The sequence below is a fragment of the Sebastes fasciatus genome, chromosome 20 (genome assembly GCF_043250625.1).
Source record: "Sebastes fasciatus isolate fSebFas1 chromosome 20, fSebFas1.pri, whole genome shotgun sequence".
NCBI classification, from domain to species: domain Eukaryota; kingdom Metazoa; phylum Chordata; class Actinopteri; order Perciformes; family Sebastidae; genus Sebastes; species Sebastes fasciatus.
In genome coordinates, this window is record NC_133814.1 from 15,873,141 (window position 1) to 16,144,148 (window position 271,008).

At 40.0% G+C, this 271,008-nt stretch overlaps 14 protein-coding genes and 1 long non-coding RNA gene across 28 annotated transcripts; 7 read left to right on the forward strand and 8 right to left on the reverse strand.

The window, feature by feature from the left end:
- Positions 1-6,767: 6,767 nt before the first annotated feature.
- Positions 6,768-27,313, reverse strand: nhlrc2 (NHL repeat containing 2). Its single transcript, XM_074619169.1, has 12 exons — positions 27,117-27,313; positions 24,625-24,777; positions 20,894-20,943; positions 19,664-20,069; positions 18,587-18,708; positions 18,372-18,501; positions 15,333-15,426; positions 14,951-15,182; positions 12,529-12,651; positions 12,162-12,371; positions 11,783-11,996; positions 6,768-8,869 (listed from the first exon to the last, which is right to left on the reverse strand). The coding sequence occupies exons 1-12, from the start codon at positions 27,277-27,279 to the stop codon at positions 8,607-8,609; spliced, it is 2,160 nt and encodes a 719-aa protein (XP_074475270.1). The 5' UTR covers positions 27,280-27,313; the 3' UTR covers positions 6,768-8,606.
- A 206-nt stretch (positions 27,314-27,519) lies between these two features.
- dclre1a (DNA cross-link repair 1A (PSO2 homolog, S. cerevisiae)) lies at positions 27,520-40,145 on the forward strand. Its single transcript, XM_074619168.1, is given in 10 exon segments — positions 27,520-27,937; positions 27,939-28,129; positions 29,258-30,574; positions 30,661-30,794; positions 32,779-32,897; positions 33,797-33,940; positions 34,432-34,577; positions 35,884-36,038; positions 37,032-37,173; positions 39,345-40,145. Coding segments are annotated over 10 exon segments (2,691 nt in total). The 5' UTR covers positions 27,520-27,761; the 3' UTR covers positions 39,512-40,145.
- A 637-nt stretch (positions 40,146-40,782) lies between these two features.
- On the reverse strand, positions 40,783-55,134 carry LOC141758379 (pleckstrin homology domain-containing family S member 1-like). Of its 2 annotated transcripts, XM_074619727.1 has the most exons (16): positions 55,013-55,134; positions 54,482-54,520; positions 53,807-53,904; positions 53,603-53,721; positions 53,373-53,507; positions 51,956-52,031; positions 51,786-51,815; positions 50,887-50,940; positions 49,992-50,042; positions 49,728-49,852; positions 49,587-49,628; positions 49,290-49,475; positions 45,646-45,768; positions 44,163-44,258; positions 42,599-42,734; positions 40,783-42,486 (listed from the first exon to the last, which is right to left on the reverse strand). In XM_074619727.1, the coding sequence occupies exons 2-16, from the start codon at positions 54,504-54,506 to the stop codon at positions 42,397-42,399; spliced, it is 1,386 nt and encodes a 461-aa protein (XP_074475828.1). In that variant the 5' UTR covers positions 54,507-54,520; positions 55,013-55,134; the 3' UTR covers positions 40,783-42,396. The 2 variants fall into 2 exon arrangements, with proteins under 2 accessions (XP_074475828.1, XP_074475829.1); XM_074619728.1 differs by lacking the exon at positions 50,887-50,940.
- Positions 55,135-56,815: 1,681 nt separating this feature from the next.
- Positions 56,816-60,274, forward strand: LOC141758212 (E3 ubiquitin-protein ligase TRIM21). 2 transcript variants are annotated; one of them, XM_074619387.1, is made up of 6 exons: positions 56,816-56,849; positions 56,988-57,083; positions 58,075-58,275; positions 58,399-58,418; positions 58,512-58,654; positions 58,828-60,274. In XM_074619387.1, exons 1-6 carry the CDS (start codon positions 56,841-56,843, stop codon positions 59,403-59,405), a joined length of 1,047 nt encoding a protein of 348 aa, XP_074475488.1. In that variant the 5' UTR covers positions 56,816-56,840; the 3' UTR covers positions 59,406-60,274. The 2 variants fall into 2 exon arrangements, with proteins under 2 accessions (XP_074475488.1, XP_074475486.1); XM_074619385.1 differs by having other exon boundaries at positions 56,830-56,873.
- An 811-nt stretch (positions 60,275-61,085) lies between these two features.
- casp7 (caspase 7, apoptosis-related cysteine peptidase) lies at positions 61,086-71,169 on the reverse strand. Its single transcript, XM_074619388.1, has 7 exons — positions 71,052-71,169; positions 70,768-70,871; positions 66,942-67,093; positions 66,739-66,867; positions 64,801-64,976; positions 64,337-64,475; positions 61,086-64,205 (listed from the first exon to the last, which is right to left on the reverse strand). Exons 2-7 carry the CDS (start codon positions 70,869-70,871, stop codon positions 63,979-63,981), a joined length of 927 nt encoding a protein of 308 aa, XP_074475489.1. The 5' UTR covers positions 71,052-71,169; the 3' UTR covers positions 61,086-63,978.
- Positions 71,170-71,523: 354 nt separating this feature from the next.
- Positions 71,524-92,919, forward strand: nrap (nebulin-related anchoring protein). 7 transcript variants are annotated; one of them, XM_074619318.1, is made up of 47 exons: positions 71,530-72,040; positions 72,134-72,195; positions 72,283-72,393; positions 72,610-72,685; positions 72,876-72,970; positions 73,783-73,877; positions 74,056-74,143; positions 75,527-75,631; positions 76,146-76,253; positions 76,414-76,521; positions 76,657-76,761; positions 76,937-77,044; positions 77,136-77,243; positions 77,614-77,721; positions 78,663-78,779; positions 79,436-79,540; positions 79,706-79,810; positions 80,138-80,242; positions 80,389-80,487; positions 80,593-80,697; positions 80,815-80,922; positions 81,018-81,122; positions 81,245-81,442; positions 81,529-81,633; positions 81,789-81,887; positions 81,982-82,086; positions 83,146-83,253; positions 83,381-83,538; positions 84,168-84,321; positions 84,428-84,532; positions 85,784-85,882; positions 86,624-86,728; positions 86,844-86,951; positions 87,224-87,334; positions 87,428-87,625; positions 87,712-87,816; positions 88,098-88,196; positions 88,331-88,435; positions 88,551-88,658; positions 88,750-89,061; positions 89,142-89,246; positions 90,099-90,197; positions 90,320-90,424; positions 90,533-90,640; positions 91,062-91,373; positions 91,560-91,715; positions 91,825-92,919. In XM_074619318.1, the coding sequence occupies exons 4-47, from the start codon at positions 72,676-72,678 to the stop codon at positions 92,155-92,157; spliced, it is 5,487 nt and encodes a 1,828-aa protein (XP_074475419.1). In that variant the 5' UTR covers positions 71,530-72,040; positions 72,134-72,195; positions 72,283-72,393; positions 72,610-72,675; the 3' UTR covers positions 92,158-92,919. The 7 variants fall into 7 exon arrangements, with proteins under 7 accessions (XP_074475425.1, XP_074475419.1, XP_074475420.1 ...); XM_074619319.1 differs by having other exon boundaries at positions 72,614-72,685; XM_074619320.1 differs by having other exon boundaries at positions 72,139-72,195.
- LOC141758174 (hyaluronan-binding protein 2-like) lies at positions 92,383-97,630 on the reverse strand. 3 transcript variants are annotated; one of them, XM_074619325.1, is made up of 13 exons: positions 97,492-97,630; positions 97,365-97,377; positions 96,682-96,771; positions 96,482-96,592; positions 95,740-95,859; positions 95,442-95,558; positions 95,070-95,241; positions 94,761-94,852; positions 94,430-94,673; positions 94,206-94,348; positions 93,714-93,851; positions 93,364-93,506; positions 92,383-93,135 (listed from the first exon to the last, which is right to left on the reverse strand). In XM_074619325.1, the coding sequence occupies exons 1-13, from the start codon at positions 97,558-97,560 to the stop codon at positions 92,980-92,982; spliced, it is 1,608 nt and encodes a 535-aa protein (XP_074475426.1). In that variant the 5' UTR covers positions 97,561-97,630; the 3' UTR covers positions 92,383-92,979. The 3 variants fall into 3 exon arrangements, with proteins under 3 accessions (XP_074475426.1, XP_074475427.1, XP_074475428.1); XM_074619326.1 differs by having other exon boundaries at positions 97,334-97,377; positions 97,492-97,616; XM_074619327.1 differs by lacking the exon at positions 97,365-97,377 and having other exon boundaries at positions 97,492-97,587.
- A 4,465-nt stretch (positions 97,631-102,095) lies between these two features.
- Positions 102,096-107,497, reverse strand: LOC141758733 (hyaluronan-binding protein 2-like). Its single transcript, XM_074620374.1, has 13 exons — positions 107,395-107,497; positions 107,232-107,259; positions 107,040-107,135; positions 106,738-106,848; positions 105,440-105,556; positions 105,209-105,325; positions 104,943-105,114; positions 104,544-104,635; positions 104,202-104,466; positions 103,963-104,105; positions 103,707-103,844; positions 102,794-102,939; positions 102,096-102,701 (listed from the first exon to the last, which is right to left on the reverse strand). The coding sequence occupies exons 1-13, from the start codon at positions 107,479-107,481 to the stop codon at positions 102,543-102,545; spliced, it is 1,671 nt and encodes a 556-aa protein (XP_074476475.1). The 5' UTR covers positions 107,482-107,497; the 3' UTR covers positions 102,096-102,542.
- Positions 107,498-109,804: 2,307 nt separating this feature from the next.
- Positions 109,805-162,721, reverse strand: dnmbp (dynamin binding protein). 2 transcript variants are annotated; one of them, XM_074620716.1, is made up of 17 exons: positions 162,590-162,721; positions 146,817-146,971; positions 145,003-145,125; positions 139,761-141,923; positions 118,489-118,697; positions 117,385-117,484; positions 116,877-117,024; positions 115,582-115,599; positions 114,040-114,239; positions 113,820-113,950; positions 113,617-113,721; positions 113,349-113,477; positions 112,910-113,245; positions 112,636-112,821; positions 112,350-112,548; positions 111,554-112,245; positions 109,805-110,852 (listed from the first exon to the last, which is right to left on the reverse strand). In XM_074620716.1, the coding sequence occupies exons 2-17, from the start codon at positions 146,959-146,961 to the stop codon at positions 110,667-110,669; spliced, it is 5,070 nt and encodes a 1,689-aa protein (XP_074476817.1). In that variant the 5' UTR covers positions 146,962-146,971; positions 162,590-162,721; the 3' UTR covers positions 109,805-110,666. The 2 variants fall into 2 exon arrangements, with proteins under 2 accessions (XP_074476817.1, XP_074476818.1); XM_074620717.1 differs by lacking the exons at positions 139,761-141,923; positions 145,003-145,125; positions 146,817-146,971; positions 162,590-162,721 and adding an exon at positions 131,073-132,947.
- Positions 162,722-168,986: 6,265 nt separating this feature from the next.
- Positions 168,987-186,157, reverse strand: cpn1 (carboxypeptidase N, polypeptide 1). Of its 2 annotated transcripts, XM_074620349.1 has the most exons (10): positions 185,348-186,157; positions 182,043-182,239; positions 180,253-180,297; positions 179,744-179,899; positions 175,828-176,004; positions 175,539-175,650; positions 172,776-172,915; positions 172,020-172,119; positions 169,653-169,771; positions 168,987-169,422 (listed from the first exon to the last, which is right to left on the reverse strand). In XM_074620349.1, exons 1-10 carry the CDS (start codon positions 185,580-185,582, stop codon positions 169,312-169,314), a joined length of 1,392 nt encoding a protein of 463 aa, XP_074476450.1. In that variant the 5' UTR covers positions 185,583-186,157; the 3' UTR covers positions 168,987-169,311. The 2 variants fall into 2 exon arrangements, with proteins under 2 accessions (XP_074476450.1, XP_074476451.1); XM_074620350.1 differs by lacking the exon at positions 180,253-180,297.
- Positions 184,733-187,797, forward strand: LOC141758722 (uncharacterized). The gene is made up of 2 exons (XR_012591934.1): positions 184,733-185,145; positions 185,316-187,797. It is a non-coding gene; the product is annotated as an uncharacterized LOC141758722 (long non-coding RNA).
- Positions 187,798-189,388: 1,591 nt separating this feature from the next.
- On the forward strand, positions 189,389-208,341 carry itgb3b (integrin beta 3b). The gene is made up of 15 exons (XM_074620345.1): positions 189,389-189,680; positions 190,519-190,604; positions 191,302-191,506; positions 191,652-191,904; positions 192,972-193,134; positions 193,362-193,523; positions 193,675-193,770; positions 194,793-194,882; positions 195,343-195,477; positions 197,683-198,127; positions 201,760-201,982; positions 202,078-202,178; positions 203,242-203,361; positions 206,626-206,792; positions 207,485-208,341. The coding sequence occupies exons 1-15, from the start codon at positions 189,608-189,610 to the stop codon at positions 207,551-207,553; spliced, it is 2,388 nt and encodes a 795-aa protein (XP_074476446.1). The 5' UTR covers positions 189,389-189,607; the 3' UTR covers positions 207,554-208,341.
- Positions 208,342-210,719: 2,378 nt separating this feature from the next.
- On the forward strand, positions 210,720-224,507 carry LOC141758719 (serine/threonine-protein kinase tousled-like 2). Of its 2 annotated transcripts, XM_074620346.1 has the most exons (21): positions 210,744-211,264; positions 213,219-213,313; positions 214,643-214,714; positions 215,511-215,583; positions 215,761-215,798; positions 216,013-216,105; positions 217,501-217,608; positions 218,195-218,287; positions 218,671-218,781; positions 219,109-219,245; positions 219,343-219,495; positions 219,906-219,972; positions 220,826-220,923; positions 221,045-221,126; positions 221,348-221,439; positions 221,609-221,698; positions 222,250-222,419; positions 222,607-222,745; positions 222,921-223,032; positions 223,135-223,242; positions 223,473-224,507. In XM_074620346.1, the coding sequence occupies exons 2-21, from the start codon at positions 213,221-213,223 to the stop codon at positions 223,644-223,646; spliced, it is 2,103 nt and encodes a 700-aa protein (XP_074476447.1). In that variant the 5' UTR covers positions 210,744-211,264; positions 213,219-213,220; the 3' UTR covers positions 223,647-224,507. The 2 variants fall into 2 exon arrangements, with proteins under 2 accessions (XP_074476449.1, XP_074476447.1); XM_074620348.1 differs by lacking the exon at positions 216,013-216,105 and having other exon boundaries at positions 210,720-211,264.
- Positions 224,508-224,976: 469 nt separating this feature from the next.
- On the reverse strand, positions 224,977-230,349 carry becn1 (beclin 1, autophagy related). The gene is made up of 12 exons (XM_074620351.1): positions 230,188-230,349; positions 229,791-229,923; positions 229,620-229,684; positions 228,527-228,585; positions 228,279-228,369; positions 228,006-228,142; positions 227,492-227,686; positions 227,240-227,386; positions 226,927-227,076; positions 226,781-226,841; positions 226,534-226,676; positions 224,977-225,940 (listed from the first exon to the last, which is right to left on the reverse strand). The coding sequence occupies exons 2-12, from the start codon at positions 229,915-229,917 to the stop codon at positions 225,772-225,774; spliced, it is 1,344 nt and encodes a 447-aa protein (XP_074476452.1). The 5' UTR covers positions 229,918-229,923; positions 230,188-230,349; the 3' UTR covers positions 224,977-225,771.
- Positions 230,350-231,765: 1,416 nt separating this feature from the next.
- Positions 231,766-258,812, forward strand: LOC141758717 (uncharacterized). The gene is made up of 21 exons (XM_074620344.1): positions 231,766-231,921; positions 233,079-233,169; positions 233,307-233,360; positions 233,463-233,543; positions 233,641-233,729; positions 233,817-233,853; positions 234,783-234,901; positions 235,057-237,675; positions 237,856-237,935; positions 238,871-239,006; positions 239,515-239,572; positions 243,358-243,461; positions 243,811-244,016; positions 244,100-244,187; positions 246,438-246,515; positions 246,713-246,753; positions 247,295-247,378; positions 251,167-251,224; positions 255,515-255,588; positions 255,952-256,012; positions 258,574-258,812. Exons 2-21 carry the CDS (start codon positions 233,096-233,098, stop codon positions 258,666-258,668), a joined length of 4,236 nt encoding a protein of 1,411 aa, XP_074476445.1. The 5' UTR covers positions 231,766-231,921; positions 233,079-233,095; the 3' UTR covers positions 258,669-258,812.
- The last annotated feature ends 12,196 nt before the right edge of the window (positions 258,813-271,008 follow it).

A 271,008-nucleotide genomic window follows, 5' to 3' on the forward strand; every position in this document is an offset into this window, starting at 1 on the left:
TGTACTATGTCTAACCATTGACTAAGTCTGTCCGCTATACAAGCCATTTTCTTGTAATGGCCTTTCTGCCAGCTGTGAGGATTTTAACCAAGTACTGATCTTCCTTCAGCACCACTGTATTTATATTACCCAGGTATAAAATGGAACATTTCTTAATGATTATATATCCTAATACCTCCTTTAATACTGAATTCACTCTAACCAAAAATGGTTTTATTTTTGGGCAACTCCAGAAGATATGTGCATGATTTGCATCTGTATGGCCACATTGTCTCCAGCATGTTTGTTGCCTTCCTAACCACATCCTACCAGAAACATGTTTGTGTGTGTTATCATGCCAAAAAATCTACCAGTTCTTGGGAACATGAGAAGCCAAACATTTTTTTTCTCTTTTCATCACTTGCCATCCCAAACAAGATTTGTTTTTCCACTTGTCCACTCTATATTTTTATCTCAAAGAATACATTCCACAGTTATGAGGGCAGGCCCCAACCACAGATCTGCTCTTGAAACTTCTTAATCAGAAGTCATAAGTTAAAACAACTATAAAACAGGGTTTTGACCAACGGCCAAAACTATCCAAAACATCAGCTCCGGGTCATTAAAATCCATTTAAAAAACATAAATTAAGATGATTTATTATCTGCAGGATAAGAGTATAGTGGCTACTTTGTTCGGCTTGTTGACAAAGAGGGACATACCCTCTGAAGCTGAGGGACATCAGGCGTGGTCCAGATGACAGACATGGCCTTTTACACAGCAAACAAAGACAAGGTAACACAAGAAAAGAAGTAAAGCAAAACTGTAAAAGAAGATCTTGAGAGGTAATAGATGCCACAGTGCCGATTCTGCCAAATTGAGCTCCTCAGGAAACACACAATTTAGATTATTATATTTACTTTAGTGTTGATGCAGTAAGGAAGATTATCCTGAAATGACAGCAGCCTGTATGTGAGAGCCTGTCCTTCTCTCAAGTCTTTCAAAAATGAACACAAGAACAGACATCCTGATGATCAGTTCAAGGGGAAGCATTCGTGAAACATTAACAGAGAGGGATGTTTTTTTTTCGTTTGCTGATTTTCATGCCTGTCCATGAACCTGAAGACCCAGAGGCTGTGACACGACCTGACCCAACAAAACAACCATCTCAGACTGTCAACATGTGGGATCTATACCTCAGGCACTCACTGCAGCAGCAGGCTGTTCTTACTGAGATATGAGGAGGCTGAAATAATAAGTCCTCCACAACAAGCAGAGGTCTACAGAGCTATCTGACAAATGCAGCTCTTCAAATACTTGAAGATCAAGATTGCTTTTCATATACTGGGGAGCAACCTAACAGTCTGCCAATATCAGGCTCCATTAGTGGATTAAGTGCATTTCTCAGTGGCACCTGAGTGGTCATGTTTTTCTACCTGGATTTAAAAACAAACACACATTTCTTCACTTTATCAATTCCCTTATGAAAAGTAGAAATCTTTAATTATGGCCCACTAATACAAATATGTCTCTCTCCAGCTCACTTACCTCAATTCCAACCAATACTATTGTCTTTACTGTTTCACTCTTACTTAACATTATGCTTTACTTCATTTTATTTCCCTTTTTTTCAAAGCTAAATCTATTATTTAATTTAATATTTTTTTCTTTCTTTTATCATTATTATTTTTTTTTAAATGTATTTACTTTTTTAATTTATTTATTTATTTATTTATTTTTCCTTCGTGTGACCAAGACCAACATGGGTCCTCTTTATATGTTTTTATTTCATGTCATGGACACTCACACTATGTTCTGCATTTGAGAAGACTACCTTTGCCATGTCTGCTAAAAAAACAAAAAAAAAACAATAAAAAAGATTTAGAAAAAGTAGAAATCTGTGTTGTAGAGTTGGGTACCACTTTCTAATATAATTAACACTTTATTCAAGTGTACAAATAAAAAACGGTCGACAGCAGAAATAAAAGAAAAACACAGTAACAATCCTCATGCTCAGCAAACCAAAAGCAGTAATAGAGTGTTTTTATATAGCAACAAGAATATTCAATATCTTAAATGTACACAAATCATTTAGTAAGGCTTTGTCGATCAGATATAAGATCAACTTTTGGGTTGCCAGGTTGTGAAAACTCCCTTTGATTGATTGGACTGTAAGGCCACTTGCCCCATTAAAAAAAGGCTGCAGAGAGCTTTTCACTAGGTCCTATTCCCCAACATTAGCAGTGTTTAATTATTAATTTCAGTCAAGAATTTTGTTTATTTGATAAATTATCAGTTAAGGGGTATAAATGACACAAGCTTGTTTAGTTAGTTTGTTTTTTGGGCTCATAGGTTGTTGTTCTGTCTGAGATGTTGGGGTGGATCAGCAGCTCAATCAAGAAAAGTGCAAACAGGTTTGTCTCATTATGTCCTCTTAGCAGGGAGCGGCCGGGCCTGTTAACATGAAGGAATAGAGATAGCAGTTCTGCAGTAAATTACATTGTATGTGGTCTGGTATGTTCATTATTCTGTGTGAATGTGGATGCTGGTTTGGTTTAGCTCACCCTATACTTAAATGTATAATTAAGTGAGGCTGAGAAAGGAGAATCCCATTCAGCGGAGTAAGGGGGAAGAGGGGAAAAGGAGTCGGCAGCTTGCAGTTTGATGTTGTTTTGCTCCAGTTTCAATATAGTTTTATTGAATTTCACGGGTTTCATTTTTTGCCCTATGTTTCAATACACTTTTTGTTAATAAATGACACTTTTTTGCTCTACTCTCTGTTTATCAACCTGGTTCTTCAACATCCTTTTTCAAAGTATTCTGGTGTCAAACCACCTACATGCAGCAAAATGCATTCTGATGTGTTACCAAATAGAAATGTTAAACATCAGCAAGAGGGATAGAGAACTTGTTTTTTTATTAATGCTTACAACTGATCTATAAAGAATTAGTATGTGGTTAATTTACCATTAATACAACTTAGAAACACTTCATAAAGGGTGATTTATTAGAAAGTTGGTTCACCTAAAATATATTTCTGCGTCCAGGGTCGTAGCTAAAAAACTGAAGTCATGTCTTCTGTATTTTTCTGGAAGTTTGGTTTGTTTTAGCAACCTGGCAGGAGGTACACTGCACCATTTAAAAGCTAACACATGGTGCATATAATGGGCTGACTATTTGGAGGCTTAATTTATATTTAAATCCGACTACATTCAGGCCAACAAAAAACTTAATTCCCCTACACACCTGTCAACCAGGTGTGCCTGTAGACCACACTATAGCTTTAGGCCAACGAAATAATAGAAAAACAAGATTCAGTATTTCCCCACCACAATTTATTCCTGGTAGTGTGGAAAATAGAATTTACAGACTTTATTTTTGGGTTTGCCTTGGGAGGATTTCAGTATTCCTACTGCTTTTACTTAAATCTAGTGGTTTCTACCCATGATGATGCTTTCACAGGGATGTTTTGGGTAGAAACCGGTTCCGATGAAAACTGTCCAGAGTATCGTGGACAGATGTGTTGCTGTTGAATATCCATTCACCTTCATTATACTGCAGTGGTGGCAGAAATCTAGAAACTAAAGCTTTCTGCATTCACAGAACTGACTGGATTTCAAGCAGAACTGGTTTTATAAAAGCTGTTAACTCCGAAACATTGCCCTCAAACCCTTGAAGCAGTTTCTCAACTTTGCTGCTGTCTCTTAGAGGCTACATTTATAGCATCTGTATCTCCATACTTCTATAATTTCCCCTCACTTTCACAAAAATAAGCCGAGCAAAGTGCTCTCGACACACTGAGCAGCAGCAGCAGCTACCTCCCACATATCTGCATGCAAGTTTTGCCTGCCAGAATAAAGTGAAGCAGAGCAGGTTAAACTTGAGCCAAAGGTCAAAGGTGATTTCATCATCTGAAGTGATGCCTTCTTGCTTATGGGTTGAGCTTTTAGGTGAGAAGCAGAGGCAGACAAACTGGTATCGTGTGTTTAAGTTGAACATTTTCAGCAGCTCTATTCATCCTGAAAACTCTCCTTCCTGCTTTTTGCATTCCTCCTGCATGCACTGTCACACAAGCTGGAAATAATGTTTTATCTCTTACACAGATACGATCTTAATGGAGCCCACTCAGCCAGAATGAAGAGCGAATCCGTTTTTCTGCAATTAAACGTGTGTAAAAACTGTGATTTTCTCCCTTCACTAAACCTTCATATGGTTTTATCTTTCAAACAAACATCTTGTCAACATAACTTCAGTCACAATTAAATCCGTCACCTAAGTCACTTTTTATGAGCAATTAAATGCATAGAGGTCAGTAAAACAGCTTCATGCATCATATGAGTGTCATAAGAGTAACAGGCGCTATTAAAAGCCATTTCTGTGCTGCTGAAAGGAGCCGTGTGCTCATCTAATCACTCAGATACTGAATCCTCATGGCTTACTTGAAGGATTTACTTCCTTTTAAATGAATGTTAATCTCTTATATCACCATTATAGGCTGTCACTGGCAGCAAACAGAGGAAGTGCATGGCACCCCTGTCCTGGGAAAGCCTTCAGTATTCCATCCTTGTAGCTCCCTGGTGATGTTTCCAGTGTGGCATGTGTTCATTGAGATATGTGTGTTCATGTGTGTGCGAGGGGCCTCTGGCAGCGAAGACAGCGGCCGGAATCACACAGGGTTAATGATGCTGTCAGAGCGACGGCGAGGGAAGCAGCTGGCTGCGGGATAAGACAGCGGGCAGAGATGCAAAGGGAGCGAGAGCTGATAGCTTTTCTCTCTTTATTATGAAGTAGTTATCTTATCCGTTGCCACATTCATCCTCTCATAGCTTTTCATATGTTTAAAGACAGATTAGTAATTGTTCCATATGATTTGTCCAAGAAGCATTAACTACTCTGGATTCACACACTGGACTCTTTACAATATTAATGATGAGTTTGACATACGTTGTGTTAAAATGTATGCCTGTACTGATCAGAAATGTAAGTGTTTCATGTTTGACATTAACTCGGACTGACCCTGTTGTTTGACCTCTATGTTTTTTCAGGTCATTCTGCTGAGTCTCATGACATCATGCAACCTTATCGTTGTATGCATGTGGACAATGACAAATTTATGTGTTGTTTTTCTGAAGTTCTACGGTATCTCGTGGTTATGTAGATGTAAAAAAAGGTTATGAAACTTATAAGACAAGCACATGTTCAAGGATATTTTTATATTGTCAAGAAATCCCACAAAACAATGAATTGATCCAAGAAGTCTGTGGAGCCAAAACCTGACATACTGGCACTACCTCCTACGTACAGCAGTCCTGCTGCCCACTAGCAAGTTCACAGCTTAAAATAAGCTCCAACAAGTGCACTATTTTCTCCTGTTTGAGTAACATTTGTTAAACACTACAGCACCCAGTTGTATTTCAAATAAAATGAAATGAATGAAACTTGATTTGTGATCTGTTTTTAAAGCTTTACGTCTTCAGTAGAAAGGAATGAGCTTAGGGCTGAGTACCACAAAGTATTGAGAGGGTTTGGACTTTTCACAGGGTTTGTTGACAATAAGAAACACATAGAACAGCATCTTTGAAGTGTATTGTCAACTATCACCTCAGGTGTGTTGATTGATAACTGAAAAATCCTCCTAACGCGGGACACTATTGTTCAGTGTGTATTTTACCAAAACCTTTGCAAAGGTGACATTTATATAATTGTTTGACTTGTGGTAGTGTGTGTGTGTGTTTCTCTGGAAAAGTTTAAAGCCTCTCAACACCCACAAAGGTGTTTTTGGCTTTCCTAGCGAGGGCGGTGCCTTACATTCAATTCATTTTGTATAGCAAAAAAAGACTGTAATGTTTATGATACCTCACAACATGAAAATGCTGTGCGATTAGAAAAATGGTCATGGAGTAAAAAGGTGTCACACAATCACTTTTCATGACATACTGTACATATATTACTCTTAGCTTTTCTTCTCTACATTGTAAACATGCAGACTTGCTTATGTAAAGCTATTGTGTAGGATTTTATGACCAAATCATAGTTAAAGTGGTCATTGCATTAAAGGCGTTAAATGCAACAATGGGAGCATTAGCAACAACAGTGCTAACAGGGTTAACCTGAGGAGGAACAGGAGGGTGGGTGCTATACGCTTCTGTAACGGCAGCGTCGGTCAGGATGGCGTTATTACCGGCTGTATCCGCCGTATGAGAGCAATGAAGAGCGGCAGCCGTGAGCTAGCCAGTGGGGCACGCTCACATGAACAAACATGCACTAAAAACATGCGTTGCCCCGGACCGGCTACATCAACAAAGCACGGAGAAAAGCTCGGACTTCATTCTCTGCTCAGGTAGACATTACTCCTCTATATCTTTACATTGCAAATAGTTGTTTTCGCTGCTACATTAATGCTCTGGATATCGTAAAGAGCCGCTTTAATAGAGATTTGCAAATATTGTGCTGCTTCTGGAAGAAGGAATGAGACATATGACGGGTATTTACTGTATGTTGTGAACAGGAAGTCTGTTCTCGGAGGTCAGCGCACACATACCCTGGCGTTGGGAGCTAACTCATTAAGAAAGCTACTGATAATATCTCACATAGCGGGGCTGCAGTCTTTAAATGCATTAATGTATTAATTTTATTTATGCTAAGTGACCTGATTCTTAAAGGCTGGCAATATGTAATATGAGAAAAAATTTTATGGAAATGCAGCAACAGTCTTTAAAGGAAATCTAACCTGCATACACACACACACACACACACACACACACACACACACACACACACAAACCAGACAAGATGACAATGTTTTATTATTTCACTCTGTAGCATCTTAAAGTGCAGCATTGAGAGAGAAGAAGACATCAAGTGAGAAAACAGTATCAAGGAACGTAATTCCCACCAGCAGCCACTCAAGCTCATTGCTGCTCATTAAATAAATGCCAGAGGGATAACAAAGCTGAGCTAAGTTCATTTGAAATAAATAACTTGTGGGAATAAAACATTTCTCCCATTACAGAAATATATTGTTATTGCTTTTGATGCAGCCAAAGTGTCACCGCATGCACACCATTCGTACAGTAAAACCGTTTCTGCAAGGCACTTCGGCCGAGTGATCCAAACCAAATCACTCTCAGACCCATTTCTAACAACAGCTCATAAAAACCAATAATGGAAAATGACAATAATACATTATCACTTTATTTCAAAACACATTATTATTAAAACATGTCTTTCATACTTTGTTCCCTTTGTGGAGTAGAGAAGCAGCGTGTAAATGCTTGTTAGAGAGATTTTAATTTGAGACTTAATCCAATATCCCTCAGAGCACACAGCAGTCACTGGTTGCCTTCCCTTATCAAAAAACAGGCACTTTATTCATAACTTAGAATAGATAACAGTAATGTTTTATGTTCTTAATCAAAAGGGCTCTTAGTGTCGTGAATAATTATAATCAAAATTATAAATCAGTCATACAGGGAGCGGATACAAAGAACAAAGCTGTAAGCTATGAACTCAAGACTGCTCCGGTCTGTGGTGGCAACATGTGTAAACAAATGTTTATTAAAGCTTGATTAGTGCACCTGAAGGCACTACACAAATACATGGAAATATATTATTCAAACAGTGAAAATGTGATTTAATACTCTGAACTTTCTAATGTACTAATGCTGAGACTCTGCATAGATAACCTCTGCCCTTTTATTCCTCTTTATAACTCGATATTAGCATTCAAAAGCAATTCTTATGCGAGAAACGGCAGAACAAAACTTCTTTTTCAGAGTCTGAATCAGTTCCATTAAATATCCCTTCCAAAAGAAATACTACCATGTAATTACTCATGGGACTAAAAGAATAAGCTCTATTAATATTTTAATTAGTTCTTGGTAGTTGTGGGGGGAAAATGATTTTGTCCACAACATCTAACTATAAACAGACCAGTCTATAAAATTCACATCCGTCTGGTGTGTTCGGGCAAAAACGTGAAGCTTATCAGATACTTTGTTTTCTATATGTGAGAGTATTTTTAACCCTCCGCAAAACATCATTAAATGATAGAAAATCTGTTTATTTGTCGAGCCACCGCTGACACCGTCATCACCACCTGCCAATTAAATAATCATAATAATAAGTTTCTCATTAAATCCATAGAATATCTTTTATTTTCCGCATTCATTTATGCAGCCGTGACAGTGTTTGATAAATAAGAAGGTAGTTTTGAGTGGAAACATGACCCCCCGTCACGAATGCTGACAGTTCTCTTAAAGTTCGTCAGTACAGTCTATTTGTTGTATAAATATACCATTATGTAGATATACATTTTGAGGCTGCAGTTGTGTGTTATAATAACACGCCTGGGGATGTAATTGTTTGCATTCCTATCAATAGCTGTCACTCACAGTCAAGGGTATTACAGCACTTATGCTTTTTTGTTTGGTAGAAGGGGCTTCTCTGGGTAGTTTGAAATGAAATTCCGCTCAAAATCAGATTTGTATGAATTGCATTTTTGTCAAAAGTGACGGTCGTGAGTCTTTCTTCTTCCAGAACTATGAATAAAACAGGAACTGGGGTTGAGCTGAAAAGTAAAAGTTTTGATTCTCTAACTTTTGGTGACTAAGACAGGTTAAGAGGTTTTAGAAGGCGTGAGCCAGCGCCACAGTGATTTCTTCCTCTCCGTGATCGGCACTTATTTGAAGAGGCTGTGTGAGGGAGGCTGCTTTCATCATACAAGCTTTACCTGCTTCCATACAGTAGTACACCCACACACCCAGAGTGAGACTTGGATTGCCGTTTAAGTCCTTTATAACAGCTGGAAGTTTGGTTGAGATGGAGAGGGGCTTCGACAGATCCACGATGTCACCGGTAACCACCTGACTTCCTAGCAGCCATTCGTTACCTGTGAAAAAACAGGAAATTTGTAGTGTGTTAAAGGGACAAAATGAATGTCTGATACAATCCGGCTAATAAAGAAACAGATGAAGTCTTCTCTCTGGGTCTGAAAAGTGAAGCCAATGCGGAAGTGCCTTAAACTTGCATTCTTTCTAACAGCCAGCAGGGGGCGACTCCTCTGGTTGCAAAAAGAAGTCTGATTGTATAGAATTCTATGAGAAAATGAGCCTACTTCTCACTTGATTTATTACCTCAGTAAACATTGTAAACATGAGTTTATGGTCTCAATTGCTAGTTTAAAGTCTTCTTCAATACAGCATGATGTTCATTTAGTAAATTATGGTCCCATTTAGAGTCAAATAGACCATAAAGCAGGGGATGCTTTAGGGCTGGGCTACCCTGTGATTGACAGGTCGCTACCACAGCGTTGTCCGGTCTGGGAGTTGTCCGTGTTTTCGTCTTACAACTTTAACTCTTTCACAGTGTGTTGTCAGTTCATGAAAGTTAATTAGAACCTTTTCGGTCGCCTAAAAGTGTCTTATTTAGCATTTGGTTGTACTTAGCTCCACCTTCTCGTGTCACTTCTGGTTGCAAAAAAACAAAACGGCAGTCCAAAAACCAATGGGTGACGTCATGGTGACTACTTCCACTTCTCTTATATAGTCTATGTTCAGCACTAAACAAACATAAATTGAAAGTACTGGACAAAGTCAAATGTTGACCTGATGATGGCGCTAGAAGAAAGGTTTAAGAGATCACCACAGTCATTAGGATTCATCCTCTGGGGACCATGAATGTCTTCACGAAATTTCATGGCAATCCATCAAATAGTTGTTGAGGTATTTCAGTCAAGTGGTGGACCGACTGACTGACGTTGCCATAAAACAAGATCAATCCTCAGTTTTGACCCTGATGTGCCACATTCTTAAAGGGTGGATGTGTCTTTATGAAAATGTCTGTCTGGCTTCTAAATTTATGTTTGAGCGTGACCAGGTGCGCCCCGTGTACCAGATTGGCTCTAGTATAAGCACCGCTAAATGGAGTCCTCTACAATCTAACCCTGCACTGAATCACACAAAGCGAGGGGTGAGGACATGAATTTACTGAAACACTGGGGATATTTTTAGAAACAAATACACATCTAAAGAGACGTGAGCACTGAATGAGAAATGAAAGTCGAAAAGGAAACTTCGACTGTGAGAAAATATTATGCCAGGGAGACCGTCAAAGCCGTGCCGGCGGTGATTAATGAAGCTGATGCCTAACATGAGGTCCCAGGGTAGCCATTTCTAAAAAGCCACTGAAAAAAAACAATTTAAATTCGCCCGAGCACTTTCCAACTTGATCCATTAAAATTCCTGCCTCTGCTCTGATCTGATCAGCATAAGTCTAGACTGGGGTATAATCGGACAGGGGAGGATCACGTAACATAGCCTGGTAGCTAATTATGTGAACCAAGGCATGTCGTCTTATCGAAGTGTTCTAAAAATAGCCCCGCTGATATCGCTGACTGCATGCTGCATCGCTCACAATGATGGAGACACTTTTGTTCCAAACCTAATGCACGGACAATCACCCGTTACTAACGTGTTATCTCAAATCACTTCACAGCGGCAGACTACTGTTGATTAAGATATGAATAGTATCAAGCAGTAGAAATCATACATTAAATAAGCCTCACTGGTGCTTTAAAAGAGTCCCAGACTGATCTAATATCCCTCCATTTGCTCGCTGTAAACTCCAGGCGTGGGCCGGCAGAGTGAGAATCTGCTTCTTGTACAGTGAAAATAACATAAAAAGGTTAAGCATCATTCACTTCCATTATGTTTTTGACACAATCATGGATCACTGACCAAAATAAAGCTGAGAAGGAGAGGATGAGAGGCTCACATCCAGAACAGGGTCGTTAGAAATGTAGAGAGCAAGTTTGGGTTGCAACTCTGACCTTGATAGGTGAAAAATAACTTCAGCAAAGCATGACATTAATTTAAACTTTGGTAACTTATTGAAAACAATAGCATGGCCTATACAAATATTAACGAATCAGGACTCGCACAGCATGAGTTTGGGCAACTGAAGAGACAAATGCAATTTCACAAAAGCAGCCAATTTGGCCGTTTGCTAAACCCCTCCCCCTGAACAGCGATTGTCCAATCACAGCTTAGCAACTGTAACCAGGCACAGCAGGTCTGTCAAGCTTTGAGTTTCTCCACATATGTAGGTATTGTGCACAAGGCTGTAGCAAAAGCCAGAACTCCATATTCAAAGAGATTGCATTCTTGTTTTTTTTTAGCCTTTACAAAAACAAAAACTCAAGAGTGTAAAAGTGTAAGGAATTGATTAATTGGTGTGTTTTTCTGCTCTAAGCTGCAGACTTTAGCATGTCCAGCTAACTAACTAACTACATACAGAAGTAATGCTCATGTAGCGTTAATAAGTTAATAGTCTCGTCTTACATTTTCCCTTATCATACTGTTCTGTCTGTAATAAGGGCTAAGCCTTTCATGGAAAATAAAAAGAAAGATGCTCCTTTATTTCGGTCGTGTCTAGAAGGTAAACCACAATTTGGGAAACTCTTATGAGATGGTTAAGGTTAGGCATTGACCTCGAATGGTTAAAGTTAGAAAATGCGTATCGAAAACCCTTTAATCTTTCAAAATGAGTCAGCTGATAGTTTGCAACCAACTCATGGAAATCAATGACCCATTGTTTCCAAAAAAATTACTGAATTTTTGAGTGTTAAATCTGTCACCTTCATCACTGTAAACTGCATTATGTGCCATGCGACAATGGCGTAGCAACAGTAACAGGGTGAGGCTTAGCCAATGGTCAAGGTGCCTTTCGCGGATATGAGGTCAATTCTGAATAAAAAACATTTTACATGCACGACATCAATAACAGTGATTGAACTTTGTCTCACCCTCAGCTGAGAGAGCCCAGCAGCTGGGGGCCTCTTCGGTGAGTTTGGTTCCTTCTGGAAGCGACAGGGTGAGCGTCATGACGAGGGTCTGGCCTGCCGACACCGCCACCGGTGGCATTTCCTTCCTGGCAGCTGATTTAGGCAGGGTGGGGGCTTTGGCAGGACCCGAAGGCTTTGGCAATACTGAGTCTGTGCAGTCCATGGAGATGGGGAACTAGACAGGAGAGAGATTTAAATGTTTGGATAAAGGAGACACTTGCGATGGTCCCTCTTTGTAACCTTTTATTCAAACTCATCTAGCTTTCAGGATAGATTAATTACACACACGTAGACAAAATGAATAGTGCTTTCTCAAGGTTGGAAGTGAGCTTTTTCTCACCAGTGAAACAGTCTTGGAGGACAGGTCCAGCACTTTGACTTGGTGGTTGTTGGTATCGGCCACATAGATAAGCTTGCCGCCGTCGCCGACACAGATTCCTCCGGGTTCATTGAAGCAGGATTTGTTGAATTCAGGGCCCAGTGTATCTCCAGCTTCACCGGTCCCTGCTAATGTGCTACACTGCTTTGCCTTTGGATCCACCACCTTGATCTGGACATAATTACACAAACAAAAAGGTAAAAGTCCTGCATGCTCCTTGTATGTTTTATAGATCAAAAGGAGAAACACGCTTTGTGCGTCCACTCAATGACCTAAAGGAACCCATTATAACGACAAATGTGAGCACGCTACTTCTTTGAACAGTTACCTTGTGGTTGTAGGAGTCGGCCACATAGAGCAGGCTTTGTTCGGGAGCCCAGGCAACGCCGAGAGGATGCTGCAGCTTGGCGTCCACTCCTTTGCCGTCTACATCCCCGAAAGCAAAAAGGTTCTGGTTGAAAGACAAAAAAGAGATCAAACAAAGATATAAAAAAAAACATTCAAATGCCCAAACTGCAACATGTGATGTCTCAGCTCAATGCGGGTCAAAGAACAGAATATCCTATCTAATTTGTGAACCGCCTCTAACTGAATTTAAAACATGTTCATTTTTGGAATAGAGAATAAAGAGAGGCTTTTTTAACCATCAAGATAAAGGACTTTCTTTTTGAAAATCCAAGCCGAAGCCTCTCCCATATACTGTAAACGACCAGCGTTCATTTGAAGAACACTTGAAATAAAAACATGAAAGCGACATCGGTTCATTATTTTAAAAAGTTTCTGAATAATTCATATAAGAATAAGTAAGACGAGAATTAATATACCACACTTGTAAGAAACACCAGAAAGATAACAATATCTTTAAATCACCTTAGTACTGTGCTCAAATCAGTTAGATGAGTCATTCTTGAGAAGTTTTGAAGAAAAGTACAACATTAATATAAAATGGCATTAAAAATATTACAAAGAAGAACATTCTTCCTGTTTTTTTCTGAAAGTGACGAAAGGCAAATGAAGTGAAAACAGTTCTTAGAGCTACAGATTGTTTCAGGCCAAAATGACCTAAATAGATAAATTACTATTACAGCCAATTAACAACCAATTTGTGAGAAATTGGGAAGAATTAAAATAAACAAAAAGTATCTAAAGAGAGTTGAGTTAGAGTTAATCTAAAAAAAAAAGTGTCAGTGTTTATTTAACTACCCTACTATATGTTAAACCTCAGCACTTTTGTGTATTTTGTTTTCTTTACGCGTATAAGGATTTTACATGGCTTATATTTTCATTTTTTATTATTTTTGTATGTGTGTAAAAATCTTAATAAAATGATATAAAGGCAGCTGAAAAAAGACAACTGAATCTTTGGAAAAATCTGTTATTGCACCAGCACAATCACTCCAAAAGCCAGCGGGTTCACTTGTGCTCAGACGTTCACCTTCACTGCAGGAGTGTGACCTCTGTTTCAGATTGTGATGCAGCTGTTAGCAGAAATATGAAAACGTTCTGCAGTGGGAAGAAAACGCTCAAACTAAAGACAGAAAAAGAATGGGGTAAAAAGAAGTACTGAAACACAGCACTTTGCCCATAAGATACCTACTGTTCCTGACTTTGAGCTTTTCATTTGAAAGAAATACAGGTATTTTTAAAAGCTTAGGCTTTAACACAGAAAAATAAATAAATTGAATTGAAATATAAATGAACAGTTCAACATATTGGGAAATACCCTTGTTGTTCTTGCTGACAGTTTGATGAGAAGATCGATATTACTCTCATTTCTGAGAGTAATATCGATCTTCTCATCTAACTTGTAACAGCTTTAATCCTGTTCCAGGTATTTTGTCCCATTGTCTTAATTAAATAGCTTGAATATCTATGGACAGCAGACTATATATATATATATATATATATATATATATATATATATCAATGGTTGTTGCTGACTCACTGCCATGTTGAATAAACTGTATATGACTCTCCAGTTAATTACTCCCCGCTCTCATGGGTGACTACCAGCTTTAGCGCTCTTGGGACTTTCCAAAAATACACCAGTGTGGCAAGATAAAAAAAAAAAAAAACTACAGCGGAACGGCTGTGAGGACGCAAAAGTACTACCAAAAATTGTATTGAAGCTTTGTTTCAGCCACAAACAAGAGTAGCTGTGTTTATTTATCTTTTTTTTTAAATCAATATTTTCTATCTATAGAGAAATGGCCTTGAAACCTTGTGATTGCCTCGGAGTGCTGCTCCAAACCTTCGGGCAACATGTTTCTTCTTAATTGTCTGAGACGTTTCTCTGGCTGGACATGTAGTGGATCAATGTGCAGGTTTTACAGTGTGTGTGTTTGCTGTGGATGGATGGGGGCAGGGCCAGGTACTGGACATGTTATCCTTGAGAGGTTATTCCATTCTTGCAGTCTGCTTTTGATTTCTTACCTTCTGTTCAAACTGCTGTTTACTGCATTGTATTAAATATTATTAGATCATAAATTCTCCTTTTACAGGAACACTAAAATGGACAAAAATAACCCTAAGTATAAGAGAATGTATGGACGTTAAATTAACCAAAGAAGGAAACTTCATTAAAGCCACTTAGTACTTGTTCTCTGTGGTAAAACTAATTGTTATAAACCACCATAATAATGTAATGAAATAAACTTAAAGGTATCTAGTAATAGAAAGAAAAAAGTTGTGTTAAGAAATCCATTCATCCAGTTATAAATTCATTCATCCATCAACTGTTGCACACCCACCAGGGGGTCCCTCTCTCCGCCGACCAGCAGCTTGACGGCCCCGTCCTTCAGTGCCAGCGTGCGGACGGTGCTGCTTTCGCTATCGGCCACGTACAGGCAGCCCCAGGGCTCCTCTGGGGCTGAAGCCAGGCCTGAAGGTTGAGCAAAGCCAGCCCTGTGGGGGTAGGAGTTGTTTCGGTTCTCCTCGCTGCCGCTGCCCGCCCATCGCACGCACGTCCCCGCCTTGGACTCACTGTTTTACGACGTAAAATAGAATCAATACATTGCTTGATCATGTAGAGCTCATTTGTTTTGATTTGCTTTTAGTTCTTTAAGAGTTATTAGTGGCTTAGAAGGGAGGCTGCTGCCAAGTGGCCGTGGTGGTCATGTACCAGTCTCTCACCTTCCTTTGGGCAGCTTCCCATCCGCTAGGAACAAAGCCCAGATCTGGTGGGTCCCTGCCATGGCTATCCACAGCACGTTATCGTCAACGCCGCCTACACATACGAATGAAAACACACACACACAAAAACACACTCTTTGAGTTGAGAATCAGGAAACTTGTGTCACTGCTTTTGGCTGTCTACCAAGTCACCCTCAATATCATCCAGAAGTGGTGCTATAATATTTGTCCTAAAAGGTGAAAAGTCCTTTTGGATGTGTTTGGGATGTTTACTTTAAGCTATATAAATAGATTGATAGATAATAGATGAATAAATGTATCCGTTATTTTTAGATTATTACAAAGAAATACCTCTACTGATTGTTTAGTGAAGGCTGAGTGCCAGAAATGAGTCGGAGAATTGCAGCTATGCAGGTTTAAGTGACGGCCGCCCGTCTGACAAAGACCATATGCTGCCTCAGATGCACTCAGCAGAGACAATACTGTCACCATGATAAATACACAACCTTTACAGACATCTCAGTTGTGTTTTAAATGCAGCAGCACAGAGCTCAGACCTCTCTGGTCTCTGACAACACCGGCACCTGACTGACTCACAGCATCACCAGTCAGTGTAGTGCTCTCCAGTTCAAAAAGGTGCAGGATCCTCTTGATTTGGTCAGTTTAATTATTCATACACATGATGGATAAATCATGAATATGCAATGAGTGTTTTTTCAGATGTGCTCTCAGAGGACAGCGCTAGTGGAGTTAAAAGGTCTGATATCACATGTGGTGATGTGCAAAACCAGCAGGTTGTTGTGTCATCTATCAAGCTGTGCAGAAAACGTGACTCTGACTGATTACCTCATGCTTACAGGCTGTGTGTGCGATGAGAAAATAATTTGCGCTTATGGCTCTAAAATGTCGAGAATTAATTCTTTCAATTCTCATGACTGATGAATAATTCAAACGCCCATATACCTCTAAAATGTTAACTGACTGTTGATGAGTACAGAACACGCCACAGGCAGAATAAACAACTCTGTCCAGTCGTACGCATTCCTCTTTTGTTTGATTTAAGTAAGTACACAACAAGGTCACAAGGACAGTCACAACACATGCTTACATATGACTTTAAACTACAACGGTCAGCTCTTATAACGCCCTTTGGACTTGAAGGAGACGCCTTATAGTAAACAAATATCGACCTGAGGCAAGAAAGTTGCAAGAAAACCGGATGACATTATGTAAATGTTTGCTTGAAATCCTTCAGAATTTTAAAATACCTTATTTTTGACGTATTTCTAAAATGGAAAAATTCGGTGGTGTTAATTGCTAATAAAGTCATTCATTTTTTACATTTCAAAACTGCATTTTTTAACAAAAAAAGAACTCGCTAATAAGGACTTGTAGTATGCTCCTAAAGTGAGGAAATACACATTTTTAAATAATATTCAACTTAATGACCAAAACATAAATAAGACTAAAGCTGAGCATAATAGACTTGTAGTGGTGGAATAAAGTATTCAGATCCTCTACTGCAGTAAAAGTACTAATACCACATTGTGAAAATACTCCACTACAAGCAAAAGTCCTGCATTCAAAACCTTACTTAAGTATGCAAGTATTATCAGCAAAATGTACCACAAGTAAAAGTATCGATCGTGCAGTAAAATGGTCCCTGTCAAGGTTTGCCTATAATATATATATGATGTTTCTGGATTAATATTACTGCTGCATTAATGTGTATGTTGCATTTTACTGCTGTAGATGTTTTTAACTCCTTTATATACCGTTGGGTAGTTTAATCTACTGCAATGCATGATATTCTTCTATAAGATCATCATGAGCTCAGAAAAACAGCCCTGCTTCCAGCTTTGTGACGATGCATTTTCCAGCTGATCCAAGAGGCTTTTTAACTGGTTTATTTAGCTGAAGAAGTAGGAGATCCATGGTTTTCACTGTAATCTGAAAAGTAACAGCTGTCATAAATGTAGTGGATTAAATTAAGTGCAATATTTACCTCTTAGATGTAGTGGAGCAGAAGTATAAAGTAGCAGAAAATGGAAATACTCAATTACAACTACCTCGGAGAGCAAAACAATTCTGCCAAATTAAGCAACAACATACAGCTCTATACCGACTGAAAGGTGTATTTATTGGTATGGCATCAGGTATGACGACACTTCTTTGCCGACTGATCCTGAATCTGAATGGTCAGAGATAACAAGGCCTGATGGCAACACGCCAACACTTAGAGACAAAAGGGGCTGAGAGATTCAACAAGCTGAGTTAAAAAAGCTTTCTGCTTTGATGAAAAAAGGTGCGACTGTGTGAATAAATATAAAAAAAAATATTAATGATAAAGAAACTCTGAATGCCCAAGGCAAAATAATAAAAGCAAAGCATTTAGAGGGGCTGAGCTTTGATTTTAAAGTGGAGGTCTTAGATTACTTTGTGAGAATATGAAAGACCTTGTCAGGTACTTCACAGCGGTTTGGTGACTTGCATAGTTTCAACTTATCTTTGATTTTGTTCCTCAAAATGATTCAGTGGAACTAAAACGAGGGATTTTGGCAAAGAGGTTTACTGAGTTTCTATCGTGGCCTCCGCTTCAACCAGAAGAGCGGTTTTGAAGGCGGATCGTGTAAAGCTTGGAAGCTGTAATATTTTGTGTATGCGATGTCATTTTGTTTTGCTTGAGAACATATTGAAAAGTATCCGTGTGGGTTTTTCTGTGCATTCTAATTATGTGCTAAATAGGCAAGTTGCAAACTAAAGGTGTGACCACACCAGAATTCACACCCCAGTCCTTTTCTAAGCGAGCGAGACGTAATCACTTCCTGTTGTTAATAGACCTCCCCTCCTTCACCTTCACCTCAGTCTAACTGATCTGTGAAAAATATCCGAGACCAGAGGGTTGGACTGACCTCTCTCTCACTGATTGTATAGCAGCATGCTGGGAGAAAACAACAGGTGATGAGAGCAGGGTAGGAACACAATAAAATGGGAAATGTTGCCCTTCAAGTTCCAGTCTGAGCGCGCCGCAACACTCACCGGCGGTGCCCAGGGTCACATCCCAAGGAGAGCTGATGGGCTGCTGAGGTCCCATGAGGCCGCCCTCTTTGTCCGTGCCTTGAGCTCCGATTCCAGCGAGAGTGCTGACTCGTCCCTCCGACAGGTCAATCTGAAACACGGACAAGATAAAGGTACAGATAAACATCCAGTGACATCACATGCAGTTATTTAAAGAGATCGTTTTGGAGCGCTACCTTTCGGATCAGGTGGTTTTCTGTGTCGGCCACGTATACGGCGTCCCCTTTAATGGCCACACCCTGAGGGGAGTTAAAGGACGCTTCGGACAAGTCGCCATCCTGTCTCCCACTTTTAGGTCCTGGGACAGAAGAGATAATCCAGTGAACATCATCAGACAGATCAGTTGGCTATTGTTTATGTTTCTAGACAGAATAAACAACATGAAAATAATCTTTAGTTGCAGCCCTAGAGAGCTTCGGGGGGAAATTTGTGCATCTTCAGACTCAGCATGTTCAGATATTTAACACGTATCTGTGGTGCTACGTCCCTCATAAAGCTTTTGACATTGAACGGTTACTAAGCAACAGCAGTTTTAATTGTTCCTCACATATTCCACTTTAAAAACACACTTATCTATCAGTTAACACAAGAGTTGGATTTCAGCATTTTTAATCTTCCCTGCTTGAACATTTGGTAGAAAAAAAAGACATGACGGACGATTTTATTATTACTAATAGGAAGGATTTGTGCAGGCATACTTTTCCATTTAAAAGGTTGAGCATGAGTGGCCTTGCATTTCTGTATGTGGATGATTTAAATTTGTGACTGATGTATTTTTAATCTAATGTGCTTATCCTGCATGTAAGATGACGCTTTTGAACTTCTTACGCAAATGTTATAATTTCTCATACTGTGTGTGAATAGGGACGAGTGGAAAATAATACAAATCCTGCATTTTTTTCCTCCTCATTTTGTCCACACTTAGGTCAGTGCCAGTTCCCAGTGTGTACTGGTCCCTGCTGTTGCCAACCTCTCTGTTGGTCTGGGGACAAAACAGTCTACCAATGTAGCTCCTCTGAGGGTTGTTGAGGCATGTGAGTGCTTTAAAAATATCAATGATGCTTAAATATCATTTTTTTTCGAACTATCAGAAAGCAAAAACAATACTTTAGTTGTATCCACAACTCACATATAACAGAAAGAAAGATGTCCTTTCTTTCAAAGTGCATATTCAATGCACATTTCAGTATTTAATTCTTTAAATATCCACATCAATATACTGCATATCTCCATCCTGTTTCCTCCTTTCTTACCTCCTATGGCATGTAAGAGCTGTCCAGTGGAGGACACAACCAGAACTCGGTGATGCCCAGTGTCTGCTATGGCCAGTCTCTTCTTGCTGCTGTCCACGGCCACCTTGCCAGGAAAAGACAGGACGCTGGGTGGCAGCGAGTCTCGGTACAGCTTGATCCCCACCGTGTGTGTCTTCAGCAGACCCTGCTCCCCGTAGTGACGGAGGGCACTGTCGGTAAAAAGCATCAGCCGGTCCCTCTGGCCTTCGCCCACTAGGGAGAAGAGCAGGTTGCCGCGTGGGCCCAACAAGACCAGCGTGGGCCAGCAGGACACCTCCAGTTCGTGCCAGAGTTGCGCCTCGCTGTCGTTCACCACTGGGTGGCAGATGTCGTAGCGTAGAACGGCGCTGCGGACGTTGTCCAGGACCTTACAAAAGGTTGGAGACGAGCATAGACAAATGAGCGAAGAGCTGTGAATCTGTTTGCTGAATGTAAGAGCTATTCATTCATAAATTATTTTCATTATCGACTCTAATTTCCAAGAGCCCAAGGTGACATCTTCTAAGTGCTTGTTTTACCTGACCAAAAGTCCAAAACTGAAAGTCGACACTATCATGCGTGAAAGAAAGCATCAAACAGCTTCATCAAGGATAAAAGAGAAAAGAGAGATTGACAGTATCAGGAGGATTTTCTGAAAATCTGAGCATGTTGTCTGGTCTTAAACCGATAACAAAAATCATTTTAGATATGATACTTCTAATAGATATTGTGTGACATTACAGATTGATGCTTTGATTTCTTGCTTGGGGAAAGAGTGGTTCATGCTGTCTTCCATCATACTCAAAATTTAGGGCTTTCCTTGACCAAAGAAATTCTTAGTCGATTAACAATCACAATTTTGTCGACTAATTGATTCTTTGATTTAATCGAAAAACTGAGTTTCTCCAGAAAGAATCACACAAAAGCACCACTTTTAATCTTGTGTTTACCAGAGTTGTGCTCATACGTTTTTTTTAAAAAAATAAGTCATTCAGCATGAAAAAAGCATTAAAAAAATGACTAATTGACTGAAGAAAACTTAGTCGACTAAGACCAAAATGATGGATTAGTTGACTAATCGACTAAGAGGGGGCAGCCCTATCAAAATGACACATATTTGTTGATGCTTTGTAGTTATAAAAATGCAGAAAGAACTCACAAACAGACCGGCCAACTGAAAAAAAAAAGATGCAAAACAATGAAAACACTTACCTTTTCATTGGGGAATTTAGCTGAGTGCACACCAACAACAACCAATCCATCTGAGAGGGAGATTAAACAGATAAAGACAAAAATTAAACAGCCAAACATAACAGTACAGTAAGAGGTTTGACCAGCTCACAACCAAAACCGGTCGTTTCCAGATTTTCTGAACATATTTTTGAGCTTTATTCCCTCGCAAAATGTTTCACTTTGTGTCTGCGTGACAGTAACTAAAAGATAGAAGTATAAAACACGTGTCCTCCTAGGAATCCCGTGATTATCTCTGTAAAATCGTTCCTCTAAATCAATGTGTCAACCATCTGTGATCAATAACAAGCACACAAACATCACAATATGCGTATGATAAAGAGAATTGGGGAGGAGGAGGAGAACGGATGTGATTATTCAACCAAAAACCTCAACTGTCTTGCTTTGTTTCCCAGCTAGTAGAGCCTCCAGCATAATGCAGCGTAGATCTCAGTGAGGTTCCTAGAAATGTTTGAGCGCCTTGAGACGTTAGGTGTCTATCTTGATTATTTCTCAGAATGAATCAAAAGACTACTGACACTATCCTTATTGAACAGACAATGGGAGCGAATGGTTAGAATTTGTGGCTTTTGACAAGGACGATCATGAAGACGGATGTTATGTAACTGAATGGCTTGTTGCTCTTTTGAACGCTCCTTTTTTGTTACTAAAATTTGCACAGAGGTTGGTCTTACATAACAGATATCGCGATAAGTTTCCTTCCTGTTTCCTTATCAGTGTGGGACTCTATTGAAGCACTTTTTTGTTTGTTTGTCACACAAAACAGGCAAAGCTTTTATATTTCAATTTCGTTTTTATGCCTTTTTTTTTTTGCACAACGCCACAGGCCACTTCCAATGACAATAAAGCAAACAAAAGCCCTCCGTACAGTCCTCCATAAATGGACTCAATTGGACATTTCTTTTACATTAACTCACATCATTGAGCCGCCCTCAACAGACGTAAAAGCACACAATTCCAGACCTTCAAACTCGCACCATCTGCAGTGGATTTCATCACCCGTGGCCTCTGCCAAGCAGTATAGTAGCAGCACAGATTGCAGTGACGATGGGTGGGTTTGGGGGGAGGGAGGACTGTGGGAGTGACTGGACAGGGTGGCTCCCACACCTCACTGACCAGAGCAGCAAACAGAATGTACCCATAGCAGAGCCAAAGATAAGGCGAGTGTACGATAATGTACCGTGGCAACTGACTGCAGTGCGTGCGCTCCGTGTTCCCGCCCTGCACTCACGATTGAATTTCCGAGCTGCACGGCTTCCTCAGATGATCCCAGCAGGACGACAGTCAGTCAGTCGGATGGGATTATGCTTTACATGGAGCGGCTATATAAAGAGCCATACAGTGAACTACAGGAGGGTACAATTATGGGCCATGTACTGCAGCTCGGACATATTTTTAGTTACTGTCTCTTCACAGCTGAGATAAGGGCCCTCATGCTCCAGAAGTCAAGTTGATGTACTACAGCGTCTCTGCCCCAGTGAACTTACACATGTTCCCGTGATGCAGCATGACACATAATAAGATACCGATGGAATAGTGTTTCCTCAGTGAGGCCAGCTAGGCTGCTGCCCCCTGTACATCTGAAGGAATACATTAAAAGAAGTCTGTCTGTCAGGCCAATGCTGCTTTTTAGTATTCAATTTTTAATAATTTGGCAGGAGAGGAATGTCACATGACTGAAACTTATAATAATTCCTAATCAGTATTTTGTCTTACCTGCTTTATGTACTTTAAAGGTGCACTATACGATGTCCAGAGCATTAATATAGCGTCAAACAACTATAAAGATATAGAGGAGGAATGTCTACCTGAGCAGAGAAAGAAATCGCTCTCCGTCTGTGTGTGTGTTGTAATCCCAGTTTTTCTGTGCTTTGTTTACATAGCCGGGCCAGCCGCCTGTGCCTTTTTAATCAACCCCACAGGAAGTGCGTCGGGCTTTGATGCAAATTTGCGTAGCGGCCAAACGGTGGTATTACAACTTCTGTATCCGTCATGTGATGCCATTGGGACCAAAAAGGCTTTTTCCCCATAGACTTACATTGGGAAAGAGACGTCCGTAACTCAGTGGATAAATATTTTTTTTAGGTAAATCAACTTCCCAGTATGAACACTTGAATATCCCTTATTTAAATCATTAGGTCCTAAAAGTTGTAAAATGCACTAATAGCTGTATCCAGAGTTATTTTCCTTCCTCCATTCATGTGAATGAGATCCAGACCGTGGGCTGGAGCGAGGGCCGGGAGGCGGAGTTAAAGGAAACGCTACTGCGCCTGCTCTACGGGCCCAATGGATGCGGATAATCGCCGGATGATCCGGGTACTTTATCACTCGCCGGTCGAGCCATTTTGGCTTCATGCGCCACTGAGCAAATCTCATAGGAATGAACGGGAGCTCTTCTACAACGCTGTATCCAGTTCTCTTTACACATCCATGCGTTTAATGCATGTTAGTGCACGTGAGCGTAGCACCCACCCTCCAGTTCCCCCCAGGTAAACACTGTTATCATTGTCAGCATTGTTGTAGTTATTTTAGCTGTTAGCGCCGTTAGCTGCCAATCTTGCATTTAGCACCTTTAATCTTCCACAAATTCAACATGCAGAGTAAATGAATGCTACTCGCTCCAGCTTCTTTTTTTTAAATTGGCTCACAGCTAACTATAGCTATGGTTTAACAAGTGCTGGACAGGGACCAATCATTCCTTTGTTTACAGACACTGGGCACAGTTAATCTGAGGCCGCTAGCTATAGCTGCCAGCCTCAAGCCGAGATAAGGAGCAGTCTGGTAGTCACTTCTTTCTAACTCCGGATTGGTTTCATTTTTAAAACTCTTAGTCTTCACCCTCAAGTGACATTTGTTGACAGTTGTTATCAGATTTCATGCATGTCCCTTTGGAGCCACAAAAAGCTTTATACCTTTAAAAAACACATCGATGAGACACACCCCGCCATTGCACTGATTGGCATGTATGCATTACCTTGAACATGGATACTGTAGTCTATTTTTAGTCACACACACTGCCATGGTGTCGTAGATATTCCCTCGAGCACCAAATGTCTATTAATCTATGGCTGAAAATAGTCCTCAACAAATACGCTATTCACTCCTGTTTGAGTAACGTTTGCTACAGACTACAGTGCCCAACTGTTTTATAAAATTAGGGAGCCTTTATGAAACTACTGTATGTCTTTGTGACCCATTTTCAAACATCTACGTCTTCAGTTTGAACAAAACAAAAAAACGTGTTTTGGTAAGCTCATTTCTATAGCTATGTGGTAAAATTGCTTTTAAAAAATGTGCACGACTGAGCATGTGAGAGATTAAAACCCGAATAAACAGAAGGCAAACCCCAGTTTTCTCTTCTGCCAAATGGCTTCGATCAATCTGACCAATTGAGCTTTCCAAGGTGCTTTGCAACAACAGACTTCGCATGAATATGAAATCATCTCTCATTATCATAATCTAACTCATATATTCATCGACACGTCATTCATTGTGGCCTTCGCTTCTGCTTCATGTTAATAGTGGGAGGCTAATGAGTAGTCTACTTTGGGGAGGATTGACCTATATTCCATCATAAAAGGTTTATTCCGATGTAAAATGGGATTTTTTTTTCATTGTAAATACTCTCCTACACCGCCATCTCTCAAGACACCCATGTCGACCGCAGCTTCGAAACCAGTGTAAGTCCGTACCTTTGGCAGAGTGCTTCTCCTCTAGCTGGTGCAGGTCAGGCAGGATGTGTATGCAGTTGATGCAGCAGTAAGTAAAGAAGTCCAGCACCACCACTTTCCCAGCCAGCTCCTTGTTCAAAGACAGAGGCCCCTCCGTGTTCAGCCATTCCAAGCCTGGAGCAAATCACAGAGTGGAAAATGATGCTGTCATCTTATTAATTATGTTTAGTCACAGCGCAGCCAAAACGCTTTAGAGTGCCCATCACTGCACGGGTGTATCTGTCTGGTCTGACTGCCTTTATGTCATATGGAGAAAAAAAGAGTTGATGGATCAAAGCAATGACTTGTGATGGTGTTTTGTGGTTATTAATGCCATAAATTAATTTCTTTAGATCTAGATTGTGTTTGATAAATTGCAGTTTTTACCTCACTTGCACTCTAGATTGTGTCTGATAACATTTGTCACACTTGACATTTGTCACACTTGACTCACATGCACTTGATTAATTAATTAATACATTTGCTTTTATATTTTACAGCATATTGAGCCTCAAAATGCAGCCTGAAATACTTGGAAATAATACTCTACCCGGCCTCCACATAAACTTTTTAAGCCTGTTTGAAGGTCTTTGTTGTACTTATGCTGCTGCATAGCTTTGCAATGTCTCATTAGAAAGAATGGCTCTTAATCTCAGTAGCACTTGACCTGGTTAAATAAAGGTTGAATCATTTTTTTTTTAAAAACATGATCCCTCATTCATTTTTTTCCAGCTTTAAGAATGATGCAAGCACAGATCAAGTATGAGAAAGAAGAAATAGCTCTCCTGATTTCAGAGTTTCAACATTTTATTTGTTGAAAAAGAGAATGATTACAGGTCTTGTCTGGTACCCAAAATGGTTTAATGTGTTGCACAAATCCTTTCTTATTTGTGTGGTCTAAAGCTGAACAGGTATTCATTTAAGGTCTACGTGAGGAGGAGATTATGGCGTCAAGGGAAATGAACGTATTGTTAGAAATTGTATATCTTAAAATGTCTCTTTGACTATGTAAAGGGGAAGGAATTGGGTATGCAAAATACTATAATGAATGGGTCAAGTACACAGTTATAGTGATAAAAAGAAAATGATATTAACAGACAAGTGTTTTTGACCGCCTGTTGAATTCATTTTATTAATTTAATTTTCAACACACTTTCTCTAATCCAGGTAAGCAACACCTTTTCTGTCAGGTATCCTCATGTTGAGCCAGGGATAACCCCAAAACTATACATCCCAAAAACAATATAAGAGATATATTATATAGAGAGAAACATTTTAAACTTGTGTCTGTTATTTGGTTTAAAAAATTGCCATGAGGGATTGTTTGAGGGTCCAGTTTTAAGATCCAATACATCCATGTTTATTCTTGATGTTCTACTGTAGATCTCCACCTACTGGTGCGTTGAGATATTGCCAACATGCTGCATACCTCAACAGAGGACCCAACTCTAGTGTTTACACCAGAAGCATTTATTTAAATATATTGGCAGAAGCATGAAGGTAATTGTTACAGCTGTATGTGTTTTCTGTGCTGCTGTCCCTTTTCCCTCTCCAGTAGCTCTGCCCAGGTGTGCTGCACTCCTCAAGGAGATGCCCAGGTGTGCTGCATTCCTCAAGGAGGTGCCCAGGTGTGCTGCACTCCTCAAGGAGATGCCCAGGTGTGCTGCATTCCTCAAGGAGGTGCCCAGGTGTGCTGCACTCCTCAAGGAGATGCCCAGGTGTGCTGCATTTGCTCGCTCAACAAGGTTGGGAAGGAAGTGCCAGCAGCAGAAGAGAGAGGCTTCTGGTGTGGAGACTGCTGCAAATGGGTCCATTTGTTACGCCCCATCCTTGGGCAGCCCTATTGGGGCAAACAACACTCTAACACTGACCCAAACCAAACAAAGAAGACATCCTTGAAACTCTCAAAATCCATAGGATTTATTAACAAGAATATATGAAAAAAAGACAAAATAGCAAGTCCTAAATTGAGAGGGAACATAACCAGCCTTCCCCCACACCAGAAGCCTCTCCTCTTCTGCTGCTGGCACAGGAGCTTTTAAGCACTTCCTTCCCAACCTCCTTGAGGAGTGCAGCACACCTGGGCAGAGCTACTGGAGAGGGAAAAGGGACAGCAGCACAGAAAACACATACAGCAGTAACAGTAATATAGGAGTGTGTTGAGGAGGACACATACAAAGCAGATCATGGCTTCCTGATTATGCCATACTCATTACAAAACAACACAAACTTGAAGGAAGTGAAGAAAGCATAGCTTGGACAGGATGAAACTGACTGCTACAAACTATTATATCCACAGTTAAGATAGCTAGCTAACTTACAAAACAACTTGTAGTTAAAAGGCTATGTTAAAACCGTATTTAAATACCAAGAGAGGGAAATAAGATACTGTATGAACATGTCATGACATGTCAGCAAGTCAAACTGTAGAGCTGCTGCTATGTAGAGAGAGAGCTGTGTAACATGGGTCTAACCTGTCTGGAAATCGGGTATCTTCAGATCCTCTGCTTCGTCTAGTTTCTTCAAATACTCGTTGACAAGTTGTTCCTTCTCTTGTTGTGTCGTAGCCTCATCTAGGGCGCAATCCAGCTCACTTTGGAGAGGAAACAAAGTGGTGAGGCTGCTCTGGGATGCCATGTTTGTCTCCAACGACAACAACCAACCAGCCCGTGTCGATTCAGATCAGTAGTTTCGACACAGTAACAAAAAAAAAAAAAAAAAGAATCACCAGAATATTTTTTTTCTGAAAATATTTTGCCTTTAACTGAATAAATTATCATTATTAATACTTTTTAATTTAAAAAAAAATGATATTTAGCTCGAATGATTAAATAAGTCTTATGAATTGTGTCGAATGAGCGGCTCTGTTTCTCCAGCTGTCTTTACTACATTCATTGTAGCTCTGTGGCGGTAAGCCCCAGCATGTCTAAACTAACCATAAACGTCAACTATAGACTCATTTAGCTTAATAATATGAGTAATAACAAACTGTTTTTGCAGCGGGAATTATCCTCAAGCCGTTAATGTACTGTAAGGTTTATTATTTTCGTTAGCAAACAACAATACTCGTGTTATAACGAGGTCGTTGAGTAACTTGGAGGCACGTTACTGCTCCTCAAATGTCCCAGAAGGACGACTCTGAAAATGACATTTGGGAGTATAAACCTCTTGAGAAGAAGAAGAAGAAACAAGAATCACCGTCTGCAACTTCAACTGTGACTACAAGAAGATGTACTGTCAGAAGGACCTCCAAGAGAGACATTTCTCTCTCAGTCAAGACAGTCAAGACAGCTGAGTGGAGGTTGTAGTACTGTTGTTGTTAAAATGCAAACAGACGATGCTGCTGCTGCTGCTGCTGCTGCTGAGGAGGGATCATCCTCTGGAGACTTCTGCCCCATGTGTCAGATGCCCTTTTCCATCTTGGTGGTGCAGACTCAAAGATGGCATGTTGCTGAATGTCTTGACACTCCCAGGGACACATGCACAGGTACAAACACCCATACTTCTTCATGTACTATATCTAAAAATGGACTGATATGTGTTCTTCATTATTATGATTCAACATTCAAGCTCCTTATTGGCATTGTGTAGTACAACGAAATTAGATTGTGACAATCCCATAGGTGCTAATGAAAAGATAATACAATAAAAAAAGAGATAGTGCAGTATAAATATACAAAATATAAAAGATAATGCAATATAAAATGATGAGATGACAGTTTTGCCAGATTATTGCACAGTGTCCGTCAGATAATTATATAATTGTTGCACAGCATCATATAATTATTGCACAGAGTGATCAGCATATGTTATCGCACATATCCGTAACAGTAGATTTACAGTATTTACATTGCACAAGTGACACAAAAATGATACATTATAGATACCAAAAACACCAGATTCTACATTTCCCACAATGAAACTTGGTGGCATCCTTCATCATGTTGTGTTCATGTCATATACAGATACAGATACAGATAGCTTTATTTATCCCCGAAGGGCAATTCAGATTCTGCAGTCCACTGAGACATATACACATTCATACTGCACCATCATCAATGACAGAGGGAACACAGGAGGTGGCATATGGGGAGGTGCAAGATCAATAAAAGTACAAGAATACAAATATTTGAAATAAATACAAGAATAAAAACAAGACGAGATAAAAGAATAAAGGAATAAATAGAATAAAGTGCACATTACAAATTACATTCCACGAATGTACCTAATTGCAAACACGGACAACCATTATATGGTTAGTGCAAAATAACTTTACGTTCAAAGTAAATAAAACATCTGGACTGTTTGAACGCGTCACACAGTCTACTTAGCAGCTTTTTTCATTGATAGTACTCGCTACACAGGGTTTTTGTCCAAAATTTGAAGTCTCTAGCCGAATTCAAAGAAACCTTGACTGCATAATATGTGTTATTTCTTTAGAAAGCGCCCTCGAGCAGACTTGTCACGATGAGTAAACTGATGTTTAAAATCAGGCACTTTGAATATCTGTATTGTCAAAACTGCTTTAGCAGATTTTGTATGTAGGTGCTTTTGAATTATTATCATTTTGTACCCTGATAAGCCGGATTTCTACATGTTTTATCTGTTCACACAGAATGTCCAGATGGCTTCCAGTGCTTCTCCGCCATTCCAAACCACTACAAGAAATTCAACCACACCCTCATGGCTCACAGTCGAGCAAACAGTGACACAGCCCTCCTCAGACTGTCCCAGCAGGCAGGGACCAGCGGGAAGACCGACCTCAGTCATCTCCCAGAAGTGGATGACTCTATTTTAGAGTCTTCACAGGATAGTGCTCTCAGTCTTTCTGCCTTATCAAATCACAGTAATCTCACTGGAACACCTCCATCTAAACTTACAAATGGACTTCTGTTACTGCGCTCACCTGGCCCAGAGGATTTTAAGAAAAAGAAAGGCTGGTCGTCCTCTACTAAAAGCCAAAAGTCTATCAGTGCTTCCCAAGAAAGTAAAGCAGAGCTTTCATCCACTCCTGTCAAGGCAGAGAGTGGAAGACAAGCTTGTGAAGCTTTTGCATCCAAAAGTGAACCTTCCCCTGTCAGCAATGATGCAATATCGTATTCTCCTCTTTCTGAGTTCCCTGCAGAGACTGAAGTCAATGGTCGTGAATGTAGAAAAGCCCTTTTTAATAATGATGCTTTTGAAAATGAGAATGAAAACTCAATGGTGCTATTCAGTGACGGTTTCTCAAGTGAAGATGAGCTCCTCACTGAATTTATAGATAATTTGGAAAGCAATAGTGACCTTGTGAAAGAGTCTGCTTCCTCAAGCACACAGCTGTATTCAGTTGCCTCATCGCCGCCCACTAATCAGCTTGCTGAAAACAGAGCTCATTCCACAGGTGAAAAAGATGCACACATTGCATGTAAAAGCAGCATTCAGTCTCCTCAAAGTATTGTTTTAGAGCGCCTGAGAGTAACGCTTCTAAGCTCAGATAGCCTGCCTTTGAAAAACTTGAACGACAGCAGTATTCAAACACCTTCATCACAAACCTCCATTGTCCAAAGATCCCCATCCATGCCGCCACAGAAAGGCCAGATCAAGGCAGGTCAGGCCTCCGGTCTGAAGCAGACGGACATTGGGGTGTTTTTTGGCCTCAAACCCCTAAAAGAGAAGGAGAAAGAGGCTGAGAGTGGACCAAATGAACTCAACGCCACCTCTGCTCCAACACTTGGTGAAAACTCAGGACAGAGACGACAAAGGCAAAGAAAAAGTAAGGCTGACACAACCGCAGGTACCTCACAGAGCCCAGTAGATAATAGTAACGTGGTGGATGCTCAGGGAGAAGCAGGGAGAGGTAGGAGAGGAGGATGGAGAGGAAGAAGTTGGAACAGAGGGAACGCCAATGGAGAAGGAGAGCCACGACGTTGTCCCTTCTACAAGAAGATTCCAGGTCAGTGAGTGACCATATATCATATGTTGCTGAAGTAATTTGTTAATTACTTTGTGTTTTGTAATCTAAAATGTTCTTTTACTCAGGCACAAAGTTTACCGTAGATGCCTTTAGTTATGGAGAGATCCCGGGCATCACTGCCTACTTCCTAACACATTTCCACTCCGACCACTACGGAGGGTTGACCAAGAAGTCCACACTTCCAATCTACTGTAACAAAGTAAGTCAATCTTTGGTTACTGTAAAATATGAATGACTTCCAATATTATTTGATTCTATTAGTTGGGGCTCATGCTATGTATTTTATCTGGTGGCTAAGTGCCTCATATGGTGTTTATACTGGTTGGGTTGTGCATCAATTTGCCATATTTTATGCTACACCGCTGTATTTTGAAATAGGAGTCAATTACTGTACTATATTACTTTTTTATAATAATAATAGTTGTATTTATATAGTACAAGTTTAAGCACAATGTGCTTTCAAGATTAAAAGATTTACAGAATAAAGATTAACAATCAGAAACTATATATATATATTAAAAAAAAACTATATATATATATATATATATATATATATATTGAGCCAATAAAGCACATTTTAAATAATCTATGACAATAAAGTTAAACTAAAGCACCATAAAATAGTAATATAAAGACCAAACATGAGGTAATGCGATAATGGAAAAAGAAAACTGCTAGATGTAGGCCATCTTGTTAAAGTGAGTTTTAAGGAGGCATTTAAAAGCTACAGTGGAGTCTGCTGATGCACGGTCACCCTTGGTTTTCAGTCTGGTTGATGGAACAGCTAAAAGGTTTACGATCAGCTAATTTTAGGGGCTTGGCTGAGCTCTAAGGGGTTAAATGTTCTTTATTCTGGTGCCCGACCACGGATGGCCTTGTAGGTAATTAATACAATTTTAAAATGTATTCTAAAAGTAATGGGCAACCAGTGCGGTGATATTAAAATTTGAGTGATATGACAGAACCTCCTGGATGTAGTTAATTATCTGGCTGCTGAGTTCTGGATAAATTGTAATTGTGAGACTGAGTGGGAGTTTAAACAGATAAAAAGACACTTTATGACTTTCTCTGCACGAGACTGGCATGTTTCGGTTTTTACATGAACAGCTATGGATGGTGTTTTTTTGTTTTTTTTTACCCCAGATTCATTTGAGTCCAACGCTGAAACTGCATCCTACACAAACTCAAACTTTTTTAGAATTCATACAGGGAAAGAAAGGAACAGTGTGCCAGTTTAGATGCAGTTTTGTGTCATAAATAAATGGCAGGACTCCCATCCAAAGGCCTGTTACTCCTTGAACACTATGGAAGAGCTTCATTCTTTGAAGGTGCTACAAACCTTCTTTTTTTTTTCTTCAAAAATCCAATGACATATTTGCATCTCATTAAAAAGCTTCCTGACTGCTCTCTTTCACAGACTTCATAGAGTCAATGCCTGACCCATTTGTTATCTCACTGCACTGCATTGACTCACTAATGGAAAATTAGCTTGCAGTCGGCAGCTATGAATACCAATTTGCCAAATGGCTCTGACCATATTGGAGTTGATTGAAATTTGAAGACCTTTGTGTTTTGACACAGCTTTGGATAAAAACACTTCATAATACGGGCCTCAGTTGGCTTTTCAGTTTATAATATTAGCACTTTGTTGTCACTGTGCAAATGTTGAATCCAATTATAGTGTGTGAATTAAGCAATAAACTGAATGAATTGAGGTGTATAGCAAAACCTGTGTACATTTTAAATTCAGACTTTGAACTTCTTTCAGGCTCAATTAGATTAATTTGTTTACTTCATACATTCTACATTTTCTATTTATCTTACTGAGGTATTTAAGAAGGTACCATTGAAACTAATTCTAATAGCCCAATAGAGAGGATCTATAATAAAATGTATTGGTGAAAGAGGCTGGATATTACGCAAGTTCTCCTGTCAAATGGGTCATGATTTATCGCAGTGTGTGCTATCTTGGGATTATAACTAAAAACAGACTCGTCCATTGGGGTTTTGTTTATTTGGTAGGTCACAGAAATTCAACTTGGATGCTAGGTGGGTCATAACCCAGAAAAATCCAATTTAGCATTTAGGTTTTTAAAGCTTTAGAGGCTGCTGCTGAGTCATTGTGTGTGAGTAAACCATAGAGACGTATAGTATGTTGACTGACAGCTGCCTCTCCTGGTCAGATTACAGGGAACCTGGTGAAGAGCAAACTGAGGGTGGCAGAGCAGTACGTCCACGTCCTCCCCATGAACACCCAGGTCACAGTGGAGGGAGTCAAGGTCATCCTGCTGGATGCCAACCAGTGAGTCATTGACATGACGTCAGTATCAGCCAGCTGAATGTCTGATTTCAAAGTCAGACAGCCCTGAACTCACTACCTAGGTTGTTTCACTGAGGAATACTAATTGGTGTTTTTTTATGGTAACTAATTCTGTGTGACAGACTGACTATTTTCCTCAGTCAGCTCTTTATATGCCTCTATTTTTTCGGGTTGCCGTGGTAGCTCACCTGGTAGAGTGGGCGACCCATGTACCAAGGCTGAGTCCTTACTGCAGCGGCCCTGGGTTCAAATCCGACCTGTGGCCCTTTGCTGCATGTCATCCCCCTTCTCTCCCCCCTTTCATAACTATTTCTGTCTCTATCAATAAAGGAATCAAAAAAGCCCAAGAAATAATCTTTAAAAAAAGGAAGACCTGGAGGGAATTTCTTCATATTTGTCCACTGTTCCACCTAGACTCAAGAATGAAGTGATTAGAGATTATGTTTTAGGTCAAAAGTTACTGTGACCTTACCTCCATCCCATCCTCCTGAATATGATATTTTAGGAATGCCTTGAGGGAAATTAGTTATATCTGGCACAAAAGATGAACTGATTAGAATTTGGTGGTCAAATGTCAAGATCACTGTGACCTCTCAAAACACATTTTTGGCCATAACTCAAGAATTCATATGCTAATTATGACAACTTCACACACATTTCTAACAGGATAATATGATAAACAATGACATTTTGAACAGACACGGATGTAAACTGCAATTTTACTTGTTGGTGAAGGCATACAACCACAATGCAGTAATTCTGGTTGAACGTTTACACCATTAGTCAAAGCTTCTAAGAAGATGCTTATCCTATTTTATCATACAATGAGTACCTCTTTCAATTGTCATATATCCAGCTTCTCCTCCTGCCTGTTCTGTCAGTTGTCCAGGATCTGCCATGCTGCTGTTCTTCCTGCCCGATGGACAGACAGTCCTCCACACTGGAGACTTCAGAGCTGATCCCTCGATGGAGACGTACCCTGAGTTACTCAGCTGCAGGGTGCAGACGCTCTACTTGGACACCACGTTAGTACCTGTCTGTCTCCTCTCATATACACTGAATGTACCAGTAAGACCTGGCATTAACATGCGTCTTGGTTGATCCAATCACAAGTGGATGGCTCTAAGTACGTCTGTTCACACCTTAATGTGGCCCAGGACACAATCACTTACACACTGCGAAAGAATGTGGCCATATTTGTCCTGAGTGCGTTCACACCTGTACTTAGAGCTGTGCACATGTGATCGGATCACTCAAGACGCATGTTAATGCCAGGTCTGAACGGGGTCAGTGAATGGCCAAAACTGGTTTTGTTGTGCTGTTCTCAGCTGTGTGTGTGTGTGACCTTTTTGGGTGGTTACTGTAAATAAGACTCCTCTAAGCCAGTGTGGATCAATATTAGCTAAAACGTGTGCACTTTCGCTCCATGTCCTCAATTCTCTCAAGCAAGGAACTCAGTGATACGGAAGCCCTGAGGAGACTCAGATTCTTAATGTAAGCTCTTGTGTCTTTATAGCTACTGCAGCTCTGAGTACACTTTCCCAAGACAGCAAGAGGTCATCAACTTTGCAGCCAACACAGCCTTTGAACTGGTGACGCTCAACCCACGTACACTGGTGGTGTGTGGATCCTACTCCGTGGGAAAAGAAAAGGTCTTTCTGGGTGAGTGCTTAGTCGCAATTGTACTTTCTGCATCTTCATGGCCACAATTTTGTCATGCCACCTGGCTTAATGACCTTCAGCTCCAATCAACCGGCAACACTGAAAAACACACGCGCACACACAGCATGAACACAACACACACAAGCCCTGGCAGAGGCCCTGGGGCCGTCACATGGTCGATATAGCTCACACATAATTCATCATCAGTCTGATAAATAGACAGGTTGATGACAGGTGAAATATTTTTATTATATTACTGAAAATGACATTGTAATTTATTCATTTAACTCTGGGAATAATGATATTACTGTGACGTTGTACAGCATTACCGCCAACACAAACTGTTGGACACAAAGTGTTTCTAAACCTAATAGTATTTTTATTTTTTTTCTGTAGCTTTGTATCACTACCTGACCTTTCCTCCGTCTGAAAGGTCATGTGAAATTACGTGTTGTATGGAATGGGAGCGGTGTGGAGAATTGCGGATTAGTCTGTTTTGAAAAAAAAGAGCCACTCTTGTGTCCTCTATTGATGCACGAATAATGCTCTGTTCCACTTTGGTGTAGTGAAGTAATCAAAAACCAATGTCGAAAATGTGTTCATTATGTAACCACCTTTGCTTCAACAAGCTCTGCTTGAAATTAGAACAGGGGGAGAAAAAAACTACAGCTGATTCAGATGACTGTACAACTGTACTCAGCCAGTTTATTCTCTGTTATTCTGCACAAATATTTGTGCTGTTGAACACACTTTACAAGTTAGTGAACACAATAAAATATATCCAGATTGTGTTTTTGTAATAACGTTTTATTTTATTTTTCATTTTCAACAGGACATTCCCTGACATAGGACCTCAAAAAATACATAAATAAATAAAATAAAATGAAAACAGATATTAAAAATAAAAAATAAAAAATAAGTATTAAAAGTAAAAGAAAATATACACATACATTTATTCATATATGAAAAATGAATAAATAAAAAATAACTAAATACCAATAGAAAGAAACAGATGTTTACAAAAGGTGAGTTGAACAGATAAACATAATGATGTCATTTTCGGTGGTACTCTATTATAATACCACAGTTTTGTTAACACAAACCCATCTGACATTATTTGTAAAACGTGTTTGGTGAAGTTGGTGGAAAGTCAAATATTTGTCTTGGAGCAAGGAAACGTTCTTCTGAAATCAAATGTACAAATTGTTAGCGGGGAGTTCTTAACTGCAAGTGCACACCAAGTCTTCAAATGAAATTGTCCACGCTCCTGGTTCTTACGCGGACCTTGTTTTTTCTTGATTTGTAGCGCTGGCGGATGTCCTGGGGACGAAAGTGTGCCTCTCTAGAGACAAATACAACACCATGTGCTGTCTGGAGTCGGAGCAAATCAGACAACGTATAACCACTGACTGGAAGGCGGCCCAGGTCCATGTGCTGCCCATGATGCAGATCTCCTTCAATGTAGGTGCAGCAGTCTAATTTTCCATTAGCTGGTCTGAAAAGAAGAGTTATTACAGCATTTTAGGAAACAATCAGTGATTTAGAATAAAACAACTAGCAAAAATATTATATCAGACTCTGTCCCCCCAGGCAGTTTCTATATTTATTCACTGCAGTTTAATTTAATAATGCACTACTTAGTGAGATGAAGGGGAATAGAAGTCTGCAGACCTTTTTGTGTAAATGTTTTTCGTGTTTAACCGAGGAGGACTGTCAAATTATTTATGGACAGTTTATTTAGATGTGCAAACACATCTTTTATTCTGCTTATAGTCTATTTCATATCTAGGACAGCAGTTGAAATAATTAAGAAATGCTAATTACGATGATGACCAAGCACATCATCTCTCTAAAAAGGACTAAGGCATTTAAATGTGCCATCTGTATAACCGCAGATAAGTCCCAGAGTTGGTATAATTCAAGCATCACTAGGCACAGAAAGGCTGACTGGGGGGAAATATATGCAGTTTAGGTTTGCTTTGAGACCTTTGAGTGATGACTATTGGAGCAATTTCTGTCAAGAAGAGCTACTATAACTCCGACAGAGTGACCTTGAAATAAATGTATAGATTATTATTTTTCATTATTGTATAAAATTAAGTGTTTGCTTCGTAAATAACTTCTTTGTTTATCAGCTGTCAAACAAGAGTGATGAAAAGTAATTACTTGTTTTTCAAATTTGGAGCTTAGCTATTCAGAAACAGCGTTTGAGCACAAAAGCTCCACAAACAAATGGTTATCTATATACATTTAGCAGCTGTTCTTGGTAGAAACAGCGCTCTATGTTCTCACATTTCACTCCTTCAGCATCTGATAAATTCTACGAAATCATGCTCCCATTTTTGCATTTCCTTCCTCACTTTTAACGAATTGCATTTTCAAGTACAATGCGGCGCCATTTAAATATGAGATTCTCACTTTCATTTCTCCTGGTCGCCCTCATCTCATCTTCAGAAACTGCAGGATTACCTGGCACGCTTCTCTGAACGGTATGATCAGCTGGTGGCCTTCAAGCCTACAGGCTGGACCTTCAGCCAGCGGGTGGACTCAGTGGAAGATATTCAGCCTCAGATCAGTGGCAACATCTCCATATATGGTACACACTTATCTTTTTTTTTACATGTTTTACATGCACAGTTATTTGTCAGAAGGAATAATAAAAGTACATTCTCACGCAGTATCAACAGAGAAAATTCTCCACTACGAGGCCTTAAAAGAGGCTAATGAATCAGATGTTTTTCATTAGTAAATCCTTCTCTTTGCTGTGTTAATTAGGGCTTCATCTGTTACCGCCGTTTAACAGTATTTGAAGGTCCAAGTTGGAGGTATTGGAGCTGTTAATGCCCTGACAGCGTCTCTCTAGCTCTCTTTTACTGACCACAAAACAGCCTTATAATGGTTAATAATCTTGAAGTAATTGTGCCCCACGTTGCTAAGACTTAATCACAAGAGCAGCATTTTCTGCCAAAAACATGAATGTTCATCACATTGTTGTATTTAGACTACAGCTCCCTCTTTTGGCAAAGAGAGGAGGAGGAAGAGGAGGAGTTTGAGAATAAACAATGGATGGCTTAGTGTCAGGTTACTTCAGCTTGGTGACGAGAGGGAGGGAATATAATCAAGAGAGTGCCGGGTCTTGTATCTTCAGTCATGGACAGCACTGCCGGACAGTCGTCTAGCATTAAACCCCAGTTCTGAAATGGGTCATGATTTGATTTGGCACTGCATATTTAGCCTCTGTTTCATGTTCTGAATAGATCTATCAGCCATCTGGCCTGTAACCTACAATCACCAGCTAGAGGCTTTCACGATGAACACAAGTCACACATAATTTCTTCCTCCTCAGCAGTTTGTGTGTCAGTCAAGCAGAAGCTAATTTGCCCCTCTCTCTCTCCGCCTTGTGTTGATCTCCTCCTCCTTGCTCTTCCCAGCCATATGCTACTACCGCTCCTAATATTGTTCTCTGCATGTGGGAGGGTTGGCTGTATACTTGAGTAGGTTCAGTTTCAGCTAGATCTGTTTAAAGCAGCGGAGCACATCAAACCTGTCGAGGGGCGAAGGGAAGACAAACAAGAGGCAGCAGCTTTCTGCAGCAGTGCCAAGATGTTGTCTTATTCTTATTATTTAGTTTTATATAATCATGTGAAATCTGCCTTGTCCTCTCTCAGAGGGGAAAAGTCTGAGCCTTTGAGTCACTTGAGCAGCTGGCCCCTCTTTAAGACTTCGCCCTGTTGCTTGTGTCACACTTTAGACATCTGGCTCCTTGATGAGTTTTTACCTCGAGCTAAATCTCCTCTGTATTCACTGAGCTTGGCGTTTGTTAATGGAGAAATTAGGAAGAAAAATATCAAAGCGAATGAGCCGATGGAAAGTCCCCCCTGGTTCAGTTCTAAACCACTGCTTGCCTCTTTCCCTACAAGACTCGTCTCCTTAATAATATAATAATATAATAAGATAATTACAACTTACAATTGAAGTAACCCTGTGAGGAACAACAAAACGTGGGTTATCTTTAGACTTATAAGCCGTTTTCAGCACGGCTACAAAGGGACCCAACGTTTGGGTATTGCAGTAGTTCCCAACCTAGGGTGTGGGCCCCCCTTAGGGGGCGCCAAAGATCACAGGGGGTGCGCCAGGATTTGTCTGCTCTGACATTGTCAAAATTGGATTTGCTCATGTATAACTAAAATCATAATAACACACTTACTGGATCATTTAAACAAAAGTCTGTGTATAAAACTATTTAAAAGATATAAATATATTTTTTGCTAAAAAATGTAACTAAATATTCTGCTTCAATCCATATTTGTTGGTGTTTAGCCTTTCAAAAACAACATTTTCACTACGGTCAAAAACATATTTTCTCTCCCACTGCGTACCTCTCCAACGGGGCAGTCTAGCAGCAATCTAACAACACCATAAATTACATTTATTTAATCACACTTACAAAAAAAACTCAATTATAGTAAATGAATTCAGTTGTTACAAAAAGATGTATCTTCCGTCAAGACGTCATCACTTTATGTGACAAAACTGACAAGTTATATTCAATAAAGTAAGTTGTTTTATTAAAAAAAGAACTAATTTAATACACTGAATCACTTTGAGGATTTTGTTCGTGGATTTGTAATTTGTTTCAGGATGATGATGTTGAGGGGAGGGGGGGGGCTCAGCTTCTCTTACATACAAGTAGGGGGGGCTTCAAGGAAAACATTTTGGGAACCACTTGGGTACGTTGTGATGGCAACCCTTCTGTGTCCTCGACAGGAATCCCGTACAGCGAACACAGCAGCTTTCTGGAGATGAAGCGTTTCGTCCAGTGGCTTCAGCCCCTCAAGATCATTCCTACAGTGAACAACGGTAGCTGGGCTAGCAGGAAGGCCATGGAGAAGTGCTTCAGTGACTGGCTCATGGAAACTAAAGCTAAACGGTAGCTTATGTATAGGTAAACTTTGCTCACAGCTATACTCTGGCCTCTGCTGTTCGTTGGTTATGAGAGCAAAACCAATTAATTCTCAATACTCTATGACCATGGGGAACAAATCTATTTTAACAATACTCATTGTATTACTTCTATTGCCGTTGCTCGCCTCAGCTCTCCTCAACACTAAGCATTTCAGTGCAGAGCGAGGGGTTGCGAACATGAACTGCAATCACATCTCAAGGTCAAGTATGTGCTCTTGAACCAATTTATTATAACGGTTCTGCTTTTATCCACAATGGGCTGAATTGAAATAGCTGAACTCTGAAAGCTGTTTTGTGTAAACATGATCTGAGGTCGTACACGTATCATGTCTGCAATTACACCAGGTTTTCACTAAAAAGTATTATGGAACTGAAAATTGGATGTGTTCACTGCCTGCTGTGGCCACTTGCACCGTTAATATACTGAAAGTGCTGCTTTCAAATTGTGCAATTTCATAATTAAATCTGTATTTTTTTTCTATTTAATAAAAAATGTTATGCTGCAAAAAATAAATGTTTTAACACCGTTACCTCATTTTTAATTTTTTGCACTATTAACCTGTTCATATAACTTAATAATAAAGAAAATTATTGTATTATTGACGAGTTTTACTTATTTTATTTTTTTTAAATTTGCAAACTTTGCTCAATCAGTGGTTTTAAGGTTGCATTATCTTCTTAAGGAGAAATGCCACTGTTATGTAGTGGCTTTGAAAACGCAAACTTGCCTTGAGTGTTCAGTGTGCTGTCAGACCTTTCAACAGTTTATCTCTGAGACAGCAGAGACATGCGGTACAGACATAAAGCTCTCTGAATCTCAGTCTCTGTAAAAACCGTCTTTCCACGGGGTCACTGGGTGATTTCTCTTTTCATGTAGAACAATTTATCCCATCTGTCTGAGCTGTGTGTCAATCTCAGGGGCCAGAGGGAGGACAATGTGTGTCACAAAATCTGAACATTGAAAAGGTTTGATGTTGTACTGTGGATTCCAACAGATGTGCAGTCTGATTTATACATTGAAAAGAAAGAACAGTGTCTAACATTTAGGGGGATCTATTTGAAGAAATGGAATATAATATTCATAACTATGTTTTCATTAGTGTATAATCACCTGAATCTAAGAATATATAATTATGTTGCTCAGTTTTAGTAACAATTCCAATGAAATATGTAATTTTGCTGCATAAACTCAGCATTCCTCAGTCCAAGAAAAAGGTTGTTGAAGAAATACAAATGGTCAGAGTTTGAACAATCAGGTAAAATGTATTCATAATCATTTTACAAAAAAACACAGATTCAATGTCCCAGTACAACCTGCATTTGCTGCACCTTCGCTACAATGCATTTATTTGTCATAGTGTATTTATAATACATCACAGTTTGAGCATCACAGTTGAAGAAAGGCCTTAAGAAGCAAATGCCCTGAATAATTTCTTTGTCAGAACTCATATCTGTTTAATAGCTCCATTAAAACTTGAAACATTAATCATGGAAAGGCTGATACGTTGTCATGGGGATATTAACAAGGTCAGATAATTTGACGTTAAAGTAATGTAGAGGCTTTGTCCCTGCCCTCTACGGACATAATTTAGCATTTTAAATGTAAAACTCTGAATGGTTTGTAGCACTTCAAGTGAACAGATTATTCCCATTTGATGTTTTCTTTGTCTGGGAGTGGTCACTAGACATAATTTGAAAAGGATTAAAAACCATCTTTCAGAGTTATATTAAAACTACATTACAGAGTCACCTTTTCTGCTTCCAATCGGCAAGAAATAGGTGAAACGCAGCCTGAGGAGCAACACCATTCTGTCTTCATATTAATTCACAAGAAGACACTCCCTAAGGTGTGGAAGACGTGACATACTGGCCTCTTCCTCAATCTCTTTGTTAGTCATCCGCTCCTAATAACTGTCGAAACATTCTCGAGATAAAGAAAGAAAGAAAACATTTGGATGTATGCCCTTTTTTTTCCATGCATGTAATAAAAGGCATTTCAACATCCAATGCACCCTTCTCATTGTGTTCTGAGGATGGCGTCATGGCTTACAAAGAAATTCCATCAAACTGGAAAATGAATCAGCATTGCTGGGTGACATTCACATCAGGTACGCAACTCGGAGACACTTCTAGTTCAAGTTGCAGAGTCGTGAGACACAAGTGGAGTTTGAATATTTACGACAACATTGGATAGCTTTCTAAAAATATAATTGAAGAACTTCATTAGGATGTTGATTCAGAGCGTGAATGTTGTCTTATGCCTAACATCATCACCATGTTCTTGAAATCAAGAAGTCAATTATTAAAAAAAAAAATTCTTATAGAAGTCTATATACAGTAACCGCGTGCACATTGCACCATTTATGCACTACATGCCGTGCACTTTTTTGATTTTATCTTGTGAACACATTTGTCTCTGGTCCAGGAGCGTGTGTTGTAAGAATGTCCTTTTTTTTTTTTGCGTCATACAGGCGGTATGAGGAAATATGATTCAGTAAAACCACGACCTTCTGTTTCCTTGAAGGGACAGCTTTCTGGACAGGAAATACAATACACAGTGAAATAATGACATCATAAATCATGCTCTGATAGAACTGCAAATCATTGTTTACGCACCGAGTGAGTGCTTGGCATCTAAAATGCATTTCATCTTTTAACTTTATAATGCAAGTCATGGTGTATGAGATTTTAAAATCATTAAATAATCACTTAAATCTCCTCTAGACGTTTAAATCGAGTAAACTAGTAGAGTGACAGATCAGTAGAAACTGCCCACAGCCCTGGGAAAATACTGCCAGTTGTCTAAAGTGGTCCATACATGGTTTCAAACCAACATATTGTGGAAGTAACTGTCTCAAATCTGCTGTAATGGCATGTCACTGCAGAGACAGTTTGGAAAATGCAGAGGCTGGCATCCAGGCAGACGCAGGATGGTCACTTTCACCTGCAAAAAAATAATAATTCACCTCTCAGATGAGCTACACACATTCATCGATACATGCAAATATCATGGACGCCGACAATGTGTTGGTGTTTTTGCCGTTTTGTTAACGTACCTCGTTCTTGAGAGACTTGCTGAGATACATGTTGAACTCCTCCACGGTGCTGGCGTGCAAGTCATTGATTGCCAGGATTTGGTCTCCTTTGTGGAACAGGCACACTGACTGTGGCTGGCCCGTCCACCCAGACACACTGTGACACACACACATACAGTATATTCTGTTATTTAGATTCATCCTGTGGCTCTCATTCAGACAAGATTTGACATTTGTGCTTATAAGTCTTTGTATTTTATTTGTACATCCATATCATGGCCAAATAACCATAATAATCCCATATTTTGCTCCTATTAGTACTAATAGATTTTCACACTACAAATCTATTTTCTTCCATTTTATGTGCAAGTTACGTCCACTGATTTGTCCTCTGGCCTCTTGTTGGAAGACAGCGGTCTCTCTCTGTGTGTGGTCAGAGCGTCGAATACCGAAGCAGAAGGCACCCTTTAGCGTCTTTATGAGACGGCTTTCAAGTAACTACAATGTAAACGCATCCATGTCAATATTAAACTCTCTGAGAAAGTGGTCAGGGAGTGTGGTGACGCAGTTTAAAGAGCGAAAAAGCACACATGGGTGAGTGGGGGATGTGGTGGATGGATCCAACAAACACAAGGCTTTCATCCAGGAGACCGCTATTTGTGTCCCGTGTGAAACCAACAGCGTGTTGTTTGTCTTTCACTTTACAAATGTAGTCATTTTAAGCCAAACCATGATCTTTTTCCTCCTTTGTTTTTGTTTAAATTCACCACGTTAACCATAATGGAGCTTTTATTTTCTCGTTAGTGTGGCCTTGGAGACCCTGACGCCTTATTTGCTTCTGTTTCTGTAGTATTAGTTGGTTTCTCTGTTAATCATCTTCATATGACTAAATGTCACTCATTGTGATACTTTCAGACCTTCAGCAGCCTTTTCTTGCTGTGTTGGTCCTGTTTTCTTTGCAAAGGTTGGGTAAACTTTAAAGATCTATTAAAAACAGCTCAGAGATAAACAGTTACTGATGATTCAAAGTCTCAAAATGATAAGACTGAACCAAAGTAAGCACAATAGAGCCAGGCCTGACATGAAGCCAATTTTTTAAATGGAGTGTGCCTCGTAACATAGCAGTTGAGAAGTAAACTAGTGGGTTTTTTTTCCACATCTTAAAGGGGATTGAGAATTTGGATTTTGTGCAATTAAACCAATTAATGCAAATACTAAAATCTCAGTATGAACACATGCCCAAGTTTTCACACAATACAGCTTAACAATGCTCTGAATCATCCACAGCTCCTGCAGCGCAGCATTAAGTCAGACTTTTCTCAAGTGCAAATGAGGACGCACAGCATGGCGCATCGAGTTGCCTGATGTGAACCGTGTTCTTAAACAATGGAATTTGGTTATGGTTTTGTGGGATGAAGACACACCTGCAGTAAAACAGACAGTAGGGAATGTGGCAAATAGAACAACAGAAATGCGTACAGGAACATTTGTTAAACCTTTTCCACATCTCTTAATCAACGCAGTCCAATATCTGAGACTGTATTTTTTTTAATTTTATATACTTCTATTTCTCAGACAAACTTACCTTGGTTTCCCATACACTTCTGTTAGTGTCAGGTGTTTTTTCAAATCTGCCTGCTTGACCTCAAAATCTCTCTCCACTAGGGTCATGGCGTCGAGGCTTGAAAAACAGACAACAAAAACTTTATTCAAGGGTATTAATTTTGACATGCTACAGAGAAAAAATAGGTTATTGTTTTAATTTTGACATGCAAAGGGAGAAAACATGTTATTGTATTAATTTTGACATGCAAATGGAGAAAACATGTTATTGTATTAATTTTGACATGCTATAGAGAAAAACATGTAAATATGACACTTGACGTCCAAGGCAATTGAAATAGTTCACTTGTAAGTTATGGTTTGTGTCGCATTTTAAAGAGGACCTATTATGCTAATTTTCAGGTGCATACTTGTATTTTGGGTTTTATACTAGAACATGTTTACATGAGTTAATGTTCAAAAAACACTTTATTTTTTTCTGTTTGAGTTCCTGCCCCGCCCTTCCGAAAAGCCCAGTCTTCTCTGATTGGTCAGCTGACCAACTCTGTTGTTATTGGTCAACCGTATCAAACTCTTCGGACTCCTCTCCAGCTCTGCTCTAACTAGCTTTGTTTGAGGGCGTGCCAAACTAGCTGATATGCAGATATTATGCAAATGTGTTACTTGGTGACATCACCACATTACGGAAGAAAAGACGGGACTTCAAGCAAGGCGTTTCAGGCAGTTCAGGAGCAGAGTTTCTGTGGGGAGGAACTTCCTTTGGCGTGGGCTTTGTAACTTTGCAGACCTTTTACATTCACAAAAGACTATACAACACACTAAAGGTAAGGGAAAAAGCACAAAAGCATAATAGGTCCTCTTTAATTTTAGTAATCTTTGGTAAAATATTTGCTATATGTTAGTAATTCCAGGAGCAAAATGCCAAGTAATGAGGAAACTGAAACCTTTCACTCTCCAGATGAAAGTCTTCGGATTTAGTGAACAAGCACACAGAAGCAGAAACTAGTGTGTATTATTGTCTCCACCCTCCATTATAGTAGCATGAGTGTCTGTACAGATAAAGACTTCTAATTTCCTTTGAACTACTCATTTACATTCTGGTATCAAGGTCGCCTGAGTTACTAATGTTTAACGGAGAGCACTGCTTGTTATTATTCAACTATTATCATACCAGCGTCTGCTTGTAGAAACCTTCAGAAACCACTCCAACCAGTCCAGCAACATGTCGGCTCTGTCATCTCGTTCTCTGGTTACTTACTTACTGAATCACCTTTTTAATTTTTTCACTGTAACCATTACTAAGCTGTTTCAGATTTTTTGAATAGCACAGGCGGTGCCACAGTTTCAAATGTGTCCTTGTACAAGTAAAGCAATAGTTGAATGATGCTAACTCTCAGCTTCAGTTGATCATCACACCCCACATAAAAAGTCCCTCTTTGTAGTGTATTGTTATTACAAGAACTTTGTACAGTAGTTACTTTTTTTGGATTCAGGGTCAATCTCACCTTTCAGTAGAGCTCAGTTTATGCATTGTGTTCTTATTTGCCACCTCCAGCATCTCTACTGGAGAGGTGGCACCGTTGTCGCTGGAGCTGCTGCTGAAGTCTGACGTCAGACGCGTTTCTTCTCTGCAAAAACAAATAACGGCATGAGGGATTATAACATTAGATCTCGGTACTTGTCTCAGATACAATCAGCCACCAGTCGCTGACGTATTCTTAGTTGACATCTAATAAACTTCCAGCTTGGAGAGACAGTGGGAATAAACCATAACAAGGCTCGCATGAAGCAGGAGCCAAGGCCGACGCTTTATGTTGAGTATAAAACAACATCTGAATCTGCGTGCACTGTGGAGGGGGGTGACTCACAGCCAGATAGCGTCACAGCAGATTTTGGCACTGTATTTGCCCTTGTGGCAGAAATATAACGACAATAAAAGGAAGAAGAAATGGTTGTCAGAGGGTAAAAGAGCATTGTACACTCAGAAGGTTTCTCTCAGTTATACAAAAAGGGGACCAGATGTCTTGAGATTCTTTTTAAATAGTTCATAAAAGCAGCATGGGAGAAGCAAATCATTCCCAAATCACTGTGGAGGAGCAACAGGAATTCTAATTAAGAGGCACTTTAGAAAGGAGTCTTTTGACCCCATATGTTATTGCCAAATGTAGTGGAGAAGATGTTCTTCAGTGTGGCAGCACAGCAGGTTTGTATTACAGCAAATTTAGGAAAACAAGCAGCAGGAAAGAGTATTTTCATTCAGGAGATGATGGCATGAAACAGCTGGAGGAGGCACAATGTGGATGCTTTTAACTGATCGCCTGCTGTATTGGTGATTAAAACCAGCGTCTTGATAAACAAATAATCAAGTCTGCCCTCCTTGAGGTGCTGTAGGAAACGGAAGGTCTGACATAAGTAGAGATGTGCAGCCTTAAAGCAAGATAATGGTTTGAGGAAACAGATGATGAAAAGTTGATTCATAAGAAATTAAAGCTTCAGTAGGCAGAAGGTTTTTGGCATCATTGGGCAAAAATTCCATAATATCCTTTCAGCGTTTTGTAATTCAAGTGTTCTGAGAAATAACTAGACTTCCGCACCTCCTCATGGCTCTGTTTTCAGGCTTTAAAAAATCTAGCCTGTGACGGGAGACTTTGGCCAATCACAGGTCATTTCATGGAGAGGGCGCTCCTATTGGCTGTGCTACGGCTGGTGGGCGGTGCTTGGTATTTCCTCAACTGATCTCAACATGGCTGCTGGGTCACAAATGTTCTCATTTTACAGCTAAACCGTTCACTACAAGATGTTTCTGAAAACATTTGAGGCAAGAAATAGGCATTACAGTAACAGAATGTTGAATCATATCTGATCAGCGTTGCCTAGTTTGACCGTTTGATCGGAGTTCGCGAGTGATTGACAGCCGGCTCTCATAGACGGCAGGCTCCAGCTCGGCTCTGATTGGTTGTTTTCCTCCGGTCTGTGACATCTTGCAGATGTCATGAGGAGCACCGGACGACACAGAGGCACATGGTCTTTTTCAGATTACCTGTCTCATGCACTACTGTCAGGATATAGTGACCGTTTTATAAAAAATAACTTCATATTTGCGACATTTCTACCCACTGCAGCTTTAAACACACCCTTTCTCAAGTCGCTGTACGCAGGGGTTTTCCAGCTACACGGTCTGGTGTGACCAGTAGCTAAAGTGAACAAAGATAGATATTGTTTTATCATGGGCATCACTGAGTTGGTGTTATGTTCCTGGGGTTTTTCTTGTAGTCTGTTTTATTGTGATAGTTCACTCCTCATGTGTCACGCTTTGTTTTGCTTCGTGTCTTTGTGTTTTCCCCAACTTTTTGATTGTCTGCCCCACCCTAATTAGTTTCACCTATTCCCTCATTAGTCACTCACTTCACCTCCTGCTCACCTGTTCTCTCTTCCCCAATTAGTCAGTCACTATTTATTCCACCTCTGTTGCTTTGCTCTGGTTTCTCTTTCGTTGCCGTAAAGAGTATCGGTTGCCTTTATCTGCCAGCCTTTCTATACCTTAATACCTTTTCTTTATTAAAGTATCTTCATAGTATCCCCATAAGTGTCACTTGTGGCCAAAGTGGCTGCTGTTTTAGCAAAAGGTACATCATTTCACTTTGCATTGATGCGAAAAACCTATAACCTATGGCTCCAATTAGCATAATAGCACACAAGGTACAGTGCAGTCAAATGTGACTGCAGCATGTAGCTTATTAGGGATCTAAGAATAATAAACAAAGTGCAGCTAACATATGAGATGAGTAGGGTGACCAGGTGTCCCACTTTACGATGGATTGCACAGCATTTTTATCCCTTGTCCCACGTCCCACATTTTCATTGGCTCAAGTTTTAAAAAGTCAAACCACTTTGACAGACGCTTTTTTAAAATTTGGCTTTTATCCAGTTGTCAAACTGTGCACACGTGGGTCAAGTGCAGGTTAACATTTCACCGTCTTGCTACATTAAGCCCAACGGAGAAAATTGCGAGTCACCACAAAGTCACAAGCTATGCAGATTTAAGCAGATTTAGGCATTTATGATGGAAACTACCACAAAGAAAAGGAAGAGCAGCTACAACAAAGATTTTTAAACTAATATTTATAAGCCAGTGGAAGGCGATTTTCAGAGTTTTTTGTGACATCTGCCAGTTATTTTTCAATTTCACATGGGGGGAGAACGACATGAAGCGACACATTTCAAGTTCAAGAAACGTGCGGCTCAAAAAGAAACGTGCCGATCTATGGATGCATTTGGGCAAAGCATAGAGATGTTACAAGATATGGGGCAGAATAGAAAAGTTTATTATTTAAGTTAGATAGACATTATATCAACATTTTAGACTACCTCTCAGCCTTGGTAACGTGTCCCACATTGTCCCACACAAACATACTCTTTGTCCCACATCTGGTTTGTCGGGATCTGGTCACCCTAAAGATGAGTTGACCTGTAAGTTCAGCTTCTACAAGGTTGACACCACACGTTTTTTAGTGGGTCAATTGTATATAAATCTGTAAACATGATCAGTGCCATTTTGTTCAGGTATAACCCAGATGAAAGTTATCTATCTAGTCAAGCACATAAGTTGCCAAACAGGCTCTGAGGTGCTGCCTGTCTTTGGCTCTTGACTGGAATGTCAACAGTTTCTGTGCTATAAAAATAACACCCTCCTAGTCTCCATGTGTGAGCCAATGAGGTCGCGGTTACCTCTGATGAGTGAGCTATTTCGGAATCTAGGGCACTGACAAAACATGTAACACAAAGAGCACAGGGCACCGAAGACAAGGTGAGAAGTCAAAAATACACACGGCCAACAAAAAAAAAAAAAAACTTGCAGTTAATCTGATATATACTCATCTGGTGTGTGGATTTGTTTTATCCATTTATTTAATTTAATTTAATTTAATTTAATTTATATTTCTTTTTATTATTATTAATTTTTTTAAATTTAATTTTCTATTTATTTAGTTGTTTTTCTTTTTTTTAAATATTGATTTATATTTTTATTAATATTACATTTTTGGTCCTCCCTTTTTTTTGAATACTTTGTTTTTCAATTTACATTTACTATCTGTTATAACTACATATTTCTTTATTCGTTATGGCTTAGGTTAGGTTAGATATTTACCCGTCCTCAGCAGGTGTGTCCTCAGCAGCTGTGTCCTCAGCAGCTGTTTCCTTAGCAGCTGTGTCCTCAGCAGCTGTATCCTCATCACATGAAGGTAGTGGGGAAATCTGCGTCTTGAGCTTGTCAAAGATTTGAGTGACCGACCTCATGAGGCTGCCCGCAGTAACCTGCTCAACTTCACGGTCCCTAGAAGCATTTGGCACAATGATCAGCTTTCAATTCCAACAATAATAAGCAGTTATTTGTCATTATTAGGAAACGTGATTTGTTTTCTGTCACTCTGTAAATCAAACTTACGCTTCTTCTTGAGCCTGTCTAAGTTCTATCATCGATTCATATCTACAAGAGACAAACAAATCATTTTAGTGTTTTTGTGTAAATTATAACTGGAAACAATTAAATATATCAGTTGTCACGTATATAATAATCAACACCCACACTGCGTCCAAGCTTTTGCGACGGCCCGCGCCATTTACCGCCGCTGGTTGTGTAAAGTAGTTTCTGGGATAGTCATAGATCGGATACACCGGCTCTGATGAACGTCTTAGGACATAATCTTCACCCTGCCAGCCAATCAGAAACCAATATGACAAACCGAGAGAAAAGTCACCTCCAACACCCAAACTAACATCTCTTTAAGAATCCTCATTAGAATTACATTTGTGTTTACTAATCACAAACAATCATGTTAAGATGTCGCACCTTCCCATTCGAGGACGGATCAGACATGGACCGAATGGACCGAAACTCTTCCTGAAAAAGAAAAGAAAGCACACAAAGTAAATGCACCGATGTGCACAAAAGTCATGCGATGAGATTAGATAGATATTTTTTACATTATTCTGACAGCAGAACGTTTTCTTTGTAGAGAAATGGGAGCGAAAATGTGCAGTGTAGAAGCTTTCAGCCCATTCATGTCGGTGTCCCTGGGTCGGATGTATTGGTTATGCATGTGGGTAATGTAGTTGGGTGTATGGGTCATGCAACAGTAAATCAATAGAAAGAACTGTATTTGAGATCTTGTGGGGGCATTAAACTGAAATTGAGCCAAAGTTCACCTGGATAACAACACTGACAACACCTGCCATAAATACATCTGGGCTGATATTTAATGAGAGTTAATCATTCTTACATTTTGTGAGTCACTCCTAATTCCTGGCACCTAACTGCCGAATACACCCAGAATAAAATGTTCTTATGAGGGTATATCTAAAACGATGACTAAATGTAGGCCAAGAGGTGGAGTGAAAACTTTATATACAGGGAGTGCCTTCGTAGCACGTTACAGTACATGCCATCTAACCACAACAACCTGGGTCCGATTACGGCCTTGAGACCTTTGTTGCATGTCGTAAACATCTCTCTCTCTCTTTCTCTCTGTCAAATAAAGTAAAAAATGCAATACAAACTTGAGGATACATGTAGTCGTTCCCCACATAAAAAGAAAACCAACAAAATCAAATAGATTCACACACAAAGGAATGTCATGACTGACAGACTTGATGAATCGGAGTTAGTATCAGATCGACAGGATGCATGCATTTAGAACGTTTAGCCAAATTCATGCAGAGTTTTAGTTGCAACATCGTGGACCAACCTGTTCGGGCTCAGCGGTAGATTTCTTTTTCCGCATAATGGGGTTTGAAATAACCTGGTAAAACAGGAAGAGAAGGCTAATTTCAAAAGTGAAATAAAGAGTTGACTGATAGATAACTAACGTAACTGTAGGGTGGTGGCTTGTTGCATTCGCCAGGGACACTGAGGGGAATTCAGACTGAGCAAGTGTTGTGAGAATGGAGGAAGAGGTCGATAGCATGAAATTAAGTAATATTAAAGGTCCAATGTTGTAAGAAGTGAAATTTTCATATCTAAGCAGATCTAAGTCCTATATAAATTCTGTGAAAGTATCGAAACGCTCAATCCATGAAGAAATACATATTATTATTTCATGTGTATTTGCGTATTCAGAAACTGTGCCTTTAAACAAGCCGTCAGGATTTGTGTACATTTGTGATGTCACAAATCTACAATATATAGACCATTTCACAGTTTTAAACGTACACATTATTTACAGAGGGTAAATACAGGCATATTCAGGCAGACATTAAAGCATGTAAACATGTTCCAGTAGAAACATAAAATACATGCATGAACATGAAAGTGAGCATATGGGACCTTTAAAGTAAATATTCAGGAGTGAAAGATTAAAAAAACAACTTATCGGATGTTAGCATTCATTTGAGCCAGGTGACGAGTAATGTGAACATGAACATGATGAAGAAGTATAGAAATTGTTCAACATTTTGTAAAACATGTTTATTTGCTTTCCTTCCAAGAGTTAGATGAGAAGATTGATACCACTTTACACAATGAGAGTGGTGTCAATCTTCTCACCTAGCTCTCAACAAAGGGAATAAAGGTACTTTCCAAAATGTTGAACTATTTCCTTGATGTGGTTTGTGGTCAACAGATGAGAAACAGACTTTAAATATTTACCTCAATTGTTTGCTGCCCATTAGACATTTCCTTTAGCAGAAAAAAAAATATGTACAGTATATTGTCAGTGACATAGTTGGTAAACAAACGTGCAAAAAAGTTCAGTGCAAGAGACGCGTGGTCTCATAAGCTGTTACAAAACATAATAAAGAACTAAAATCTCAATGTACCTCTCCACTCATACATTTATGTGGCCGGTTTTTCAGGGCTTCGAACAGGTCAGAGAACCAGCCGTCCACTTCCTCACTGAAAGAGCAAAATGAAACACTTGAAAACCTCATTTTGAGACTCCACAAATTATGGCTATTATATTTATTTTAAAATTCAATTCCAAGGTCAAATAAGGGGGTGAAATAGTGACAATTTGGTGTGAGCAGAGTAGAAAGGCAAAGCCATTATCAGCTGATAGACTGTTACTAAACAGGAAAGCAACATCATAATTACTTTTTGATTGTTCGGACTCCCAAAATAGATAGTGTGAAGGGCAGGGGGAAGTGTTTTATGAGACGCTGTGAAAGTGTCAGCGAGGGCATTGAATGGAAGATTGGCCAGCCCAGCTGTGAGGTCCTGGTGACGCCACCACCGACTTTCAAATTAATGCAATTCACATATCTGGGACTGTTTGCACTATGCCATGACAAAATCCCAAACCAAACTCTTTTGAAAAACGTCTACTGATTTAAATGGCTGCATTTGTGCACAATCCAAATAAATGAGATTTGATTAGAACAGAATGGTTAGCGTCCATTGACTGTATATAAAGATGGACAACGTGTCTCCACTTCCTCCCACCGTACAGAAGTGAAGCCAAAATATCCCGGATACGGGAGCTGCCGTCCTGAGATTTTGACGTCATTTGGAGCCGGAGTCTGCGCAGTAGTGATCGGGCGGTGGAGCCGCGGTATCGAGGTCACCCGCCCGAACCAATCGTGAGCCAAGCATGGCCACAGCTTGCTAGCGAGAGAGACTCGCAGCTGCCAATCATGACGTCTCACCCTTTTTTTCTAGCATCAAATAACTAATTAAAACTAAACTTATCAGAAAAATGAATACTTGAACATACATCAGCGTGATAATAACTACCTAAAATGACAGAAACTGTCTTTGGGGAAAAATTATCTGACGTGTACTTTGACTTTTTAGTTTGGCCCAGTTCCCATCCGCCAACATGGAGGGGGTGGGCTTTATGACCTATACTGCAACCAGCCACCGGGGGGCGATAAAGATGTTTTGGCTTCACTTTTGGGGAGATGTAATGTCGTCCATTCTTATGTGTAGTCTATGTTAGCGGCTGAACTTTATTTTGAAAAATACCCTGATAAACTGTGATCAAATATTACATCGATATCGGCTTTTAATTAAGATTTTAGATTTGTTTTTTGACATTCTCACATATCCCTAAAATATCTACTTATTTACCAAGTGTTTTTGTAGAGTAGAAGTATAAAGAACATTCTTGTGTATCTATCTTGGGTCTGGTATGTGAGGAGTTTTTACAGTACAGTGTAGTAAAATGCATGAAAGTTGGTAAAGAAGCTAAAAATTTTTTATATTGCCTGTCAAAAAAAAAAAAAAAAACAGACAGACCTGTTCTTCCCGACCAGGAAGTAGTCCCGCTCGGCTGCCCGGATGTAGAGCACACAGGATGGAGAGCACTTGAAGCTCTTCTGGACCCATCCCCATCTCTGGTGGTTTTGAGGGCTCACATACAACAATGAGATACTCACAGAGGCACACAAATGACAGATAAGTACATCACGCATAAAATGAATTACTTATCAATGAATTGGCATTGAAAGTGCTTTGTGAGAACATACTGGGACAAGTCTATCCCTCCAAGTGGCCTGTCCTTCTCCTCTGGACTCCTGAAGTACTTCAGTAGGTGTTCTTGCTCATTGACTTTGAACAGCACAAAATACCGTTTCTTCCATGATTTCTGCAAGAGAAACATAAAATAAAATTTAAAACAAAATCATGAAATGTAATTTAAAAAACGCACATAAAGAGCAACCATCGGTCACCTCTGTCTTCAGACGTTTCTGGGGAGGAGACTTGAAGAGGTATCCAGATCTCACTTCCGTTGTAACTCCAACTGGTTTGTAGAACACCGCACTCCCGCCTGTGGGCAAAAGAAAAGCCTATTGTTTTGTGATCAATATGCTTAATAGAATAGAGAATAGAGTAGAATAGAAAGTCATCATATTAAATACAACGAGATTCACAGTTGCCACTTCTGGTCAGTGCTTTAAAACAAATACGCAACAAGACTAAACGAGGCAGATAAAACAAATAACAGGTAAAACACACAGTTATAAAGCAAATAAAAAGGTATAGATGTAATAAATAAATATAAACCGAGGTATTACACTCTAAATCTCATCTTTGTTTACATAATGTTCAACTTTATTTTCCTCTAGGTGCTATCTAGGAAGGATTAGAGGGGGAGTGAACAAGGAACAGTATGAAGAATTGAATAGGCTTTGTTACAAAAGCAGTTTAAACAAAAGACTTAGTGATTACCCAAACTATTACTAAGTGTTAACATTGGTTACACATAAGCACATTCAAGATTTCCTTGTCTAATTAATCTTTTGTGACAACATCAGCTGTATAAACAGGTTTTATGTAAGCAGTTCCTAACTACCAGTAAGTAACTACAAACACCAAACGATAAAGCAGATTTCCAGATGTGATACCTGTGCTCTTCTGGCTCTTATGCATTGTGACACCACAACCTAAACACAAATAACACAGGGATGTATCAGTCTCTGTCACTTCTACACAGCATAAAAATACCCAGAAGGAAATAGTTAACCTTTAAAACGAACAATGCAGGGCTCAAATAGGCTCACGCCTTTGTGAAAGCAGAGCCCGAAATAGAGCTCTATTCACAAAACAAGGAGCCACGTTGAGGCGAAGAAGAATTTATGTTCATACTTAAGACATTTTCCTGTTAAGGTATATCAGCAGTAATTAAAAAAATAATACGTATAAACAAACAGCAATGTTAAAACTCATCATCATCCTCTTTATACCGGGCCCTTGTTTACGTTTACACAATTTAACACGTTTCGAAGACATGTGTTGGCAACTGGATGAACATTAAATGATGTATCACATCACGAATCAATACAATAGCAAAAACAAATGCAAATTCTAACACATAACTCACTAAATACACTGGTTCTAAACAGTAAAAACAAAAAAAGCGTAAATAATATTCTTACCTGTTGAGCACCTGTTGAGAGATTCTGTTCACCGTGTTCTCTCTGATAATAAGTGTTGCTGCATGAGGAAGCTGGATGCTTTCCCGTACCTGGCAAACACAATGACAAGACATTCAGACTGGTAACTGGAGTTTCTGGTTCCTGGCTTCGATTGCTTTTAAGGTTTACCCGCTGTGTTGTTCAGCAGCAGTGAAATGTCTTTAAGAATTTAAGGCGCCACATTCAAGAGCTCTGGAGACAAAAGAAAAGACTGATGCCAACTTTTGACATCGGATGATTTCTAGATTCATATCTCATAAAAACTTGAGGAGTGACATGGACCTCAAATGTTACCCCAAAACACACTTAAGGTGACTTAAGGTAGGCGGGTTGTACCAGGTCACAGTATATGTCAGGTTTAAAGAAAGTCAGGTGATTACTGTGCCACTTAAACTCCTGTTCGGTTTGTTCTTTTTAAAAGCATCTAAATTGACAAATTACAGTTTCTGAAGAGGCCTGATCATCAGTAAGTGAATTATAGATGTGTTTGACCCAATTGTATTCATTCAAAATCTTAAATAATGTAACAGTAAGTCAAAGTTCACTGGTATGGACTGATATCCACTTGACTTTTTGTTTTTATGACCTCAAAAAAATGAAAACAGAACATAATACAAAACTTCTGTGACACTTTTTACACAAATATGGGTACCACTTTACTTTAACCCTCCTTTTTTAGCATTTATAAGCACTATATACACATTTAATAAATGGTTATAACACACTATAGCAGACATTTAAAGTGTTTATTAATGCACAGTATTTGCCAATAATTATAACTTCTCTCCGATGCAGAAATATTTGATATTATTACACCTATATTGTCATTCATAAACAGTTTACACCCCAGCCTCTACTTATAAGGAGCTGTTAAAAAATGAATTAATAAATATATCTGTGTGCAACTACATTATAGTGTGTTATAAACCATTATTAAATGTCTACATAGTGCTTATAAATGCTAAACAGGGACGATTAAAGTAAAGAGTTACCAATATGTTCATAGTAAGGCTAATATTTAGAGGTTGAAGCATGAAAACACATGCTTTGTTAGACCTGGTAAAGGTATTAGTAGGTGCAGGTGAGTTAAAAGAGAAGTGACGCTTCTGATTGAAGTTTCTGGAGGTTAAATCCAGATGATTAAATGATTTCAGGTTGATTTATCAGCTGAGTGTCAGTCGCATAATGACATATCTCTCATTTTCTCTCTCTAAACTGGTTGTCTCAGCCATCCCTGATTCTGAAAATTGTCTTGCAGTCTGGACGATCAGTCGATGTAGCACTCAGATGCATATATGTGTCCCTCCCTGCTTGTATGTATGCATGATCTATTTTAGCAATGCATGTCAAAGGTCACAAAGGTCACGGTGAGCATTACAACTATCTATGAGCTACAAAAGCACCATCAATGTCTCATAAACTTCACAAACTTTGTCAAATTGTGCTCGTATGCCATGAGCGCACACACGTCAAGGTCAGTGTCAGGTCGGTATAAATAGAGTTCTTGTTTAGCAGGACATGGAATAACTCAAATCTCAAGTTTGATTTGCCCGTCTGTTAACCCTTCTCCGCCCAAATCCTTGTTTCCTTCCTCGTCTTGGAAGTTCAGATTCATGTCCTCTCCTTAATAAAACAAGGCACGTGCTTGCAAGAGCACCAGGACAGATATCTCAAGGCCACCCTGTGCTCCACCCTCCCCCACAACAAAGCCTTCACATGTGTGACAGGCCTATAAAAACCCCCCTGTGGTCGTGTTACCACCGGTCAGTGGAGTTTAACTATACAGAAAATGAATAAGGTAGGAGGGAAGGCCACACATGAAGTGAGCACTTCCACTTTGGTTTTCCTTTTGAGATGAAAAGCCAATGTCACTATTGACCCACCTCCCTTTTACCTGCAGTTCTTGATCTGTTTTCTACCCGTGTGTTTTTCAAAGGAAGCTCTTCTGAAACATCAGCAGCACCTGCAGAGACAAAGGGACGGCATCGCCCACAGGATGAAGAAGCTGGCAGCTAAGCAGGTGGAGATAACAGTAAGTCTATTGTTTGCCAGTGTTGAGTAGAAATACAATACAGTGCAAATTGCTTGCTCACATCTGTCATTAGTTAATCAGTTGTCAGCTCCGTTTTGCTGTTAGCCAACACCTGCACATGGTGGGACCACATGGTGATCAGTAGTCTGTTCACCTCTTAAACTTACAAGATTAAATTTAATAAAGATTGGTGGGAGAATAGAGAAACAGGAATCTCGGTCCATGCTGTTCCATCAGTGTCACCGTCTATGAACATTGTGTTCCAAATCATTCCTCATGTCATATTCCTAAAATCACAATGCGTGCTGTGTGACCTGAACAGATGGGATTTGTAGGTTAAGGCTTTTTTAATTTGATTGTTATCTAACAGTGGTGGAAAATAGAGTGTGTCCCTGTGCAGCCGCAGCACATTCACCTCAAGGTTAAATGAGTTATGAATCCTGAAATGCACTTTTGAACATCTCTGTTGTTCAGCCTGTTTTTTGTATTTATTTTTTGTCTTCCTAGCTTTCCATTTTTCATGTGGTCTTCCATCAACAAAGAATTATTTTACCACATAAAACTGGCTTATTTTTGCAAATTTCACTCTGTAGTCTAGTTGCATATGGGCCCAACTAACATACTGTGTGAGCTGGACTGATAATAGTCAATTAATTGATTAGTCTTCTGGCAGAAAATGAATCTACAATTATTATTTTTCAAGCGGCTTTTTCATTGTGAGGAACAAGCTGTTCAAAGACATCAATTTAGGATTTATGAACGTGTAATGGCCATTTTTCTATTATTTCTTGACATTCTTAGACCCAAACAATTGATAGATCACGCGAAAATAATTGGTAGATAAACTAAATAATGAAAATACTCATTAATTGTAGCCCTACTGTGTTCAAAGGTGATTATATAAGTGCTTCTCAAAGTGGGGTTTGCTGCCCATATACTGTAGCATGCTATTACAAATGCATTTTAACCCCTCGTGGTCCTCTCACCTCAGAAAAAGACCAACGCAGTGAAGGAGAAAATCAGGAAAAAGTATGAGGACATGAAGCGGGTCCTGGATGAGGATCTCCGGATCACGTTGACCCAGCTGGACACCGAGTTCGAGGCCACAGAGAGGTTAGTTGAGGACAGGATAGAGGACTGCTACCGCCTCACTCAGGAGCTGGACCAGGAGCTTTCCAACATCGGTGCACAGGTGAAAACACCTTTGTTGTTGACATTCAGGAAAACACAAGGACAAATTCAAAGTTCTGCTTTCATGTAACTTATAGTGCATATACATATACGCTGTTTTGTCTTCTTTTTATATCTTCTACAGAATGCTGAAACACAAAAAAGGTATGTTCACATTTCAGGAAATAACAGCTTGCTACAAAATTGAATTTTCAAGCACCTAAAACATTATCAACGTATTGTTTTGTCTGAAATTAGAATATCTGAGACTCTGAAGCTGACCGACCCTGAACTGATCCAGATGGACGAGTTCAAGAGTGAACAGCTACTGTGTCTCACCATCAACCTGCTGCTGTTCATCAGATCCCAGGTCCCTGTCACCAAGAAGCTCTTTCAGACCTGTGAGTTCACCCATAAAATCAGATTGACATGAGAAAAGAGAAGGAGTCTGGCTCCTGGCTATGTCAAAGGTTGCAATTACCGCCAATTAGTACATGCTGTTCATGCCATGTGTTTGTCTCGCGTGTGAACTTGTGGGTAGAACGTGACAATTAATCTGATGTCTGTTACACAGATGCTGCAGATGTTGTCCTCGACGCTGACACTGCCCATCCCAAGCTGATTATCTCTCCCAAAGGCGACTCCGCCACCTACACAGACACCTGGCAGGACGTCCCGGAGACTACCTCCCGCTTTGAAACCACCCTAAATGTAGTCAGCCAGCAAGGCTTCAGCGAGGGCCGCCAGTACTGGGAGGTGGATGTGAGTGGGAAGACCTACTGGGAGCTGGGGCTCACCTACCCGAGCATCCCGCGAAAGGGCCGCGAGGAGGACTCGTGGCTGGGCCGAGGCAAAGAGTCTTGGTGTGTGGAATACTTTAACGGAGACTACACAGCCTGGCACGGTGGCGTCCAGCATGAGCTGCCGCTGCTGGCAGGAAGACAGTTCACTCGCATCGGGGTGTACTGCGGCTTCCCCGGGGGGGTGGTGTGCTTTCTAGGCGCTGACACCATGACCCCCCTCTACTGCTTCTGCACTGGGACCTTCACTGACACCCTATATCAAGCGTTGTGTCCTGGTCATGACAACGAAGGCACAAACTGGAAGTCCCTTAAGATCTGCGACGCCTCCCGATCAGCTCCTGTTCTCTGAGGTGGAGCAGGAAGGATGGGGCAGGAATGTGATGCGCTGCGGGGCAAGCACCATCAGCGGCCTGATCTGACATTCTTAACTTGAGACTTGGCGTCTCTGTTAAAAAATATTTTTTACAGCTTATCTCTGTTTTAAATCATGAAGTTCATTTCCAGTAACTCATTCTTTTCTTTAATCAATGCTAGCATGACGTCAGAGCTGTTCTTCATACTGTTGCAAAGCGTTTATTTTTTAAACTTTTTAATGCTATGATGAATCAGGGAATTGAAAAAAGACAGAAGTTGAGAAGCAAAGAAAGTCTTTAATTAAGAAATAATAATAATTTGGTAAGACAGATCTGCTTTTGACACTCAATCGAGAAGTTGGATTTGTCTACCATTAATTAGCAAATTTAACTTAAAAGATAATAATGCAGATTATGGCTGTCCCCTCTTAGTCAATTAGTCGACTCATCGGTTGTTTCGGTCTCAGTCGACTAAGATTTCTTCAGTCAATTAGTCGTTTTTTATGCTTGTTTCATGCTGAATGACTTATTTCCAAAACACTTATCAGCACATCTCTGGTAAACACAAGATTTAAAGGGGTGCTTTTGTGTGATTCTTTCTGGAGAAACTCAGTTTTACAGATCTGTTGATTAGATCAACTAATCGATTATTCAACAAAATTGTATGAGTGTTACTCGAAGAATTTCTTTGGTCGAGGATGAGCCCTACGTGGTGATATTCTATATTTTTCTTATTGTCAAGAAGTTCAATGAAAATACCAAAAACAACAATGCATTAGTCCACTTCTTAATACTTTCCTATCCTGTCTGTTGCTCTCAGCCCCAAGCCCATTGGTTCCTACTAAAGATGTAAACTTTTAAAAATGTTTCATTTAAAAAATAAATAAATAGTAATTTCCAAAAACATCTGGGCACTGTAGTTTTTATCAAATGTTACTCAAACTGTAGTAAACAGTGCATTTGTTGGGGACTATTTTCAGCTGTGGATTAATACACATTTGGTGTTCGAGTTAGTAATTACAACAGCAATTCATTTTTAGTTTTAGTCTTTTTGTGATATTTGCTGACAATAAGAAAAATAAAGAATAATGTCAGCGTTATCCTTTAAGTGTTAACACAAAGCTGAAGCTATTTGTCTACTATTAGTATGGATTTCTGAAAATTAAACCTAACAGTGCAGCCCTGTCTCCTAAAAATGACATTCCCATACAAAGAAACTGTACTGTGAATTACGTTTCAACGTATGTTGTCGAGGATTACTTTTGTTTTTGACGTATCACAAATAGGTTTGTAACTATTTTTACTTTTTACTAAACCTGCCCAACTAGTTTTGTTGCATTTTTTGTTTTGATTTGTTTCAATTTATAACGCGAACCACGTGTTTAAGACTGCGACCGTAATCCGGGACAAAATAAGTTTCCCTCGAAACATAATTGAGAATGCAGTTTAGTTGTATGGGAACATAATTTTGTAGGAGACAGGGTTGAACAGTGATTATAACTTTTTATATAGGATATATCTTTTAAAAAAAAAGTCTAAACAATTACGCTTCTAGGGTCTTTAATATTTATTTAAGTGATATTCAGTGTATTCACCATGTTACCAACAACTTCCTTGTAGCGTGCTTTCAATGTGGTCTGTTTACAGATGTGCAAAAAAATGACACAAACCTCATTACAGAATAAATTCTTTATGTTTAATACAATAAAAATGTTTACATAAGCATTCCTCTGTTTTGAACTTATTTATACAAGGTATTGCCCCAAATTAAAAAAAAAGAAAATTGGGCCAGATTATACTTTCAATGTAATTCATTCATTCATTTTTTCCAAATCTTTTCTAATATATTCCTGAGGACAACAGCATTTAACACCGGAAAGCATTTAAAATTTTACCCTTAAAAATATATATTTTTCTCCCTCCTATAATTCCAATCCAAAACAAGTGGAGCATACACTCCTTTCAGCACAGGATGGGCACCACGTCACTGATCAGAGATCCATGTGTCGAGTTGTGGCTGTAATGGACAAGTGCACTGGGTGTAGAATGGGACATGTCAGCCAGTATTGATCACACGTCTGGCAACTAGAAATTTAATAATGTAAAAGTGTTATCAAAATAAAAAATAAACAACTGATAAAAAATACAAGGAGTGTAAAGGGGAAAGTATAATGACAAATTAAAGCTATTGCTGAACTTTTCCCCTAAGTTACCGACACATGCAATCATGTGAACAATGTAAAAACATTGCAGCAACAATGAGAGTGTGTATTGCGGACATGTGCGTTGTGTATGTTCAGACTTGTCACCACCAGTAATAGCTGCCTCTGTGATTGACAGACTTTGGCACAATAACATAGCAGAAACAAACTTTATGTAAGTTGTAATGACCATCAGCAAACTCCATTATATTAGAAATATTTTATATTTTACCATATAAATCAATGCCAATAATTAATTTACTAAATAATGCAGTATTGTTTTTTTTGTTTTTTAAAAAGTGGCAAGGTGCTTAAAAATAAAATATAAAAGTGTTGTTCTTTCTATTTAATTTGGTTCTTTCTAAATCAAAGCTCAATTTAAAAAAAAAAAAAAAGACTTTGCTGAGAGTGTAGTGTATGTTATGACAATGTACAACACTAATATACAGTGAAATGATGTGGTATTTGTGCTTTGGGCCCTAGTCCAGCTTTACACTATGATATTTCCCAAATTTATGACACAGTTTTTGACATTCTCAAGTTCTCTTTCTAGTGTAAAAATCCTACAGCATGTATCCTTATGTAATAAAGTTATTAAACAGGAATGTCTAACTTTAAAGATTAAAAAAGGGAAAGTCATAAACTGATTTGTTGGACCCGGACTAATAAGACAAGTGCGCAATTTTGATTATATGCAAATACACGAACTTCACTTACTCGGGGTTGAACAACAAGCAAGTGAAGTCTTCAACATCAGGCTGAGAAAACTGGCAAATTGCAAATAATCCTTGCTTCTGTGGGAGTGGACTTTATACTAAATCTCACAGAACTAATCACTACACAGCAAAAGATCGCACCTTCCTAGCCGAACGTATATGACATTCTTTAACATGACATTAACCCACTTCATGGGACATTAAAGAACCTGAGGATGCCAGCATGCTGCTACCAACTTATTAAACTTGCTAGGAAGGCTGAGACACCGAGCCTTTGGCAAAAGCATCGTCGCGTGTTTCTGCTCAGAGGAGTGTTGTCTTTTTCTGTTTTCTGACAATTGACAGCTGAAAACATGAAAACACAAATAGCTGAAAATGATCTCATCCATTTTCCAGATGCTTTTTCTCCCTTTAACAATGCATCAGACAGGGTTTGTTATTAAGGCAGCGCCCTCATCCTCTCCTATGGCAATCGCTCTATTCCCTTTCCTAAGCTGGGATTTCTATAGACTTTCTATAGGATTTTAAAACATTCAACTGTCCCTTGGTTTCCAATTTATCTTATTGTATAACGGTGACAGTATTGTACGCTGTACAAATGCATGGGACTGCATTGGACAGGTTTATGTCCTATTTCTGGAGAGATTTATCTCACAACACTAAATTATTTCAGTTATTCAAAACCCATTTCATATAATAAATGCAAGAGCCACATTTAGCCTTAAAGGGATAGTTGGGTGTTTTGAAGTGGGGTTGTATGAGGTACTTAGTAGGTGTATTACCTACAGTAGATGACGGTCGGCACGCCCCCAGCTTGGAGAAACAGAGAGGAGTACCGACACCAGAGTAAAGCATTGTACTGCTGTGGACGGGGCCGGCAGAAAAAAATATTTTAGCCACTTAAAAGAAAGGCTCACCTAAAAAAAATCAATATCCGTTTAAGTGTACACTATATTTACAATATTTAAAAAAAATAGTTTTAAAGGGCTTTCCGACAGCATGATGAAGAGGTGAAAATATTCTAAATATAACGTACACTTAAATTGCTATAAATTTTTTTAGGTGAGCCTTTCTTTTAAAATATGTTTTGCTGTCGACCCGTCCTCATCACTGTATTACTTTGCTCCCGTGTTAGTACTCCTGTCTGTACCTCATACAACCCCACTTCAAAACACCCGAACTATCCCTTTAAGACTCCTGTCCAATCTATTCAGTTCCTCTCAACATCTATTTGCAAATGCTGGAAAATGGAGACACATATTCAGATATAATTCCCCAAACCCACAAAAAGTGGCAGCAAATTTTCCGGGCCGGTGGAACAACATGGATATTTCACATGCCTGTCAAAATAAAAAGATCAGATCGAAATGTGACGCTATTATTCCGAAGAATAACCTGAAGAAGAGGAAGAAGTTTAACCGTCAGCACATGAACGCGGAGTGCCACTGTAAATAGATATATTTAGTTTCTCACAGAGTGCTTGTTTTCGGGCCCAACTACACATGCAAAATGTCATAATGTGCTCCCAAGTGTGCAGTGTCCTGCTGGGCCTGAATCATCCCTGAATGCTTTGACCGCTAAGTCGCTACCTGAAACAGTCAGTCAAGTCAGTCAGTCAGTCAAGTCAGTCAATCAGTCAGTCAGGCTGGCGGTCAGTTGAAATACAGTTCTTTCGTCAGCATAGAGACCACGCAGGGGATCTGCTTCTTCTCGCTGAAGCGTGGGTCTTCGGACCAGGACTCGAAGCTGGTGGCCACCATGTAGTTGACCCGCGTCAGGATCTGCATTATCTCCAGCTGCTTGCCGAACTCGTTGAGGACGTTGCAGAGCGCCTGGACGAACCAGGAGCCACGCCCAGGGTTCCTCCATGAGTAATACCCTGGAAAATCAACACGAGTCAGCACTGAAACTGCTCACCGATACATCCGGTATGCGACCGATACCCAGAACACTTTCTCTTCAAGCATTCATTTATTAGGCAATACAAATATAAAGTGAAACTTGGTGTACCTGGCACGGTGGAGTAGGCAAAGAGGAAATCTGCCTCTACAGGGATCTTATGTCTCGGATTAGCGTCTGTCTCCTGGGTATCGTTCGGCGGACCCGAATCTGTCTGTATACCATCATCAAATTCGGAACCCCGGCAAGCCTGGTGAAGTAAATGAAATGACATTTCATTGTGATCCTGAGTAGCTTTCTCAACGATGACCTGGTGAAGCAATTAAAAATTAACTGTTTTTAAAAGCTGAGACGGGCAAAACTTTTCACAATAGCTATCATCTGTCCGTGGGGGAGCAACTGAAAGCCATTTTAATCTGTCATCTCAACAAAAACAACTCTTAAAGTTAAATTTTTTTATCATTAAACCCTTAAGGTGACTATTCGGGGTGAACTTGACACAAATCTACAAGTTAATCGACAACTGTACAACTTCACACCGTCATTTAGAAATGAAAGTTTTCAGAACTTCCTACCTGGATGAAGAAGAGTTTTGGCTTTCCGACTAAGCTTTTGCACATGTCGCCCCTGAACAATGAGGTCATGGACTTGATGGGCATGGCTCCGTCCGTTCCGTAGATCATGCCCTCCTCGCCGTGGCTTAGCAGGATACAGGCGAAACACGAGCTGTCACTATGGTCTTCCTCCGAGGCTGACCCATACACACACAAACAAACACTCAACTCTTAGCGCGGCTCAGGCCTCAGTAAACTTCTAAACTAATCAAAAATATCAGTAACTTAATGGTCCAGTCTGGAGTTTATTTAGCACTTCATTCGTTCATCGACAATTTGAAGTTGCAGCTAAATTATAACCTTAATTTTGAGAAACTATTGAGTTAATATTATGTAAAATATATAGCTTCTAGTGTCCTCTGAGGAATATAACAATACTATACAAGACTTTAAATTATGTTATACAGTGTCCATCCCTTTAGGAAGGTGAATGTGCTGGAAAAAATCCCATAGCAAACTGATTATAATGAGATATATTGTTTGAAAAGTTGACATGTTAGCCGGAGGGTTGCACTGGAGGAAAGTGATCATCCGAAAGGGAACACAAATATGGCGATTAATCTTCATGACAACCTGTCTATTAGATTTTGAAATTTCTTATTGTACTAATGGGACATTTTGGCCTGATATTGATTCTAGAAGAAAGGTCAATAAATTACATCTATTCTGCAGTTGTAGAGGTAAGTTGTTTTGGATAAAGGGTTAAATCGAGGGTCGAACCTGTGGAAAAAAACTGACCACTAACCTGGACAAAAATATGTGCAGATTATAAAGAATAGCAGCCACTAAAATGTCATATCATAACATATTAAACAAGAAAGTCCACTGGTGTTCCCAAGGGCATATGGCCTGAGAGATAACTTATACATCTTGTCATTAAACCTTGCCAGTGGATGTGCGAGTGCTCTCATCAGGGACACCAATTGTTTGCAACTTCATTAGGATTTATGTAATTACTTTTACAACAGCACCACCTGCTGTCTGACCTGGCGGTTTTAAGATACACATACACTGTAACAGTCGTGAAGAGTGTTGTTTGTGAACTTATACATGTAGACCACACTGCAACTTAAAGGGGAATTGATTTCACTAGCACACAACGGTACTGTATGTAATGAATCTGGTAGAGCTGATTACAAATCTGTTCAAATAAAGAGATGTCTGTCTGAGATTCTTACCTTAATAAAATAATGTAAACAAGATTTTGTTCCAAATACTGTGACTGTAGTATGTCATTACACTCAGTTGCCAGTTTATTACTTAGATGCAGCTAACTTAAACTAATTGAGTGAGCTACAACAGTCCTGCAATAGATCCTGCCTTCATGAAGGTAAGAATGATGAATGTTGTTGAAACTGTTTTAGAGACATGTCGTTTCAACTTGTGGTGAATTGGAGGCTGTAGTTTGTGGTGATGCTGAATTGTATTGTGTTATACGAAGAGGTGTTTAACCACCCAATTTATATCAATGTGAGTAGATTAAATATTAGAAACAGCTTTCATTTCAATATAACACAATGCAACTGAACAGCAGCAAACTCTAAAATGACCACAAGTTGAATCAACACTCTAAAACAGTTTCAACGATAACAGAACATTATAACCTCCATGGTGGTAGGATTCAATGCAGGACTGTTGGGTTGGACTGCATTAGTTTTGTTGTACCTAATAAACTGGCAATTTGAGTACATGACTTTTAAGGCGTGACTAGAAACTAGTAGGAGTGCATGAAGTGAGAAACCCGCCTTACACTTCACTACACTACCTTAGCAAGTACGAAAGAACGCTCTGAAAATGTTTTCATGGTGGTATTTGTTGGTATTGGCGTCCTATTAGTTCCAACATTGTTACTTACCCATATGAAAGAAACAATAAAAGCTTGAGGACGTCACTACTCACCCTCTCTGAGAAGACGCTCCATCTTCTCACACGTCTGATCGTTGTAGATGAAGACGTCGAAGCCCAGGCTCTTGAAGCACTTGAACAGCTCGCCTGCGTCTCGGTCCGTGCCGTTGCGTACATTCATCCCTGCCGAGACACATCTGCTTAGAACACACGCTCTTTTTTAAAATACAATGTGTGTTGAAACGTGTTCGCCTTACCTGTCTTTTCATCAAAGTTTTTGTTGTTGATGATGATGCACTTGCCCACTCGCTGGTGGCTCATCTTATACTGGAATGTTGGTGAAACAATTCTGTAATGGCTTTCAGAAGAGTAGTCCTGCTCCCGCGTCTGGCCATCCTTGTTCTTCTTACTGATAACAGTCAAGAGAGAAGCAGAATATTAAGGACAGTTAACACTTCGTGGTAGCATTGTTAGAAATTCAAACTTAGCATTACACAAAAACATAAATAAGAACAGTAAAAGGAAGGTAAATAACAATGAATATAAGAAAAACAGATTTGATTTTCCAACTTCCGTATTGTTAACGCTTATCTTACGTGGGAATGTCTTGCAAAAGTGAAACAATTCCTATAAAACACTTGACTCTTACAGAACATGACCGTGTCCTTTAAGCCCCAAATGTTTCTACACATAAAAGTCAACTTACTCAGAAACCAAAGAGTACATACATTTTCAAAAAAGGCATTAATGTCGCAGCCAAATTTGGTCGCAGTAATCCACCGTCGGGTTAATGAAGAAACTAAAACATTTTTGCTAAGCGCAGATAAAAAAAAAAATCATCAACCACGTCAATGCAGATTGAGCGAGAGATAATCTTCCACGAGAGGTAATTCCCACAGACCTGTCATATTTCCATTCTTTGAAAGACGCATCCAGATAGCAAAGCCAACAGTGGCCCATTGGGGGGGCTCAGAAAATCCAGGCTTGTTCCAGAAGAGCCTCGTCATCAAGTTACTCAACAATACAAAGCAAAATGCGCACCGACAGTCTCATGCACGTACACTCGCAGGCGGCCCGGCCATATTCTAATAAACATGTGATCCAGAACTTTTTCAAAGCCCCCCTCCCACCTCCAAACTGTGCCTGCATACTCTACCAAACAATTGCGCGAGGGTGGGCAAAGAGATGCGACCCTGTTTTTTTTGCTGTGGGTTGGGCATGCCAGAAAAGAGGAGCAGGTACAGTAGGAGGACGGCGAAGAGGAATGTGAGGTCTTACCTGGGTTCGTCATTAAGCGCTACGCCACTCTGCATCTGAAACGCGTTGGTTTTGTCTCGTTTCTTTTTTATTTCCCCCAAAAAAGAGTAAGTCTCTCCAGACCTGGCAGCTTAATTTTTTGGCTGTGTGCTAAGATACTGACATGCTCTCTGTACTGGATGGACACCCTGACTGGGCCAGTGGGATGCTGAGGACGGGGGCGGCGCACTGTGAGCCCCCTGAGTCAGCAGCCTCGCCACCACACCAGTGCTTTCTAAAGGCCTATTCACACATGGCCCCAGCGCCTCGCTCCATGCTGAGGTCAGACAGGGCAACAAGTTGCTCCTCTGCTGACAGGCGCAGAATCCACCTGTAGCCAACGTACATACTGGGAGTGCCTCAGGTTTAGAGCTGGACGCACAAGAAGATGTTCAACTAAAACCCCATCCATTACTAAGAAAACAGCCACTTTGTATAAACTAGGGCTGTCCCGAATACCGCTTTTTGAAACTTCGGAACAGTGCTACTGACGCACCTCTACACATAACAAACAGTGATATCTGTCTGAGAATAAACAACAATTATTAATGTTGAATCATGAATAATATTGTGGGATTATTCATTATTTCATAGGCTATTTGGGGATTTATACATTATTATTACTACATACTTATATGTCAAAAAAAGCGTTCGAATACTGATTTGAAGGTCGATTACCATGGCAACGGTCGAAGCTTCAAAGCATTCAGTTCGGCCCTCGTATATACGCCCTAACATACAACAAATAACCAAAGACAAATCTTGGCTATCAATAATTTCAGCCTAGGTTTTTTTAAAGCAAGATTTAGCCAAAATCCATCCAGTTCAAGAAATACAGGCTGTAATGAATTATCATTACAATTTGAATCCTTTAGAGATGACATGGTATATGGCATGATTTAAGAGACATCACAAGTTAATCTATTGTTTGGTCATGCCTTCTTGAATGAAAAAGACATACGCCCAAGTACTGTCGATAAGGTGGTATCGGTTTTACGTAATACTTCTAAATATGGTAGTCATGTTTACAACCATGTAATCATGACTAAGTGGCAAAAAAACATACCATTCAGCAGATTAAGTATACATCATTTCTTATTATACTATGATTTTTCTTTGAACAATTCCGCCTGTTTTAAAAGGCACTTTTATTTGTTTAAATTTAAAATGTGAGATGCTTCTTTTTGTTGTTTTTTTTGTTTTAAAAAAGAAAAGGTCTGGGATAAAAATGTGAATGCCGGACAGATCTTTGTGTTTCATAACAAGTGTCTGACTGGGAGAAACAAAGGCTTACAGTGCCACCTTGTGAGTCAAACTGGAACAAACATCATCAGCGTCACACTTTTTAAAATACAAAGTAAGACACAAGACATTGTGAAAGGGTCTATGATATCACACTGAATTCACATCCATCGTTTTAGACTCTGCTGTAATACAGTCTAATTTTGAGCAGCCACTTGAGGACTGACATCAGTCCTAAAATTGACTTTAAAATTGTTTCCACGCTCCTTACCCCCATTAGTCTAATTAGGCTATCCAAAACTGGGTTGCTGTGTCAAATCAAGGGTATGCATTTTATATATATATATTTTTTTTTAAAGTTTTGATTAGTTGAGGCTTATGAAGAGGAACCAATGGCAACCTCATGTACAAAGAATTGTCAGTCTTGGGGAAAGTGCACAGTTGCTTGAAGCTTTTCATCTCTTCTCATTGTAAGGAGTTCAAAAGTATCTGTTTGAGTATATAAATGTGAGTGTCCGTGCACATTTACCTGTTTACTTGGAAGTGTGTGTAGCGCCACAGCAATAGCTTTACAACCATTACTTGAAAAAAGTTGCAATTATGATACGATAAATTAATTTCTGTTTCTTCTAATCTGCAGCAAACTGCACTAAAACAGTACAGTACAGCAAACTACTAAAACAGTACCATGGGTGAAAATGGGGAAAAAAAGACAAAAAGAAAAGTCTGATGCAAAAAATCCAAACAATGTAGACATAACCACACTGGTTCTGCAGCTGCAAAACATTCAAGTCATGCATATCTGGTTATGCAAGACCTTTCTCCATGCAACACACGAAAATTACAACTAATGGCAAGAATCACCAGCACAACATACAACTAACATAGATATATAAAAGGCCACAGATGATCCATATTGCTGTGCTATATACACTCAACAGACTGCTGGCCATAATGGACAACGGGGACAAAGGAGGACGGTCTGCAGGACAGATAATAATGCACTTTCATAGACTAAGCTACTGGAGTTACCCTGCACTATACTCATTTATAGCAGTCTCTTCTGCACTATATTCACTTTTTTAATAGTCGTGTATCACAGTTGTTACCCTGCACTATATTCAGTTTTAACAGTTTTCTTCATCTCCTTGTATTTTTATATCTGGTATATTTTTTTGTACTTTGCACTACTTACTTTTTTACTGCCTTTTTACTAACATGTTTTGCACTATAGAACTGTGATGCTGGAAACTTGAATTTCCCTCGTGCTCAATAGTTACCATCTATCTATCTATCTATCTATCTATAACACCCATAAATGACCACTTCTCTATCTGGAGAGGGAATAATAATGAAAGTGAAAACTACAGTAAAACATGCATATTTGTATTAGATGGCCTATTAAAAGTGAATTTTAAGTGAATTAAATTCGTTATGGACCAAACTATGTGATGTTGTTTTCTCTCATGGGTGTGTATAGGTTTATATATAGCTACTGTATGTGTGTGTGTGTGTTTATACTGTAAATATGGAAAAAGAAGTCACCCAAACAGTAGAAATCTTCCTCTGCGGTCAGGTTTGGCGTCGGTTTGGTCCGTTTCCACAACTTCAGCTCCAAGATCAGTCGTCTCAGCAGGTTCTCCAGCCATCTACAGTCAAACACACACAACGTTATGGATGGATTAACTTACTGTACATCAGGACACCAGTTTAATACGTTGTTATTACAGCCGACTTGTAAGCTGCTGAGTGTCTGATTAAAGTTAGCTTAGCGCACAAAAAACTTGTTTTCATCTTAGGAACGGATGAATACGTGAGCATGAACTTACACTTATCGATAAACGTTGTCAGTTTATAGCTATTGTGCAAAAGTTGTCTGCGGATCGTGTGTTTCCTTCTCCAAAGTTCGGGAGTTGCTGTTCCTCAGAGGACTTGAGAAAGCGAAACTACGTCCGACGTGAAGTTTCTAGGGTGCGTAATTACGTCAGAGCCTTACGTCAGGTCTGCCACATTTCATTATTCATATTCACATGCAAACTCCACAGTTTATCTAACAGGTTTGATAAACAAACTGTGATATGCAGATTATAGAACATTGTAGCCTATACATATGTAGAATTTGAACTATGATAAAAAAGGGGCATATTTTTTGGTAATAAAACATCAGAATACATCATAAGAGAGTAAGTAAAATCTTATTATAAAGTAGTAATTTTATGTATTATTTTCTTTTTTTTCATAAAGTTATGACTTTTTTTCTGTAATATTACAACTTTTTTTTCGTGAAGTTATGACTTTATTTTCGTAATATTACGACTTTTGTCTCGTAAAGTTATGACTTTATTCTTGTTAAATTAAGAATTTTTTCTCGTAAAGTTATGACTTTTTCACGTAAAATTACGACTTTTTTCTCTTAATATTATGACTTTATTCTCGTTATATTACGACTTTTTTCTTTGTAAAGTTATGACTTTATTCTGTAAATCTCAGATGCTTTTTCCCTCAATGTGGCCCTAATACTCCGTAGTACATTTGCTCTTTGGCCCTCACTGCATTAGACTTATATTCTATATACTTAGACTATAAACTGTGTTACCTTCATCACAATGCTCAAATGTTTTGTGGCTCCAGACAGATTTCTTTCTTTTTCTTTGCCTAAAATGGCTCATTTGATAGCAAAGGTTTCTGACCCTCTGGGGTTGGTGATGATGAGTGGATGGCCAGGCTAAGGAGGTTTACTGACGCAGGAATTAGGCCCTCTGAAACTGGGAATAGGCTAGCTCCAAGACAGAAGAAATGGCAAGATCTTTACCAGAAGGTAAAACTGTTCTTTAAGTCAAGTTATAACATACACTTTCCGGCTAGTGCATATGAATTTGGTACTTCAGTTGGATTTCTTTCTTTTATCCAGCGCAGAGGGCAGATATCTTTGGTGGAACACACAGCTGTGTTTGTGGATTTCATTCAGCAAAGGTACTGACATATTTTTTTGTTTGACTGACATAACGTTCAAGTAATTGTACTGTGTGCCAATTGTGATCACCATCATCTGCCTATCAGGCTGTTCCCACTGGTGCTGTTGGTACTGGTATGCCCCCAGTACTAACTGCTGCCACCTCCTGTGTTGCCACATCTACATCTGTTGCTCCAACCATTTCAAAACAACCGATGGTGAATATATTCAATGATTCACATGCCCTCTGTGTTTAAATTTGTTTTATGTGTTAACATACTTGGCTGATGAAGCTACAGTAAGTAAAACTATTACACAATGCATTACGCTTTTATGTGTTAGTGTCATGGCGAGGTGCCCATAGTTGAACAAGTGGTCCAACTCAGGATCATTACACATATGCAGTGACATCTGACCTAGCTGTCTCCCTGCAGACAGACAGCTGGACTCAGCCAGTCTTCTAGCATGGTACGTGGAAGGGGGCTGGTCCATCGTGGGACATGGTGTCAAGTAAGAGACAGTTTCAAAGTGTCACAGTCACAGAGCTAAGTTTACCACCAACAGAGACGCACTACCACGACTGTCTGGGAGTCACTGCCAGTCCTTTCACTAAACGGTTTCCTGCCTGCCTGACTGACCTGACTTTTGTTTTTGGCCAACGCTTCTCATTAGTTCACTTCTTCTGATACTTTTCCTGAAGGGTTTTGGGGAAAAGGACAAGCCTTCACCATGCAGTCCTGTGCTAGGTGTGGGTTTGTGGTCTACCCGGCTGAAAAGATCAACTGCATTGACCAGGTAACACACAGAAACATGTGGTGGCAAGAAACTTTTGAGTGTTTTTTGAGCATTTGATCATAAAAATACATTTTAAAATATTTAAAACTACTGTAAAAGTAACAATAAAGTCAGTTTTAACATCGAGGTACAGTAAGTACAGTAAGTATGGCACAAACTTCCAAAAGACCTGAGGCTTTGGATTTTATATTTTTCAATCAACTTCTTTCAGAACACATTTGTCACCTAAATATGGCATAATTTAAGTTATTCCAAGGATTTCTTTGCGTCAAATACACATGGCTCAGTGTGCAAACAGGTGAATGTAATGAAATACAGCATCTGCCATTAAACTGCAGTTTAAAAACACAAAAAGTGTATATAAAATTACTTCTTAAAGTAAAGTTTTTATTGGGCTATGGATCTGAGAATATGTTTGATATAAATTGAGTAACAATATATTACGATCGTTACGTTGTAAAATCTGCAGCATGACAAACATCCATGTAGCTCTGACCGGTTGCTGCTATGAAATGTATTTTTTTTAAAACTTGTGAGATGAAAAGCAAGAGGTATACAGTTTAACATTGACATGAAAGCTATATTTAAGAACAAGTCAGCGAGTCCAGTTGGAAGATGATGCTGTGATTGCTGTCGTTATTTTGGGCCTTGTTCAATTAAAGCTGTCTTATTAATATGATGTTATCAGAAATGACTTGTCCAAGTTTTAAACCATTTCTGTCTCTGCATGATAAACTCCATTAAATTTAGAGATTAGAATCCAGTTTTAATGACCCACTGAAATAATGTGATTTGTTTTTTCCCTCTTTCAGAACTGGCATAAAGCGTGTTTTCACTGTGACGTCTGCAAGATGGTGCTCACGGCCAACAACTTTGTCAGCCACAAGAAGAGGCCGTACTGCTCTGTGTAAGTAAGAAGCACCAGCAACACCTGAATATACAATTTATTATTTGAGCATAATCCCAAAAAACGGATAACAAAAATCTATCTTTAGGGACCATTCTGGTATTAAAATAGATCCCTTTTTTCCATCTATTTCCATGAACTCAAAAGTAAAATGATGACCATTTTTTCATCCCTTTAGACACAATCCGAGGAACAACACATTCACAAGCGTCTATCAGACCCCCATCAACATCAACGCAAAGAAGCAAAGCATGGCGAGCAGTGAGGTGAGATGATGTCACATGCAAAAACACAGAAGCAGCAACATGAGACGAAATATTTCGGCCTTGATCATGAGTCAAGGTGTATTGTTGACAGGCTGACATAAGTCACTGTCTATGCCATGAGTGAAATGACCACTTATCATTGGTCTGTCATGGGATTTCTATAGTATACTAAAATGATTCTAATTTAGTACAACAATATATTTGTGTGGGCACAAAACCCTAAAATGTAGTTTGGAAATGGACAATTCTACTTATCAACTCATCACACAAAACCACCGATGTCCTCACAGACAACTCAGATCTATTAACCTGCAAACACGCATACAATCACAAAGCTCAAGATCAGACCCAAAGCAGATGTATCGCTGTCAGAACAAAAAAAGATATGTGGAAGAGAGATAGGTGGACGGCTGCTCTGAGTCCATGGTGACGGCAGCGGTGTGGAATGGACTTTGCGGCTCAGGTTATTTCTGTTCCTGTGACAGAGGCGAGACAACCCCCTCTGCTCAGCCCACTTTATGCTTCGGGGGGCTAAAATTATACGTCAGGAAAAACAGCCTTGCATCCCTTCCTCTCCTCTGCCCGGCCACCTGTTCCCGTCTGTCTGTGCCTGTCTGTGTCTACGAGTTCATGCAATGTTCTTATGCTTATATTAGCAGTGGGCTAGCAAACTCATCAGCTACTGCTTTATGCCATTAGAGAGCTATATTGATATTTGGTCTGATGGCTGACTTCAGACAATGCTGAGTGACCTTCAACCCTGTCCTCTGAAGACAAAAATCTTGCCTTGGTTAACATGCAGAGCTTTTGTTTTCATTAGTTCCTTGGTGATACTTGACTTGTTTTCAGTTAGCTTTTATACTTTTGCTCATACTAAAAGTTTACACAGAGTTCACATGTGTATTGTTAGCCCTTTAGCGATGATGCTCCAAGAGAAGTCACTCATCAGTTCTGCCTCTCATCGCCTGCTATAAAGCTATTCTAATATTAGTTTTGAACATTTTTAAAGCTTAAAGATCATTAGCAAGCAGCTCAGAGTCACTCATCACTCGGCGCTCCTCTCTGGGTCTTTCTTGGCAGGTCCAGCTTCTTGATTGGAACATCTCAGTTTATTTATAATAGCACACTAATATTATCCCTTCATCTTTAAATATGCGAGCTCAGGTTGTCTGGTTTGAAGCTGACAACGTAAGAATAGAGTGATGTGTTGCTCTGTGGATCTGAAGTCAGGGTAATATCAATGTGGGCTGACAGTCTTTTTATTACTTTATGCTGATTTCATGCATCCAACTCCCAAAGTGGATGCTGTAAACACACGTGTGCATGTGCAAAATGTGTGCTGGCCTTGGCTTAATAATGCTTGTCGTCTATGTGCATTTGTAGCTGAAGTATCGCGAAGATGGTGAGCGCTTTATGTCCACCTTCCACCAGGACATGAGGTCCATGGAGCTGGAGAAAGCTCGCCTAGCCAATCAGATGACCAGCCAGGTGAGCTCCCGGTATAGCAACTGGCCAGTACACCCAGTTAAAGGGAGTTTTAGCCTTAATTCTGATCTTTCCTGAACTTTTTTATATCTTTAAAGCAAACAATCCTACTTATTTTTTGTGTTCCTTGTACCGTTGACCTTCTTTGCAAACAGCAAAGTTATTGTGTGCAGTGATCCAAGGTCTTACTCCAAATAATCAATATTAAGATGTAATCATATTAGATGTGGAAATGTTGGAATGAGGATGATTTCAGTGATCATGGAGGAGAGTAGCTTATTTTAATAGGCTGTCATTGTGAATACATTAAACATCATCTTCTCTCTCTTGTCTGTGCTGACAACTGCGTAGACACAGATTTATTTGCAATGTAGTAAATTGCCACTAGTTACCATCACTTCATAGAGGCTAAGTAAAGCAGAGTTTAGCAAGGTCCATAAGGCATGAAAGGTAAAGTATTACCTGTCTTGTGAATGGCTGGAAATGACCAAGTTTGTCCTCCGTATGATCCAACCAGGCCTTTCAGTCTCAGTCTGAGTTCTCACAGCAGCAGACATGGTACTCAGGCTCGGTGACCAACCAGGAGATAGTAACGATGTCTCAGGCCCAGAAGAACATCAGTGACGTGAGTTCAAGGAGACTTCCCGTATACTATAAAACTTTTGTGTCTTTAAATAAACAAAGAGGCACTGTGGCACTAGTGTGGATTGTGTAAATGGCTAAAAACTCTATTTTGCATCAATATTGGTCAAAATGTCTTGATTGAGTTTGTGATTATTTGGCAGGTGAAGTACACAGAAGAATACGAGCAGTCAAAAGGGAAAGGCAGCTTCCCTGCCATGATAACACCAGGTTACCAGGCTGCTAAGACAGCCAATACTCTGGCCAGTAGCGTAAGTGAATGTCTTTGCTCACACTGTTCCGGACCAAATAGCTCAAATTGAAGCAATTTGTTTATGTGTCTCTGTCAGTGGTTGTTGTGACTTCATAATGAGCCAAATCAAGTTCTTTGTTTTCTTTATTTGCAGCTGGAATATAAAAAAGGACACGAGGAGAGAATTTCAAAGTACACCACGTTTGTTGACCCCCCAGAGGTGCTTCTAGCCAAGAAACAAGGACAAATTGTTAGCGATGTAAGCTTTTGCCTTTCATGATGACTTTATGATACTTATAATGTTGTATCTCACTTTAGACCAAATGTGACTAACAAGACCAGTTGAGTATTACGCAGACGGTCCTATAGTCTTTTACTGTTAACTTAAAGAATCAGATAGGTGTTTGCCTTAATCATTGCTTTTCTTCCTCCAGTATGCCTATACAGAAGAGTATGAGCAGCAGAGAGGTAAAGGTAGCTTTCCTGCACATATTACACCTGGATACCAGATGTCAAAGAAGGCCGGTGAGCAGGCCAGTGATGTAAGTAGACAATATCAAAATGTACACATACATGTATGCACTAATGCAGACTCCTGATCATCGGTTGGTAATGGATTTCATGTCCTACCAGATAAAGTATCGTCATGTGTATGAACAAGAGATTAGAGGTAAAGCCAGCGCTGAGGCAGCAGTAGCTGAAGTAGCTCACGCCAGAGAAAATGCAGAGAACTTCAGCCAGGTGAGGAATTTACTTTCACTGTTTTATTTATGTTTTGATATAAAAGCCTGTTGCAAAATCATGTAGGACGCCACATTATCATATGATGTTTAAAGTTCTTTATTTGCCTTTAATTAATAGTGGACAGAGAATTACAGAAAATATATTAATACAGAGAGACAACAGAGGTTCCTTGTCAGCTCATATAGAGGATAAATGGTGTGTATCTTAGAGCTCCAGGTCACCTGGACACATCTCTTTATTTTGAAGGTTTTTATAGTTTGGGATTCAGGCCCACAATGGTGTGTTAACATGTTTACGGCGTTTTATGAATTATTTGCATTACTTCCTGTATTTTTGGCATTACAAATAAACTATCCTGTGTTTGCAGATTGCCTATACTGAGCAGTATGAGCAGCAGCGAGGCAAAGGAAGTTTCCCTGCCATGATCACTCCTGGTTATCATCTTGCAAAGAAGGCTCAGGAAAATGCGAGCAATGTGAGTATCAACCTGACAGCAACATTAATTTCCAAAACAAACAAACTTAGTGCGGTGCTTATAAACTCTCTAAGTACCATATTTTTGATAGACATACGTACAGTAGGCTTGCTGCAGTAGTAGGTTTTACACGGTGTTCAGGATAGACCGATTACATTACTTGCCAACCGCTCCCACCATCATTTTGCTTTAGTTCATTTTTGCGCATCATTGCCGTGTTATCAATACATAGTTGGACAGAGTAGTAGTCTGATTTCACACACACAGGACGAGAGTTGACCGACAAGATTATGGCAGAGGATTTGGTGTCGAAGCAAAAAGCAAAAGGGCCTTTTTGGCAATACTTTAAACCCAACATTATAAGGGAACCATAACATTAATGAGGTAATCGCCGTGTGGAGGACAGAGCTGGACCTAAGAGGCCAGACACACAGCCATCCAACTTTAAAGATCAAATTAAGCGCTCCACATACATCTTCTATTGTAAAATGTCCGGTCCGGTATAATCGGTGACACCGGTATTGTCACAAGTTTATTAACCGGTGGGAAAATTCCCTCACCGTGACATCCCTAACATACAGTAGGCCCTCATGAGACTTCACTACATCTTTAGGCTAACATTGAAGTAGTTGGGAAGGCTGGTCTGTCTAAAAATGGAGCCTGTATCAATTGTGTAACAATTTGTACCCGTTGTAAATGCTGTCAAAACATAACAGAGTGTAGAGTGGAAGAGCTCCAGCTTCATCCATCATTGGGCCTTGTCACCACTGGGCAGAATGGATGGGGGACTACAATGCGAAAGCCTCACCATGTTGTCATTGTTTAAACTCTCCACACCGACTAAATTAGACTATGTGTGTGCACCACTGATCTCCTGATCCTACAGAAACACAACATGTTGTCCTCCTATATGTACTCAATCATCTTTCATCCCTCTGCAGCTCAAATACAGGAAGGACATAAGCAAGATGAAGGGCACCTCACACTTCCATAGCCTGACGTCCGAGGACAATCTGGCTCTAAAGAACGCCCGAAAGATCAACAAGATTGTCAGCGAGGTGAGTCCGTTTGTGAGTCCATTGTCAGGCTCTCAAGGCAAAGACCAGACCTTCATTCAGTACATTTGCCTTATTTTTTATTTCTAGCTTTTATGACAAAGCATTTCCAGGTAAACATGTTGCTACCTAGTGTGTGTGTTTAAAAGCTTGAAATTGTGGACACACTGTATCAGTTTCCAGCAGACATGAAGCCACCGGACTTACATGTTCGGCATCTCTGACATGCCTATCCGGTGTGGTCACAGCTTACTTTCAAGGCCACGGGACATCCCGTCAAACTACTATTACCTCACACAGTAATATGACGCCTTCAGAATACGACAAATTTTTGCTTGTCTGTGACCAATGTTCTGATTTAGCTTGAATGCTTAAAGGTGACAAAAATCTCCCTGAGTGGTATTTTAGTGGTAAAGCTGACAAGTTAAATGGTGTTGTGCTGTCATTTCGAAGCTCAGCAAAAAATATTTACGACTAAAGGTTTGTCTCAGTGACTCTTGAGTTATGACCGAGTGTCAGTGATGGTGACTGATAGGCGGCAGGCACTTTATATTTAGCACATAACAAAGTGCCACAAAGGAAAAGCTCTCTCTGTCCAACAACAAAAAATGAAAAAATATTACAAAGCAGCTATTGTAATTTTTTATATTTTCTAATAGGTGGAGTATAAGAAGGACCTGGAGAACACCAAAGGTCACAGCATCAATTTCTGTGACACCCCACAGTTTCAAAATGCAGCTAAAATGGCCAAGTTCACAAGTGATGTAAGTATGACGATCAACATCATTTATTTCACATTGTTGTTTTTATGATATAAATATGTATTTGGCCTTACTCTAAATGTCATAAGGGCAAATATGTGGATATTATGGTTATATTAGACAATCCTGCATACTGATTGTTCTTCATCTTTTCTATATACTTAAAAGAACAAGTACAGAGAGAAGTACAGCGACATGAAGAACCACTATGAAGACTCAGGAATCGATAAGAGGACCATGCATGCCATGAAAGCCAGGAATCTTGCCAGTGATGTAAGCCTTGTTTTTCATGAACTTAAGATAATATAGAAATTAAATTTATAGATCTATGAAATTTATCAATGCCCCAAATTGGTTCTGTTTCGATCCAGTTTAGTATTCAAGGGATATCATGACATTTTGGATTTTAAATAGCTATTCTCTTTCACCTGCTATTCTCTTTAGCTGGCAAAAAAGCGTAAACGGGATCAGTGTTATATTTATTATATAATCCATGGACAGATGTTTACTTTAATTTATGGTTGAAATATGAAACTTGACAAAAAATAGAATAACTGCTGTGCCAGTAATATCACTTTATAATCTTCTTGTAAATTCCAGATTTCTTATAAACAAGGCTGTGAACAGGAGCAGGGTGAATACAACTACCCCGCCACCCTCACACCAGGCTACCAAAGCCAAAGGAAACTGGACCCACTAAAAGACGTGAGTTTTCTTAAGTGTCTTTCTTTTATTTACCTATAGGCATAACGAAAAACATTACAGTTGTCAAAAATCTTTTTCTCAGGTAGGTGAATCATGTTATTTAATACATTTGTAATTTGTAAAACGTGTTTCCTATATGACTGCAGAAGAACTACAGGCAGCACATCGACAAGGTCAAGTACAGTCAAGCAACAGACACGCCTGAGATTGTTTTAGCGAAGAAAAACGCCCAGCTTGTCAGCAATGTAAGTAAAGCATTTTAACAACATGATTATGATAATGATCACACCAACTTCATCAGCACTTTTCAGCTGCACACTGTTTGAATGTGTTATTCATTTGTCTTCTAGCTAAATTACAAAAAGGGCTATGAAAAGACCAAACATCAGTACACACTATCCCAGGACCTGCCCCAAATCATAACGGCCAAAGCCAATGCTGCCTTGTGCAGTGATGTAAGTTAACACAGACACTTTCTCACATGTGCATGCACACGTTCATTCACATGGTTACAGAAAAAACACTTCTCATTCTTCAAGGGATAATTTGATCATTTCAATTTCTTACTCCAGATCAAATATAAGGAGGAATGGGAGAAAAATAAGTCTAAATCCTGCGACATCGGTGTGGACGACCTGAGTGTCAGAGCAGCCAAGGCTTCCCGTGACCTTGCCAGTGATGTAAGCAAACTCTTCTCCACTGCAAGGGGATAAGTGGGTTTGATCAAATGTAATAGCTGGCAAATGAAATTAAGTTAGATGTGCATGTGTTTCAGATTAAATATAAAGAGACTTACATGAAGAACAAGAAGGCAGTGGGGGTCAACATGAGCGACTCCAGGACGCTGCACTCTCTTCAAGTGGGCAAGATGAGCAGTGATGTAAGCAGAATTAATCACAGACATTAAAATATATATATATATTTTTTAACACATATAACACTTATTGCAGCTGCAGCATATGTGCTGACTCAATCCTTTTTTTTTAATCGTCACCGCTTCAGATTGCGTACAAGAAGGGCTCCAAGGAGAGCCAGGGCCAGTTCAGCCTTCCACTGGACATGATCAACCTGAGCCACGCCAAAAAGGCTCAGTCCCTTGCCAGCGAAGTGGATTATCGCACGAAGCTGCACGACTACACCGTCATGCCTGATGACATCAAGGTCCAGCAGGCCAAGAAGGCGTATTCCCTGCAAAGCGAGGTGAGAGCCCTTGTCTGTTATTTAAATGGTAATTGCCATAAGAAAATTTTTTCCCTTGGTTAATGACTCTTTGTGTTGCTCCACAGAACCAGTACCGTTCAGACCTGAACTGGATGAAAGGAGTGGGCTGGGACACTGAAGGGTGTCTGAACGTTACCCAGGCCAAGAAAGCTGGAGATCTGCTAAGTGATGTCAGTACAATTGTGTGTGTGCGTGTGTGTGTGTGTGTGTGTGTGTGTGTGTGTGTTTGTGTGTGTGTGTGTGTGTGTGCGCATATTTCACTTTGCTAATGAACTTTACACTATATTAGACACACTGTTTATCTACTGTATGTACTGCCTCACAGACTAAATACCGTCAGAAGGCAGACAGCATCAGGTTCACCCATGTGGCGAACGATCTCTCCATCGCACACGCCAAGAAGAGCCAGGAACTGCAGAGTGACGTAAGGTCTTCACATTAAAACTGTCATCATACACATTTAATTTAATGGCGCACTCTCATATCATACTGTATGTCTATCGGATTCTGATTTCCAGCTGTCGTACAAAGCCAACACAGAGCAGATGATACACCAGTACACCATGAATAAAGATGAGCCCCTCTTCAGACAAGCAAAGGCTAACGCCGACCTTCTTAGTGGGGTAAGTTCAGTGAATTTCATCGAAATGAGCAGATATAAAATAACACTGGCGTATGCAAGAGCTTCACAATGTATCATATTTTTATAGTTACAACAATATGAACTTTTTTAAGCAAATTATAGACTTAAATCTTTGTTTTGTAACATCTCTTATCTTTGCAATATCTTCAATCAAATTTATCACACATTGCATATGTATACCTGTCTCTGTTGCATCAAGTATTGGACATCATAGTTGTATATGAAAGCTCCTGAACACCCATAGTCACGCTGGTGTTTTCAGTCACAGTATGTAGCTTAATTAGACCTATTCTCAGGACAGTGATAGCTTGTTTTGTTGTACCTATTAGGGCTAAACAACCTATCTGGTTATGATTTTTAGGAGTCCATAGAGTTTGGTGATATCACATAATTCCCGGCATAGCTCCACCCAATATACACCTGACTGGAGGCTCATCAGCCAGAGTGATTGTAAATACTTGTGTGGGTGTACAGAGCCTTACGTGTTGCTTCATATACAGTGGTTAAATTTTTGCTCACGTTTTTCTAATCTGCTGAAATATATGATGTCTGGTGCACTTCAATAATGTCTTTGCAAAAATAGACTGAATTTGTCTTTTAAGAGAATACAATAATGGTTTCTTGATCAGTGCACTTAAACTACCATGATGCTCCTTCATTTATATGTAAAGATGATAATGATGATCATGCCCCTTCGCTTTAATTATGGCTGGTCAACAATTAATGCTCAGTGCTGATGAGGAGGTTTCCATGGTGATGTTGTGTTCTGATTGCGTGACCTACTACTGATTCAACATGTCCTGTGTATGGTCGTAGGATTCTTGCTTATTCAATGTTCCCATCAGGCATAAAATAAAGTTGATTAACCAAGGACTTAGTCCATTAAAAAGAAATTAAGAAACTTAGATTAATATTGAAAATCAACAAATTGACGTAATGCACTTTAACTGTTTAGAAGTTTTCTCAGCATTAGACCCACACAGCCTTTCTGTCTGTATGAAGGCAAGGTAATACAGATTTCTACTTTTTCCTTTTTTAGAAAGTGTACAAGAGCAACTGGGAGAAGCAGAGGGAAAAAGGCTTCGAGCTGCGCTTGGACTCTCTCTCTATACTCACCGCTAAAGCCAAAAGAGACCTGGCCAGTGATGTGAGTTATTCTAAAAGCTGTACCACTTTTTGTGCAATAATGTCTAAAATATTTTAACTTTAATATCTGCAGATTACCTGGAAAAAAGGCTTTTTGGTAAAACCACTAATATCTTGTCTCCTTGCAGGTCAAATACAAGGAGAAGTATGAGAAAAACAAGGGCAAGGTGATTGGCATTAAGTCTGTCAGCGATGACTCTCAGATGGCCCACTCTGCTCTGGCCACCAAACTACAGAGTGGCCGCCACTACAAGAAGGACTATGAGGACACTAAGAACAAATACAGGTGAGGTTCTTAACCCTGATGGAGCCACTTTTAACACATCTTGGTTTCTTCAGACCCAGATTTAATTGATTAGGGATAAGGTCACACTTGAGACACCAGGTGAATACAGTTAACTGTAGTTATATAGCTGGTAAGATAAACAGGAGAACTATAAATCACTGTGTGCTGTGATGATTTAATACCTCAAGAACGTTTTCTAAAAGAGGTAAAAGGTTTTAATTCAGCCTCAAAGTCATTTTTAGAGGTAGGAATCATAGACTCTTTCTTAAAACATAGATGATTACATTCTAATAGTTATATCTGCATTATTAGCAAATTCATCAGCATTGAAAATTGCTGACATTGCGGCCAATAACCTGCCTTACGTTCATGCCAGCAGTCATTTTGACTAATTTCAAAAGGTTGCAAGCACTTAGACACTTTGACTTACAGATAAGATTTGCTGAGGCAAAAGTCCCCACAGGCCTTCACCTTGATAAAGTCCAAAGCGAGATGAAATGCTTTGGTATGCTTATTTTTAAGTGGGAATGACCCCAAAAACCAGAAAGCATTGCTTCAGCATAAAACCACCTTAAATCTTGTGTTATTTAAACTCCTCATTTAATGTATGAAACCAACCTCTTCCCCAGCATTTATCTGGATATGTTGAACATCAGCCATGCCAAGAAGGCTCAAGACCTGTCATCCGAGACCAACTACAGGACTTTCCTCCACGAGTATACGACTCTGCCCACTGACAGGAACGTCGCCTGGGCTAAGAAAGCCTATGAACTTCAGAGCGATGTAAGTCTCGCCGTTAGACATTCAAATAACGGCTTGTTTTATGCTGAAAATGATTAATTCGCTGCAGGACTGTAAAAAGTGAAAGCTGTGTGTTGTCTGTGTTTAGAAACAGTACAGGTCAGATCTGAACTGGATGAAGGGCGTCGGCTGGGAGGCCTCAAAATCTCTGGATGTCCAGCAGGCGAAGAAAGCCGGGGATCTCGTCAGCGAGGTAACCTCCAACCCTATGACCAAGAATGCACTTCTGAAATCAGCTGCAGGTTAAAAGATGACATTATGGGTCATTAAAAAAAGAGAAATGTTCTCACTTGCATGGTTAAACGCTAACCCACAGCAACAGTTCATTAACATTTCCCTCATTTATGGTAATTGTATTTAAACCAATTACCATGCAGCGTAGGATTAACCACACTCAAGTGCTATTTATAACTAGAGAACTATGTAGGTAAATTAGAACAGAGAGCATGAGAAAGTGATAAGCGCGATTGTGTGACATGTGACTGGAAGGCACATATGTAGGTTTACAGCTGAGGTCAGAGTGTATTTAAAGAGCCGCGGACCATTCCTGTTCTCTAGAAACTGGGTTAAGTACGAGGACTACACCAGGCTATAACAAGAGACCAGCCTGATTACAGTAACTAAAAAAGATTAAACTTCACTAATTAGGCCTCCATCTTTCCGTGGTTCTTTCTCTTTAATAATTATTTAGGTTTGTGGGTCCACGTTGCCTACATTATAGAACTTCTAAGGGAAAGCTGTGAAGCATCCCCCATTAACGCCAAGTGTCCAGTTTCCTAAAAGCCTCTTGGTGCCCAGATCTTCTCAGTTCAGTGTGTGCATGAATTGGAAACGGGGCCCAGCATCTTCATCATGGAAACTTCAAAGCTCTGATATCTTATCTGTTTATGAACCTCGAGTTACATTCATATTTAAAATGAGAAGACATTTTGAAAAAAGACATCACAGATAACTAATGATTTAAGAGCCAACTCCTTCCTAAACCTTTTACCTCTTTGCTGCAGCACCCTTCTTATTCTTTTTTTTAAAATGCATTCAAATGGTGCATAAAGATATTTCTGTGACACATCTAGTGCAGACTGGAATACACTCTATTCATAACCTCTTTATAAGAAGTCACTTATTTTAAGTGTCATTCCAGTCAGGGTTACCAACATTAGACCATGAAATGACAGACGGTACACAAATAGAACAGAGCCTTGAGTTCCTCCTGAGCAGACTCCTATCTATCTATGTATCTACGTATCTACTCTATATTTGTCTATCTTACAAAAAATATTATATATAATTATTTAATTTGACCTGGTAGTTAATTTGTTAGTACAGTTGTTTGTGATGATATTGTGCCCTCTACTGTTCATCAAATGCATGTGCACTCATCTCACTATGACTTGTCTTTTGATATTCATCTCTGGCATTTTTTATGTTTTGTTTTTTAATCTAGAAAAAGTACCGTCAAGGTGTGAGTGGTCTGAAGTATACCAGTGTTGAAAACACTCCAGAGATGGTCCAAGCCAAACTCAGCAACAAACTGGCTGTTGATGTAAGCTGTCATTTGTTTAAAGGAACAGTGTGTAACATTTCAGGGGATCTATTGGCAGAAATGGAATATAATATTCATAACCATGTTTTCATTAGCGTATAATCACCTGATAATAAGAATCATGCTTTCGTTAGCTTAGAATGAGCCCTTCATATCTACATCGGGTCATCATCACGGAGTACGCCATGTTGCTCCGCCATGTTTCTATAGTAGCACAGAACGGACTAACCAAACTCTGTCTCTAGAGAGAGCCTCTCACATTTTTACGTTACCTGAAGGCCACCGTAGTTCTTTGACACACTTGTGAAACTGCGGTAACGTGAGCCGCAGAGTGCTAAACCGTGGTACCGCCACTGACCATATGACTTCCGTTGCTCCTAATGTAATGTTATTATGGTAAGGATGGCCTCTGAGCGAGGTGAACGGCGTTACCACGGTTTTGCACTCGGCGGCTCACGTTAACGCAGTCTTGGAAAGGGAGGAGAGAGCGGAGGGGTATTTAGTTGGTTGCAATCTGCAACCACACCACAAGATGCCGACAAATTCTACACACTGTACCTTTAATGCACCAGATAAAGTATGCAACTTAAATGCAGTACATCTGATGTATTTCTGTCTATACGAATATTATGATTTGTCTCATCTTGCTAAAGATGGTGATTTGTTTTTGTAAATATGAGTTATACAAATAGACAGTGGTAAACCGGATGCTCAGCAATGCCTTGCTTTTCTTCTTCACAGAGGTTGTACAGGGAGAAGGGTGAAAGCATGAAGCACAACTACACACTCAGCGGAGAGCTGCCTGAGATGGTTCAGGCCAAGCTCAATGCTATGAACATCAGCGAGGTAAAACCACACGTGAAATTCATCAAACAGCCAATCAATCAATCCCTCCAGTCCACTGCTTCTGTGTGTGACGTCTACCATGTGGAGCTGAGTTTGTACATCTATGCATTTTCAGAGCTGTTACAAGGAATCTTGGACTAAGTTACGTGATGGCGGTTACAAGCTGAGTCTGGATGCCATACCTTTCCAGTCTGCCAAAGCGTCTGGAGAGATCCTCAGTGATGTGAGCTTACAACTTCTTGTTCTACTGTCATGTCATGGCCTAAAAGATATTTGTCTGCATAAGTTGCAGATTAGTTTGAAACACAGAAAGCCACATTTTCAACAACATTTAAATCCTGTTTTTATAATGACATTAACACCAGGTTACTTATAATTACATGATGTTATTAATTTTAGTTTTGTTTAATTGACTAATCAACACACTGGTGCCTTGATGCATTTTACACAGCATCTTACTACAACATCTTGAAAGTGAATCATTTGTAATTTCAGCAAAAGTACAAAGGAGAATTTGAGAAGAGCAAAGGGAAGATGATCGGACGGGGACTGCAGGATGACATGAACATCACTCACTCGGTCCACGCCAGCAAGTTACAGAGTGATGTAATTGCTTCTTAATTTGGGGACATAAAAACTAATTCAAATGATATATTATATTACAAACACTCTCTCCCTTCTCCCTTTGTCCCTCTCCAGATCAAGTACAAGCAGGACTCAGCGAAGGAGCTCTCCAAGTTCCACCTGCCCATGGACATGCTGGAGGTCTCCCACGCTAAAATGGCCCAGTCGCTGGTCAGCGATCAGGACTACAGGCTGACCCTGCATAAGTACACCTCGCTGGCTGACGACATGAAGGTGCAGGCGGCCAAGAAAGCGTACGCTCTGCAGAGCGAGGTGAGAAAGATCCATCTGTGATGTATACTTTTTCAACAAATGTTTGATTAGTTGGGTATTGATTTTCATGTGTGTGTTTGTGACAGAAACTGTATCGCTCTGACCTGAACTACCTGCGTGGTGCAGCCTGGATCGCCACCGGGGCTCTGCAGATTGAAGGCTCCAAGAGGGCCTCAGACCTCATCAGTGATGTAGGACATCTTTTTCTTTCTTCTTTTTAATTCCTTTTTCAATTTGTTTAGTATACATACAGTACTCAATGCTGCTCTTGCCTACATGGAGGTTTAGATCTTAAAAAGTCCAATCTCCTGTATATAATCATGGACATACTGTATCTTGTGTGTGGATATTGTCATTTTTGGGGGATTTTGAATGTTGATTTCCTTGTTAAGAATGCAAAACGTTGACTTGTTTTACTTTGAAATCTACAAAGACTTAACAGAGACTAACTGTGTTGTTTCTTTTGTAACAGAAAAAGTACCGTCAGCAGCCATACAGCTTCAAGCACACGTCTGTCGCCGACTCTCCAGATATCATCCACGCTAAACTCAGTGGACAGCTCACAAATGAAGTGAGACATTGAGCTTATAGTTTTAGTTCTGTTCTAGTAACCTTCCTCAGGATGTTCTATTTTTTATTTGCTCAATTAAGTGAATCCTGTTGTTTCAATACTACACATCTGTTTTCTCTCTCTCTCTCTCCCAGCGTTTGTACAAAGAGAAAGGGGTGAACGACAAGCATAACTACACTATGACATCTGAGAGACCAGAGATCACGCAAGCAAAGATCAATGCAGCCAACTTTAGTGAGGTAGTTCAAGTACCTGTGACCTGTGCACCGTACAATATACTGTAGACTTCTCTTTTCACAGTGTGTGTTATTTTAAGGTTAATGATCGTTGGTTGTTTGTCTCTCTGCTCTCCAGATCAAGTACAGAGAGTCCTGGCGTACGCTGAGGGCTCAAGGCTACAAACTCACCATGCAGGACATCCCCTTCCAGGCTGCCAAGAGCTCCACAGGCATCGCCAGTGATGTAAGATCACACTACACTTAAAAACATGAAGTAAAAAAATAAAAATAAAATATCTACCTAAACTACAGCCATTACTTCTGTGTCTCTGCAGAACAAGTACAAACACGACCACCTGCTGGAAAAAGGGAAGCACATCGGGGTCAAAAGCGTCTTGGAAGACCCGCGTCTCCTGCACTGCCTGCAGGCGGGCCGGCTGGCCAGCGACCAGGAGTACCGCAAGGACGCGCTGACGACCAGCGGGCAGTACCACCTCAACCAGGACATGATTCACTTGGTGACGGCTAAGAACGCCCAGGCCCTCGCCAGCGAACAGGACTACAGGAAGAGGCTGCACGAGTACACGGTGCTTCCTGACGACATGAAGGTCAAGTGGGCCAAAGCGGCTTACGACCTGCAGAGCGAGGTGAGAGGTGTGGATGAGGAAGGGGAAAATTACTGATATGATTCAACTTGACTGACACATTTTATCGCTTTAATGTCTAGAAACTCTACAAGTCAGACCTCAATTACATGAAAGGAGTGGCCTGGGACGGTGTGGGTGCTCCTCAGATGGAGTCGGCTAAGAAGGCTGGAGAACTTATAAGTAATGTGAGTAGATGTGGCAAATGCTATATAAAATACATCTCTATTATGATTGCATGAAAGGTTGTAGCCAGGACAGCCTGCACACCTTACCAGTCTCAAAATATTATGACCAGAAAGCAAAAATATATCTCTTTTTGTATGTATTCAGTTAACTGTTCAGTTGTCCTTTCAGTACATTTTATTTTGTTACATGACGGTCTGTTTCAAAGAGAAACCTTTGTTTATTTATTGTTTTGTTGGCCTAAAACTTTAGAGCGGCAACGATTACTTGCTTAGTTGTCAACTATTAAATTAATCACCAACTATTTTGATAATCGTTTTATCGATTTGAGTAATTTTTTAAGAATAAAAAGCAAAAATTCTTTGATTCCAGCTTCTTAAATGTGAATATTTTCTGGTTTCATGACTCTTCTATGACAGAAAACTGAATATGTGGACAAAACAAGACATTTGAGGACGTCATCACAGGCTTTGGGAAGCACTGATCAACATTTTCTGACATTTTATTGACCAAACAATTAATCGATAAATCAAGAAAATAATCGACCGATTCACCGACAATTAAAATAATCATTAGTTGCAGCCATATAAAACTTGACCAATTAAAAAACTAGTTTTTAATTAAAAAAAGGCTAAATGGAATTTCTTCTGTAATATTTCCAACATTTTGGTGATATATTTGACTTTTGGAACCCAATTTAACTGGAAATTGTAATATTGCACTTTAATTTTCCACTGATCACATCTATTTTTTAAAGACAAGTTCACTGAATTTAGCCTACAGTACATTTCACTTTAAAGTCTCAGCCTTAGTATTTCCTACTGTTTAAGTGTGTGTGGTCTTCCTTCATGCAGAAGAAGTATCGTCAGCTGCCGGACAGCCTGAAGTTCACCTCAGTGACCGACTCTCCTGATATGGTCCACGCTAAGGCGAGCTATCAACAGTGCAGTGAGGTGGGGTGAAAAGTTAAACGTGCTTACAAAATCATTCAGTCTCATTCTACGTTTCTGTTGTTCTAAATGTAAAATCCCAAAAATTGTGTGATGCTGATGACAATGTTGATGATATCCTGCAGAGGCTGTACAAATCTGGAAGGAACGATGACATGCACAAGTACACTTTACACTCAGATGATCCAGACTTTGTCAGAGCCAAGATGAACGCCCAGCAGATTAGTGATGTAAGGCAGATACATTCTCACAATCCTAAATACAAGCAAATCATTTTAAATCCACATCAAAAAATGTCAATATCACTTTGTGATCTTTAAAATTCTTCTCCCATGAAGAAAGTTTACAAGGCGTCTGGGGAGCAGGTGAAGACGTCGGGCCATGACCTGAGGCTTGATGCTATTCCCTTCCAAACGGCAAAGGCCTCCAGAGAAATTGCCAGTGATGTGAGTTCATGTGATGGTCCAGTTTGTGACAAGATTTGAGTCCATTCAGTCTTTCTTGAAGCACAAATTAGGATTTATTAGCAGCACCTACTGTCTATGCCTCTTTTTATTTTTTAAAAAGTACAATCATTAATCTTGAATTTACACCTTCTACTAAGTGCTTAATTTATCAGTCATTTCCAAGATGTTATGTTTACAGTCCCCGTTTTTATTGCAACACAAAAATGATTTGCTACAGAGGTTGGAAAGTTTTGCTTATGTATTCTGGCATAATCAAAGTATTTAACTAATTTAAAGGCAGAGCATTCAGAAATAGCTGCATGTAATTTTAATCCCTAAAACTACATTTAGTCACAACAACATGAATTAAGCTATAAAAGTTATCCTGAAATGTAAAACTGTATTTTTCTCCGTCCCACAGTTCCGCTACAGGGAATCCCACCTGAAGGAGAAGGGCCAGCAGGTGGGGCTGCGCTGCGTGGAAGACGACCCTAAGATGGTACACTCTCTGGCAGCCAGCAAACTCCAGAGCAACCTGGAGTACAAACGCCAGTCCAAGGAGGACCGCGGCCACTACAAAATGCACGCCAACCAACCCGAGTTCCTGCAGGCCAGAAAGAGTCAGGCTCAGGCCAGTGACCTCACCTACCGCAGCAAGCTCCACGACTACACCTGTGACTCCGAGCAGCTCAACGTCAAGCACGCCAAGCAGGCCTACAAGCTGCAGAGTGATGTAAGTCATGCTGCATGTAGAGTTTATTGTAAAAAGGGTTTTCAAGTGGCTTTGTTACAGCCAGTGTCATCATTTAATTCACACTTGTTCACTTTAATTTGAAATGTGGCGAGAGGGTAACTCCACCTCAACCAAGTATCTTTGTAGGCCTAATGTGTGTCTAATTGTTGCTCGCTTTTGTTGCAGGTGAACTACAAGTCAGACCTGAACTGGTTGAGAGGAACGGGCTGGACCCCTCCCGGCTCCCACAAGGCCGAGCTGGCCCGCCGGGCTGCAGAGCTGGGGCTGGCGGAGGGAGTCACCGCTGATGAGGCTATTGCAAATTATCAGCACATGATGATGGTGAGGGAACATGAAATCTAGTAATTGACTATAAATAAACTTTACAATTCATGTACAATATAGTGTGCAGGTTCTTTAAAAATTAACTTTTTCCATGTTGTTCTTTCAGATACATCGCCAGCAGCAGATGGAGCAGCAGCAGATGGAGCAGCAGCAGATGGAGCTGCAGCAGCAGCAGCAGCAGACTTCAGAGCAGGTGGAGACCAGCGAGGAGATTAACCAAGGCGTCAACATGGACGCCATGGAGGTCCTCCACGTTAAGAGGAAGAAGACCATCCAGAGCCTCCAGAAAAAGTCCACCACCACCACCAGCACCAGCACATCCTCGTTCAAATCCATGGAGAAGAAGTCCAGCACCACCTCGTCCTCCTCGTCGGCTGCCCTCCAGAGTACAGTTAAGACGTCCATGACTAGTAAAGCTGCTGCGATAGAAAACGCGTAGATCAGAAGAGTTTATAGATAGATATAGATATTGTACGTTAAAAAAAGGCCACTTTCAGAAAGTGGCATTTGTGGTATATATTTTGATGAAGTGACTCTGTAGTTACATGAGATGCCACACTGATGTCAAACGGAGCTACCGTAGGGATTAAGCATGTTGAATCAGGACAGGACTTGTCAAGTTAGTTAAAAGGATTGTCAATGTATGTGGTGAGCAAAAGAGGAATTCAGAAAGAAACTTTATTATCAGATTTATTGCAAGGTATTTTTAGACATTTTATCAGAACTTGAATGGGTTAAATCGCCTCTAAAGGACCACGTTAAACACCAGTTCAAGCAAAAACATCAAGAAACTGAATTCAGGTTGTTTCAGGACAAAAGTGATGCCGTTTGAAATATGAAAAGGAAAGTTTGCAATTTGTATATTGAGTGTGTTTAGAAGATGGCCAGCACTGCAGAGGATGTTTTCATCATTTCTTTTTTTTTTAATCTTTAGAGACGAACACAGGCTGCAAGTTCACGGCACAAATGTTGTCACAGCCATGCAAAGCAATGCAGTTTTCTTACAAGGTCTGCTAATCTAGCGCACTTTGAGCTAGGCTCAGTGAAGAAAGAAGTATAGGCCGACTGAAATGATGTGTCTGGCAGGTTCAGCTTTCGTGAGTTCGTATCGGTGCCCCCTTTTTAACTCAAAGCTGGGCTGGGAGTAAATGCTTGGATTTATCGCTGATCAAATAAACTGTTTTTTTTCAAGGCAAACTGAGCTGTCGTCTGTCTTTCTTTTCAGGGAAGAACAGCGCCGGAATTATTGAACTAATGTAGTTCAGTTCATCTTGCTTTTGATCCAGCTGGAAAATGCGTGCACGTTGGCGTAGACGCCGGGCTTGTTCCTCTCAGCACAGCCAAATCCCCAGCTCACCACACCGGTGATGTAGTTTGTGCCATTTCGCTCACACACCAAAGGTCCACCTGAGTCGCCCTGTAAAGTTAGAAAGATTAAGTTAAGAATATAATATTTCCTGTAGAGGGCCACTGATTGTACACACGTGTAACACAATACTGATGCCAAAAAATTTATCTAAAACATATAATCTTAAAGTTTGAATCACCTTTCCCTCATTTAATACAAATTGTTGCATTTAATACCAGTAGCTTCGAAGGCAGCCATGTTTTGAGCCAGATTCTTCACATTCGTAGACATACACACCTGACAGGAGTCGATGCCCCCCTGCAAAGTCCCTGCGCAGATCATGCTGCCGTCCAGTCGTTTTCCGTAGACCTCAGGAGTTTCGCACTTCTTATCAGAGATCAGGAAAACACGAGCGTTCAACAGCTGGGGGCTGTACCTCTCTGAAAAGTGGAGGTCAAAGCGAATTTGAATGAGAGTGAGAAAACAAACTGACACAAACAACTAAATGGGCTTTTTTTTCATGGGAGTCATTTTGACATGTCACAGTAAAAGCACAGGTTCCCCAAGTCCCCAAACTTTATGGAAATGCAATACTGAATTCTTATTTTACCAAAAATAATCTGTTTGTATAAAAAGGACTTAATTACGGGTTTCAGTGGCTCCCCATCCAGAGATCACACACTCCTTTCCAGCGGGGAAGACCTGGTCTGGTAGGCACACTGTTTTCACAAAGCGAGTTTCCTTGGCGCAGTAAGGGCTGTCCGTAACTTTGAGTTTAAGCAGCGCTACACAGGAAAACAGCACATACAATTGGCATTAATCATTTGATTCATTGACTAATCAAATCACTTTTCTATAAATGCTTCTCAAAGCATTTAAATTATGCATAATCAGGAAAAATAATGATATGAAATAAGCTCAATTAATACTGTAAAACTAATAAACAAATGAGTTGAAGGTTTGGATTGAAGTAATGTAAGTTTAACTATAAACGGTGCATTGTGTATACTGTGTATGAGTTTTATTATATCAGCTAGAGGCCTGAAAAGATGCTTCACACTAGCCAAATCTGCATTCTTATCTCCGGTGTATGGTTTATCCAGATTGAAAATTATATTAATCTGATAAAAGTGACAAACCAATGTCGCTGTAAAGAGCGGCCGGAGTGTTCCTGTAGTTCTCATGAACAATGGATTCTATTACTGGGATGGTCTGGTCCATCTCTTCCTGTATGTTGATGTTCACTCCTCCCAGCACCACTTGGTAATCATTACCAGATTCACTGAAGGAAAAATAAGTTAGTTTATAGTAGAAAAATGAATAAATTGGGAAAATGGCACACAAAAGAAATGGAAAAACCTACACGCAGTGGGCAGCAGTGAGGACCCAGCAGGACGAGAGCAGGATCCCACCACAGAAGTGGCCAAACGGAATGGTTGTGTCTTTGGGTCTGGTCTGCACGGACACCTGCCAGGGGTGGGCGCCGGGGAAAGACTTGCTGCCCCCAAAAATCCTGCTGTTGCGAGGAGGCGTGGATGTAATCCCACACTGGGAGAACTGGGCAGGGCCTGGCAGTGGTTGGACTGGTGTGGGTGGAGTGGCTGGGACTGAGGAACATCAGAGAAGAGTGAGCACAGTGCGGACATACAGCACATATATACTGTGTGTGTGTGTGTGAGTGTGTGTGAGATCACCTTCAGTGCACTTCTTGACTTTGCAGTAACCCCACTCCAGGCTTCTTTGCTTTTTAATGTAACACCAAGGCTTGTCATCCCCATCTGGGTTCCTAAAACGTAGAATAAATAATCTAGATTACAGAAATATTTCTTTTGGGAGTAATGAGGTTAATTTAATTTTGTTTACATCCTTTAACAGATAGCCATGTTTGAAAAGTACCTGAGAGAGAAAGTGTTGAAGTTTGCTGATACAAAGGAACAATCAGTGTTATATATAAAACAAGTGATTTGTTATCAATAATCATATAAATTATTGATTGATTATACCTGCAGTGGTTGTTATATTCCAGTCCAGTAAAGTCTGAGTACGTGGAGAAAGGATCGTCCCCGTTTAACACAATGAAATGGGAATGCCAGTCCAGACACTCCTTCCCGTCTTCTGTCATACTGACGACACCCCTGTATGTCTCTCCATCTCCCACATAGCAGTCAGTGGAAGCTATAAATGCAAGAAGATTGTGTGAGAAGAAAATATGAAGTGAGCTCTAAATCTCGAGTCATTTGATTTTTTTACTTGCAGTGGAGCTGAAAATTATGATGTGTTACAGAAAATATGGACTGCTGAGGAAGGAAGTTAGGTTTCCTGTAATAGATCGTAATCGTTTGTTTCTTTTTTTCTGTCCTTTATGAAGTATTTACCAATTTCACAGAACTTCCCAGTATATCCATCAGGACATAAACAGCGCAAGCGGCGGTTCCCTTTTGTGCAAGAGCCTCCATTCTGGCAAGGATTGGGTTCACAGGCGGACGTTGGCACTGATACAGACAAGACAAACAATATAATAGTGCACAATAGCAGGGCTGTAGCAAAGGATTCTGGGGCCCTCAAAGAAGATTGGCCACCCCAGTTTTTTTTTTCCTGCTTGTACTAAATGTAATGTCCTGCTCAATTTGTCTAATTTGACATCTTGTGAAAGATTGGGTTTGTGATACTCACATGTCTTGCAGTCGGTGCCTTGGTAGGGAGGTCTGCACTTGCACTCATAATACGGGGGTTTCTTTACATTGAGGACACAGGTACCGTGACCACATCTGATGTTCTCACAAACATTTCTCACTAAATAGTCAAAAAAAGTCATCAAGAGTAGAAGTTAGAAGCCACGTGTAAACCTTGTGCACAAGTATTAAAGAGGACCTATAATGCTTTTGTGCTTTTTCCTTTCATTTAGTTTGTTATATTGGGTTTTTTCTGCATGTAAAAGGTCTGCAAAGCCCGAAGTCCACGCCAAAGGGAGTTACTCCCCCCCCCCCACAGAAACACTGCTCCTGAACTGCCTGAAACACCTTGCTTGAAGTCCCGCCTTTTCTTCCGTAACGTGGTGATGTCACCAAGTAACACATTTGCATAATACATGCCTAGTGGCTAGCTTGGCACGCAAAACAGGGCGTTTCAGACAGAGGGTGAAAAGAGGTGCTGCAGCACAGCCGGTATGAGAAAAATAAAGCCCTTTTTGAACATTAAAGCATGTAAACATGTTCTGGTAGTAAACCTCAAATGCAAGTATGAACCTGAAAAGGAACATAATAGGTCCTCTTTAATATAAACAAAATAGATTTATACGCCCAAAATAACAGAATAGTAACTGAGGCTTCAAATGAAATTTATAGATAAATCAGAAATTGCAGCTCTGTTGCTTTACAAAATAAACTTATCATAAAGCCAAGTTGGGAATTCCTACCTTTTTGGCACCTCTTCCCTATGTAAGGCTCAGAACATGTGCATGTGAATTCTGTATCGGAATTACTTTGGCACGCGGCACCATTGAAGCAAGGGTTTGGATCACAAACATCTGGTAAAGGAGGGATAAAGAATGAATCTACATGTTGAGAGGTAAGATGGAGACGCAACATTTACATTCACACAGAGTTTTACACTTACTGGACTCGTCCATGAGGTCAAACAACCAGTCATTTATGTCAAAATAAGTGCCTGGGGCGTCGGTGGTGTAGTCATACCCATAGTCAACATCTGCCAAGAACAGAGAGCTGTTTAACAAAAAGCAGTCCGTACAGACTTTCACCAAAATTAATCAAGAAAAGAACAAAATTCTGACTTTACGGTAAAGCTGTACAAGCAATTTGATGCAAATGTACTTACTAATATTACTTAATACTCAGAGTTTAGTTCATATTCCTAGTAATATTAGAGTTTATACAAGCCTGTTATATACTGCAGTAGGATAAAGTACAGGATGAAATGACAGAGGAGTTAGAGCTAAAACTACTCTGTAAAGTGCATTAAAACCACATTTTGCATGTCATAGATAATCATCCACAATTATGTCTCACCTGGAAATTAAACTATATTGTTATGTAAAAAAAAAGAAAAACAATAAATTATTATATAATTAAAAATAGCAAGTAACCAAATAACCAAAAGTCAAATAAAAAAACATATCACAAGATCCAAAGAGCTGGCTGCTAAAATTGCAACTAAAAATGTAGTTTCAACTGTTGCAATTGCAATTGTCTTATATAGGAAATAAAAATAAAAACATAAATTAAAATAATATGAAGATGAAGCGTGTCACCACATAGATCAACTGTAGAAAAGATTCTTACAAAAGTCATCCAGCTGAAATGACAAAATCACAGCGGAGAACAGATCAGCAATTCTTCTTTAGCTTATGAGTCAAAATAAAAATCATCCACTGCTGAATAATTCATTCATATATATTGAGAAACTTACATTCGGGTCATGTCCATGTGCACTGAGCACGCTCAGGCTTATTATGAGCAGGGCCCCTGTGGTCAGCATGGTGCTGTGTGTGAAACTCTCAGCCCAATGTAGGAGAGTGAAGATTCAGAGTTTGACTTTAATACCAAAAACCTCCTCGATATCCAACTCATACTTGTCAATCTTTAGCCAGCTGCATCGATTCTGTGGGAGTTTGTGTGTTTTAGGACATTGCACATCTGTTATGCACTGTGGTTTCATTTATTGAACCTTGTCTTATTTGCTTATATATAGTGCAACTTTAACCTCTCTGTCAGCAAATTTCACTTTGCGTCCATTCAGGTAATTCAGGTGATTAAAATCGACAGTATTGTTTGCAATTATTTTGAGTCGTTTTTTAGATATCACACCAAGAAAAACTAAACTAGGATTAGGCTTTCATTTGTTCATGCCTGTGGTACTCCTCAGGCCACTTCAGGCTCATGGTGACAGTATTATGCAAGAAACACTGCGGTGGAATGAATATTAACCGCAATTGTGTTCAGAACTTTAATGTAATTTCCTGTTTGTGTTTATTTTAAGATTACATTGGACAAGAAAATACACTTGCAGCTCCATCTAATACTATAGAACTGTTATCAAGAAGATAAGACATATAACGCTGACAATGGGAACACAAAATACTAGTAATATCACAATACAAACAGAGCTACTCTTTAATATGGAGTAACCTGTATCAGAAGATCTTTTATATGGGAGAGTGGTTGACCAACAGAATACTGATACATGAGATAATTTATGTTTGTCATTAGAGGAACTGAAAGAACAATTAATGTAACTTATAAATGGAAATATTTACTTCTTACATTCTCCTACTATACTATATATTCTGTATCTTTTTATATAGAATATTCTCAAATACGCAAACTAGACGGAGTACGTTTATCCATTGTAATATTCTCCATAGATCCATTTTTACACCCCTCAAACTACTGTGGTTAAAGATAAAATATGTTATTCTAATAAATGTTGGTAATATAACAAGGAATTAGACACATTACGTGTCTTTTGGGAGTGTTACTTGGTACTGCCTTTTTGGAAAGACTATTTCCCGTCAAGGACCCCTAAAGTGACACATGGACTGCCATTTTTTGCCCATGTTGGTCTTGGTCAAATAAAGACAAATAAAGTACAAATAAAGCTGCCTTGCCTTGGTCACTCGAAAGGGGAAAAAAATAATTAATTAGAAAATAAAATAATAATAGTGATTAAATAAATAGAAAATAAATATAATAAAATAATAAAAGAGAGGAAAAAAATCATATTAAATCAAATAATGGATTAAGCGTAAAAAAAAAAGGAAATAAAGAAGGTCGTAGGAAAGGAGTAGTGAAGATCCCTCTCTCCTCGGACCCCCATTTGATAAGATTTTGTCCCAGTGTCCCCCATCTGAGGATTTTTGCTTTAAGATGTTTTATTGCAGAAAGTGTACATCCTGTCATTGTGTTACTTATGAATTATAGTGAAAATAAATGATTCCCCTTTTTGCTGGGGACCCCCTAGGACCCCCTCAAGGACTCCACTTTGAAAACCACCATGTTAGGGGATAAATGTCTCATTCTAACAGAGCTTACTAAAGCAGTGTTTGGCCTGGGAGTAAGAGGTTATATTAATTTTACTATTTAACAGTTGCTGCTGTCATTTCCCTTATTTCCAATTAATTTGAGCTGAATGTCACAATATCTCTGAGTTGATTCTACATTCACATGTAGTTTATCCGTCATCAGACCGATAGCTGATGAGTTCCGAGATTGACTGGAGGTTATTCAGATCACCTGTTGTGCAGGGTGTGAGGACTGACTCCTAATCAACAACTGAGAGCAGCTTGGTGCATTTCTCCTCTTGGCCAATCAGGGTGTGACGACGCCCTTTCTTTAGGGCTTAAGAGAGGTGGAGAAATGAACACTCAGGGCACTCTGATCCTTTCTTGATGTCATGCAGAACTCATGTTAGCAGATTCAGCCAGAAACTCTTTTCAGACTTCTTTGCCGTCTTTTACTTCTCTGTTTGAGGGTGATTTTGAGCACTCTGAAATCTAGCTGGAGTGAATATTAAAGAACACCATTGTGAAGATACTTGTGAGATTGTTTCTTTAAGTAAATAACAAATACCTAAAAAAAAAAATTGTCATCATCAGCAATAAGTCTGAGAGAATCACAAAATCCTTTAATCTTCTCGCTGGGTTGTCAGACCACAGTACGACACTTATTGCAAAGAAACTAATGAAAAGCAGGTTTATTTATCAGCAAGACATGAAGAAATACTCCCACAGAATACAGAAAAGGGGCATGAATAAATATAAGGAAGAGCTAGACCAAACTCATTGGAGTGACGTCCTACTCACTGACGACCTAGAGGTCTCATGTGAATCCTTTATAGGCACAATTAACAGAATTAAAGAAAAATACACAAAGATCAGACGCATTAAGAATAATCTATCCTGGTTTAATGAGCAACTATGGGATTTGATGAAAAAATGGAGGAACATTGATAAATTGACAGAGACGGACTGTAAGCAGATTTGGGGAACGGGACATGAACTGAAAGCACAGAGAATTTGAACTCACAATCCTTATGAAATCACCTCCACATTTAACAAATACCTTATTGATTCAGTGCAAAGTCTGACACATCTTTGGTGTAAGAATTAAAGCAATATCAACCACAAATCCTACCAAACTGGTCTTTAACATAACCAAAGTTCCAGAGGGAAAGATTGGTAAAACCTGAAGCACTTTGAAGTCCTCCAAAGATGATAGATGTATTCCAGTGGGATTCGTCTTCCCTCCCCCTAACACAGTCCCTACAAAATGGTACGCGTAGCGCAGAAGAATCCTAGTTCACAGGCATGGTGGGATATCATAAGTAAAGGGAAAGAAAACAAACAAATTGTAGAAAAAAATAATAGAGACAACAAAGCTTCCCCTCAGCATTTAGCCATCATTACTCGGACTAGGAAGTATCTCCCAGAATACATTGGCTATTCTAGGTCCCACATAATTGATATGCATTGAGTCTTATCTAACTATGCGAAGACAAACTAAACTTTAAAAAAAATGGGGACTGTTGGTGTCCCGCAAGGCTCAATTGTAGGACCTCTTCTATTCAGTTTATATGTTAACAACCTGCCATTTGTATGTCCTGAAGTCAAAACCCAAATGTATGCGGATGACACTGTCATTTTTGCCTCTAACCCTGTCAAATAAATAAATACTTCTATAATATGTGGTTGGGAACTGGTAGTCTTGAATTGTGTCTGTATCTGGATGGTATTTTATGTTTTAGTCAAAACCATCACTAGTGACCTCCCACAGACATTGCAATTATCGCATTTGAACGTTGTTGATGTATTTGAATCTGAGCCTTCTGTAGCTTTTCTCACACAGGCAAAGTCCGATGCTGAGCTAATGCTGTAGAGTCCATGAAACTTGTTTTCAAAAATAAAGTGGCTTGGCAGCATGAGTGGCTGTCAAACATTGCAAAGAGCATACCAATCGATACAAAAACAAATAACCTGTGCCGAGGGGAAGGCTCAGGAGAGGAAAGCTGTCCTACGCATTTTTATGGACCTTGACACTAGTGATGAGGATGAAATTATGTGTGTGTCAAAAAGTAAATAACTGTTTGAAGGATGTTTGTAAAACACCTATGATGCAGTGTTTTTATATGGAGGGGGGAGTGCAGCAGTCCATTATTCTTTCGTACTTGCAGTTATTTCCATTTTTCCTCAATTCATTTTAGGTGAAGGTCACAATTCCTCTAAGTTGATTCTACATTCACGTAGTTTATCCGTCATCAGACCGATAGCCGATGAGTTCCGAGATTGTGATTCCCTGTTGTGCAGGGTGTGAGGACTGACTCCTAATCAACAACTGAGAGCAGCTTGGTGCATTTCTCCTCTTGGCCAATCAGGGTGTGACGACGCCCTTTCTTTAGGACTTAAGAGAGGTGGAAAATGAACACTTAGGGCACTCTGATCCTTCATTGACTTAACGCAGACCTCATGTTAGCAGATTCAGCCAGAAACTCTTTTCAGACTTCTTTGCTGTCTCTTACTTCTCTGTTTGAGGGTGATTTTGAGCACTCTGAAATCTAGCTGGAGTGAATATTAAAAAACACCATTGTGAAGATTGTTTCTCCAAGTAAATAACAAATACCTCAAAAACAGAAATTGATTTAATCTTCACTAATAAGCCTGAGAGAACTCTCTGGTGTCGACAGACCACAGTATGACACTTATTGCAAGGAAACTAATGAAAAAACAGGTTTATTTATCAACTAGACATGAAGAAATACTCTCACAGAACATGGAAAAAGGATGTGAATAAGTTTGAAGAGGAACTTAGACCTACTCACTGACGACATAGAGGTCTCATGTGAATCCTTCACAGGCACAATCAATAGAATCTAAAGAAAAATTCACAAAAAACATTTAAGAACCGACACATTAAGAATAATCTACCCTGCAACTATGGGATTCGATGAAAATTATAGCCCCTTTGAGACTTCTTTGCCGTCTTAACTTTTCTTTTTGGAGGTGATTTTGAGCGTTCTGAAACTTGAGCTGGGGTATTAAAAAACACGTGACTTTATTTTGTTATTTTGTTTTATTGGTTTATTTTCATTGAAACCCCCTCTAGACACATTTCCTTATCAAAGAGGCATTCTATTATAATTGAAGAGTCATTTTTTCATTATTATTAAGGATTTTACATTGTGAAGGCACTTGTGAGTAAGTATTTCTGCATTATGTGGTTGGGAACTGGTTCTCAGGCTTCTTCCCAATCAGATTAAATCTGAATCAGTACCACCACAGTGAGGTATAGGAGTTAAAACACTAAAACATATGAGGTAATGTGTCAGAAGTTTGACACTCTGGACATGGAGTGATAGCTTTGACAAACCTTCTCTGATCCTAACTTAATTTTTACAAAAGAAAAGTGTATTATTGCTACAACAAGTCATGTGGCAGCATATACAGTACAGTATGGCCACATGCATTCCTATGAGAGTAAATGAGAAGCGATCCAGTCAACAAATCTGCCGACGTTGGCGTAGACACCAGGCTTGTACTTCTTGCCGCAGCCGTCGCCCCAGCTCACTACACCAACAACATAGTGGGTCCCATTACGCTCACACACCAGAGGGCCGCCAGAGTCTCCCTGCAGGGACAGAGAGGAAGCTTTATATCTTTATATTCTCATGAATACTGTTGTAAGAATATATAATACAAGAAATCCCAACTCTCACAGACCTGGCAGGAGTCAACACCTCCTTTCATGTTGCCTGCACAGAACATGCTGTCGTCCAGAGAGTCTCCGTAAACATGAGGAGCTTTGCATTTGTCCTGAGAGATCAGGAGGACACGAGCATCCAGCAGCTGGTTGGTACCGTACTTCTCTGAGACAGACACACAGACAGACAGTAGCATCAAACAGACTGTAATGCAACTTTTATGTCAATATTGTTGGCGTACTCTGCTGCAATTTTGTTTCCATATACATTTCCCACATGTTCTGCTTGATTGCTACAGTTCATATTCATAAAGTGCTTCATTTTGTCATATGAAGGTTGACAAATACTTCATGTTCTGCATGCATGTTTTCCTTTTAACCTTTACACTTTATTTGTCCTGGCATGAGATGCAATCATATTATTCATTTTAGTAATCAACTAAAGAATATTTTATTTTGCTCTTGTGGCTGTTTAGTATCTAATTTGCTAATATTTTTTGCAGTAATTTGTTTTCAAACAGTTCAATAATACAGTCTGTTCCTTTACTGTCTTCAGTTTGTAAAAGAAAACTCCATGAATAAAGTATTAATAATAGACACACATAGAAATGGCCAAGCAGAAATACGTTACCCTGTTTTCCGATGTAAATGCGTGATATGGGCCTAGGTGAATTGGATGAATATCCATGAGCTGCCAAAGTTCAAAACATTTTCCATTTTATTGATGTAATCTCATAATTGAGCTATTCTCTTTTGTTTTTTTATGTTCTTAAAACTACATATTCTGCTTAATTCAGTTGATTTATTTCAAATCAAATATACTTAAATTCCCTTTGACTGAATACCAACCACCATTTACAACCACTGACCCCATTAACTCATACTGATCGTTGTGTTATGACAGTTTCTAGAGCAGATTCAAATGATCCTTACGTGTTTCAGTCACGCCCCATCCTGAGATCACACACTCCGTCCCGCTGCTGAAGGGCTGGTTTGGCAGACAGGCGGTCTTCACAAAGCGGGTTTCTTTGGCACAGTACGGTCTGTCCGTGACTTTCAGCTGAAGCATGGCTGCACAGGAGAAGCATAAAGTGCATTGTATCAGTACATTTAAATTCGCATTTTTAAGTGGACACTCAGGATTAATGACATTTAACTGAATAATAAATTGAATATCTTTGCACCTCACCAACATCATTATGAAGAGCAAAGGGGCTCTCCTTGTATTCCTCATGCACGATGGCCTTCTCCACAGGGATGACCTGATCGTATGTTTCATCCTTCTCTATGTCCACTCCTCCCAGCACCACTTGCATTTCCACTCCGCTTTTACTGGACAAACACACCAAGAGAGTTACATGTGTCCATGTTCAATAATCCACACTGCTTGACACTGCTTCTATGCACCACAACAACTCTGGAGCTTACATGCAGTGTGCAGCAGTGAGCACCCGGCAGGACTCGAGGAGGATGCCTCCACAGATGTGGCCGAAGGGCCCGGAGGAGCCTTTGGTTCTGGTCTGCAGGGAAACCTGCCATGGATGAGCCCCAGGGAGAGACTTCTTCCCTCCGAAGATCCGGGCCGAGCGGCCGGGCTGCAGCCTCCCACACTGGGAGAACTGGGCAGCGGCAGTGACGTCCGGCTTGGCTGGAGTCGGATCTGTTTCATGGATGGTCGGAGGGGTGGCTGGAGCTGAGGGATGGAAAATCAAGATGAGAGTTGTGGAGGCCAGGATCTTTCTCTCTCTTTGTGTTTGTGTGTGTTTTTACCTCCAGAACATTTCCTAACTTTACAATGGTTCCACTTCAGTTTGCCATTGTTGTTAATGAAGCACCAGGGCTGATCATCCCCATCAGGGTTCCTTGAATACACAGATTTTAAAACAAGTATTAAAAAGCTCAATGCTTTTCTTTTAAAGTTACAACCTGGCAAACTAAAAGTTATTATTTATGCATTTTAACAGCCCATTTCTTACTCTGTAAAACATTTCTAAAGATGTATTAACTGAGATTTATTACTGAGAAAGCTTTTTAACAAGGAGCTGCAGAGTTCATAAAGTTTTTTTGTTGAGTACATAATGTGCCTCATATGTACTGTTTCCACACAGACAAATATTGTAATGTCTACAGCAAGCACATAAGCAATATTTACACAAGACGACTCCTCACCTGCAGTAATTGTGTGGTCCAATTCCATCAAAGCCTGCGTACTCTTTGAAGGGATCTCCTCCTTTCTGCAGGATGAAATAGGAGTTCCAGTCCAGACACTCTTCCCCCTCAACGGTTACACTCACCATGCCGCGGTAAAACTCTCCGTCCTCTTGGTAACAGTCATTTGGTGCTGGAAAAAAAATGTTTAAAAATGGATTTTACAGGATGAAAGTTGGTTTCAAGGTGTGTTATTCAGTTTAGGCCAGTGAGAGAAATGTATTTACCAACTTCGCAGAACGTCCCACTGTACCCATGAGGGCAGGAACACTGGAAGGAGGAGCGTTTTGGACCCTTCATGCAAGAGCCTCTGTTCTGACAGGGGTTGGGCCTGCAGGGAGAAGCTGTGAATGCAGACAAGAACATCAGCGTGTGATGTCCAGTGCAAAAGGATGTGTAATATAATGAGAAAACAAAGTCAATAGCATGATGCTATAATGAATTCTATAAAAACAGACCTTTGTTGCAGTTGGGTGGTTTGTACGGATGTTTGCACTTGCACTCGTAGAATGGAGCAGCAGATGTGACGACACAGCTTCCACGGCCACAATTCACATTCTTGCAAACATCTTTCACTGGAAAACACACATGATGCATTCATTTGATTTAGTTTACATTTGATTTTGACTTACAGACCTGCCATCATACTGCATGCTGGCATTATCTGCTCTCATTTGCTTGGCTTTTAATCTGTTTGTAAACCTTCTGGTATTACCTATGTTTTCTGTAATGTGATTTTATGTTGTGTGCTGATTTTTTGCTTTAACATTTGTATTAAAGGGGATATATTATTTAAAAAAACTTACTTTTTCAGTGATTATGCACAAACATTTGGGTATCTGAAGTGCCTACCAACCCACAAACGGTGAAGAAAATGTGTATTCAACAAGCCATTCAGATTTGGCTCCCCTTCCTATGACACATCCAGGCTCATTAGAATATACCGCCCACGGTTTGAGAACTATCTTTGCAAAGGTGCACTATATTTTTCTCACAAGCCAATCAGAGCAGACTGGGCTTTTTTTGGGAGGTGCGCTTAAAGAGACAGGCGCTAAACGGAGCATTTCAGACAGAGGGTAAATACAGGTATATTCAGACAGACAGTATGAGATAAATAATGTATTTTTTGAACATTAAAGCATGTAAACATGTTCTAGTAGAAACCACAAATACAAGTATGAACCTGGAAATGAGAATGATATGTCCCCTTTAATTGCCTGTATGCACATGTACTTCTTTACATGATGCTTGCCTTTACTCCTCTAAACTTTTTGTCCTATTCAGCTGCTTCATGTTCTGCTTTTTCCTGTTCTAGTTTTAGATGTTTGTTTTATAGTTTTTATTGGCTGATTTAACATCCGGCCAAGGGACAGCAGTTGAAAATTAGCCTTTTGGCTAACACTGGCACATTTACAGTGATGTTGAGCAATGTGCTTTGTCCCTGAAAAGTCATAAATAAATAAAATCAAGCTTAAAACTATATTCAAATCCAATTTTGTTTATTAAAGCTACTATGTGTGTAATTTTTATTGCTAAGATGTGTCTTTTTGTTACTAGCACTGGGGGGCAAAGTCATAATTCTTCCTACACAGTAGCTTTAAATTGAAAGTTGAAACAAAATGCAGGGAGAAAAAAGTAAAACCTGTGAAATCATTATGCTCCATGCAGCTTTTACTTTTAATCTCAGAATGTATTAGGTTAGCCTTCAATCAAGAAACATTACATATTATAATTAAGGCTCAGATCTCAGTCCTACCTGTCTGACACTTCTTCCCCGAGTAAGGCTCAGGACAAAAACATCTGAAGCTCCCGTCAGCAGTTTGGTCACAGCTGCCTCCGTTCAAACACGGGTTTGGATCACATTCGTCTATATGAAGACAGAAACACACATCAAATGCTTAACATAAAGAGCTTGCATGATACCACAAAGAGAGCAGAGTGCAATTGATTATATCTGCATCAGAGGACGTCTCGATCAATACATCTTGAGACAGAGGAGATACCTAAGTTTAACTGTTGCATGCGTTCAGCATATAAATCAAACCAGAGGTGATTTACCTGTGACATCCATGAGTTCATACAACCAGTCATCTAGAGCCAGATCCAAATCTTCTGCAGGGCTGTCGGTGGTATAGTCATAATAATACTCATAAGCTGTGAGGAAAAGAGCAAAATCCATTATTCCAGTCATGAAACACTCATAAAGTCAATTTTTAGATTGCTGCAAAATCAACATGAAAGTGTTTTTACCTCCAGTGTCATCTGTTTCTGTGATTACCTGCAGCAAAATGTAAATATATCAATTATTTATCAAGTCGTCTCCGTTTTGTATCTCATCCAAAATATTAAAAGCTTAGATTCCACGTTTCAGACCAACTGAATACATCCTATACTATACTATATGCATACTTACATACAAGTCTTGTCCGAGAACAGTGAGCGCACACAGTGCAGAGAGTAAAGCTATTAAGCAGACCATGTTGATGCAGACCCTGACCATGATGGGACCAGTGTAAGTCTATAGTTTGCTTTTTGCTCAGACAGTCCTAAATAACCCCTCACTGACATGGAGACCCCCGAACTCTCCACCCACCTGTTAATCATTAGGACGCTGCATTGATTTCACAGGAGTTACATGTGATTCAATACTTTGTCTTCTTTGCCCTTTGACCTTTGATCTCTGAGGTCCTCACAAGTAAAAGCAGTTAAGCAAGTAGCTCTCATTAAACATAAAAGAATATTAAAAGAATACCAAGAGGCGGACGCTAGACTGCACTCTTGTCACAGTCGGTGTGTTTTTAAAAATGCACTGTGAAAATGTCTCCCTGAAATCTTTAGTAAATAGTTTGTAGTCATCAGGTTTGTTTTTGCAAACATTACTGAGTGTTTCTCAATATGTAAGAGGGGATATGCTTTGCTAAAGCAAGCAGAATGTTATCACAAATATCTGGTTTACAATTGCAATATGCAAAATACAATTACTCAGTATTGCACTTTATACATTCTTGCAAATTCCCATTTTGCTGTTTCATACTTCTACACGACTATTAGATATGAAAGTAATTGCTACAATAATTAAAGAACCATACATGCTGAAAAGCAAGTTTTTCTTATCATACTATATCTAGTCTTTGGTCACATGGAAAGACTGTTTTTGGCCCATAAATTTCATTTTAGGAAAAAACAGTAGTCCCATGTGCCCAAATAGTGTGATAAGAAAATTACTATCTCAAACTACATGGAGCACAATTAAGTATTTGGTATCTATGAACTCATAACAACTTGAATATCAAAGATATGCACACATACGCAGTGTAAAAAAAATTCTATGGAATGCATTTAATAAACATAATGTTAGCGTTTTTCCTCATTTTCCGAAAATCATGACTTTGATAAAAGTGTGATTTTTTCATGTGATCTAAAAATGTCAAAGGTGTATTGTTAGATACATGCCCAAAGTGTGTCTGTAAGGTTGGCCGAGTGGCTAAGGCGTAAAAACTGAGAAAAATTCCAGTTAAGCGGTCCAGGTGTATTTATTAACACTTAGTGGAAACCAACAATCCAGTGCAAAAATAGGTACAGTGCAGGCCTGGCATCCAGGAAACAGGTTCTTCCAAAATAATGAAAAATATAAGCAAAATGACAAAAATATATATCAAGATACAGCATAGGCTATGCCCCTTTAAATGTTGGGCCCTTGCGGCTCTACAATATGGCTTGTCTCTCATCAGAGGTTTGCTCTCCACTGAACCCCTCCTCCAGGTATTCCAGCCTCCTCTTTTATGAAGCTGGATCCTACTAAGTAAAACAAATAATAATTAATAATCAATCAAACAACAGCATAATAATATCCAGTCCAAAAATAGGACATAATTTAGAATTAAATTATAAACCATTTAATATAACATTTTGAGGCAAGTAATTATTCAAACTAATTAAAATTACCTTGCCTATTATCAACCCCCCCAAACACCCCTCCAACTCTACTGTACTTGGTACCTTCTCTGGAAACCCCCCTTACATAAGCTATTGGTACGCTCCTGTTCGGTTTCGGCAGTCCAGGTCTAAACCAAGGAGCGCATCTACAGCAGAGAAGAAAGGGTGACAAACAATTTACTGCATATCCATTTTACAATAAATGGAAATGTTCCATATTAATACTTATGCCTGTGTGTAATTCATAATACATTTTTACTTTGTATCACTATGACCCCCATTAAGAAATTGATTACTTTGTCGGCGGGTCTCCCGACATTTAGAAGTACTGATGCTACAGTAACACTTAACCCCGACACCTCCAAGCCGGCTTGATTTAATATATTATGATGGAGGTGGCGTTACAGTGTGTGTGCATTGCATCTTACTTTACAGGGCACGGTCTAACCCGTGACAGTGTCCGTTCCAAATTTCAAAACCAATCAGAACAAATGTTAAAGTATTTTCCCACTAAATATAGTCTTTGGGCACAAGTGGATGAAATATCTTCTTCGAAAGCATATTTACATTTTTAGATTTTTTAAATGCTTTTTTTCCCCGCCATTTTCCAGACAGACACTTTTTTTTAAAGTGTTAACACAACAATGCATAAAAATGAGCTTGCACAGATACACAGCATATCACAGTTGAACACCTTTAGGAACGATTTTTGTTATTGTAAAAACGTGCATTATTGTCGCATAGTAAAACAGTAGAAAGTGATTTGAAAAGTCTCTTTGTGGTGTCTACTGATGGCAGATTACATAACCCTAAAACCCGACACAGTACTGACACAGATCTTCCACAACAGAGGAAAAACAAACAAAAAAATTCTCTCAGACGTTGTCATGATTTATCAGCCGAGCTGTTTTTTATTCAAACAGTGATCACTTTACAGTGGGTGCAATAGCATATTTTCAATAAACAGCACTATATATATAATGTACATAGGGAGTATGTGGAGAGCAGACCTCTCTCTCCCTGTTGGTTCACCTCCTCTTACAGGGAAACTGGGTCATCACCTGTTTGCACAGTGTCAACCCAGTTAAGAGTGTATTCAGGTTATTGACAAGGGGAGTGTTTGTAAACCATGTATGTCATTCAACTTTGTCCTTGGATTTAATTAAAATACTCTGTATTAATTTCATACAACACTCCAAATTCTGTTTGATCCTGGCTCCACAGACACTTCAACACTTGCAACCGGTGGATAATCATCATCATAAGTGCCTCAAACCTTGATTTGTTGATCAGTATGGTATAGATGCATCTAATATTCATTCTAGTGATGTAATAAACCACATGCAGGAAAAAAGGGTCGTTAACACAGTGTTTAGGTCAGTCCGTCTGCATACCACTTGGTGTTTGTTTAGAGGCACCCAAAACATTCACATTTCCATTGCAATCTCCCAACGCTGTTCTCTTAAACATACAATTCATTGTCTTCAGCACCGGAGATTATGGCAAAAACTATCTGGTGCAATTCACAGGTTTTTCACTGGAAACAAAAAGGGAGTCGGGTGCAGCTTCCAGTAAGTAAAAATAATATAAAAAGTCTATAAATATAGGCATATAATGCTAACTTTTAGGAGCAGCAATAGTCAGTCCTTCTCACAACAGATCAAAACGCTTTGTTTGTCTTTTTGTTCTGTCTGCTCGCAGAGTGAGCCTCCTTCAGGTCCAAGTACAGTCTCAGGATGAAACTATTGTTCATGTGTATTCTGATTTGCGGATGTAGTTGGAAGGCACGTAGCCTCGGCGGCCTTCTGCCTCCCCCAGCCACCAGTCACTGTTGCCGTTCATGTCCTTGAACTCCAGTATCCGCAGCCGCTGATTGGCTGAGATGGTCAGTTCGTTGGCACAGCGGGCATCGAAGGAGTAGAGAGCGTAGTAAATCTGAAATAAATAAAAACAATGTCATCGTTAGTTTTTTTTTCAATTTTAAAAGAAGTATTAAAAAGGACCAATTGTGCTCTTTCCCTTTCCTTTAGTGTGTTGTATAGTTTTTTGTACATGTAAAAGCTCTGCAAAGTTACAAAGCCCAAAGTCCACACCAAAGGGAGTTACTCTCCCCCACAGAAACTCTGCTCCTGAACTGCCTGAAACACTTTGCTTGAACTCCCGCCTTTTCTTCTGTAACGTGGTGATGTCACCAAGTAACACACTTTGCCTAGCGGATAGTTTGGCACGCCATCAAACAAAGCTAGTTAGAGCGGAGTTTTGGTTGGTTGACCAATCACAACAGAGTGGGTCAGTTGACCAATCAGAGCAGAATGGGAGCTCAAACAGAGCGTTTCAGACAGAGGGTGAAAAGAGATGCTGCAGCACAGCTAGTATGAGAAAAATAAAGCGTTTTTTGAACATTAAATCATGTAAACATGTTCAACTAGAAACCCCAAATACAAGTATGTAAGTATTTTGTCCCTAATGCACCAATTTTTACCAGGATTGTTTAATTTTTCTACAAACAGGAAACTTATGCCATCAAAAAAAAGTTGGTTTTGTCAGATAAAAATTCACAGTTGTTACTTTAAAGACTTGAAGATAAATTGCCTGCCCTTGTTTTGGTATGGTAAAGCAGTCCCACTAAATCTCACCTGATGACCATCTACTTCACTCTCGTCTTCTTGTTCTGGTTCTGGTTCTGGTTCTGGTTCTGGCTCTGGCTCCGGCTCCGGCTCGATGTACTCATCTCTGGAGTATGCGGTCCTCTTTTGGCCACCATTATCTCCATTTCTCCACTGGTATGAGCTGTAGGTTTTGTCCGTGTGTCCATACCGCTGCGACCGATTGTTTCTGAGTGACGAATAAGAGTCTGTCTCCGAGAGGTCTGACGTCTCCTTGTGGCTGCTCGGACTTCCATAACTCGCGTCGTACGTGTCTCTGCCTGAATGCCGGTAAGAAGGCTCGGCGTCTCTGTGACTGGAGGAGTTTCGGTGGTCAGAGTATTCCCTCCGGTGTGAGGGATTTCTGGGAGAGGAGTTTATGGAGTTGCTCTGACTGGCGGAGTCGAGGTTGGGCACGTCTCTGTGGTGACTCCTACGAGATGACGCGGAGTCCAGCGAAGGGTGTGGCGACGACTGAGTCTGGGGCTGCGACGTGGAAAAGCTGACGGTGGCCGTGTCCTGGTTAAAGGTCAGCGTGCTGTTGCTGTTTTGGCGGGAGAAAACGGGCGAGGAGCCGCCGTAGCCGGACTCATTAGACGACTGGCTCTCGATGGACACGTCTGAATGGCTCCTGCGTGGGTTGTAGGGTTTGAGGAAGGAGCTGTACACAAAACCCTTGCCAACTGCAAGAGAAGAAAAGCAAGAGAAGGAAATAGATTATATTACTGCACCATTTTTTCCCTAATGTCAGGTTCAGAAATCAAAACATGTGGTACAAATGACCTACCTCCAGTATCAATCAGCCAGCGGTTGTGGCTACCCATGGGGTCCTGCTGCTTGATGACACCCACCAGGTCTCCCTCCAGCATCGAGACGTCCAAATCCTGGGCCGCATTGAAGTTTCTCTCTGCCTGGAAGAGTTTCTCGGGACCGTAGCGTACCAGAAGTCCTGCACGGTGCTCATCTGTCTGCATGATGTGGTTGGGCTGAAAGCGACAAGGACAGGACTCACAGTTAGATCAAGAACTCCTCATGCATTATATATTAAATGGCACAAACGGGGTTCCACTCACAGGTGCCTGCAGTTGCTTTTTCGACGTCTGCTTCTCCAGAGTCTTCCTCTCGGTCTTTTTCGTGGAGGTGGCCAGAGGAAGGTTCTCCGGGCAGAAGCTGAAGCTCTGCAGAAGTTGGAGAACTCGACCGTACTCGTCTTGAAACTTAGAGATCAGGTTGCCCTCGGTGCCAGCTTTACTGGAAAACTGGAGATGAAAGTAAAGAGTCTGAGTTAATAACAGAATGGGTTAGTATTTCCATATATTCATGAAAAGAATAATCAAAGTTACTCACAGCCTGTAGGAGGGGCTTCAGCTCCCCCAGCGTCGTCCTCATGAAGTCCTTCTGGGATTGAGCGAAGGCCCTCACGCAGCCAGTAAACAGATCCTCCGCCCCGCCGTGGAACTTGGGCAGCTCGTCCAGAAGCTGGGCGTTGAGCGCCTCGTAGTTGTTGCGCGCCGCCTGCAGCTCGTCCTGGACGCGGCGGTCCTTGAGGCGGTCGGCGCGCTCCTTGCAGTTGTCGTAGTCCAGCAGCTTGTCGAAGCGTTTCTGGATGAGTTTGTGCGGCCCGGCGAACATGAGGAGGAGCTGGTTGAGCGGGTCGATGACTAAGGCCTCCGTGCGCTCCTTCTGCTCAGGGAATGAGGGACAGATAACGTGATGTAATCAGAGGTCATACCCAATACACTTTTTACAGCAACTAAGTGAGGCTAAACAGAAGAAGAGGACTTACAAACTGCGTGAACTGCGTGTCGCTGATGCAGCGGTGAGCTTTATGGAAGCGCTCGGGGTCGAGGACGCTGCGCTCCGTGTAGATGTCACAGAAACTGATGGCTGCCAAGACCTTTACAGATGCTGATTCCTACAATAGGTTGCAATGGAAAAACACAATATTATAATATTTGCACAAGTCTAAAACAGAAACTGAATAAAACTTGTAATAAAATAACAAAGCCACTGAGTTGGAGGTTTTTCATGTGATAGTGGTAAAAAGCGCTTACCCTTATATGTTGCAGGTACAAGGATATGTCCCTGATAAAAGACTTGATGAGTCTCTCCTGCAGCCTGAACTTCTTCTCGGCCTCGTCAAACGCTTCATCTTTAATCTTTAAGAAAAAGACAGAAGACAAAGAGATCAGAACCAGCACGTTTTCATGGACACCTTCCACTTGGGTTCAGAGCTTAGCTCAGAGCAGTGATGTACCTGGGGTGAGATCCCTGTGAGTTGTTTGAGGTGGCTGCTGACGCGGTTGGATTTCTTAATAATGGAGTGCATGCTCAGCTTGGAGATCTTGTCAATGAACGTGTCCTCGTCGCCTTTCCTGTATTTCACCACTGTGGAGCAGCAGAGGGAGGACAGTTCACACTTTGTACGGGATATAAATACTTTACGGATAAACCAGCAGAGTTTAAGGGCGGTTTACCGAGATCCTTCCTGCGCTTGTATTCGTTGATGTTTACGTTGATCTCTTTGATGGCCAGCAGGGCCTCAGTGAGCTGGGGCCGGTCGTGGTGGCTCTCCGGCGTGGCGCCCAGCAGCTCCATCAGCAGCAGCGGGTAACGCATCACCCGCTGCACCGGCTTGATTAAGAAAGAGCCCAGGTTGATGTAGTTTGTTTTCCCCCTGAAGACATGACAGAGACGGGAGATATAGGGTTTGGTTGGAGGGACAGACTCTCGCATCCAGTCAGCCACTATTACACCTGTTGAATTATGTCCCCATGTTCATATAACACACACGTCTCTATATATCATATAGATTTCATGATCCAATGATATGTAACCATCATCACATATTCATATATTCTGATGATGAGCAATACAGTTTATGGGAGACATAAAAGAACAGGGAAGGCACAATAAGAGAAAACAATATTGATTTGCTTAGTTTTAATGCAATCTAGAGGACTAAGCAACTAGCAACCCATTCAACTGGATAATTTGGTTGTTTACAGCCAAAATGTGATTAGATTTCTTGCTATTGACATAATAAGGATAAGAAATTGGTGTTTGATTTGTGGAATCTTATTTGCCAATTTATAGTACACACATTTTTCACGTGTCATTTCACATGTTTATGGTGTTAAAAAGGGCTGGGCGATAATTCAATATGATAATTTATCATCTTTCAATGGATTCGTATCGTGATGAAATCATATATCGAGATATCGTGATGCACAATTACGTCGTCTAAATTGATAATAACAAGCACATTACTGCAATTTCTCTGATCAAACTCAGTTAAATTAAACTATGGGCATGCTTGTAAACAAAGTGTGTATAGATGCAAATATTTATTAATTTCTTTTCTATATAATTTCACTTGAGCTGTTATGTTCATTTTGCACAAAAGTTCTTAATTAAGTCAAGTATTTAATTTACAAAAATAGTCTTTACCATGTGGTTATTTCATACAGACTATTTATTTATGGAATTACCAGAAAACATGCTATATTGTGATTTATATTATGGAGATATGAAATTATCTATATCAGCCTTATGTGTTAGAAGTGGATTTTTGGTTACCGGACTTTCTCTATTCTCCATAAAGAGGACGTACATGTCACAATATTCTCATAATATAGAGAAAACATCTTATAACTGATGTTTTTTTAATAATATTGAGGACACCAGTTACTGTAAATTGCTGTTGCTGTTTTAGTCCAGAAGATGGCATTAGATGAGTTTCCCACTTTGCTTATCCACAGAAGAGGAGGAATATATATCTCGTCACAACCAGAGTATACAGTATTCACATGCACCAGCAAACACAACCAGCAAAGTATGAGTTCATCTCAGCCCAGGGGGAAGGGAACTGAAATGGCAGCACAGATGCTTTTAGAGTTTAGAGTCACACACACACACACACAAAGAGGTAATTTCCAGAGGGGTTAGTGAGCAAAAGGCATGCGGTCAAGATGATTCTCATGCTGGAAATCACGGCGACACTCGTTGTGGAGACTTACCACTCGCGATATATGGCCCTGTTGAAGGGAAGGATGGGAAGAGGTAGAAAGATGACAAAAACAGGATTTATAAACCTACTGTTATGAACTGTGAGAACTTTCATGAATGTTTCATTTTTCCACAAGGCTTAAAGTCTGCAGAACTCAAGAGGAGGATTATGCAGAAACGTAATCCAGGATTTTACTTTGCAAGGTCAAGCACCTGCCGTTGTTATGGTTTTGTTTTGTGAATTCTCTCTTAAAGCTGGACAGAGGCCCAGTGTGGCAGTAAAACTTGGCAGTTTCTATTAAGTGACCTTTTAAAGCTCAGTAGGTTGCAACAGACGCACACACAATTTAGAAAAGACTATTATTTCCCTGACAAGGCAACATTAACTTTTAAAATGACTAGAAAAACTGTATTTCAAGAGAAACTAAAAACAACTTTATGTCAACAAAGGATTGGTGGTGTGCACACACAAGCTGCACATTATCCTTTTGTTTATGGTGACGCCTTCTTCTTGGAACCAGCGCCCTTTTTTTCTAAAGCTTCCGGTCTGTGTTTATCTTCAAACACTTTATTTTACAGCAGTGTCAATTCAAATGTCTGAGTCACTGATGGTGAAACCAGGCTGGTGAAACCAGGCTGGTGAAACCAGGTAGGGCACATTTTTGGACTGCTCCACATTACTGAGGAGCAGCTCCATCTCATAGTGTTCACGTAGCGCGCTCACAGCAGGAGTGACGTGAGGTATCTTCACAGAAAAATGGCAGATTTTAAATGTTTCAGTCTGAAAAGGCACTACTTCTGTTTAAAGATTTAGTTTACTGCGACTGCACGTCACTGTCATAACTTAAAGTTCAAAGTCTGCTAAAGAAACCCCGTCATAAATGAATCCCATGTGACTAACAGGAAACATAACTGTACCCTTGAACTCCATAACAACGGGACTTTTTTGAAACAACATATACTCTGACGACGAAGTTATTAATCTACTACAAAAACCTATTCAGGGTTAAAGTTTGAAAAGGTTTTCATATCACACACTTTCCCATAACTTTATCACTGACTGAACTCTACATACAATAAATGATCAACAACCTTTTACAGTTAATGTTTTACTTATATTTGTATTAGTGGCCACTCTTGCTTTGTTTTCATGCTTTTACACACACCAACATGCAATACTTTGGTCACTCAAATGCAAAAGTTTTTTTTTAAAATTGAAACACACAGGTCAAAGCTGAAATCTAAAACTACAACTAGTGAGTGACCCCCTTTTTTCGGACATATTTTCCTGCTCTCGGTCTCTCACCTGAGTCTCTCCAGACACTCCAACACATGGCACTGGATGTTTTCGTCCTTCTCGTAGCTCTCCAGCAGAGAGATGGCATCGTCGTGGTTCTGGCAGTAGATCTTGTACACCTCTTCCAGCTCAGCTTTGAAGCCCAGAAATACCGTTCCTGAGAGCACAGGGTGCAGAAACGTAAGGTCATGTGTTTGTTTAAAAAGAGAAATAGGACAGGAAGAATGAGGATATGTTTTACTTCTATGAGAAATTACACCAAACAGAGAACATAGTTGGGTAAGTTGGTACAGACATAAATTTGTTTGGGGGCAAAACTCAAGAATTAATTAAAAGACAACTTCCTCTAACGGTGGCTTTTTTCAAAATGCGTTTAAAGTTCAATCCAATAAAATCTGATCAGGTTTAAACGTGAATAAAGTACAAAGTACACTGTGCAGAAAGAGGTCACCTGACTCAACTGTCAGTAAAACAATCACGTCATAGGATATGCATCTTTTAAAAACTATTTTCTTACCAATGGAGTCGGTCTCCTGCAGTGTTTCAAACAGGCGCTGTGACAGGTCGATCACAGAGCCGATGTTGCCGAAGAGCCCGTCAAAGTCCACATTCTTCACCTTTTAGGAGACGCAGATAGAAAGTTTTAAAACGGAGATAAAAGTTAATCTGTGCTGTTCACTTTTTTGGAGCATACTTGTTATGTTTTTGTTTATGTAAAACACAATAGCCTTGATTTAGAAACTGATCCCAGGTTTGAGAAACCTGTTTCTATTAGCTGAAAATAGAAACCACGATGCTGTGGTATGTAAACACCTGATCCAGGTTTCAGGTCACAGCTGTCTCCTCAACTCAAGTACAACAAAAAAATAAGATGACTAACAATGTAATGATGGTCTGCATGCTGAAATAAAAGTGAAAGTCTGACAGTGGTAATGTAGACGATATTTTTTAATGTTGCTCTCATCTTCCATTACTGAGGATTAGATGAGCAAGGGCGGGTAAATGCAGCAGAGTCCAGGCAGTCAGACACCAAACTGTATATTCATGTATACAAAGAGGTCAATAATGGTATGTTCCATGTAAATGTCACATCCCTGATCAAAACGTGTCTCAAAAGACTTAAAATTATGATTTTTCTAATGTTTTCTCTTTGCTCCTGTTGTCTCTGGATGATGTTTCACAGGCACCTCATATGAAGTCTACCCTAAAAATCCAAATATATGAAAAATAAATCAGTTAAAACAAACATCTGTGTTCTGTTTTGTAACTAAAAGAAACTGAAACCATCCCTTGCAAATTTTTGCCCTTTATTGAAAACAAATGTTTCAGCCCTTTCCGATGGGGAACTGAAGCCGATCGAGGCGACGGCAGACCGTAACTCTGTGCTGCCAGATAAAATTACTGATTTTGTCAATGGAGTCTGGTGGCTTTGAAGAGAGCGTAGAAAACGGTTCAGTTCCCCATCGGAAAGGGCTGCCTGACAATAAAGTAAAGCGGCTGATATATTCTAAGTAAAACACTTACTATGGATAAGTACCTCATACAACCCCACTTCAAAAACACCTTAACTATCCCTTTACCAAGCTCTTACTCCACCTCCACAACGTCTCCATCTCTTTACCTGCTTCTTCTGCAGCGGCTCGACGATCTCCTCGACACACATCTGCAGGTCTTTGATGTAGTCCTTCTCCGTCTGCAGCAGCTCCTCGATGACCTTTGCCCTCTTCTCCATCATCCTCAGCTCCGGATCCTCGGTACCGGCGGCAGGGGAGGAGTCCGAGGTCGGGGTGGAGTCCAGGGTTTTGGGTTGGGACGACAGGAGCGTCATCTCTGGAGAGGACAGGAGAGGAGACAGATTTAGCTCCATCTAAACTGAAATCGATCTTGATCTTATTGTTACTTCTCTTTTATCATTGTAATATTTTTGTTAAATACAAATCTATGAATTTCTTTTAATAAATGTATCAATTTCTGCTCATTCATTGCCATGAAATTGGCACAGACACAAAGCTTGTTGCAGCAAAAAACACAAAGGGGTGATTCTAAAGATGACAAAGTCCAAAAAGGGAAACAGAAAAAACGTTCCCAGCCCACGTCTCCATTCAGTGTATCCAAACATACTCCTGCCCGCCCACCCACCCGGCCCACCCTTCACTCCTCCTCTTGTCTGACTAGCTTTTGATCGTTGTCTCTGCTCTCACTCCCAGAGGACTGATCTCTGGGGGTGCCTGGGACTGGAGGGAGAGCCTGGTTCATGCACCAATGCTCTTTATGAATGGACCCAAAACTGGAGTGGACTCAGGCTCTTTGTGTGCGGCACAATGGCCTGTGACAGCAGCTACAGACGTACAGGCTCTCAGGGACCGAGCAGACAGTAAAGAAGAGGCAGTTAGAGGGGGACTGAGGGAACAGAGATAACAGCGCTGGAGACAGCGATGATACATGTTGTATCTTTTATTACTCAGGGAGACATTGGTCTGTTAGGTTAAACGATATGTCTGGTGATATTCTTATTTTTCTTATTGGCAACAAATCCCATGAAAAGAAAACTGAATTGTGTGTGTATCCAAAGCCGGAGCTTATTCCTTCATGCCATTGACATTGTCATCCAAAAACTATAAAATAAGCCACAGTGTTGGACTCACTGAAGGGTTCCTTCATTATCATGAACATGGGCATTGTGGTTTATTTAAAGGGGACATATCATGAAAAAATGTTCAGTGCTTGTGCACATACATTTAGGTATCTGGAGTATCTATTAACCCACAAACTGTGAAATAAGACAACCCTACACTACTAAAAAAGTCCCCCAAAATGCACTATTTACTCCAGTTTAAGTAACGTTTGCTAAAAGCTACAGTTTAAAGAAACTATTTATGCTTTCATAAATATGAGTGCATAGATTCATGACCTGTTTTCTAAGATTTACGACTGCAGCAGAAGGTCTCCTCATGAATTTGTTGACAAAATATAGATAATTAGCAGCCTGACTGAAGTGTTGTGGATGAAAAGATACAGTAGTAGTAGTAGAAACACCTGTGCATACAATACAAGCAGCACTGATGATGTTACTTTGCGTTATAAGTTGGATTAACATGTTCAGAGTGTGATATTTTGAGGAATCACCATGAATAAATCAGCGGAGGGGAATCCCTGCTGTAGCTCCGTTACATCTCAGCAGGTGAAGATTCAGCAGGTTCTGCGTTGTGTTGACAGACGAGGGTGACGTCACCCTCCTCGCTCCTCGAGCAGATGCTGTCAGAGGCTAATGGAGTTAACTCTGCTTACCCTCATTAACCCGTGCACTTGAAAACACGGGCACGCTACATGCACACATAGCCACAGACTGCTGCAGCATCACGGTTTGGTTTATGACCACTTCCTCACGAGAGTATCGAGTTAAGATCAAACTTGCAAAACTTCAAACATTTATACATTCTGATGCAAACAAAAATATGATATGTTATGACCCGACTGTGATCCTCTGGGCCACCTGCCTTTTGTCTCCCTCCCACCCTGACCTCATCCCTCTCTCTCTTCACGTGACCTGGCTAAAGCTCGACCCAAAGGAGCTTTTCTCACCGCTTGCACCACATCTCCCTGCAGCATCCGTCACTGCTGCTGCTGCTGCTACACTGGTGAGAAAGTAGCTCACTAATAGGGGTTTTTAGAAGTCAGACGGTACGGCAGCAGCACAAAACAAAGAGAGACTGAAAACAAAAGACTCAGAGTTTAATTGGAATCAATCGGCTCATTCACATGTTTGATCCTCCACACACAACTACATCATGTGCTCCACTTCACAGGGTTAAATACGCAGCCATTTCCATCAGAACCAACCTGTGAACCAGCATGACCAGAATTTGACCTACTTTCACCAAATTCCACTTTTCTTTGTTCTGTGAATTATTATAAAGAGGGTACACAGACAGCGTGCACGTGTTTGCAAGAGCGCTGAAACAGTTAAAAGTACAATACACCTCATTCATTTCAAATCTAGTGCACAGCAGAGCTGCTTTTCATTAGTTAAAGAATGAGAATTCTGTGCCAAATTATTCCACATCTGACGACTGAATTTGAAAGTATTATATTACATGAATTAGCCAAACACATAATCACAGGTGCCCACAAGGTGTGACATGTCGCTATCAGCATGTGGAACCGGATCTGCCTGGGTCACCCACATACAGTTTACTTAGCACCTACTGAATCACACGCCTGTGACTGGATGCCAACAATCAGAGACTAATAAATCAGAGCAAACAACAACCTGCTGCTGAAAGCCTCATATCAGGTATCAGGCCATAGAAGGTTTTCTAATCAGGAAACAAAGTGTTCTATGAATTATTATTTATGATAACGACTGTTGGGAATGTTTTTCAAGTCTGTAAAGTCAGAAAATCACTGAACTGAATTGAGGCCAGTTAATTTTCCTCTCAATCAAGTATAATACGGTGTCATTTGATTTTAATCAGCTGCTCATTCATTACTGTATAGCTGTGGTCCGACTGTAAACACCTGTTGAGTGCTAATTCAATATCTGCAGTATGATGACAACAGAGGACCCACTGTATCTGACAGGAAGACAACTGCTAAGTAATTATACAAAAAGCAATATATTGTATTTTCTAGGGGTGTAACGATACATCGATCTGGATCAATATATTAATTCAACGATCCAATATCATCGATGCAAAGTGAAAATATCGATGCATATCATCATCTTTAAGATACGCCTTTTATTTTGAAATTCCCACTTTATATTTTTCTTAATTAAAAAGAGTAGTTTTTATTTAAATGTCTGGAAGAGCTCAGTAATAAAACTGTCAAAGCATATTTTAGTTGCTTTTTGTGAGTTGATATAAATGTAACTGATTGTGTTAAATTAATTTAATTGAAATCGTATAGTGACAGACTTTGTGATATCGGCAAATATCGTATCATTGTCCAAAGAAATTATATAATATTGTATCATGATGAGACTTGTAATTTACACCCCTAGCATTTTCAGTCTTGTCTTAACAAGAAAACATTCAACAGGTTTGAGAAAAGTGATGTTTAAACTCTACAGGGGAGAAAATAACAATGTTTAAATAGAACTGGGTGTGCATGTCGGCTCATTATAAGATCATTAAAGGATCATTATAGCATACAGCAGTACAATTACCCTTGCGCACATACAGTACATGTATGTATTATACATACATGTGTACTATAGTTCTGATATGACATGGGTGTAGCTGTATGGTCGACTCTTTATGGCGAGCAAACATCCAGATGAAGAGGAAAAACAGGGCTGATGACTCTGCAGGGGGCTGGGGGGCGTCTGCACAGAAAGGGTTAATAAATGAGTTGCATTCAAGCGCTGACCTGGTTACACATATTAAAGAGTTTGGAGAAATAAAACAAAGACACTGCCTGTGTAATCTCTTGAAATATCGGGGGTTATATGGGCTAATGAAGGCAGAGGAACTGATTCCCTGCCTTCATTAAATATCTCCCTATCCAACCGTAATATGGACGAGAACTGATTATTAAAGGCTCCCTATCAGGCTCTGATGTTAATAAATGCACTAGGAAAAATCAAATTTTCTTCCATTATCAAAGACTCATTTGAACACAAACTCAGAGATTGTGCGTCTCTTTAAGCTTTAAGTCACTGTTTGCAATACACAGGCATCAACAGGTGGAATCAATAGTGTATTGTAGAGCGGAAAGCAGCTTCATCTGGATACCTTTGCAAAGTATAACCTGGAACAGCTCTTTTTCCAGATTTGGGAGAACTCAGTAAACCCGCTTCTTGGAAACAGGAGCCTGAACGCTTCACAGCAATGAGGCAATTTCAAAATGTATTCAGATGGAACCAGTTCTTGATTGCCATCGTGTGTTACGCCTTATGAATCATGTCCATAACTAAGCTCATAGATAAACAAATACACAGCAGCCACCACAGGGAGTGTTCTTAATGGCATTATAAAATCACTGCACCACACCTTCTGTCTTCAGACAGCCAGTATGAGTAATGTCACCGTCACAGCTGATACATCAGCACAGGTCATCGAGGATTTAACAAAAAAACATTAAGTGGATATCAGGTGGCACAAACAAACGACAGCTCAGTCCAAATGAATGGCCTTCAGGTGCCCAAAGATTAGTGAGACAGTGACTGGAGTGTTGCTGTGGTGAATTCACATAATCCCACTATGATTTATGGTTAATATGCGTCGTCTTATTTGTATGAAATCTTGCTTTTTTTGTTTGTTTTGCAGGTTTGACCTAAACTTAAGAATAAGAGGCAGTTTCACCACTTTGTCTGGATTTGCCCATTTTAATGCATGCAATGATATAGGGGGACATAATATATAATATCATAATATTTATTAAAATTTTAATTCGGCATCACATTCCGAAAAAACACATTTAGTGTAATGTGCATCTGGGATAAAATTTTGGATAGGCGCAACAAAATAGCTCAAAGAATGGCATGTTAATGATTACAAAGTCCCTTATCAATGCTATTATAATGGATATTAAAATAACTGAAACGATTTGATTTGCCCCTTAAATCTCAGCTGTACAAACACAAAACAAACAGTGAATTTTAGGGAGAATATTTCTTAAAATGTTTGTCCTCTCCCAGGCTCTATATGTCCGCTGCCTCGTACACAGACAAAAAGAGAGCAAGAGGGAGAAAAGAGAAGATGATGAGGCTTCACCCACCTGCTGCTCGCAACTTTCTTCAAACCACTTCAAAAACAAGCACACACACCCCGCCTCCACACACACAAACACACAAACACACACACACACACACACACATAGTGGTTCAAACAACGACATCCATTCTACGATAGTCCATTGTCAATCTTAAGTCCACCTCCTGAGCCTTGTAGAGGACTGCGCGTCCCGCTGCAGAAACTCCATTCCAGACCTCCAATTACCATGAGAATGGATGGGAACCCACCATCATTAAACACACACACACAACACACACACAGAGAGACAGCAGAGAGGACGACCAATCTGGCAGACAATAAAACCTGGAGCTGGACTATCTCTGCTTGTTGCTTAGAATCAACAGGTGTCCGGCTTCAACATGCTGCGTCGCATCTATACTACACACTACATACTAACTGTCATAGTATACTGTGTTAGCAGTGAGTATACAAACAAATCAACATCCTTGTTGATACCATTTTAGACCAATAGGTTTTTGGTTTTGGAGCTGTCACCAACAATTTAATTTAATTTCCTTCGTGCACTACATTGTGGAGAAAGAGTTCATCAGCAGCAGACTCCAAAACTGACCATGTTTAGTATGCATACTGTCTGCTTTGGGTATACTTTATTTTGTCACTTTCCAAGACAAAATGAACACACCACATACTCAAAAGTTGATGCTAGAATGGATGGTCCGGAGGGGTGAATGGTTAGGGTTAGGATAGCCTGTTGGTCAGGAGATAGGAGGCGTATGTGAAGAATCGGGCAAGCGTCCCTCCGGACCATCCATTCTAGCATCAACCGTACTCAAACCCGACGTGCAATCAGTATGGAATGGGGATAATTTTCACGTTGTTAGGTGCTGTACACATGCCACATTAGCTTCTTTTAAACTTACGTTGCTAGATCTGTCTTTGCTGTGTTTAACTATATTATCCTGACTGCACAAGTTGATTTCCGTCTTTCACATGTTTACGCCTCAAGTCAGGTGTCACATGAGATTCATTACTGAGCTTAATTCATCTATTTGTTAAAAGACATCTAATTGAAATGTTATATTTCAGATATTAACTTTTCGTGGTGGAAATACAGGGAAGGATACATTGTTTATGCTTCCTTCAGATTTTAATGCTGCTTTTCTGATGGAAACAATCATTTCTGAGTTGTTATACTGCATTAACTCCCATTTGGCTACTTTAATATTTATTAGTGGTCATGCTGAGTAGGATGGGTCAAGTCCAGTGAAGTCTAAGTCCAGTTCTGTGATAGATCTGTTTCATGTTTCACAGTCTACTGACACCTGACCGAGCTCCTCTTCTGACAGGCTCAATTCTATCAAAATAAAGATTCAATATCTTCCCCTCAATCCTCCAAAGTTATCTTGCACTAAAGGATATTTTTTTTAACTCTTTTATATAAATACAAAACCAACCAAGTAAACTCAAGAATATTCTTTCTTTTTATATAAAATGACAATCTTTTGAAGAGGTGTTGCACAACTGCAGCAAAACCCGTTCTCGAACAACACTTGTCTGAATTCATGGTCTGTAGTCGGCGTGCTCCACTAACAGCAGTGCAAAGTCAAAAGTTTTGGCCTGCACAGAGCGCTCTAAGGTCAGACACAATCGGCGCTGTGTGTGTGCCGCTCCAAAGTTCACAGCAGAATGCACAGTCGCCATGGCAACGCGAATAGCGGGGGCCCTCCTCATAATCAAGCCAAGTTTTTTTGGAGAGCAGGGAGTGGCTGAAATGATCACACGGGAAACTCTGTGTGAGTGTGAGTGTGTGTTCAGTTGGGACATGAGAATAAGTTCATACAAGCTCCTACAAAATGACAACATTTCCAACTGTATTTACCTAACAACCTGCAAGCCGTGACTTGTGATTAATATCGGGGTTATTAAAAACCAATGACACTGGTAACTGGTTTAAGAAAACCATGTCAGCACAGGCAGAGCAAATATTAACTTTGTGTTTTAGAGGAAAGAGGCAGCACTTATGTCATTTCTCTGCAGAAACAAACAAAATCCTAAATTTTGAGCATATTTTTGAATCACCCAATTGACTAAGCACACTTTTATTTTTGCTAGATCCCCAGCCTTTTGTCCAGATTTGTACCACCAGCTGTTTCTCCAAACAAGGTCACTTAGAAATTGAAAAAAGGGGAGTTTATTCAGTGACATACCATCCTGTTTATCTCTTTTTTAGGGTCAAATGTCAAAAGGTCACATTCCTGTTCCTGGCCAAAACTCACAGCAACCCTTATGCACTATTGTTGGGAACTGCTTGTAATTACAACCATCCATTCAGTCGTTACAAAAGCAGGTTGTGTGCTGATACATGTAACATTTTCTCCGGATTTAATCCTGTGTTTAGTGTCCACTATCGGACACCATGACACTCCACTCTTCTTGTTTCCAGGTGGATACGGGCTGCAGTCTAATTAACAAGCTGAATAAATAAGTAGCTGCATGGTAAATGGGACCAAGACTGTGATCTCTGGCTTCCTTGGAATTTCTCATTTCGTCTCATTTCTATGTTGAACAATGTCCAATTACTTCAAGAGACCATCAGTTTTGCATATGTGCAGAGAGGAGCTTTAGGAGGAACCGAAGCCATTAAGTGAGGGACCTATTCAAGGAAGACGCTGTAGGAGAGGACAACGGGTCTATTGGGTCCCACAGGTGCTTTGTGGTGCAACAACATAGTAAAAAAAAAACATTTTGAAATGTTCATGGATCCAAATGCAAAGGAAAAAACGGTAAATTATATTACATTTTCTCAGTTTTGCATACAGTCTGATGACTCAGAGACTTTTGCCTTTACTGCCTGTGTGGGAAAATATTGTGTGAGTGTGAGAAACTGCCTTGAGACTTTGAGATGACTGAACTTGCAGCATAATATGTTGCTAGTTGTAAGACAAGTAAAGACAAAGATCTGCCTGAGGGCTTTCTGAGTTTTCCCACAAGTAAACAAGAGAATTTAGTTCAACTATTCTGAGCATTGCACAATGACTGACCTCACGGTAGCCTTTCTATATATTCCTCAAAATACATCACCACCTTTAATGTATTATTGCTATCGACAAAGAAGTAAGCTTCTTAACGTAAACACCCTCAAACAAGAGCATAAGGATGGTTTATTATCACTATCCTAATAACTATCCAACTTAAAACGATATACATAAACTGATACTGGAAATGTAAATATTGGGGAAATACGGCATTGATATTGATATAAGTGTCTCTGTTCATACAGCCAGTGTTTGAGATTGACACCCTTATCTACTAACAAGAGTGAGTCTTTACCACTTTACCACCAATGACCGTAAAATAATCACTGCATGTAAATAAATGAGTCCCTGAAGCTAATGTCACAATGGCCAAGATCAACACTTGTAACCACTGTGACAGTTAGTACACACCAAATATAACAACTGTGGTAGTCTTTACCGCAAACTAACATTCAAACAACCAAATAGTGACAAACGTGCTGAGTGTAGTGTAGAGACTTTGGAGCACAAACCTGAGAGGAAACGGCTGGAATGATGAATGAGTTGATGAAAAGCACAACACGTTCATCTGACAGGCAGCGAGTGTACAGAAGAGAGCGGCTCTCTGTCGTACATACTGTACGCTGGAGTGTGTAGTCATTAGTATATACAGTATATACTGTCCTAGTAGTGACGTCCTGAAAATTTCAGGTAATTACTTTGGTTATGATATCATATATATGACTATCTCGAACGCTGGCTGTATGAACACGGCCTTATCGAGAGTAAACTAGCCCTGATGGGAAAGTCCTCAAGGTCAAAGATCAGCTGTCTTTTCTCATAGGCCTACCCTCTGAAAAGGTACAGATAACATCAGTCTTGTTACGTATGCAGGTGCCAGTAAAAAGGTTCCTTCAGCTCATTGTTGTCCGTGTTTCCACCGCAGTCTAAAGACCTGAAAATGAAACTAAGAGCATCTGTCTCCACAGTAAATCATCTGTTGAGTGTTTGATGGTTATTCATTTCTGCTTGAGAACGTAACCGCCGTGAAACAATCAGAAAATAACTTCTCTCTCATTCGTATCGCCGCGCTGTCTGTCTCTTTGCTCAATCCCTCTATATTTTTCTCTCTGTCTCTCTCTCGGGAAGCCGACAGCAAAGCCTAACTTTACTTTTAATGTTATGAAACTAAGAAATGCTCTGATGGTGATGGTCATCCCAGCAAACCCTACCCCGTAAGTTCCTGTACTTTCAGAATGTACTACCCCCCTGACCGGGGCCTCTTTGGGGTTAAAAAAGTCCCGAGAAAATGGCCCCGGAACTAAATTTAGACCCTGATCGAAACGCAACGAGTTCCTCAAAAGGTTCCTAGTCCCGGGGCTCAACTTTTCAATTTTGGACAACACTTAATATGGAGAGTATAAAAGCTCATTTGATGTATGTCTAAGTAAGGGGTAATGTACAGCGAGCCGGTCATTGTTGTAAAATAAACCCCTTCAGGGCCATGCGCTGTACATTATCACACTTATTATATGGCTACTTACTTAAGAAATCAATAATTTGACAAAAATTGTCCTCCTGAGTCCGACTTCAGAACTGCGTCCATAGCAACGGTCTGTTATACAAATTTTAAAAAAACGTTGAGAGCCGTGATTGACCAATTAGAATGGAGTATTCAACAAAGCCTTGTAATAAGCCTTATTAACATGAACCAAATAAATGTTCATGAAAATGAATTGCACTGGAGTTGGGACATTTTAACAATCTTAAACTAATAAAACTAGATGACACTTGGATGATTATTAGAAATGATTTAAGGACTGAGGATGAACCAAAAGGAAAAGAGTGAGCACCACTGACTGACTCATGCAGACTTCTGGAATAATGAGCTAATTCATTTTTTGCCAACTGACTTTTTTGCTTGCCAGCAGTGAGATAAGACGTCTTTTAGAGCAATGCTGTCAGACGATCTGAGATCTTGTCTTAACTCCTAACTCCCCCAGCCCGACCCCCGTACCACTGCCCACCCACCAATGGCAGCGACAGGATTACAGAGCATACGCTGCTGGATAACAACACATTACTCACACACAGACGCTCAAACATATAGCAGTAGAAAAGTTTAAGACTGCAACCATGAACAAAAATCCAGGTGCATACTGTACTTACACACACATATTTCTGATTACACTATCTATTCCTGCAAAAAAACTGATTTTGCTTATTAAATTGCCCTCTTTGGTACAATATGTGAGCCTGCAGCACATACACACACACACACACACACATAAAGTTATAGTAATAACTGGATTACTGAGAACAAAGGCCCTTATAAATGCCCCTGAGGTCCTTCTAAAGCCTCGTCCATCACCTCAATGTCACTGAGTCGCAGCGTATAAGCCCAATAAGTGCTGCGACGAGATGGCCCTAATGTTTTTAGCCGTGCTATCAAATGCTTTACTCGGGGCAAACCCCCTGACAGAGCTGAAACAGTTTAACAAGATTAAAGGATGACAAGACACTGCAGAAGCAAGCGTGCATGTGTGTGGGTGTTTTTTAAAAATGGCGTCATCTCTAAAATAAGCCTCACTAACACACACACTGAGTATCAGTCTGGTCTCGCAGTGAAGGAGTCAGGCCAGTGCCGGCCACCGCCTGGCACCAGACAGACCCCCGCCATCCACTCACCATGCTGACGCTAGGGATTAATACTTGGACTCCTGAGATGTGTGTGTGTGTGTGTGTGTGTGTGGGGGCCGGTGTGTACTCTGTGCGTGTTTGTGGCCGTGCACGTGTGTGTGTGAGTGGGTTTCTAGGTAACTGGGGGAGGGTTCATGGGGCGCCACCTGCTTCTTCTCAGACACAATGAAGGGAGTCAGGAGTGCTTCTTCGATTCCCAATGAAACACACTCGAACACACTCGAACACACACCTACTTTCTGATGTAGTACTAGTTTGTTTTGGTGTTTACATACTACTGCACTTCTGAACCATTCTCAGTGTTAACAGGTGATATCATCGTTGCTCCGGGGCTGGTGAAGACCAAATGAAATGTGTACATAGCGTTGAAAGTTAGTGTCAAATGCCTGGTTAAATGCGTAGGTTGTTTACTTACTACTAATTCTTTTGACAGATATTTCCTCATCTAAATCAGACAATTGACGTTGCACATGCATTGCACAGCTTGTGCTTTTGTTTTTTATTAAGAAAAGGGGTTTAAACATGTTCATGTCGCCCAAACTTCTCTTAAGGTGTGAAAATGTTTAAGAGTATTGTTTTGCTCTCTGAAGTGAAAAAAGCTGCAACGATTAATCGATTAGTTGTCAACTACTAAATTAATCACCAACTATTTTGATAATCGATTAATTGGTTTCTTTTAAGAAAAAAAGACTAAATTCTCTGATTCCAGCTTCATAAATGTGAATATTTTCTGGTTTCTTTACTGCTCTATGACAGTAAACTGAATATATTTGAGTTGTGGATAAAACAAGACATTTGAGGACGTCATGTTGGGCTTTGGGAAACACTGATCGACATTTTTCCCCATTTTATAGACGAACCTGCTAATCGATTAATCGAGAAAAAAATCAACAGATTAATTGACAATGAAAGTAGTAGTTAGTTGCAGCCCTAATGTCACCAAAACTTTCCCTAAAAATGTCAAAAAGTATTGTTTTGCTATCTGAACTGAGGCTCAGGTATTGTATTGGCCCCAATTTTGAAAAAAATATACCCAACCCTAGATTTTAGGCTTTGGTTAAGTTGCATCTTTCTATTTTCGATACATGAATCACAATCACAAAGTCCAAAGCTTGGTTAAAATAACAAACCTACGTTGACTGTCTGCAGAACTTAGTAACTTGGTGGGTTTTGTAACATTTAGGCTGAGGTGTATATAGTAAATACAGATATGGTTTGTATACAAAACATACTAAAACAGAGCCACCCATCATGTACTGCTCCATAGAGTGAGATTTTAAGTGAATCCCCATCTGAAAACAACTAAGTTAATAAAAGACAGACCTGCAAGTCATGCAACAACTGAACGGACTTGTTACAGGTCCACATACATAGCACCAGTGAGGAAGAGTAGGGCAGCACACAGGAAAACTACAGACAGACAACAAGAACCCACGAAACCTGTTCTGCAGGTTCTTACGCCTTCAAATTCCTGACTGTTCACTTTCCTGTGAGGTGATACTGACACATGCACACACACACACACACACAGGTTCCAGCACACACACTTTCTAAGGAGGTGAGTCTGGCTAGTCAGCACTTTGAAGCCACCAGCATTGATTAGAAGAGAACCTCTGGAGGTCACCAATGATAAGAAGTGAGACACCCAACACTGTCGACCTCTCCACCCTGTTTTATCTAAAGGGGCTGTAAATGCAAACCATTGTTTGCTTTTCAAGATCTGTAAAGTGGAGTCGTACCTGAGCGTAACATCAATACGTCAAGCTGTGCAAATACAATATCCTTGTGTTTACCTTGGTTTTGTTTCCTGACGGTGGCGAACTGGGAGATTGGAGCTGAAGACTTCCTGTAGAAGGTCTTGCGATCTAGCGAGCCCACGTAAACAGGCTTGCGACCCCGCTTTGAACCAACGCTCCCGGCGCTCGACTCGTATCCCTTTTCCTCGCTGTCGCTGCGCCGGTATACGACGGGATCCTCAAAAGATCGCATTCCGAGCGCCAACTTCTGGTTCTGCTGCTCGACCCATTCCTCACAGTGGGTCTTGCCATCTTTTTTAGGGTATTCCTCGCGATCTACGGCTATTAAGTGTAAATCCGGATATCTGTCTCTGGGTTTGTAGCGGGAACGATCCCCTTCTCTGGAGTCGTAGTGGTCTTCGTTGTCGCTGCGCTCGTAGGGGTCCGCGGTCCTGCGCTCGTAGTGTTCCCTCGCTTTGTAGTGGTCTCTCCTTCTCTGGTCGTAGTGCTCAGCTCTCCTGTCATCACCTGGATCCTTGTACCTGTCGTAATGGTCCCTCTCCTTATAACCAGAGTCCAGTTCAGAGTCATACGGGTCCCTTCTTTTACTGGTGTAAGTTTCCTCGCCCCTTCCATTATAGTCATCCCTGTCTCTGTTGTTATTTTCTCTGCGGTCATATCGATCATCTGCATCCCGGTCACAGTAGCGGTCCTTACGTTTTTGTTCATCGTAGTAGCGGTCCTCCTCTCTACGCTGGTAGTGTTCCTTTTCTCTATAGCGATCACTCTCTTTAGAATCATAATACTCCCTATCGCGGTCATAGTGGCGATCACTGTCCCTGTAATCGTCTCTGCGAGCATAGGGGTCTTTACGAACATAGCGGTCTTCAGACTCACTGTCTCTGGCATCAGAATTCTGGTGTTTCCTGCTGTCATAATATTGCTGCTCTCTGTCGTCACGGCGCTCATCGTATTTCCTGTCGTACTGCTCCCTGTAGCTGTATTTGTCCCTGTGATCATTCTCCTCCACGTCTCTATGATTCCTGTAGTCATAACGGTCATTTTCTCTCACCCGGTCGTCCCTTCTTCTCCGGTCCTCCTCGTACCCTTCTTGAGTTCTTAAGTAATTATTGTCTTTTTCTTCTGGCACTCGCTGGCTGTTATCCTCAGGGCCCTGGTAAAAACAATGTTTGCCTTTCCATTCAGATACCCTCACGTTCAGGTGACCATCCTCCGAACCAGGGTGGAAGTAAACGTCCCGTCCTTGAGGCCTCTTCTCTTGGAAAGCTGCCCTTTGACGGTCATCATACTCCCGACTGGGTTGCTGGCAGGCATTGTCTTGCCTAATCTGGGCTTGGTTCTCCCATTGTGCCGGCCACTGAGCTGGCACATGCACTTGAGGTGACCCCGGCCCACCTACAGGCACCATCATGCCGCCATGTACTGGCATGGGATAGCCTGCAGGTGTAACTAGGTCAACAGGACTTGGCACCATGACTGGCCCCTGAGGAACTACTCCATACGCAGGATATCCAACCTGTTGCTGCTGTTGCTGCTGGAGCTGCAGTTGGTGTAGTTGTTGAAGATGTTGCAGATGGGCAATCCGCTCTCTCTCTCTGGCCCAGCCGGCATCCCCCAGCTCCTCCACACTCTTCCCTCTCCTTACCGGGCCACCAGATGCATAGTTCCAATCCACCGGCGCAAACATGAGCGGGTTGCCATAAACCACCGGGCTCTTCATGGCTCTTGCTGTTTAAATCAGCCAACCCGGTGCTGATACAGTTTCCTGTTCAACGTGGCTTATTTTCTCTTTCCAAAGTCCTGCATTCCATAACAAAGCGCTGTGGGAGACTCCACCTGTCAGGCATATTGTCTGTAACTCTCCCACTTGTTTTCTCTTCACTGCTCTCAGCAGGACTGCCCGGCCCAAGCACCTCCCAGCCTTCAGTGTAACCAAATCGTTCCCTCCCCGCAGCTATCTCAGCAAATCGTGGAAGGAGAGGGGGAGTAAGGTTATTGAAGGAGGGGCCTTCTTGGGTTAATGATTCAGTAGAGTCACATGAGTGGAGGATTAGCCCAACAGCCCCTCCCATTGTTTCAATTGGCTAGTACCTCTGTCTGCAGCAAAACAATCTGCCCTGTAGATTTTCTTTTAATGGAAGATGGAAACAACTTCACAGTGTGACTTTGGCACCAAATGTTTTTTTCTTTTTCCACCGCCATGAACAATCCTCCATCCATTCCTTGTATCCTGTTTTCTTTGTTTTTGCTATTTCCTGGTACGTTCACCAGGTCATTAACGCAGCCTGTGGTGACAAAAGCAACTCATTCCTGTCTGTGTTTACAACCGGCTCTAACTTATGTATTCTAACTTCCAACGCTGGTCCAAAGACTTTTGTATTTGTGCGTAACAGAGCAAAGAAACTGACCTCAGTTTGTCTGTTTAACTTTGCTCTACATTTCAGGGAGGAGCAAATATTTACACATGGAGATGTCCACGTGATTTTGTTAGTTTTCTGTTTGGAGTAATGGTTGCAAGAGGAGTGTGAAGTAGAAAACAAGTGAAAGGGAAAGATCCAAGTAAAGGATAGTTATTATATCTAGATGACTGTGGAGAGGGACAGATTTTGGCCTGATTAGGCCGGAGCAGCGTCTGAAAAAATAGCTGCTAGTGTGTACAATGAGCCATTGTTGAGGGCTGTCCTCACTCGCAGAAGAGACACAATCTTTTTAGTGTGAGAAAAAACTCCGGCCTATTCATAAAGCTCGGGTATAATATATCCCTCCCCCTCCTTAACTCTCCATGAAAGAGGCAGCAGCCACTAAAGGGACAGGTTTAAAGGGCTTGCATACACTCAAGTGCATGTGATACACACAGACAAATGTGCGGTAGTATCAGTTTACCATCAATTCAAACTAACTTAAGTGTAATTAGAAGCGGGAACTTGTCTGTTCTCTTTCCAAGATTTATATTTTGAGTAAAATTCAGTTCCTGGTTTGATTAAACTAGCTAGTTAAACCTCACAAACCAGGAAATAAGATATGACGAAGACAAGTTAGGCAATAAAACTTCAAGGAATGTTTTACCAACATCAAATAACAGAAACAGGGAAGAGCCAAAACAACAAGCAAAGACACAAAAGGCCTTTAGATTCTGTGTTTACGTCACAAAACAGGCTCTTACTGGATGATTTTATCTTGCACCCTTATTGCATCTTGTTTATTACAAAACAAGTGAAAAACCTGCAAGTGCTCTTGTTTGATTCCAGTGATATTTGCAAAGAAAAATTGTATTATTGTTGTGTTAAGATGAACGCACTTGCAGTGCAAAAGCAAAAACTCATATTGAATACAGACACGCAGTTTCCCAAGGTAATACTAAGCGTAGAAATCTTTATTCTTTCTTACGTAAGACTGTTTAATTATCAGTGTCAACATCTCAGCTTTCAGTAGCGGGACACGACCGAAACTGTGCGCTTGTGTGCAACTATAGGAATGTCAAATACAACATTCCTCTCTGCGACCGTGTTTTGTAAATGAAGCTGTCAAGAGCTTAATCAACAATCAGTAACATCTAGAAAAAGTGGTGTGATGTCCAGGAATAAGGTCACATATCAGACCGTCTGCAGCCTAGAAGTCTCCCAGTTTGCTACGGCTGACGCTGAAACCTGAAGCCGCCAACAGATCCTCAAAACAGTGTTAAACAGATCAGGCTGTGGTGTCATGGAAGCTGATGGAAGCGTTCTAATAGTGGGTTTAAAGAATTAAAGGAGGCTGAAAGCCAAAGAGCTTAAAGAAGAAAAGGGGAAACACAAAGAGATGGCGGAGACTGAAACACCTGCACTAGTGTGTGAGAAAAAAGACAGCAAGCACAAACTGATTTACAGAGACGTCCTCATATTATATGATTCATTAATTAATCAGTCATGATTTGATGCACTTACATGGATACTTGGTAAAGGGATATCTCACTAATTAGGCTGCATTCACACCAGATCAGGCGTTGCGGCGGTGAGGGAGAGTCACTTTAATGGGCCATCAACTGCATCAATTAACGCCTTTTGTTCCTTCAAGGTTGGGTTGTACAGCTCTTACGTGATTGGCCAACCCAGCGTGACGTCGGAGTTGTGTTCTCCAAAAGTTGATTCTGTTTCTACTTTTTTTTTTTCCGGCATTCCCTGCGTCCATCGCAGCCCCAACCCCAACGCACTACCCCCATTCAAAATGAATGGGAGGACTTGCGTTTTCGCCGCAATTAACTTGGAAGCATTAGCACAGCATCAACTTGGAATTGGAATTGTATCATGATTAAATGATCATATTGTGTTATCATTTTTCAAAATATGGTTATCCAAATGAATGGTTCTGAGGGATTGTATAATATTAATATAACAAGTAAGTGATAATGTACAGCGAGCCAGTCATTGTTGTGAAATAAACCCAGACAGGGCAATGACCCGCTAGCTGTACATTATCCCGCTTATTACACGGTTACTTACTTAAGAAATCAATAACTTGACACAAAAACAGTCCGCCAGAGTCCGACATCAGAGCTGCGCCCATAGCAACGGTCTGTTATACATAGCAACGGTCTCTTATAAAGAAATAACAGACTGTAGAATGCTGTGATTGACCAATCACAATCGAGTATTCAACAAAGCCGTTTAATTATATCGGTTAATGAAGTTTTATTGTACTTGTGTGAAGAGTTTTGTTATATGTAGTGTGAAGCAGTACAACACAGCTCAGTCAATAAATGTGCTTGTTCGGTCTGTGATTTTGCATACATTTTCCATGTTTTGATATACAGTATACTGATAACAGAAAAAATTATTTGCATTGAGATATTGATTTCAGCCCTACAGCCATGCGCACACAACAGACTAACTTATAAATAATCAGACATGATGTCATTAATCCCACTCCGTAAACACATGGTTGATCTGTCTGTTTTGAGCTTTAGTATCACACCTCTTTCAGCTTCTATGAGGACTTTCAGCTGCACAGTGAAGTGCAGGCAGAGCCCAGTGTTGAAGTTACTCCCTGCCTTGTAACAATAAGCTGCCTATTGTCTTTCAAACGTCACACTCAGGAACACACCCTGCCAAAGCACGGACAAGCACTCACTCCTGGGGGTGTGTGTGTGTGTAGGATGACAAACACATTTTTTGCAGCAAAGATCCTGAGACTTTATGCTCGATGCGTACACACCTTCCTGTGAGCTAACGAAGGGAAACCTAATATCCTATTAACAAATCCTACTAAAAGCTTTTGTGTCCGAGTAATGTGTCGATAATCACCATTTCAAACACTCTGCAGTGGGAGCGTGCTTGGCTGGTTTTTCCTTGCAAGTGCTGAACGCTTACAACTGAAGTCACTTATCTTTAGTCCATTTCCACATCTAACAGTGTGGCAAATATCAAAGGAAAAAAACAGGTTGAATATGTGATTTTTATTGCTGTGAAAGGAGGGTTGTGAGAATTCCTGCAGTGTGATGAGTGAATGGAAACTATGTGGTTGCATGACCCTTAGAGGAAGCTGTGGCCATCGGAACGAGTTCTTGTCTTCAGGCTGATAGCTGTCATTCACAGACATAAACATCATCTATTAGAATGCTTTGGAGAGTGATTACTAAAATCTAACCAGATATGAGTCATTTGAATGCAACAAAAATAGAAACAAACAGGCAATTACTGATTATTAGTTTGCTTTTATAATGACAAACAAGATTAGAGTAACATTTTCAAATTAAAATAGGCTTGAAACTTCCGGTAGTAATCAGATTACCTTAGCAAGATGAGCTTAGAGTAGGTGAACAACAGGACTGAGTCTGACAATCAGTTTTTGATTAGCAATCATTGAGAAACACTCAATTAGCATTAATTCAATAAGAATGAAATAGAAGTGAAACTGTGATTACAGCATAGATTAACATTACAAAGAAACCTGATTGTTGGCACTGATTAGACTGAAAGTGATTAGATGATCTTTATTTTTATATGTGGGTGTGTAACAGAGAGAAATAGAGGGCCCTGCTGTTGGAAAGTTGATGCAATTACATCCAATGTCAAGCATCAATACCATTAAAAATCAAGTTAATTCATCACATTGGTGAAATAATAATGTAAAAATCCAAGAAGTCCTGCTTATTGAGTGGCAGTATTTCCCACATTGGCCCAATACACCCAGAGGCAAATGGTACTGACATTTAATTCACTTTCGATTTAACTGAAATTGTCAAACAGGCATCACAAAGCAGAATAAGCAACTCTCAGACTGGACCAATCAGAGCAGAGCAGCGCAGTGACGTTACAGTGATAGCTACGATGGTACAAAGAGTAACTGATGGTTAAACTATCATCTGACGGTAAATATCCTCATGACAAGTTCGGGGAATTTTTCCCTTTTTTATTACCAAGCTTTTAATAATTAACAACAACAAGTCATGTCCCTAACACCGTCATAAATACAAAATTACAAAATCAAAACAACTCATTCATGATTACACTCTGCTTCCTTCATAAGAAGTTGAATCCATACAGGTAAAGTCAATTTGAAACTTTGTCAACAACTACTGTCAGTGCTCTTGAGCAAGGCACCAAAACCCTCAACTGCTGCACTGTAGGGGGTTATTTCACAACAATGACCGGCTCGCTGTACATTATTCCACTTATTACGAGGCTACTTACTTAAGAAAACAATAATTTGACACAAAAATGGTCCTCCAGACTCCAAGATCAGAACTGCATCCATAGCAACGGTCTGTTATACATAGCAACGGTCTGCTATAAGGAAATAACAGACCGTAGAACGCTGTGATTGACCAATCAGAATCGAGTATTCAACAAAGCCATGTAATAATGACCGATAAACACCATCTGGAGTTCAAGCTTACCTGCCACTCTGTTGGACCTGGCCTCCTGAGCGAGTCCAAACAGTGTGGAGAGGTGTGCCACGGGCCACATCACAGCTCGCCACAACCACACTCTAGAGTAGGCCATTCTCGCTCTGTCTCACCAAAAAATCCCCAAAACCACACCCAGCGTATTCCCTCTCCTCGCTCCTTTTGATGAAGAACAGATGATGGAGGGAAATGATGAAAGGAAACTATGAGGAAGGTGAATGAGGAAGGACATTTGGATAGACAGAAGGACTAATAGAGAGAAAGTTTAAAAGAGACAGAGGCCCACGTGCATTGCTTTCCTTCTCACTATGTGTTGGAATGCACCTCGTACCTATGTGAAAAAGTGTTGAGCTGCCAGAGACACAGCTGAGCACCCAGACAGTACAAGATGGCAAAAACGAATCTGAGCCAGTTAGCTTTGGCTCTACAACTACTGTTGTTTAAGCTATTAACTATAAATAATGAATTAAACTCAAACTGTACCTAAAATTCACAAATTCATTTCCCGTTACTCCACCTAAACCCTGCAGCGACATGCCGATTCTGCCACATTCGCTACACTTTTAAATCAGCACTGTAGTGAGACAAAGCAAATTCCTCAATATGCACACAAACACAACTCACACAGTTATGATAACCCTTCATTTAAATAGACAATCCTCCTTCCGCTTATCATTGTGCACAGTAAATAGGGATGTCTTGTTTGCATAGTTTACGGTGGAATTTAAATAAACAATGTCTGTGTGTGTGTGTGTGTGTGTGTGTCAGGATAACAAGTCGAAAAGCAAATCTGGTGGTAAGCACTGATGGCTCATTTTGAGATTCCTGCTATATTACATTTTGTCCTCAGTGACCGGGTTTTACTTTCTAAACTAGCCTGCAGGCAACGGGGGCCACAGCAGTGAACTATGACATCAAGTAAAACAAATTCTACTTTATTTGTCTTCTCTTTTGAACCCTTTCAGCTACAGTAGCTAACTGACTCTTAAAGTAAAACATCTACATCATTTTATCTCAGTGGCTTAATGTCAGTAGTTTAAGCCCACTGATGAGACATTTCAAGTGACAAATATAATCGAATATAAAATTTCACACACAGATCCGTTTATAGGATATTCCTGTGTTGACTAGTACCTGCGAAACAGTTTGATGCCGTTTAAAAAAATATTATAACTTACGTTAAATAAAAAATATATATAACAATGTTCATGTCAATATGTGTATAAGTATCATTTGTTAATTGCACATCCTTGGTCTGCTCTAGAGGGCTGCAACTATCAATTATTTATAAGAATTATTTTCTCTATTAATTGATTAGACCTTTAAGGCCTTTACACACCAGCAGTGTTTTTTTCGTGCGATCAATTTGCACATCAACATATTTTTGATGAGTATTTTTTAAGCAGAGCACAAGTATTATGGAATTTTTGCGAGTTGCGCCTATATTCATGAGGATAAAACACCAACACGGAGGCTCCATAGTCCGAACCAGGACGGCAAATTGTATTACTCCTTTCAAGCTTGACAAAAAGGCAGCGCAGACCAGATCCACTCCTTCCATTCCTACCTTTCACAATAAAAGCCCTAGACATAATCGCATTTTCGTGTTGTTTATTCGTCACGCCTCCAGTGTGTAAAAGCCTTTAGTCTGAAAAGGATAGTGAAAAATGTCCACTACAGTTTCTCGGAGCACAAAGCGTTGTCTTCAAACGTCTTGTTTTGTCGCACGAACAGTCCCAAACCAAAAGATATTAAATTTACATTATAACTCCAAAACTCTCAGAGTGGTCATTAATGGCAACATCCAAATACTTCTCCCAATCACAGCTCAACAGTCTTACCTTGTAGCTGCTGCTGCTCCAGGGCCAGCGTCTCCAGCGTGTAGTTGCAGAACTCCAGATTCTCCATGGCTTGCATGCGGGCCGTCTCATCCTCCTCCTCCTCCAACATGGTCCTGAGCTCCTCCGCTGTGTGTGCATACGCCTCCATGTCGTGCTCCACCTCTTGCAGCCGTAGCAGCAGCTGGTACCTTTCCTCCTCTTCCCTCTGTGTCTGACTCTCCAGCTCCATCTCTCTCTCCAGCTCCTTCTCCATTTCCAGCTGGCGCTGGATTTCATCTTCCTGGGCGGCCGCGAGGTCACCGAACTCAACCTGCCCTTCTGTTATTTGGTCGAGGAGGTTTACAGCTGGTTCGTCAGGGCTGTAGAAGATGTTCGGAGGGGCAGTGTTTTGTCTCGGGCAGCGAGGAGGTGGACGCGGAGCAGGGCGGGCTGGTTTGTACGCAGGTGATGCAGAGAGGCGATGGGCTCTTGGACGAGGAGGGGGAGGGCGAAGGGTCCTGCGCCTCTCTAGCGACGAAGAGCCAGAGTTCGACTGCAAAAGGTGGGCCAACGGTGAATGCGAGGAGCCTCGCATGATATCGCTTTCATCGCTGAAGTCCATAATAGAATAATGGCGTGCGATACGGGATTGCTGGCTCAGGTCGCCTGCAGAAGCACCAGAGCTCATGTCAGCATCACTGTATGAAGAAGTCAAGCTTTTGTCAAATTCAAAAAGCTGCTGGGAGAGCTTGGCCTCCAGGTTGCCGCCTAAGGCATCTAAGGTGATGGATGTCGGCATCATACCGTTGGAGCCACGCACTGTCTGCTGGGAACGCTGCCGTGCCTCAGCGCTGCCCATCATCATATCAGCGTCGCTGACACTACCGTGGCGTGTTAGCTTCTTCTGGGCCTCAGCGAGGTTAAATAACGCCTGACTAAGACTCCCACTCCTCTTACTGGTGGTGGCGCCATCCTTCGGTGGCCTCTGGTAGTTTTTAGACCAACCAGAATGAGTGCTAGGGAGGGTTAGGCTATGACTTAGTTTGGGCTGTAAGGATCGAGTGTGACCGTTAGTATAGCTGGACCGATTTGCGCCAGACGATGGGCCGTGGTGCCTATGGCTGCGTGCAGGCAGGCTAGGCCGAGATGGCAGTCTGGGCCTTGCTGGAGGACTGGATTTGGGTCTCTCGGGCCCCCTCTGTGCCGGGGCGACAGGTCTACGTGGCTGAGAGTTGGGTCTGCTACCCCCATCTCTCTGTCCTCTATTAGTTTGAGCTCCTGTGCTTTTGTTTTCACTCTGCCACCTCTGCTCCTCAGTCCTCTCAAAGTAGTCCAGGTCCCACACTGTGTGATCCTCATATGTCCTCCATTCAGGCTCCTCCTCTGACCCATTGGGACATTCAGAAGTCTCCTTGTCTTCTTCTGGTTCAACAGCATTTGCTTCCTCTGCAGTTTTCTGCCCGTCGTGCTCCATTTTGACAAATCGATGGGGAAAAATGCCGCGTCGCCCTCGCAGCTCCCCCTCCAGCCAGCCATCTTCCAAAGTGTTTATAAGACGTATGCGATCCCCCATGTCAAAGTCCAACTCGCCTGGTTCCATGGCCCGAAACTCATACAGCGCCACTACATAGACACCGTCCTCTTCCTCTTCATCTTCTTCTTCTACTACAGCCTCCTTCTGCTCCTCTTCCTCTCTCATAAACACCTCTCCTTCTTCTACACTTTCCTCTTCTGTCCCCTCCCCTGCGTCGTAAGAGTCCTCGTAGCTTAATTGTTCGGAGTCACTGTTCAAATACTGTCCAGTATAGTCCAGGGGCTCCTGAGGAGATCGGAGGGATCCCTCGAGCTCCACAAACCCCTCTGGGAAGATTCCCCTACGGCCATCCAGCTCCCCCTGGAACCAGCCCGGCTCGGGCAGGCCGGTGATGATGATCAAGTCTCCCTCGCGGAAGTCCAGCTCCTCGTTGAGCTGCGCGTGGAGGCTCATGAGGGCCCGGGCCTGGCCCAGGGCGTAAGGCGGGAGCTCTGAAGCCTGGGCCTGAGCCGAGCGCTCAGACAGCTGCCTGGAGCGTCCAGAGAGGGTCAGCTCCTTCACACATGATGTGGGGAAGAGACCGCGGACGCCCCAGGCGTTACAACCACGCTGCCAGGCTTCTTTCAGGTCCTCTCCGACTACCACATCACCTACAGAGATACGAAACAAAGGGGATCACATTTAACATTCATATTACTGAATCATGTTTTAAGTCATAGCTAAATGCTCAACAAAACAATTCTAAAATCGCTCAGTTGCACCAGTTCTTGTTCTCAGATGTTATTAGGGCTGTACTCGACAAAAGAAATTCTTAGTCGACTAACACTCATACGATTTTGTCGACTAATCTTTTAGTTGATTTAATCAACAGATCTGTAAAACTGAGTTTATCCACAAAGAATCACACAAAAGCACCACTTTAAATTTTATGTTTACCAGAGATGTGCTCATAAGGTTCTTGGAAGTCATGCAGCATGAAAAAAGTATAAAAAAACGACTAATCGACTAAAGAAATATTAGTCGACTAAGACCAAAATGACCATTTAGTCCACTAATCGACTTAGATGGGACAGCCCTAGATGTTATATCATCATATTAAATAGATTTAATTTGTCATTTAGCAAAACAGATACAGTAAGAGGGGAGTTGTAAGCACTGAGGGAGATGTACAGAGACAGAGCGGGAAAGCTTATACAGTAGATATAAAGGTAATGACAACAGACGCAGGCGATCCTGCTGCAATCACTATACAGTGTATACTGTATGTATATTGTTTATATTCCTCTGATTCTCTTATTCGGCTAATTACTTATACAAAGAGCAAAGCATGCTTGTGGGGCAGCCAACCGGTTTGCCTGGCAGAGAGCTTGATAGTTGATTTATTTTCTTTTTTTGGAGATGAATCTTTAATTAAACCAAACTGAATAGAACTAGATTGAACTGACTTGACTTAACGTGAAAGGAATTAGAAGAACTGCAATGAAGTACTGAATATTTTAGAAATTTTTGTCAGCATTCGGGTAGCTCTGGTCACGTCAAGTTATCTCAGATTACCTTTATTATTGCATTCCTAATAAGTGTACTAGGATCAGCACTGCTGATAATATATCAGGAGAATCAGGGATTATGGGAATGTTGACTGGTCAGCCGGGTCACATTCCAAAGACCTGCGGCTCCACCGCCCATTGTGTCTGGGACCAAAACTGGAACGCAGCCAATGGGAGCCGTGGAAAATCATACTGGAAATGAACATTTAAGCTCTCACATGGCCAGTAAAGACCGTTTCCTATGTTTCCTATGATCCAGGAAGTGTTATTCATCCATGAAAATAAAAAATCATACTGGAATATTGTTGTTGAGCACATAGCTTACATCAAAATAAAATCTGTATGTATGATAAAAGGACACTGAACAAATTGTTGATTCATTATTTAACAAAGTTGTGAGTTCCCCATGTTTTAATGCACAATTCAACTCTTCACCTACTACTATGACTATGACTACGACTACTACGAGAACTTCTACTGACACGAAAAGACAACGATGAAAAGTTTTACCGATGTAAAAGATCTCTGCAAACATCAGTGTTGTATTCCTGAGGTCGTTGTTGAATGAAAAATCAGGAAAAAAAAAACTAATGTACATGAGACAATTCAGGAATGTGAAAAGAGAAGACAGTCTGCTGGGTTTTAGTTTGGTATCTGGGGACATCTAGTGGGGAGTTTGGGAAAGTAACTGTGTGTTATTGTGTCAACGCTGTGTGTGTGTGTTTCTGTATAATTGCTGCTGTAACAATGAATTTCCCTCTTAAAAATCCACCATATGTCTTTGTGTTTTGCTCAAGAGAACAATCTGCAAATGGAATTAATGGAAAGTTTAAAAAGAAAATGATATGAACTTGCGGAGAAATGTCTATCATCCCAGACTGTAGCTCTTTTGAATGACACATTTAAACACTTAAGAACAGCAGGCCGAAATAGATGTAGATGGCTATGAGAGAGCAAGTATTATTAATTAGCTTATCTGGCCATTTAAGATTTAATGTGAGTGAGACTTTTCACATTTATGCATTATATGTTTTTTTTAATTATATTGAATCATAATCAGAAATTTGATTAATTATGCTGGAGCATCAAACTGCCATAACTTAGAATTCAGATTCTATATCACCGTTAAAAAACAGCCCACGTTGTTGAATTCTCTCTTACTCTTACTTTGAAAATGCATCTCTTTCTTCATCTAAATAAGATTACTCAGTTTCTAAACCAATAATAGAACCTGTCAGCGAAGAATAAATCAACTAACTTCACAAAATGAAAAATAAAATAACTAAATTTCGTTTTGGAGAACAGCATTCCTTATTAAAATCAATGCTACTTTAAAGTCCTTAAATGAAACAGAAAGCAAATAATACAAAAGCAGGTGCAGACTGTGAATGTGAAACTGTAGGGTTTCTTTAAACCTGCGTCACAGCACCAGTTCTAGCTTGTCTTTTGAAATTCCTTATGGGTGCACAAAGTGACCTTTACCTTCTTTCCTAATCAATTTTCCTAGAGAAGCTCCACCAGACATTACACCAGAACGTTTTACCTTCTTTCCTAATCAGTTTTCTAGAGAAGCTCCACCAGACATTACGCCAGAATGACGTCACAAGTTTGATTCTTCGCTAATTTGTTTCTAGCTCTGGGTTAGAGTTGATGATTATGTTGATTTAAAATGACTTTGACCATGTAAATACCAACATTTTCTTAAACTGAGACCTTTTCAAAGAGGATGCCATCAAGGAAAACCAGTGCCTTGTCTCCATCCACTATGATCACTGCAATCAGGGTTTGCTTTGTGACAGTTACAGTATGATTTGTATAAAGAATTAACTTTTTAGAGTCACTTATTTTGTGCTACATTTATTAGTATAATACCCAGTACTACTATAATAGAATGGTGCACAAAAAATATTGATTTTCATTTCTGGCAACATTAAGAGTGCTTGGGTCCCAGTTTGTGGCAGTGGAGACAAGGTCACTATGTCCAACACAACACAACTACACTACAACACAAAACAAACAAGTTACCTGAGCACAGCGACATCGACAAGTAGCGTTAAGCTATGTGAGAAAACATTAGAGTTAACAGTATAAAACACACTTGTGTTACAGATAGTATCCCATCATGAAGACGAGGAGTGATTCATACTAAAGTCATCGCTGTCTGCATGCAGTATGTCCGTACCTCTCTTCAGGGACAGGTTGCCCGGCTCTGCTGAGCTGAAATCATTGATGCAGACGTAGAGTCTGTCTCCAGGCTTGGTGCTGGGGATGGTAATCTCCTCCACAAAGGTGCTGGGGAACTGACCTGAAGACAGGAGATGGAGGGAGGAACACAACTGGATGAATACAGGGAACACAATGAAAAACATTTACTTCACATGCGTTGTAACTTCCTGAATTCAGATGTGTCCAATATTCAGATATGTTAAAGGAACAGTGTGTAACATTTCGGGGGATCTATTAGCAGAAATGGAATATAATATTCATAACTATGTTTTCATTAGTGTATAATCCCCTGAAACTAAGAATTGTTGTGTTTTCGTTAGCCTAGAATGAGCCTTTCATATCTACATAGGTAGCAGGTCCTTTTCCCGGAGTCTGCAATGTTTCTACAGTAGCCCAGAACGGACAAACCAAACTCTGGTTCTAGAGCGAGACTTTCACGTTTTTATGTTACCTGAAGGCCACCGTAGTTCTCCGACACGCTTGTGAAACTGCGGTAACGTGAGATGCAAAGTGCAAAACCGTGGTACCACCAGCCGCCGTCTGACTTCCGTTGCTCCTAAAGTAGTGTTATTATGGTAAGGATAGCCTCAGAGCGAGGCAAACGGCGTTACCACGGTTTTGCATTCGGCGGCTCACGTTACCGCAGTCTTGGATAATTTGCAGATAATGTCAGTACAGGGAGAGAAAAGTGTAATTTTGATGACCTTATAAACCTGCTGATTTATAACTACAAAGTATTCCATTATTTTAGATGAACAAAATGACCTCGTGAAATGAAACAATTTGTTTTTATAAGCTGGACTAATAAACAAGGCTACTGTTTTACTGTAGTCCTGTAATACCAGGACTCAGAACTCAGGCACTATTCAGTGCTGCAATCCTCAGAAAAAATGTAAGCTAGAAGTCTTTACAGGTTAAACATTGTTCTCTTTGTGGGAGTTTTGCAGTAATCACTAACAGATTCAGATATTTGGGGAATGCCAACAGATTAAGAACAGCTGGATTCAATAAAACTAAATATTATTTAAATAAAGCACTTCACTTCGAGATATTTATGTCAACATTTTAGCATGTCACAAAAGGCAGTTTTCATCTTTCCAGGGAAGTCAAGCCATAAATGTACTGATATCATCTGTGTTTTCCGAGAGCGGTTCAGCAAGCCCACATGACTTCTCATGTGACGGAATCCCCTTTTCTCATCTTAACTAAGTGACTCTTGGAAAACCTAAGTGGATTTTCTGTGACTAAAACCCTTCAAGGGCAGAGAAAGCGAAGGAAACAACGATGCACACTTCTCATTCGGCCCAGAACGCATTGTGATCTTTCATCGTTTCCTCTGCCAAATGTAACATTAAACATCAAGATATACGTGAAACAAACAAATATAATGTTTAAGAATGTGCAATTCTTAATTCCTCACTTTTTTCAGAGTAGTTTTCTTTGATTATTCTCAATTATCAGACCTGATTAAGAGCAAAATGATTCATTTTTAATCCCCTACCACATCTCAAACCCTGCCCCCGCACTCTACAAGTAGCCGGTCATGTATGTATGGTGTAATGCATTACACAACTCAGAGAGGAAGTGAACCAGGACATGTCTATCATAAAGAATCACACATGCACACTTCAACTTCAAAGTCACCCACAGTTTCCCATGTGGCTTGTTTTTTTTATAATCAATAATAATAATCTTTGTGTGAAACAAAATGCAACTTCCTACTAGAAATATCCAACCATAAAGGTTTATTTACACCAATAATGACCTTACCTGTGACGCCATCTTTGTTACCAAGCAACCAGAACTCATCCACGACACTGAGCACCTCGATGACATCACCGGTGAAGAGTGGCAGCTCCTCGGAGACGCTGGGGAGGAACTCAAAGATGGCACGCACCACCGATCCTGCTTCCATCACTCATAACCTGTAGAGGTAAAAAAAGAGAGAGATAAGAGATCAATCATTCACACTGTGTTACATTAAAACACAGAATGGTTTGACTCGTTAAAAAAAGTAAGGATTAACAACATGATGCAGATTCCCCATGAGGGAATGAGTCAGTTTTCTAAACCAGGCACACTGGTGCTATTCAAAATCCTCCTCGCCTTACAAATCAACAAATGCCTCACGGAGAGAGTGAGCTTTGGTGAAACAACACCGAGTGAAAGGGGGAGTGAGAGCGTGAGAAACCTGCAATAAAAGGAGACAGAAAAGCAGAAAAGAGAGCCGTACTTAAGAGGGCTGAAGGACATTCCTCGCCACTCTGCTGTCCTTCTCCCGTTTCTCTGCTCTCTCATGAGGAAACGAGGGTTAAGGATGGACAATAACTACAGCTCTGTGTCATCTGGAGGACTGGCAGATGCAATAACTCACACACTCACGTGCAAGTGAAGTATTTCTACCTATACTGTATGTTATCTCTGACCTTTGACCTTTGTGCCTCTCATTCTGAAACTTCCCAGTAGCCATATAAGCCACTGTTTTGACATTTCTCCTTGCTTGTTTTGTATGACTCCATAAAAATATGAATTCTTATGAATCACATCTTATATTATTGGAAATCTTTTTAAATGAGTTCATCTTTTCTTATGTTAAAGTAGGGCTGAGCGATATGACCATAATATAGGTAATGTCATATCTCGATAAGGATAAATATCATGATATGGCATGTTTTCTTGTAATTCAATAAATAAATAGTCTATATGAAATAACCACATGGTAAAATTATTTTTAGTATACTCCTCTATGAATTCAATACTTGACAAATGAAAAGTACTGAGTATTTTCTCATTTAATTAAGAACTTTAATGCAAAATGAACATAACAGTTTCAAGTGAAATTATGAAGAGAAAAAAAATTAATAAATATGTCCTATTTTTACATGCATGCACACAAATACAGAGTTTGATCAGATTTTCTGAGACATTTGAGTTAGTTTGTGCTTGTTATTATCAACTTAGACGAAATAACTATCACGATATCTGGATATATGTTTTCATCATGATACGATTCCAATGAAAGATGATAATTTATCATATTGAATTATCGCCCAGCCCTATGTTAAAGCACGGAAACTGACCCATTTCTTCTCCTTTGCTTACTCATCTCACTTAATTTCTTCGCCTACTAGTTGGTTTAATGAAATGATTGCACCACCTGAATAAATAATACCCAGAAGGCTACTGACCTTAGCTTTATTTTGAAATGAAGGAACATGTTTCCTGAAGTACGATGAGTGGTTCACATCCAATTCAGTGGAATATAATCACTTGGGCTGCCCCCTATTAGTCGGTTAGTCGACCAATCGGTCGTTTTGGTCTTAGTCGATTAATCGTTTTTTTATGCTTTTTTCATGCTGAATGACTTATTTCCGATAAACTTATGAGCACATCTCTAAACACAAGATTTAAAGTGGTGCTTTTGTTTGATTCTTAGTGGAGAAACTCAGTTTCACAGATCTGTTGATTAAATCAACTAATCGATTAGTTGACAAAATCGTTTAACCGACTAAGAATTTCTTTGGTCTAGCCCTAATAATCACATTTACCAACTCCTGCTCTTTTTAAATGAGCATCCAGCTCCTCCAATCATGTTTAAATCATCTAACAATGTATGTATGTAAGTATTTTAACCAACTGCATTCATCCGTTTTAGTCGCTTAGGAAAATGATTCAAATTTGTGCTCTGTAGCTGACTTCTTCAATTAGCAACAAAATGAGCGAACACACAAAATGAGAAAAAAATTGCATTTAATAAGTATTCTACCAGCCTCTGTGTATCATTATCTGGAGACAGGCTAACCACAGGTGGGGATGGACACGCTGAAAGAGACGGGAAATGGGAGAAGAGGGCCGTAGTTCGCCTCAGTCAATGGGGCCTCTGTTAAAGTGGGCCGACGGAGCCGAGGGGGGGAGAGGATCGGGACTCTAGTCCACTTCAGTGCCACCGTCTCTGGGGAGAGACGCGGCTCAGGTTATCCTGCATGTGGTTGTGGACGTAGATATGACCAGCGTCAACAGAAGAAAGGAAGAATGTGTTTGGGTTTCTCAGTGAAGGTTAAGCTGCACTGTTTTGCTTAACAAAAGCAGTTAGTGCTCACAGCTCAGTAGTGAAGAAGGCTGTGAACTCAACACCACGTAGTGTGAAAGCCACAGTGAAACCAGAGCCAAGGCTTTAACTAATGCAAGCCAGAGGGAGGTGTGCATGTAGAGGTTAAAACAGGCTGTGTATGCATTTATTCAATGGAACAAAAGCCTCTTATGTCCTTTCTTCATCTTTCTGCTTATCCTCAGTTCAAATGAAACAATAGCTGCATGTCCTGACATGCACACAGGTGAATCACATATCACCCATCTTTCAGAAATGTTTTTCATGAAACAGTGAGTGATAATGATCTTCCCAACAACTCACAGCCTCACAGCATTTTAGAAAGATGAAGTTCTGGACAGAAATGCATGAACTTGTGTGTTTGGTGGGTTAGAAGTAAATAAAGATATCTCATCTCCCTCCGAGAGAGCAAAAGGCACTTTAAACTGTCAAGTTAAGAGGGTTGAAAATGTTCTGACTGTGTTTTCCTGACAGCCATTCACAAATAAATAAAAGAACACAAATGTGTGTAATTTTGCAAAGGATTTCTTCTCAGTGTATCAAGTAGGGCTGCACAATGAATCGAATATTAATCGCAATCACAATTTTGGCTTCCCACAATCACATTAAATGATCGCTGCGATATTGACGTTTAAAATGTGTGATCTGCTCATCGAAAATGCTGCAGCATATCAGATCAAGCACTTCCTAAAACTAACAGCTTAAAGTTTTGGCTTCGCTTTTGGGTATAGATATTATCTATACAACCAATGTGTTTCTGATTAAATTGAGAGATAAGAGTGTTTATCTGGCTCTTATTGTTGCTAATTTTGCTCTTGAAGTGCACCAGATTGAAGCATTTAACTTTAAAATGTAGCTAACCCATTCAGGTAGGGTGAATATTCCTGTATTTTATTCATATTGCAATATATATAGCAGAAAAAACATATTGCAATGTCAGTTGTGACCAACATCGTGCAGCCCTTATTGGTACATTAGCAGGAATCTAGTCAGCATTGAGGTGAAAACAGCACGACAGAAAGTCACACCATACATAGCGAACTAAACGTGTTACAAACCACAACAACTTCAGAGTTGTTAAATAGAGAAGTGTGTTTTGGTGCGATGTGACCAACCGATCATAAACCAACATGAAACAAACAGTATGCTATGAGTGATAGTCGAACACTTGCAATCTACAGTTTGTTTTAGAAGCACATTTCTGCATGTATTTGCAGTGTCCATAATCAATTAAATTTGGATGACAGTGGTATTGTTACGTCTCTCAAAACTCCACTAATGTGCGTTGAAGAGAAAGCTTTAAATTGCTTGTAGGAAATATTTCATCATCTTCATTTCTGTCTTCCTGTGTGTGGTGTGAGATAACATAATGTGTGTTTCACTGCATGTGAAATCCATTTTGTACATTGCAATCGTCTTTTCACATGCATACTTTGTTTAGAGTAATTATATTAATGTCTCGAAATGAATGTGGTGAAAATCAACAGTATCAAATTCACGACTTCACTGCATCTGCTCCACAGCGGAGCTTACAACCAACACCCAGAAAACCAGACCTCTTTCCACACGTGACTGGCTGCAAGCGCCAGCCAGGACCTGTGAAGAGTCACTGGGCGGCTGCAGCTTCCTTCAACTTAATCCTCAGATTTGCATCCAGCCAGACAAGCTCCTTAGTGTTATTTATGGATCTGTCAGTGTGTCAGTGGCCCCTGTGCTTGGTGACTTTTACCCCCTGATCTCTGGCAGATCATAACACAAGCTGCCTGATGGAAACACAGTGATACTGTGGTCCCGCACAGTAGTTGAACATGATTCAATTAACATTTTACACGGGACAGCTGACACATAAATCAGCTCATATCTTTTAGAAGTTCGACACAGTAAATCAATCTATTCCCTTAAAATAAATAATAAATAAATACAATTGTGTTTTTTGCAAATAGTGAAATGATTCAGTGTCATATGAGTAACAACATGAAAAGCTACTGCACACTGAACTAAGATGGTGATCATAGTAAATAATGCAGCTGCTAAACATCAGCATGTTAACATAGATGACATTAGTATTTGGCTCAAAGCATCACTGTAAACAGCCTCACAGAGCTGCTGACATGGCTGTACACTCATGTTATATTATACAACTACTAAATATTGGTGGAATGTGTTAATATAATGCTATATTATATGCTTATATTGACTATAGGACAGGGATACTCAACTTGCTTTGCCCGGGGACCACTTTTGCTAAATGACAGGATGTCAGGGGCCAGTTAATAAACAAACATTAATAATTTATCAGATCAAATGAATAAACATTAAAGGCCCAGAAGTCATCTTTCTTTGAAATTCTTTATTTTCAAATGAACTGACTTATTAACCAAATTGACTTGGCTCAAGTTGACACCCACTTTTTTTGATAAACAAGCTCTATTAGTTTATTTTGGATGTTTTTTTAATGTACTCTGGCACCTTATTTACATTAAAAGCATAAAAAATCCCATTGTGAATCGATTTATTTTCATTGTGAATTTGAAAAAATGGTCACCCGGCACCCTATCATGGGCCAGATTTGGCTTGTTTAAGTTGTGTATCACTGGCATAGCACAATGTTAAGCTTCAGTGTGTAACCTTGAATGTAACCTTGATGAACTCTAGTTTAATGTCTATACAACATCCCTATAAGGCCGAGCCCTACTTCCGACATGTCTCAACCTATTCAACTGAGGACAAGAGTAATTAGTTTCAATTTCTATCCAGCTAAGTCTCATTCATTCTACACCTTGTAGGCCAATTACACAATTCCACTGCACAAATTAAATCAAGTAGCAGCAAGCGTTAATTAGGGACCATCTTGCTGATGTACAATACAAAAAATGTAAATGTAAAACATACTCCCAGATTACGCCAGACGAGTTATGAAGTTCTTGGATCCAAATACCTAAACACCAGTTTCACATTGCCACAATTGATTTTTTTCTTCCTCTCATTGTAAACGCCTTTTTTGTGCATGTTTCAGTGTGCCTCATTCTGACTCACAACATCACCAGCTGAGGACCATTTTGTTTGGATTTAAAAAAAAAAAGAGAGGGAAAATCAGGATCACATCAGGAGGAGTAGCAGGCGAGTGTGGAGGAAATGTTTCAACCACGTTGGTAGTGAACAAATGACAGATTGACTGTCCTTCCATTCTTAACCGCCACTGCAGGGCATTTCTCGGAAAAAAGTACAAGGGGCATTTCACACACTGAAACAAGACTTAAACAGGTGTGTCTCTTCTATTAGGATTTATGAGGTCTTGATAAGCAATGGGACTCTGATCATGACTAAGTATCCTGGAACAAAGTACTCCTGACTACAGAGGAAACTATTTAAACAGCAAAGAAAAAAAACAAGACGGCATTGTGCATCTTCAAACGTCACCAGAGAGGAATAAGAGTTTGGTTGTCGTTGTCTAATTCAATTTAGTGCTTGAATACTGGCTCCTAAATAACAAAGATTAAAGTCTTCTACCGCTTCAACAACACTGATGACATAATAGAAGAAGAGTGAGTTTTTTAGGGAGAGAGGGTGAATGGGACAGTGTGAGTGGGACTAGTGTGTGTGCCACTTGGCACCGTCCTGGAGAAAGTCACGGGACTACGACAGACCGCTAAGTCAACAGCTGACACACACACACACACACACACACACACACACACACACTGTATATAAGATACACACACATCACAGCTGACGGGGGGACAAAGCACCAACTGTCTGACCTGAGACACGGCCCTGAAACCATCATCACCCTTTAATAAACTACCTGTGCATGTGCGTTTGTGTGTTTCCAGACATAACTAATCCACATATGATGCAATTCAAACAAGGATAAGCATGTGATGGAAAGTCTGCAGTAAATACAGGAAAACATCTGTCTTTTCACTCCAATTAATGCAACATCTAATTAATTTCTAAAGATAGTCTGAAGAGGATGACATCACACTAAGTAGACCCCTGGGTGGGATGGGGGGCTGAACGATTAACCATCTTTATATTAAAATCCTAATTTAAAAGAGTGCAATTTTCAAAGTCGCAGAAGCCACAATTTCCGTTGTAACTTACATAGTTAACAGTGTCTTAAAAAGCTGTAGCACGTGACAGTTAAAAAACCATGACTGCTGATTTGGCAGGATATGTCATCTGTTGTTAATTAACGTTAATTCTGTGACTTGGCAAAACCACAACAAAGAGATTTGGCTGCTGTCTGGTGAACATGCTCTCTGTTTACTAGCATCTGTTCTCTTTAGGTTTGCCCAAAACTATTGTAATATCTTAATAAGTGTGAGCTAAATCGACATTTGTTTTCTATAAAAACTAGGCAACTTTACTTCGAAGTTGACTTTTCACTATCTGACTTTTGGAAAGTAATGTTTTCAGTTTTTTATTTTTTTTTATTTAGCAGGATTACAGAAAAATGACTGGTCCCGTTTTCATTGGTAGAAAGGTGAAGCATGGGCCAAGGAAGAACCCATTACATTTTGGAGCAGATCTGAATCATGGGGTGGATACACGCGTTATTTTTGTCTTATGGAAACAGCCTTGCCCTTCTAGTCATAATTGTATAACTGTCCTAACTGGTCCACCTTTGCCTTTGCTGCAAGGCATCTCAGGTTTGCCTCTACAGGTACGGCAGGGCGAGTGCTGAAACACTGTGTGTTAGTGTGGATACAGAGTGGAGGAAGTGGGATCTGCTGACTGCCTGTACCTTTTATTTAACAGGGTCATCTGATGCCAACAATGAAGCCGCTGCCTCATTATCTGTCTGCCTGCCAGGACGACCAGTGTGACATTCATCCTATTCACATATACTGGAGTGGCAGACTGGCACGTGCACACGGACTGGTAGAAGCCTCTGGAGTGGGCTGGATGACAGCTGATGTCTTTTGATACTGATTGTTTACTGTGCTGCAGTCAGTGTTGGTCCTCCCATCCAGAGTGCTGAGTCCACTGAAATGCATTCACCTCGAAACAACATCCCCAGAGCAGGTGACCGGCCAGTGGACGGTTCTGGATATTAAAAACTGTGGGACATCTGTTGCTTTTCTTTTGACCGTCTAGTCTTTCAGCACATGTGATAGGGGGGACGAGGAGGGGGAGAATGAGAGGGCTCTGTATGGCTGACAGTTGTCAACACAAGTCATGTGGTTTTCTAACCATCTGTTTGTGGCCCACAGACCCACTGTAGAATAATGACATAACCAATTTGGATATTATTATTATTTTTTTCCCATTGCAAATAAAATGTAATGAACCAAAGCAGGAATAAATAAATGTTGGCTAAAATGGTTGAGATCTGAACCAACATAAAACTTTATGCTCTGTGACTGGTAAATAATGTGTCAAACAGTATACACACATAAACCCATATGCATTCTGCTGGCTTGGTGGTCTACTGTAATCCACACCATATATTTATATACTTGGTCTATAAAATGTCAGTCTTAAAAATGTCTTAAAGCTCTTGGTTACATCCAGCGGGCAACCAAAAGTGAAGCCAATGCGGAATTGCCTTAAACCTGCATTCTTTCTACTAGCCAGCGACTCCTCTGGTTGCAAAAAGAAGTCTGATTGTATAGAAGTCTATGAGATAGTGAGCCTACTTCTCACTTGATTTATTACCTCAGTAAACATTGTAAACACAAGTTTATGGTCTCAATCGCTAGTTTCAAGTCTTCTTCAACACAGCATGATGTTCATTTAGTAAATTATGGTCCCATTTAGAGTCAAATAGACCATAAAGCAGGGTATGCTTTAGGGCGTGGCTACCTTGTGATTGACAGGTCGCTACCGAGGTATTGAGTGTTCGTGTTTTCTTCTTACAACTTTAAATCTTTCACAGTGTGTTCTCAGTTGAACAAAGTTAATTAGAACATTTTTGGTCAACTAAAAATTCTTATTCAGTGTTTGGTTGTACTTAGCTCCACCCTCTCGTGTCACTTTTGGTTGCAAAGACGGCAACAGCCTAAAACCAAGATGGTGACGGCCAAAATGCCGAAATCAAGGCTTCAAAACGGCAGTCCACAAACCAATGGGTGAGGTCAGGGTGACTACATCCAGTTCTTATATACAGTCTATGATTACGTCTTGAAATTGCTTATTTTGTCTGAACAAAGTTCCACAATCCAAAGATATTCATTTTACTGTCACATCAGACAAAGAAAGTAACAAATCATATAAATGAGATGCTAAAACTAGGAAATGTTTGGTATTTTTGCTTAAAAAATACTTAAATTGTAAATAGTTTGTCAAAATAGTTGATAAATATTCTGTCAAGTGACTACAGTAATCGATTAATCGACTAATTGATTCAGTTCTAACCACATACCATGTCATTTTCTGAGTTCAAAAGCAGCCCGGGGGCCTTTGTAGCAGGCAACCCAGTTTCTGCCGTTCATGTCATCTTCTAAAGGCAATCCTCCTCAAAAATCAATATATAGTATGGTACCACATTCTGCTCTAATGACATTGTGCTAAACAACAAGTAAAACGCAGGACAGTGAAGAGAGCCGCCTGGCTTTAAAGTGCATTTCAACCAGATGAGGCATCACGACGTGGCCTCAGCCAGCTGGATGAAAAGAACACATCTGGCGAGCTGAGTCAAATGTCTAAAGACGCCAAACTCTGTTGAAATATTTGGCGAAGCTGTCCCGTTCCACTCAGACATGCAAACAGTAAACACATACACAGAGAGCATGCAGACATACAGTACTGTACACTAACATGCCAGCTCTGCATTTCAATACAAACAGTCACCGTAGTGGAGACAAAGCCTATTTTGTCACAAGGCCACCATCAATTTGAATTGCTTACATAAAGAAACAGGAAGGACTGTTCCTTTTTATTTAAAATAGCCCAAACAGAATGCTGACTTCTGTGGTTGTTTGGGTGACGTATCAGTTTGCGAATGCATCAGACCAATATTGTCCATTTCCCACTCAGTGTTGTCCACCTTGAGACGGAAATCCTCCCTGACTGTAGCTACATAAAAAAAACTGTAAAAATTGCAGAATTTACACATTTAATTTAACGACGCTCGGAGCTCAATCTGGTTAACTGTGAAGGGAGATCAGTTATTTTAACTTATTTTAGCTCTTATTTTTATCATACATATCAGTTATGATGACGTTTTCTCACCAAATTATTTTGAAATATAGCCAATTTTCAGGTAATAGAGTTAACATTCACCTCTTTTTTTTCAACTTTAAAATAATGTGGTTTAGACAATACAATTAAAGGAATAGTTTGACATTTTGGAAACTACAGTATTGTTACTTTGCCCAGAGTTACGCTGAATTTGCCGCAATAATGAAATTTTTTTTCTGCGTATTCATGTATTTCAAGCGGGAAGACATTTTTTGTAACATAGGTCAACATGTCACAGGAGTCACATGGCTGTGGGTAATCTCTGGCCGCACTTCGCCACTAAAAGTTAAACTTTTCCCAACTGATGTTTGGCCGCACTTCGCCGCAGAGTCAAACGGCCACGACTCGTTGAGCTTGTTTACGGCCGCCGCAGCTTTTCATAGACATTGCATGGCAGCGCGCTGCAGGCCGCACTTCGCCACTGCTCTGGTATGAATTCGGCGTTAAAGCTGGAGTGCGGTACTTTTCTCTCCTCCTTCTGGCAGTGAGAGTAATTACCATACGGGAGAGACCGTAGCGACAGAGCAGCAGCTTGGAGAATGGCAGAAAATCCTAAAAAGCGTTCAAGAAAAGTTTCTGGAGTGGATGCTAAATGAGAATGGTGTGAATCTTAGCTTAGCATAAGGACTGGACACAGCTGGCACACTGGGAGGGTTGTCCAAATCAAATAATAAAATAATCCCTGGCTACTCAATGAGCTGAGTCATCTTCCACACCTCTGTACTTCCACAGCTGTCCTGTCTTGTTTGCATCTTGTCAGGACAAAAACGTTGCTTTAGAAACAGCAAAACTGTGTTTCTATTCTGCATACTGCCTCATTTATACGAGTTGAAATACTTCTCCAGATTGTAACTTTGCTAACATTAGAGCAAGATGTGTTGCTGCTGCTACATGAGTCTAGGGGAAAACCCTGGGTGGGTCCGTGGAAAAAGACTGGAAATACTCTTTTTGGCTCATCCATCGCTCTACGTCCACCTTCGTCTTTTACATTTTCATTCACTTGGCATCTCTGCAGTTTGGCGAGCAGACAGGCATCCCTCACAGGAATGTGCTTATTTTTCGGACTCCATTTCATCCCTTTCTTTAACTTCTTTCTCTTTTGCATATTTGTCTCTTTCTCAAGCATGCACGTGTTGAATATTAATGGCTTTCATGACACACACTAACACATAGCTACACACACTGGGCGGAACTGCTCTTTTGAATAAACATTTCCACAGCGAAGAGGAGGACAGCTCGGATGTCTGAGCTCAGAGGGCAGAGACGGCGTTGTCACGGTTACAGGGATCTGTTTGGACGGCGGAGGGTTTTCCCTGAGAGAACCCCCAGAGGTGCCCGAGGATATGCCGCCCCCCTGAAAACATGGCTGGGCCCTGTTCTAATAGTTTGCATATGAGCGGTTACATAACTGATCTCCCCCCTTGGAATCACATCATGACATGCCTGCAGAAACATGATCAATTCATCATGGAGGGTGAAAAAAGTGTGCTCTTTTTCGGGGCGAAATCCATCCAAACGCTAAATTCTCACATTTTCTTCCCAAACAGTTAAACAGTTCAGTGTGAATTGAGGACATTGACAAGAGACTGCCAACGTGGTTTTGTGAATCAGCTCTTGGGACGGCTCACTGGGCCTGGCCTGAAATAATCTACACACAGGACTGTAAACCAGCTCCATATGAATTCAGAAACGGAGCCCGAAACACTGGCAGTGCTATCTTGAAATGTTCTCATACGTAACAAGCAGATATGTGAGAAAACTCACATGATTTGCTCTCAGTTTCAGAAACAATTTACATAATTAAATAAAGCTTATTATGGTGTAAAAGTTCAACAGAAGTCTCTATGGTCCATAAAACTGCTGTCCACACAGATATTATCGCCATTCAATTTTTATAAGATCATAAAACAGCTATTTATCATATTTGGCATAGGTACCAAGATACTCAACACACTCACTTTAATTTGTATAAGGATGTTAGCAAGGAGAGCAAAGTCCAGCTTTAAGTCTCAAGTCACTGACAAGTAAACTGCAAAGTATCTCTACGTATGTTGCAGAATGTCAAATACAGTATGGGGGTCAAAGGGTCATTAGCTAAGGGTGATGGCAATTGAACCTTTTATGTCTATCAAAGCAAATTTATGCTACTTATTTAAGGAATGTATCATCTACCCAGTAAGGCAATTACAATTTTGGCTTCCAATGATTATGAAAACAAGATAATCGACAAAAAACAGTTATTGTGCAGCGTTCCGTTTCACAATGACGTTCTCGTTTTGTTAGGATGGGTTGAATACAGAGGTCAAATTTCATGTATTTACCTGTATGTATATGACCATTCCAATAAAGTTTAAGTCAAAAAAAGTTTTTTAAATCCAGCACAACCCTTTCCTTTACAGCAGTGCGCTTTCGCCCCGCTCGGCAGGTCAGGTATAGATGGATCCCCTTGTGGGAACTCGGCTGGCCATCGCCAGGCGTATTTCCTCCATAGTGGTGCCCTGCGAACGGCTTTAGGTCAGCTTGGAAAAGCCCAGGGTGAAGGTGGCGCTACAGCACCCATCGCCTGGACCTCGATGCCTCCGTGCCCTCTCTCCCTACGGCGAGAGATCCTCGCTCGCCTGTCAACCGGGACGGACTGTCCTCAGTGCGGCAATATCGGCAAACCCACCCGGCCCATCTTGACACACGGACTCTGTCTACTTTTACCATGCATTCTGGGTGCGACTTTTTCACCATTCATATCTATATAACCAGCATTCTTATGTGTTTAAATTGTTTACTAGAGCAAAAGTTCGTCCTAGGTCTAGCCTCTTACTTTAGATCTCAAAGTGCACCAGATTGATGCATTTAAAAAAAAAATCTTTCTAAATGCATAGTGTTTCCAAAGTCAATGAGTAATTGCGTTAAATAAATCGGGATTTCAATATTGACCAAAATAATCATCATTATGATTTGGGCCATAATCAAGCAGCCCCAGTGCCCAGTAGCATGGTAAATCTGACAGTACCAGCTAACTAACTGGGCAGAAGACTGAGCCTTGATGAAGTGCTTTCCTTGTTTAGTCTGTCTTCATGCAACCATGTCTCTCTGTCTTCATGGCTTTTTCTCTGTCTGGTCCAATCTTCACAGCTCATTAAAAACATATTTAGACATCACCAAATACTCTCCTCCTCTCTCTCTCTCTCTTATACACTGAACCATATGATTAACTTCAGTGAGCCTGGAGCCAAAATGCAAAGTCCACGTGTCAGCTAAGCACTGCTATGCTGAAATAACCCTCTTATTATGATATCTGATGAGCCATGGTCATGCTTCATCCCCTCTCTTTGCAGTCTCTGCTCATATTGGCACTAAACTCCACCTCCCGCTTTTCACATCCAGTTTAAATCAAGTTAATTCTCCTGCCTTTTCCTGCCTATTCAGCCAAACTAATACTGTGCTGCCAGCAAAGAACGTAAGGAATGTTCTTTTTTTTTTAATGTCTGTGAAATGATGGCGTATTACGTAATATAGGATGACATTTAGAATTTTCCCATGCATCAAGAAGTTATTTTTATTATTGCTATTTTTATTTTTCGAGTGCCTTCGGTTGGTTGCAATTATAATCACATCACAGTGATACTCTATGTCGCTGTTACAATATACACAATGACACGTTTCACTGGATTAATTGGAGACAGCTACTGCACAGTGTTTGTGACATGCAAACTGACACAAACAGCTCAAGTGTCTTTGTCACCTAGTAGTGACACAGGACCCGGATGCAAGTGTTGAATAATTCAGAGTGAAGGATGTTTCAAAAGCAGGTCAATAGAAGAGAGAAAGATACCCTTGATTAGTGTAAGTTAAAGAAGCAAAGGGGTTTGCCAGGTATGCAGAGTCCTGGTACACATGACAGGACAAGTTTCTTTCATTTTTCACATAGAGATTGCTGGTTGGATCCCTGCAGGCATGGAAAAATATGGCGTGTGCCAGTACCAAAACACTGTGACTCATAACACTGACACTGCAGCAGAAGAGCAGAAACCAAACCAAATATTCATTCCCTTTGTTTATGAACATGCACATGTGGAACAGAACATGATAACAAACATGGAGGATGACGATAAACTGGCGTGCAGTGGAGATTCAAGCGACAACGGCACAAGTTTAATCTACAGTTCTGTCGCTGTTTTGGATTTCGCACTTTATAGGACGAACCAGAGCTCCACGATGACTAAAGCAGTGTGTTAAATGACATCATGGCGTAGGCACATACTGTATTGTGCTAATAGAACAAACATGTGGGCATCATGTCACGGCTCAACATACAGAGATAAATGCTGAAGAAGAGAGAGAAAGAGGCAATCTGTTTCTTTGCCATATTTAAACAGTGAGCATTGTGTTTGCGAGATTCCTCCTATAATAACTATAGCTATAATCTATCTACTATGGCTATAATTACATCATTAAAAAGTCATACATTAATGTGGTTGTCAGCCTTAGCAGAGAATATTTGGTCCATATTCAGCCCATATTGTGCATCGCTTTGCAGCTCCATGCCTGTTCCACTAAATCTGGATAGCTGACTCAGTCCAAGTGACAAACTGGACATAATTCAGCTTCAGACTCTTTTTTGCGCCAAGCGTCTGAGTCAACTCCATAACAGACCTACAGACTGCTGCTGTCAGAGCTTGAAAGTCTACAGACGCTATACAGTCAGCGCTGATTCCCAACCTGTGGAAGCTTTATGGGGGCTCGCAAAGGCCTTGTTGACTTTAAGGGGTGTAAGACAACTTTTTTATATGTATACAGTTCCCTATATCTCAGCATTTCATTCATTTCTGGTCTTTGCTTTAAAGTTGCATCTTGTTCCGTCACGTATTTAATTTGCTAAATTAAATGAAACAGACATTCCTGTCTGGTAATTTCTATCCTTTAATTAAGCCACAGAACTACACCTCTAACTGATTATAATAGTATGTAATACAATATCATGTCATCATCAGATAGAGCACAATAAGAGTAGAGAAAAACAGTTATAACAGTGTGCTTGTGACCAGACCACCATATTAAATGTGTGTGTGACCAGAATATTCCCTCAGTGAGTGTATAATGAAGTGGACTATGTGTTGGGAGTGTCTCTCACATGGTGGAACAACTGACAGCAGCAGCAGCCACAGGTGACAAGACAGACAAGCAGGGGGATTATTTGGTCTGCAGCATTTGTGTCCACAGCCATCACTACTCATTCAGATCACGTCATTAGTCTGTTATAGCCTCATAGTAGCTCTGTATTCACACTGGGGAGGATAAAATCCTGTTACAAAAAAAACACTTTTCAGCTCCTGTCACAGCACAAAGCGTCTCCAATAAGTATAATAAGAGGAAAATGCAGCATATTCATGTGTTATTACTCTCATGGCTCTCCGTCTGAGTTGAACATGTGCAATGTAAATGTGCAATAACACGTTGGTCACTTTTGTGTCACTTTTATGCAATGTAAATACTGCAAAACTATTGTTACGGATATGTGCAATAACATATGCTGATCACTCTGTGCAATAATTATCTGTTGCTGTGCAATAATCTGGCAAAACTGTCATCTCATCAATATACATATTGTATTTTCATATCGTAAATTTTATTATCTTTTATATTTTCAATATTTATACTGCACTCTCTTTTTTTATTATTGTATTATCTCTCATTAGCACGTAAGGGATCAATATACATATACATAATCATATACATATTGTATTTTTATATTTTATATTGTAGTATCTTTTATATTTTTAATATTTATACTGCACTCTTTTTTTTATTGTATTATTTTTTATATTTATCCTGCACTATCTCTTTTTTATATTGTATTATCTTTTATATTTTTTATATTTATATTGCACTATCACTTTTTTATTGTATAATCTTTCATATTTTAAATATTTATACTGCACTCTCTCTTTTTTATTGTATTTTCTTTTATATTTTTAATATTTATACTGCACTATCTTTTTTTTATTGTATAATCTTTTATATTTTTAATATTTAAACTGCACTATCTCTTTTTTTATTGTATTATCTTTTCATCAGCACCTATGGGATTGTCACAATATAATTTCGTTGTACTACACAATAATGACAATAAAGGGAATCTTGAATCTTGTAATGCTTGTAGATGTAAAAGCATATTAATGTGTTAATACAAAACTTTAATCCTATGATAAAAGTTTTTTTGTTTTTGTTTTAGCTCATAGAAGAAGTCTCTTACCTATAAAGTGTGAAGAATGTGGGATTGGTCCAGTCAGACTAGATATCCAACTTCAGCCTGGTGATGATGTGGTTGGTTGGTTGGTTGGTCGCAACTTTTTTCCTGAGCGTCTACTCTCCTTTCAGCTGAGGATCTGAGCGCAGACGCGTCATTATTCCAGGAAATCGATTCTTTATTCTAACAGTGAAGGTCAATAAAACATGTTGACAGTAAGAAAGGTCCTCGGTGGTCCCGGTGGCTCGGTACGATCAGCTGTCATCATGGAGAGCAGTTTGCTCCTCTCTCTCTCTCTCTCTCTCTCTCCATGCCTACATGCAACAACGCCACCCACTTTTTCTCCAAAGAGACCCGTAAGATAGCTGCCCTGGCTGCTGCCTGACTGAAAAGAAAAAAGAAAGTATAGTGGGTCTAAAAGTACAGGACCTGATCTCCCTTTATCTTCAGTTCAACTCAACAAAATGATGTTTACTTTAACACTGTTATTTCTCAATAAAACATACTTGTTTTACAGTTTCTGTATGTGTTACTGGCCTAATAACCAGTAGTAGTAAAGTAGTCATAAAGTAAAACTGGGAAAACAAAGTTCGGAAACTTGTGTTTGGTGGATTATTTCTCTGTTGTTACAATGCTAATTGGTATTGTATTTTACATTGTTAGAAAGCCTGTTTTTTTACCTTCACAATGATGTCCAACTTGTAAGGATCATGCATTTGTGGGATGAGCAGCACAGCTGATTATGTGGGTAGCACCCAAGAAAGATTTGCCAAAGATGCTGCTCATCCCACAAAAGCATGATCCTTTTTTTTCCGGGTTTACATTTACTCAAGTACTGTACTTACAATTTTGGGATACTTGTAAGTTACTTGAGTATTTCTATTTTAGGCTACTTTATACTTTAACTCCACTAATTTTTTGAGGCAAATATTTTACTTTTTACTACATTTATTTGATAACTTTAGTTACTTTGTAGGCTTAAATTATTAATACAAAAGATAAATCAACTGATAAAGTAGGATGTAATAGTATAAGTTAAGCTGCTCAGCTGTATATTAGGTAATAAAAATGAGCTGCACCTTTAGCAGCTGCAAGATTAAAGCGATGAACACATGAATGCATCTACAATTATAATATAATATAATATAATATATGTTATTCTGAAATTGGCCCTCTCTGCATAATGGGTACATCTACTTTTGAGGTATATTTTGATGCTAATACTTGCAAAGACTTTTTGCATGTACCAGAGTATTTTTACACTGTGGTATTGTACATCTTTAAGTTTACTACATTTTTCTTAATTTAGTGTCAGCAATCATCACATTGTCAGCACATATATATTTCTATAAAGCATACAGTGATGCTAAAATTTCGCAATTTCCTTTAAGGAAATAGCCTTCCTTCCTGTGACTTACATCCATCTGATACTAAAAAAAAAAAAAATACAAAAATGATATTCATGCCTGCTTCAAAAGGTTGGAACACACTATTACAAAAGATATCATTTCTAAAATTATTTCAAGGACTTGTTTACCTTTCATTTACCAGATATTCTAACAACATCAGTAATAATGTCATCTATTGCATGGAAAATCCATGTGACGAGAAAACAAACGCACCCTTTTTTTAGAGCAGAGAATGAACCAAAATCAACACAGAACATTTCCTCAATTCATGAGCTCATTCCTGTGCAGGTCAGCGCATGTTTGGGCCGTCCACTCCAGCCAGACCAAACACTGCTCACTGCAGTTTTAGGAAGTAACATCAGCTATGATTGAATGCTTTCTTTGTAATGCCTTATTTAGTGTCACTAAAAGTCATTTAACTGAATTACATCATTTGTTGTGAATTTTATACAGTTCATATATAAGGTTGCTTTTGTTCAAAGGTCTCAGCCAAAGTAATAGAAGTAGAAATAGATAATGTGGTGTAGAAAAGTTGAAGATTTATGTCACTCAGCAGGAAGGTGTAACCAGTATTGTGCTTCCCAAACTGCAGCTCTTTCATTTGCAATCATTAAAGACAATGAAAACCTTTATTTAGAGAGAGAAAATCACAGTGGTTGCATGAGGGATTATACGTTTTCTCAGCCATGGCCATTGTGTGTTGTGGTGTGAATCACTGCATCTAGTATTTTGCTGCATCTGCAGTAATGACAGCTTCCTCATATGGGATTTTGCATGTGCAGAACAATAGCAGGAAACAAAGTCAGTTGGATGCCTTCAAGTGTTGGCACGGAAAAGGAAAAGATACACGAGAGAGGTCACAGAAAAACACCCATGGAAACAGGCTCAGTCACAAACACATACCTGCATGCTACCCACATGGACATATACAGTATATACAGATTAGCTTCATCATAACATAGGCTACCACATGGTGTCGTAGTGCAGATATCACCATACAACTTTCAGGAATGTCTGAAAGGCACAATCTTTATATTGTCTGAGGGAGTTCATGTTGAGTTTATGTCAGCTCATTTTACAACACTTCCCATGTCACTGTACAGCTTTTTGCATGTGTTAACCTTGTAGTTTTACTGTAATATTCTGAACAAGACAAGAAAGGGTTTAACTTGCTAATGGAAAGTCATCTCATCAACCATCACAACATTCCCTCTAAGTTCAACTATTGAAGTTGTATTTTATGTACTGGAGAGTATATCGACTAATGTATTTGCAATATATTGCTTTTACCAATAATTGCTAATATCCATTGGTGATTTTATACTCTTTTTTAGGGGTCCTCAGGCATACCTAAATTTCATCTCAGCACGACTAAAAAATAATTAACAAACGCTCTGAGCCCACGGGATCGCCGACAATCCCGGATGAAATTACTGTCTTTAAGAGGTTGTAGCAGGCTCAGTCTTAAATCTAGAGTGAAGATATTGGTATCATGTGAAACTAGAAAGTAAGGAATCCATTGGTTATCACCATGTCATGTTATGTTGTTGTTAGAGAGGAACATTCCAAAGTTAGGCTAAAGTTTGGCAAGGGAAAACTGGCATGGCGACTTTCAAACAGGTCCCTTACTTCTCACCTCAAGACATTTCCACCATAACTTGATGCAGAAAAGGCCAAACCTTAGCCCTTGACTGTGCACATGTCACATTATCACCTGGGGGTTGGTCCCCCTAAAGGTCTGATCCTAGAATCATCCCTGCTAATATCAGTATCTATTCTTTTTTCATTTGTTAGTTTATTTAACAGAGATAATACAGATAAACATTGTTACATAGAGATTTAGGATAAAAAAAACAACAGAACAAATAAAAGAGACTGTTTGCATGTGTATGTATTGTACATTACTGTGTGTGCATTGATGTAAAGATGAGAGAGAGTGTCGTAAGTATACATATACGATATCTAGACGTACATGTGACAAGTATATTGTAAAAAAGTATTACTAGTATTACGGTATGTTTTCCATATAAGTCTTACTAAGATAAAAATGGAAAATGACAGTATTATACATACAGTATATATACATGGAGCCCCAGTTTGCTAACATAATACCATTATACTTTTCAATATGTCATTGTATCATCACTGTCCAATGAAAACTATATATCTCCAAAATGTCAACTTTTTATGAACTACAAAAATAATCTTAATTTTAATCTAGATGAATCATTTACCGACTGCTTGCTCTGTAACTTCCGATAAGTCAGTGTAGGAGACGTCTGGCACTGTGAGACCGCTGGTGGGCTTCATTGACGCCACATACAGCCAACTAAGTGTTCACGAATACAAGTGCAAGCCCTCACACACACACTCATACACACACACACACATAGTGCCGCTGAGAACCCTCCAGATCAGTGACTCTCTATGAAATGCTTTGTCTTCTCCCACAGTGGCCACTTTCATTCAGGGCCAGTATGTGGGGTCTGTTGTTGTCTTTCAGTATTTGCTGCCAGTCGATCGTCGCTATAATGCTCTGTGGGCAGAGAATACATTGGCTGTGGTACAATCGTCCTATTGTGTCTGCTCTGAGAAACATCAGCTGCGACAAAAGTGTTGAAGTGGGCAGAAAATGAAAGTTATTGTACTCCTTTATTGTAGTGACTGGACTGATAGTTGAGCTGATGTCAATAAGTGAATGACTTATGATTATTGTGACTCACTTTAATCACGACAGTGGGTTTTATATCACATGGCTAATGTCAGATTTCTTACAGTTCATTGTTTTTTATATTGACAATGGCTCCTCTGACCATGACTCTGCTTCATTCATTTAAAAACCAATCATCTATAATATTCTGCTGCTGAATTTATCATATGCTACTTTAGTCATGGATGGTTGCTGAGATTTAACATACCCACTAATATAAATTGGGAGGGATAAAAGATTTGAAGGCAAAGGCAAAGAAATGTTTCTTAGATGTATTATTTGTTATTATCAATAGTAAATTAGTAACAGTAGCATGGCAGTTGTATTTGGCTTCGTTGTGCAGGCTGATTGTTTTGTGTTTGGGCTAAAAAAATGTTTAAACTTCACTTTCAAAATGAGCATTTCACATTTTATTATTGGCGTGACTCTATGTTTGTCTTCAGGAAACATCTATATCACTGTCATAAATTCACAGAGCGCCCAGTGAAGTGCGTTTTTCCTCTTTCCTGCTCGTCAGAGAGAGGCTATTGTTGGGTTCTGTAGTGTTTGTGAATGCAGGAAAAACAAGTTGAGGGATCTCTTGTTTCAGAGTCCAGTTTGTAGAGGGCCTCTTGCTTTTAGTTTGGAGGATTATTCACTGGGCAAGGAACCATACTGTGAAAATACAGGGTCACATGAACTTCCAGTCAAATTACAAGCAAAATTAATTCAAATAGCACACTTTGCACTTTGACAAACACGTTTATACTACAGAAACACTTTCATGAATCCAAATCAAGAGTTCCTCAACTTAGCAGATACTGATGAGGTCATAATATGTCCATTTATGTTATTGTGCATTGTACTAACAGACGTCATCCTATCCTTTGCTGCCACCTCCAGGGAGCTGAGTCTTGTTCTGGATGTATCATCTGCTTTTCCCAGCTCATAACAAAAGGGAGCAGTGATCAGCACACAACACTGTTTCTTGTTGCTCATGGAGTAGAATAATTTGTTTGACTGTACCACCAGGAAACAGAGAGCTCTGGCTTGTGTTCACAGATCTTTGGATGATGGAATCGGCTCAGCAGATAAAGGACATTTACAGTTAGTCACCGCAGCGATGATGCACAATGGTTAAAACTTTGCTAACTGATCAATACGACAAATAATAATTGTCTTTTTGCAATAACGTACAAGCACTGCTCTCAGACAGTTTGAATGTATTTCATATTACAATATAACTTTCCCTATGGTGACACATGAGACAACAGAAAACTGACTGAAGTGAAATAGTTCAAGATATGAAGTCAGCCGTGTAATATAACAAATAATCTACAAAAATTGTGCATTCCGTCAGTACGGATTATGACAATATCATATTATAACATTATTACAGTCATTGTGGAGGTGTCCTAAACTACACTGGATCATTTAAGAGTGAGATATATAAAGACTCTGCATGATAAACCACAGACTGTAAATAATCAGCTGGACTTGAAATAGGGCTGTGGCTAACGATTACGATGGCGATTATTTTCTCAAATATTCGTCTATAAAACAAAAAAATGACCCTCATGATATCCTAGAACCCAATACGATGTCATAAAATGCATTGTTTTGTCCAACCAGCTGTTCAAAACCTAAGAATATTCAATTTACAATTATGTAAAACCACAACAATCAGCAAATCCTCACTTTGAAGAGGCTGGAACCAGAATTGTCATTTGCCTTTTAGCCTAAAAAAGGAGTTAATCGACTAAACTTTGCAGCTCTACTACAAAGACACAAGCATAAGCAGGCCAAGTAATTGAAAGAAGGTTTGGTGAATATTGGAGAGGTTTCAGAAGCAGATGTTTGTCTGGTTGGACAGAATCACAACTATTTTTCCTGAGAATTTCAACTGGTTAGGACTGATCCTTTTACAGGAAGACCCATGTTCTGCTTCCTTCCTTGTAGAGCAGTGACATCTACTGGTCCACGTTAGTTACACACAGCCAGAGAGGTCAGCAGGAAAAAAAAAAATTTTCCCATGAGTTGAGCATAAATAGACCAGAAGAGAAAAGAAAATATTCACTGCCCCTCATGTTTGGTTGTTAATTTGCTTTTAAGTCTCCTGTTATGTTATTCTTGCAATCTTCAGACTTCCTTTAATCGTTATATCTGTTTTAGGGTGGATTGAATAAAGATATTCTATAATTATTATAGTGAGTTGGGGAAAAGATTTGGTTATTCATTCAAGTGCCTTAAAGACCAATGATACCGCAAAATAAAGCATAACACAATACACAGAGATGGTAAATGATGACAGCAAAAACAATGTTTTATTTTCACTTTCAATTTTCATCAAATTATAGTAATCAAAATCCAAAAAAGTCCTTTACAAATACAGGATAGCTATGTTCATACAAATCAATGCCGTTACATAAATACACCAGGTTTTGCAACATTTCCTTGATACAGACAAAAAAAACACAAAGGTTTGAAATACACAATCATAGGACTACAATGGTAAAATTACATACATATATAATGGTCAATTATCATTCTCAAAATGTGTATGTGTGTGAATGTTTTATGTGTGATTTTCAGTATATGTGTATATATGTTTGTGTGGTATTGTCCGTGTCTCATCTGGGGCCGAGTTTTAAGGGGGCCTTGGGGGACGAGAGGTTCTTCTTGCCGTTGTGGGGCTTCACTTTCAGGTTTTGTTTTGGTGCCGTTTTCAAGTAAAAATGAAGCTGTGAGGGAAGAGATTGAGAACAAAGTGTGAGTGATTAATACATTAAGAATATACAGACACACAAAAATGAATAAAAAGCAGAGTCTGGGTCTCTAGAAGCGTATTTAGACCACCTATTAACTCCATTTTCTACAACAAAAAAAAAGATAAATTGGTGGGTAAAAGTGTTGGATTCCTGTCTTATGCACCCATATACAGTATGTCCTGTCCATACACATAGAAACACACCTGTATGGCCTCTGCTGGTCCCACTGTGACAGTACTGGTGGAGGAGACATAACTTGGGGCCGATGCGGTCACAGTGTAGGTGCCTGGTAACAGAAGTCTGAAATAGTCGCCGTCCACTCCTGGAGGAGCACACATGGGAAAAGATGAGAGGTGGAAACATTCAACTATAGTTTATTTCAAATCTTAATAGGTAAAAGTAGCAATACCACTATAATATTAACTACATATTGTGACTTTAACCTCTTGAACCCTAGGCCTCTGGCTCAGGCTCCTGCTCACAAATGCCCCAAAATGAATAGAGTGTATCTCTGCAACTACAACGTCTATTTAAATGGTATCATAATGTAGGCTAAACACTTGTGAGATTTCTGCATATGTGTAAGCATTGGTATACATGTTATTGGGTCAGAGTAAATGAAGATGGGACAAAGCATAAATTAAAGATTTCATTTTCACCAAACAAAACTGTACACCTTTAGAGTGAATATCCCTTTGCAATGATGCAATTTTAGCCCAAAACCTCTAGCAAACCATATCACAACAATACCTATATGAACAGATTGGTGCTGATAAAGTGAAGCAGAGCAAAGTTGGAGAGGTTTTTAGTAGACGCATGTTAAGGCGGAGTCTTCAAATTGGCCATTTGGGTACCATCTGTGCCAATTTCAACTTTTTTCAGGTAACTGTAAAACCCATTAAATTTAATTTACATGTCACTATAGGTATTAATTCCATCTAAATACAACTGTTTTTGGCTTTGCTTTAAAAAAAAAAAAAAATCAATCAATCATACCTCTATACATGTTCCCATTCAAAGAAAACCAGGAGCTCAGGACTATAAATTAAGCGCATGGCGTGCAGTACCATGATTCATCCACTAGATGGAGACACAGACAGCTCTTCTGTTGCCATGCCAATTAACACAGCCGGCTGGAATCGACTCAATTAACCAGAAACGTTAGCTAGGAGGAGCCTTTAGTAGCATCGATATAACCTCCAACACAACTTTTAATCACAAAACAGCAAAGGTAAGATGTGATTTATAGTTATAGCTGCAAGTGAACTTTATTTTTTCTCTTCCTCGGCTGCTAGTTCAGTGAGTTTTGCGTGGATTGATCAGACTATAAAGTACCGTTATGAATCTGTGGAGTCTCTGCTGTTAGTTAAAGGTCCCATATTATGCTCATTTTCAGGTTCATACTTGTGTTTTGTGTTTCTACTAGAACATGTTTACATGCTGTAATGTTAAAAAAACAACTTTATTTCCCCCATACTGTCTGCTTGAATATACCTGTATTTACCCTCTGTCTTAAACGCTCCGTTTTAGTGCATTTCAACGGAATTGCAACAGAATTGCGTTGCTAGGCAACAGTTTGGGTCCATGTTTACTTCCTGTCAGCTGATGTTATTTACATACACTGAACAGGAAATAAACTGGGACACATTTTGAATGTTTATGTTTAAACCCGTGTAATTGTCTAAATATTGTATATTTGTGACATCACAAATTGAAAACGGCTTGTTTTAAACGCGCAATTTCTGTAGTGTATTTCTCCGTATATTGAGTGTTTTGATAGTTTAACAGTATTTATATAGCACCTAAACCTACTTTATGTTGTAAAAAACATGAAAATCTCACTTTTTTACAATATGGGACCTTTAACTTAGATGTCTGAAATAGAGTCTGTGGTTTTGTTCTACGGTATAAAATACATCAATAAATACTCCGCTCGTGAATTTTGAAGCTTTTACATGTCTTTAAAAAAAGGTGACTCAATGAGACTACTAAACGTCATCACGCCAACTCGTCCGCCTTTACAGACTTGTTGTGTATACTCGCACTCATGCGACCGTGGTGTAGTTCGTTTATAGCCTAACATTAGCTTTTTACTTCTGGCGATTGTATTCACCCTTCAAAAATCATAAAAGTTGTGTTCATTTGTGAAGACTATCAAGCTGAACAAAACGTGAAAGTATCATAAACGTGTGTTTTGCCGCAGAGCTTATTTTCTGCAATAATCCAAAACCCAATGGAACAATCCCATTGGCTTTTTGTCGAGGGAACCCGGGGCGATGCTAACTTCCTGGTTGGCCTCCAAAAATACGTCATCCCTGCAGCACTCAATGAAGGATGAATATGTTGCTACATGTTTAACATTTCCTTATCTGGTGTTTGTTATGATGTGCGCAACTGCCCCTGGTGCTCGACTGTGCTATTCCAATACATCAATAGCAGATCATTTACCACATACCCCCACACACTCACATACTTCTTCAACCCTGCAATTAAGGAGGAAAACACTCCCAGTTAATAACAACCACATCTTGTTTAACAATTAACTGACACCCCTTCGGCCCCCGTCTCACCGCAGGTCACATCGTGGTTGACTCCAGCCACTGAGATCTCAGCGTTGCCGATAGGGTTGTTGTTTTCATCATACACCATGCCTTTTATCCCATGATGCACCTGTAAAAAACACAAGTAAGGCTACTTTTCCATTTCATTTAACCAAGTTTTCTCACAGTACTTTCTTTTATGGATCATGTTATTTGTGTTTGAGCTTGTGCGCCTTAAAATATGTGTTAATATAGGCAAGTTAGGTATGTGTGACCACATATAGCTTTGTGTTTGAATGTTGCAGTGACTTATAGCATTGACTGCAAGTCTTATCAGGTCATAAACTACATTTCCAAAGCAACTTTTCCAAAACTTTAGACCTTATTAACTGTCTTCTGCCTTGTGGTCTGCAACAGTCAAACAAGACCAGACAGTATCTGCAGGCCCTTTCAGTTTGGTCTGTTTAATCAGTGCTGCAGAAAAGGTTATGCATTTCTGAGCCCTCCCTTGAGGCTTAAGAAACACTATTAGTAGCAATGCATCACTGTATTTAATCTCAGCACTCTGACAATCTTGGATAAAGGATAGTTTGTCCTCAAACCAAGGCCTCTTTTCATACTTGACGGAGGGTAAAAGTCAGTTTACTTGAATTACACTGAATTTCCCGCAGCTCATTTAAAGTCAATTTATCCAGGGAATCCCAGCCAATATGTACAGGAAACCAGGGTATTGGACTCATGTTGGGTTTTATGTGTAAATGTGAGGGTGTGTATGTGTGTTCGGACCTGTTCGAGGTATGAAACCAGTGCTTCTCGGTTGCCCAGCCATTCTCTGGGCAGCGCTGATGCCGGAGGAAACTTATCACAGCTCAGCTCCAGGGTGATCTCAAAGCAGTTGGTGTACAGGTAGTTGAAGTCCTGCATGCCTGAAACACACAGAAATAGACTATTTACTTTAGATTTCAAGGGAAGATCTTTAAAACGGGACGTCTTTTCTTTATTTCAATGGTTTCCATGCTGGTTTATGCCTTAGTTTGTCTCTCTAAAGAGTTGTTCAGATTTGTGAGGAGTTGATGTGATTTATCATTTCAGTCCATCTAAAAAAAAAACACATATTTTTGGTCATTGAGACGATAGCTTTTACCACATTTTTTCATATGGTCAAGCTGATTTATCCAAACCACCAACAGATCTTTAACATCTTTTTTTTGGACTGATATTACATCCAACAACAGAATGCCATCTTAAAAAACCTGACTTTTCCAAGTCTCTGGCTTTGCGATACAGCCCTACCTTTCATAAAAGCTTAATGCATGTGAGGCCAGGATTGGGAGGGAAGGTTCAAATCTTACCTCATAGACCATGACGTAACACTTGGAGCAATAGGAGTCGGTAAAATAAACATAACACGCTCCTGCTAAATGCAACTGTGGGCGTTTTTCTTCGAATTCAATAGCTTGCATGACTCAAAGCTCAACAGATTCAAATTCCAAGAAATAATCCCGACCAGTTCAGACCAGGATTTACAGATCAAAGACGTGGGTACTGTTATTGTTACAGTTGCAAGATTAACTGAACTGAAACTGAATACATGCCCAGACAGTTTGATGTACTTGGTGTACTGTAGCATTTCTCATAAACCAAACGTGGGAGGATGAGGACTGCCAGTAGCTGAGCTCGTATAACTCCTAATGGCCTGTAGGTGGCCAATACTAGTAAATAATACTCTATTAAACCAAACTCTAATAAAAGATCTGTCACTCTGGCTACTTTCATAGCACACAAAAATATAAAAATAAACCTTAAATATTCTCAGTTTTCATTTTCGAGCAGAAATTGGAGGACAGTAAATCTGACATGGTTAACTGCTGACAGGACACACTGGATGACACCAGACTAAAAATACAGTTAACACACTGCCAGTCCGTATATTTAAATCTGCTCCAGTGTAGCACTATTGGCTATGTGTAAAAGGCATGTAAATGTGTCTCTATGTTCATCCATGTGAAAGTATACTTGAGTTCTGTGGCACCATTAGGATGACTGATGGGTGTATGACTGATTGTCCCTGCATTGATGGGTGTCATCGGTGTCAGCCTAATAGTCAAACAACATGGAGGAGGCATGGTCAAAAAGGATTTGGATGATGTTAAGATGTTTTCAGTGATAGATCTGAAATTTGATAAAGACAGGCTTTAGCAGTTAATAAAGTTGTACATCCAAAATCAAGATTTCCTCCCATTTGCAGAGTGTTAAGGGACTGTATGAAAGTTATTGGGGTGGGGACGGCAGCTAAAACGTATGGTTCACGTTAAAAAAAACTCTCAAAATCAAAAAAATATACCTTCTAAAAAATACCTTCTAAATTTTAAACTTAATAGGTGAATGGATCAATGGAACAATCACATTTCACATTAGAAACAATTATGGCACCGTAAAAGTGTCTAAGAACAAATTTTGCGCAGTGTGGGCCACCGTCTTTTCTTAGGTCAAGCGACTACATTTCCCTGCAGTTCCAGAGTGATGTATTTTTATATCTATTTTATTTATTTATTTATTTATTTATTTATTTATTTATTTATTTATTTATTTATTTATTTATTTATTTATTTATTTATTTATTTTTTAATTTTTTCATTTATTAATTTATTCATTTATTTATTTTTTCATTTATTAATTTATTAATTTATTTATTTATTTATTTATCGACCTTGTTGGATGGAGGTGAGGACATGAGAGATTCTGGTGAGGTTAGAGGCTTGTATGTGTATATGTGGCATCTAGGATTAAGGAAGACTGTACTTATATATCTGTGTATATATATGTGCATATATATATATAGTGTGTAAATATCTAAATACAAAGTTTGAAAAAAAAAACAACAACAATTATGTGAAATATAGAATAGTGAATCCCAAACATCCCAGCCACTCTACGTATGTTTGAACCAAGAGCTACTAACTAAACAGGCCGTGAGCTTCCAAGAAATTCGGACTACCCTCCCTTCCCCCCGCTAATAATTTTCGTACAGTCCCTAAGGTTGTTGTTGGTATGTGGCATCATCAGTGTCAAACTTGAGCAGCTAAACTGAGGGGGTCAGTGGAAGTGCAGCTGTTGGTGTTGAGAAGGTGAAGAGAGGTTTAAGGCAAGAGGAGAGCACCGAGGCCTCAGAGAGCCCATGACGACACCGGTAAAGCTTGGCTTGTGAGCCACTCAAAGCATGTCAGTCATGCTGTGAAGTGCATGCCGGCGCCTGCCATCATTCATGCAGGTGGCCTTGTCTTTATTTGGAAAGGGAATGATAATGGACGCTCACCAACACATATGCACAAAGAACAATCTGTTTTTTGTTCTTGGAGGTAGTGAGTCAGTATCGTGCTTTATGGTGCTGGTAGAAACACTCAGCTTGTTCTTTCCAACGTTTAGTCTTGACCTGCCTTCACCTGTTGTGGCTTTGCATTGTTGGACACTGTTGGGAGTTTCTAGTGTTTTTTAATTTGATCTGTTGCTTTCTCTTCACGCTGCTCAGGAGCCAGAGGTTTCGCTCACCTTTGGACAAAGAGTACCAGCTGGCTCCGTTGGTGATCCCCTCATCGAAGAAATCCCCACAGTTCCAGCCCTTGTGCATCCAGCTGTGAGCGTACGAGTAGGTCCTCGCCAACTGTCATCACACACAAATGCACACATGCCACAATCATTCACATGGTTTCACACACACACACACACACACACACACGCACACACACACACACACACACACACACACACACAGACAGACAGACAGTGATGAGATCAGATGTGTGTGACATCTGGAAAGAATTTTTAATCTGCAGCACACCTTTCTGAAGATTTTGTCATCCGGAGTGGCCGCGTACGTGGTCCTCCCTCGGATGCGAGGGTCTCTCGACTTGTCGAAGGGGTAATTAGCTACTACTGCTCCTCCGTGGAGATTGGCCGACAGGACGAAATTGTAGTTTTGCATCCATTTTATCACCGCCGAAGTCTCTGGTTCAACCTGTGGAGGATATAGATAGAAATTTTAGGGCTCATGTGTACTTACAGGATAATGTACTGGACCTTTTTATGCAATAATATACATACATACAAAGACATACTGAATACGTTGTCATGCATTGAAGGGCAGTATTTTACATAATGTCCTTCATCATATTCAACTTTTACTTTTTTATAATATTGGCCATAAATGAAACTGTCCAACACCCTCTTAGTGCCTGTCAGACATACTTTATTACTGATATTATTTAATACACATAACATTCACTTCATCCCAGACTTTTCATAAACAACATAAGTGGACTGAAGACATCTGGTTTTCTTTTCACTAAGAACCACATGGCTTCTCTACTTGGCTGGTTATCTGGACAAATCCTAGTTTTCTCTGCTTTACCATGTGTAAATATCTTCTCTTTGATACATGCAGTGTGCTTTCTCCTTCATCCTCACTCATTTGATCTAGACTGAAAATGAATCGGGCACTGTGAGCATTTGTTAAAAGTCCCTCCTTTTCTGTTTTTGAATTCACGGAGAAAGATGAGTTTACAAGATGCAAGTTTTGAAAGGATGGAAACGGTTACTTCTAATCTACAATATGCAAACTATTGTAAGATAGCAGCATCTCCCACGCAACGCTTCAGACATCTTGAACTTTTAAATTCCACGATAGGCTGCCGTTTATTTTCCCTGTCAGTACTAACTATCCTCACACGCTCCTAGCCATATATCATGCGTGGAGACACGGACTAATGCCTCTCCTTGAATGAGGTATGTGGGGCAATAAACACAGTGCGGTTCAGCATCAGGCCGATCAGAGACCGCTGGCCTTGCTTCTGTTGTGAGGACTGGCAGGTGTTTATTGACTGTGGATCTTTATATACACTCGTGCGTGCTTGAAGTCAGAGCTGTCACCGTAGTGTAGGGTTACATATGAAGGACACACGCTGATAATCATATCGTGGTGTTGCAAAACTCAAATAACTGAACAGATGGAGGAATGCCATCTTAAAAATGATAATAAATACGCACAAATCCACATATTCTGGATCCCTCAGTGGTTCACTGACAGACAAGGTTAGATTTCACACCATATGAGGGATGTCCTCTGCTAGCCAATCAGTTGTCAGCATTGTTTTTTTTTAATACAGGACCCGAAATAGTCCCATGTGTAGGTCACCTGGAAGTTACTGAGATATTGCAGCTGATTTAAAGGACCAGTGTGTAACATTTAGGGGGATCTATTAGCAGAAATGGAATATAATATTAATAAGTAGGTTTTCTTTAGTGTACAATCACCTGAAAATATGCATCGTTGTGTTTTCGTTACCTTAGAATACTGCAACTAACGATTATTTTTATTGCCGATTAATCTATTTGATTAGTTGTTTGGTCTATAAAATGTCAGAAAATTACATACAAGCTGGTCCTCTTCACGGAGCCGGACGCCATGTTTCTACAGTAGCCCAGAACTGACAAATCAAACACTGGCTCTAGAAATGGCCATTTGCGTTTTTGCGTCGGCCACCAAAGTTCCCCTACACACTTGGCACACGGGAGAAATTTAAATTGGTTGCTGTCTGCAACCTCACCGCTATATGCCGCCAGATACACACTGCACCTTTAATATTAGTCTGCTGGCCCATAAACATATTTTTTTTTCACCTTTGCCCTGTCCGAACTTGCATTTTTTTGTGTCTCTTGCTGTTTTATTATTAAACCTATTCCTCTGGATAAAACATCACCGGTTAGCTAATTAAAATGTAGCGTGGCCGAGCCTGCAGGCGAGCACAGGGGGTCTGTGGCTTCATGCAGCCTGTGAGGATGTAATCCCGACCAGCATGAATGAAGTATCTGTAACAGTGGCACAGTTACTCTTTTGTGTTTGCCTTTCGGGAGGCAGTCATGTGGGTAGACGGCCAGCTCGCGACTGGGAGGACCAGCGTTTTAGTTTTCAACACATTTGCAGCCTCGGAACTAGTAAATAGGAAAAAAGTAAAAAATCAATGGCTTTCTCTTGATACTGTAAGTATCTGTAGATGTTGTAAAGGTAAAGTTATAACATTGCATTATTGTTTCAATCCCTATTTTTTACTCAAATACAAAATGTTCATTATTTCCTGTCATTTTAATTTCCTCACAAAGGGTGTTACAGCATTCATTTGGTCATTTTAATAACGTTATCTCATGTCTAAATCACCTAAAATACTGTAATGCCACATTAATATACTTAATCTGGTCAATAATGTTATAATCTGATGGAAACCAACACTGTTCTATATATTTGACTATATTTTACTTTGGATACTTGGAGGGATGTTTTATTATATTTCCAGAGACATTATATCATCCAGCCGTAATAACACCCAGTGGTTTCAAACGGGAGGGACCAAAGAGCAGGCAAAAGCGTCAAGGAAATTAACCTTGAGAACAGTAGCACTTTTAAAATCTGTTGAAGATAAGACAACTGCAGACGAAACACCCCCCAAGGACCTGACCTTAATCCTTAAAACGTACTTTCCAGTCGACTATTAGCAATAGTTTGACAGCACACACTGTCGTCTTTAGCCTTTTTTTCAACATTTAACACCGCAGCGATCTGAAATAATAAGTGAAATACAGAAGAGTCTAATAGAACTGTTTCTCGACTGCAGCAAATCGTACAATATTGAGCCACAAATGCAATACATGAGCATATTTTTAAATAAATAACCCAGTTTACCCTCCCCACCCCCAGTGTTATCTTCAGTGAAGGGCAAGTGTCTGCTTCTTATATGTTTTATAATTAATGGACAGGACATGTAGTTGCACGTACTTACTGTTCCTCTGCCAAGTTAAAAATATTTCACAGAGCTTGATAAATGGGTTTCAATTGTCCCACATAGCAAGAAATATGTCCACCGGGGCTTTATCAGTACCCACTGGAAAAGAGCAGAGGGGTAAAAGTGTTTCTTATTCAAAGACTTAGTGAAATCACAGGTTTGTGGAGAGTCACGCAGTATCTCGAGGTAGCAGGTAACAGTTACACTCTCCGACCACGAAGTAGGTCAATTCAAATTCTCACGGTGGTGACGAAATGACAAAAATGTTCTTCATGTACGTATATCTTTGTCAGGTCGCTATGATTCCTAGAGTGAAAGAGCTTTCAGAGGACTTTTGCATGTCAAATTTATTATTCTGACGTGTTTTTAAAAGTTTAAAAGTTTATTCTGAGCTTGAAGTTTATCTCCTTTCCTCCAAAAAATCCACAAAAACTCACAGTAAACATTTTGCCCGCCTGTTTCATATTACAAAGACAAAGGAGAGCGGCCTCTTTGACCCAGAGGGAGAACAGCATGGTTTATATGAGGAGATATAGGTTTTACAGTAAGATATGCAAACACGGCCCTCCAAACAGGGTCAGACTATAAAGGGCATTGGCATACAAACATACACATAGATCATAACAGACAGCCTACTAAGAGATTTACTTGCTTTTTTAATTTATGACCAGTTTCTTTTTATTTATTGAAAGCTCAACTGGCGGTGGAGTCTGATCCAGTACAAATCTCATGAATTCGTTCATGTCAACAAAGTTAGAGCCAAGATAACCCAGCTATGGTACAGTCGCTCATTATTCAACTCCATATTCAAACAAGCATGAGAAACGTACTCATCCATCTTCCACTCTCTCCCACGCAAGCATGTATATGTACAGACACACATAGACATAGATAAATGGCTGTTTATTCAGTAGCACTGACCTGTTGCTCCCAGTTGTCCGGCAGGGGCAGGTGGTGGTTTCGCCCGTTGGTCTTCTCGTAGTAGTACATGAGTGCGTTCAGGTCCGGAAAGTTCCGGTTCAGATCGAATTCCCTGGAGTTCCCTCGACCCACCAGGTAGCCGTTGAACTCTGGACCCTGTTGACGCACACACAAAATATCAAGTTTCTCAAACAGCAGCTACTGTCGAGGTTACCTTGTGTTTTTCCCAGTAGAGTGATTGAATACTGATGTTTTGGCTTCTTGGGTTTTAAGATTTTTAAGCTATGACTTCATATTGGTTGGAAGCAGCAAAGGAAAACTGCACAGGCAATATGCTGTGTAACAACAGTTGACTATTTTCCAACAGATTTCTTTAATTCACAATGATTCCCTTGTTTTCTTAGGAATCCAACCTTTTTAAAGGAACACTGTGTGTAGTATTTTGGGGGATCTATTAGCAGAAATGGAATGTAATATTCATAAATATATTTTCATTAGCGTATAATCACCTGAAACATATGGAGCGGGTCCTCTTCACGGAGTCTGCCATGTTTCTACAGTAGCCCAGGACGGACAAATCAAACACTGTTAACTTTTCCTGCTTGGGCCGTAGTCGATAACGTTACTTACTTGCTGCTGTTGCCGCCAATCTCTCTCTCTTGCTTCACCACTCACTTCCCACTAACTCTTCCAAATGACCTACGCTACTCTCACAACAACTGGCTCTAGAGAGAGCCTTTCACGTTTTTACATTACCTGACGGCCACCATAGTTCTCCGACACACTTGTGAAACTGTGGTAACGTGAGCCGCAGAGTGCAAAACCGTGGTATGTTTGAAATAGATATATCTTTACTGATTATGTAGCAAAGATACTCTAGCTTTTCCTCTCTTTTTTTGACATCTGGATCAATTCCAAGAAAAGGATTTGTGCCAAAATAGGGAGGCTCTTGCTGGATTTGTACATTATTTCCATGCAGGAAATAACAGGACTTGAATCTTACATATGTTGATGCACGAAATTATATGTTTGTGGCTCAATCATGCAATATCAACACTATAGCCCCTAGGATGCTGGGAAATGAAGCAGCCCTTCCCATAGAGTGCTCCAGGGATGACATATTTTTGTAGGCCAACCAGGAAGTTAGCATCGCCCTGGTTCCCTCGACAAAAAGCCAATGGGATTGTTCCATTGGGTTTTGGATTATTGCAGAAAATAAGCTCTGTGGCAAACACACGTTTATGACACTTACACGTTTTGTTCATCTTCACAAATGAACACCACTTTTATGATTTTTGAAGTGTGAATGCAATCGCCAGAAGTAAAAAGCTAACGTTAGGCTATAAACGAACTACACCACGGTCGCACGAGTATACACAACAAGGCTGTAACGGCGAACGAGTCGGCGTGATGGCGTTTAGTAGTCTCATTTAGCCACTTGTTAGCAAACACCTTTTTAAAGACATATAATGGCTTCAGCATTGAGTTGGGTATTTATTGATGTATTTTATGTTGTAGAACAAAACATTAAAATCTCTTCAACATGTGTTAACCACAGACCTTATTTCAGGCATCTAACTAAAAACCCATTCAAAAAAGCCCATTGACTTCCAGACGAGGGAACCAGAAGTGCTAAAATGCTTACTAATTTCCAAGTTTTAGGACTCATTCCAGCAGCACTCTATTGTTGTCCAGATGCTGCTGCATCCAAACATCTGTTGATGCAACAAATTATAGTGCTTTGTTGGTGTGTCGTCTGAGTGGCAAAGAGAGGGACCATCATGTGTAACTGGCCTCCTCAGGATATATAATTAGTCTCAAAGAGATTGTGCATGTGTGTGTGTGTGTGTTTGTGTTAAAGGGGGTTGCATGTGTGTCTCTTGTTTCACGCTCCATATAATTACCCCCCGGGCGGAAGCTCGGGGCTCTCTCAGAGAGCGGATAGATGGGATTATTACAGACATTAGCAAACAGTGGAAGATTTAATTTATTTGTTTTTGGCTCTTGGTTGCATGTCTTCAGTGGATAAACATGCACATACCTTTAGATATCTGAAAAGATGTGTGTTGGTCTGTGATTTAACTCGCAGGTGTTAAGTTTTCCTGAAGGGAACTTTTCTAACATTTCCACTGGCAAGAACATAATCAACGAAAAAATGTGGAAACTTTTTCTCCACAAGTGGCAAATGATTGCTGAAGAAAAACAGCCAAAGGCGTCCCAGTGGGAGATTTCGCCTGGTTTTCTTTTTTTGGCACGTGGAAGCCTGGAGCTCACATGTATGTCAGTGGGTGTACATTACCTGTCTGGCAGCCACCTCGTAGCCGTCGGGGTTCATGGAGGGCAGGATGTGGATGCGCGTGTCATGGATCAGCCTCATGATCCGCTGGTTTCCGGCCCGGTACTCCTCGCACATGAACTGGGAGAACTTAATGAGCAGTTCACGGCCGAGCACTTCGTTGCCGTGCATGTTGCCCACGTACTTGACCTCCGGCTCCACTGGGGAGGAAGTGGAGAGATGGATGGAGGGGGTCAAAAAGCCACACAGAGCTGTCAAGCGTGACATTTAAAATGACTGCCTGAGCATGCACATGAACACACATATGAACACATATGAAAATATAGTAGACTTAATAGGTAGGCTGTCTTTCTCATGTTTGAAATTCAGCCCATGAGTCGTTGTTATGAGTCTTTATGGTTGTAACTTGAGTTTCTATATGTCACAGGATTTCAATTTGACATTTACAGGATAACGGCAGATTAAATTTCCCTCTTTATTATTCTATGCATTTATTTTCCTCCTCTACATAACCCACAATGCAACGTGACTGCCAACAGTTCTGTTGAGATTCTTGTGTGTTTTGCCAGTAGCGGCTAATGTAGCCTCGAGCTGTAATCTTCAAGCAGAGATGATGAGCGGGCTACAGAGGTCTGGTTTCTTTTTAACTCCACACCTCTGGATTTTTTTCATTTTTAAACTTGTAGTCTTCAGCCCAAACCGACACAAGGGCGAATTTAGTTTTTTTGGGGGCCCCAGGCAAATGTTGTCTTGCTTTACTTTTCACCCTCTCTAATGTCTGGGAATGTTGGTATTGGCAGTGGTAGAAGAAGAGTCCGTCTACTCAAAACTTTTTTTTCTGAAATTATTAACTATTAATAGTAAATCTATTAATACAGTAAAAGTCCTGCTTTCAAATGTTTACTTCAACTATAGAGTGAAAGAGTATTGTCAGCACAATGTGCTTAAATTTACTTAAGGTCTGTTCAAGGCAAAGCTTTCAATTCTAATATGATGCTGGATAGTGTACTGAATAATAATGCATCATATTTAAATTGAATATATTTTTCATCAAATCTGAATTTGCAACGTAACCAGCAACATTTCTCTGTCAGGTAAATGTAGTACTACAATGTTTTCCTCTGTAGTAGAGGTACACAGTAAGTAGTATACAGTTGAGTTGCATATGTTTAAGTGCTTTAAGGGCCTTTTGTAAGTTATTTCGGGTTACAATGAGTTAGAACAGTAACATAAATCAGGGTTTTTCATATCGAAACATTATAATAAATCTATTGCTGTTTGGGGCCGTTTTAGTTGGGGGCCCCAGGCAGATGCTTACCTTGCCTAACGGTAAAGTCTACCCCTGCTTGAGGCAATTTATCAGACTTCTCTGGAGCCACAAAAGGCTTTATACACCTTTTTTCATCATATGCAGTAGTACTCCCCAAGACACACGATGTGGAGATGCCCTTTATCTAACATTAGCCACCATGATCTACTAAGTACTGTAAGGCTGTAGTGTATTAAGTTGAGCAAGGGTGCTGAGATTTATTGCTTGTGGATTCAACTTTTCACTTGAAAGACGAAGATTGTGCTTCTCTTTTCTTTCAAAACCAATTACTAACCTTAATGTGTTTACATTATTGCAATTTCTTGATAAGGTACTTCTCAAGTACTTCTCCTCTGACAAAGGTGAGCACTGGGGAGTGAGTGATTTAGAGCTGATTGAATTATTTGGATAAGATCATCTGGCATTCCTATGTGGGTATCTGCCACTGATTGGGTGAGCCACCTATCCAAACAGTCTCCCTCTCTGTATAGGGTTCTCTCCTCCCAGGGGTACCTTCATTAATCACTGCTGCAGCGTTGATAGACCCAAGGACCCCCAAACACTGCAGCTAGACAGAGCTACCGCTGAACACTTTTGCTTCACTAACTATATGATTTCACATTAGCATTGTATAACACCTCATTATTGTTTGCATTTCAGTTGTTCATGACAAGAAATAAGTGTAGGTTTATTTGGGGGGTGGGGTATTGAGGGGGTGAGCAGATACTTCCACATTTATGAACACCCTTCACTAATTGCTTCAGGCACCCAAATGGCAGCTTGGGCGCTGCAATTCACCTCCTTTTCTTTAACGCGAGGCCAACTGGCCTCAGGTTCAGAAAACAGTGTTGGCTCAAGCGTGCAGCTTTTAAAAAACACACACACTCAGCAGCATGTGAAAGACGTGAACTTCCTATAGGGTGCAAGGGGGTTGACCTAGACGAGACCTCTCAGGTCACTCCCTTCCATGAAGTGCACGGTTCCTGTTTTTCACCAGACAACAGAACAGGGCGCACATCCTTCTATTCTACTGAAGGAAGCCCCTACGTGTGCAGATGCAGGAAGAAAAAAATGCAAGCTCAGTCGCGGCCAAAAAAGCATTCCCTGCAGTTGTTTTTGCCATTAAAATTGCAAGAATGGAAAAAAAATCTTCAACATGATTGTGACCCTTTGTTTTCAATATAAACATCAGCAATGACGAGGTTATGGTTTTCAATTTGCAACCGATATGCAAAATAAACACCTGGAGAGCTGATTCAGTGGTTTGGGAAAAAGGGGGGGAAAACAAGCAAAGCTTTTGCAAGAGTGGGTTCAGGGTTAAAGCCTTGTTGACACAAAGTGAACTTCTGTGTCATCTGCTCAGCTTTGAATGGCATTTTGTCAGTGGTTGGATGACAAAAAAACTGAAATGAATCACAGATGTTCACTCAATTCTTTCACTTTGACTCTTCCACAGATTACTGCCACCGATGTTTATCAAAGAGGCCAACTTGGGACGACTCCTCTTCTTCTTCTTCACTATTAATCCACACAGTAATTCATCTTCAGAAAGCTAGATGGGAAGCTTGCATTTCATCTCTTTGGGGGGGGAAAAAACAGAGCCCCCACAGACTGCTCTGTCTCCTGCCAGCTATGTTCTCACTCCCCACAGCAAGAAGTGCAAAACAAATGGGCAGCCAGTGATGGGGCTTGTGGATTTGAAATCTATAATCATTATAAATCCATTTGCTGTACCCCCAGAACATTGTATCAGATTTGTTTATCTTGTTTATGTTGCTTAATGCCATTTGACAAAATGTGAGCTTGCTGTCATATAGAAATTGTAACTCATGTAAACTGATTTTCACATTTTGATTTAAGACTGAATACTATATTAACTTGGAATGTGTCTGTTATTATGAATAATTCCCTATTCCTGACATGCAGATTGAGATAATGATCTTATTCCAACATGCTCATCCCCACAGGGCTGTCAAACAGGGAATCAGGAGTTACTCACATGCCTCATGGATGCCCGGGTTATCGCTGAACTCCAGCACATAGAGGTGGCGCCCCTCCACGCTGCGCCCGATGCTGTAGATGCGCGTGATGTAGGGGCATTCGCCCTGCACTGCAAACAGGGCTCGCACCATGTCCTCGTAGCGGTGATGCTGGAAGTCCGACCCGCACACCAGGAGCCCCATCAGCCCCAGCAGGAGAGCGGCGACCCAGGGAAGAGTCCACCCCGGCTGCATGGTCCCTCGGCCCAAGTTGTGCAGCGCAGGAGTAAGAGGAGAGAGGAGAGACTTTTCCTGCAACTATGCAAAAACACTCTCAGATGTATGTTTATCCCCTCACACATCCAAACATACTGCTTACTCTCTGCTTGCTCTTTTCCTTTCTTGTCTTTCTCCTGCTCTCCCTCTCCCCGTGCCTCCTCCCACATACAGTCCTCACACTGAAGAGCAAGTAAGGACAGCCCCCCTGCTCCTTCTTTGTCTCACTCTCCTCCTCCAACAGCTGCTTCTCTCCCTCTCTCTTTCCCTTTGGGTCCTTGTCAAGTACATGCTACTTGCTTTATTGGCGCTTTCGAATGCTTCTGCTTCAAGTAGCTCGCCCCGCAGCCCCCTTCGGCTCTCTGTGCACACACAATCTGAATTTCATTCTGTCTCTGAGACACTCATTTTCTCTGCCTTTCTTTGTCTCTAACTCTTGTTCTATACTCCCTTCCTGGGAAAGAGGGGTTGTTTCCACGGCGCTGCTCTCCCCAACCCCTGCAGCCCTCAATCATCCATTCATTAACTCCTAAGTCAACACACAACCCCTGAGTGTGTGTGTGTGTGTGCATGCACGTGTGCCTTCACTCCTCAGATGAATCGGTGTGAGAGCTCTTTCGCAACCGTTGGACTGATTTTGTTGCTCCGGTTTCCTCGAAGCAGCATTGACACACACACACACACACATAGGAAAACGTGAGTGAGTGTGTATGAATGCAACACACATGTCCAGAGAAGAAAGAGCAAAATGCTGCAATTAAACTTCTAAAAGACACACGTTGATTGATGCCAAGACGCATGCACCCCCCCTCACAAACACACACACACACATTTTACTGCAGAGTGTGCAAGGGGTGCTGTCAATCAAACCTGCTGGAGAAAAGAGGAGCCTTTTATTTACGCACTGAATGTTGTGCAACTGCTCGTGGAAGTATCAGAAAAAGTGAGAAGGAAAGGCAAACGTGAAGCAAGAGGAAGAGTTGTAGATGGAAAGTTGAGCAACAGAAGGCTCGAGAGGAAGGAGAAATGTCCAAAAAAGATACAAAGAGAGGAAGAACAACTGACAAGGATGGAGTGAAGGGAAAAGAAGAAGAAGGACACTATGGTTTCAATCTATGACATTTTGCTTCTCTATTGATTTTACTCAAAATGTAAAGCTGAAACTGTGCTTCTCACATTTACACATCCATCAGTGCCCTTCTGACTGACAAACTGAAGTAGTCGGGACTGCTTTGGGCCCGTCCTCATTGTCTGTGCCAGTGATTGTGTTTCTTCTGCTTCATTGTTTACATCTGGTGCTCCTCAAGGCTCCACTCTGTTTGCCAGTCCCGTTCACATCTCACTGCCATGCCAACAACCTTCAGTTCAATGAAACAATCCAAGCAAGATGCAAATAAAAATGTGGTTGTTGAGGGAAAAACGAAATGTCCCAAAACATCCCTCGCCTAAACAGAAGAAAAGTATCTTCCTTGTCACTGGTCCTGAATTGTTGAAAACACCTCAGGACAAGAAGTTCAGCTTGACTCTTGGGAGTCAAAACACCATGTGTAAAGTCTGGGTAAAAGAATTTAACTTTGAATTTTAACCTTGAGTGACTGTTTAACCAAATGGGAACGCCGAGGAACATCTATGTTAATGAAATCTGTAGAGTTGTACAGGAAACTTTATATATCGCTCTGTTCTCATGTCTAAAATATACAAATGTTCCTTCACTGCTTGCTAACAATCTCAACTACAACTAACAACTAACTTACATGTGTTTTCTTCACTTTTGCATGTGATTGAAAAAAGCGCAAGGCGGGGAATAAATCAAAGAATGAAGTGTTATGTGATCCACCCTGATGCAGATGCATCATTCATAATGCTTTCAACTGGTGTAGAAGCCACATATTGTAAGAAGATGACATCTGGTGGATGTAAATGTTACTACAGTCATGGACACTAGTTATGCAGGGTTCTTGTTTAGCCTTTATCAGATATAGAAACCTATAGAATCTGATATATGTGTTGTACAGCAATTGTGAATCAGACTCATATTTATTTTAAGGAAAAGTTAGCTTGTACTGTACATAAACACAAGTTTTTACCTTGATTGGAGGGCTCAGCATGTCACCAAAATTGACATGTGTAAATCAGATGTGCCTTTATTCTGTAGTGCAAAAGGAAAACAAAGACGAGTAGAAAAGCTGCTAAATTGTGAATTAAAAAATGCAGCCAATGGAAAAATGTGCGACATGATTAGCCTACGTTGGCTAGAGGCAATATTCCTACCAATTACCAATCTCTATTAAGTCAAAGTGGCTCCAGAGCCATTTAAAGCTTGTGAAATAAGAGAAATTCTGTCAGGATTTGGCCAACGCTCTGTCTTTGTGCTTCCAAAAGCAACCATTTTATTACAAACAACAACCAGATGTATGTTTAATGAGGACAAACTTAACCGTTCTCTTGAAATATTTAAATAATAGGCCATTATCAGTCCACGTTTAATTTTTCAGCACATTTTCGAGTCATTATTTGGTAATTTGTGGCATTAGTCATATAAAAAAAACATCTTATTTCTGCAGCTGTAGGTGTTCAGACCTACCAAGGAGGGACACTTGTCCTTACAGCTTATGTCCACTAGAGGACAGTATATACCAATGCAAACTGCATATACACTTGAATACAGTTAGTGCTTACTTTATATTAAGCCTTTTGCTTATTTGCATAGTACTGTAAAGCCTACACTTCTTAATTCAGTGGTTCACACTATAAAACATATTTTTTAATGAGAAATTACACAATTGCACTTACACACTTTTCCAAAATCCAATCAGTTTTTTTCTTTTCAAACCCTTTAATATTTTGGTCAACTGTTTGATAGAGCACATTTAGAGTCAGTGATCTCTACCACCCAGTTTATGTATGTAATGAAATATCCACTAGATGTCGCTGTGACTTTAAATAACCTTTTTTTTCAGTTTGCCTCCTAACAGAAAGTTAGCAACAAAAAACTCACCCCAGACATGAGGATAAAGAGGACTCTGTTTGGTGTCATTTTCAGAGGTAAGTATATATTTTTTTGACATATTATAGTTTCAACAGAACAGAATTATGTAACTTGATACAAAAAAAGTCTAATAAGAGGCAAATAGTTTTCTAAAAAATTATGCTAAGATAAAACATTTTATTTATTTATTTAATTTTTTTTAATTTTAATGTTATTCCATAATATATTTGATGAACAAATATATCAGTATTATTTTTCATATTAAATATATTTATTTATGAATTTATTTTAAATTAAATTACATTTTAATTTTAATGTTATTCCATTATATATTTGATGAAAAGAATATATCCGTCTTATTTTTCACCATTCCTGAGATGTTTTCAAAGTAGCATACTCTAAAATATGGTAAATATCTAGAATAAATACATGGAAATAATACTAGTTCTGGCAATACTACTAATTTCATTGACATATGTTGGTATCATAGACTGTATATATATTGGTATACTAAACTATTGCTAGCAGAATAACAGCACATGGTTTGTATTTATTTATAAAAAATAAAAAAATAAAAATTTCCATCACTTTTTTGTTAGAGGACATTAAAGGGTTAAAGTGTATTTATTTGCATATTTTTTTATGATATTTGAATATTACACTATGTGATATTCAGTAACTTCTAAACAGGATACCAGAGTGCACAACAGCATGCCAGCTGGTCTAACAACATGTCACATGTTTGATGCTCAGACCTGCCCTCCTTCAAAATAAAACCTCCTCTAACTCGCAGCTTTTGGATGCTGCACTACATAGTATGATAATGAGGGCTGTGAATGCAGCAGTAGAGTAGAGAGGAGGGGGTGGCGTTAAGACGTTTGACTCTATTTGGAGTTGTGTTGATTGCAGATGAGGGAAGTTTTTTTCTCTGGTTTCTTTTCTATACTTTGTACTTCCAGCAGAGCTCGTCTGCAGGCTGCGTCCTCACAGAGAGAGCCCGCACCAGGAGGAGAGGATGGGTGCTCTCCAGGCGCAAAGGATATTATGGATGTGTGTTTTCATCTTTACTGGAATAACAAGAGTCTGTGGTATGTTCTGACTTTGTGTTCTGCTGTGGTTGTTTTCATGTTTTTGCACCATGTAGCCAGGAATATTAGAGGAAGACACATGAGACAAGTTTTCAACTCTGCTAAGACTTTAAATTTGTGCTCTCATCTTGCTTCTGAGAATATGTCCACTTTATGGTATCAGTGCTGTTTTTGTGATCATTTTTTTATTGGTATTTAAGCATAATTACAAAACAGTGCTGTTGTTTTGAATTATTTTGTTTCCTGCATTTGAGGAATAATTTCATTCTATTTCATTCTCACTATGCAATATCATTTTCCACTTGTGCAATTTTGTAATAGTCTGTTTATTGTCAATACTGTATATACTGCTCCTATTTTGATACTTCCTTCTATTTAAATGGTTCATATTTTGTTACACTCTGTTTAGCTCTTTTTTTTACTGTGTTAGCTGATGCATCTTGTTTTTTGCTGCTGTACTATGCAAATGTCCCCACAAGGGACTAATAAAGGAATATCTTATCTTATCTTAACTTAATTTAGAAAGTTATGACAGTGAGGGAATGCACAAAGTAAATAAAATAGTTTTGAAACTCCTGAAAACTTCTCAGATGGTTTTCATCGGGCCAAAATGTTGTCAAATGCAGGTTTAATGATTTAATTTAACTGTATGTTTAACTTGTTCTCTCTGGTCTTCCATCTTTTCACTGAGAAATGAACCATAACTCTGATGCCACATCCAAAAGTCCAAGTTCCTTATAGAGTTATTATTGGTTTATTTTAATTAGAGATGGTGTACATTATCATTTAAGATATCACTGTACATTTGGTAAAACTAACTCAAGCTTTTTGGTCACAGGTTCAAACGTCTGCACCTCCAGAGGGGCCAGCACATGCAAGCAGTGTCTGGCTGTGCACCCCAGCTGTGTGTGGTGCGTCCAGGAGGTGGGTTTGCTTTTCCACTTCACTTCATTCAGGCAATGAGCTTTCTGCCCTCCGGGCTGGTGCAGGGTGGTACAGATCTCCTGGTTAAGACGTTTTCTTTTTCTTTTTAACTGAGAACATCAAGGTGAAAATGAAGTCAAATCTACCCTATACACCTTGTACTAAATCTGTATGGGTTTTTATTTCATTCTTGGCACTTTAGACACAGTGACGGAACTTGTATGACTGCATGCGGATACAGTCATATTTCCTGGTTCAAACTAACGAGTGCAATGATTTAATATTGTCAAACTGGGACTTGATATACTCAACCTACGCAGAGTTTTCTCAGGATGACTTCAGCCTTCAGAGTGCTCTGTTTTTTTGCTGAGACGTCTTTATATTCAGAAGCACTGTTTGAACTTTCAGATGGTGTTCAGATGGGATGGATATTAAGTCCAGAGATTGTTGGCTAGATGTTGGAGTGCTTCTTCACTCCAGGAGATGTATTTATTAGAAACATAATGTTGGGCCATTCCCCATTACAGTTTAGCCTTCACATGAATCCAATATGCTCTTCTCTCTCAACACAGCTTTATTACAGATAGGAATTATTTAATTAAACGACTATTAGATTACATCTTAACACATTAAAGTGCTTCCAAACCAGTGCTGGAAACTGCTTTTCTGCATAAAATGTAATTGCCTCTTCTGCCAGGACTTTGGGCAGGGGATTGCCAGTTCCTCCCGCTGTGATCTGAAGAGTAACCTGGTGGCAGCGGGCTGCGCTCCGTCAGCTCTGGAGTCTCCGACCAGCAAACTGCAGGTGATCGAGGACCGGCCCCTCAGCAACAAAGCAGCGGGCGCCACGCAAGATGTCACCCAGATAAAGCCCCAGAAACTACACATCACTCTCAGGCCAGGTAGGGTTCACTGTCTGAGTTTGGGGATGAAGTGTCTGACGTACTGAGGTAGAGAGTCAAGCTGTTGTTTTCTGCATTGTTTATCCTAAGCTGGGTTAACACGTAAGTCAAGTAAAACAAGGTATTTCGTTATCCCACTTCCCAGATGATGCTAAGCGCTTCACAGTGAAGGTGCGTCAGGTAGAGGACTACCCTGTGGACCTCTACTACCTCATGGATCTCTCCTACTCCATGAACGATGACCTCTTCCGCCTGAGGACGCTGGGCAGAGGCCTGGCCGAGGCCATGAACCGCACCACAAGCAACCTCCGCATGGGCTTCGGGGCTTTTGTGGACAAGCCGCTCTCGCCTTACATGTACATCTCCCCCAAAGAGGCTGTGAAGAACCCCTGCTACAGGTAAAAGACATGTTTTAAAAGAGCATTCGCACCCTCGTGGGTGCATTATTCAACCATCTTGAACAAAACAGTGGGTCTTCTTAACCTGTTCCCTCAGTACCTTAACTGAATCCAGATCTCTTTGTAATGGAAAGTTGCATTGAAAGAGAGTTTGGCTGCATTCTAACAATGTGTTGCATTCCTAATAGGTACCCACTGGTGTTGATTTCAGTGGTTGTTTATGTCTGCATGTGGGAAATAGCTTCATTATGCAGATGATGTCACTTCAAAACGCTGCGTTGCAAGCAGCCTCAGAGTCACAGCACTTGTTAAAGGCTTACAGTGGCTCCCTAGTGCTCGGTCAGCTACTCTGAATCAGCCGCAGGTAATGTGCCCGGAGAGTAAGAGCGTCCCAATGCTAACGGCCGTAACCCCCCAGCCCAAAGGCTCCTCTGAGGTTGATTTGGTGGTTTAAGGTCTCTTGGGGTCATTTACGTTCCCGCTTTGCACACAGTGTGCCGAGCTCCAGCCTCCAGGAATGTTTGGATAAAAGATAAGACAAGTGGAGAATTTCGGTCCAGTAATGTACAATACAGAGGGGAAAAGGGGTTCACTTGCAGAGCAGGGGAGTCGCTTTAATCAAATATAAATCTTTAGGAAACTCTTGACTTTGATTGATGAACAGGATAAATTACTCTAAAGTCTAAAGAATATTTTCACTCTTTAAATTATGTCACCACAGTCACTCCTGGCGCACTTTATTTGAGCGTTTACTGTTGCCGCGGATGAGTTACATTGTAGTTACTGGAGCCTGGTGTGTGTCATACTGGCGCTAATGGGTGCCCTGTAGCTTTGCAAGACATCTTTACATTTAAGCATATAAATCCAATTAACCTAATTTTTTTTCATTTAATAGCTGGTTATTTCCCCCTTAACAAAGTATGTTATCAGTAATTGGAGAGTTTTTGATAATGTTTTTGAGGTCACTTATTTTTTTACAATGGTATATAAACAGATGTTCAGATGATTGAACAAGCTGACAGCAGCTCTGCTGAACCCTGATCACTTGACCTCTGTTTCCTCGACAGCATTAACACCACCTGCCTGCCCCAGTTTGGCTACAAACACGTTCTGTCCCTGACGGAGGAGGTGGCCCGCTTCACGGAGGAAGTGAAGAAGCAGATGGTGTCCAGGAACCGAGATGCCCCGGAGGGAGGCTTTGATGCCATCATCCAGGCTGCTGTGTGCGAGGTGGAGAGACTCCCTCGCTCCTGTCTTGCACACATAACTCTGATTTTGTTTTAAAGTCTTTGTGTCTTCTGTCACACTAATAAACATTTCAGGATTTCCAAAAGAATAACTAGATGATAAAATTAAAATAGAAGTTAATTAGAAAGAGCTTAATCCCTCATCCAAAAGTTGAATTAAATAGTTTGACCTTCCTTCCTTTCACTGTTACGTGGTTTGATGGGAACTAGGAGGAGATCGGTTGGCGCCCCGGTGCATCCCACCTTCTGATCTTCACCTCGGACGCTAAGACTCACGTGGCTCTGGACGGTCGTCTGGCTGGAATCGTGCAGCCCCACGATGGACGCTGCCACCTCAACTCTGATAATATGTACAGCATGTCCACCACCATGGTTAGTGCATACTGTAAGTGTGTGTTTGGTAGACAGGAACAGGATGATAGAGAAACAGAGACAATGAAGGACTTTGTTTAAAGTATGAAAAGGAACATTTCAGTGTTTATGTGTCCATGTGCTGACCACACTGTTTGGTTTCGCCCCATAGGACTACCCATCTCTCGCTCTGATCACAGAGAAGATGTCGGAGAACAACATCAATCTCATCTTTGCTGTCACCAACCCCGTGGTCCCTCTGTACCAGGTCAGTTAATCTCTGCAGTTCACACTGAACTCACACATACAGCATTTTGCTCTGTTTAAGTTCTGTTAAAAAATGTAAATGTTTTTAAACTGAAACAGAGAGGATGGCATCCCCCACTCGGTAATCACACTGTAGTTGAAGTCCTCCAAACCTCACTGGTTTTAAACTGAGATTCTTGGATCCTGCATTGGAAGAATGGAAACTCAAAATGAATCGCTATTATTAAACACTGTTCAGACACAGAAAGATACAAACTCAGTTTTTCCCAAACTGGAAACAGTGTCCCAACTATAACTGTTAAAGGGACTTTTCACAGGAGTTAGAGAGAATCAGAGGGCGTGTATATCTCACTGTCATTGGTCAAGAATTCAAGGACATACAGTTCTTGGGTATGAGTTAGAGTTTGACACACTTCTGCTTTTTCAGGGTGTTTTCATGTGATTATTTGTGGGCAGTAAATTTCTGGTACAACTCTCACAACTATCTCATACCAGTGAAACCAATGCAACCAGTGTGACATCTCTTAATGGTCAAAGTAACCGCAAGTAACCATAAGCATCCCTTTTTGTATTTGTTCTGAAACTGTCTTTTTTAACTGGGTAACAAAGAAAAAAGTTAAATATTTTCCCACAAAAAGGCTAAATTTATACACACTATTAATGTTATAGATTGCTGGATAGTGTAATAACACATTATTAAATGATCTAGAAATAATGACATAATATATACGTAATCATTTCAACTAATACGAATCGAAAAAAATTGTTTTCCTACTATTACATGTAATTTTAACATCAGCAAAAAAAATTCTTAAAGTAATAATATTTTTGGGGTATTTACTGTTAATGTGACATGAACAGGTTTATGTTTAAAGAGGCATTATATTACGTTTTGACAAGTATTGAGGGGTGTATTATATATATTTGTAACTGATGATACATTAGTGATTATTAATGGTTTATGAATAGTTTCTGTGTAGGATGACAACAGTCTTCCATTCTGTCTGTCTTTCTGTTTTGCAGAACTACAGTGAGCTGATTCCTGGCACCACAGTAGGAACACTGTCCAACGACTCAGGCAATGTTGTTCAGCTCATACTGAAGGCCTACGCTGTAAGTGTTAGACACACACACACTTTAGACTAGACAGCGTTTTAGGGGATGACATGTGTTTGCTGACACACACCCACAGTGTGTGAGTCATGCACACGGCCGAGCCAAAGTCTCCTTAGAAATTCCACAGTGGCCGAGGTGTAAAACTGACCAAATGTGGGAGACTCCTGGCTGCGTTTCATTGTTTATGTTTTATTTGGATTTATTATGCAGAGAACAAGTGAATTTGTAACATTTATTTTAGTTTTAAACCTGGCTGTAACTTTGTGTACAGATGTACATACAAGCTTGTGTGTTAATGTGTGCACTTGTTTGTCTGTACACCTAAATTAATGTATAGGCATCAGATCAGATCAGATTTTACTGATCCGAGTATCCTTTGGCTCGGCACAACCAAATTTTAAACCTAACATGATTTTGGGTTAATGTTTCCATCTGTTTCCTTCTTTGGTGTTGCTAGAAAATCCGTTCCAAGGTGGAGCTGGAGCTTCAAGACGTCCCAGAGGAGCTGTCCCTGTCCTTCAACGCCACCTGTCTGAACGGAGAGCTCATCCCGGGCCTGAAATCCTGCTCTGGGCTCAAGATAGGAGACACGGTCAGTCCATGTCCGCCACATTTATTTTGGCTTGTGGCTGCTTAAAATGAGGTAATGTCTCCTCAACACAGGTTATGGCATCACTGTGAAACCAAAGACTGATTTTACCTTCATGGATTGTTTCATTTGAAGACTTTTCAGTGGCCTGAAGATGTAAAAATATGTAGTATTTCACAAGAAAAAGGCAAAATTGAAGAAAAGTTTGAAATAAATAATAGTTTATGTCCCTATTTATTTGTCTAAAGACCTCAAACCAGTGTTGTGATATAGTTTGAACTCGCTGTGAGACAGTTGTATCCATAGCAAGCAAGCAAAGTTTATTTATATAGCACCTTTCACAGACACCAGGCGCAAAGTGATTCACAGTCAGAGAAATAAAATCAAAATAGAATCAAATAAATAAAACAAAGATAAAAACACCATATAAAAAATATACAAGTGGAACAGACATAAGACACAAGTTAAAACATAAAATACCACATGTTACTGAATGGCTGTCTGAACAGAGGGGTTTTTAGCTGCTTTTTTAAAAGAGTTTAAAAAAGACCTCAAGCTTATTGGGAGACTATTCCAAAGCTTAAGGGCTGCCGACTGGAAAGCACAATCTCCCCGAGTCTTAAAACATATCCGAGGTACACTTAGAGAACCCTGGGTAGAGGACCTAAGAGCATAGCTCGTGGTGTGGGGGTGCAGAAGGTCCATGATGTACTGTGGGCCGTGAAGGGCTCTATAAGTGAACACCAACATTTTAAAATGAATGCTAAAATTAACTGGAAGCCAGAGATGTTAAAATAAGTGTAATGGAAGATTTATTAAGACGAGTAAAAAGAGCATTATAGTAGTCCAAAGGTGATGAAATAAAAGCATGTATCAACATCTCCATTTCATTTCTTGACACAACAGACTTAAGTTTGGCTATGTTTCTTAAGTGAAAGAAGCATGATTGAGTCAGCGTCCTAATGTGAGCATCAAAACTCATGGATTAGTCAAAAATCACAACAAGATTGTGCAGACTAGACCAACAAGATGAGGATAAGGCACCAAGGTTCTGTCTGATCGCCAAGTGAAGTTTATCAGGAGCAAGATTTAATCCATATAGTTAATACTCTCACACTTGTTATAACGCTCGTACTCCTTATTTTATCAGAGGTACATGGCAAAAAAGCATTCTTCTCAACAAGACACATCTCACATTTAGCTTTCAAGAAAAAAATCCTTGATGAGATACTGTATACCCAGTGAAGTTTCATTGTTACAGGAAATTTCTAGAAATGATGTCAACATTGACAACAGTCCGGATAATAAGGCAGATTGCTGTACAAGTACACAGTATGGTAACTGTATTATCAACTCTCATTCCAAATTCTTCACCCCCAGCCAGCGTTTCCTATCTCTAGTCGCCATAATCATGTCTTGATTGCAAAAATAACATGTTAGTTTAGTTCCATATACTATTTTTCTCCTTCTTTTTGGTCTCTTTCCATTTCCCTTCTGGCTGCTATCTACATGTCTCTTAAGTGGGATTTTCCCCATTTCCTCGTGGTGTCAAAGAGCAGGTGATGGAAAAAAGTGGATCAGCATTGCCTCTGAGTTTTGTCTGTATGGTTTTCAGGTCGTTCCATCCTTCTTCTGCCAACTCCATTTAGAGCAAACTGCTTAAAGAGTTCTTTTCTTTCCTTTTTTTTTGTTTGCATTTTTTCTTTATCACAGCTTCTTTGGCTCTTTTCCTTCTTCTCTCCTCACTCCAGGTGACATTTCTTGGCCTCCACACATTTCTTTCTCTCTGCCTCAGCCCCTCTTATTGTTGCCATATATGGCGGTCTCTCCAGATGTAGTAACTTCACCACTTTTGGACATTTACCAGATTTGGATGCAGCGCCGAATGAACAATTACTTTGACTAAGTACATATGGAGGCTTTTCCCTGTGTCAGGTCTTTGTGCTGTTTCTACTGGCAGTGATTAGACAATGCTCACAATCTGAGCTATTAAATAAACATTAACTAAACTATTAAAGTGCTGTTACGTGTTACGTAATCTACACCTGGGTGATACAGAAGCATGATTGGTTTTACAAAGTGTGGATGCAGAATCTTTGTCATGAAAAAACATTTAAAAAGTACAAGGCTCTAAAATAGCTCTAAACATGTTTGACCCAAATACTTCTTTCACCCAAAATTTAACTTACAATTTCAATTCTCATCCAGGTCTCTTTCAGCGTGGAGGCCAGAGCTCGAGGTTGCCCCAAACAGAAGAAGAAAACCTTCATCATTAAGCCCGTGGGCTTCAAGGACTCCCTCTCCATCACTGTCAACTTTGAGTGCGACTGCAAGTGCCAGGCCAAAGCCCAGCCCAACAGCCCCAAATGTGACCACGGCAACGGCACCTACGAGTGCGGCATCTGCCTGTGCCACCCGGGTCGCTTGGGGCCGCACTGCGAGTGTGCCGAGGGCGACTACAACCCCACGGAGCAGGACCGCTGCAGCGGACCCGTAGGCTCTGGAGGACCTCAGTCCGCCATCTGCAGCGGCCGTGGAGACTGCGTGTGCGGCCAGTGCGTGTGCCACAGCAGCGACTTCGGGAAAGTCTGGGGGAAGCTGTGTGAGTGTGATGACTTCAACTGTCTGCGCTACAAGGGGGAACTGTGCTCAGGTGAGATCTTATGAGCTTCTTTTGTCTTTATTTAACCTGAGCATCTTAAGCAGAATGAGTAAGGCTGAAACAAGAAGATGATTAGTCAGTTGACAGACATTTACAACTAAGGCTGCAACTAACGATTATTTTCTTTATCGATTAACCAGTTATTTTCTCGATCAATTGATTGTCTTGTCTAAAAAATGTTAGAAAACGGTGATTTCTCAAATGAAGTTAAAACATGTCATTACAAGAGGAAAATACAGAAAAGTATGACACAGACTTGTGGTGAATTCACTCAGAAAGCTCTTAACAAACCGCGGCCGGTCATTACAAACTTATTGTGACCGCTAAATCATGGTTCAAACCCGTTGAACTTTATTTTTAATTCTAGTGGAGTTCCCAAAATTTGCGAAGATGTCCCATGTGTCAGGCTTAAGGAAAAAAATCAGGATTCATTTTTTGTTTTGTGTATAAAATGTTAGAAAATAGTGAAAAATGCCCATCACAATCATATCACAATCATCAAGAGTCCAAGGCAACATCTTCAAAGGTCTTGTTTTGTCCAAATCGGCAGTCTAAAAAAGATATTCAGCTTACAATTGTAGAAACCTCAAAATTCTCTTGTTAGTGATGCTGCGTCCCTCTTTTTTATATCGTTGTACATTGAATATATTTGTGCTTTTGACTATTGGTTGGACAAAACAAGGAAATGGAAAACATGACTTCAAGATTTTGCAAATTGTGATGACTATTTTTCGGCCAGGTGCAGCGACTTCTTGGTAGTCCCACACAAAGCTGTTTCCCCGTTTCCAGTTTTTTACACTAAGCTAAACTAAGCTCAGCTAAGATAACCTGCTGCTTGTTTTATATTAACAGACAAACATGAGGGTGGTATTGATCTTCTCATCTAACTCCTTGCAGAAAAAGCATATTTCCCAAAATGTTAAACTATTGCTTTAACATTATTTTCACATCACACACGACGCAATATGGGTACAACTGAAAGGTAATGGAAGTTAAAATGACCTCACTGACTGTCATGAACATTGTGTGTGTCTATTGTAGAGTTTCAGAGAATGTGTGTGTGTACCTTTGCCGTCGGGTTTGGCAGTCCCCCTTCTCCACCTCACTGACTTGCCACCCACCTCATCTGGGAAGAATTACCTACAATAATAACTCTCCCCTCTGCCTAGGACATGGGCTCCATTCACAATAAACACGTGGTGTGGTGTGTGTGCAGTGTGCACCGCGTGTCAGTGTACCCTCAGGTTGATTGTTTGTGTCAGGCAGGCCGAGTTTTTATATCACGTAGTTCGAAAGGGATTCATGCACGAAGAACGTTTGACGGTAGCTCCCTCCGGTCAGAGGGGACTCTCACTTTTGTGAGAGTTTCTCCGTCGTGGTTGAGCTTTTTTAAACACTGGGAATGTGGAGTTTGTGTTTGGTAATTGTTAAGAGCATTGCCTCACAGCCTCGTGATCTTCCTCCTGTTTTTTTAAAAGAGACAGTATTTCATAAAGTCATAACACATGATGTTACCCTGAGGATTTTGGGTGTGTTATTGAGATCTTATGAGCAACTTTTCAGTCAGTGGGATTAGCTGTGTAAAGTAGGCGTTAGACCATACATAACCATGCTGTCAGTCTTTTTCTAATTGTAGTTCATTTGCTTTCATTACTGACAGTTAGAGATTATATGTTTATTGTATTAAATTCCACCATGGAATATAGACATTTTGGTTCATCACTCAGGGATGGTTCAACATTTTGGGAAATACGCTTATTAGCTTTCTTACTGAGAGTTAGATGAGAAGATCCACTCACCTGTCTGTCAGGAGAGTGGTATCGGTCTTCTCTATCACAAGTGCTCTGCTTCATTGAGGCACTTCCTCTTCGTTACGTATTAGTAGTTAAAACACATGAACTGGGATATTTGAATTGAGCATTGTTAATCGCATACGTTTTGGCACAGACTGCCTCGAGCTTCATCGCCTCGTCAGATCTCATATATCACTCCACCCCCCCCTCTGCTGCTCTCCTCTCACATAAAAAATGTTTTTGCTGTATTCCCCGAAGCCCATAGATTAACATGAAAATACCTTTCTGCTTACTCATTGGCCGGTGTGGTGTAATGAGGCTAAAAATAAACCCATGTTTGGTCAGAAAAGGGCCAAGCGGGAGAGAACTGGAAACGTTCTGTGTGTAAAACATGTTCGTCCGCTGCTGTTGTCTTGAAATACCTTTTTCAGTGCGAGGAACCATCGTCTATGTTATTCCCCCCTCAGAAAGGTCTAATTAAAAGCCAGCGGTCCTGTGGTCAAGTGGTCACGACCATGATTGTTCATCCTTTATTCAGTCACTGTTCCAAGCAGCTTCCGGCCTCATTGTTTATCCGAGCATTGTTTTGCAGTGATAGACCACAATGTTTTCTGCGTTGTCACTCTCTTGCATGCACACATCACACATGCAGGGAAAAACAACCAACCAATGCATTCACTCACACTCACACACACACACACACACACACACACACACACACACACTGAATCATGCAGCCAAAAATAAAAGCTTCCCAGACACCACAGACACACAATGAAATGGGTTTTAGGTCTCTAACATGTTGCAGAAACATGACTTACTACTTCTGCTTTCCAGAGTTTGGGATAAAAATTCAAGAGATTCAGACTTAGAGGAGCTATGGAATATCTTAGCAAGACATAACACTCATTTTTTATATTGAAAGATTATACATTTAGAACGGATGTAAACACATTGTTATTGTGTGGATGAAAACCTGGTATTGTATAATGCTAGTTTGATTTTACCAAGGCCAGCATGGTTTTTGAATTAAAGAAGACCTATTATGCTCATTTGAGGTACAAACTTATAATTTGCGTTTCTATTAGAACATGTTTACATGATTTAATGTTCAAAAAACACCCTTTATTTTTTCTCATATTTGCTGTGCTGCAGCACCTCTTCACCCACACACTAAAGGAAAGGGGAAAGCACAATAGGTACTCTTTAAGGGTTTAAAGGCAAAGCAAAGGTAGATATTCCTCAAGATAGAGAGGAACCATGTAGTAAAGTTAAAACACGTCATCTTAACAGGAAAATACAGAAAAGTATGACACAGACTTGTGGTAAATCCACTCATAAGCCCTTAACAAGCCGCGGCCAGTCATTACAAACTCATACAGACCAGCTGAACATTGTTCAAACCCACAGAACTTTATTTAAAACTCTATTGAAGTTCCTAAAATTTCCAAAGATGCTTCAAGTGTCAAGCTTTGGGGAAATATGTATAAAATGGTGCATAACATTTCTATTTTATAGAGTGACGAAGCCATAAAAACATGGAAGTCATATTATCAAATTTAGGTTGTTTATAACAAATGATGCACAACATCTGAAATTACAATCATGTCAAGCACGAAGCACTCCCACCTCCCTCTTTCCCAACACCAACCACACCCTTATTTTCACACAGAGTTTCACGTGGTCACATTGTCCTCTTCTCCTTCATTGTTTATTTGCTTCCTCTTTTGCTGTTTTTCTCCGTACGCCACCCTTCCGTGTATGGAAATGTAATTCATATCATTAAACAATGTTATAGTTATAGCTCCTCCATCTTTTCTTCCCTCCCAGGCCATGGCATCTGTAACTGTGGCTTCTGTCAGTGTGCACCAGACTGGCAGGGTGAGAACTGTAACTGCTCCAGACGTACCGACACCTGTATGTCCAGCGTGGGCTTGTTGTGCAGCGGGAGGGGCCAGTGTGTGTGCGGCGCCTGCGAGTGCACCCAGCCCGGTGCGTACGGAGTCACATGTGACAAGTGCCCCACCTGCCCCGACGCCTGCACCATGAAGAAGTGAGTCTGCACACAAACAGAGTTCTCATATTTGGTGTTCAGAAAGCTATTTGAAATGAGCCGATGGCCCTGATGTATGTTTTTTCTTCTTAAAGGGAGTGTGTGGAGTGTAAGCACTTCAAGAGGGGCAGGCTGTTTGACGACAACACCTGCTCTCGTATCTGCAAGGATGAGATTGTGCTTGTGGATGAAATAGGTGAGAAAAACAACACTCTGAATGTTGCTACCACTTTCTAATAAGGCACCATTTATAAGGGATTTGTAAGTTGTAACTAATAGCATTATTAATGGATGATAAATGATCTACTGATGCTTTATAAATTCATGAGAAGACATTAATGAGAACAAGTTTCTGGTAGCCAGTTTGTGGAAAAATACCTTTGGCTCTTTGATCCATCTTATATGGTAATAAAGTGGTTGTAAAAAGTTAATAAACCATTTCAATAAGTCACCATAACACCGGTTATACATGATATTAAGTTGTTAATAAATGGATTAAGGTCCAGATGACCTGCCTGATGAATTCAAAGCATTCCAGTGAAACTTTTGCTGAACAGCGGCAACTTGTGGCAATTTCAGGATAATGCTAAATCACAGTGTAACATAAGCACAAGAAGAGAAGTTAAAAAGTCAGCGAACTGTCTCAGTAACATCAGTTACGTAGCAATACCTACCTAATATTTACTAACGTTAGCTATCTTTAGCCACCATAAGCTACTGGTTATACCAGACCAGGTAAGACTGTAGCAGCAAAACCGAGTGTGTTTTGTTGCTTTTAAGTTTAAGTTTTCATTTGTAAGAGAAAGAATGTGGGATTTCCTATTATAAAAATCAAATAGGCTAGTCTCTCGATTTAAAGTTCTCTAAAAAGTCAAAGCAAACGTCATCATGCTGGAGGAGGATGAACAACAGAGAGGTTTTTCACAACCTGGCAACTCTAAGGTTGTTCTTATTAGTGGTTGTAAATTATTTCTTAATCATTGATGAAGCTATTTGTTACAACTTCCTTTATAGGAATTAGAAAGTGAATTGTTGTCACCCAAAAATGCTTTTTAAATGATAATGTGAATGTGTGATTTAAAAAGTGAGTTTATAAAGTTTATGAAAGTTTCTCCTTGGACTTCAAGACAACATCTAATGGAATTACAAAACTCAGTTTACGTCTCACAAACACAACCAAAGAAACTGGTGTTAAACTGCTTTCTGAATATTTTGTCTTGACTACTTGATGAAACATTTTCTCTTAATTTTTCATGCAGTGCTTCATGATACAAACGCTGTGAACTGCAGTTATAAAGATGAGGATGATTGCGTGGAGCGTTTCCAGTATTACGAAGACGCCAGTGGCAAGTCCATCTTGTTTGTCGTCAAAGAGCCTGGTAAGAGAGAAACATCCTACATGCATACCTGACCTAACAAACAAATAATCAAAGCTGCGCTAATCAATATTTTTGATAAGTATAATGTCAGAGAAGTCGCTCTTAGTGACTAACCCACAGAAAATTAGCACCAAAAAAGCTCTGATAAACCCGCTGTACACTAACTGAATAACCCCAAACAGCAAACACACAAAAATAGCAACTATTGGTGAACACAGAGGAGCATTTAGCAGCTGGAGAGACAGATATTTGGCTTGAGGAGTTGGTGAGGAACAAACCAAGAGCTCAAAGGAGAGAATATTGGATTTACATTGGTGACTAAAAACACTTCAGATGAATGCTAATGCTGCTCCGTGTCCACTGGAGATGTAATCAGTAACATAATATGTAAATGTCGTGTTTACAGGTTTTTCCGCTGCGCCCAGGTGGCCAAAAACATGAATTAATACTGCTTTAAGGACTTGTGAATATGGTTAAGTTTATATGTGGGAAGGGATGAGGGTGGCCACAATGACAGATGGGCTAGACAGTAAACAAAAGTACTAAACAGATAAAATCTACAACCACAAATGCATCACCATTCAGCCAAACAACCAAACTTCCTCGCCTTGTGAAATCAGTGGTTTTTCTTCTTCACCCAAGTACAAGTTGTCACTTCCCTGCTGCATGCGCTCCATCTGCTTGTTAAGTGGCCAAATAGAAAGAGTGTGGGGCGGTAAAACAGCCTTTAATGACCACTAGTGCCCGCAAAGAAAGTCTGCCCCTGGCTCTGCCTTTAATGTATGTGTGTGTTTAATTTAGACGCAACTGGGTAGCAGAGAAGTACACCAAAATTTGCCTTGAACACAGTGCACCCCGTCGCGTCAAAGAGGGTCGTAAACAGCTGCCCAGCTCCTCTTGGAAGCCGCTGACTCTACATTATCCCCCAGAGGAAAGCATGAGAGGGAGAGAGAGGCGACTAAGTAAGCAAAAGAAAGGGTGATAGAGAACATTTTAAAAGGAAACAAATGAGAAAGAGAAGAGAGGAGGGGAAGATGGGAAACAGACACGCTTCAAAGTTGACTAAGCACTTTTTTTTTAATTAAGAAGTTAATGAATAATGTTGCAGAAATAAGCTTGTAGCACAAACCTCACGTGATTTCCATACAAGCCATAATGGAAGCGGCTATAGGGATCAAAAGGGTCAGTTGAAGAGCAGGAAATAGAGGAATGGGGAGAGAGGAAGAGGAGTAAAGCTTTGAAGTCGGCTGTAAAAGTTCACCCTGGTTGCCCCACTACGTTACCTAACACTACTATGCACATACGTATGTGCTATAGGGATCACACAGACGAACGGTTAGATATACAGACACACATCCAACCTGGCAAACAAACCAGTACACTCACATATGGACCAGGTGGCTCTTATCACTGGTGGTTAGAAGTGTGAAGGTAAGACATTTTTGCCAATGACGAGGAAATTGTTGCCAGACTTCAGTTCATGCTTCCTGTGACCTTGAACACAAATAGAAATCATTTTATATAAGATTATTATTCATTACTAAATGTGCAACAATCAAAACAAAAGCAGCTATGATGAATATTTTTATATCAACAATGGATCAGATGACTAATTGTATGTGAAAGAGAATTATCACCCCTCTCGGTTCTACAGAGATAATAGAGACTGTCAGCTAATTGTTTTGGTTTTCCAGCCCACAACTTAACTGTTCTGGTTCACTCTCACTGCTCACGTGTCTTTTTTGGCCACGGCAGCATAGTTAGTGACTAGCAGGTGAACATAGTGGAGCAGCTAGTTTAACAGCCAAAGAGCTAGATGCTTCCCTCAAGAGTTAGTGGGGGCCAGAAACAGAGCTAAAAGGAGATTGAATATTGGACTTGCATCCCTCAGGTGGCCAGAAAGACGACTCCAAATGAATCCAAATGGCAACGTTTTGCCAACAAGTTTGAGATATCAATTTAAAGGTGATAATATGTCAGCGCTGTGTATTGAGGCTTGTTTCTGCTGCCCCCAAGTGGCCAAAAAGTTATTGCAGTTCAGAAGAAACTTAAAAGTTTAGAGGAAAAAAAATGAGGTTTTATTTAGAAAGATCTTAATGCTCTGCTAATCTGCTTCATCAGGACTGTGAGGTTATGGTTTGATCAGATTTGATTGCCAGTGGTCTGGCAACATTATCAGACATCAGGTCACCACATTTTACTCAAGTATGGTATATAAAAATATGTGACAACTAGAGTCTTGTCCACTTCAGACCAGTAAGAAGAGTACAGACAAAACATCTGAAATAATCCAAATCGCTCATAGTAAGATGCTGACTTAGAAAATATGTTTTCAGGACCTTTAAAGGGACATTTATGACCTTGACCTTCATTCTCCTATAGCTCACAAAGCCAGCTTAATGTCCCCATCTAAGTTTTTGAAACAAGATTTCAGTTTATAAAGCATCCGTTGAGAATCAATTAAACCTGGAAACTAGGGGACTACTGAACTTATGCGAGCGTTGAGATGATGATGTGGCTTTTTTTCTTCTCAAACAACTATTTCAACTATTCATGTAGTTGACATAAAACGATTCTGCAGTGCATGGCATATCACTCCTCTAAAGTTGATTCAGAAACATGTTTGGTGGTTAAAGTTTTCCCGGAACAGCTAATGACGGGAAAAATGACGGAGGAGGGCGCAACATATCTTATTCCAGTCTGGTGTTTGAAGCCTTCATGTTAAAGAGCGAGTACAGTGTCAGTCATCTATTGTACAGCCTTCTTGAAACTCTGCAAATCAAATTCCTATTGAGTTTTGCCAGACCACAATGAGGGAAGGGGGAGTTGTGGCCTGGCTGTGTGAGATTATAGTCTACTATTTTCCACTTCAGCCCATCCTCTCTTCTGCTCTTTGGTATTTAAAAGTCTCATTGAATTCTGCTCACCACTGTTATGCTTCCCCTGTTCTCTTTCATCACTTACAGATCTGATAACCTTAAAAGCAGTCATTCCTGCTACAAGGAACCAATAGTTTTGAATCCATATTATTCCACCATCAATATGACTATTCTCAGGAATTCAAAAGCACACTTCTGAATCTGAATATATACAGTATAGCATTCAGCAGAGGAATGAGTTGCACTAAAAGCAACATCAGATCCATGTGGAGACAGGCAGGAAACAGCATTATGAAATCAGACTTCCTCTGGCCTGGCTCTTGGCTTATCTTCCACTGTGTGTCCACTTTACTCATACCTTTTATCTCTTCTTCCTTCCATCCAGACTGCCCCAAGGGTCCAGACATTTTAGTGGTGCTTCTGTCGGTGGCGGGAGCAATCTTGTTCCTTGGCCTGGCGGCTCTTCTTATCTGGAAACTGCTGGTCACCATCCACGACAGACGGGAGTTCGCCAAATTTGAGGAAGAACGCGCTCGTGCCAAGTGGGACACGGTGAGTGAATTTAGTGCGAGGCGGCATGTGCGTGTAAATGCACCGATGAGCTGTTTGCTCAACACTAAGATGGAAATCAAGGGACAGTCAACGTTCATGTACATTTAAATTAAAAAAAACATACACTTAGATTTAGTTTGAGGCAGTGGTGCCACTAAATCCCGCTTCCTTGGACTCATTTTTAAAACACGGCATGACGCACAAACACACACTCACACACAAAAGGCCACACATGCAGTCTCTCATGCTCGTTTTCTGAAGACGTTTTTTATTATTTACGTTGCATGCTGTTACTCCCAGCAGAACAAAAGGCAGCCAACGGAAGGGTTGGGTTTAAATTAGCTAACGTTAATTAGCCTTTACTGGTAACAGGCCTCTTTGTGGCCTCAAGAACAGCCAAATCCCAAAGACCTGAAACCACAAAGAATCACAGTAGTTTAAAGATGCTCGTTCAAATTAATACATGTGTCTAATATGTCTAGGATGTGTGTCATATATAGGTAATGAAATGGAGTTGCTATTTTAATTTTTAACTTTTATTTTCTATTACACAATGGACCTTTAAGTGCCTTTTTAGGATTTTCTGAGAATCTTGAACCACAAGAGAAAGAAAGAAAGCCTCTCTGATTTATTTTGTGTGTGAAACTCACCTTAATTTCATGTATGTCTCTTTCTGTGTATTTGGCTAACAGGGACACAATCCTCTCTACAAAGGAGCCACATCTACCTTCACAAACATCACATACAGAGGAAAAGACTGATGCTACTGAACTGAACAAGGATGAAGAATGATGGACTTTTACTGTCCTTTTTTTGGGGAAGGTGCCAAATCATGTGCAGGCCTCTACTGTCACAAGACAATAATTAATAATTATTTGTGTTTGTAAATATGTAGAAATGATTCTGAGGACACATTTTTATCAGGGATTTGTCATGAACACCCTCCTATACTATACATGACCTGACATTGCTTTGATTTTGTGTGGTTGACAAAGAACTCTTGTGTTGTGCAGGTTTACCCAAATCCCCCAAAACATATTTACATTTACCCCTTTCCATAGCATCCAGCCATGTATATAGTTTTTATTTTATTTGCCCATATATTGAAATATATACGGAGCCCCCCATTACAGTTTTTTTTTTTTTTTAAACTGTAATGTCTCTCTCTTTATTTTCTATTTTTACATCTGGTGTAAAATAGTATCAAAAGAAAACTATTGGCAACAGGATCTGTAGATTATTCTGAATATCTGCTGCAGAGGAAGATAAAACCAAAGCTATCCACATGACTGGATACCACTGAGGGAAAATATATTTAAAAAAAAAAAAGTGATGTAGGTGGACTGCTCCTTGAAGTCAGTGGAAGAACAAAAGGGCAGATAATATTTCGCAAAGCAAACTTCACTTCCTGAGCACAATGTTGGGATTTCCTGTTTGTGGTACGCATGGATGTATGGTGGTACGCAGTGGGACTATGGCAACATAAACTGTCTTTAACTCAGTCAAATGCCGTGATGTGATTTGGAGTAAACTGTTAATTTAGTTAAAACTGGTGCAGTTTCTTGTGTGGACTCTGAGGGACAAGTGTTTTCTCCCATGTGTATAGTTTTTCCCCCTAAAATACAAATATGTCATATTTTAGTCATTCTTTCTAAAGAGGTCCAGTTTTGAGATGTGAAAGACAACAGCAAGGCTAAAACATAATTCAAAATAAATGAGGATCTTTATTCTATAATGGATGATTAAAGATATTCATATTCATATCTCAAGACATTTTATTAGAAATAAATTACACTTTAGGAAGTATTGTTATTTTTCATATATTAACCAAATGTGACACTAGATGGCTTATGTTTTTAAAGGTACAACAGTGACTAATTTATGCTGCGTTCTTTTAAATGTTGAAAAGTTGCTTACATTTCGCCAAGAAATATAACCAGAGTCGTGGTTTCCTGAGATATGCATTGCGTTTACAGTCTGCAGTGTTGCCTTTTAATACGATTTTGATCACGCCCTGTCAATATTTCATGTACATTTTGCTGCCTGTTGGTGATTTTTTTCAACAGTCGGCATACTCAGGATGCACATCACTCAACATGAAGGGCTAAAATAATTGATGTATGAGCAGAAAGGATTTTTTCTAATTAATAAACAAATTAAATTATTCCAAATTACACTTTACATTACAAGAATTTACTAAAGACAAAGCTACATTATTAACATTTTAGATATGTAACTAATTATTGTTCTGCTTCCCCACAGCTATTACCTGAGTGTATATATAATGTAGTGTATAGTGTATATATTTGTGTCTGCAATGCTCTGCTTCCATCTCCTGGACTTGAACTGCAAGTAGAGCTCACTGGTGCTTGTGTGAAGTTTAGGTCATCTACAAATGACACGATCCAATATACAACATGAACTATCTCAGATGAGTTATATCTCGTTCACAGAAATGTGTACTTGCAGATTAAGTCCATGGGATTCAAGCATTGCAGACAAAAAGCACACTGACAGTAATTTATCTGTGCCGTGTTGCGTGCGTAAAATGGCACAGAGCCTCCTTTAGTTTGGAGACACACTTATCACTCCTGCTGCTGTGTGACAGCTACATACATTTACATTTAAACACAAAGGAAAAGATGTAGTACATTCAGTGACATGTGGCTGTGACTGGTAAGACTATGACTGACCCATTAGACACTCAGGCTACTTAATCGCATTAAAAGTTGAATTTTAATGGAAACTTCAGTCTGTAATAGACGCAAAATTGTTATGTAAAACAAAAGAGAGGAGAGAGGCAACAACGTGCAGGTGTTGTGTGATTCTTTTGTCCCCAATTTCCCTCAGTTGTAGCTTTTGCGCTCTCTGAAGTGTTGTTTATGGACCAGTGTCGGTGCTGAAATGTGGGGGAATTCACTTGGCATTTAGATGTTTTCCTCTGGATGGAAAAAGGTCATGACCTACGGCTTCCTCTTATTTGGCTTGATTTGTCTTGTGACAATGTATGAGGCATAATGTTACTGCAAAAGGATATTAAACATCAGGTTTCGCCACATAGGTCAAACCGGTAATACTAAGGTTACAAAACACATAATTAAGTAATTCATACCTAAAGATTAATGCTGGTTTTAATGCTTGAAGTAAGAGTGAGCATGCTACATATATACATACTATATATATATATATATATACATACATATATCTACTGCATGAATTCATGCATTAAAACACAAGTTCTGCATTAGTGATGCATTACAGAAGTCATGATATGAGTGTATTGTGTGTTATTAAGTACAGCGCACACTGCAACTACAAGCCAAGTATTCCTTTCTATAGGCTTATAAGGCAAAAATACTTTATGATACTTTTCTCAAGTATATCTTGATCAAAAGATTAAGTAAGTAGGCCTATAAGCCAAATATACATAGACTTTTTATGTATACTTGTCAGTATGAGCCAACTATATTTTTGTTAAGTATATCTCTGATAAGTACATAAAAAGTAAACTGAAAGTTCAAAAGAAGTATACTAATAGCACACTTAAATAAACTTCATTTTGGTAAGGGCAGCTGCAGGTTAACTCACTGAATATTGCACAAAGACCCAGAGACCGCAGCCAAATCCTATCTGGATGAAACATAGGTCTACAGCAACTTTATTTAGGACCATGCACCATCTACGCACAATATAAGATAGATGGGAGTATTTTACTCATCAAAAAGGGAAATTGCAAATAAAGTAAAAAACATAAGAATTAAGCAATCTTCTTCTACAAGACCACAATTATGTAATAATACAGGATCTAGTTGATATTCTAATTTAGTGGTTAAAGTTCCCAAACAAATGTAAAATTAGTCAAATCACCACTCACTAATGAAGCTGTGACTCTTTGGGGCCCCCTGGAGCTCTGGGGGCCTCTGACAGTTGCCTGTATGGGAGGATTACCAGCCTCGCCTACTGTTGCTGTCTTGTTTTCGGGGCAGCAGCTCTACATTATCTGTTAAACAAGCGCATCACATAAAGCTCTCCCTGGAGCCCTGTGTGCTGCAGGCCAGGGGTTATAATGATCTTTAATTAAACAATGGACTCTAACAAGGTGGCGCAACTTCTCCTTCTCCTCCCGGTGTGAACGTGACACATCAATAGAAAGACAAGAAGCAGAAATGTGACAACACTTGGCAGAAGAGGCTTCAGAGGCGTTGACAGCTCCAGGTTTTTTGCCCGTGCGAGGTGACACCAAGACGGACTAGGAAACCCCGTGGATTCAGGGCCTCCCTCCATCTCCATGACACCGGCCACAGCGCTGCTCTCCTTCAGCTAGCATTAAGCTAAGCTAACTAATGTCTTCCCTCAATTTGAAATAACTCAATTCGGACAACTTTATTTGAGATGTGTGGGAGTTGTTAAAGGAGTTACTGGATGGACGGACAACATCCTCTCTGAGTGAATTACTGCGAGAGCTTCTCCAGGTGAGACTTCAGCTATGTTAGCATGCTATTAGCTTATAACCAAGGCCTATAGAAAAGGATAGGACACCTCTCTTGGGATATAGAGTATCGCGCATGCGCATTATCACTGAAGCTGCGGCCAGATTCTACTGCGCATGCGCTATACCCCCGTGCTATGACGCAACCTCCTTCCATAGGCCTTGATTTAGCTAACCTGCTATGTAGCATTAACTAGCTGTCATGTAGCAAGTAAACATCCTATCTGCTATAACATTGATAAACTTCCACTCTTTATGGGTTTATAGTAACTTGACAGTTTATGGTAGCGTTTCGCCTTTCTTTTTTATATAAATGTTGGCAAGATTTTGATAAGCATAATAGCATTTGTCAATGTTAACTAGCTAGGTTAGTTAACATTGAGGTCTTGTCAGTCAGTCAATAACAGTCACAGTGTTTTTCCATCAGCTGCAATGCAGTTAGTTTAGTTTTAAACATCAGGTTAACTTACACAAAGTTCAGCCTTTTGTTTTGAAAGTTTGCTGCATATTGTCTCTTAACTTAGCTATGTAATGTTTACTGATCAGCAATGTTTTGATGAACACATTGACAGGCTTGTTGGGCAAAATGTAGGCTACTAACATAAGATAAGATGAACCTTTATTAATACCTGGAGGGAAATTCAGGTGTCAAAACAGCAACATCAGCAAACAGAGTGAAACACAGGAGAGGTAAAGGTATACAAAAATTATAAAAACAATAAATAGAGATATAAAAGATACAGAGTGAATGGGTGAACATAGTTTGTACAGTCCATCAATAAATAAATGTAGTATGTACAATAAATACATGTAATATGTACATTATGTGCAGTCTATAAAGTGGTTTATAGGATATGTAGTATAGAGTAAGTGTAAAGTGTGCCATATTTATGTTTACCCTCTGTCTGAAACGCTCCGTTTTAGTGCATTTCAACGGAATGGCAACGAAATTGCGTTGCTATTAAACAGCTTGGGTCCATGTTTACATCCTGTCAGCTGATGTTATTCACATACACTGCAACAGGAAATAAACTGGGACACATTTAGTACATTTAACCGTGAAATGGTCTAAGTATTGTATATTTGTGACATCACAAACGGACAGAAATCCTAACGGCTTGTTTCAAACGCACAATTTCTGAATACGGGCTTTGTGTATTTCTCCATGGATTGCGTGTTGTGATACTTTCACAGTATTTATATAGCACTTAAACCTGCTTTATAATATAAAATACATGAAAATCTCACTTTTTACAATATGTGCGCATATGCGAGCGCACATGGGACACCAACCCGGGTGATTTATACGTGTAAGAAGTTACAAACAGTCCCTTTAAGTTAACCGTAAAACTACTACTATAAAGTTTAACAATTTTGGGTGTCAGTCTTGCCTGTCAACTAACTTTTTTCCAGCTTTCTTCCACAGAATGAAATTGTGATTTCTAATTAAAATACGTTTCTCAGTAAAGGGCAGTAAGCACTTTGGATTAGCTCCCAGGTAGCCGTGTTGAAAGGTGCTGGTCAGACCTCAGGATTGACTAGATTGTTGGGTCACCTGCCCCAAACGGAAAGAATATTTGACATGCATTGTATTGGTAGCCAATGTGCTACTCCCTGCCTGTTGATGCGTGTCAGTCTTCTCTTATGTAACAATAACCCAACCCTGCTAGTCCACATGAGCCAAGTCAAGTCAAAGTTTATTATAGCTCAATATCACAAGGCATGCCTCAAATGACTATCGCTACATATAATAAAAACAGCAATGTGCAACATTAGCAAAAACACACAACAAACATATATAAGTGATGTAAACTACATACAAAGCATTACAAATGGAAAAGTTAGACACACACAATAAAAACAATAGCAACACAAGCACAATAAACAGGTAATATAAGTTACAATTCCATTCACTGTTTGTGTCTGTGTCTTTCTAGGCATGATGGAAGGACTTCACAGCCAGCCTATAAGCCTGGACCCACGCAGGCAGGAACTGCTTGAGGCTCGCTTCACTGGAGTTGGTGTTGCCAAGGTATAATAGCATGCATAATAGTGGTTTTGATGCTCAAAATGATCAGCTGTAAGTAGAGATTGTTTGTGCATCAATTTAATGTATTCTGTTGTTGCGAAATTTATAATGAGGGTTCCTTCTTATCCCTGCTGAAATAGATTTTAGCTACAAAAGAGTAGCTCTCAGTTTTCCTGCAGGCAAACATCCAACACTGTCATTTGTGTGTGAATGCAAACACGAGCATGAGTTGGTCAGCTCTCTTATGTTGGTGCTTCTGTTTAGAAACGCTTGGAAGTCTTCTCTATTTCCAGTATTGACTGATGCTCTGTGTTCAGGAGTTTCCCTCAGTGGAATAATCCGCTCTCCTGAGCAAAAGCTAAAACAAGACAAACTCTGTCTTGGCTGACATGGGAGCTGGCCAGCACCTCTTTGTTTCAGCTGAGACTAGTGACACTGAAATGGCACCGCAGCTGAAGCTCACAGCATAGGCTGCGTGCTTTGCTGCAACCCTGCTGTTGAACTGGGTATTACTGTGTGTGGGTGTGCATTTGACAAAATGGCAACCCCTGAGAAAGCAATCGCTATCATTCCTGCTCCGGCATGTAGTGCGCTCTGAAACGAATTGTTAGGCCTGCTCACTGTGGTATTAGAGTGTGAATGATTTAAGGCTGTGAGTATGCTGACTACATTAAATATTCAATACATTACAATGAACATGTGTAGTGTATATGATAAGAGAAAAAAGCATTTCTTGGCTGTATGTGTGACCTTGAAGCAGCAGAATGACAGCTGGCCTTAAAAGCATTAGCCTCCTGCATCAATTAGCCTGCTGTTTCTTCTTAGTGTCTTCAGGCTGTGCAGCTGGCCATTAATGTCATGATGACACCAACTGATTCTACCAAGAGGATGTGAGCTCAAGCTTTGCAGAATAACAGTGGGATGTATATTATACCCCCATTGTGGCATCCTATCTTAGCGTCTTAGCTTAGTGACAGTAATTTTAGAGCTATAACTGTTATATCCATGTGCTGAAATTCCTACAAAAATAAGATATAAGGAGTAGAAAAAATAACGTACACACATCAGTGTAAAAAGGGCTGAAAATCTGAAGTAACTTATACTGTATCACAACTGTAAACCCTCAAGAGAAGCCACCATCCCTCTTTGGTGTATATGAGTGCACCGTCCACATTTTAGAACAGAATATGTCATTTTTACCAGAAATTGTCATGTAAATATCTTTATATGTTTAATTTCCAGTCCTACTTGCAAAGATCGACTTACCAGAGTAGCCCCTGACTAATCAAGCAGGTTTAATGTGTGTGTCTATGTGTGTGTTCTGTTTTCCAGAGTTCAGCCAACAGTGAATCATCCAACCAGTCTCTGTGCAGCGCGGGATCACTCAGTGACAAGGAAATGGAGGTCGGTTGGGGAAAGAGTCAAATCAAAATGACAAGTGACTGTGCCCTCATCTGCAGATTATATTCTAGATTAATCGTTTGCTCAATAAAATGTCAGAAAATAGTGAAAAAAGTCCATCCCAGTTTCTCAAAGTCCAAGGTGATGTCTTTAAATGTCTTGTTTCGTCAGTCCAAAACCTAAAGATATTCAGTTTAATATTATATAAGACAGAGAAAGCAGGAAATCTCCATGTTTGAGAAGCTGAAAACAGCATTTTCTGCCATTTTTTGCATGAAAAGTTACTTAATCGATTATCAAAATAGTTGGCAATTATTTTTCTGTCGATCGACTAATCATGGCAGCTCTTATCTGTAGCGATTGTATGTGATTTAGGCGAGTGGTCAAGTATTGAGTACACAGTGGTGGTTGCTAACAAGTTTGTACAGTGAGTGTGGGTGTGGTTCATCTATTCATCCATTTTCTGCTCCTGCTTACTCATGGACACGGGAGGGTGAGGCATGAATTTGGCAAAAAGCTGAAAAACACCCTGGATATGTCACCAGGCTTTTAATCTAAATCAGAGGTTCCATGTATGAAAAGTGCCAGAGACAACATAAACATCGCAGGCAATACACTGAATACTGAACAAAGAAGCTGCTATTAATTGAATTGCATGGTAAAAAGTTTCTTTGAGCAAGGAGTGTAATTATACCCATATAACTTAAGTTATTGGCCATTACGCTAATGTGGCTAATGGAATAAACTTAATGGAGTAAAAATTTGAAGCTAAGCTGTGCTGCTTTTCTGCTCATGTCAGACACCGGAGAAGAAGTCAAATGACCAGAGGAGCAGGAAGAGAAAAGGAGACGTATATGACAGCAACAGCCAGGGTAAGTCCACCCTACTTACTGACAGAGCTCTGATATGGCACTTTCCAACAGAAACGGCTCCTTATATTCTGAAATGTTCAGCTTTCCTGTATATGTGTATGCTTAGGAAGATAGTATAGGATGAAATGAATAGATTTACTTACTTCTTATACCTGTTGTGTGTTTTTTTTGTTGTAGGAAAAGGGAGAGTGCACAAAATAAGTGATTATTTTGAGGTGAGTATTTCGTCCTGGTGACTGAATTTTGCATTCTTCTGGCCACTATGTTTCAAATCACTCTCAAACTTGAGTGTGATGTCTTCACCCTCACTTTCCGACTGTGCCAGTACGGCCCTTCACCACATTCCTCCTAAATAACAACTCTGTCTTCTTTCTTTCTTTCTTTCTTTCTGTCTTGTTTCCACACTCTTGTCAACTGCCCTGTGGCCAGTTTGCTGGTAGCAGCGGCTCCGGCACCAGTCCGGCCCGGGGCATCCCCATGCTGGTGCGATCCTCTCCACAGCACTCACTGTCTAATCCTCTGGTGAGCACCAGCATCCATCTCCATAGCCCTCACCTCTGGCTCTCCTCAGTTGCTTTACTAGCTGTTTGTTTCTTTAACCAGTGTCACATTAATCTGTTGGTGGGTCTATTTTCTCTTAGCATTGGTATCGTCTTAATTGGACAGTGTTGGTGAGGCATGTCACTAAGATTTTGTTTTGTTTATTATATCAAAGTGTAATCCATTTAATAGACATATCTTTGGTTTGTCTGGATCCAATGGACGTGATAAAACATTCCTTTACTCAGGGATTTTTTAATTGATTTAGTTACTGACATGTTTTCCTTTAGTTTGAGTCTGATGGTGTAGATTAGTTGTAGCTATGACAGGTCAGCTGAGTGTGTGTGTGGGATTTATTAACTGGAAGGATCAAATGTAGGATAAAGTCTGACCATTGGCAAGAGAAACTGTAGCTAATATTAATGTTTTCAGTGCTGGTGTTGTTCATGTTTTCAGATGTAGCTTTAACACAACAAGCTGACATGTAAGGCAGGAGCAGTACAGGAGGACCATGTATGTAAAATTGGTGCCTACGCTTTCGAATTTATAGTGGTTGTTGATGACGATGTCATGAATTTACTATTTATATAATTAATTAATATCTCTTCACCTACAACTTTCATTCATCTTATGTTAAAATAACATCTCTCTTCATTACGCAACAACAAACGAGTCTGTCACACGTTCATTCCCAAATACTCCCATATTTTGCTGCCATAAAAGAACGACGTTATTGGTGGTGTTGATGATGTTTGTTTCTGATGGATCACTAATTAGTAAGCTTACTTAAGTGTGCAGATATAGTATGTAACAGTAAGGTGTTTATCAGTTGTATGTTCAATAGTTTTTCAAGAATTCTCCTGGTTAACAGCAGATTTTAATTTGGTGTATGAGAGATCTGCATAGTGAAAGATATACGTGGCACGTTTGTTCCTGTTAGCCTGCCGGCAACGACATATATCCACTACATCACTCTATAATTACCCCTTTCCTAATCACTCACGTCTCACAAAGCAATGTCATGTCATTTTTTTGTTGTCCTGCATGGAAATATTAACTATTGTATACGTTTTTTATTACTAATAGACATTTATAAATGCCTTTTGAGAATAGACTAGGCAAAAGAATGATAGAAGTGAAACAGTATTTCTTTATCTATTTCAAATGTTTTGGACAATTTAGCATCAATACCTGAATATTTGTTAATTTACAATTTCAATTCTCTCCCCTTTTAATAGCTACAGTGTTTGTTCCTTTTCTTTGTATCCTTTTGAGCTATTTTATAATCTCTCTCTGCTGTCTTTATTACATAATTGTTATATTTCACCCCCCTGTGTCTTTCTGCCTTTCTCTTTTTTATGTCTCTCTGGAATGCAGTTTCAGCAAGGCAGTCCTTCGTCCACAGGCTCGGCCCACACAGACTCTTCATCTTGCAGCTCTGTGAAGACGGCCCCCACACACTCCTGCTCACACAAAGCCATTCAGGTAACTGACTGGCTGACCTGGACCTCCACTTAACACCAGCTTTTCTGATTTTTCTTCAGTATATCCTCAGTCACATTGTAGAAGCACCTTGGTTTGGCTCAGCCTTTTACATTTACTTCTTACAAGAACTGGTGATTTTTGTCCTTGATTTGTGAAAAGTGGTCTTGTTTCACAAACTGCATCTTCTGTAAAAGTGTCATGGCAGATAGTTGAAGTTGGCTAAACTTGTAGGGATGACGCAACTTCACACCTTGTTCTGTCGTTCAAAAAATGACACTAGTTGGGCAAGATGTGTATGCAAGAATTAAAGGTCAACATTTGAAAGGCCCTGCCACCCACACTGCTCTTCATCTGACATAATACTTGCAACACATATCCAGCTATCCTTGCACATTACATTAATTAGCCTAATTAAAGGTCAATATTTTGAATTGATGTCTAATATAAGACACCAACGTCTGATTTTGATGCATTTAAAGTGATGTTGTGTTTTTGTTAGTGACCGGCCCAAGGGGTGTCTGCATCATTCGAGTGGGATGTGATGTTAACTGTTGGCTTGTTGTTGTTTTTTGCCCTCCTTCCTCAGTCAGAACTGACGCTGCTGAAACTGACAGCACTGGAAAAGGACAAGAACTCTGACCTGGAGAAGAAAGAAGGGAGGATAGACGACCTGCTGAGGGTAAGATAAGAAAATACTTAAAGTCTGTCTTAAAAACATGACGAGCTGAACATAGTCTGGAGCATTTGGACCATCTGAAAGAGCTTCAAAGTAGTTATTATTTCAGTTGACTAACAATGATTAATGTCACACACTGTCAAGGATATATCTAAATACAAATTTATGATATTAGGCCCATTCAAAAATGTCCTTAATAATCACTTCACAATCTAAACAAATGTGCTACCACTTGTCACAACAACCCCAGTAATTAACCTGCAGCTCACCATGAAGGATGTGCTTGTTAACCTTCAAATGCCATTGTTGCTTAAATTAGCAAAACAGCCTTGAATCCTTGTTGTAATAAGAATTAGATGTCTGAGTGATGATGTGTGTTTTTGCAGGGAAACTGTGACTTGAGGCGGCAGGTTGATGAGCAGCAGAAGATGCTGGAGCGCTACAAGGAACGGCTTAACAAGTGTGTGACCATGAGCAAGAAGCTCCTAGTCGAGAAGGTGGGTGTCAATGTCACGCACCCAGTGCTCCGCTTGCATCTCCAGCGTTTTCCTGTGCCCTCATGTTAGCATTGCGTGCAGCGTTGCTTGCCCGACGCTCCGCTCGCATCTCTGACGTCTCCAGTTAAAAATGAACATTTACAGAGTGATAAGAGTGATAACGTGTGTTATAGAGGCTATTTTGCACAGATATGAATACATGTGAGCCCTGAGATCTTGGCTTGCGCTTTGGTGTTCCTTGGGCATAAAAAGTTTGAACACCACTGTTCTAAACAAAGCCGTTTTTTGAGTGTACATGTACAATTTCCAATTCATCTTTTTTTGTAGTCAAAGCAGGAGAAGATGGCCTGCAGGGACAAGAGCATGCAGGACCGTCTGCGTCTGGGCCACTTCACCACCGTACGGCACGGAGCCTCCTTCACTGAGCAGTGGACAGATGGATTTGCCTTCCAGAACCTCATCAAGTCAGCATGCAAATAGGCACAAACATATGTTTTCATTTTGTCCAATCTGTTGTTATTGTTGTTGGTTTTCACACTAGATTGTTCTTCCATGTTCTAGGCAGCAGGAGCGACTCAACTCGCAGCGAGAGGACATTGAGAGGCAAAGGAAGCTGCTGGGGAAGAGGAAACCTCCCTCCATGGCCCAGACACCTCCACCCAGCTTCGAGCAGAACAAACGAAAGAGCAGGAGCAACGGCCAGGAGAGCGAAGCGTAAGATTACAAACAATAGCTACAGTTCCTTCACACAGTGGGACCAGCCCAAAGTACACAACCAAGCAAAGATTAATTGCTGTAGTGTAGCTTGAATTGTATTGTTTTCTGATCTTAAGGGCTGCACTGCAATTCTAATTATTCTAAAATATATCATTATAGTAATAAGTAGTTACATAGTGACACTTTGAGCTTTATCTTAACAGTAGAATATCAAATCTACACAAATCTGAAACCTTTTTTTTCCTTTTTGTTGAGTCAGACTTGTACTGATCTGTAAGAAGGCTTTGTGTTTTCTTGTTTTTTAATTTCCCATTTTATCTGAAGTAAATGTGTAGCTTATTAATTTTTTTTTCTCATAAACTGACCTGGTTATAAATTACAAACTGTTGCCACTTTATCCCACGCAGGCTGTCAATGGCAGAATATCATGAGCAAGAGGAGATTTTCAAACTTCGAATTGGTCATCTAAAAAAGGTACCAGTTCACCACTAAAAGGAATAGTTTGGGTGATTTGAAGTGGGGTTGTATGAGGTACTTATCCATAGTCAGTGTATTACCTACAGTAGATGACGGTCGGCACGCCTCCAGTTTAGAGAAGCAGAGGTACCGCACTGAACCAAAGTAATGTACTACTGTGGACGGGGCCGGCAGCAAAACATATTTTAGCCACCTAAAAGAAAGGCCTATCTAAAAAAAAAAAATAGTTTATGTGTACGCTATATTTAGAATATTTTCACCGGTTTACCGTCAGACAGCCCTTTCTGACGGGGAATTGAAGCCATTGTGCCTATCTGTGCTTTCACCAAAACCACCAGACTTCATTGAAAAAAGCTGTAATTTTACCTCGCAGAACACAGGGGTTGAGCAAAGTAAAGCAAAAGTAAAATTCAAGTTTTTTCAATGGAGTCTGGTGGCGTTGCTGAGAGCATAGATAACGGCTTCAGTTCCCTGTCGGAAACATAGACTGTACAGCTGTCTCACGACAAGGTAAAACGATAAAAATATACTAATATAACGTACACATGCTGCCAGCCCAGTCCACAGCAGTACATTGCTTTGTTCCTATGCAGTAACTCCTGTGCGGTAACTCCTGTCTGCTTCTCCAAACTGGGGGCTGCCGACCGTCATCTACTGTAGGTAATACATTGACTATGAATAAGTACCTCGTGCGACCCCACTTCAAAACACCCAAACTATAGCAGCCTCTTCTTAGTTTTTGTTGTTTTGAGATTTGTTACTAACCTACAGACCTACTATAGTACTTCTCTTACCTGTTCCTGTTTATGAAGTGCTGAGGTAGATGATGGATTTATGTGGTTGTATGCAGGAAGAAGCAGAAATCCAGGCTGAGCTGGAACATTTGGAGCGAGTAAGGAACGTGCACATTCGAGAGTTGAAGAGAATCCATAATGAGGACAGCTCGCAGTATGTATCGTCTCAGTTTAACATACTTTACCCATGTTCTGTATGTTCTGTAGTGTGCTTTTATTGGGGGGAAAAATGCAGTTTGAAAAACCAAATGTTTAAAGAAAGTCTTCTTGTGTAGATTTAAAGACCACCCGACGCTCAACGACCGATATCTGCTATTACATTTACTTGGAAGAGGAGGCTTTAGTGAAGTTTTCAAGGTAAGCATGTGACATTAAGTTGACTTCTATTCTTTATGAATGTCACTTTATAATCTTTTCTTTTTAACTATGCTGGGTGTTTTTGAATAACATAAGGTCAGAGTGGTATTGTAGTGAGACTTGCAACATTTCTGTTTCCAGGCTACCATACAACATTCAGTGTTGGTAATCGTAGGCTTCTCTTTGTGTGTGTTCATGTGTAATGTTCTTTTTCTTTGCAGGCTTTTGATGTGACGGAGCAAAGGTATGTGGCCATTAAAATCCATCAACTCAACAAGAACTGGAGGGAGGAGAAGAAGCAAAACTACCACAAGTGAGTCTGAACCTCACTTGTTCACGGCGCCTGCTCTTCCTGCTTTGCATCGAAATGTTTTGATCTATAATGAAATATTACATGGTGGACATTCAACCTTAAAACTGTCTTTAAATGTTCTTATTTGTGATGTTTTTAAAAAGATACTGAATGGTTAATGTATTTTCAGACACGCCTGTAGGGAGTACAGAATCCACAAAGAACTTGACCACCCAAGAATAGTCAAACTCTACGACTATTTCTCACTCGACACAGACTCGTAAGTGAATCATTCTTGATACAGCTCATAAACGTGCCAATGCAAATATAATAAAATAAAGTTTATGTGCCACATTTAAGTGCTAAAAAGCAGTAAAACCCTTTAAAGCAGCTTTAATCTATATTTTTACAATAATAATGTATCAAATGTTGTCAATGTGAAAGGGGTTGTTATTTTGATTTCCAGCCTGCAACTTTACTGTTCTGGTTCACGCTCACTGCTGTTATAGTGTTGTTTTTTGGCTGCAGCTGGCAGCTGTTTTCAATGTAAACGCTCTAACAACCCACTGTACACTACCTGCTTCAGCACCAAACAGCAGACAGACAAATTTAGCCACTAGCTGGTGAACATAGTGAAGCATTTAGCAGCTAAAGAGACATATATTTCCCTCAGGAGTTGAGACCAAAAACAGAACTAAAAGAGAGTGAATATAGGTCCGGAGCTCCGTAACTGCTGGATGTGTAAATAAGCAACTGTTTGCTACCAAGTTTGCCTAATCGACTTCAAAGGTTATGAAAACTTCCCAAACGATGTTGTATTACCTCTCGCAGGTTCTGCACAGTGCTGGAGTACTGTGAAGGCAATGATCTGGACTTCTACTTGAAGCAGAATAAGCTGATGTCCGAGAAGGAGGGCCGCTCTGTCGTCATGCAGATTGTCAACGCCCTCAAGTACCTCAACCAGATTCGCCCACCCATCATCCACTACGACCTCAAGCCAGGTAGTCTCACCGTTTTAGTTTGTCAATTTGTCATCCCCCTAAAGTTACAGAGTAGTGAAAAAACTTAATTACAATCTTGATCAGATTGTTATTAAGATAAATACATACGTGTGGGCATAGAAAAAAAATTATATATTCCTCAGAAAAGGTTGTGTTTGTAATTTTACTTTTACTGTTCTGATCTTAGGAAACATCCTGCTAGTTAACGGCACAGCTTGTGGAGAGATTAAGATCACTGACTTTGGCCTGTCCAAGATCATGGATGACGACAGCTACAACTCTGCTGACGGCATGGAGCTGACCTCGCAAGGAGCAGGGACCTACTGGTACACAGAGACACATTTCACTGCATTTCGTAACCAAGCATCAAATAAGGCTTCACAAGTTTGAGGGAAATGTTGCTAATTGAATTCACATACCCTCTTCATTCAGAGAATTGCGCAGAGAGAATATATGGAGCAAAACCATTTCAATCTCATGTTGTGATTGTGTGACTGACAGGTACCTGCCTCCGGAGTGCTTTGTGGTGGGCAAGGGGCCCCCCAAAATATCCAACAAGGTGGATGTGTGGTCACTAGGGGTCATCTTCTACCAGAGCTTATATGGACGCAAGGTACCTACTAATTTACATTCTTTAACAGAGATTTTGTAGCTAGTTTCCTATAAATCAGTGTGAAAAATTATAGTTAACCATTTCCCTTTTGCCTTCTTCCAGCCGTTCGGCCATAACCAGTCGCAGCAGGATATCCTTCAAGAAAACACCATATTAAAAGCCACTGAGGTGCAGTTTCCCCCCAAACCTGTGGTCACCACAGAAGCAAAGGTGTAGTACTCATTTCTCTTAAACAACTATAAAGTCACTGCACTGTTCCCATTAACCTTTATACATTTGTACAGCATTGTTTACTCAGTTTATTACTACGTTTTAAAGGCCCCATGAAATTACATTTTTACTCCTGAATGTGGCATAATTCCTTCTCAAATAGCAAGTAGCCCAGAAATAAAAAAGTGGAAGTAGGTTCAGAAATAATGAGTTGTTTGCTCCCTTCATAGGCCTTCATTCGACGTTGCCTGGCTTATCACAAGGAGGACCGTGTGGATGTGCTGCAGTTGGCCAGCGACCCCTTCCTAATGCCCCATATTCGAAAAGCCCCGGCCAGCAGCACGCCTCTGGCACCTCCTCTTCCCTCCACCTCCGGCTGCTACGGCAGCAGTGCCTCCAACTGACGCAAAGCTGAAAGCAACTGGAATAAAAACCCCAGTGAGGACGAAGCCACGCGAAGACGTTATACACTTGATGAAAACTCCTCCTTTTGCTCTCTTGATTGTGAGAGAGCAGAGAGCATGATGGGATGCAGGGATCCTAAAGGTGTGAATGGAACCAAAATGACGGAGGCGGTGGTGATGTAGTAGTAAGTGTGCCCACCACCGTCGTCCAAGTGCTAAAAAAAGAAGGGCCAGTCTGTGGCTGCGGGCTCAGTAGAACCCAAAGATTTGCCCATATGCATGCACTAACACAAAAACTTTGGCTCACTTCAAGGGGCTTTTTTACGCGATAAATAGTAGAAGCACCCGAAAAATTGCACAACTGATGGGCTGAGGAGTACGCCGTGTGTGGAAGATCACCTGCCTGTACGCTCTGGAAGGTTTAGAAGGAGAAATTTCATCCCATTCTGCTTGAAATCTATCATCTATCAAACTATTTTTCAGAACTAGAGTGGTCAGTTTCAAATGTGTATCCCTATAGGTTTGAACCAGGAAGGGCTCCTACAAGTAATAAGGAATGACTGATGACCAAAGTTGAAGGGCCTGCCTTGTTGACACGGCACCATTAGAGGTTCATGAATGACTTGACTCGGAAGAGGGCTGATTCTGGAGAGAGTAACTGGTTTTGACCTACTTTAAATATTTTACTGGATAACTGGAAGTCAGCTTATTATTTTAATTAAGTCCATATTTTTCCATGAAATGTACCCCCTTTAATGTTTTTGTTAACCTTACAGGGGGGCTGACTATGAGTGAGTGTTGTGATGAGAGTTAAGATTCAACAGAAATAATTATGAAACCATTAAAAAAATATTTGATTAACTCTGCGGTGTCTTAACTTGATTTATCGTAAATTACACAAAAATATTAAAGGGCCCGTGTGTAACATTTAGGGGGATATTAAGTACATTTTATTTAGTGTATAATTACCTGAAAATAAGAATCATTGTGTTTCCGTTACCTTAGAATCAGCTGTTTATATCTACATACAGAACAGGTCCTCTTCACGGAGCCGGTCGCCATGTTTCTACGGTAGCCCAGAACGGACAAACCAAACACCCGTTTTCGCGTAGTTCTCTTACACGCTTTGCACACGGGAGAAGTTTCAGTTGGTTGCGATCTGCAACCTCACCACTAGATGGTGCCAGATCCTACACACTGCACCTTTAACCTGAGTATTTATGAATCTTTAAATCATTCATGCCGTTGCCATTAGTATACCATGATGTAGTTACACAAATGTATTTTCAGTGTTTTCGATTAATCTATAAGAAACTCTTCACACCCGACATTTTTCACAGCATGAAATGTTTTATTAACTCAAATCCCACCATTAAAAGTATCCATCGTATCTAAAACAGACAAATGAATGTGATGGTGCAGAGTATGAACACAAAGAAGGTGTCTCAGTGTACCTCTAAATACAACAGTTTACCTGGAACGTATGTATGTAACTGTCAAACATGATAACTGCTTTAGAGGTTAATGAAATACTGACACTCTTGTTGAATACTAAACAGTGTTAATCTATTAAAAATCCATCCTCGAACATGACATCATACTCTTACAGCTTATATAATTGGGAGAAAAACTTTTCTTCTCACTGTGGAGAAAGTTACACAGTGCCTTCAAAGGTGTACAGTGCAACAGGAGAGCAAGGATACCTTGAACTTGATAAAGTGGTTAGAAGTAAATTTGGTGAAGATTTCTTTTAAATTACATTCCAGTCTGAAGACGTCAGCTCTTAATGCAACGTCAGCTCTTCAGAAAAAGCCAGATATTAATTAGTGAAGCAGACGATAAAAAGAAACTAAAAGACGCACATGTAGTTATCTCATCCCGCTTACCTTGAGGGACGTGACTACGACCTGTGCCTGTCTTTAATGCTTCCAAATTTAGAAACTCTAGATACAAATTATCCCGTCTTTGTAATGTATAAAAACACAGACAATCTGGACTGAAGATCTAGAACGTTGACTTGCAAAAAAATGGTGCACACATAACCATTTCTTTTCCTTTGGCCAAGTAAGATTCACACAAAATCCATTCATTCAGAGGGTCAATATCTCAAGGCATTGTCCATTGTCTATCTGTTGTAGAACTGTGACGTGACCCAGGCCAGTCCCCACTTCAGGTTGGTGAGCATAAACTTCAGCGCCTTCGTCCACTGCTCCTCAGAGTTGAATTGGGTTTTGATGGAGTAGGAGCCGCCGCTGCCTCCCGTGTCCTCGATCTTTCCTTTCTCCACATCCATCCTTAGGCACAGAATAAAACATCAGTTGCAGTCATCACATAACGCCTGGTGCAAGTAGTGATGTCAATATTATAATATGGCATCATATACTGTAGATAGTAGGCACATTAGTTTACATGCCAAACAATCCTCGACCAATACCTCTAACTAATACGATTTGTCACGTAACTTCCATATCTAAGTAACACCACCATGGTCACCAGTCAAGTTGCTCTGTTGAAGAATGGATTTGTGGTGTGATTATTCACCATGCTGTAGACCTAGTAAATGCGGGTGAAGCACTCAGTAAAGTGTGAGGTTGGGCTTTATAAGGCTAGTTACACAAGTAAGTCAATTAGTAAATGTTGTACTGGAAGCCACGCTTTAATAATGCAAAGGGTTATATCGCCAAAGGTTTCCCAAATGTCTTCTTATTTACCTCAGTAGCATAATCAGAGCAGACAGCTCCTCTAGAATAAATCGAGGTAATGGTTGAGACTCAGCGTTCAAACTTCATTAATATTTACAGCTTCATATTAAATGGCTGCAATAATGCCCGAGTTAATGAGCACAAAGAAAAAATGTACGCATCGTGTTGGTCTGCGGGTGTCTGACCTGTACGGAAGGCAGAAGCCAGTGTCTCCTTTTTCCACCTCCTCTTTGAACTGCTGGACACAGTCTAGGAAGGCCACCATGGCGTGGTCAAATTTATTGTCCCAGAAGAACCTCAGGCCTCCTGAGCAGTACAGAGGAAGTTCCTGAGAAAAAAACACGAGACAAAAAGAAAGGGCAGGGTTGGACTCTGGAGGAGTGTTTAAATAAGGATGGGAGAGCTGGTGTTTGTATATACTGTATGTATTACCTTGGACTTGTCTGTCAGTGACTCTAAGTACGAGTGGTTTCCGTATGGGACAAGACGATATCTGAAGAGAGAAGTGTTGTTTGAGCTTAATTTTGCAGAATATTTGTAATAAACTGAGGTGAAATAAAACAAACAGCAATGCGTACCTCTGGAAGCGCAGCCCCATTTTGTTGGCCAGGGCGTGCAGCAACAGCACCGTCTGCCCCCAGGCTGCGTTGATCTCATTCCACTCCACTGGGACGCTGGGGAGTCGACCCAGGCGGAAGTTGTTGATGGTGCCAAACTGGCCGCTGTGCCTGCACAAGAACAGAAACAATTCAGTTCTCAGTCAATGGGCATTGATTCATTTGTGTCCTGGAGGCCTGTATTAAATATTTGCTAAGTCACGGTTCATTGGACAGAAAAACAATTATTTATTCTGAGAATACACAACATCTGTGTGTGTGTGTGTGTGCCTACCAGATGTGAAATGTGGCGTTGAAGACGTTGGTCTTTTTCAGGCGATCCAGCTGAATCTGGCAGTAACGCATCTGGTTGTCAACGCTCTTCAGCTCATCATCCAGCTCCAGCTGTTGCCGTTTAAACTCGCTGTACTCCTTCTGGTACCTTCATGGCACAAAGCAGCGGAGAGAGAGTGAGCTGTTAGCTGCTGTCTCATTTAGCAGAAATAGCACTGTCACCTGATTTACACCACATGATTGGGTCACTCACTGTAGCTCCTCTGTGTCCAGCTGCTGAGAGTGGATCCTGCTCTGGGTCAGGTCCTGAGCCACGGCAGCCCTCTGCTCCTCCACTGCCTCCAGCTCCTGGACCAGAGCCTCCTCCTCCTCCTTCAGATGATGCAGCTCCGCCAGCAGGGTCTCCTCTCCCTCCACCTGCAGGTGTGACAGCAGCTCCAGGCACTGCCTGAAAATACATCCACGTACAGTACGTTACTACTAGGGCTGCCCCATCTTCATCAATTAGTCGACTAATCGTTTGTTTTGGTCTTCGTCGACTAAGATTTCCTACATGAATTAGCATTTTTTATGCTTTTTAATGCTTAATTTCTTTTTCCAAGACTCTTACAAGCACATCTCTGGTAAACACAAGCTTTAAAGTGGTGCTTTTGTGTGATTCTTTGTGAAGAAACTCTGTTTTACAAGATCTGTCGATTAAATCGACTAATCGATTAGCGGCCAAAATCGTACAAGTGTTAGTCGACATTGATTGTGCACCAGCTCACTTGTAATTCTGGCATTCGTTCTCTGTGATGTTGAGCTGCGTGTCCAGGTGGTCCAGCAGGGTGTCGGTACATTCCTCACACAGCGGGTGGTCCACGTCTGTCTGGCCCGACATGATGTCAAACAGGTCACTGGTCACCTGGGTGGGATAGGATCAGAGACATCCATAAATTCACCCTAACAAGAGCCCACTTCTCTGCTATCCTTGCCAAAATAACATGATCAAAGTAAACTGACATAATAGAATTCACATTTTTTCCGCTGTGTGACTTTACCTTCAGCCTACGACTAAGATTTTCCATGGTGCCGCCATCTGATGCTTCTCCAATCAGTGTGAAGCTGTTGGCGCTCTCTGTGGACATCATCCTGTAGGGCAGCATAAAGCGGTTCAGTCAACTTTATGCGAGTGCATCCATACTTCATTTGACAGAGGAACATATTAACTTAGAGATAATCAACACAGATATAATTTGTTATCGGTATTCGGTTCCTTTTTTTTGAAGGAAAGGATTTGAGCGCTCACCGTGCAGGAGGGATATATTTTCTTGACACTCCATCTTGCTTGCTTTCCACAAAGGTCTCCTGGAAGGAAAATGTAATTGTGAGACTCAAACATGCTTGCTCACAAAATATTTTGACTTAAGTGGAATTGCTTTAGCCTTACGTCTTCTAAAAGTATTGCAGATTACATTGGGTTTTTCAAAACAGAATCAAAAAGTTTCCTTAAAATATGCAGTAACTTAGAATTTGATTTACATATGATTTTGCTAATTGCCTAATTAATCCAGTCTTACCAACTCATAACACTTACTTATACATTATGTAATGTTTGTGGTTATACAAGTATGGATTGTAGTCACTAATGGAGTTGTCCCACATGCCAATCATGCCATAGTCAGAAATATCAGCTTCCCTGACGCCACAGTTTTATCTCATTGGTCTCTTATCTTGTGCCTAGGGAGACTGTTTTATCACATAACCTTCATATGCCCATAGAGAGTGGGTCCATGCAGGACACCATCTCAGCACTGGAGAGCTCCTTCAGCGACAGGCTGCTCCACCCAAAGTGTGTGAAGGAGCGCTATCGCAGGTCCTTCCTTCCTGCAGTTGTCAGACTCCACAACCAGCACTGCTCCCAGTAGACCACTTATATTACACTTACACACCAAAAACTGACGATAACCTGATATTTTCAGGTAGAATTTCATTTCATTCTCACTGTGCAATATCATTTTCCACTTGTGGAATTTTATTAATAGTCTGTTTATTGTCAATACTGTATACACTGATCCTACTTGTATACTTCCTTCTATTTAAATGGTTCATCTTTTTTACTGTGTTAGCTGATGCATCTTGTTTTTTGCACTATCCCCTTTGCTGCTGTACACTGCAAACTAATAAAGGAATATCTTATCTTATCTTATTAGGGGCTACACTGAACAAGAATGGTGGATTAATGGTGACAGTACAGTAGTTGCACACACACAATAGCCCACATTCAGTGTAATCTTGTGCTGTATGTATCCTGGCAGTCTTCTACTAGTCTACTGCAGGTGATGAGAGCATTATGGTCCTATCTTGTGATATATATACTGTATATATGGTGCTGTACCTACCTCTGGTGCTGTCTCCCCATCAGTGTTGTCAGCCTGTTTGCTGGGGGTCACTGTGACCAACGGAGCTGAGGAGGAGGAGGAGAGACAGATGGAGCAGTTTGAACACCACTAACACTACATCTCCTGTACATTTTTACAGCACCGATGATTTATTGTTACATGTATACATACCAATAAGTTCCTGGATCGTTACCCGGTCGAGCACATTGAAGGATGTGTCCAGTTTGAGCGGCTGACAGCAGCGCTGACACACGAAGCTGACTTGCATAGTTGTGCTCGACGACTTGGAGCCCTCCATCTCTAGCTACAAGACATAAAAACACTCTGTAAATACACACAAATGATCGAGTGATTTCTTTTTTGTAGGAACTAAAGAATCCTATAGATAGTGAGTGATTAAAAACGTCTTAAGTCTACATTTTAAGCTTCAGATGAGAGCTTACTTGCTCGTTAACCTTAGCTGTTTGGCTAAACTGCGAGACAGCTGACTAGCTTTGACGTTAGCTCTGCAGCTAGTTTGTGTGTAAAAAGACATAACGAAGGTATACAAAACATAAGATAGACTCACTGTCGCTTGTGAAAAATGAAAACTAGTGCATAATAATCCGTTTAAAATGAGAAATCGCTTCTAATAGATGTAGCGTGACTGTTGCATTTGGTTTGCAAACACCTCGGGACTTATCTTTCCACTTCCTTGTTGTTGTTTACGGCGGAAGTGACGTCATGGTAATAGAGTGGTGGAAAAGTCACGAGGGGAGAGCACTCCAGTAAAAGACTTTAGTGTGTTATGGGAAAATGTTGGTTTAAAAACCCTTAAAAAGAAGGCAAATTTTAAATAACACATTTGATGATAATTCTAGCAAAACGTTTTTTTTCATAAATAAGATAAGAAGATGAACCTTTATTAATCCCTGGAGGGAAATTCAGGTGTCAAAGCAGCAACATCAGCAAACAGAGTGAAACACAGGAGAGGTAAAGGTATACAAAAATTATAAAGACAATAATAGAGATATAAAAGATACAGAGTGAATGGGTGAACATAGTGTGTACAGTCTGTCAATAAATAAATGTAGAATGTGCAATAAATAAATAAATAAATGTAATATGTACATATGTGCAGTCAGCAATAAAGTGGTAAATAGGATGTATAGTGTAAAGTGAGTGTAAAGTGCGCCAGATAGTGCATGTTAAAAGGTAGATAGTGCATGTTTAAATTTCTTAAAAGTCCTAATAGTTGTCATATGGGGGTCAGCCTTGGTTGTGGAGCCTGATGGCTACCAGCATGAAGGACTGACCCAGGCATCAAATATAAAGGCCATCAGACTTTTAAGCCGGCCCTGCAAATATCATATTCACAAATCCACATTTTATGTGTTTAGTGTGTATGAGGAAACTTGAAGCTACACCAAAGCCACTGAATCCATGGGGCTATTAAAACTAGTTACCTATAAAACATACATTTAATTCATCAGCCTGTGCTGATTTACAAAGCACTAAATGGTTTAGGGCCAAAATATATTTCAGATCTTCTGCTATGTTATGAACCATCCAGACCTCTCAGGTCATCTGGATCAGGTCTGCTTAGTGTCCCCAGAGTCAGAAATAAACATGCAGAAGCAGCATTCAGTTTTTATGCACCAAATATCTGGAACAAGCTCCCAGAAACCTGCAGGACCGCTCCAACTCTCACTTCTTTTAAAACAAAGCTTAAAACGTTCCTGTTTGCGGGTGCCTTTTCTTAAACCAGATAATGATCTGATACTGCACTAGAACTTTTACTCTTTTGTGTTTTACGCTATTTTAGTTTCTATCCTAGCTTTTATTTTTAGCTTGTTTTTATTTTCTAATTTTTAATGTTTTAATGTTTTTATGTTTTTATAACTGTTTTAATTATGTCTTAATGATCTTTTGCACTTTGTCGCAATGTTCTTGAATGTTTCTGTAAAGCACTTTGAATTGCCCTGTTGTTGAAATGTGCTATACAAATAAAGCTGCCTTGCCTTACTGTTTTTCAATCAATCTTTAACTCTTGTTCTCCCCCCTTTGATTATTGACGTTATTCTTCCAACAAACAAACAAACAAACAAACAAAAAAACACCCCAAAACCAGAAAGGATCATGAAAACATGCAGTACTTGTTGGAGACCAGTATGTGGTTCATCCTCGAGACCAGTAGGCGGCGCTGTATCTGCAACACGAGCTGCATTCTGCTCTTAAACAAACCGCAGAAGAAGACGAGTAGTTGCGGGAAAACTGAAGCGGTTGTTTCCTGTGTTGATAAACTCCAAACTCAGAAAACAAGGTAAATGTGACAATATATATATATTTAAGTTAACCAGGGGTAGTTAGAACTAACTATGGTATACTCTTTGAGTCCCATATTTGTGTGACAAAGTGTTTTGATTGTCGTGAAAGTCAGAAGAGCGAGGTTATAGTTGTGTAACCTCCTAAAAACAAACTATAGCAGCCTGATGTTTAGCTAGCTGACACACTGTAAATACACATTAAACTGTTTATATAACATGACAATATACTTACTTAATATTACCACTGTTAACTCACTGGAATAGTGAGCTTCATCACGTTTGCTGTCATTACTGAAACTCATTTAATGAGCAAAATATCTGTTTCCACTGAGCCTATAGCACACAGAAAACACACAACACAGCAAGTAGGATTTAACCACTTTATTATCATGTGTGGTTTGTAAGCAGGGAATGAAATTAGCACCTGCCACCTGCAAAATACAGGGTAAATGTTGGTTGTGGCAGGTGAAAGTTACAGGTCACCTGCCACCATGGCAGACAGGTTTTCTTTAATATTATTTTTAAAAAGCAATTCTAAAGTTTAAATTAAATATATGGTAACACTAGTGTCCCACTTTATGGCAACTCACCCTAGATATTGTTGTGCTATAATGTGTTATCTAAAAAGGAAAACATTAAAGCAACTACAGTGTTTAAGGTGGCTTACAGCTAGGGTCTGAAATTAACCTTTTTCCTCACCTGCCACTGTGGCAGGTCACTGAACATCTCTACAGGCCACTCATGTTTTTTTGTCTGCCACTTCTTCAATCTAGGTAGCTTTAAAATTGTAAACACTGAGTCAGTGGTACCAGACTGTAGAATTATGGAATATATCACCTTAATCCATGACTATATTTGGTAATTAGGTAATAATTAGCAAGTAACCTATTTGAAATCTCTTACTGCCAAATTACCCAAATATTTACCTATAAATTTACTGAAAACTACTTTATAATAAAAATCTTTGTTTGGTACAGATTCCTATAAAAATTACACCATAATAATTTTAATAGGTAAAATTCCCTCAAATATCACAACTGCAATATCAGTCGAAATAATCGCAATTAGATATTTTCTCAAAAATCGTGCAGCCCTACTTGAAATCAGTGTATTGTTTACGGCCTCTGAGTATGCTCTGATTTTTCACTTGCAGCTTTTTAAACAGTCATCATGAAAACCCCAACGGCCACCGATGTCAGAAAGGGGATTTCAGTCCTTTGGGAGACTCTGCAGTGTCCCATATGGTGAGTGTCGTTCTGACCAAGGAGATGAATAAACAAATACTGCATCTGCACAATTTTTGGTGGATTAAAAGATTAGGTTTGTCATTTTGTAAAACTGTCGTGTTCTTTGCTGACTTCATACTTTCTGTCCCCTGTAGCTTGGATTTAATGACGGCACCTATTTCTACTAAGTGTGACCATCAGTTTTGCAAGTAAGTAATGTTTGATTACTCCTCGTTTTGTTAAAGGAACTCATATTTGAATTTTATTTTTTACATGCATTCACTAACAAATATGTTGTTCTTTTTCACCAGATTTTGTATAATGAAACTTTTGGACAACACTAAACAAAACAGGGCTAACTGTCCAGTGTGTAAAACCAAGATAACCAAAAGGTCGGACAAGATGACAGTGTAACATTCATTATTTTTTAATACTTACTCATTACCATAAGACGTGTGTATTTATTATTATTTGTTTTTACTTATACAGGAGCTTGCAGGAGAGTCCTGGGTTTCAGAAACTTGTGGCAGGATTGCAGGATATGATACAGGCGTATGAACACGACACTGGCACCAACTGTAAGACTACTGCACAGACTTCTTAAAATGACTTTGTAAAATTAACTTACATTACATTATCAAATAACAATACCTTTGTGATTTCAGACATAACTGGAATGTCACAGCAAAATGGACAATCAGGGTAAGACATCTGAACATTTAACTCGTTCGTCATTTGAAAAATAACCCAAATGCAAAAAATGTTTGGTAAAAAGCACGCACATCCAGATGATAAATACTAGGTGCTGGATAGAAGAACAAGTAAGAGACGGGGGGTGGGGGGAGAAATAGAGTCCGCACAGTATATAATGCTCCCATGAACATATATTTAATTACACCAAGTAATGTTTTGATTGTCAAGCTTTTCTTCAGACAAAGAATATAATACAGACACACTTCAAACACATACTAGGCAAGGTATAACCCAAATGCTAATTTATTCACAATATTAGCTCCCCTTGTAGTCTCACCAAGGTTATAATAGTTTAGAATTTTCAATAATTTTTTTATTTTATTTTAGTTTTGACTTTTCAATTTCATTTTAGTTTGGTTTTAGTTAGTTTTCAGAGTGCGTTTGCTCGTTTAGTTTCAGTTTTTCAGAAAGGTTTAGTTTTAGTTTTAGTTTTACAGTAGTTTTAGTTTATGTTAGGGCCTAAATACATGGTTGGAGAACTGTGTAGGAATGGCCATAATCTTTAGTGTTTAATCTTTGCGCTATTTCAGTGACGCAATTGCAGCATAGCGCCATCTCCTGGGATGTCAAGTCTGTTAGATTTCTGTAGTTCAATGTCCCGAGAGTTGACGGAAATTCATGTTGTCTCCTTTTTTTCGGCAGTGATAGATTTTAGATAAAAAACTAAAACTGAAATCAATTTGTTCGTTTTTATTTTATTTTTATTTAGTTTTTACCCAGGCGATATTGTTTCAGTTTATTTTTCCTTAAAGGATATAGTTTTTATTTAGTTTGTTTGTAACTAAAAATATATTTCACTACACACATTTTCGTTTTAGTTTCAGTTTAAGCTTACTATATAAGAACTCTAATTCTCACCTGTATTTTCCTCTACCCAGAGTCACAGATGCTGAAGCTGCTAAACATTGTCACGAGAATTCATTTGGAGATGCACCTGACAACGTGGAAAATGTCGACAATGATGATCTCTCAAGGTCTCACTCCTCGACTATAGCAGGTAAAATCTTGAGGCCTTGTATGGTGGTGCATATTTTCATCTCAAATTAATTGGCAGATTTGCTTTCATTTAAAAGCTGGTCATATTATGAATTTCGAAAGTGCGTCGTCCTCCAAAAGCTTAATTACTTGTCATTTCCCCATTCCTTTTTCCAGCCCAGAATGGATTTGCAAGACTGATGGGACTTGAAGACACAGAAAATGAAGGCCTGGACAGCGGCCTTGGAGAGGCCCCGCCAACTTCTGACAAGAAAATGCACAGCCCTACAGATAATTTGGAACCAGTGGAAACAGAAATGTCAGAAGTTGTGGAAACGTCAATACGCAAAACTAGAGGCAAAATGAGATTCGTCCAATCGGAGAAAGCCTCCCTTCGTCCATCATTAATTCCAGACGAGACCGAACAGCAACCTTTAAGAAAGTCCTCAAGGAAGAAGCAGAAAAAGGATTTGGATTCTGACAAGATTCTTGGGGAGAAACAGAAGAAAAGTCTGGAGAAAGTCGCCGAGTGGCTAATGAAAGTCCCAACTGAAGGAAGTCTCGAGTTAGAGAAACCCAACGAAGACTCCGATGATGATGACAGCTGTTCTTCCGCTTCAACGATAGATGTCAGACAACACACCAGTGATGTGAATCCTAAGAGAGAGGATCGCGCTAAAGCCCTTGAAGAGAAGGTGTTTGGGGCCGTCTACAAACGAGAGAGAAGAGGGACTGGAAAGAGACTTGATGTTTTTGTTGAACCACCAACAACTAAAGAAACACCAACCTTCTCCAAACTAAGGAGGAGGAATGCTCTCACTCCTGCTGATTTCACCAAGAAAACAAGCTCTGAAGATAAAAGTGAAATGGAGGAAGAGCAACAAAGGATAGAAGTAAATGACACCAGCAGTGACATTTTCAAAGAAGGAAAACAGATGGAGGTTATGGAGGAAAATGATATTGACAAACACGTGGAAGAGTTGAACAACTTACCGGAAAGTGACAAAAGTGATGGCAAAGATGAGGCTCCCTGTCCTGCGTCTGATATACAACAGCAACCAGAGAGGAAGTCATTGAAAAGGATGTGTAACGCTCCGCAGCAGGTCGATAGCGATCTGCAAGAGCAAGCTAAGGCGAAGTCAGAAAGTACTGAGCAAAAGAAAGCCGACAAGAGGAAAGGTAAAAACACAAAGTCAGAAAAAGGCAAACCTGCTAGAGTGCCAAAACCCCTTGTTCTGGTTGGAGTTCAAAACGAAGAAACCAGCCCCAAAACTAGACCGAGGTCAGAAGAGGTCCAAGTTCATATTGAGAACTACCCGAGCAGCGAAGACCAAGAACTCCCCGTCACGAGAAGCACCAGGAGAAGTAAAAGACTTCAACTCTTCGCTGACGAAGTCCAGGAAGGTCACAAGAAAGCAAAGTTGAAACCTGAAAAAGAAAGCAATGTTGGAAAGAAATCTGAGGAAGCTGAAGGTGGCATATTGGACAATACGGCTTCACCTAAGAATGGAAACGTGACAAAGACGGCTGAAAAAAACGGATGTATATATGATGAAGATTTAGAAGAAATAGAAAACATGCAGTCTAGTGAGAGAGCGTCTTATTTGGGGCCGACAGAAGATGCTGAAGTGCAGAATGCTGAAGCTAGTGCTGCGTGTAATGTCACTGTGGTGCCAAGCTCTACAAGTCCAACTGAAGCAGCTGTGGTAGATCCAACACTTGAAAATGATAACCCAAACAATACTCAGTTGGAAACCTTCGCTGGCCACACAAAATGTGCTGGAGCAGAAAACGAGGAGGATAGGAACGACAGCGAACTGGACACGGAGCAACTGCTCAGGAGCTTCAAAGCCACTAAAAGGAAATCTTTCCATCTTGGCGGTCCGAATGTGAAAAGGAACCGCGGTTTAGACCAAAAAAACGTGCAAGGTGAAGAGAATCCGCGAGTTTGTTCTGGTGTTGAATCTGCAAAAAATCAGATACACACAAAGGCATCTGAAACCACCAACCAAGACGATGAAAACTCATCTTGCGGCGATTTGATATCTCCTTCTAACTCGCCCGCCCCGACAAGAAAACTAGTCGTTGAGAAACCAGATCAAGTTGTGGTAGAAGCCTCGATCCCTGATAGCAGTTGTTCGGGTCAGTTCGGCACCGGTGTCTCCAGGAATAGTGTAAGCAGCGTCCTCACTCCTAATAAAGTGTCAACACTTTCTGTCGATCCTCAAGTAGTAGATTCTGGGCTCCACTTCACAGCCGCTGAACACGAGGAAGTAAACGAACCCTCAAAGTGTTCTCAAATCACAGAGAATCAGCTTGATTGTACCGTGAGGGACGCTGGCAAAGGGAAGAAAGTAAGAGGCGGCATTTCGGTGTCTAATTCAGCTGCCAGTGCTGAACATTTTGTAAACACAGAGTTCTCTTTAACTCCCGATGGCCTTGGAATACCAGTTGTTCAAATTGTCCCTGAAGCAAAGCAGTCGTCCAGTCATGGTAGCGGAGAGCCGAGCACCCCTTCCTCCCTCAAGAGCATGCCCAGGAAGAGGACGAGGGCCCAGAGGCTCGAGTCTTCATCAGAGTCAGACTGCAGCGAAGATGGATTACCGACTTTGATGGAAATTTTCGGGACATCAGCTCCTCCCTCGAAGGATCGGGGAGACTCCAGTGAAGCTCATAGATGTGAGGGCGCTACAGCCGGCGGAGCGCAACAGCTGAGCCGTCCACCTGCGTGCCCCAGCCCCGACTGTGTTAGCTCCAGCCAAGCGTCTGTGGACTTGTTCGGCACGCCGGAAGAATGTAAGTTGATTCTCAGTAACCAAAATAATTAAATTTTTTATTGGGGCTCGGCTCAATATGGTAATTTATCGTCTTTCAATGAAATCGTATTGTGATGAAATCATATATCGAGATATTGCGGTACACAATAACGCCATCTAAATTGATAATAAAAACAATTCGATTATTTCCTCTCTGCAGGTGATGTCCCAGTAAATAACGTCGGCGCTTCCTCACAACTCGAATCATCACAATTTTCAAGCGAAGTCCTCGTTACACAGGTAAATATTATGCTCTCAAATACTTTTTTTATTCATAGTATAAATACACCATCTGTTGAAAAATACCAGTCAAAGTCAGTGTATGAACAACCTTTGATTCTAACACAGAGAATTTTAAGTCTTTCTAGTTGCTTGTTCAGCATTGTGCTCCCAGTGATGCACTGTCACGTTACGGCCCATAGAGGGCAGCCCCTACACTTCCCCAAACCAAACTGTCAGCTCCTGGATGACAGACTACCTCGCTCAGTAAAAAATGTCCCCCTCAGCAGCTTTCTAAATTGCATTTCATTTACGTTAGAGGAAATGCCGCCTAGGAGATGATTCTTGTTTTCTACCTCATCCATCTTCCAGCGCTCTCACTTTTATCTGTCGACTGTCTTTGTCTGCGAGTGTAAGTTTTCACGCCCCGGGGTTTAGAAAGGGCCCAGGATTACACACATCTGAGACGACAGAGGTTTGGTATTATTGTGCTGCGTGTTTGTGTGTCTTGTATAATCAATGCACTTTGGCTGTCAACTTAAAGGATGAAATTCAAAGTCTTTGTCCAGTGAAGCATTGAACCAGACTTTTAAACCAATAGACTCTTTTCTTCCAAACCAGTACCAGTTGAAAAAGCTTCACTCTCTTGCTTCATATATCTTAAATATTATATAATCACCTTCTCACTCTGTTATTCTCCCATGTACTCTCCTCACTAAGTGCCGCCTGGCTGAAAAAGCACCCATTCCCTTCCAGTAATGACTAACTGGCTGAGTGTTGGTCCCTCCTCACTGATTGACAATTGTTTGTCTTCTTACGTCAGTGCAAGACCCCAGCTATGCAGCCATTATGTGTTCCTTCCTTTTCCTTCTTGTCCCCCCCCCCCTTGTATTTTATTTAAGTGTATGACTCATTTCTAATTATAAGATGTTGCACTTCGTTTTCTCCTTTTTCAGCAAAAGATCGAAATGCAGAAGGAGCTGGTGAGGTTGGAGAAGTTGATGGCTCTGGTGTCAGAGGTGCTTCAGGAGAAAGAAGACAGTCCCGTGAAAGAAGCGCCCTCAAAAACGAATCAGAGCAGCAAAACCACAGGTGAGCAGATAAGTATCTTTAGAGCGGACAAAATTAGTCGATTAAGGCCAAAACCGTCATCAAAGAGCTAGGGGCGACGAAGGCCGACTGTTGCGTCGCGTCACGTCTCCTGTGTCTTGGACAAAAAGTTGCACTCGAACACACTGCAAAGACTACAGCCGACTACCGCGTACCTTCTGCACCTGCGTGACAGGAAATAACTCTCCACGCCAGCAGGCGGTGGTCGTCTGTATTTGTCATTCAAAAAGAGAAACCGGAAGACCAAAGACGGCAGATATACAAGCCGTTGTTATGGTTTGTTCGTGAAACAAAGCTGCGTTTGCTGACTATTTTCACCAACATGCTGAATCGGCCAAAACGCCTTCAACACGGACAGACTAGTACCAACGGTGCAGGACACACCGCAAAAACTAGGGTGACAGTCGCTGACCGACGGCCCGAAACTGGTGTGTCAGGGTCTTTAGCTTGGTGCAAGTATTGAGAGCTGATGATTGTTTTCTGTCCCCAGGCCCAGACGCTCACAGACCCCTCCCGTGTGACCAGGACACAGGCCTAGGTTCAGACCGGTAAGTAAATACTGGTAGACTGGACTTACACTACTACTGCATAGAAATCTCTATTTCATTATTATTTTTTCATGATTTATTTATTATAGTAAATTAGTAATGTATTACTATGAACCGTAACATTACTGAAGGAATTCATTGTTTGGCTATGAAATACATTTTGAATATATGATAAATGACACTGAAAAATTGTTAAGTAAGGGATAATGTACAGTGAGCCGGTCATCTTCAGGGCTATGCAAGACTCCTGCATCGCCCTGTCGGGGTTTATTTCACAACAATGACCCGCTCGCTGTACATTATCCTACTTATTTAAGAAATCAATAATTTGACACAAAAATGGTCCTCCAGAGTCCACGATCAGAACTTTGTCTATAGTAACAATCTGTTATCCATAGCAGCAGTCTGCTATAAAGAAATAACAGACCGTAGAATGCCGTAATTGACCAATCAGAATAGAAGAGTATTCAACAAAGCCGTATAATAAAGAAACATACAAAAACATCAACACACAACATTGTTAGCAAGAAAAAAGTGCAAAACACAGTACATACAATAGTACATGTGTGTTCTTTAGTTGAGCTTCATTGCTTAATCTCTAGACTGAAAAGAAAAAACTAGACTGTCCTACTGAACCTACGTCATTTATAATTGCAGTCAAACTACAAGTAAATGCTCCCTTATTTCCTGTCTAACATGAAAACACAAAAGCTTGCCTCCCAACATCAAGTCATTGTTTGCAGTACGCAGGAAATGATTAGAGGAGCTGATGATATCACCGCTAAATGATTCTCAGGAATTGGACACTTTGAAACGTGATTCACCACGTTAACTGTCTTCTATCCTACAGAGGTTGACAATTCTCTGTGTTCATCCGCCTCATGATATCATTGAATACGATAGGGAGATTTGTCATCATTTGTGATCTTTCCGGTCTTATCTCAGGCATCATTTATGTATTTGTGGTAATTGTCAGTGCCTACAAAGTACGTGCAAGTTTAAAAACAATAGTTTGACATTCTGGGAAATACACTTCTTCACTTCCTGGCAGCAGAGAGTATGATGAGAAGATTGATAACACTCTCATACCTGTCCTTTAAATATGAAGCTACGGCCAGCAGCCGGTTAGTTTTTTGGTCACTCGGCCAGTTAAACAATCAGCTGTGACAATCCCTAAAGTCAAACTTCAATAACAAATCTAATGAAATGATATCTGCCTCAGTGTGTTGTATTTCACTCCTCAGAGGATTGTATACATTGTTAATACATTTTAAATTGAGCCATATTTCAATAGCGCCGTATTAAGCTGAACAATAACTGAAGCAAGTGGCATGTAATTGGTCTCTTTCAGTCTGTAACTGAAGGAGAAAGTTGGCGAGTTAGTGTGTGTGTGTGTGTTGAGGGTGATGCATCTCAAGAGGACAGGCGGATAATCTCACTAATGAACCCAGAATCTGTTTATGCTGTGGAGAATAAAAAAGTCATTACTGACTGCATCTTATATGTCATTTAGAGCACTTAGAGGGAAACTTGTGTTGCCACAGTAATTCATCTCTCCCGCTCGACTGCTCCCCCCCCCCCACCTCCAACCTCTCGCCTTGCAGCGTTCTAAGTGCCGTCCTCCAAGCGAGAGATGGAAAGAGATGGAAAGATGAAAACAAGGAGGACTTTAGCTATACAAGTTCTAAATAAAAAGCAAATACTCCATGAGTGCAATGGTGAAACTGGAAAGAATGGTTGGCATTGGAGTATATGACAATGAGCCATTATCACGTTGGTGCAGGTGATTTAAATGCAGGCACGCTGCCAGTCGTCAGTATTTCTGTGAATACATGAAGCCAAAACAAAACAAAGGAGAGGAACTTCCAAAACTTTATGCGCATGAGTTGTAAAATAACTTCTGATAGCAAAGGACTCGAGTAACTGGATATTGAGTTTCGGCCAATACCGAGTTCTGATCCGACATTTACATCTTCCTGCCTAATACAGCTGCACAATGCAGTCAGTGTTTTTTTATTGTTTTGGCTCTAATCCGTCATATTTGATTTGAAATGAAACAAAGACTATGAGTTACTGGTGTTCAGCTACAACGGCACATAATCCCCTTCTTTCAGGACAATGCAGCAGGATAATGACCCGAAACATGCAGACAAGACAACCTAGGTTTTTTTAACTGCCAAACAGTATGATGTTCTTGATCAGTAACTGAGCAACAAGTCCGTACGGCTGCAGGCAGAGCCTCACAGGAGAAGATTACAAATATCTGCTAATGTTTGTGGATCGAAGACTTTTAGACAATCATTGACTGCAAAGGATTTGCAACCAAATATTGACTTTATGTTACCTTGACCTGTTACTTTCTCTCCCCCTAAAACCGGGAGACAATGGATTTCTGTGGATGCAAACAACTTAAAGCTGAGTCAGCATTTTAACCATATATATTATATTATTATTAGTTTTGTTTTTTTATTGGTGCAAAAAAACCTAGTAATTTACAGGTGGTACAACAATGATAAAAACAGGAGAAATACTCAAGAAAAGACTAAGAAAACAAGATGACGTACAGAGCTTGACATGATACATAACAAAACAAACATAACAAAAATGGATGAAATAATAGTCAGAATAATTCTTGTAATAACAACTTAAATAAATTAAAGATAAAAAAGTAAAAATAATTAATATTTTTGGAAAAATAATGATAATAATAATAAAATGACTAGGTGGTAATAATAAGGAAGGAATTCAAAATTAAATTAAATAAATGAGTAGTTAGATATTCAGAAGTGTCAGCTATTATATTAAGGAAGGACCTGGTAGGGCTTGAGATCTGTCTATTAAGGTATGTGAATGAATATTATTAACAGTTTGTCACTGTCTCAATACTTTCCGACTGCACAGTATCGATATTGAGAACCTACACTTAAAAAAACAGTTTAGATATGTTTGACCTCACTGTTAAGTAACCTTATACCCTTTAATGTCTTTGGTTCTAGTGGTGTTTTGTAGTGTTGTCTGTGTTATATCCATTAAGAGAGGAGTGTATCTGTTGTTTCAAGAATATTTGGATGGGATCTGGTCAGACGTTCTTCATCTCCAGCATGAAAAAATAGTTCAAATGTAGCTTTTAGACAACGGCAGCACTTTAGAGCAGTGGTCCACCGGCAAATGCAAATACACAAATGATCAGAAATAGATCTAGCTCGATATTGATGAATTGAAAAATGCCCTGATCTGCCCCAATACCAACCTTGCAGATCAGCGCTGGACATCCCTGCAGAAGCTTTGGCAATTGAACCTACCATCTACACCATGTTGTCTAATCTCGGCAGCAAGTGTCCTGACGAAAACCAGACAGAGAGCCCAAATTCATTACTCCGATCTTTACATTATCTGTCACAGAATTCATTTTAAAATTATTTTATTGGTTTTTAAATCACTGAATGTCTTTGCCCCGTCTTATCTGTCTGACATGTTTAAGACATATGTGCCTGCTAGGTCCCTTAGATCTTCTAACTCCAACTTCTTGGTTGGAAAAACAGAGAGACAATCTTTGTTAATTATGCCCCAAAGATTTGGAACAGTCTGTGTGAAGGTCTTCTTTTATAATAATGCTATAATTTTAATTTAATTATTTGTCTTATCATTAATGTTGTGATATCTGCTTTTAAGTTAAGCACTTTGTGTTGCATTTTTATGCATGAATTCTGCTACATAAATAAAGTTTTAAATTAAAATAAATAATTATTTCCTTAAAAAGTAAATGTACACGTCATCCTCTGCAGGAAAGCTGTTCCAGAAGTAGAGCGAGAGCCCGGCACGAGACCATCTGATGGCAACGGGGTCACCCAGCCCAGTGGCTCAAAGCCTGGCGGCGTTGCAGAGACGGGTAAGGCTACTGGTGTAGACTTGTAAAGAATGTGACACATGCTATCATGCATCCACTAGGATTCTGCGAGTACAGATATAGAGGTCTAACTGCCACTTGGAGATATTATCTCCATCTTTGCTTTTCAAAATGTTTTTAGTATGCCAGCAAGGTTTGGAGTTGAGCAGAGTTGAAGTGGTTTGTCCGGTGCATGGTAGCCTGACTGTGTGGTTAATGAAGGTGAAGCTCTGTGTGACAAAAATGTGTTTGTATAAAGATACCCAATATAAAAAGAATTGGCAGATCAGATTAAGTTCAGTCTAACTGTTGCTGACTCTTTCTTTTTATTTGTTTGTTTTTCTCTGTTCAGCACCGCAGCGCTCCACACACACAGGACCGAGTGTAAAAGGCACCGGAGCCTCCAAGACTCCCTGTCCAAGTTCAGCAGCCAAAACGTTACAGAGCAACAGTTCACCATCAGACGAGCAAGAAGACAAAGAAAATAACACTCCTCCGAGAGAGAGAAGTAAAGCTAAGATGGTGTTGGCGTCGTCTGGATTAGGCCCTAATGAACAGGTGCACATTCAATCAATAAATGGGTCTATTTGGCTACTTTCCATAGCAGGAAACACTAACCAATCACATACTGTTTCCTATAGATAATGGTCAAAAGGTTTGCCAAGCGAGTTGGTGCCCGTGTGGTTTCCCAGGTAACGCCGGAGGTGACCCACATCATAATGCACACAGGTAAGCATGCTCACGTGCAGGCAGTGTGAGTGTATAGCCTCTTTCACACACAGTTCCTGGTAAATTACTGAGATAACCTTTCAGACACCGCTTGTGATTTTCACTATTCGCACATGCACGACATTCAGGAACATTTCCATCTTGCGCATTTTCACACATACCATGGCAATGCCGGAATAGATGGGGCAAGGGACCGTCCAGCAGATGGAGGTAATTAGGGCTGTCCTCGACCAAAGAAATTCTTAGTCGACTAACACTCGTACGATTTTATGGACTAATCGATACGTTTATTTATTCGATAGATCTGTAAAACTGAGATTCCCGGTAGTGGTGCAGATTTCCCTGAATATCGATCCCTGCCCCCATTCACACACCCATTCCCTCATGCAGGAAATGTTCCTGAACATTTCAGGGATAAGACTGCATGTTTTAAACGGACTTATGTCAACATTTAGTTCATAAGTGTTGAGTTGATCCACTGGACTTGGTGCACAGTCGGGCAATTAAAGCTGCTATTGAAAATTTCACTTTAAATCTTTTGAACTTCCTGTTTTTTTTTAATATTTTCTTGAGCAAGAACATTTTCATTTCCAGAAGTACATTTTCTTTTTCCACGTAGTTACAGCTTGTTTTGTGCGTCTTTTTAAAGCGCTCCCTAAAAGATAAGCTCTCTGTTTCCCGCTCACCCACGCACTCTCTCCTCCATTCATCCGCTTGTTGCTAATTACCCTCTCTGATAGATTATTTTTAATTTCAGAGCTCGCTGTCTCTAAAGCACCACATTAACTGTCACTGTTTAAGAAGCCTTTTTTTTATTTTTTTTATAATGGCAGCTGTTTCCCGGGTAACCAAAAAAATGGGAACGCTGGGACTCTTGATCTTTGTTGATAAAGGTTGGAGAGGAGCGAGAGGTGTCCCATTCTAACCATTAGCATAAAATAATAATCATTTGAAATGAAGTTATGTTTGAGAAGCATCAATAACGTGCACTTAACTCTTGCCTGCAATACGAATCAATGGATAATCACTGTATCTCTTATCCTGACCCTGCTGATCAACCATGATTTGTCCCTGTGAAGCTGTTCTCTGTGTTGGGTTGAACTCTAAACTGTCGGTGCAGTTTAGAAAGAGCTGTTTCTTTATAGTTCTTTACAATACATCTACACCAGGATTTACCAAAGTAATTACAGTTTAAGTAGCATAAATGATAACATGGTAAAAAAGTAATTTCCGGGAAGAGTGGGCAGTAGTTATAGCCATATATTATGCTTTATCTTGCATCAAATTAAAGCTTTCAGCACCTCTAAGAGCATACAGGTATTCTTTTCTACACAAGGTCTGTTTGTATCTGCTACAGTATGAGAGTAAAGTATTTCCTGAAAGTAAGATGCATGCTAAACAATGATTGACCTCGAGGTTGTCAACATCACAAACAAACTCAGGTCATACTGTTTAGGATGCCTTAATCTTGCATTCTTTCTAATAGCCAGAAGTCTATCAGAAAATGACCCTACTTCTCACTTGATTTATTACCTCAGTAAACATTATAAACATGAGTTTATGGTCTCAATTGCTAGTTTCAAGTCTTCTTCAATACAGCATGATGTTCATTTAGTAAATTATGGTCCCATTTAGAGTCACATAGACCATAAAGCAGGGTATGCTTAAGGACGTGGCTACCTTGTGATTGACAGGTCGCTACCACGGCGTTGTCCGGTCTGGGAGTTGTCTGTGAAAGGGTTAAAGTTCTATGATAAAAACACAGTGTGTTTTCAGTTCATTAAAGTTAACTGTAACATTTTGGTCGCCTTAAAATGTCTTATTCAGCGTTCGGTTGTATTTAGCTCCACCCTCTTGTGTCACTTGTGGTTGCAAAAAAACTAGTTGGCGACGGCCAAAATGACGAACTTGAGGCGTCAAAACAGCAGTCCACAAACCAATGGGTGACTACGTCCACTTCTTATATACAGTCTATGGTTTTAAACGCAACACAAAATGAATCTGCCACGAATCTTTGCATGTAAACTATTAATTAGAAATCGATAGTGTTTTGAAGAATCGGTACAGTATCACGAAACACAATATCACGATACTCATGTGTATCGATATTTTCTCACAGCCCTAAAGATAGGAACCATCAAGCAAATTATACCTCATCTATAACACCTATATTAAAAGCGTCAAATCAAGATGTGTTTATGCGGCACATCTTTTCACACGTCTCTGTTTTTTCTCTCTCTTCTCTGCCAGATGAACAACTGGTATGTGAGCGCACACTGAAGTACTTCCTTGGCATCGCAGGCAGGAAGTGGGTGGTGAGCTTCCAGTGTAGGTCCTGATTCGCTTTATTGTCAAGCTCCATCACCGATGTGTTTACAACAATTACTCTAAATACAAAACAGCATGATGTGGGGGGGGGGGATAGGCTGGAATAAAAGGAGTGTTATATAATACAATAGCCACCAGAATATTGTTTGTGCTTCTGACAAAAAGCTCATGAGGTTGTTTTTTTTCCCTCTCCACAGGGATTTCAGAGTGCTTCAAACAAAAGAAACTCTTGGATGAGGTATGCTCGCCTGCGTGCTCTTCGAGTTTGTGCACCGGTGACTTCCCGTTACATCTCTGTATGTCTCGACGTTGAATTAAGGCTGCATGATGAATCTCCCCATGTGGTCCGCCCGCGATACCTCGTAGATTATTTGTCATCCTTTTGCGTTAGTAATCCCCGCATCTGGTCCTCAAGCATAATCCTTTGCCAAGCTTTGTTTAGCATCGCCATTAATTTAAAACTATTTCTCCGTCATCCAGGCCAGTTTATGAGCATTTTTATGCATCATATAGTGTATGCAGAGATGGACTGCATACACTTATAAGAGGAACTCTGTCAAACTGAAGAATGTTGTATGAGCATTTTTGACCCTTAGAATAAATCAAATGATATTAGCTGTCAGTCAGCTTAAAATCAGCCCTTTTATGAGATCAGAGTGAATAATTACTTCACTTATTTAAAAGCTAACAGCAACAGGAAAGGTTTTATACTATTGTGAGTGGAGGTTCACGTACCCATTGTACATATACTGAAGTCATTTTGCTTTGTTTTCCAACAGAGTGTCTTTGAAGTGAGAGGTGACGTGGTGAATGGACCCAACCATCTGGGCCCCATGAGAGCTCGCACCACTGAAGACAATAACGTGAGTCCCTTACAGACTGAACACGATGGCTATTATACTTTGTTTATTTCATCTAAATCGCCTCCGAATGTGAGAATGTGAAAGCTAAAGTCAGTCCCCGAGGAATCCAACAGTGGCAGCGTGTGTGACTCTTTTCTTTCACCTGCAGCTTTCATGTTTTATCTCTGATCTTCATTCATATATACTCGATACTTGCACATTAAAATAACATTTCTCAAATGTTAGGGGCATTTAAATTATTATAAATATAATACAATTAAATATAATTGTTATCTTAAGTTTGTATCTATAACATTGGATATTCATGACTTAATTAGCAAAAAACACATTTTTAAATACAAAAAAAATCATCCTTAATTATTATTTATTAACAGTTTACAACTAAAAATCTGATCAGATTTGATTAACAGTAGCCAGAAAACATCAGCATACGGCCTCACAACTGTCCGTTTGATTCAAATGCAGGGTTCAACATTGATTTTTTTTTAACTTGTCAGGTCAGTGGATCAGAAAGTCAATCTTTACTTGCCCCTATACTAATTGTTTTATTTATTAGTGATTTTCAAATAACAACAAAGACTAAAGTTAATTGTCATGTTTTATCCACCTTGCTCTCAAACTTGTGGTCAACTGGGCAATACATAGTTGTAGTATTGCCCACATCCTCTCTTAACACCACCCAACTAAACTCCTGTTTCCAGGATGATTGAAATGCTTGTCTTTACCCACCGCCGTTTTCTCGCAAATTGCCCGATCGGTACTGTGCATGTGCAGCTCTCAAGTGATGAGAAGAAAGTGAGACGGCTCAAGTTTCAAATTAGTTTATTTATACAGCACATTTTAAAACAACAAAAGTTGACCAAAGTGCTGTACAGTGGTAAAACAACAATACTATATATGAGAGGTATTCTTAGCTACTTCCATCATCAGCTCCGGAAAAAAAACAATGTGTTTAATTATTTTTTTACTGCTAGATTTACTTGCCCGACATGACATTTTACCTTCCCCGGGCAAGCGGGCAATCCTTATTGTTGAACCCTTAAAATGTTGCTGATGAAACTCTAATCTGCACTGAACCAGTCAGCAAACATTTAAATTATAATGTGGTTTTACTGCTCCTCCAAGCTACAAGAAAAATGTTTCCAACTGTTTGGAAATCAGAAAACATGACAGTCCAGCTATGCATTCATTTAATTTAAATGTATTCATAAAACCTGTTTGTCAGGGACCTTTTACAAAAACATTAATCTCAGTCCCTTCCTTGGGCAGGTAAACACAATCAGGTTTAGAAAGAGTTCATGTTCGTGTCTCAGTGAAGAAGCTGCCGTCTGCTTTCCAGCGAACTTGTAATGATGTCTGGCACGAGCTAATTCATCCTTACTAGTGAGTCAAGAAAAAAATTGTGGGATGGCGTCGCGAGGCAAGGACTAGATGGAGTGTGATGGGAGAGGTGGCCTCAGCTAAGCAGCAGCAGCATTTGTTAAAGGACCAATATGTAATGTATTTACTGTAATAAATCCTACAATGACCATGATATGGCATCAGAGATTAAAGAAACATGATGAATTGAAATGCTGGCTTCTCCGACAACAATGCTACAGCCAGTATGTTCCCCTTTGAAATTATCATCCCGGTCCGGAACGTTTTGTTTTGGATCTGTTTGATCCCGTCCACTGCACATTTCGACACCACATTGCCACATATGAAACAAATTGGTACACAAACAGCCTTCTGCAGATAACATAATGTTAGATTCTACCCGACCTGAAAGGCCTCGGCGCATCTCTCTGTGGTCCGTGTGCAGCTGGGTTATCAAGGCAGCGGGTATTTGAGACTCACAGCCGTTGAAGTCGATGCTTCCGTCTACTGCTGAACAGAGGCGGTCGTGACTAGAAGGTAACCCTCAAATTGCAAAAACGTGCGCTAACTACTGACAGTCACACACTCTTTTTATGCCCCCATTAAAAAGTAATTTAACAGTTGGTGAAGCAAACTGCCAAAAACAGAGCAGAACATACTGTATCTAGTGAAGAGGCTCTTCTCTTTTTCACAATATAAATGCATTTAAGCTGTTTTTCTCTTTCTACTTGACTTTAGAGCTGTAACGATTAATCAATGAATCGATTAGTTGTCAACTATTAAATTAATCGCCAACTATTAAAATCGGTTTGTGTAATTTTTAAGAAAAAAAAGTCTAAATTCTCTGATTCCAGCTTCTTAAATGTGAACATTTTCTGGTTTCTTTACTCCTCTATGACAGTTAACTGAATATCTTTGAGGTGTGGACAAAACAAGACATTTGAGGATGTTATCTTGGGCTTTGGGAAACACTGATTTACATTTTTTTCACCATTTTCTGACATTTTATAGACCAAACAACTAATCGATTAATCGAGAAAATAATCGACGGATTAATCGACAATGAAAATAATCCTTAGTTGCAGCCCAAATTCAAACATTTCCAATAACTCAAGAGCGTTGTAAAGTAAAAAAAACAAAAAACTGATTTAGAGAAAGAAAGGAAAAACTCAATTATTGCCATCCTTGTTGTTTGTGAAAGCACTACGTCCAACCACGAAAGAACAGTCAAATAAAATGTCCCAATTACAAACAGCACTTGAACATGTTTCCTCCTATTGCACCAGCCTCTTAGCTCTTAGGCCCTGTTGTAAAAAGCTAATGGTAATTTTCCTCTTGGTGTAAGGCCAGCAGGACCGGCTCCGTTGCCACTGAGGGGGAAAATTAGAAATGGCTGGATGTCATGTTGGCCGTATCGCTGCCTTTGAAGAACCTCCGCTAATTGAATTAGCTAGTAATTTCAGGCTTATTTAAGTGGCTTCAACGCAGCGCCGGTACTTCTGATGGAGCCAGACAGATTGTCCTGTTCGTACTCACCTTCTGTCACCTGCACCACTGTGACAAACACACTAACAGATGAAATGGAGTGCCAGGAGACTGTCACCTGAATGTTGATGTGCAGGAAATCAGTCAAAGTGTGCATATATATATGTGTGTGTGTGGTGTGTGTGTAGGGTTTGTTATCACATCACACACTCTTAATACCTCCTGAAGGACATTAAGGTGTTGTCTAAATTAAAAATCTGTAACAGAAACACTTTTTTATCTCACCAAGCACCTCTGGCTAATGATCATTATGGATGGACAGGGAGGTGTGAGAAATTAGTTATTTCTCTCTCCAGCAGCTCGGACATTTATCTTCCAAACACTTCCATCCAGCCGCACACTGTATATGAGACCGGGATGTGAGTCGCACGTTTTTCCTTGCTGTAGTTAGGTCAAGGAAACAATTTTACAATCACTATTTCAAGCAAGTTTATTGACCCTGAGCGCAATAAAACAATGTGCCCCCCGGTGTCGGACAGGTCGTTTTTCTTTGCGTGCTTAAAGCGTGATATTACCTCTGTGAAGGTGGCTTTGTTTGCTCTTTTCTCTTCGACTCATCCCTGAGTTTACAGTATTACAGCGAAAGCAAAAAATGAACACGGTTGTTTTTTTTTTTTACACAATAAGTAAGAAATACTTCTTATATATTGCGAGATATGCTCGGTGAAGTGTTTCAGCTCTACCAGTGCAACCCCTTCAGACTGAGGAAGAGTTCAGAAACACACTGTATTTGCTACAGCTGCTCATATACGGTATTATTGAACATTGTCCGCAGGTTGAATTCATTGAATAAATGTCCGCTTTTGCTTGAATGTAGAAGTGTTGCAGACATCTCACCATAGATCGTTTTATTCTAACTTTTGTATCTTCTTTTTTCTCTTTAGTTGCTCATGAAGGGCTACAAGATGTGCTTCCAGGGGCCTTTTACAGACATGACTACAGGTAAATCACATCAGCAACACGACATGTAACATGCTGAAATGCAACATGCAAAGTGGATCAGAGAATTACTGAGAAATGAAACTAATTTGTAGTAAGATTTTTTTATCGTGACAATGTTAGAAAGTGTGAGGTCAGTTAGAAAGAGTGAAACTGTTACACTGATGCTCTCTCTCTTTAGCACCACCTAGTAGAGCCTGACCATTGTTGTTTATTGTTTATTTGGATCCCCATTATTTGTTACCAGCTGCTCTTCCTGGAGACAGGATACATGCATACATACATGAATACACTTATGGTACATCCGTCCTTTCCACGCTTCCCATTCATTGTCTGTGTAGGCAGCCGTGAAATGCATTCTGGTAGCGTGGCGGCGCGATTCGAGAGACGGGGCGTCACGCTGACCACTCCTCATTTTCTACAAAGTTGAGGTCTAGGCTACTTTATGCAAATCAGGGGCGTCCGGCGCGACTCGCCGTCTCCGGAGACTCCCGAGAAACTTTTAAACTAACCCTTGTCGATCGAAAATAAAGAAAGCTTCAGCAACTGCATGGCTTATTTCTCTCATAAAATGTTTTCAGAAACACATTTCGGTGAACTATCTTTGTGATATGAGAGAAGAAAGTTTCCTAACGAGCTGCCATGTTGGTTCTGGTTTGAAAGCTGGGAGCAGCAGCAATCAGGTGCCTGGTGTCTAGTGGCAGCCCATCAAGCATCCAATGCTGGGAAGCAAGGCGATCCCTCGGGATAGAAAGCGCCCCTGTGGACACGTACCATTAGGCCCAGATCACATAGAGTCTCTCTCTCTGTGGTAAAGTAGTAAAGTCCGCCTCTTGCTTGATTTCATTGGGTGACATTGAAGAGCGCTGCGACTCCTCGCCTGGCACTGAAAAGTTGAGAATATCATTTTCTATTGCGAGGGATTGCCTCGCTTCCCAGCATTGGACGCTTGATGGGCTGCCACGAGACACAAGGCACCTGGTTGGACGAACGCTCTCCCTCGTGTAGCATAAAAACTGCTAGAAAAACGTGGCAAACAATGGTTTTGCTGGCGACCTGTTTCTAGCGACGTTTCTCAGTGTGATTGGGGCCGTACATCACCAACCTCACCCCCCACCCATCCCAATTAAAACTGTATGAATACAATTACATCACCAATATCTTTATATATATATATATCTCTATCTGAATACATCTAAAATAGCTTTGAGCTACATGTTTCACAAAACCAAAGGGAGATTTCTTTACAGGCCTCGACCAAAGAATAACCTTTTTAGTTGCTTTTTAAAATCGTCTTTACTTGTTGCTTATGTAACACGGTATGGCAGACAATCCCAATGAGAAATGGATCTATATATATATATATATATATATATATATATATATATATATATAACAGCCTTTTCTTCTAACCTGTCTTGTTCCATGGTTTTTGTCTGTTCTGAGAAAATGTTATTTTTGAATGCAGGCAAAGGTTGTTTTGAAACCGATATATATTCCTGAATAAAATTAGAGGAGTGCGTGTCAATTTGTCTTCCACTTTCAGCCAGGCAAGATCAGCATGCATTTGGTCCATGCAGATCTCATTAACATCTTTACATGCTTAGCAGACAGGTTTCACGCAGTGAGTTGAGTCAGTGAAGTTTTTTCGGTTTTTATTTTTGTCTTCACATATCTGCCGGCATTTCATCCAGGTGTTTCTGAAGTTTTCACTGTAGGACTTAAAAAATGTCTTTATATTATATAACGTATGTAACAAGAGACTAGCTCAGATTGCTCAATATGCTCAGATATATTGTGCAATATGTCATCCACTATATAGTCATCTCTAATTACTTTGATTTTCTGTCTTCGTGTAGCTCAATCTTGTTCGGTTTCTTGTTATTCTGAAACACAGCACTCGAACGCCACATGAATTGCAGCACTTAGATAATGCTTGATTGCTGACCACAAAAACAAGGATCTGTACACTTCCATTTGCATATGCTTTCAAAGAAAATATTGCAAAAAGGTTGGTTTATTTTTCATGGGATTGTTGCCTTTTCCCAGCTGCCGTCATGCTGTTTGCACCGTTCTGTTTTCTCAATGAAGAATTACTTTGCTCAGCGGCACTTATTCAGTTTTATTGATGTCTGTGTCCTGCAGGACTCTGATAGACAAACACTCGCCTTTGCTTTTAAAGAGAAGGGGAGAAAAAATAACAATAACAAAAAGTGGAGAGTTAAAGTAGCTCACAGAGGTTTTGACTGACGCAGCTTGAAAACGTGCTGTTTTTTTAACCCCGGCTTGTCATTTTTGGCACCGGAGAACAATGACGAGTGTTTCCAGAGTGTGGGTGGATTGAATACGGACTTTGGAGTAGTGTGAGACGTTTCTGGTGTGCTGCCGTCATATTGCACAGCGGTTGCTATGGTGTCAGTTAGCTGCCTGGGATTTCTTTATTGAAAGAAATTGAAAATGAGCCTTCAGTTGTGGCCAAAAGTGCTTCTGCTGCTCTCACCTTCTAGAATTGGCGTAAACAACCTGGTCAACCTTGTTTGGTCCTGATGATTTAAACTGTGAATGACCTCCCAAGTTCAAACTACAGAGGAGCTTCGTTGCCCTTCATACGAAGTACTTTTTTGCTTTACCCTTCCAGCATGAATGAATGGACAGATAGATCATGGGTGAAGGTCTCGGGGGGCACATTGCTTAAAAACCCCACATGGCAGCATTCTTTGGTTTCCTTCTTCCTGGGGCTCTTAAAGTGCTTCTGCTGCATCCTCCCACTGCCTGCCGGATCGATGAAGCTTTGCTAATGGGTCGACATCTGCTAGCTAGCATGAGGAGTTTAAAGACTTTTCTTTTACATGGCACAAACATGATGATGGAGTCTGTTTCCTTCAGCCCAACGGGATTTCATCCATTATTTAATTGCTTGTGTTTGTGTATGTTAAATGATGAGATTACCTACAGCGCAAGTTGATTGTGGTTTTCCTGACACAAGTGTTCTCATGTTATAGGTAACAAACAAGGGAAGCTGTTAGGGCTGTACTGCATGTTTGTTTTTTTACATCTTAAGCTTCTATTGAGGTTTGTCTGTCATATTCTATGACATCATCACCCTGAAAAAATCCTCAAACAAAATCTTCAATTTGAATAAAGTGATTAATTGGATTAAATGAGTTAGTCCTTTTTTTTATTATTAAATCAACTTTCTTTAATGAATACAACTTGTCAGTGAGTGCCTCCCTTTGTGTGCGGCACAAATTGACATTTAAATTGCACATAATAACATTATCTGTCAAAACAAGCTTCAAAACGAAGGATGAGTTTTAGTAATTTAATTACTCGAGTCGTTTCAGCCGTAATAAGTTCTGACTTTAGGACTTAACAATGCTCTAGAGTTATTGGAAATGTTTATGATTAGGACGATTATTTTCATTGTTGATCAAACTGTTGATTATTTTCTCGATTAATCGATTAGTTCGGTCTATAAAATGTCAGAAAATGGTTGAAAAATATCGATCAATGTTTCCCAAAGTACAAGATGACGTCCACAAATGTCTTGCTTTGTCCACAACTCAAAAATATTCAGTTCACTGTCATAAAGGAGTAAAAAAAATAAAAATATTCACATTTAAAAAGCTGGAATCAGATATTTTAAATTTTTTTTCTTAAAAAATTACTCAATCAAAATAGTTGACAATTAATTTAATAGTAGACAACTAATCAATTAACTGATTAATCGTTGTAGCTCTAGTTTGGATCACACGAGTCAGAAAGAATGCTACGCAGCCACCACCGGAATCTAATTCTACAAATAGTAGAATTGCAACTGTGCAGAAATGCCGTGTTTAAACAGAATGAATGCACAAAACAAACAAAAAAAAAAGCTGTGCAACATTCAAATGTTGATTTAGAACTTAAATGTCAACGTCATGACTGTTGAGTACAGCCCGAGAAGCTGTTGATCTTGATTTTTTTGAAGTTGTGTTTGGTGTCTGATGTATGTTGAAATATAAACGATATACCGATATATATATATACCGATTTTTTTTTTCTAAACCAAGTTAATGTGTGTTTACTGATTGAGTGGGATATTGATTTGAGTGGAGACTTAAGTATTGACCTGTTTTCCATCCCTCCGATCAAAGAAAGTCTCCGCTCGCTCGGTATCCCCTCGGGGGTTAAAGGGGTGAAAGTAGAGAGAATTGCATTTCGGCGTGACCATGGATACTTTTATCAAACTGGGTTTTTACCAAAACAGTCAACATTTACAACCGACTTTGTGTGTGTGTGTGTTTATTGTAGATGATATGGAGTGGATGGTGGAGCTCTGTGGAGCAGCTGTAGTCAAAGATCCACTTCTCCTCGACAGTAAACAGGTAAGAGTGTCGGTTATTGTGCCTTCATGTTGGTCATTTTCAAAAAGCTGCAGCCTCCATAATGTTTATTATTTGCCTCCTGAGATAAATTTTATTTAAACTGTTTCATTCAAGTGTCACATTACTAATAATAAAGATTGACTAATGCTGAAATCCCCACATCCAATAACCGCTAGAGCCTAAACAACAATCCTTAAGCCAGCAAGTTCCAGCCAAGAAGACTGTAGGTTGCTAATAGATAATCTGACAGGCAGGTGTGAAAATATTTGTTTTCAATTAGTCTTGCGATGAATATATATGTTCTACTTATTGCTAATTTGTACTTCTAAATTAGGGATAATTTCTCTTTGTTTTGTTACGCAGAAGTCTCATCAGCTCGTCGTCGTACAGCCTGGATCAGAGTCGCCGTCGTCCGCATACAGCAGTGAGTCTAAAGATTTCATTTTCACCTGCTACTTTTATAACACGCTTTCAATCTTATGTAGTTATTCTCACTCAATCTCTCTTTGATTCTCACACACAAACACACAAACACCTACATAGTTCATAAAGATAGAGATTAGACTGACAGCAGCAGCTGGAGCCCATTACACAATTCCTTCATGGGCTTCACCTCAGGGTTCGAAGCTGGAGACAAGCATAGACCTACAGTATAGAGAGTCAGACGGGAATTGTGTGCCAGTATGCAAGTTCATAGAGAAAGTTAGTCAATATTGTGAATACATGTTGTCACTGCAAAGATAATTTTCTTTACAACATAAGTGATAACACATGGTGAGGTTTCCTTTCATCGGAGAATAATGGACAAAAACAATTTCAATGAGAGTTCCTGCCACCAAGTCTGTTGTTTCCTGTATTTGGACACTTTGAACGGCATCAACAAAGAAACCAAGGAGAGGCTATTTTAATGAATTTAAGGCAACTAAAACGATTTATTGGAGACTTCCTGCTCGACACAGCTAGAGTGTTCAAGCATCCTATTAAGAGACGGAAGGGTAAGCTAATGACTTAGTTTGTTCCCTTAAAACGTTTGTAGTGTTTTCTGACACTAAAGATTTTGACAAGATTATCACAATTTAGTCCTCTTATATGGAAAGGGTTAATGCGAATACATAATAGGTAAACTAAACATCAATTTACAGTATTGGTGACTGGTTAAAATATTGTTAAAGGTCAGATTTCTTATCTGAATACGCTGTAGTAAAGAAACGGTCCCCACAGGCATAGGCATTCTGGCCGGTGTGCATGTCTGTGCACCGGTCCGTCCATTAGTACGTGGGATTTGAATGCGTTTGTGGCCGTGTGAGGACCAGTTGGAGAGTGACAGAACGGTGAAATGGCAGACGCTGCCAGCCAAGAGGAGACAGGTTCCCAACAAGAGCGAGGGGAGTGACTCGCCAGGAAAGGGAGTGTGAAGGAAGTCAGGCAGCAGAGAAATGGCCGAGAGAAAAAAATGTCAGATCGGAGCCGGGGGGAAATGTCAAAACAAGTTGGCTACAGAAGAAAGAGGCTGCCACAGCATGAGGAGGGCTGACAGTTTGAAACAGAGAGGGAGCAAGTGGCTCCGAGTCCCCCTCCCTCCCTCCCTCCTCCTGGCATCCTAATTTGCTCTGCTGCATTTTTAATGCAGCTTTTCCTCTTCCACGTCCTCTGGCTCTCATAGCCCAGGTAATCGAGTAGCCCATCACTCTACCCCTCTATCCTCCTTTATCCTCTTCTTCTTCCACCATTGATTGAAATCACACACATCCCATCTCTTGCTCTCAATCATCCGCTGATGTAATGGAAATGTGTGAATATAGACGCACACACACTCCAGATTATTTTTTACAAGACACATGCTGGACATGTTGATTCAGGTTATTGCCTTAAAGGAATATGATGCTTTTTTTTTACAAATTTGCATGATCTGTGATGATGAGCAAAGATTTGCTTTTTGGGTTAAATGAACAGTGAAGGTTTAAGCACCTGAATTTTTGGGAATACTGATATGCTGTCTGGTTCAGAACTCGTACTGTAGTTCTTAACAGAAGTGTGGACTCGAGTCACAAATTTGATGACTTTGGACTAGAATTTAAAAAACGACTTGCAACTAGACTTAGACTTTAACACTAATAACTCTCCGCCTTATGACTTGAAAATACTTGATACTTTCCCCCAAGCCCAAAGATTAAAAAATATGTTATTTAAAAGTGTCTCGAATCATTTAATTTCCATCAAACGTTAATATTATTCATTCCCAGCAAGTCGACACTTAATACTTTTATTATGATTAAGTTCAGTTGTACATCTTTTAACACTTGTTTCAACTAACTTGTTTTAAAATATTATTGCATTGCAAAGCATTCATGATTTTTATATTATTACTCTGTTGTTAAAATGGCATTACATTTGGTGAAGAGCACATTATGACTTGTTTAGGACTTGAGACTTGATTGCAAAGACTTGAGACTTAAATTGTGACTTGCTAGACAATGTCTTGGTCCCACCTCTGGCTCTTTATGTTATATATTGTTATATATCACAGCTAAAGCATTAAATATATGTATATAGATGTAAGAGTTTCAGGTTAAGATGTCAAAGTTAAGGGTTATCAATTTATAGACAAACAGCATAAAAACCGAGAGCTGAAGTAAAAAGAAATTATAGGCTTAGAGTAAAAGAAATAATAACGATGTACATAATAATAATATAAAAAGCATGGATTTGCAAAATAAAATACAGACAAATGCAAATAAAAAATAAAATAAAATAAACAAATAATGCAACATTAATGAACTAATAAATAATCATATAAAAAGTAGAGAGGATTAGGATTAGTAAAACACCATGGATTAAATGTAATTTTTTTTTTTTTTTTTTTAAAAGTTGTTAATAAAAGTGAGCTCTTGATAATATGCAGATTAGTATTTAATATCTCTGTGTACTTCTTCCAAATATTAAGGATGTACATTACAGACATATGATTTTGTCACTTCTCAACAGGTCTCTCTAGACGAGCTACAGTCGTGACACGCGGTTGGCTGTTGGATACCGTGGCAACCTACACCCTCCAAAACTACAACAAGTACACAACATGAGCTGAGGAACTACACTACACCCACAGCACTGACGCATTTTACAACTTCTGTTTTTTAAAATTCAAAACTCATCCATCTGTTTTATTGACAACGCCCTGTATTGTGTTTGCATAACATGATGTATATAAAGTTTAATCAACAGAAGATGCTTGAATTGAGTCTTTTCTTCTTTTTATCGTCTTCATTTTATAGCACAGGAATTGGTGCACACATACATCTATCTCTGCCACTCACAATCACTATAAAAAAAAACACATAATGTGCCCATAGTTGCAAATCTGGAAATAACAGACAAGCTTTACTGTCAATTGACTAATATTCTTAGAAGAAAAGTGTCGTTTTAGGTGACTAACTTCAGATATAAAGTATCACCTTGTACAGTCAAACACGGATGGAATTGTATAATTTAATGAAATGGCCTTGGGGCTGCGGATATATGTCAGATAAGCTGCCTTTAAGACCAAGCTAAAGAAAAGCTAAACTCATAGTACAGTATACCTTCTCACCATGCCCTGTGTCATCCTTTGTGGTTTCAGAAAGAGCCACTTACAGTATTTAGTACTTTTATGTCTCATGTCAAATCCAATGTATGTTAATAAGCCCTTGACATCCCTGTTCTTCAATGTTCGCATCGCGGTTTCAAGGTTCTGCGACTGTTGTTTGCAAATCCCGGGTGTATGCCAGCTTTCTGTAGGTTTTCCTGAACATGGCTTGAATGCAGCAACATGTTCTGCACAGAGTTTTCTTGAATTATTGAACAGCCATTGTGTGGGAATAAAATGAGAAAGAAGAGATTTGCAGGAACGGGCTGTAATGAGTGCATAAAAATGACCCGTCTACGTGCTTTCATGTAACCTTGAGAGGATAAAATGTGCATGTCAGGTTACGCTACATTAAAACGTTGCTGTAGACGGTCATGCAGCTGTAACACAGTGGTTTGTAGGTGAAAGGTGTGTGACAAAAGGTGTGCAATCTAAATGATTTTCTCTTCGGTAAAATAGATTGAAATCTTTCTTTCTGAATAAAATGTGATGGTGCTGAAATAAGGACTGCAAATCCCCAAAGCAATTTGAGAAAAGAATCTCCCAAAAGCCCAATATGATGTTTTCAATGTGCTTGTTTTATGCTACCAACAACAAACAACTGCCTAAAATCCGAAGATACAGAGATAAAGATAAGTTTTCTGTCACATATAATAAAGAAAAGCAGCAACTTCCCACAATTGAAAAGCTGAAACCAGGTATTAATTGTAATTTTTTGTGCGAAAAGTGACTTAAAACAGGTGGTTGATTATCAAAATAGTTGTTGATTTTTCTGTCAATTTGACTAATTAAGTATTCAACTAATTGTTTCATTTCTAGTTGACCTTTTAGGCAGCAATCAGCACCAATTATACAGTGCGGTGTTTGTGTTTGTCTAATGTCTAAATTACATTAGTCTGTAGAAAAGTACTACCACAAGCTACACTACATTTTACTCCAGAGATCAGCAGATCTCTTCCACACCCACTCCATCTGCTAGAAATGTACAGTCAGAAGAGAAACCTCCGAAATCTGGAGGGGCACTAAAAGACAGATTTATCAGTTTTGCATATTAAAGCACAATTTGACATCTTTAGTGAAAATATTTTTTGTGAGAAAGTTGACTCTCCTTTTGGCTTACTAACAACATTAAGCTTTAGTTTAACAGATAAATGTTGTTAGCATCCTAGAAGCACTCGAATTACCAAATAAAATTTCAACGCTGCGGTAAATGAAACTTCTTGACCTGACCTCATTTTACAACGCCACTTTCCTACCTGTTAATTTGCTCCTCTGGTGCTTTTTATGGGCAGCAGCAACTATTTCTGGTTTGTTTTTGTTAGTTTTTCTTGTTATAGTCATTCACTACATTCATGCAAATACAACATGGAACCCAAAACTTTACTGTACAAGAACTATATGTCTCTTTTCAAAACGTTAAAAGCAACATATGTGGACTATTTGAGGTGAGATATGGGGGGATGCCATCCTCCTTGTTAGCAAAATTACCAAAATACATGCCCATTGTTAACCTGCCATCCTGCCTCTCCATCCCCTATAGTAGCAGAGACAGAGACAGAGAGTGCAGAGGCAGAGAGGTTGTTTAGTTGAATCTGTTAAGTCTGCCTGACTCATTGATCCTTTATCTGACTGAGGTTTGTTAGTTACAATCTATGGCCCCGACCACGGCTCTGAAATATCAGTAGCCTAACTGTGCTGCGTATTGATAAATCCATGGCGCTGTCCGTGGTGCTGAAGAAGTAGCAGACGGATTTGTAATTGCGACTTCTTCTCTGAATTCCGCCCTTCTGTTAGTTTGGATCTATAATATTCTGTAAACTATGTAGGGGGGGTGTATTACAAAGTCGTTCATGGGGTGGTTCACTAGTCGCGGGTTTGTTAATTAAAATTAGCAAAAAATGTATTTCACTCTGACGAAATACTGATATAGTTCCCATTGCAAACTGAGTTGGTGTAAGTTTCACTGCCTCCTCATCCAACCCTCACTGCTTTCACTCTTCCCTCACCAGCTCCTATCCACCTCCACCTTCTATATTTTATTGGACGATCAGTTTCCAGGGGCGATGTTCAGTGTAACTTAAATTGGGGGGGATTTGAGCTGTGTTGCTATAGATTTGTAGTAACGTCAGCAAAGTCCAGCTTCATACTGTGTGAGTAGAGTTCATTATACATCGAAAGCATCAGGGTTTTAGGCATTATTACCTGGCAGTGTATACCAAAATAGCACTCTGACCAACAACTCAGGTCATAATGTAATGTGAAGATATTTACCTTAGTGTAATTACAGACCTCATATAAGTGGTTTGAGACAGTGAGCTGTTTATCCCCATTTCATATTAAACACAGATCTGAAAGTGGTGTTGATCTTCTCATTAAACTCTGGGTAAGAGAGTAATAAGTGTATCTCCCACAATCTCAAACTGTTCCTATAAGATAAGATTCTGCAAATGTCACAGTGTTTCATTCGTAACTTCAGATCTTCTCTCTCACATTCATGAAAAAAAACACCACTTACAATATATAAACCACGTTTCTTCACCTCAATAATGTATGTTTCTACTTATAGCACTCACTCGAGATCCCTCGGGATGTGTTTTTGGTCCGCACAGTGGTGATTGCAATCTATGCAATAACCAGAGCTAATGTTGTGGGGAAATCGTATCTGTAAAAACCATAACCCATTGAAACAATGTGGAAATGAGCGAGTGTTTGAAGGGCAGAGAAATTGCAAAGAAAACATATTGCTCCTGCAGCTATACGCTCAACTTTTCTAGGAGAATGAGCTTGGAACAATTATGACTCAAGGACATGAGTCAACTTGAATGACTGCACCCTATATTAACCCCATATAGATGTTGGCTTGAAGGCTGGAGTGGTGATTAGAAGCGGTGTTTTTAGTGTTAGAGGTAGTCATTTCAAATACATCTGCTGAAGAAAGGGTACTTTATAGTACACGTGCCTCCAGACACATTAACACATAGTATTTTCAAGACTCTGTTCTTTAACCGCATGTATTCATTTGCCACAACATGTTACAAGAGAACATGACATTTTTTTCTACAAATGAATATCAACTTTTTTTGCAATTTGCGTCAGAGGCATTTGGTTGCAGGATAAACACAAATGCTGCATTCAGTGTCATTCATTGCCATGACAACAGCAGATATCAAAAACCAGGTGGCTGAAAATAGAGAAAGAGCCCACACGAAACAGTAATGTCAGCACGTTTGCTCCGAGGCCTTTTAAATGCCAGATGTGCGGTGCCAGACGCCAGAGTGCCAGGGCGCTGCTTTCCTCCAGTCAGCTGATTTTTTTTTTTTCAGTGCTGAGCTGCAGCGGAGCGCACATTCAGCTCAGTTACTCTGTATGGGAGCTGGGGGGTTACAGCGTGATACGGAGTCCAGGCTCACAATGCAACACTGTTGTTCTTTCTTTTACCGTACAATTAACAGAAGGGTTTCAGCCTCTGGGTGTTTTGTTAGTTTAATAAAGACAGAAGTGTTGGTGATCCTCGGAGAGTCCAGTCCTGATGCTCAACTGTCAGATGACAAAAAGATTTTTCAATGCAGTGTCAGCAATAACGTGAACCCTTGTCTAACAGTAAACGTAACTGAGATTGACAATCAGACGTCTGTTCACGGAACAATATATCTACAGGGTTCAATGTTATTGTTTGTTTTTACTTGCCTGAAGTAAATTTGAACTTGTCCTTATAGAAATTGTTTTATTTATTAACGATAGGGCTGTCAAGAATACCTTTTATTTTTTTGGCTTCGAAGCTTCGGTGAGAAAAATTTGAAGGTATTCAAAGCTTCTCAGTGCCCTGGACAGTGCCGCTGCCACACTACTGTACACACACGCACATCTATACACAACAAACAGTGATATCCATCTGATAATAACTAATAACAATTAACGTTAAATATGAGTAATGTTGTGGGATTATTATTTCATGGGATTTCTACGTTATTATTACATGCAAAACCCCGAAACATTGGAATACTGATTTGGAGGTTGATTACCATGGCAACGGTCGAAGCTTCGAAGCATTTGGATCAGCCCTAATTAGCGGTTATCAAATAATAACAAAGACCAAAGTTAATCGTCATGTTTAATCTTTATTTAAGTAAATCAATCTGGAGTTTCGCCCGCATCCTCTAACACTCCCTACTAAAATCCTGTTTCCAGAATAATTGAAATGATCGCTTGCTGTTCTGCTCATAGATTTTGTCTTCACCCGATCAGTCCCGCGTATGTGTAACTCTCAACAAAGATTAGAAGGATGCAAGATGGCTCACTCCTTAGCTACCTCCACCACCAGCTCAGGAAAAAACAATGTGTTTATTATTTTTTACCCGATTGGGGCATGTGAGATTTACTAGCCCGACGTGGCATTTTACTTGCCCCGGGCAAGCGGGCAATCCTTATTGTTGAGCCCTGATCTTTTAGTTTTATTCCAGGCCTGAACTCCATATACCGTAAGAACAGAGTCCACGCTAACAGGGGTAGATCATGCAAACTTCACATGGAAGGGCCCCAAGCCAGGTTTGAATCTGCTAACCTTGTACTGTGAAGCGGCATTGCTAACCACTGCACCTGAATGTGATTAGTTTTGCAGCTATTAGGTCATAAACCAAAGTATTGCCAACAATCCAATAGTTATAGAGACATTAACCTGCTGGTTGCACAAGATGACAAGCCAGACAATCACCATAGTCATTGGGATACATCCTATGGGAGCCGTGAATGTTTGTACCAAAATGCATTGAAATCCTTCCCATAGTTACCGAGACATTTCACTTCACAATTCAAGAATTAAAACTGTCAACCTCATGGTGGAGCTAGAGAAAAGCTCAAAGGATCATCGAAATCAGGCAGCGTCTTCCTCTGCAGGAAAATGTATGCCTGTGCTTTAATGATTTCATGGAAATCCATCCAAAAGTTGTATAAATAAAAACTATAATCACTTGATAATGTCAGAGGATTTAGTATCCGGGTCTGGGAAGTCCAAAAAATGTGTCAGTAATCATTAAGGTTATTCACAGAACAGGAAACAGCCAATTTAAATAGAATCTATTGGTCACAAGGTGTAGTTTCTCTGTGTAAAGACTTCTGTGTTAGAGCCTCTTTATCAGTAACTGAGTTATGGCTGCATGTGCGTGTAGGTCTCTGCGTAAAAAAGTAGGTTACTTGTTAGGTGTCTGCAGTTGTTGAGTCTTAATGCCGTGGCATGGACCGGGGGTATCTCACGGTGGAGGATATTTCTGTTCAAACATTTCACCGGGGAAATCAGCACAAAACAATCTGCTTGGCCATCTGGAATGTTTCCGCGTGCTTGTTTGTTTGTGAAGCTGCACATCTGTGTACGTGTATGCAAACATGTACAAGCAGGTTGGCATTTGCTTCAAACACCTGAGGGCAGTAATTTACCCCCAAGGTAAATTCGGAATGAGCAGAGTGATCGTTCCTGTTTTTTTTTTACAGTGACACAAGAACGAGTGTTTTCTTGTTTTCTTACAAGAGCCGAAACAACAGTGTGAAGAGCAAAACCACTGGACGGACACAGGTGTCGTGTTGACGTGTTTCCCTTCCTAGCGGAACCATTCTGGGGAATTTCGATGGGGATTTGTCATTAATGTCTCTAGTCTATTAATAATGGAGATAATTGCTAGTTGCAGCTCTGCATTCCAACTCTTACCAAGTACAGTATGTTTCCTTGTTTGTGATGCGTCACGACTCTACAATTTATTTATATGTTAGGGTTATTCCAGGTCATTATTAGTATGGTGGTAATGCCAAAACTGAACCCATGATAGTCTTTATTAAATCCAGAATTGTGTGTATTTCTTCCAAGAAAATGGTGTTACACCTGGAAAAACTAAAAGTTAAGAAGCTGTGTTTGGACAAGAGTTGGTCAGACGATTGACCTCCATATTGGTTAATGATTATAATCCAGCCGTTTTAGATATTTTTAGATGTTCATGTGCACTTGACGTACACATCTGCGTCAGCTCTCTGTTGTCGAGCTGCTGTGACTAATGAGTGCGTTTGTCTATGATGACCGTGACTGATCTCACACGTTGCTCATTAGTCGCTGGCTTGGTATTTTGGTCGCACCCTTTGGCTGCAAACCAAACACTGTCTACAAGTGTCTCTTCATCAAAGTCCTTAAGGCCAGGTCATGAACAGGGAAACTATCTTAGACAACCAACCGGTTTGGTTTCCTTCCAAGCAAGTCCATACTGCCTCCAAAAACGTTCTCCCTTATAGAAAGAAAGACAGAATTTACATAGTTGGAACAAACTTTGTTTTGTTTTTGTCAGACCCTCCGGTATAAGATTTGTTTACTCCTGGTTGAATTTGCAAATTTGCATTTGAGCTCCACCATAATAAAACTCCAATTTCAGAAACATCACCCTTTTTTATTTTGTGTATGTGTGTGCCATATGCATTCCTGTATGTGCAGCTGCATTTAGTTTTGTGTATGTGCTTTCTCTCGTCTTGACTCCACAAATTTGCTGCCTTCATTGTTGCACAGAGAGAACAGAAGGAGAAGCCTTAGCCCCTCATGGACCCAGGGCACATATATTTTTAATCTGCTCAATTTTACATACTGTTTAAATGGGTCCTGCATTTTTAATGACTCGCTCTCTCTCACTGACACGGCAACCATTACCCTGGCATTGCTATTGTGTTGCTTGTATTGGCTGGTTGATGCTTGTTGCCAGCCTTTTTTCCACCTAATTCCCGTTCCTTGTAATGTAAAAAGTGGGGATTTGAGTAAAACGGAGCTGATAGTAGAGCAGTGATGTCAGCCATCTTCCACCCTCAGAGCATTAGGGTGTAGTTTTATGGCTACTGACACTGTGCAAGCAGGAAAGACATTAAAGATGCAGAAGGGTTGAGCCTCGGTGGTCACTGATCAGTGGTGCTTTATAGTGGAATTAAAATGAAAAATAGACCCCCTGCAACGTGTGTGTGTATCAAGATAATGGTGCCTATAATAACAATGCGGAAATACATCGAGATGGATTCCTGTCTGCCTCAAAAGTACAAAAACAAACTTCCTTCCTTTGCAGAAAAATAAATTTCACATTACCATAATTACATTTTAACTTCTCACATGACCGCATGTGACTTCACATTATTTACACGTGGCTGGCTCATCTCACAGAGGACTAATAATGCAGCTCGTAGGCTGGATTTGGAACCTGAAAGTTGTTGTTAGAGTTGCTTCTCTGTAGCGCATTCACTTCCACATTCCAGGTAAATGCTTTGTGATTATGTAGTTAGATTGAAAAGCAGCAGGACTCTGAATCCTGAGCAACAAGACTGAGAACCACTTGTCTAGTTGTTGGCGGCGGCATCCTCCTATCTGATGATTCAATCCCCGCTGAAGTAACTGTTGAAGCATCCCTGAGAAAGTTATTTAAGTCCTAGAGAAGAAGGGAATTTGCTCCTTTGGGAATAAGGCATAAATTAATTAGGCGCATTCGAGTGCCTTCATTTTAAAGATGATTCTGCAAATTTCATGCATGAGTTACGAGGTCATAAGGCATGCATACAGACTGTTACAGAACTGTTGTATTAGCCTGGGACACCATTTTGTCGAGTGTTCTGTTACATCACTTTGAAACAGACTCTTCAATACTCATTACTTATCTGAGTTCTCCCTCTCTGATATATATCAACCACTTGATTGCACTTGATGTATTCTATTTCTAAAAAGCCATGTCTCTAATGGGGCACGCTCTTGCTCTTTGATTTATCAACACAACTTCCATTAGTAATGCTACGTGTGATGAGATTCAGACTTTTTATTCTTCGCCCTCTTAGCACTCAGATTGAGACACACATCTCTACTTGCTTATCTTATATTTTCACATGTCTGCATGCTGTCTCAAACTAAATCTCACCTGACAGGCAGAGATTTTAGCCAGAATGAAGTATACTGACTTTAATGATCCGCTGACTTGTCCTCTAGCAGCGCCGTGATGTTGAAATGTATTTATTTTTTCGCGAAATATCTCAAGAAAGTACAGCTGAGACTGATGGGAATGTCATTCATTTTGCTGGTATTTGGTGAAAAAACTAAGTTTTGGACAAATTCAAAGTTTGACCTCATGATGGGGTTAGATGAAAAGTTAAGGAATCACCAAAGTTATTAGTAGTTACAATTCATTCTTGGGGCAACACAAATCTCTCTACCAAATTTCATGGCAATCCATTCAACAGTCGAAATGTTTCACTAAAAATAAAAAATGTCATGGTGGTGGTGGTAGAGGAAAAGTCAGGGGATCACCAAAGTCAGTAGGATTCATCCTCTGGGTACCATGAGTATATGTCAGGGCTCTAACTTGACTTTTCTCAATGTAATTGACACTTTCTCACTCCCCGAGTTCATCCCCGTCTCTTTCACAGTACGTTTTACCGTTATGTCCTCTGGTGACACCAGAAAGCGTCAAATTTGGGATGCCATTCTAACTGCCTGACACCCGTGACAGCTACACTGCTTTCAGATGTCACTGTCGCGGTTCATCTCCTCGCTATGTGTGCACGTGTCAGTGTAACAGAGTGCTTGCACATTCTTGAATTGTATACTGTCTCGCAATTCTACATTGACAACTTCATCAGAGATTGTTTAATTGCTTATTTGTTTTTAGGCTAGGTCTACCTTCCGTCCCAAAAAGGTTTTATCGTCCCTGATCATTTTTTGTATGTACAAAATGTCATGCCAATCCATCCAATAGTTGTTGAGATATTTCTTTCTGAACCAAAGTGGTGGACCGACTGATACTATCATCCCTAGAGCCACGTTGCTAGCATGGCTAAAACCCAACTGACCCAACATCTCAAGGTCATGGTCCAGCTGATGCACAGGGCTCTACCATTATTAAATAATTTAATATACCTACATTTCCCTCAGTTTTTTGTATCGTCTCACTTCAGACAGTACAGTGATGTCACCGAACCATCCTCCTTTGTTGGCTAAAAACTTTTCAAGAACTGCATCACATCAGCTTCTTGAGAGATGCAACTTGTTCTCCCTTTCATCTTCCTCTATTTGCATTTGTATTGAATCCTATCCGCTTCTCCACTTAGCTATTCTTTCTTTCATTCCTTTGCACTTGTCTCACGCATGGTCAGTCTCTACTTACAGCAAAGTTTACAAGGACTTATACCAGGGACTGTATTCTTTTCTACTCATTGTAAGTGCATCTGGCTTGTTATCTAAATCTGAAAAACACTAGAGCCTGTTCCATTTTATTCAAACTGACCACTGTAACTTTGAACACACTTGGCTGTACTCTGAGGTATAGTACTTATACGGCAACACATAACCTGCACGCATAAAGATAAAATGTAAAGCTGGAGGTCTTTGACGATGGGATAAAATGGAAAATACATGAGAGCGTTGTCCATGTGGGAGTCTAATGGTCTTTCTCTCTCTGTGGTTTTATAGCTTATGCCTTCTGGGCCATTTGGAGTTCATTTTTCCACGTGCCTACTTATTTCGGCTGCTTTTCTCTCACAGATCCCCTCAACTAAATGGGAAGCATCTGACAATAGCTGAAAAATTGTTGCCATTAATACACTAGAAAGCTTTATCTACAGTACGTTCTGCAGTCGCTCCACAGTATTACTCCGCTGCAGAGAGGAATGCCACTGAGGCAGGTGAGGCTGCAAGGACAAGAGGGATGAGTGTTTGCCAAATATGTTTGCACACTTCAGCTGAAGGCTAAAGAGAGGCCACAAAGTGACATCTTTCACATTCTCTGTAGCATCAACAAACATTTCTTCTACCAAAGCAAAGGCTGACCCAGTGCCTCAGGCTGAGGTTGCTCCAGCCTGCAACTTTCTCCCCTAACTTGATTTTACTGGTTCTTCACAAGGCTGCAGCTGGTATGCAGAACTGGAAGTGTAGATTATCAGAGTTGTAAATTGGAAATTCAAGACTGATTAGGCCCTATTATGTCCTATGTATGCCATATGTATGTGGATAATAAGTCAGTATTTAATGCACTATATTTTAAATTACACCACACTACTGAGTAGGACTGCCCCCTCTTAGTCGATAAGTCGACTAGTTGGTCATTTTGGTGTTCGTCGACTAAGATTTCTGTAGTCGATTAGTCATTTTTTATGCTTTTTTCATGTTGAATGACTTATTTCCAAGGAACTTATGAGCACATCTCTGGTAAACACAAGATTTAAAGTGGTGCTTTTGTGTGATTCTATGTGGAGAAACTCAGTTTTACAGATCTGTCAAATCAACTACTTGTTAGCCGACTAAGAATTTCTTATGTCGAGGACAGCCCTACTGTACTACTGAGAATCATTATCCATGAGTGTGACCAGCTATTATTAACTGACACTAGCATTTGTGTTTAAAGTTCTCTGTAGACGTTGTCAAATACTGTATATATGCAAGATTGTTGCTGCTCCATCTGTGTGGACGTCCTCTACCCCCTTACTAGGGGTCTGCCCTGGTCTCGCCTCGGGCATGTGGTGCGACCTCGCGCTCCCTGCATGGCGACATGGCAGCGATGCTGTGAAATGTCACTTTGCCGTTGCTCACAGAGGCAGTGAGTTGCTGCAGGGCCTTATCCATGGTGGTGGGAAACAAATGGAACAAGAGTCATTGTTAAAGGTCAGACTACGAGGCTCGTGAATGCTGTCCAGTACAGCTGTATTCATTTTAAGTATGAGGGGAATATATTCATATTACATACAGTATGATGTTGCTGAATAGTTTTAAAGTATTTCTGTAAGTGTAAAAATAATGGCAGTATGAAAATGATCATTTTGATTCCAATACTGCCAAATGTCGGCTGGTTTTGTCAACATGAAAGACACACATGCAAACTAAGCCCTTTTGGAAAAGCGTGGTTATAAAGCATTATCTCTCTAGGCCAATTTAATACCAAATTGTGTGAATTTTGTAAGTCCCAACACAACATGTACAAAATATTACAGCTGGCTCCCTTCCAAAAGCAACCACTCTGATGATCCTGCGAATAGGTCAGGACAGATCTCTCATAGAGATGGAAAGCACTGCCAGCCACAGTGTTGCATTGTATTATAGAGCTAAAAGACTTCTGATAACTATAAGTAAGTAAAGTACGGCTTGAATATTAAACTGCACATTATAAATAGGTGATTTTGATTGGTGATTGATATGCTGTATGTGCAGCCAACCTACTGCAGTCATTAAGTAGGCAGCAGTGGCAGGTCAAAGCAGTACTTGACATTGGCACAGAGCAGTAATGAGTGAATTGTTTGCTTCCTCTCCTTACTTAAAACAAGCCAGTTATCACCTAAACTAAATGGAAACTATATTCCCTGGTTAAAAAACAAATAAAAATGAGCGCAAATTCATTTCAGTTTTAGATTTTTAGCTATATCACTACCATAAAAATGAGGCAGCATGAATTTCCGTCAACTCTCGTGACATTGAACCACAGAAATTGAACTGACTTGACTTTTCAGGATATGACTCTGTGCCGCAATTACTTCACAATTAATCTCTATTGTTTTTCAAATGCAGTTTAGTCTTGCAGAATTAAATACCAAAAACATGATTTAAATATTGTAGTAGATCAAATGTTAACCAGCTGGGGTTGGGATGAATTCGCAGGTGACAAGTTTCTTGAGTGAAAGGCCAGTTGATTCCCAAGTCAAAAGATTTAAAGATTATGGCCACTCCTACACAGTTCTATGTACCATGTATTTTGTATATGTAGCTACATACTTCTGAGACATTATACCTGGCCCTAGGAAAAACTAATTAAAATTAC

Bases quoted from the DNA above. Each gene is read 5' to 3' on its own strand.
- nhlrc2 (XM_074619169.1), bottom strand. From the start codon at position 27,279: ATGGCATCCCAGAGCAGCCTCACCACTTTGTTTCCTCTCCAAAGTGAG. The intron at 24,778-27,116 runs GTTAGACCCATG...GATTTGCTCCAG, and splicing joins GATACCCGATTTCCAGACAG to GCTTGGAATGGCTGAACACG. The intron at 20,944-24,624 runs GTACGGACTTAC...TCTCCCTCTCAG, and splicing joins GGAGAAGCACTCTGCCAAAG to ATGGATTGGTTGTTGTTGGT.
- LOC141758379 (XM_074619727.1), bottom strand. From the start codon at position 54,506: ATGCATAAGAGCCAGAAGAGCACAG. The intron at 51,816-51,955 runs GTACATTGAGAT...TTTCTGCTAAAG, and splicing joins ATAAATGTATGAGTGGAGAG to GAAATGTCTAATGGGCAGCA. The intron at 49,853-49,991 runs GTGCGACATCTT...ATTGGCTGGCAG, and splicing joins ATCCGTCCTCGAATGGGAAG to GGTGAAGATTATGTCCTAAG.
- LOC141758212 (XM_074619385.1), top strand. From the start codon at position 56,841: ATGAATAAGGTAGGAGGGAAGGCCACACATGAA. The intron at 56,874-56,987 runs GTGAGCACTTCC...TGTTTTTCAAAG, and splicing joins GAGGGAAGGCCACACATGAA to GAAGCTCTTCTGAAACATCA. The intron at 58,419-58,511 runs GTATGTTCACAT...GTCTGAAATTAG, and splicing joins AATGCTGAAACACAAAAAAG to AATATCTGAGACTCTGAAGC.
- casp7 (XM_074619388.1), bottom strand. From the start codon at position 70,871: ATGGCTGGAGAACCTGCTGAGACGACTGATCTTGGAGCTGAAGTTGTG. The intron at 64,977-66,738 runs GTGAGTAGTGAC...TGTATGGGTCAG, and splicing joins GGAGCGTCTTCTCAGAGAGG to CCTCGGAGGAAGACCATAGT. The intron at 64,206-64,336 runs GTACACCAAGTT...TTGATTTTCCAG, and splicing joins TGCCTACTCCACCGTGCCAG to GGTATTACTCATGGAGGAAC.
- nrap (XM_074619318.1), top strand. The intron at 82,087-83,145 runs GTAAGTTCAGTG...TTCCTTTTTTAG, and splicing joins ACGCCGACCTTCTTAGTGGG to AAAGTGTACAAGAGCAACTG. The intron at 87,817-88,097 runs GTAGGACATCTT...CTTTTGTAACAG, and splicing joins CCTCAGACCTCATCAGTGAT to AAAAAGTACCGTCAGCAGCC.
- LOC141758174 (XM_074619325.1), bottom strand. From the start codon at position 97,560: ATGCTGACCACAGGGGCCCTGCTCATAATAAGCCTGAGCGTGCTCAGT. The intron at 95,242-95,441 runs GTAAATACTTCA...TTGCATTTATAG, and splicing joins TGGGAAGTTCTGTGAAATTG to CTTCCACTGACTGCTATGTG. The intron at 93,507-93,713 runs GTAATTAAGTCC...TCCACTTTTCAG, and splicing joins ATGGGGAGCCACTGAAACCC to AGAGGTACAGCCCCCAGCTG.
- LOC141758733 (XM_074620374.1), bottom strand. From the start codon at position 107,481: ATGGTCAGGGTCTGCATCAACATGGTCTGCTTAATAGCTTTACTCTCT. The intron at 104,636-104,942 runs GTGAGGAGTCGT...TGTGTATTCAAG, and splicing joins GGACCACACAATTACTGCAG to GAACCCTGATGGGGATGATC. The intron at 102,940-103,706 runs GTAAGGATCATT...TGTCTGTCTCAG, and splicing joins ATGGGGCGTGACTGAAACAC to AGAAGTACGGTACCAACCAG.
- dnmbp (XM_074620716.1), bottom strand. From the start codon at position 146,961: ATGGAAGCAGGATCGGTGGTGCGTGCCATCTTTGAGTTCCTCCCCAGC. The intron at 118,698-139,760 runs GTAAGACTGTTG...TGTCCTCTCCAG, and splicing joins GGAGCAGCAGCAGCTACAAG to AGATGACGCTCCTGTCGTCC. The intron at 113,722-113,819 runs GTACATCACTGC...TTTTTCTTAAAG, and splicing joins TCACAGGGATCTCACCCCAG to ATTAAAGATGAAGCGTTTGA.
- cpn1 (XM_074620349.1), bottom strand. From the start codon at position 185,582: ATGCAGCCGGGGTGGACTCTTCCCTGGGTCGCCGCTCTCCTGCTGGGG. The intron at 182,240-185,347 runs GTGAGTAACTCC...CTTCCTCCCCAG, and splicing joins CCCGGGCATCCATGAGGCAT to TGGAGCCGGAGGTCAAGTAC. The intron at 169,423-169,652 runs GTGTGTTTCTAT...CTTCCCTCACAG, and splicing joins GACCAGCAGAGGCCATACAG to CTTCATTTTTACTTGAAAAC.
- itgb3b (XM_074620345.1), top strand. From the start codon at position 189,608: ATGGGTGCTCTCCAGGCGCAAAGGATATTATGGATGTGTGTTTTCATC. The intron at 193,771-194,792 runs GTCAGTTAATCT...TCTGTTTTGCAG, and splicing joins CCGTGGTCCCTCTGTACCAG to AACTACAGTGAGCTGATTCC. The intron at 201,983-202,077 runs GTGAGTCTGCAC...TTCTTCTTAAAG, and splicing joins GACGCCTGCACCATGAAGAA to GGAGTGTGTGGAGTGTAAGC.
- LOC141758719 (XM_074620346.1), top strand. From the start codon at position 213,221: ATGATGGAAGGACTTCACAGCCAGCCTATAAGCCTGGACCCACGCAGG. The intron at 214,715-215,510 runs GTCGGTTGGGGA...TGCTCATGTCAG, and splicing joins TCAGTGACAAGGAAATGGAG to ACACCGGAGAAGAAGTCAAA. The intron at 217,609-218,194 runs GTAACTGACTGG...CTCCTTCCTCAG, and splicing joins GCTCACACAAAGCCATTCAG to TCAGAACTGACGCTGCTGAA.
- becn1 (XM_074620351.1), bottom strand. From the start codon at position 229,917: ATGGAGGGCTCCAAGTCGTCGAGCACAACTATGCAAGTCAGCTTCGTG. The intron at 228,586-229,619 runs GTAGGTACAGCA...TTTTCCTTCCAG, and splicing joins ATGGGGAGACAGCACCAGAG to GAGACCTTTGTGGAAAGCAA. The intron at 226,677-226,780 runs GTAATACATACA...TTTTTTTCTCAG, and splicing joins CACTGACAGACAAGTCCAAG to GAACTTCCTCTGTACTGCTC.
- LOC141758717 (XM_074620344.1), top strand. From the start codon at position 233,096: ATGAAAACCCCAACGGCCACCGATGTCAGAAAGGGGATTTCAGTCCTT. The intron at 233,361-233,462 runs GTAAGTAATGTT...CTTTTTCACCAG, and splicing joins TGTGACCATCAGTTTTGCAA to ATTTTGTATAATGAAACTTT. The intron at 239,573-243,357 runs GTAAGTAAATAC...CATCCTCTGCAG, and splicing joins ACAGGCCTAGGTTCAGACCG to GAAAGCTGTTCCAGAAGTAG.